Source organism: Pangasianodon hypophthalmus, chromosome 6 (genome assembly GCF_027358585.1).
Source record: "Pangasianodon hypophthalmus isolate fPanHyp1 chromosome 6, fPanHyp1.pri, whole genome shotgun sequence".
NCBI lineage: Eukaryota > Metazoa > Chordata > Actinopteri > Siluriformes > Pangasiidae > Pangasianodon > Pangasianodon hypophthalmus.
The window spans coordinates 14,582,808-14,847,535 of NC_069715.1; the positions used below are offsets into that span (position 1 = coordinate 14,582,808).

Here is a 264,728-nt window from a genome sequence, read left to right on the forward strand (position 1 = left end):
AGTCTCCTCTGAGGCCATTCTCCTCTGATCTCTCTCATCAACCAGCCTTTTGTACCCATTCTGTGTAAACTCCATAGACTCTTGTGGGTGAAAATCCCAGGAGATTAGCAATTTCTGAAATCTTCAAACCAGCCTGTCTGGCACCAACAACCATTCCGTAGTCACTGAGATCACACGTTTCAAGTCCAATGAGATCACATGGTTGATGTGAACATTAACTGAAGCTCTTGACGTGTATCTGCACAGTTTTATGCATTGAGCTGCTGCCACATGAGTGCAGATGCTCCTATTAAAGTGTTTGGTAAGTGTAGTTTGCAAAATTAATTACAAATAAAAAAAAATAAAAGCTAGAAGTCCCCAGAGCTTGTTATTGTGACATACATAATAGGAGCGTAATGTAATGCCACTATCTTTATCTGTACCTGTATCTTTTTTTGGATTTAGACCCAAAGTTTTTTTTTTTTTTTTAAATTAAATATGAACTTTACCACTATGCCCCAGAAACACTGGGGAAAAACTCAAATATAGAAATGCCAGCTCTGTCAGGATGATGTGTGATTTCTGCCTCTGACACTTCCACAGCCTCAGCTACATCACTCAAGTTCAAAAATGGTTTCAGCTAGAAACGTGCATGGGACTGTTCTTTTAATCCAGGTTGCACAGTGATTATTTTTCATTGATACCTGCCCATAATATTTTCTAAAGAATTTAGAAATGTAAAACACCTGAAAATAAAAATGTAAAAGTAACTTTTGTTGTTTTTTTGTTATTGTTTTTGGGATACCAGTCTCGATGCAAGCTAGTCTCAACCTGATGCCTTGTGAATCTTTCTGGCAAGAATTTTTTTTTTTTCTGAAAAAAAAAAAGAATAAATAAACACCTATCTCTTTTTGTATCTGTTTAGAACACATCTGTTCTGTATCTTTTCGTTCCAAATAGTGTATTTATATGTGGTTACATTTCTAATACCTTCACAAACACCATCATGAAGAACACAGATTTAGCAAAACATGTCCAGGACAAAGTTCTGGAAAAATTTTGCAGTGACAAGAAATTAATCTCATATGGTTACTTACTATATTGCTATATGGGATTTTTTTTTTTTTTTGGTTGGTTAACCAATCAATTTTGTTCTGTCTCTGAGCCAGAGCTGCCTTCAGAACTATATGTATTGACTATTTCGCACATAAGCTTTGTACACAAAAATCTAATGATCACTGGCGTATTAGAAAGTTCAGTTACTGACTTTTAATATATCAGTTTCTTTTCATTGGTCAGTTCTACTATACTGTACTGTACTGTACTGTACTGTACTGTACTGCACTGTAATATGTAGCATATGTAATTGCTAGCCAGATGTCTGGTCTGAATCTTGATTTTCATTGTTATATTCTCAGAGATTTTTGTAACCAGTGGTCAAAACATTAATAACAGCCATGTCTCTAGGTTACTAACATTACACTAACATTAACTAAGTTAGAGAGCTAGCTAGCTTAGTGTGTTATAATCCTCTAATATTTTGCATATCAGACCATATGTTCACACTATCAAGCCTATTTTGTAAACTGAGCTCATGTACAGAGAATTAGTCCTGAGAAAGGCACTATTTTGCATTTTGCAAAATATACTCTCCTAACAAATTTGAACCAAAAACCAGTCTATGTAAGCCATCCAGGAGGAGTCATTAATTTAAGATGCATGTTTGTGAATGCACATAAGTTTAAACAAATAATGCAAAGGCTGCTTTGGTGTGAGAGTTGCTACCACATTCCAATTCCAAGAGATTCCATTTTTCCAAGAGTTGATGGAATACATGGATAGCACTTCCACAAAAGACTTTACAACATCCTGCAGATTTACTTCTTTCTATCTCAGAATTCTGTGATAATTAAACTCATTTTCAAAGCAGTACAAGTGTGAATAAATGGTGCAGTAGAAGAACAGATCTATCCAAGGCTATAAATGAATCTCTTTTAATGCAATCAATTTCCAGAGATAAAATAATTGATAGTGTTTTAAGAGACTGACATGGCAATATTCAGCAACTATATAAAGGACCTAGGCCTTAACTCACAACTAGTGAGCTCATCATAGTGATTTCAGTATAACCTGTGACCAAATTAACTGTTCACATGCTTAGTAAATATTTAGAATAATTTTATTTTTAAAAAAAGGCAATGAAAAGCATTGCATAATCAAAAAAAGGACTGATATAGAAAGCAACGAACTGGCCTGCACTGCCTCTAAAGACAATGAATAGCTTTAAATGATGGATGAGGCCTGCCAAACTTCTGCTTGTGTGTTTCCTGTCCCTCTCAGGGGTTTGGCACAGAGAGACTGAGCCACTGTTGGGACACACAGACTCTCAGTGACTCCCTGCTGGCATCAGCTATGGCCATCCCATGTTCATGTGTACTTCCTCTGCTTCTCCTTCCTCTTCCACTGCTCCATCCATTTGCCCAAGAGATTAGGAGTAAATGGCTTCAGTCATTGAAGGTTAAGACGGTTAATTGTTTCATTCTGATATTGAGGAAGGAAAATGAGCAGCCTAATATAGGGCCAACTAGGTCCAGGGTGTAATGATGTAGTATCATGTTTTAAGCATTGAAAATCTGTATATTCTTGATTCTGCTCTTTCTGACTCTCTTTGTAATTTTTCCATGTACTTTGAGATGTCAAAAGCAATAACGCTGCACTGCCACATTATACCCATTTCTATCTTACATAAATCACACTGCCACTTCATATCTGTGCAGTAGGATTTACAGCATATCGTCTTCATTGCATTTTAACTGGTATGTTGCAATGCTATCACTGACTGTCACACTGTTCTGTACTTGCTGAATCTTAGTTAATGTTGCTTGTATTAATATTATTTTTGTACTGGTTGTATGAATCTGAGTCAATGAAATATATTTTGTGTATATGTATAGTAACATTAAAGCTATTGATTCAAGTTCTATATGTGCTGCACACAAGGTAAACTAATAATAAAACAAAGTGCCTAATGGCTTTCTAAACATTACAAGCAAACAAGAGAAATGCTGAAATAAAATGACACATGCTAGGAAGGGAGTAGGGCAGAACCAAACCTACACTACCATGGTATCCAGAACGGGTGGATGATTTCATCTGTGCATTTTTATAACAACTGATGTGTAAAATCTGAAATTACATGTTTTAAACCGTGCTCTAGTCTACATTTGGCTACATCAAGATCGGTCTCCGAACAGATGAAATGTGGGCCTTTCTTAAGGTTACTATTCAGAAAATATAAACATTATTGCACATCAAAATAGAAAAAAGTTGTATCATTTTATCGAGTGTGTGGGATTTAAAAGTCTCTAACTACACTAGATATTAAATTTAACATGTATTATTATATTACAACAACAAAAACATTAATGATAATTATAATAATAATTATAATTTAAAACGCATCAAACAGGTATTATAGTATGTCTTACTTCACCGAAAACTTTTATATTAGGTGGATAATAGTTTACGGCGAGGTTGATAAGATGATATTTGATGTATGATTATGAATACAGGGAGAATATTAGAACATCTTAACTGTAGGTACAATTTATAATAGTTGTCAAAGAAAGTTTTTTTAAAAAGAAAATTATTGCCTTTTGTAAATTCAATGTGATCACAGTGCTAAAGTATCTTAATTTAGAAAATAAGACTGCATTTCTTCAGAATGGCTACGATCCTAAAGGAATTCTGGCTGAGAAAAGACCAAACAATGCTTTTCCAATCTTTATCTGACCAGTTTTGGTGAAACTATGACCACTGTAGCCTTAGATTACTGTTCTTGGCTGACAACAGTATATATAACCTGATGTGGTCTTCTTCTGTTGTAACCCATTTGCCTCAGTGCTTGACATGTGGTGTATTCTGAGATCCTTTTCTGCTCACCACATTCGTAACAACTTGTTATTTGAGTTATTGCAGGCTTCCTGTCACCTCTCTCATCAACAAGGCATTTCTCCCTGTAGAACTGACACTCACTGGATGCTTTTTGTTTTTCGCACCATTCTGTGTATACTTTCGAGACTGTTGTGTGTGAAAATCCCAGGAGATCAGCAGTTTCTGAAATACTCAAATCACAGGAAACCATGCCACAGTCAAAGTCACTGAGATCCCATTTTCCCTGTTCTAATGTTTGACAGCAACCGATGGGCTACACTTTAGTAATTGAGTAATTGAGTATATGTGATCAGTAATATAGTGAACTGTGTATAACCATGTGTTGTGCCTGGGCATTTTATATGAATATGTCATTATATCCTTGGTATAATTGCTTAGCACATATGCTATAACGTGGCATCATAGTTATCTCTTTTTGAGATAACTCTTCTGCTTGCATGCCACACCTAGTTGTTCTCCTCTACAGCCATTTGGGGGGAGGGGGCTGCTGTTTGAGTGTGTTTATATATTCCATAGACCAGACACTTGGGGGTGCTGGTTAGGTTAAGATGTGTTCTTAGGTTAAGATATGTTTAGTGGATGTTCAGTACATTATAAGGTTACCCATCAATAATACACACACACACAGCATCAGAAACTATAGTATGAAATTCAGAACTTCGGTTCCTGTTGCATGGTTCTAACTCTATACTGTGTAGTGGAATCTAATTCTTGTTGTCTCAAAGCAAATTGAATCATGGAAGACTTTTGCATGCATGAAGCTATTATCAACACAGATAGGACAGAGGCTGATTGTGACACCTAGCATATTCAGGTACTGCATGAATTTATTGAATATAGAAAAGCCAGAGACTGACAAAATGGCATCCCTGAGATATATATGTCACTTTTTACTGTGTAAAATATATAGTTTACACACACACACACACACACACATATATATATATATATATATATATATATATATATATATATATATATATATATATACAATATACAAGAAATTTTGTGATGTTGGCAGCATGAGCAAACGTCTCAGAGAACCACATGCTCTGCTCTATTTATTTCTCATGACAGCTACAGTATCCAGTACCAAGTCTAAATGGTTCCTGCATGACCTCAGAGCTAAAATGTCATATTAGTCATTTAAGTAAAACCTCTGTAGATTTGTTTTTAAATTAAGTTTTTAATTTGTAGCTCTTTATTGCTTTTAGATGTCATGTCTTTACTGTAATATGGGGTGTTTTAGTAGCCATGAGAATGTTGTTTATTAAATTTTGATCTCTCCAAAACCCCATTTCTACTGGTAAAGCTCACTAACCACTAGGGGGTGCTGCTCTATCAGTAAAAAAAACTAATGTCATCTGCACAGCTTTTATTTAGAAGAAGTTTGTATTATTTACAGGATGCAGCTTGTACTGAAGAGCAAATGGAGGTACATCACATCACAGCTCATCATAGTGTGAAATTGGGGGGGTTATATTAGCAGTGGGTTTCAGAGTGTTCTGTGCCTTTATTATTATTATTCTCAAAAGTGTGGGTGTGGCACACACATACACACAGAGAAAGAGAGAGAGAGAGAGAGAGAGAGAGAGAATTTTATTTTTACTCAAAATGTGCTGAGAAGAATTATCTTCTAAGTGAACTATCAGTTTTAAAACTATGAAAACTAGACAGTGGTTTATACATCAGTTCAGTGGTTAGTATTGCTGTACAGTGTGTGTTAGGTCTCTATATATAGACTAATCTGTGACAATCCAAGCTAGTATCAGCACAAAGAGCATTTGCCTCCAAGTGTTCTGATGCTCCTTCCTTTACTTCCAAGCCCTACGGCTTATTATACAACATCTACAGAGAAAAGAATGCAAAGTAATGAAGCTAATATTATAATACTGAAGGAGTGGAATCAATGTGTGGCAAAAGTCAAGGGTAGTAAGGGAGAGTTGTTATTATTATGACAACCTATCAGTGGATCTTTGGTAACTTAGGCTATTGTAATTAAGGCCATGTGTAATATAGAACAGCAAAAAAGAAACGCTACTGGGGATATTGAAGAAAGATAGTCTTTGGTAATCGGCTTACAAATGATCATATGTTCATATGAACTGATCATGTGTTTTCTAGTTTTATGACATTGAAAGACATAGAGTCGTGTTGTGGAAGGACTATATATTTGGTATTAGATATGAGCTTTCACAGAAACACTCATTTTTTAAATGCCTTATCCCCCGAAAAATCCTGCAACAATGAAACAACATTACAGTACATCCTGAGGGGCTCCATAAAGCTCATGCAAGAAATATGCATCAGATAAGTCTCTGTATTACAGTATCCAAAAGCAGCTACCGGTGGCCTCCCAGGCATGATTAACAGTTGACTGACAGCGGAAATGAAAGCTTTGTTTTCTTACAAAAACAATGATGTAATCTACAGTCTTTCATGATGAAGTAGTGAAGCACCTGAACATGCACTACAAGAGAATGCATTGTTCTTTCACTATAGTGATCAACAGATCAGTCAACAACATATGTATCATATGTATTTTTAGGATGAATCTATATCCTTATTTCCTCTTTATCACTGTACCTATTTTTCTGTGTTTGCTTGGTTGCTGTGCAACATTACCCTGTTTGAGGCCTTTATGCAAGTCCACGTCACATTTAGTCTGGTAACAATTACTAAGCAGAAGGCAACAAAAACTACATTGGAGCTCATGCCAAATTTCCTCATTATATTTTGCCTGGATGCAGAATTAGATTTCTGCCCACTTATTACATCTTTCCTTTCTCCTGGGATGGCTCAGGAGTGTGGCAGGTTTTGTTGGCACAGCATAGCACATTGTGCTATGGTCTTTCTTTTCAGACAGGAAGGCAGCGTTGGTTTTACAGGCTAGTGGCCATTTCCAGCTCCCCAGCCACCTCTAAAAAGTGGCCCAGTGCCTGGAATTTCTGATGTAGGAGCTGAAGAGGCCGCCAGGGGTTTCCAACACATGAGTGCTTGTTAACTGGGTTTCTATTTTAAAAAAAACATAAGAGCATACTAACATTGAACAACCAGTCCTGTGTAATTCACATCCTTAATGATTGCAGTAATGAAGCGATTAGATGGATCCCACGCATTGTGTTAAATGTTTAGCATATTGTATACCTAGCTACACTTAAGATTCACTTATGATGAATTTTACTTTGTTGCTCACATACACTCAAAATCAAGAATAGCATAAGATAAAAGTTACATAAATGATCCAGTTATTATGAAAGAGATTATTCTTTGGTTTTGTGGTAAGATCAGAATACAGAATGTGCTGAAAGTATAAATGTAAAAAAGCAAGAAGCAGTCATGTATAGAATTGATTGTAATTGTGATATGTGCATATTTCAGAGTGTGTACAGGATAGTATGTACACAGTTCAGCATATTGAGAATATGCACTTGACTGTTTACATGTTGTATATTGCTTTATACCATATGCTATAATTTATGCATCGTGTTACTGATCAGGGTTACAGCACAGATTCCAAATGGTCTCTCTGAAAGTTACAGGATATAAGATTTTGGAATTTGCCTTCTGTGGGAGAAAAATGCTGTTGTGAGATAAATTTGCAAACCATTTTTGGTGGGGTTTGCTGGATGTTCTCCACTGTACTCATTAATGTTCTTTTTAAGCATGTTTTCTTTACACTCACATGATCTCTCACTCTCTCATCTGATTGGCTGCAGCTTCTACCGGTCACCACATAGCCAGGTGTTTTTCATTCCTGAAGTTGGGCATGATAACATTTAATGTATCTGAGCTGACAAATTTCTTGCCAATTCTGACCTGACACCCTTGACACAGTGCTGACTATGAATTACTATTAGGATTGCTCAAGAACATCAGATTACTTTTTTGTCCTATGACTCAATAATAATTTTTTTAATAAAAAAAAATCCTATACTCTGTAAATTGAAGCAAGGGGCTGGAACAAGGGCTAGGGTAAGTAGGAAGTTAGTTACCAGTGACTTGCCTGCTCTCTTTTTCAATCTGTTGTTGTACAAATCTGTGAAGGAGGACAGAGTGAGTCATCAGTGTGGTCTGTGATAAGTTCCAACCTTGATAGAACTTCGCAAAATACCAGTTAAGCATTGTTATAAAATATATAGCTAGCCTTTCTCTTTTAGCATTATTAATAGTAAATTGTCAGCAAGAAAGCAATGGTGTGTAAGCAGGTCACCTTGTTAATGAGGATAAAACTGAGTTCACAGTGCATTAGAGCAGATTAATCCAACCCTCGCTGGATGATGTCCATCTAGAACTGCTTTCATCCCACACTGATGGAGACACACCCTGTAACACACACACACACTGAGTTCAGAGCTGCTGTTGTGATTACCACAAAATGTAAAATTAATCTTTCAGCAGAAGCTCCAGGTTATGTATATTATTATGTAGTTGAATTTTAAATGTACTGGGAGGAAATATGCCATAATGAAAACTCATTTTAACAATATTTTCACAGGTCTGCACATGTATTAAAAGTAAAAAAAAAAAAAAAAAAAGAGAGAAAGAAAGAGATGGCTTAGTCTCTCATGTCTAGCAGCAGCCTACGAGCGATTTGTTTTATTTATTAATTTTTTTTAATCAAAGTCAGTTTAGAAAAGGAGTGTTCAGGCAATATAAGGTGGGGCCTTAATCAACATTTGGAAAAAATATTTAGCAAATTGCCTGAAATTAATCAAAAATTCTCGTTTTGCACAGAACACAGATCAATGTCAGTATGTACGCACTACATGTTTTTTTTTTGTATTCCTGCTTTCTCGCACTATAATCAGGCTACTTCTTACTTGTCAATCATTCATAGCTGACACAAATGACAGCCAACCAGGGGCCCACTCCAAGCTCGGCCCCTAGGGCTTCAGCTCCACCTAGCCCCTACTATATTCCAGGTTTGAAAAAAATCATGCTGCAACTTACACAAAACCAAATGAGGAAAAAAAGTGAATGGGGTACAGTTTTGAAATAGAAATGAGTTTTTTACCTTAGATATGTCAAATCAAATCACAAATTTCATTACTAGGAAATCTGTGAAATGTGTGTGTGTGTGTGTACAGACTGTATATGAATGAGCACAGGACAGGCCTTAGGATTTTTAGATGCAAATCTACAGTATCCAGGTAAAATTGTTTGCTGACATTGAAAGGTGCGTTTTAGGCACTTTGGGAAGTGTAAATCTTTACGGTATCCATATGAGATTATCCACAACTACAGGTGATGATTTGTAAGTCAAGATCTGCTACCAGCATCTCATCAGGCAGCAGAAGTACTTGTTTGGTTTGACAGACAGTAGACAATTTATTTGGTATACTTTTATCATATATTGTCATCAGAGTGCAAGCAGGGATGACAGAATAACTTAAGGAGAGAGGCAGAAGGTAACACAGGCATGAGAGCAACCTGAGACACCAACATCTCATTACTCAACTTTAGTATGTTTTCAACCAAGACAGATTACGACTGTGCTTGAATTAGGCTTTCTGCATCCTGTAACAACAAAATATTTTTTTGCTTTGCAATGATTCTCAGATGAAAATAGGAAATCCCATGATATTAGCTACATCAGCTTCAAACAAGAGAATATCAATAATCACATCAAGGCCTTTGCTGCACACAACACAACTAAAAGGCCATTAGGAGTTACAGTCGAATAGCTTAATTCTAATTGCCTGTGGACCTAGAAATGATGTAAATTTTGAATACAAATTCATTGCTTTCAATACATCCACAATACACTCACATGCGTCAACTCTGAGAATCACAATAATCTTTGTGAGGAACAATGTTGTGCTTTGTTCAGGCCTCAGGCTCGAACTGAGTGGCAATTCAAACCCTAATAAAGACAAAAGCTCCAAGTAGAGGAGGTGCACAAAGCAGGATGTGTTTATTTCCATTCAATATCTGTTTAAGAGGTCAGAGAGCTATGTACCTCTTTGCCAGCATCAGAAGACTACCAGACACTGGTGGAAGGATACAGTAAAAATTAATACAACATGAATATAGCTTTGTTTAGTAGGGATCTCTCTCCTTGTGTGTCAGGTATTCGTTATCGGTATAAGCTATAGCATATACTGTATGTATGTATGTACGTATATATTCATTGTTGTAGGTTTATAATGGTTGGTAGTGTACAGCACATATAAAATACCCAGCAGTGAATAAGCATGGTTCAACCCTGGACTTTCTCATGTTGGCCACAAATGAATGATTACAGGCCAAATTATTCCTCACATCAAAACACAAGTTATGTCATGAAGCCAATGCCAGAGTGTAATGTAAAATGTTCACATACTTTGGAGAACTTTGGTCATACTGATTTCTCTATTGTAACATTCTCCATCACTTATTCACAAGGTTCAATTTCACAATCTCATGTGGTACAGGCTCCAAAAATTGTCTCATGCATGTACCCAACAGAGCCAAAGGTAAGGTTTGCTGCTGCCATAAGCTGGGATATTGACAGCCAAATTGCCCAGGCTCCAAGATCAGCCTACCTACTGCCCTCCAAACAAGAAGCACTGTATATCCCCTTCAATCTTCACAATGCTCTGATAGAAGGACTTGAGAGAAGGGCAATACCTCCATTGCCCTTCTCTCAAGTCCAAACAACCATACTAGCAATGACAGACCTCTAATGTCCCTCCTGCTCATCCCCCTTCTTTAGCAACAGCATTCCAAACTGCAGAATGTCTATTTCAGCATTTTTTTCAGATGCTTTGGTATACCAGAGAACATTGCATCAGAACCAATACTTAAAAAAAAATACTTAAAAATACTTAAAATACTTAAATTAGCACTTTCACAAAAACAAAAAAACAAAACAAACAAACAAAAAAAAAAACCTCCCAACAGAGTTTTGGACTGATGGTATTCCTAGTTTGTGACCTACCGAGCCAATATCAGAATGTATTTTTGATAGACTTCAAAGCACTATTGTAAGTCGCTCTGGATAAGGACGTCTGCCAAATGCCATAAATGTAAATGTAAATCTAAACCACAATTCACCTCAAGTATGGAGGGCATATATGGAAAAACTAGTTGTATATGTTAGTTTGAAAGCTGGTCATGCCCAAGATAATAGACAATTTAAGAGAGTCAATTTAATCAGTTCCTCTGAACCTTCTGCAAAGATCACCCAGAGGAATCGTAACGTATCCTCCAATGGGCTGTCCAGAATTTTATCCAGAATTCCCTGTGCCCAATTCACATCTTTCCAGGGCATTCTGGGCTACCAACCACCTCTGTTTCCCTGGAATGCCACAGCCACAGATGCAACAGGTGTTGAAAAGTAGTTTTTAAAAAAAAGGGTGTGGAGTGATGGGAGGTGGCACATAAACAGTTAAGTCAAGCACTCAAGCAGTCAGACACAGCTATTTGACTCCCACTTATGTTTTCCAAGCTTGGAACAACATATCAGATGATTTCCTTATAAAACTGGACAACAGTTGTCATGAAGTGGACAGAGTTGGATGTAAGCACCAGTTTTCAAACAGACAAAATTGTAAACAGCAAGCAGGTAGGGGTCCAGAACAATCCAGGGCAATCAAACACACACACACACACACACACACCCACATGAAGGACAGAAGCAAAAGTCAAACCAGTAAGAGCAGTCAGAGAAACCAATGCTCCAAAATGTTGAACAGAAGGTTGAACAGGTGGCAGGTGCAGACAGTGATTAAGATAGTGGAAGTGATGTAATGTCTGGATTAGATTTGATTAAATTTTACTTTTTACTGTTCTTGCTCTTTTTTTTTGCTAATTAGAAACTTTTAATTTCATTTCTCTTTAAAGCATCTTTTCTTTTCAGAATTTCTTCATACATGCCTAAGACATTTGCACAGTGCTGTCCACCGATCAGCCATAACATTAAAACCACTGACAGGTGAAGTCAATAACATTGATTATCTGGTTACAGTGGCACCTGTCAAGGGGTGGGATATATTAGGCAGCAAGTGAACAGTCAGTTCTCGAAGTTGATGTGTTGGAAGCAGGAAAAATGGGCAAGCGTTAGGATCTGAGCGACTTTGACAAGGGCCAAATTGTGATAGCTAGACGACTGTGTCTCCAAAATGGCAGGTCTTGTGGGATGTTCCCAGTATGCAGTGGTTAGTACTTACCAAAAGTGCTCCAAGGAAGGACAACTGGTGAACCGGCAACAGGGTCGTGGGCGCTCAAGACTCATTGATATGCATGGGGAGCAAAGGCTAGCACATCTGGTCCGATCCCACAGAAGAACTACTGTAGCACAAATTGCTGAAAAAGTTAATGCTGGCTATGAAAGAAAGGTGTCAGAACACAGTGCATCACAGTTTACTGTGTATAGGGCCACATAGCCACAGACTGGTCAGAGTGCCCATGCTGACTCCTGTCCACTGCCGAAAGTGTCTACAGGGGGCATGTGAGCATCAAAACTGGACCATGGAGCAATGGAAGAAGGTAGCCTGATCCAATGAATCACGTTTCCTTTTACATTATGTAAGAGATGGGGGAGAGATGGCACCAGGATGCAGTATGTGAAGAAGGCAAGCCAGTAGAGGCAGTGTGATGCTCTGGGCAATGCTCTGCTGGGAAACCTTGGGTCCTGGTATTCATGTGGATGCTACTTTGACACATATCACCTACCTAAACATTGTTGCATACCAAGTACACCCCTTCATGGCAACAGTATTCCCTAATGGCAGTGGCCTCCTTCAGCAGGATAATGTGCCCTGCCACACTGCAAAAAATTGTTCAGGAATGGTGTGAGGAACATGACAAAGAGTGTTGACTTCCCCAGATCTCAATCTGATGCATCTGTGGGATGTGCCGAAAGTCTGATCTATGGAGGCCCCACCTCACAATTTACAAGACCTAAAGGATCTGCTGCTAACGTCTTGGTGCCAGATACCACAGCACACCTTCAGAGGTCTTGTGGAATCCATGCCTCAACAGGTCAGTGCTGTTTTGGTGGCTCAAGGGGGACCTACACAATATTAGGCAGGTGGTATATAATATATAATCTCAGAAACAGGCTGTTAACTGGTGTAAGTGTAAAAGAAAATCCAGGCTCCATCTGCCATTTGCAAACTATCATGGCTTTCATGGGCCAGGCATGCAGTCCCTGTGGACTGAGCCTTCCAGCTTCTACATTCAGTCAGTCAATATACTGTAGATTACACTTCATTAAAACCAAATATAGAATGGAAGAGGCATAATCCTGAAGAAAAAAACAACACAAATGCTAAAGTGTTGACAGTATATCTACATCTAGTGTGTTAGTAATGCTTTATGAACTGATAAAGTTTTCTCACACTGAGGGATGAAGAGTCAGAGCTATGACTCAGAGAGCTGGAGCAGCACGTCCCCGGACTATGCTGCCATTTTAGAACCTCATCACTACCCTGCCTTCCTTCACACTAAGATGTCTCTGTGAGACTAAACTGAACTGCTTATCATGGGAAAAGAACTCCTGACTCATGGGTTCTTTCGGCTGGATCACTGAAACGGGCTCTTTACATTATTCATATTATTAGATTCATACATTTCTGCTAAACTGTGAAACTGTGAAGAGTGACAGTGACTGAGGCACCATCAGAAACACCTAGAACTATGACTGTATGAACTACGACATAATCGGGATTCAGCTCTATATTAACTGTTCTTGTGAGACAGACTTTTCCTGGAGGTCAAGATAGAAAGAAAGGATTTAGTAGCTCATGGTGCCAGTAAGCTGTAGCAGGATTTAGGTAGGAGTTGATGGTGTGGTAGTAAAGGAAAGCAATGACAGTGTTGACTTAGCATCTCACTACTTTTAAGACATACTGGTGGAGCCTTAGGCAACATTACCTTTCACAGGGAAGAAGACTGCAACTGCTTTTTCTTCCCCATTGAGGCAGAAAGTTAAAAACAGACATTTTGTCAGATTAATTCAGGAAGCACTAGATATGCTGAAGGTATCTTACTGGCAGAAGACATGCCAGGTAGTTACTATAAATAATATTTACAGCATTTTTACAGTAATGTTTTAACAGTAATGGCAAATTGCACTGTATTTTTAAAGGATTACATTGTATATTGATAACAGCATTTACTGTAAAACAAGGGCTGTTATTTTATAGGTAGCCTATACTCATGTATTAATTTAAGATCTTTTAATACAGTAATCAGCTAGTATTATAAATATTTATCAGAATACCACATAATATAAAGAATCACCCCGTAAAACACATTCAAAGTATTACACTGGGTTGAGGGCAGTATTTTATTGTAGGAATTAAAGAAATTCATTACTGTGTAAGGTATGACTGTGATAGACTGAAGACCAATGAAAGTAAGCTATCCAACAATCTCACCCTCATTTCCTCTGAAACATCACAGAAATCATAGATGAGTCTGAAAGGCACTCTTACTGGTAATGGTCTGGGATTGTTTATGCATAGACTCCTATCAGAGGTTGGATGTCATCATAGCTGAGATCTCTCATGATGCACTCTAAATAATTATCTCGGCTCTTCTCCTTTCCTGAAATATGGAAAGGTAATTGTAATTTAATATTGAACAGATACTCTTACATGAGAAAATGATGGCCTTCTATATGAATATGTACATTGGCTTGCATAAGTATTCACTCCCTTAAACTTTTCTGCTTTTTGTAGTGTAACAATGAAATAGATTTATTTTGAACTTGAATCATGAAGTTCAAATCATAGAATAAATGCAATTGTTCCTGGATGTTCTAGAGTTCTTACCTAAATAAACTGCATCATTAAGACCAAGAAGTTATCAAACCAAGTCTGGAACAAAGTTCTGGAAAAGTATCAGTCAAGGTTTGATTATAAAAAAAATATCCCAAATGTTAGATTTCTGACTGAGCACCATATAATCTATTATTATATAACTGTGGCTCTACCTAGAGGAGGCCCTCCACCAGAAGTCACTGGGGTAAGAAGGGCATTAGTCAAAAGGGGAGGATACTTATGCAAGACAGTGTATATATGAGCATTGCTTCTTGAGCCTGTGTTATTTCTTCTACAGAGCACACAGAGTATAGAGTCATGTCACTGAAGATAGATCCGTGCAAGTGCTCACGTTACTTTTTTACTTTTTCCCAGGGAGAACTGTTAAACATGTGGTAAGCTAAGCTCATGACAGTGATGATTAAATATATTGTGGCAACAGCTATTTTGACCCGAGTCTCTAAGGCACAGTGATTTCAGGACCGTGCTCTAATCCTGGCCTGGTGATACAGTAAAATGTCACACAGACTGACATTGTGCTTTGCCATTTTACTTGAAGCCAAGGGAGTTTAGGCTTCAGAGACTTCAGAAGGTCAGTCAAAACAGACTTGCCTTAAAAGGACATACTAGGAAAAGTGACATAATAAATCATAAATCATCTCAGAAAATCCTCAAGACTGTATGGATGTAGCCATATAATTACAGATATAAAATTCCTTTGCCTCTTTTGTCATATCACAAAGTACGGGTCTGCCCACATGTTCTACATCCATTCTTGGCACCAAACCTGGAATAAGAGTGCTACTGCTAGTGGTAAATCAAGAATGACCTTTGTGTATTCTCTGTATGCTTTAGATCTGAGTACACAGCAATAATCTTGTACTGAAGAAAAAGCCTATTAAAGAAATAGTTTGGAACTTTCTTTAGAAACCCTCAAATATACAGTGACATTTACTTCTTCACAGTTTCTCAGAAAGCCACTGAAAGAGCATATCAGTGGTTGATTTCTTGTAATGGGCCTCCACATTCCTGTAAGGCCCTCTGTTGCTATGTTGTTTTGTTGTTGTATCTAAGCACCAGACAGGTCCAGGTTTCAGGCTGTGTATCAGTGGTGGGCTCTTCTTTAGGCTGCTAAACTTTCCCTGCTAGATAATGTTGTGCATGGATCAGATTCTTATTCCTGTAAGCAGGACAACAGCTGCAGCCCAGAGTAGCACACCCCTGCTTTCAAACTCTGGATAACATCCGGTAGGGAAGCAGAGAATCACAATTGATTGAGGGCATGTTTGTAGAAAGGTTTGACGGTTTAGTGGACCTACAATAAGTCTGGCTCGGGTTACTGACCAAATGGGTTTCCTCCAAGTTCTCTGGTTTGCTCTCACCTCCCAAAAACATGCATGTAGGTGGACTGGCTAAGATAAATTGAACATGTATTTGCAATGCTGCCTTCTGATGGACTGGCATTCAAGTTCAAGGTTTTCTATTTGTCACATACATTACATACATGTGGTGTATTATTGTAGTGAAATATTCTTCCTTAGTTCCTCGTCCCACAGTGCAACAGTGAAATAGTGAGCAGCATTCCATCTAGGGTGTATTCTCACCTTGTGCCCAGTATTCCCATGATATGCTCCAGACCCACTATGACCCTAACCAGGATAAAATGGTTACCGAAGATACAATAAGTCCAATGAAGAGACAGTACCCTACTTGTATAGGCAATGTCCATTATAAACACATTCATGGAAACGCTGGCACACTGCTTTACAATTGCTTACCTGGTGAAAAATTGCCTCCATTACATCATTCCTGCCTTGAGACACAAGTGATGAAAACACTGAATCGAGTTTGTTCCAAGCTTCCAAGGTTTTTCCTACTCGCTGGTCATTAAGGAAACACTGAACAGTAGGTATATTGTTTGCGTTTTAGATACCCTTGATGTAATATGACGTAATTCTGATCATGGAATGTTTTGCTATGTTTGTTATTCTACTTCTAACTGTAAAAATATTGTGAAATTGTATATTTAATGGTAGATACTGCCAAATACATCTGAAGTATCCTGATATCCTTCTTCACCCTCGCTCCTTAGATAATGGGTAAATGTCATGAGCTGAGTACCGAGCTGGATGGTCTGTAAGTAGAAGCGGTGAGGGGTATTTGGACTTTACAAGGTGAATTTGAGGGATGGTTTATTTGTGGAAACAAAGTACCCTGGACCTATTGTTATATCTGTGTGCCAAACTGAGTCAGCAGGCAGCCTTTCCTCTAACATACCCAGTAGTGCACAAATACTTGACATTAATGTTAGAACTACCACGATGTATTAACTTGCACATTCATTCCCTTTTATAGCAGTACAGATCTCTGTGAGAAACACAGCTGGGACAAAAGAGATTCTGGCTTGGCTAGCAAGGGTACCCCATCTGCTCCCCTCAGAAAAGAGTCAGAAAACTGGTCAAAGTCATCACTGATACTTCTATCCTTCAGTATTACTATATGCTTAAAGATTTAGGACACTGACTCCAAAGCACACAGGAAGATCTGTGTTTATTTTTGTTGTAGCATGAATTAATACCCAGAAAATGTGGAAGCAATGTGGAAGAGAATGTGTTAGGAGTCCACAAAAACACCCATTACTTGATATAGAAATAAAACCTGTACTAGTGTGTATGTATTGCATAAAAGGTATACTTCTAATTTATACCTAATATTTGTTGGAAAAAGCACACAAGTAGAAGAGACAAAAATAAATCCAAGCCTCAGTTAACACTATCATCAAACACAAAACAAATGATGATGATGATGATTATTGTTGTTGCTGTTGTTGTTGCATTATCACTGGAAATAAATAATGAAGTATTATCACTTTTCTTTTCAGGTAATTATTTTGAAAATGTCACTAACTTTCAAAATGATGAAGTCTTAAAGGAGTTATTACACACCCACTGCTAAACAAAACTTTTGTTTACTCATATTACAGTGTTATATATTCATAATATCATTATTAGGAACAGGCACAACACTACCACCAGTGACAAACCAGGTGACAAAAAAAAAAAAAAAAAAAAATTACAGCAGGGCGAAAAATTTTTTGGAGCCAACCAAACAAAACTGATTCCAAGAGAGCATTAGTGTGAAACAGAGAAGAGTATATTTATTACTATCGAATAACTATAGTACAGTATAGTTATTTATTGTTGCAAATAATAATGTTCATCAACACATGTTCATAAATACCCACACATACACACCTCTTTTGGACGCATGTTACTACAGAACTCTAAAAAGAGTCCTACTGGACATAAACTGGCGTCACCCTCTCTCTTTTCTTCTCACTCACTCCATTACCACCATGTGAGGCATGAGTAAGGATCCCAAAATACATTTGTTATGCAAACATGCTGTTAGACACTACCTCAATGACCACTAGACTGACACTGGTGCTTTTTAAGAGAAACCTGCTTTTTCACTTTTTCATCTCTCTGTCTCACTCAGTCCTGAACAATGGAAAGGCCCTTACGCTGAAAGCGCAGGGAGGCTGGATTAGTGAATGCCATGCTAATGTTATTTAAGGATTATAGGACCTAAGAAGGACAAGAAGGATAGTCTGAAATCTGGTAGTCACAGAGCCAGATTCTGACAATAATCAAGTCAGATTAGGGGCTATAAACAACAATCAGTACTCAAAATAAAATGGAGCTCCAGTTTTAGTGCACTAGAATCCAGCAGTGTTTAGTTATTTCCTTCAGAGACACATAATTCTATTCACCAGTTAATTAACAGTTTTATGGGTGTCTTTGAGCAGGAAAATCACCTAATTTTGTTCACACAGAATAGGCACAGGCAAAAGAAACAGGCACCTCTGCTCTATGTTTGTTAAGGTGTTTTTAAGTTTTCTTAGTGTCATAAATACAAAATATGTGTGAATTTATACTAGATTAAACTCTGGACCTTATTAAGTGTAGATGACAGTAATTTAAAAATGTGTTACAGCAAAACAGTATCATCATTAAAGTAAAAGATGACAGTGCATATACTAAAGAACACACAGTAGAAACATGACCCAGAAACATAACGCAGTGATTTGAATACAGGATTAGCAGTATGTTCTATCTGAATTGAAGTGTAGCTTAAAATAATTTGTGTAGTGTTACAAGAGACAGTGATATCCTGTAATCAATGATATTAAATGCTCTTTTATTAACTTCAGTACATTTTATTACATGTCATTCTAGACAAGACATGTAATAAATGTGACAAATTCCGTGAGGCCTACACAGCAAAAAAAAAAAAAAAAAAAAAAAGAAAAGAAAAAAAAAGAAAAAAAGGCACAGAGCCAAGAGGGTCTAAACTCGTAAATCTAATTGTGTAGAAAGTAAAGCTTTAAGTCCTTGATATGTGCTGCTTTCTATATGTATTGTAAAAACAATGAGAGTAACAAACATTTCTCCATACCTGATTATATAATACGTGGTTTTATTTGGATCTCAGTTATAGGTGGTTTTATCTAGATCTCAGTTAGTCCTCCTGGGGGCTTTCAAGATAAACAGTAGCTATTCTTTTCTCCTGGTAGATTTTTAATGAAGGGTCAGTCTTCTGGGTCTGTACAAACTCTTGCACATTGGCTCCATTGCCTTTCTGATCTTGAGAATCCATCCCTTCTTTGCCTATCGCAGACGCGCTGTTGTTAATACCCATTTGGAACGTGAAGGATGTCTCATTAGGCCCCAGCCTGATGACCTTCTCGGTCTTGCTAACTTCACTACCTGAGCTCAAAGCTTCGGTTTCCTCAAGGCTGGACATCCATGGCATTTCCCCTTTTTGGACCTCCTCTGTGGAAAGTCTGATGGTATACTCATCATCAGCTTCAGCACTGTGCGCCTGGTGGAGGTCAGAGCTTGAGGACTGCAGTGCTGCCATCACCTGTTCCTGTAACAGGTCATCTGCCTCATTTTGCAAGAGTCCAGAATCCTCCAGACTCTGGGAAATATTAAGCTCTGCCACAAAGGTCATTGTTCCATTGTCTGGAGATTGTTGCACTTTCTGGATGTTAACAGACAGGTTCTCAGAACTTTGACCAGCTTTGGTGAAAGAAACAAGTTCTTCTTTTAGCTCTCCAGACACAGTGCCTTCTAGCTGCTCCAGTGCTCCCTTTAGCTGTTCTCTGGGGTCCAATGACTCTTCTTTCAGGATCTCCAGCATAGACTCTTGAATTCTGGGAGGAACATGCACCTCCTCTTCTATAATACACTCTGGAATTCCAGTGGTGTCTCTTTTGACATATTCAGGTGACTCCCTGTTATTTTCCCCTTCATCAGAGTACCTCCTTTTTGTAGGCAGACCTTCTTCCTGGTAGTATCTCTCATCTGAAAGGTCTTCCACCACTCCATAATGTCCATAAGACATAAATCCTCCACCCTCCTCTGAACCAGACATGTTCTCTTCAGGGGTGGAAACAAAGTATTCTTGTGTTTCTTGGCCCTGAGCATAGTATGGGAGGCTCTCATCTCTGGACACTTCCTGCACCTGCACAAATCCACTCTTTACATACTCTGAGGCTTTCATAGACTCGTCAGTGTTTTCATGTTGTTTAGCTGGCTGAGGTTCATTCTCTGGTTCTTCAATGTGAAAGAACATTGATGAAGGTTGGAAGTACGCTTTGGACTCAACTTCTACAGTCTCTTCAATTTCACCTTCCCCTTCATCGGTATGAGATTCCAATGGTGCCTCCATTATCTCCACTTTAACCGACTTGTTTTCTAAGCTTTCACCTTCAAGACCAAGACGCAGAAGGTTCTGAATCATGCTTCCTGTTGGGGTTCCTTCAATATCCTCCAGAGAGACTTTATGTACCCCCTTACTAAGGAGTTCATCAAGAGCCGAGTTGTCTGACACATCCAGGTCTTCTTCCACTTTTGACTGCAGGACTATCTGAGTCTTGGTGCTTCCATCCTCTTGCTCTGTTTTCTCTACATGGTATGTGATCTTTGAGTCAGCAGATGAACTGAGATTTGTATCAAAGCCAGCAGGCTTTATGACCTTCTCAATAATTTCTTCCATGGACACTGAGTCCAAAACTTTTTCCTCACCTGCAAATACCTTTGGTCCCACATTTCCAGAATCTTTCAAATCTGTCTTATCTTCTTGGTTGGATTCCTTATGCTGGATAAATGGTGTTGCATCAGGTTGCACTGTTGCTTTGGCATGATCTGCTTCTGTACTCTGATCTTTTCTTTCATCTTCCTTAACATCTTCCTCAACAACTTTCTGATTGGTTTCTGCATTAGTGTTCAGGCTCATCATAGGTGGTGCCACAACTCTCACTGATTTTATTTCTATTGCTGATGAGGTAGTGGGGAATGATTTGTTTTGTATTTCTGTCTGGAAAAGATCAGGCGAACTCCTTGGTTGGCTTTTAGACACACCTTTGATGATTACCTTCTGTTCTTCCATCACTTCTTTGTTAGTCTTACTAGCAGAGACATCAGGTTTGGCTGCACTTGGTGAAACTGAAGCCTGTTTTGCTTTGCTGAAAGCAATCATGTCTCTTCTTGCAGCAGGACTTTGTTGGGCATGGTTTGAAATAGTGATAGGCAAAATCCTGGAGGTTTTGTGGGAATCATACTGACTGGATACAGTGGAGGTTCTCATGCTGGAAATGGGTTCTACATTCCAGACATCATACCCTATTAAATTCCTTCTCACTTCTGGTCGACTGGCTGTGATGGTAGAGACTCTTGGAGTGTAAGGATGGGCTGGCAATTTGATATCTGCCAGAGAAAAGGCAAGGTTTAGCATTCAGTGTTACTCTGTGTTGTATTTAACAAAGCTGAATATTGAACATTACAGCCAGTAAATCAGCATAATAAAAATTAATCCACTGTACCTATTATTCTCTCTCTTGAATACTGGTCAGACCTCATCTGAGCATGTTTACCTTCACCTTCTAGCAGTGCCCTGAGAAGAATAAAATAAAGGGTTAGGTATTTTCCTGGCAAAAAAAAATTCAACCAAACCATTTGGGTTACTTCTTTCACCTGTCCTTAGTATGCTGACCACCTTGCTCTGTCATCACCAAGCAAAACCTTAAACTGAAAGGAAGACAAGATACAGACATGGACCTTCTCCCACAGATACAAACTGTACTTGACTAATTGCTCTTCACCATACCATTTTATTGTCCTTTTTGCGAAACCTACCTTAACACTGCTAGAGTAACACTTTGTGGAAATACAATTCAGTATAGTCCCAGTGGATGTTCCCTCGGGATCTGCTGAATGACCAAACTAAAAATAACAACCACAACGTGCTCTGTTTCCATTATGGCTTAGAATGTGAAGCTGTGACAGACACACAGACACACTTGTTTGCATTCTCTACTACATTGCCAAGGAAGACATTATGAATAAGTAACACAGACCAGATATTTTAGAAACAAGAAAGTAGGCTGACAAAAATTGAAAGTTTTAGCAGAGAGATGGCAAGAAAGAAAATCAAAAGAAGGATCCAAAACTTTCTGAAATGGCAAACACCAGCAAAGAAGGGCTGTGGTGGGTAGGAGGAATAACTCACTGGAGCCTTCTATAAAAGGTATGGTAGTCACTTTGTGTACATGACTGGGAGATGAGTAGATGTGCCTGTCTGAATCCCCTCCTAGTTATATTACTAACATGGGTATATAATTTTTCTATATAATACCCAAAATATAATACATAGTTTGAAGTCACTACTGCTATAGTCTCCAGCAAGTTCAGACAACTAAACTTCTTTCTTTGCAAGAACTACAAATTACATGTAACCATGATTGCCAGTTACCAAGTTTCCTCTAATCCTATTCTGATTCAACCCCTCAGTCATTCACAATGGAGTTAAAGCCCCTGACCCCAGAGGGGGATGAATCTCCACAGCTCTGCCAAAAGGGTAGGCAGCATTTGCTCTGCAGTTCCACTGATTAAAAATACACTCCAAGAGCTAAATCTGGACAGAGATGGGTCTGTTTGGCTATCAATACTCAGAGATATCTCAGAACTATGTGGTAGATATGACATGGCATTTTAAGTACGGTGTTAGACATACTGTAAAAACTTGAATAAACTTTGATAAATTAACACAAATAAGCAGAACTTTGACAATATTCAACAGCATTTCGTAATAATCTCATACTGATAGCATAATACAGCATGTAATTTCAACATGCAAGTGATAACCCATAAAGCAAAACTAATTTTGATATAAATATTTAATCAGTAAAAAGCCTTGTGAAGAGGCATTATTTCATAGGAATGAAAAATTCAGTCTTGCCCTCATGTTTTTCTTAGACAGCAAAGGTTTCCTCCTTGCACACCTCCCATGATAATTAAAGTTGTGCAGATGATTGTAGATTCATGCACTTTGACATGATGATATTTTAGGTTTTTTGGAGACTTCTTTAAGCATCTTGCGGTCTGCTCTTGGGGTTAATTTGCTTGGACGGCCTGACCTGGCCATGATGGTAGTTGTTTTAAATGTTCTCCACTTGTAAATGATTTTCCGGACAGTGGAATGGCTGATTACAAATTCTTTTGAGATCTTTTTATATCCCTTACCAGACTCATAAGCATCAACAATCTTCTTTCTGAAGGCCTCAGAGAGCTATTTGGATCTCACCATAGTGAGACCTCTCACTTCAACAATTAAGAGCAAACCAAACTAAATGTCTGAGGTTTAAATAAGGCAGGCCTCCTTCAAAATGCTCTGTAACGATGTTCTAATAATTTGCACCTGATGTTATACACCTGTAAGTAATTTTAGCCATTTTAAGTACAAATAAATGTGGGGGTGTCCTTACTTTTTCCTCAGAAGAAATTGGATTTTTTATATTAAATTTTAGAGATCATTTTCAAAAGACTTTTCTTTGTTTTTATTTGTTTAGTTATATTACTTGAATCTCCCAATATTGTTAAAATGAAGATGAAATGTCCATATGTTTAACTAAGTTAAAAAAAAAAAAAAACAGGCTTTCATGGGTGTCCTAATTTTTTCACATGACCGATATATATATATATATATATATATATATATATATATATATATATATATATATATATATATATATATATATATATATATATATACACACACACACACACACACATACATACACACAGTATATAAGGTTGCTAAAGGGATTTGTGGATGTTGAATCGTTTATAGCTTTCTATTCTAAGGATTTCCTAGAGCAGGGGTGCCCAGTCTTATCTGCAAAGGGCCAATGTGGGTGCAGGTTCAGGTTTCATTCCAATCAAGCAGGAGCCACATTTGATAGTCTGTTAAACAAGGTGTGGCTTCTGCTTGGTTGGAATGAAAACCTGCACCCACACCAGCCCTCTCTGGATGATTGGACACCTTGCACTACAGGTTGCTAGTTGGAACCTTTTTTCTAAGCGTATATATTACTATGGATGGTAATCATAAAAGACGTTCTACCTGTATGCAGCCACTTCCATGCCAAGCCCCATTTTGACCTGTAGGAGGTCATGATGATCCTTCAGCTTTTCTGTAATGGTGTTGGCCAGAAGCATACGCTCATGTTCCAGTTCTTCAACAATTATCTGTAGAAGAGGAGTGTTAGTTTATTATTCTAGCCTGCTCCTGCTAAAGTCATCAAAAGCATCTAAACCACAGAGTCAGGTATGACCTCCAGGAGCAGCCTTGCTCCTGGATTATACCTTATGCTGCAATAATGTAGACGAAACCTGAAGTGATTAGTGATTGTATTGGTGTGCTTTTCTAATATAACATACTATAATCTTCTAATCGATGATCATGGACTATCAAAACATTTGTTAAAAGATATTTCATGTATTTCCTGTTGAGGATCTCTTACAACACTTTACTCCATTACACTCCCATTGCTCAATTGAAAGCCTGATGCCTGGTTACTGGCTCATAGCCACTTGCCTAAAGTAGGTCACAAAATGATTAGTCAAGCACATCAAGCCCACGAGATGCCATAGTAACCTTTAAATCCTCTCCTGTTGTGCTGGTTGTCAAAGCACCACTATGCTTAACTTAGAGTGACAAGTACACTCTTAAGGGTTCTTCAGTTGTCCCTCTAGGGGACACCTTAAATGTTCTGTAATACTTGAAAGGGTTCCAAGTAGAACCCTTTTTGAAAGCTAAGAACCTTATTTATCAAATGAACCCTTAAAAATCCTTGATGAATTTGGAGTTTGTGCAACACACGTACCCTATTAATGCATACACATTTGGGGAAAAAAGGGGGTCCTTTAAGGGAATTCTTCAAGGGTTCCTTGGATAATTCAGTGGATAAAGGTTCTACTTGGAACCCCTTCTGATAGGGGAACACTGTGTTGTAGAGTTCAGCTTACTATAGAACCTTCCCCCAAAGGGACTCTAAACATCTGACTTAGACAAATCTATCAGCTAACATGATTAGAAGTGTGCTGAGAGCCCATCTAATAGATGTTTTATTGCCTTGAAGCCTGTATAGTACACTAGGTGGCTCAGGTGGACAGCAAGCATGACTCACTCTGTTTAGGCATAATAATCTACTCAGAAAGTTCCCCAGAGAGCAATCTCCTCTTAAGACAAAACATTTAGGTCTAATACACGATGCATATAATGCACCTAGAGATCAACATGGCCTAAAGTTCTTTAACATGTATTATATTATAGGATATTATAGTATAGTATAGTTTAATTTTAGAACAACTCAGAGGGGTTAGGTATTTTTTTTTTATCACTGCACTCTGATGTTTAACTATGAATTTCTCTCAGAGATGTGGCAATTCTTAGGCCAGCTGCCTGTGTCAGCCTACAGTGCTTTTTTTTTTTTGTAAGGGTGTGGCTGGTTCTCCACTGAGTGGGCGTGGTCATATTAGCCCCAGAAAGACCACTACTGCTGCTACTGTTACTAATAATAATAATAATAATAATAATAATAATAATAATAATTTTGTTCACACACCTGATACTGACTGAGATCTTTTCTGAACTTTTCTTGCATGTTCATGAGATGCTCCTCGAGCTCCAGCTGCATCTGGCTGTGTTTCTCCATTTCCGCCCTCAGCTTGTTCAGCTCTGAAGCATACTCCACCTTCTCTCTTCTAATATCTTCAAGCCTGGCCTGATCTGCTTTTATGGATTCTTCCATCTCCTCAACCTGCTGTCGATACATTTCAAAAGTCTCCATCCAGCTTTCAGACAGGCTACGCGCATACTCCTGGACTTCTTCTGGACTAAACGCTGGTGGGCCGTGATGCGTCCGAGTGACAACAGGTAAGACCCGGGTGTGACCCTGGCTCCTGAGGTGCGCAATCTCGTTCCTGTGAGCATCATGCAAGAGCGCGCATTCATTCTGCAGCTGGAGCAGGCGTTCCTCTAGCGCGCTGTTGGTCTGAAGAGCATGGCGCAGCTGCTTTTCACAGCCCTTCAGCTCACCATCCAGACCTTTACTAAACGCGGACTCGTCAGAGCGCATGGCCTGGATCAGCTCAAGCTCTCTGCGCAGCTTCTCTCTCTCCATCTCCGCCCTGGATTTTTCCCAACAGAGTTGATCCACCAGTCTTCTCATCTCTCTCAGCTCGGCCATGCGTGTGTCCTCCCATTCTGTAGACCTGTTATGCCTGATCGTGTTTATTTCCGCTACAAGGCGAGCGTTTTCTTGCTCCAACAGCTTCGCTCTGGATAGATACTGCCCCAGCCTCTGATTCAGCTCCTGCAGCTGAAGCTTTTCGCCCTCGAACGACCTCTTGAAGTGAAACATGTTCTTGGTAAGGTTGTGAAATAAAAAAGCGTGATGGAAAAAAAAGGGAAGAAGGAAACTATGCCTTCGTTCTCATGGGTAAGTGTGCAGGACGCGCTGTGCTGCTGCTGCTGCTGCTGAGAGGTTAGAGCAGACTTCTCAGGTGCAGAAGGGAGGCGCACTAATGATCCACTCCTCACACACAGAGGTGAGGAAAACACTTCAGGAGCACTGTGATGGGATCTGGCTCTCCCATGTGGACAGAGATAGACAGTACAGACTGTTCTGACCTCAGTTATACAACCTTACCCACTCCGACGTGGTGGACAGTACGAATCACTTCAGAGATTCGATTCTTACGAGCGACACGTTTAAGTGAATCGAGCTATGAGAGTTTTGATTCATTTGATTCACCACTAGGAGTACTGAGTGATCCACTGGTTCATATGTTCTAGATGGGAACATAATACTGTTAAGGTTATTATACAAGAATGTTATATTCCATTTATATTCTAAAATCCATAAAATTATAAAATTTTATATTCCATTTATATTATAAAATTAAATTTAACTGCTCATAATGCAAAAGTTGAACTCTGGTGTAAGCTTAGGTCAGCTAAATAGAAATAATTTGATTGATATTAAGTTGTTTTTGGTGTGTAAGGGAATGCTTCAGTAGGAGACTTATTTATTGACCTTTATTTGCCCTTTTTAAATTATTCTGATATTTTATATATATATATATATATATATATATATTAGGTCATCTCCTGACTGGATTTCAGATGAAATATTATTGAAATATTTTTATAGGCTAGATATTTAAATCTATAAACTGTATTAAATCTATTCAATTATAGAGAATATCCAGAAAGTCCACACACACTGTTGACTGATTGATTGACTGATTAATTGACTGATTGATTGATTGATTGAGTCATTCAGACAGGTGAATCAGATTATTCTTAATTAGATCACGTGAGCTTGAGCCTGCAGCACAGTGGGCCTTCAGGCCAGGAGTGGAAAATCACAGGAACTCATATTCTTTTGCAAATGAATCCCCCAGAAAGAACGAGCTGTTCATGAATCACTCGCCACGACTCCGAGGAATCGAGCTACATGGTCGATTCAGACAAGTTTTAATCGCCTTGACAAACAGAAGTGCAGCTGAAATTTCAGTTTCGAGTGAGTTGATTTCAGTGTGACAGACTGGAGCACTAAGGTGCTCTCTCAGCAGCCTAAATGGGACTGGCTCAGAAATCATAAATAACTGGAATGAAGCTTTGTATTCATTTCTAGAACTTCACTGAGGGATGGACTCTTGCAAGCCAGAGCTGATTGTGGTTACAGGTGTGCTACTTTATCACAACTGTTTGTGAAGCTTTGCCCTTGTTGTGGTCATTGTACATTCTCCTTAAGTCCATCCTTGTCATTTTTATACCAATTTGTATTTTTTTTTTTTCAGGGTTTGGTCCATTCCGACAACACTTGGTAAATCCAAGCTGGGAAGCAGTTAAGGTTGTCTATCAATTTTCTGTTTACACTTAGGGGTGAAACAGTAGTGAATGAACCATCATTGCATATTGTTGATCTGGTCTTGCTTAAGAACACTTGAAAAATGCTGTAATGTAAATAATGTTAATTATTATTATTTTTACATTAACAGCAGAGTGACCATAGTGATGCAGAGAATACGTGCTCTATAATGTCTTGGGCTGTTTTTTTTCCCCACAACTTATGATGCTTTTCACAATTCAGGGCCTGCGACATCAGACAAATTAATTTAAAAGATTTCCAAAAATTAACCCAAATGATAATGGGTCACAGTTAACAAAGCAGCAGTCTCCATGTTGAAATAAGTCTAACTTCTGAATTTGGCTAAATATTGATTTCTCATAGGGTTTAAAGAGAATGGGCCTTGGAGACAACATTGAGATTCACATTGTAGAGATTCCTGTGTGTTACTCAAAAGCTCACCAAGCTATTGCTGAATTATGGCACAATCTGAAACCAAAGGTAAGGAGATTGCTTTGATACACTGAACAAGGATGTTGCTTATATTTCTGGCATGTTGTTATTTGCCCCAGACGCTTCATACCCTGAATGTTTTGGGAAATTGACTGCAATATTGAGTCTCTGACGTGAGTAAACCTTGTAAATCTTGCTCATTCTAATCCCTCCACAGTGACCAAATGTCTGTTCTGGAATTGCATAGTCACATAAACAAAAAAATAATGAAATCAAATGAATTAATGGCAATAATGAAGTTGGTGGGGCAGCATCAGTGGTGAGCTCAGGTTACTGTCTTTGTGGAGTTTTGCATGTTCTTCCCGTGTTCATGTGGGTTTCCCCTGGGTTCTTGTTTCTTGCCACCTCACAAAAACTTGCTGATAGGTCGACTGGCTATGCTAAATTGCCCCTGTGTGGGAATGTGTGTGTGGATGGTGCCCTGTGATGGACTGGTGTCCCATCCAGGGTGTCTTCTAACTTCGCTCCCAGCTTTGGATCTGCTGCTACCCTGATAAAGTGGTTACTGAAGATGAATGAACAAATAATGTAGTTTTTGGTATTGAGTTACATTTGCAGATAGTTTGGTTACTGCTGCTTTTTAAATTCCTCAGTAGATATTTGATAAAAAGCAAAATTTTGTGCACAAACCTGTACATTGTACCCACAGGTTTCTAACAAGTGAATGCTTGAATATAGTAATAAATGTATCTAATATTTCCTAAGTTTACCATAAACCAAATACAAGATTAGACCTATTTCTAAACATTTTTTTTACTCACTTCAAGTTTTATAATTTGCAAAATGGGAGAATTTTGATTCTTTCTAGAAATGAATGCTTAAAATGAAAATTATAAAATTCTGATTTTATTATATTATTAAATTTTAAAATATTAAAATTTATTATCCAATAAAAAAAGCTTGAAATTATTTAAAAAAAAAAAAAGTCAAATAGGTTTAATATTCCTATATTTGTAATCATGTAATAGGAAATGCTACATAAATGTGACTATACTATATATTTTCATTTAAGATGTTGTTTTTGCAGTGTATGAACTTAGTTGTTTAAAATGGCATATGGAAACAACTCTTCCTGACCATATCCAGTCTGTGTGGTGATCAGGTTGCTATCCATGTGGGCATAGCCTCAGGAACCAAATGCATTATTCTGGAACAAACAGGCAAGAACAGTGGCTATAAGGACAGAGATGTGTGTGGCATTTGTCCAGCTGATAACTGCTGTATTCGAGGAGGAGCAGAACGGTTGGACTCCATTATAGACATGAGGTCAATTGCCAAGCACTTGAAAGGGCTTGGACTGGATGTGATCTACTCTAGGGATGCTGGGAGGTTTGTGCTTTTATTGTGGAGTGCTCACAAATTGTACTTTTGTATTGTTTTCTTGTCATTTTCTTGTAAGAGTTCTAAAATGATCTGTTAGTCCAATGACAACTGAAGTGCAAGTGTGTGTTTCCTCCGTCTGCAGGTACCTGTGTGATTTTGTATACTATCTCTCCCTCAATTATGGGCAGAGGAGAGCAGCACTCATCCATGTGCCTGCCTGTGGCAGTCTGGCAAGCCCAGAAAGACTGGTGCCTCAGCTCCAGACCATTATCCAGGTCATGTTATGCCAGCTTGACACACAAAGGATCTGACCTGCAGCATCCGAATGCAGATGTAGCCAACAACACATGAAGAATTAACTAGACTATTTAAGCACTATTTAAAAAACACCTGAATGTATTAATAAAGACAATAAGTAAAACTCAACACTGGCATTCTGTCCCATTCACTTTTTTAATTCAAAATTTAAGAAAAAAAGAAAATACATGAAAATTCTTCAGATACACATTAAGCCAATGTCATGTAAAAAGTATACCATCTGAACTAGAAGTGAGGAGAAAACAAAAATAAAGCGAGGAGGCCTCAGATACATAATTTACGAGAAGACGAGTACCAGCTGAGCTGTTTCACCAAATCAGTTTCTACCAATCAGTTCAATGACACAGAGATAAGAGTTCTTTGCAAAAAAAGAAAAATTCAAAGCATTATTGATTGAAAATATCTCAGTACAGTAGAACAAGGCCCCTTTACATTTTATTTTATTTTGTTTTTTTTTTTTTCTTTCTTTTTTTTTTTTTTTTTTTTAATCCGGAATGCCAAGCAAAATAACAGTGCCTGGAAAATGATGTGTATAAAACCTCAAGCTCATTATTGCAATTAAAATGCATCTATGCATCTTCTCTAAACCTGAGGTTTTGTATTCTGAGGAAATACAACAAAATGAATGATACTTGGAAAAAAAAAAAAAAACTCAAAACAAAACAAACCAAACTCTCAGTCAATCGATCTTCAGGTTTGCAAAGAACGGTCATTGCAAGAAGCGCTATATCTACTGTAAACGTTTCTCTTTTTAAAAAAAAATTCTAGTCATGTTAAATCTCTCTCATGACTACCCGTAATCTACTGGACATCACTGTCCTATTTGTGTCTGTGTTTCTGTAGTAGATTTGTAACCTACAATTAACTAGGGACCTTGGCAGCATTCAACAAAAACTGACATTCACTTTGGAACAAGCCAACCCTTTTGTCCATTTCATTACAGAAAAAAAAATCAAACAAATAAATATCACTGATCTATAGTAATTTTTTTTTCTCAATATAAAGACATCAAAATCTACATCACTACATCTACATGTGATACACTCCCATCCATATACATATGCAACAACACAAGTACAAGGCCTTTCAAAGAATGGTGATTTGGATTACGTCTTGTCCCACGCAGAACACCATTGAATTTTTTTTTTTTTCCATACCATACTTTTTCAGCAATCTGATCTCCCAACCAGGTCTCCCCATCACTGGCCACATTTTTAGCCCTGAAATTCCTCTTACAGAAGACTACTACAAATAGAGATTGAAAGAACGTTAAGTGCTACGAAGCGGAACTTTCAGGGTTGGTGAGATATTATGGAGCGCTTAAGTTTTTTGTGTGCTTCAAAGTCCTTTGCCAAGTGTGAAACGTGCTTTGATGGTCTAACGCCTTGTTCGCTTTAGTAAATGCATGTTTGGAAAACCAATCTGCTGAGACCAAGCACCTGTCCAAAGCTCCGGATAGCCAGTTGAAATGGAGAGGCCTTAAAACAGACAGAGGAGCAGCATATTGGGAGCAGCGTTACAGAATAGAGACACAATAACTGAGACACTTTTGTCTTTCTTTAATCTCTAGAAAAGGAGATGGGATAGACGACTATGTGAAATGTCTGGGAAAAAAACAGAAGGAAGAAAGTTTTAAACCAAATCAGCACAGCATGCAGAAACATGGAGTCTTCAGAAGGCCAAATACCTAAATACCGAATTTGCAAAAGCACTTACTATGGTGCTTATTTTACATTTTAGAAATTATTGAAATATTGAGTCAAGATTGAGTTTCTTACAAGCAGAAAGTGTAATGAGTGTAGAATCTCTCAGTGTAATCATTATATGCTGAGCTAATGATAATGCTAAACATATTTTTAATGGAAACTGGCTCAGGACCGTTTAAATATTTGGCTGGTCTGTGAGTGTTAAGTGTTAGTAGAAAGGTGAAGGAATGATGCAGTGGTACTTTTACAGCTGAAAGTGAGGCAGGTCTGATCAGTGCTAATATAGCCAGGCTGAAAGAGCCAAATCAGTTTTTTTTAATGAGGAAAGCAGATTAAAAATCACATCAGTATGTCTGCTGCAGGATGTTAGAGTTAGAGTAGGGATGAACGGCACTACAGTACCTGCTCTCTGTCAGTGCCAAAGCATAGACAGTTAAACAGAATGAGATGATATTTATAGCACAAGAGCCACAAACTGTCACTGTTTCGTGCCTGGATCATGAAATATAAGGTCAGCCAAATAAATAAAATCAATGGAGAATAGTGGTTTTGCTGGCTTAAGATTTATACATACATACAGTTTTTTTCCCTTAATTGTACTTGCTTTGGAAATTCAACAGTTTGTGTTTAGGCAGGAAATCAATCACAGCAGTATTTGAATAAAACCATGAATGCCAAACCCTCAAAGCCAGCTGTATGATCTGAGGATTCCTGGTTGCGGAAATCACGTTATTGAATGGAGAGAGGATGGCTGAAGCTATGCGGCTCTGTCCCAAATTTTATATGCTTCTGATATAAACACATGAGGCATTTACACTCACGTGTAATAACATTTTAATCAGGGTACAAAGAATTTTGGAAATATGCAAAGGCATTAATATTGATATTTTTTCCAAGCCCAGAATTGTAATTATCAGTTCGATTCCTACATCCCTCTCTACCACTTTTTTTTTTTTTTTTTTTTTAGGAAAAATGATAATGAAAGAGCTTGGCCATTTATGATGTGGGATACAATTTGGGATGGTTGTTACAGGCTCGCAGTAATCTGCACAGCCCTCCTCTCTCCAGTCTTCTGAGAGCATGTGGTTTGTGATGCTGATGAGGTTTTTTCATCTAGAGACTGAGGTTTGTCTCCTACAGACATGAGAAAATAGTGAGATTTTTCTTTTTATGCACATACACATATAATTAAAAAAAAAAAAAAAAAAAAAAAAAGAGTGAGGTAGATAAATGCTTCAAGAAAATGGAAAAAAAAAAAAAAGTCCCCCAGTCATGACATCATGGAAAATACAAATAAAAACTCATACACATTGGGCCATTTATACAGTGATTAAAACTAATGTCACAAAAAAATAAAATAGAATAAATAACCCTACAGAAAAGGAGAACAGCCTTCTATGAAGGGACAAATTACACATGGGCGACACTTCTCAAAAATACAAAGAGAAATCCTTCAAAAAAAGAAAAAAAGTGTTTTTAAAACCAAAAACGAATCTCTTTCACTCTCATTGAAATGACAAGACCACTGTGCTGGAGTTCAATCCTACCATGTCTGTATTTGGTTTCCAGATGTTTCATCAGAGATGTCTGCGCCCGTTGAGCGTGTGTGACTATGCTGAGACGTGTTGGAGAATGCAGCCTACAGCAGCGTGTTGTTTTAGAGCGCAGTCGAGCGGTTGGGGTTTGTAAGGCAACCTAAGATGACCCAAGTAGCCCTGTCAGATGCTAAGCAATTACATAGATGGGGTGATAGTGATATAAAAACACAACAAAAGTAAGATGAGTCTTGACTTAAGAATGAGGCACTGGGGGAGGAAGAAAAATTACTGTACAACACTCATATGGGAGGCGAGAGCAGCATGAGAGAGCGCCATTACACCAAAGACAAAGCAACAGATTAGAAGGAGGAGCTGGGACGAGGATGCGTGGAGAGAGCAAAATCTTAACTCTGACCTGAGATTCAGTTGCACCTAGGGGGCAGGACTTGGTGCAGTGCTAGACAACTGGTACAAGGGTGCCAAAACTACTCACACAGACCAAGGGCATTTTTAAAAACCTACACAAACACAGTAATAATAATAATAATAATAATAATATTAATAATAATAATAATAATACATTAAAAACAGAAGGCAATGGATTGTATGTGGCAATCTAAACAACCTCTCAGCGGAAGGAAGGGGAAAAAATCTGTTTTATTAAATATAATTTTTTTCTTCTTTTTTTGTTCTTTTTTTTGTTTTTCTTTCATTTTTGCTAGAAGAGTATAAAGCATAAGAAAATGGACTGTAGTGGAGATCATAAAATATTAAACCTGAAGGATTTCTTTATATATATATTTATATATTTATATATATAACATCCTTGAAGAAAAAAAGGATAAAATAGCAGCTTCTTTCTGTACAGACAAAGAACATCAGAGCCGTAAAAAAGTTATCAAAAGTGACAAACCAACGATGTGTGTAAATGATATGGTGGTCTAACATACAACTGTAAGACCTTCATAGAATTGGTGGATTTGTATAGAGACAAATAACTAGTTGAACAAAATACCTGCTGTGTACAATGCCTCAAAGTCTTTGCAAACGTGTCAAAACTGGTGATCCTCTTAGCCCAAACGGTTTGCTTCATATTTGAGACAATCTTGTATGCCTCTTATCTGGCTCAGCACTCGGAGCATGTACTTTGTCGTCGTTTGCTGTCAGACTGTTTTTATGTCATTTGAAACAACACATCGAGGCTGTGCATCTCTCGGATGCTGGAGTGGACACGGTCATGTCACAGTTGGACAATCAGAGCTATGCCAGAGGGGAGAGCAGACCAACTGCTTTACCAAGAAAAAAACAAAACAAGCATGAGGCCAGTGTAAGAGCTATAGTTTCTTGACTGCAATACTTTCTTGTCCACCAAAATTTGGGAAATAACATAAACATGCTGATTAATAAATATGAAAAAGTATCAATTTGGCAAAAAAATTTGGCAGTTTCAAAAAGCCCCATCTCTCTTTTTAGTGAAAAAGTTGGAGCAAAGGACAACGTGACCAACCAGGCAACAGTTCTGACATGAGAACAAGCGATCTTAGCAGAGATGCTCACTACTCTACCTTGAAAGAGAAATGTGACGATAAAGAGAGCAGGTGAGGGAGAGATGTGCAGCACAGCAGAGGAATATGTGTGTTTTCATACTGCAAAAACCCACATACACCTCTAGGCATACACACACACACAAGCCCTTTAAAAAGTGCTCAGAAGTTGGGCTTGTTGGCTGATACACAAAATTTCTTTTTAAATACAATTCTCTGGCCGAGAATATGCTTATACCTCTTTAAACTTCCTCTAGGAAATTAAAAAAGCAACAAAATATGATACAAAAGAAGTTTCTGCTGCAGCTCCCCAGTGTGATGGTTATGCGAGTCATTTTAAATATTGCCAGAGCATTACGCAGCCTTTCTGTGTCCCACACACAAATCTTCCACTGGGATGAAAAAAAACATAAAATAATAATAACCATCATAAAAATAAGTAAGCAATGTACTGATTTACAGTAGGACATTGTCTATCATTGTCTATCTGGGTAACGACTCCATCTTTGCTCCTTGAGTTTGTCTCTTCGACTGAGAAAAAAAAGTACATGTGACCACAAACATGGGTGAGGGGAATCATGGGATACCGTGTGCATGTGAGGGCAATTCAGCAGGCCGACGACTGTGGAAGCGGAAGCGCTCGCTCGTTTTTGCGGCCACCATTCATGTGTGCGTACGGCTGTGTGTTTTCGAAGTGTGAGTCCAAGGCTGGGGATGCTGTAGAGGAAGAGGGTGAGGTGGAGGGCGTAGGGACCGAGGTACAGGTCATGGGGGCAGAGGGCAAAGTAGCAGTCTCTGTAAGCCCCTGAGAGGAGGGTGGAGTCAGGGTGGAGGCGGGGTCCAGCGGGATGTTCTCCATGTTCTCCACCTCCACATCAAGCTCCTCAGTGTCGGGTGGCTTGTTCTCGTCGCTGTAGAAGAAGCTGACGTCGCGGAACGAAGGCTCCAGCTCCTCCTTGATGCTGCTGATGATCTCCAGGAAGGAGGGCCGCATCTTGGGGTTATACTGCCAGCACATGCGCATCAGCTCGAATCTGTCAAACATTCACACGAAAACACACACAAACACTGAATAGATTCTACACAGTGAGGTCAACAGGTAAAGTACAAACATTAACATGCACAATTATACATGTAATGGTATAATCAAAATATATAATCTTCTAACACGACTTATAACCTGCACGTCCTGTTCACTACGTAGTAATGGACGTCTGATAAGCCAACTTTCTTCTCCTCATTTAGACACACGGTAGGTATAAATCCAGGAACGTGAAGGCTGGCCTCCTTCAAGGCACCTCTTTTATAACTATGCTATGCATGTAATCAGTAAACTAGGGTTATTTTATTTATAGTAGTTAAACAACTCACACCCCTTTAATCTCAGATATCAGCATCGAATCAATATTAATGGATAAAGACATCCCTGTAATATAAATGTGACTTTTAAAAAAAGAACTAGAAGTTCAGTTTTAGATTCAAAAGTATTATTATAGTAAAATGGGCCATTTTCTTCGAGTGCTGCTTGATCAACAGGTGGCAGTGTTCACCAGGCCTCTGTGAAACGGAGTAAAGTGCCTCCAGAAGGTTTTGAGGACACACACAGTAAAGGCTACATGTGCTGTTATGACCCAAACGCCCTCCCAACTGCTGAGTCCATACAGCCAATCATGATAAGCTGACAGCCTCATAAAAAACAGGGTCATTACAGCTCGATGTGGTGCAGCAGCACTCAGATCTTACACAAACAAGCTAAGAATATCTGTCCAGCCCACTGAAATAAATGCCTATGGCTCAGCTGTGGAGTAACAGGCCTCTACAGCCTCACTGAGACATATCAGGGCACGCGCCTCAAGTCAAGCAGCGCACCATAATGGGGGAGGCTGCTTTTTTAAGAGCTCCATTGAGGGCTCCTGAAAAAGTTAATTATACCATTGGTTTAAACTGGGCATAGCCGATTGATGACAGTAGTCACTGGAGCCAGGCTTGCACTCATGAGTTTCTAGTCCTGTCTGCCCTTTGCTCGAATCACACATTTCTCTATACGAGTCAATATGCTGATGTCAAATCAAAAAATAGTGGGCAATAAATGGCTGTCCAGCGAAGTGACAGTAATCTCTCACTGTTATGTTCACTCAACATAAGTAACAAGTCACTATAGATCACACAGTGTTCAAGTAGAACTGTAATAGCAATATTTACTCATCTATGAAAATGACTATTTTTTTAATTGTACTTGTCAAAACAAGAATACATCACTGTACTGAAAGCAGTAGTAACAATAACACAGAGTAATGTAATATATAAGTCAACATCAAATGTGGATGATTCACATCTCACGCAAGTCACTACTGCTTCTTTGGTAAGTTTTCTGTGAAAATAATAATGCTTAATCAAGTCAATGAATACGCCGCTTTGTTGAAAAGTGTGCAGATGAAACAACGAAAAGGTAAACAGTAGTCAGGTGCTAACAACAGCCTAAATTTTAATTAAATATATGGGCACTCAAAACTGGAAGACTGAAAGTCACCCAATTCAGATGTGGACTCAGAGATCAACAATTCGATATTTGAAGATGCCACTGATTCTTCTATGATGATAAGATTTCTATTCATAAGGTGATATTTGATGATATTTCTAAATACATAGAATAGAATAGATAGAATACAATTTAATATGTGACCAACTTTGTTCAGAATCTAGGGTAAGCCTACCGTTAATTAGCGAACAAGTAAATCAAATAATTAAAAAGCAGCTAAAAAATATAAATAACTTTTAATTACCATTTTTGTTACTATAATTTACTAATTTATGATAATTTTAATGGTTTTAATAATTATTTAATAATTTTACACACCAGTTGTCTGTCCTTTTTTTAAATAATAATAATTTATTAAAATATAATTACTAATAATCGATTTATGATTGTTGCCTCCATTTATTTAAATATATATATATATTTTTAAAAAAAACTGATGAATTGATCCAAATCAATTCATCGAATCACAAACCCTGGAGCTGTGAGGAGGCAACACTACCCTCTGCACCACCATGCCAACCAATGAAATATCAGCTGTGCTAGAACTAAGATGTATTATTTCTTAATGAATTCTGAAACAAAAACACGTCAACAGGAAATGAACTGCTGCTAAGCCCTGAGACCTGGGCCAAGGTGATAACTCTGAAAAGCCACATACTCCAAATCTTTTGAGCAGGCATTTGAACACAACAGAACTGTGAGCTACGAGGAAATTCAGAAGCGGTTTTAGTAAGAACACTGGAGAGACATTACAAGGTTTGTGGCATGTTACGCAGACTGTGTCTGGCAATATAGCACGTTATTGTGGTGTTAATGCATGTTCAGTTCTTTCTGCACACATGCTAATAGAAGCAGGCCTTGGATGACAGCCTTGGATGGGCTGCCATGGAAACCGAAGGTTTGCATGTGAACAACAGCAGCCATGCTCTGTAAAGTGAAGCCAGCATTAGGAGAAAAGAGAGTGAGAGAAGTATGTGAGTGAAGAGAAAGACCACATGCCGGGTTGCTGACATCAGCCTACAAAAGGAGAAATGCACACTGACACACACATACACAGAGGGGTAGATGTTCCCAGTGAGTGGTGCTAATTGTCTGGATATGTGACGCCCATCTGGAGTGGGCAGGTCATCCTAATCTGGCTGTCGGAATGGCCGGAATTCTCACCCATGAGGCATGGCATCCCTTCTATGGGCTTCATCTTACTCGGCACAGGGAGCTTCCCAACACTGAACTCAAGCAGCTACTTTTAAGCCATGACGTTAATCCTCAGAATTTCCCATCCATACACGCTTGCTGACGTAAGAGTTGCATTCTTGTGACTGCATCCATAAACAGATCATGAGCAGAGTCTGGAGTATGTACCAGGGATGACTTTATGGCCCGAGATTCTGGTGTATTTCCTCCTAAAATGCTAATATGGCCAATAACGTAAGAAAGACTGACTTTCGTTTGCGAAAAGACAGCGATGCACCCACAAGCATAGCGGTGGCTGAGGCTGAATACTGAATGCTAAACACCAAATACCAAGCACTAGTATATATTTTAAATGTATTCATTTGTTCCTATACCACAAGTAGTAAGTTGTAATTAAGGTGAAATCTACGACTATGTCAAAAGTGGATGTGATGGTTGTTCTGTTGTTCTGCATGGTCTACTGCAGGGGTATTCAACAAAAATTTGCAAAGGTGTAGTTAGACAAAATTCTCGATAAGCAACTAACAATGAATGACTGGCAGTTACCTCTTAATGCTTAACCATTAATTATTAGTTTATAGCTATATACACATGACAGTTTGAAGTGGTTATGTTTTGATTCATTGTAATAAGGTCAATGCTTGATGGACTAAGAGAAACACTCACAGCATATCTGGACAGTTGTCCGGTTTGTCCAGCAGGCCTCCCTCCATGACGAAGCGCAGTACCTGCTCATTGGACATGCCCTGGTAGGGCTGCTCGGCAAGGGTGGCTATCTCCCACAACACCACCCCGAATGACCTAAAAAGAAAGAGAGCAAAGCACAATTAGATGTAGCATTCAGACTTGCATGCACACAGTCCCTCCAGCTTTTAAGTGCAGGACTGGTAAATCTTGCAGCAATCTGTTCCTCACTTACATAACCTGATCCACTTTGACGGCATGAAAACAAGGCCATTTGAGTATGAGGCAGAGCATAGATCGCAACTGCAAGAAAAAGCCACTATAATCTATGCTAGCCTTCAAGGCAAAAGTTTAGCAGGGCACTGGGGTGGCTCTCTGAGCCCTTTCTGATCCTTTACCTGGAAAAAAAGAGGTTTCTCTTAAGCAAGTTCTATATAAACACAACTCCCTCCGTAGCACCCATTTACCATAATGACAACTGTTTTTATTTCTGTGCCGCATTTTTCTTGGCCATCTGCTCTTCGTAAATTCAAATGAGTCTATATGTTCTCAAGCAGCAGGAAAGACAGAGCAGCAGCGGGGCAGAGCAAGCACAGATACACAAATAGCTCTCTCACAGTTCTCCCTATTGCTAGTCATTATTCATTAACTCTCCGCGGACACATTTTCCGCACTGGCCCAGGATCTGAGACGCAGCTCCAGTGCTCTTAAAGTGGGACTGTTATAACAGTGACTTGTATCTAATTGGCTGCAACGGAACTGTGTTGAAAAGCAAAACCACAGCAAAGCAAGGACGGTTTTAGGGAGGAAGGAAAAAAAGCAAGGAACAAATGAAGACACCTAAGGGCGAGGTTTATATGAGCATTCATCTGGAGGACTTCAAAAGCGGCCCATCCGGTACAAAGACAGGGCAGTTGGTTCAGTGCTTTCACCCGTGAGCCCATCATTAGCGCACATCTGGAGGATGTTAAGAGTGCAGTACAGCACCAAGCTGGTGCAATAAACACAACTGGGAAACTGCACAAAACCAATGGCCAAAGTTCTCCATTTAGCTACGTTAACACTGAATTAACACAATTAAGTAAAGTAACACAAAGTCTCACAATATCTTGGGAAAGTTTTTACTGGCTGGATTTGGACTAATGGTTGGTGATGTAGTGTTTTTATATACATAAGTCATTAGTGGCAGAAAAAAGCAATAAATAAAAATATTAGCACCTCATAGAACAAGGCTGTTAAGAAAATGGGAGCTGCTGAGGAATTTGTGTGCTTTAATTTCTATTGAAAGATAGACGAGTGAAGTGAGAATGTCATTTAGATCTGCTTCAGGGTTTCGTACCTTCTTTTAGCACTCACACACAAATATGCACAAACACATACATACACATGCACAATCCCACAATCCCACAGAACCAGGACTGTGTGTGTATACACAAATGTGGACACACAGCACATACCAGACATCAGAGTTTGTGGTGAAGACGCCATCTTTCAGAGACTCGGGAGACATCCAGCGGACCGGCAGGAGTCCTTTGCCTCCTTTCCGATAGTAATCCGTCTCATAAATGTCCCGTGTCATGCCAAAATCTGAATAAAAGAAGAAAACAGGGATGTGATGAATGAGAGGGCATGATATAGTGGTTCAGATCTTTTCAGCACCATTGCATCAAAGTCCCAGTAAGATTTATGAGGCTCTTCCCGAGTGCCCTCAATTTCTACTAAAATACTTCATTTGGGCTGCTGAATGGTTCTGGAGTGTGTGTAAGCATTAATCACCTCCAATTTTGACAGTGAAGTCTTCGGCCACCATGCAGTTCCTGGCGGCCAGGTCCCGGTGGACAAACTTGTTTGCATTGAGGTATGCCATGCCGTCGGAAATCTCGCCAGCCATCTGAATCATCTTCTTAAGCGGCGGGAGGGCCTGGCTGCACGAACCCTGCTGCACAGCCGGAGAAAAGAATACATAATACATATACACATAGTGTTTCATGATTACAACTCCCTTTTCTTTCTCTTTTTCACTGTTTCTCCATGAATGCCTTTGTTTCTGCACCACAGACGAAGATATGATAAAGCTTTCATCAGGGAGAAAGATAAAAAGAAAAAGGAGAGTACGTGGGAGAGACGGAGACACAACTGATCTTTCTTTGAGTCATGGCCAAACATTTCTGATGACATTATAAGAGGATTCAGGTTAATACTTAGAACAACAGGCAAAAGAATGGTCTGTGTGGGAAATTATGTATGTACTGTATATGAACAAACAACCATTTTGTGGTAAATACTGTAGTACATACGTAATACATTTTATTGAGAGTCTGGTGTGAAAGAAATAAAAAAACACTTTATACACTTTATGGCCAGAGGTTTGTGCTTTTTTGAACATCCCATTCCAGATTTTGTCCCACTTGCTGTTATAATAACCTCCACTCTTCTGGGAAGGCTTTCCACTAGATTTTGGAGCGTGTCTGTTTGGATCTGCGCTCATTCAACCACAAGAGTATTAGTAAGGTTGGGCACTGGTGCTGGGCGAGGAGGCCTGGAGCGCAGTCAGCATTCCAATTCATCCCAAAAGTGACCAGTGTGGTTTCAGTCAAGGTTCTGTGCAGGCCATTCAAACTCTTTCACACCAACCTTGCCACACCATCGCTTTGTGCACAGAGACATTGCCATGCTGGAACAGGTTTGGGCCCTTTAGAGCAAGTCAAAGGAATCTTAATGCTACAGTGCACAAATATCTTCTAGACAATTGTGTGCATATGGGTGTGACATAGGGGTGTGATGGTCAGGTGTCCACATACTTTTGGCCATATAGTGTATCTAGATGTACAAATAACAAGTGCCTGAATCTGGAAAAATCGAGAATCACAGTCACTATTATCCAAAAGATGGTTGTAGCAGCTCTACGTGCAGGCAATAAGTGTGAAGAGTAGTAGCTGGCCCCAATACCTGTTTTGAGCGCAGGGAGCGCAGGTAGCTCTTCAGGTCACCTCGTGTCATCAGCTCCATGATCACAAGAGTGGGCTGGCCTTGTGAAACTACTCCCAGCAACCGTACCTTGAACAATCACAGAACAGGATCACACACCAGTGGTCACTCTCTTTCCTCTTATCTGGTCATATCCAGAGTTGGTGAGTTAAGTTCACTCCTCTGGGATGGAGTAACTCATGTCCTATAATGAAACTGCTTTTCTATGAACTACAGTCAAGATGAGTCCAGGGACAGCTTCTTACCACATGATGACAGTTGAATTCCTTCATGACAGAGGCTTCATTGAGGAATTCGATGCGTTCACGCATGCTTGCCGATTCATTAACTGTCTTGATGGCCACCCTGGTCTCAGGTTCGTCTTTGACCACACCCTTGGCAATGCCCTCATACACCATGCCAAAAGAACCCTGGCCCAGCTCTCGACACAGAGTGATCTTCTCACGAGCCACCTCCCACTCATCTGGCACATACACTGGGCACAGAAGAAGAAAAGAAGCAAATTTGTTTAAACATTTCATTACATCTACTGTACAGTCACTCACACCATACTGTACTACACTGGATTAAAAGGAAGGGCATTTTCTTGTCTATTTACTTTTACACAAAAGAAATGACAGAAATCAAGCAAGCACGGAAAAAACAGATGCTCTACAAAATAATAAATATGTAACAAAATACAACTTACACTATCTGCCTAAACACAAAGTGAGTAAACTTGCCAATTCAAATGGTCTATATACTGTATAAGTGTCCTACATCATAAAGGATCACACTGTCCACTTAAGTGTACAGTGCTAAAAAAGACAAAAAGCAAATTGGACATTATGTGCAATAAGTGACATCTCTGCAGAAGTGCCATCTATGAGTTACGTAAAGAGATTTTTAAGTGGCATGCCTGTTTACCAGTTACCGAATAATGTTTTTTTGCTGTCTTATGAACGTATGATAATTGTATTACTCAATCAACTAACATCAACTGAATGCAGTTAAAGCAGTACTTACTCTCTGCGGCACTGAAGTACTCTGGGTTTACAGAGGCATAGAGAACTCCATTGCCCAATCTATCACTGTTCCTGTGAGAGGGATTAATAGGATATCCATGTTACTTAAACGTCACATTTACAATCATCGCAGCGTTTCAGTTCCAAAAATAAATGCCTCACCTCTTTTTTTTGACAAAGATGATGGTGATGATGAGAGTGACAAGTAAGATCAGCACTACAATAGGTAGTGTAATGGCTAGGTAGACCATACTGTCATAGGCTTCTGTGGAAATAAAATAACACAAACATAACCAAGTCTGCACAAGATGAGACTGAATATACTGATAAATATACTGAAAATAGATATACCGATTTATACCAATACCTTCTACCTCAGTAGATTATCAATACTAATATTTTGCAGCTGGTTATCTTTACTAAAAAACTATACCAGCCCTCATGTTAAGCATGAATTCTATAATGAAAGCCAGACAGAGTGTGAATGAGTGCCTTACGCTGGGATTGAGGGACATAGAAGGATACTGGCTCAGTCCAGGAACCATTTCCTGCCAGCGAGGTGGCCCTCACACGGACTGAGTAGTTGCCAAAACCCAAGTTGGTTAGCCGTGTTCCTCTAAGCTCCCGGTACTGTTGGCGCGACACACACTCATGCTTCTCAGGCTGAACACACACACACACACACACACTTTCAGTCTGTGCTCCTATTCTGAGTGATATTTGGGTGTTCTATGCTGCTACTCACCTCTGAGCCCAGGCGGAACTTGAGTTCATACATGAGGATGAGACCGCTGGGGTGTGGAGGCTCAGGCCATCTCAGCAGAACTGTCCCCTCTGTCCTCTCATCCATCTCATGGGTTACCGGGCCAGGAATGTTGTCAGCTTTTTCTGGATGAGCAAATAGATAAGCACTTATCAATAGATAAGCATACCTCACATAGGCTAGAGGTAATGTGCACTGCTTCTAACCCTCAGATACTAATACTGAGGTACACAACCTAGCCCAAGACTCCTAGCCAATCCAGACAAGACTGTCAATGTTGCTTTTTTTAATGATGGGCACAGTAATGGCTAATTAGCACTACTGATTAGCTGGCATAAGAGCACTGTTAGCTGTGGCATAACAAAACATGATCAGTGGCTTTAAACTTTAAGGCTGCCTTGAGGCTCTCAGCCAGTACCTTACTCAGGGTATCATCCTCAAGGCCCACACTGAGACCTGGAGTAATGCAAACAGACTGAATGGCCCCACCTGCAGGTTTGGTCCTGGAAAATACGAAGGCAGCTGCACTGCATCGCTGGACCTCATGGTTGCATGCGTGGATGTCTAAACGGTAGACAGTGAATGGTTGCAGGTTGACGATCTCCATGAATTCCGTCTGAGATGTGGTTTCCGAGAATGGATACACTCGCTCTACAAGCTCCGGTTCAGTCATGTTGCCTTCCAATGCGGTCACGTTGTGGCCCAAGCTTCGTGCTAATGTATCATTAGCTACCCCAAAAAGCTCCCGGCGACGTCTACTGTTGTGAGGTCTGAGTGACAGAAGAGAAGAAAAGAGAAGAGGTGTTTAAACAATGGAACAAGTCATCCAGTATATTCCAGTGCACACTTCACATGGCTTTCCAAAGCACACAAACATATAATGTTCAAAAAGCACCACTTAATCACAGTGATAGCACAACCCTGTGGGATACACAGTGTTTGAATTGTAATATATCGGGTCTACGACATACTAAAATGTATTATTCACTGAAGCTAAACTATGCAATGCTCTGATGCTGAAACAGCTGGCATCCTGAAACCGTGAACATTCTCCATCCAATCCCAAATACCCTTGTTTATGTCTTCCACGTATAGACAACATGGCCACTATGAGATGCAAATAATATAGAGTTAAAACACCTAAGCTTTAGCATAATAGGTTTCTTTGAGGTAAGTGAGTAAGAACATGGTTGATGAATTATGTACTCCTGATGGGTACAAAAGTAATAAACAGCATAACTGGCATATGCACCTACTGAACCAACAACCAAAATGCAACCATTTGAGCTGTAAAACACATGAAACACCTTGCTTTTGGCAGCTACAATATAACACGAAGCCACAGCTTGAAATGAAATGACCGCATTTACTATCTCTCCTCGAAGTGAGGAATGCCTGTGTGTATGGTGCTGATGATGAAGCTGAAGACCGCCTGGCACAATCCATTACATGCATGCAACACCAGAGACTGCGGTTTACCAGCTGCTAATTGAGCCACTGCCACTTCACAGATGAAGCTAAAGCGCAGCAGCCATGGCCTTACCTAGCGCCATCTTTAGGTGACATGTACCGATTCGCTCGCTCAGGATCTCTGCAAAGAATTAATAATCAGACCCTATGATGGGATTGAACTCACATATGGGAAGACACGATGAATGTGACTGGTAATGGGGAGTTAGAGCCGATTGAAAGTGTAAGATTGACTAGTACAATCAGGATACAGACAGAGATTATGATCATGGAGGACAGGATGAAGCACAAATAATCAATGAGGTTGATACCTTTTCAGAGGTAAAAAGAGGAAAGAGTAACTGATCAGGGCCTCTATTTGTCCTTAAGTAATTTAAATAAGTATTTAAACACCTGATGTATGAAGATACCATCAGCCTATGAACAGATGAAGTGATCAAAAGTTCATGTGCATATACACTATATGGACATAAGGCCATATGTAAACACCTGAAAATCACACCCATATAACTTCTCCAAACTGCTGCCACAAAATTGGAAGAAGACAATTGTCTAGTATGTCTTTGTATGTTGTAGCATTAAGATTTTTCTTCTTTGGAACTAAGGGGCCCAAACCTGTTCCAGCGTGACAAAGCGAGGTCCATGAAGACATGATTTGCCAAGATTGGTGTGGAAGAACCTGAGTGGCCTATGCAGAGCTGTGAAGTCAACCTCACTGAACACCTGAGCAATGAACTGCAATGCCCACTGCGAGTCAGGCCTTCTCACCCGACATCAGTGCCGGACCTCACCAACACTCTTGTGGCTGAATGAGCACAAATCCCCACAGCCATGTTCAAAAATCCAGTGGAAAGCCTTCCCAGAAGAGAAAAAAAGGCCAACACCCATGGTTTCGTAATGGGACTTTCAGTAAGCATATATGAGTGAGATGGTCAGGTGTACACATACTTTGGGCCATATACTGTTTGTGTGGGTGTGTTTACAACAGCATTTTACAGTTTTACAGTAGTCATTAGTGTATCTGATTGAGTATTCAAATTTGAATGTATCTTAATCGGTCAATATTTGTCAATTATGAGGTTAATGTCTGTCCAGACAAACTAGCCCAAAACTATGCAACAAAACTACTGACAAAATTATTCCTAAATTATTAATATAGAGGCTGCACGCACACACACACACACACACACACACACACACAATCTCAACAAGACAATCCTCCTTCTCCATCTTAAGCAGGGCTGAGAGTCTCTTCAGGATAGGAGGCCTGCCTCCTGCTGTATTTAACCACACACACACGCACACACACATTAATCCAAATATTTTTAGCTCAAGATGCGAAGACACCTGACAAAGACAGGCGAAGACACCTGACAATGTCTGCTGAGAAAGTGAGAATGACTCATCCAGACACACATATCCATGCCAGGCCCTGAGGGCAGACTTCACACCTGCAAACCTCAGGAATGCTTCAACAGCTACAACACAAAGCATCCTTTGATAACTCAGCTTCCTGCTCTGAGGTGGTAGAAATGAGGATGAAGTGTGCACAGATACAGTGCTTTGGGGTGGCTCTCCTTAATGCATTTCCTTTCCCTTCCTGTCCTCTGAGTGTAAAAGAGAATGCAGACACTTCACATGTGTGATCTGAGCGATTATGGAGGCTTCCAACTGGCTTAGAGCCCAGACAGCTGATCTATGGCCATGCAGGAGAGAGGGGACTAAAAGGGCACACTTTCTTCTGCTATGTCCTCTGTCTCTCTCTCTCTCTGCCTGTCCACTGGCTCGCTCAGTGGGGATCTTCCCGCAAAATTCATTAACATTCCACATGAATGCGCTGTACATTTCCTGGCAGACGGTCACTCCAAAGCAAACAACCACACAATAAAAGACTGTGTGAGGCAATGACGGAGGAGGAGCACAGAGATAGACACCAAAAGAGGATATCTTCTTCATTCACTCTCTCTCTTTCACCAGTGTTCACACACTGCTGTGCTCATCACAGATATAAGAAACCTAGGTGCTGCTTTGAAATGGATGTATCTACAGTGCTGTCTTCCTGGTGGGAGCGACTTTTTAGATTGCATTGAATTGTACCCTGAAGATTTTTGAAGCACACTGGGCAGCAAGCTGTCATGCTAGTGTAGCTTACATTATGTTGATCAATTCAGTCACTCACACACTTTCAGTAACCAGCTGGAAGCCTATCCCGGGAACACCCAGGAATTCCTTTTATGAATTAAAATGTAACTCATGGGATCTCTAGTTTAATTTATTATTACTAGATTATGATTATAGTTAATTTGAATAGTTATTAGATATAAAAGTATCAATAGTAATCAAATCCTTACTCTAGAATGGCAGGTTGGTTTATAATCATTTCTGTCCCCTCATACATTTACATTATCCAGCATCTCACTGCCCAAGTTTCCAGCATTTACATTCAATCAACTGACTAGCAGTGCAGGTATATTTAAATCTACATCACCTGGTATAAGAAGAAATGCACATCCCCTCTAACAAAGGAAATTTTGCAAGCAAGACTGCTAATTCATGCTAGAAAGTGTTGCACCTTCTGCCACTAAATGCTGCTAAAAAGATTTACTTCTTTAAACGACAGAGGCAATTTCACTGAAATTGCAAGTCAAGCAATCAGTCTTTTGCAGGGCCCCATCAGCTTTTACATTTTACAGACAATATACCATATGATGCTAAGACTATGTGGGCTTTTGCAATGGCCAAAACATAAATGACTAACCATTAGTTCTCAAGTGCTTTTTTCCGAGTATCAAGCGACCTTTTACATGGTAAACAGATAACTGTAATTCTAGGACATCATTACACATGTGTCAAAAAAGTAATAACCTATCCTGATGCATACATGTGTATGTGGCTCCTCTTCTGGCATGAGGAGGAATGCATTTGCCACTAGCAAATAAACAAATACTCCAGTGCAGATGACCTCTTGAATTCTGGCCAACAAAAGGGCATCATGGCACCTCAGACTGCTCGAGGCCTTATTGACCGAGCCTCAGTCTCTTGTTCCAAATTAGTCTGCTAAAGCCTTTTCACATGCAGCAGCCACAGCTGCCCAGGCAATAACAAACAGCACATCAGAGCAACACTGCAACTCCTGAGCTAGCTTATGTAAGGAATGGGATGGTGAAATCTGATCTGGGATCAGGATGCTGGCATAGTTTGTAAATGCTCACTGTAAACAGCAAACCTTCTTCTGCCAAAACAAATGTCAGCAACAAGTCAACAAAATGTACCTGTACCTAATTTTTTTTTATTTTTTATTTTTTTGCAGTTAAGTCATACAGCCCTAAATGTTGACCTTTGTTCTGCTTCAAGAGTCTTTTTCCAGGAACAGTAACAAAAACACCCAGATTTGCTCCTGAGTCAGTTTCAAAGTGAGCAGGTGGGTAGAGATTACTGTACCTGGGTGTGAATACAGAATTATGGAGGAAGTTCTCAAACACTTTGCTGAAGGTACGCTCCTCTGCCACTGCCGTTATGGCTTCCTTGGACTTGGGGCACGGGCAGCATTGGCCTTTCTCACCACCAGCCATGTCTGATTTAGTGGGCTTAGTGTCCTCCTCAACGTCTGACAGCGATGTGGCTGAAATGCGGATTGGGATCTTCAGTTCTGTGGGCAAACAAAGTTCCTATTATGTTAGTACAATTGGCTTGTGGTCACTTTCCACTCACGGGCAGAGCTGAAGGAGGCTGACATAGCATGAGCAACAGATGTCTGCATTTATATACCTACAAACTGCCTGTAGAAGGAAGTGCAGGTAACATAGGAGTACAAAATAAACTGGCCACAGAGTAAAGAAAACAAAAAATCCAGTGAGCGGCAGTTCTGCAGGAGGAAACGCCTTGGTGATGACAGAGGTCTGAGGAGAACGGCCAGATTGGTTTGATCTAACAGGAAGTCTAAGGCAACTCAAATATGGTAACTTTATAAACGAGGTGAACAGAAAAGCATCTCTGAACGCACAACACATCTAACCTTGAAGCTACAATGGGCTACAGCAGCAGAAGACCACATCATGTTCCACTCCTGTCAGCCAGGAACAGAAATCTGAGCCTACAGTGGCCATAGGCTCAAAGGAGTGCATCTGAAAGCGGTTCCCTTACCTTTCGAGCAGTAGTTGTGCTGGTAGAGCTCACGGTCCTCAGGCTGCTGTTGCCAGCGGAGAAGGTAGAAGGTGGAATTCCCATTTGGGGAAATGGGAGGAGACCATTTCACTACTAGAGATGAGGACGAATTTGCATATGCACGCGCATCCCTGGGCATTGAGGGCTCTGTGAAGTGACCAGACAATTAATCTTTCCCTTTTAAACCATGGCTATAATGTTTGTCCAATGGCAACGTATGTCCTTTAAGCTCATAAACAATCAAATCAGACAAGTGTGATGCTCAGTGTTTTTGATAAGTGCCTGTTTTATTACATAAGCAGTTTTTACTGCAAGCAATCACATTGATGGTATTAAATTAGGAAGATATAAGTTGTTACAGTAAAGGAAATTCCACTAGACAGTAAATCATATATATTTATTCGAAATCATTACCCATGACTGCAACACATATTGTTTTGTGTTTGAGCAGTAGCTGGTTACCTACCCGAAGCTTTGGTGCGGATGTAGACCACTTCACTCTTAGCCCCCAGAGTATGTTTATCCTCCACCACCAGGGTGATGGCTTTCACAAAAACGGCATATTGCGTCCAGGGCTTTAAAGGGTAGAGCAGAACTCCCGGATCCAAAGATTTCTCCTGAGGGAGGTCAACATCTACCATGGTCCAACTGGACCCACAGCCATCCTGCCCATCAAACTCTGTAATGTTCTGAAATGGTCTGTGTCATAGAAACAAATCACCAGAAGCTTTTTAAATATGAGATTGAATTTGCAAACACATGTTACTAGGATTTCTTAAGGATAGGATATGTCTTATTAGATCATGCAAACCTAAGCTGCTTTCTGTTCTATGAAACCACATTTAAAAAAAAATGGATTCCTCTGGGAGCTATTTAGAGTTCATTGTCCTAACAGCAGATTGGATCATTATGGAGCAGGAATCACATCTCTGATTTGCTAAATGGTAACAGATTTTAGAATGTTCCTTATTTTATTCAGGAGTTGAGCTTCGTCCCAGACTTTTCAGAGTAATACAGATATGAATGTAGGCCAACAGAAACACTCACGCTTCCTTGTAGTAGACTATAAAGCTGATGAGATCTCTGTAGTCTGGCGGTCGGTAGCGTTCCCAGGTCAGTTTTATTCGATTGCTTTGGGTACTGTTGGACTTGAATTTTAGAATATGACTTTCACCTTAGGGAAAAGGACACCAGAGAGATTTATATTAGAGATTTTTGTCTTGGCAGTGTTCGTTGGCCTCAAGAAAAGTAAAACGCCAATCTTGCTGAATTATTACTTTATAGATGTTGACATAAGTCTAGATTGTATTAAAAAAAGCTACTCACAACTAGCTCGTTCCCCGTTGTTGCGAACATCATCTTCCTCCATCTTGTCCAAGACACCCGTCTTCTCCCACATCTTGCGAATCTCGGACATGCAGAGTTTAGGGTTGGAGCGGAACAAAAGTTTACCTGCTCGGATGGTCAGGTTGTGCTGGCTCCAGTCCCACAGATACTGCAGGTGCTGATTATCCAATGCTGAAAATGCATACATCCTATTTGACACAAAGAACAACGGGAGCAAGTGTTAAAAAAGTGCCGAAAGATTACACTCTCAGAACAAAAGAGTAGTTGTGTTGCTGGAGTGGAACCTCATGGGTACACCTTATGTACCTTTAGTGTGTAGCTTTTACCTAGAAACGTGTGTAGTGTACCTTTAATGTTTTATACTACAAACTAATTATGGTCTATTTATCTTAAATCGTTTTTAAATGTACCCTATATCCATGTTTCCAACCCCAGTGACAAGGAATGGTAGTACTTTATTATTTATTATTTTTCTCTAAGAGTAGTTTCAGGTTTCCTTCAGAATACAGTGGAACAAAGTCAGAGTCAGAGCCATAGAAGTGAAATGGTATGCTCATGTAACTTATGGTAATGTATCATTACTACCTTATATTGTGTTTTTTATATCTGCTTACAATATTACTCTTTCAAAGAGGACAAAATTGTACATCTTTATTATAGCTATGCTCACTGAACTTACCATATAGGTAACATTATAGGTACTCATTTGCTGCCTGTAACCCACGTGTTGCTATGTGTAATTTGTCAGCCCCCCTCTACCCATCCATCAATGCACAGAGGTCACAACTGACAGCACAGTTGTGGCACTGACTTGGTATTGGCATAGTAGAACACTGTGAACACTTACTACCCACTTTATCAGACAGTCACACCAGTGCAAGACTCACTAACCCACTACCATGTATATGTGTTTTGAGTCCACTAAAGCCACAGCCAGTGTGTGCTGATATTGTGTTTCGTTCTCACACCGAGTTGATGTGGAAGTAATATGCACTTTGGGTATGTTTAGTTCAACAGAACATCTAAGGAATGCGGGGAATGCTCGACACACACATACAGGCCCCCTACAAGATGAAACCTGAGAACAAAGAAAGGCTTTCTCACGACCTCTTTCACCTTCTTCCTCTAAATGTCTTAGACATTTTACCTGAAGAAAATTACTCACATCTGACATCATGCTAGAGCCCAAATTTAGCTCCTACATGTTTAAGTACATGTACAGAATATACTGACTTACAAATTCTCAGCAGATTCTCTGTAAAAAAAAATACTTTAAAACTGTACTACAGTATTATATTGTCCATACATGAAGAGCATTTCCTGCACCATGTAAGTTGGTGCAAAGAGGCAAAGGAAAAAGTGATGTATATGGTATAAAATGTAATGCGTTTTCCATTTCATCTTCAACTTTTGAGGGTATATGACTCCTCATACTCTAATAAAGGAAAATAAAAATACACCAGCGTTTCCTGCAAGTATTCTAGTTTGGTAGAGGTTTTAAACCAATTTTCAAATATAGAATTTTGCAGAATGTTTGTTTGGTGGGCAAAGTCACCTGATAATTTGTATGTAACTGGTGTAATAAAAGTACATGACCTGCAGAAGTCACAGAAGGTATGAAAGCTGATATTTGGTGTGTTGTGCAAAACAAAACGAAGTATAGAGTCTTACTGGTCTAAAAGTTCCTCTCCATTAATGTAGCGTAGACTTTTCAAGAATGAGAGGGAGCCCAGAGTGTGAGAATGTTTGATCCGCACATAGCCTGTCACTGTTTGGATCAAGCCCATGAAACTCTCCAGCTCTGAAGCAATGTTGTCTAGAGAAAAATGGAGAAAGAGATGGGTGAAAAGACGTGTCAGCATAGTCTTCAGTACTAATGAAGTAATAAAGTGTCACAGTAAGCTGCATAGTAAGCTTACTGTACATGTGTTATATCAGTAAATAAGTGCATAAGTTTCATTTGCTTTCGAAAACAAGGGTATATGCTGAGTACATATCATAATAAGAGAATATGATTAAGGACATGAAATAGGTAGTGTGCCTTTCCACGTCATCCGAAATACTTACTGCCTCGACGGATATTGATGTGCAGGTTGCCTTTGATGACAGTGCAACCCTGCAGGGACTGGGCGGCGTCCACCGAGTCGATGGTTTTAGTCTCACAGAACTTATCACAGAGGCCATCACATGCGCTACAGAACATACTGTACGAGGAGTACGAGAGAGAGAGAGAGAGAGAGAGAGAGACAGAGGCAGAGACAGTGTGTATAATAGAAAATGTCAAGGGCAGGCCACTGCCACGACACTCTGAGCTGATGCCAGTAATCCACAACAGGAATACTATGTCACTTAATTTTCTTTCATGACTGAAAGTAAAACAAAAATGTACCCTTAAAGCAATCATTCTTAATGTTTTCTCTTCAAAACACAAATTAAATCGTAAGTTCTTCATCCAGGTTATAAAAGATAAAAGGTCAAGAGGAAAAGCCAGGGCTTGTGTTTGCCCACTTGTTTCACAAAACTGGACCATATTTCCAGCAAGTCGCTATTTACTTGGAAGTCCACTTCCTTCAATCATTAATGTCAAAACAACATATTTTGCCTTGAGTGCTTCTATATCAGAGCAAGGGCAAGGAGCTTGAATAGTTAGACATGTGAGCAGGGCACATGAGGGAAAGACCTTTCCCTTAGATGACTAATTCACTACCTCTTAGCAAATCTCTGTAAAAATCTGTAAAAGCTCTGTAAATTCACAAAACACCTCAAAACAAAATATATTTGAAAAATCTAGAATATTATTTCCAATTCTAAAGTGATATAATGTAATATTATTATTTACTATTATACTTAATATACTGTATATTATTTCTTTAAAAAGACAGAGTAGATTCAAGTCAAAAACTAAAACCTACTTAAGATCCACTGAAGGCAGCAGTAAGGCCACCAAGCTCTGGTTTCAGAAACGAAACCAAACACCGAGACATGTTAAAGGAGTCAAAACACACCTTTGGCTCTCATTGCGGGTGAAGCCAGGTGGGCAATCGGGCATGCACTCGCCATCGTGGATGACGAAGTCCACTTCGCTGGGCAGGTGGACCTGAGCGCACACCTCCTTGGTGATGCAGCGCCAGCCCTCAAAACGGTAGGTGCCAGGAGGACAGTCTGGTACGCAGCGGCCCTCGTGGGAATAATGCTGGCAGGCGGCACACGCCATGTCATTCCCTGCTTCCGTACAGCTCCCCAGGCACTGTGGGTGGCAGCACTCGCCCGAATCCGTGCAGGCCTGACCCTCGCATTTTGGTGGGCATGCTGGAAACACAGACACACAAACATACACACATACAAAGAGAATTAGCAGACAGTCAGTTTATGATAAAGAAATACTGTTTCCTTATTGCAGGCAATAAATTCAAGTTACCAAACAGCTAGAGCTCTCAATTTCCCCAAAAGCTAAAATAAGTACTTATTACTATCTCTACTCTATATCATAGGAATGTGGAGAACTTGCACCAAGACACCAATTAGGCTCAAAGCTTAAGACATGCACATATGTTTGTGTTTTGCTCACTGGAGTTTGGAAGGCAGCTGACTGATTAGTGGTCTGTAAAACAGTCCTGGAGAGAGAGAGAAATGGAGGGAGTGACACTTCGAGTTGTCCTGTATGGCATGTTTGTGCAGGGCTCCTGCTGCTTTGTGACAGCCTTTTTAGTAAACTGCTGCTCAGGCCAGACTAAATAAATATTATCCCAGTTAGGGACTGCTAAAGGAATTGGAAAGAAAGGGAAAGCCGAGAAAGAGAGATGAGTAGATTAAAGAAGATCTAGTGTCGTGACAGCCAGTCGAATGCGGTTTATTCCAACAGTGTGGGGAAAAGTAGTCTACAGGCCCACAGGCAAAGCCTGTCAGGCTCACAGCGGCCCAGGAGCTTTAACTGAACAGACCCAACTTTAACATAAGTGTTTTACAGACATGACATGACAAAGTAAACACTTACAATAACCCCAGACAGCCTACGTGGTGGCTGTTCAACACATGCCTGTAGGGCAAGGTGTTATACAAATCTCTACAGTGGAGACATAAATGCATGTAGCACGCATAACAACAGGAATGTGATCAGGTCAATCAAACCTATCTCCACAGATATTCTGGCTTACACTGAACTAATTTAACTATAATCTGCACTGTGTTCACATCAGACTGGCTTTAGGGAGAACGAAGTCACCTACAGGATAGAGAATCATCAAATTATTCCAAAACAAACCACACAGCAAAGAACGACATGGAAAAAAGGATGACAGCTCATTTCATAACTGGTGAGGTGACACACCTTTTATGGCGTCTTTGTACAATTAGCTAAACAGTATCTGGTAATCTTTTTCTCGCCTTGCTGACAGCTGTCTAAGTTCCCACGTAGTTAATTAGCTTATTTATCCTACTTGGCTAGGATATTTGCATATTTCACAGGAGAAATTAGACCACATTCATATTCATCTTAAACACAATGTTGTTTCTACAGTGCTTTGTTTATGCTTAGTCTTTGTCTCTGGCCTTTGCATATTCCTCGTTTCTAGGAGCAGATATAAATGTGGAAAAGGGCTTTCGAATAACATTGACGTGTTAAAGGAGTGGTAGGCGACACCATGATATTTCCCAAAGTAGATATAATCTGGCGTCCAAGTACTTGCCTTTGGCTCGCTTGCATCCAAGTAGGATCGGCTTGCGTTAGAGCGTGAGAAACTTGAAAGTAAAACAAAAATGTGGAGAGAAAGTGGAGAACGAGAATAGGTGTGTTTCAAATTAGGTGTTCATCAAAAAATCTTATTGACTTTTCAGCGTTTAGATGTAGTCAGTAAGGATTGTCGGAGAGCTGAGGGAACTGACCCTATTGTCTCCAAACCTTTGATCAATATGAGAATCTTTCTGACAGACTAAGTTATTGAACGGCAGAAAGAGAAAAGTCCCGACTGTTAACAGGAAAGCTGTGAGTGAGGGCGACCTGAGCTGCTGATACTCGGCTCTAAACGCACCCATGACACTCATATTTGGAAACACATCCCAGCATGCTGAAGAAGGCACAACGCATGTTAAGCACTGATGCATCACTAGAAGCCTTGTGCTAGACAGCCAGCTCCACAAGACAACGCCAGCAAGAAGACAGGCGATCACGGTTGCCAGGCAACGGGCTCTTGGCACTGTGTGTGGCACACTCCAGAGGCATTACCAACAACACGTCTGAATGAAACATTTCCCTCCCTTATTTATGGACATGTAGCGCTCTGACTGACTGGGAAAATGTGACAGATGTGTTTATTGCTGTAATTAATACTGCTTCTGTGCAGATGTGTATGTATGTCACAGAATCTTCATTTGAGTGATCCCCATATATGCCTTACACTAGCAAAGAGGGTTAACCTGGACATAAATATTTCACATAATATCTCATTACCCAACTAAGGATAGAGCTGACACACACACACACACACACACACACACACACACACAAAAACACTCCTGCCATTTTCCCACATTTTTGCCCACGTCCTGCCAGATCACAAGCTACACTAAGCAAAGAGGAATTACTGGATAATTCTGCCACAGGTAAGAGACAGTATGCCAGAAATGCTAATCCAACATTATTCTAGTTATAACCTTGTTTGCGTTTTCAAATCCACTGCCTCGGTTTGTGAGACAAAGCAGACTTTGATCACCTTTCTCAAAGTCATAAATTTATGGCAGTGATACCGAGAGTGTGGTGCAGATTCCAATATACCAAGTTAGAGCTGCTCTGCCTTAAATAGCCATGTTGCCCTTTTATAGGCTATTAATAGCTGCATTCTTTCTGGCTCTAAATCCAGATGCAATCAAGTGCTCACTGTGTTCCCCACAAATATCTCCCTCACCTAGAATGGCATTACTTTAGAACGCTCCAAAAATGAGGCTGCATGTAGGAGCTTTTCGCTCTTACACATAACCCGCAGAATATCAGCATTGCTGCAGAGGAGAGGAGGGAGGAGAGGAAATGGGAGGAGGCTGATCTTCTGCTAAGAATATGACCAAAAGAGGGCAGCCAAGGCAAACGCAAGCTGCTGTTGTTCTGCAGCGAAAAAGCTTCACACTGCTTCTACAGATTCCCTGATTGGGGAAAACATCTCAAACATGCATACCTTCTGTTGAGGTTCTGGGAGAAAGGGGAGGCAGTGATGGAGATGGAGAGAAAGACAGAGAGAATGTACCATTTCACAGCCTGTGTACTGTTAGCTGGCCTCATTTCCCATAGTGAGAAAACACAAATGTAAAGAGGGGGTTTGCTCCTTTATTTTTACCGACTGTGCTCCATACGCAGCTTTGCCAGGCATGGTGGGCTTCAGCCTACTCAGATGAACGACCCACAGTCTTAAAGGAGAAATCAGAGGTCCTTTAGGTGCCTTTGAGAAAACCCCAACAAGCAGCCATGTTTTACTGAGTGTTGTCTCTTGTCCTGTCTCCACATGGAAATTCACTAGAGTTCCCTCAGAGTGGTATTTGAGGTTTTTTTGGGCGATTTCAGGACAACCCCAAAATAAAGTGTAAAAAAAAATTGTGATGGAAGCCATTGCATTCTTAAGGACCTTCAAATCCACACAATTTTTCTGGTTCCCTTCCCAAATCTGCACCATGGCACAAACCTGTCTCAGAGGATTTACAACCAATTCCTTCGACCTCATGTTTTTTTTTTTTGCTTTGAATTATGAATTATATAATGTTATGCTTTTTACAGACCGATGTCCAATCAACTCAGATCTACAGACAATTCCTCTGACCTCGTGGCTTGCTCTTAACACAGGTGAACTTTTATCATCTGAGGGATGATCAATTAAATCAAATACACCTGTGTCTCTGAATACTGGGGTAAATATGATATTTATTCTTTTTATGCTTAATAAATTTCTAAAACTTTAAAAATCTGTTTCATTGTAAAGTATTTTTTACAAAATAATGCTAAAAAATAATTTGAGCAAGGCTGTAATATGACAAAATGATTCCCTCAAATACACGTTACGGAATTTGATGGTAGATTTGACGGAAGATGGAAGAAGTCTTCCTGAGTTTACATTAGACCAGCGCACGCTTCAGTTCTGTTCTTTATGTTGTTTATACAATTTCAGTGACCTAAGAGACAGAGAGAGAGCCACACAGCCTGCTGGGAATGTGATGTGAGCCGATGAAATGGCTCGTGCCTCTTTATCTATGCAGGAAAGAGAGACAGAAAACCCCTCCTCACTACCATTTCGGACTGGCACTGCAGAGAAAACAAAAACACGGGCACACGCTGAGCAGCGAAGAGCCCAGCCCTCCCCCTCTCTGTGAAAACACCCAGGTCAGACAGCACACAGCCACTGCTGCACTCCAAATCACTGCAATATGCCGAGTGGCACGTATGCACATTCGCCTCAGGGATGAAACAAATTGTGGGCACAAGGGCTTCTTCCAGTCGCCACACTGTAACATTCCTCAGAGAGAGCACAGGAAATAAGAAGCATATAAAAACAAAGCGTTAGTGGCCTGGCAAGAACCTACTGACACACTTGGATTCTGATTCGTGGGCTTGTGCTCTTTTAGCAGCACACTGTAAACACTGCCCGGTGTACTGAGCAAGAGCATAATCTGAACGCGGAATGTTAATCCACTTGTTCTTATCACCAGTCACAGACTTTACTTTCCATTCCTATAATTCAGTGGTAAAATAATATGCTCGGAGACGGTCAGCATTATGGAAAACAATTTCAGGCACTGTTTGCAAATTCATTCAGAAAACCACCTAAAAATGAACAGAATAAGAGCGTTTTTATTCAGACTACTTGGAACGCTGCCGTATCCTATCATTTGCTGAGCTCTTCACGGTGGTTTGCAGAGCATGGAGCGTATCACACACTGAGAACCATTAGACTATTTAAGCACAGCCGAGCAAGAACTGCGCAAAGAAAATTAGAGTCCGCCAATGTGCGTCATCTCCGTGTTCCTGACTGAAACGTCGCTCTCGCCACGCATAATTCTATACACACACCTAGCTAAAGCACTCCATCTCTCCTTTTCCCTATCTCCACTCAACCTCTGCATTGTCCCATATTCTTTTCCAGGGCACACTGTACTAGTTATTTAGCTTGCTAGTAAACAGGTTACTCAGTCATTTTCTTTGCTAACATTGCAAACGCAAATTACCAGTGTTATTTTATCCCTACATCAACATTTATTTATAAAATTAACAGATTTTAATGCATTTTAATCACATCAGCCTTGCCAGCTAAACTAAGCACTTCAAGCTGAATGTGTTTATAATTTACTCTATAACAGCAGTTTGTAGTTATTACCACAATGAAAGATGAACATGTCACGCAGCTCACTCCAAATATCCCAATACATAACTGGAGGGGATGTAAAAAGAATACATCCTGACGCATGCATTTAGAGAAACTAAAACGTTCTGTCTGTGCTAACTCTAAAAGAGTTCTCCTTATTATCTCTGTAGTTTATCCTAGACAGCAATGAGATCAAATAGCAAGAAAAGGACTTCCTCTGAAGTCTCCTGTCTCTCAAGATTTTCTCCTGAGACACACTAATCTCACATAAGTCTCCTCTTGGGTTTCAGTAGAGATCTCAACAAAGTCACACAATGTGCTCACATTTGTCAAAATAATTATGTCAATTTCATTCAAGTAACTACCCAGTTTACTTAAAGAAGTTAAACAAGCATACTAGTGTATATTTGAAGAGTAGTGTAATTTATTCATGCTTGTAATGTATCTGTGATATGCTAGACTGATTCCGCGCTTGTTTGGGGGAGCAGCTCTTAATCGCAGGTTTGCTTTCACAAAGAGGAATTCTTTCCAAACCATGGATCGGTTGTGCAATTCCTTGGGGTACTTTGTGCACATAGGTTTGCAAAATGGTAGCCACTAGGTTCATTTGCTTTTTGTTTTTTGTATTATTTTCCTTTGGTACCAACCATCAAGTGGCAAAGAACAACGCTTTTTGGATGGATGGATTGATGGCTCGTCATCATGCAGGAAGACCTGTAGACATTCTCGTGTAAGACGCTTTTCAGCCATGCAGACCGGCATGAGCCGTGCATTTTTCATAATATCCTAGTGGTGCAAGTGCTAGCACTCGCACCACTATATTGAGCTGATTACGTGCTCTAGTCCTATGTATTTTATACAGTCACTGAGCACTTTATTAGGAACACTACATTAATACTGGGTAACGCCTCCCTTTGCTCTCAAAACAGCCTCAATTCCTCGTGACATGGATTCCACAAGATTTTCGATACATTCCTTTGAGTTTCTGGTTCACGTTGACATGATTGCATCATTGCATGATTGCTGCAGATTTTTCAGGTGCACTTTCATGCTGCAACTCTCCTGTTCTACCACATCCCAAAAGTCTTCTACTGGATTCTGATCCGGTGGCTGGGAAGGATTGTCATGTTCATGAAACAGTTTGAGACAACTTTGCTTTGCGACATGGTGCAGTATCATGCTGAACATAGCCATTAGAAGATGGCCAATTGTGGCCATGAAGGGAGGCGACAATACTCAAACAGGTTGTGGCATTCAAGCACATTTCAGGCTACGTTTTTCCAGTCTTCACCTGTACAGTTTTGGTGAGCGTGTGCCCACTGCAGCTTCAGCTTTCTGTTCTTGGCTGATAGAAGTGGAACCTGACGTGGTCTTCTGCTGTTGTAGCCCATCTACCTCAATGTTCGACATGTTGTGCATTCTGAGTTGCTTTTCTGCTCACCACAATTGTACAGAGTGGTTATGTGAGTTACTGTAGCCTTTCTGTCAACTCGAACCAGTCTGGCCATTCTCTGTTGATCTCTCTCATCAACAAAGCGTTTCCATCCGCAGAACTGCCGCTCACTGGATGTTTTATCTTTATTGCACCATTCTGAGTAAACTCTAGAGTCTGTTGTGCGTGAAAATCCCAGGAGATCAGCAGTTATAGAAATATCCAAACCAGCCAGTCTGGCACCAACAATCATGCCAAGGTCATGGTTGATGTGAACATTACTCGAACATTATCCGAGGCTCGTATCTCGTATCTGGCTCATATCTGCATGATTTTATGCATTGTACCGCTGCCATACTATTGGCTATTGGCTAGATATTGTATTTTTTTTTTAATCTACTTCTCCTAGGAAAATTTAGTAGCCAATCTACTAGTATCTACTGGCATATTTTGGGGAGGAAACTGGAGAATCTGGAGGAAACCCACATGACTACAGAGAAAACATGCTATACTCCAGGCACAGTAGACTTACTCCACTTACTTCACTGTTTTCCATCCTTCCACGGCTCAGTGACTTTGATTGGTAGAAATTTCAAGTGGTAGTAAATATATTTGCCAACAAATGTAGTTATTTTTGGCGATGCATGTATTTGCCCTAAAATGTCACTTGTTGTAAAACTGCTGCACATAACAGACAATGCATGTTCTGGCTTGTTTATGCTTTCTGCCCTAAGTATCAAAAAAATATATTGATAAGGGCGCACAAGAGAACAGAGAACAGACTCTTGTCCATTGTTTTGAAGCTGAAACCTGTGTTCTACTATTACATATTCACATTACATACAGAACCAAAAAGTACCACAAATGAATGATGAACAGAATAATGAACAGAGGCACTAAAGAGAGAAAATCTACCCATACTGCCACCAATTTTATTTACCAGTTACATTTCACTTAGTCTGATTTCCTAAAGTCGGCTCATTTACAAACATTACTTAACAATCCGTACCATTTCTTCTGACAGTTTTACTATATTCAGTTTTCCAAAATGTAATTTTAATATGTTTCACACTTGACCTATATTTGTAAGCCAACTTGCTGGTTACTGCGGCTAATTTTTTTTTCTTTTCGCAAAATAAAAATGACATATAAAATCTTATGAGCAAAGTGTTCATTACTTGGTTCCTTGAATAACGACTGTTTTAAATAAGCATTTTTTGAAAGTGTTTGAAATAACACTAGACACCATGGTTGTGGAAATTCCCTGCAAAGACTTCATCACTGCAGAATGGAAAACACAGACAGTATCTCATATCACATTCAGCGACCATGTGATGGTGAGGAATTAGTTTGGAGTGATTTAAGGAGGCCTTTTAATAGGGTATTAAGCTATTTTTGCATTTCTAGGCTGCCTTTTTTATAGATTTATTCTTTTGCTTTTCCATTGCAACTTACATGACTATTCAAATTTAAAAAGAAATCTTAATGTGGTTAATAGTCCTTTCAGCTTAGATCATGTTTTCATAAATGTGTATACTGTGATATACATTTCCAGTCAAAAATTACTGGAACACCTGGCGTTTATGGTTTATCCCTATTATTACCACAGGCCAAACAAAATGATTAAATAAGGAGAGCTAAATTCTTGTGCAACTTATTGCTTTCGGATCCTAATGGGACTCTAAATGAGTGCTTTATTAAAGACAGGTGCACTTGCAGGGTAAACATGTTAAGCCTATAGATAAAACACACATAGACAGTGCTAGAACTAACTGTAAAACAAATGTGCTGTGTTATAAGTGCCTAATTAGTGTGCTAAGAAATTTGGTCTTTCTCACTTAGATTACAGAGAATGTTACTAGAATAACATCTAGAATAATATAGTATAAAGTTGTATTTTCGCATTTTACAGTATTTCAAATAAGGTAATTTAAACAAAAATGTTTAAATGTAGAGCGTGCAAAGATTTTTACTGACATGAGCCATACTGTACACAATAATCTACAACACAAAATAAGTGTGTTATTTCTTCATTGCCATAGCTGCATTTAAAATACTTGCAACACTGTTCTCAACACTGTGGTAGCAGCTGAATCACGCTGCCATGAGGCCCTCTGGGTTATCCGATCTGTCTAAATACTGTAGCTTTCACATTTAGGTTGTGAATGTTCATATAAAATATGGATGGATGCCAACATAATTAGACAACTGCATTTTAAAGTAATGCACCCTGGATGGTTAAAACCACATGCTGATGGTGTAAATGCGGTCAGACTGCTCGAGATCTGATCACCCATTGTGAGAGCAGCAGGGCTACGAGGTAAACTGAGAGGAATGTTGGCTTGACCAATCGTAGAGCAGCAGCAGCGGGCTTGGTGGGAAGGAGGGGGCTGTCAGTGATTGACATGTTATTGAGTCTGGAGGAGAAATGTGGTAAACAAGTTCTCCCTGGCGCAGCCAAACAGCCAGATAAGCCGTGTTCAAAGCATCAGATGAAATGTTATTGGTGAAATACGGGATGGAGAGCTCAAAGCACATCATCAGCATGTTTTCTGAAAGCTATCTGGCACAAATGTTCGGGGAAACAATGCAACTTCCCAGCTTTCAACATAAACAGCCAACGTGTTGGCATGGATACTGCTGTACCTCCTTCAGTTTATCGCTGAAGTAATCAAAGGAAAAAAAAACAACCAATACAAATTACTGGTGATTTGTCATCAGAAGATGTAGTGCTCAAAATGTCCTGAGCATTATAAATGTGACATGAGAACTCAGGGTCTCATGTCCTGCAGAAGCATAACACTATTGAGTAATTCATGCTCACAGAGCCCTTCAGAAGAATGCAGAAAAATAGTAAAATATTCATGTGCATGTAACAGCTAGTATCAGTTTATTAATTTTTCACATTTTTCTCCCCACCTCTCTTTGGTCACCTGCCTAATCCCACCAAGCAGCCAGCTCTCCCCTATCAACTACTCCCCGGGGAGGGTGATGGCTAACACATGCTTCCTCCGAAATACCTAAACCCAGCAAACCATATCTTTTCAAACTCCTGCTCGTGCTGCATCACAGAACAGCGCAACACACTTAAAGGAAAGTGCTATCTACCCTCTTCCACATACTCGATAGTCCTCAGAGAGTAATGCCATCCCTCCAACCCAGAGAGCATGGCCTTGGCTCGGCCACGAATGGCTGTAGCACGGTCGTGATTCAAATGCGCAATTTCCCGGTTAATGCTTTTCTGTTGTGCCAACACATTTTTAAGAAACGCACAAATAGGTGTATAAGTGTGTGTGCATGGTGCCCTGCCATGGACTGGCGTCGTATCCAGAGTGCATTCCTGTTTCGCATGCAGTATTCCATGGATAAACCTGTTACTCAACATGAATAAATGAATAAATCCCCTCCAATCCAACTCCATTAAGTTGAAAAACGGGTCTGATATCGCTCTTGAAAAAGAATAGTCTGGCTGAAACACGCTGTTCTATGTGGAGTGTCTCTTATATTTGTTGGTTAGAACAGTTAAATATAGACCTAAGTGGATAATTTAAAAGTGATTTTTTTTTCCTGTACGTGCAATTTTATCCTTTATTCTTCCATGGCAAGGTTGACATTTGCATGGAATTGCCCTTTTATTGGAGAAAACACAAGTTTTATTTAAAAAAAAATAGCCTACATAGCTTTTCTAATTGTATAGTAAGAGTGTTGTACAAACACTCTTTCCTTCCAGCTCACATAAAGACCATACTATGTGCCTCTGTGAGCAAAATGTTCTTGTTGTAGTCCATGAAATGAACTTAGAAACAGTTAATATATAAACATACAGATCCAGCCATAACATATCCAAGCAGGGCCTAAAACTTGATTATAATTTATGGTCCTGGCTTTTAAAAGTAGCCTAAACTTTTCAACATGCACTTCATTCCACTGGGGGAACAAAGTGCACTTGTCAACATTTGCCTTGAAATGCGTCGGACTAATCAGTTCACGAGATGCATTAGGTTGAACTTTATTTGACCCAGCCACTCATCCTACAGTCCATACCCAACATTCAAGAAAACCAGCCAAGACATGTTATTATAAGTAAATCATTTTGGGGAAATTCATTTGCTGCCTACTTCTAAGAAATGGGAAATGGAAAACCTTGTTGGAAAATCACAGTTAGTCTTGAACAAGTGACAGGCAAGTGTTGTTGCGTGATAAAAAATAAGAAAATTCTAGGTCCAAATATGCAAATACAGGCCAAGCGACAGTTTATCAGGAGGAGGGGGAGCTTGTGTGCTTATGTGGAAGTTTTCAATTAGCCAATTCATAGAAGCTTTATTTCTTGATGAGTGTAGAAGTGTACGCATGTTTTTAGACCTTTTCCTTTAAAAAAAAAAAAAGAACAAGCATATCACACAGGTTATTTGATAGGATACACTCTTCAAAACTAAATTCACTCTGGTCAATCTGAAGCATTAATTCATCAGTAACCACATGACCACTTAATCAGCACTTACTGCTCATCCAATACTGAGTACTGGTATTGGTGGTGATACTGGCCTGAAATAGTGGATTGGTATTGGATAAGATAATCCAATATGTTGATTTATTTTTGTCATGAACATGTGTTATGCTGACTGACATGATGCATATGTTGCATGAGACCACCACAATGTTGTGTAGAACTTGGTAAGAGCAAACTGTAGAGAATTGGCTTGGTTACTGTGAGGATGCTGGTTCAGATGCATTTTGGGTGTCCAGAGGTCTCATATCTCATATGAAGTAAAGAATCATTCCTGAACCCTCATAAACACTTATCCTGAACCCACCATCACTTATTTCAAATCCTTTCCTGAACCAGACACTTCAAATAATGATCGAAACAACCGGATACCAACCAGTAAGGCCTGATGATTTGGTGTGTATTCTGATCTACATCTCCGGTTACTTTCAAGTCATCTCAAGTCTTTTTGACAGTGGACCATTTGTGGACTCAGAACCGCTACATATACATTTGACCACATCCTCAAATTAGAACCCAAATCCTCCACAGAGAGCAGGAGTGGATTAAAAAAAACACTCCTATATACACAGACATACACATACACAGATACAGATATAAGCATTACTCTGAAACAAAGCATTCAATGGTCTCTATGTTACTACGCTTATACAGATACAAGCATTACTCTGAAACAAAGCATTCAATGGTCTCTACGTTCAGGTATGCATGGTATTTCCCATGACCCAAACTCTGAAACATTCGCTCTTTAACTCCTACACATGTACACCATTGCTTCCATCCTTCCATCTTCTTTATAGATGCTGCTAAGCTGTTTGTTTATTGTTAATATGTTGTGTTATATATATATATATATATATATATATATATATATATATATATATATATATATATATATATATATATCTCATGGGGTGGCAAAATCTGGTGTATTCCCGCCTCACTCCCACTGTTCCCTCTGGATCATCAGTGTTCCATCCCTCCGGCTCTGGATTCATGCAACCCTGACCAGGATAAAGTGGTTACTGAAGATGAATGAATGGCTACACAGTATGTTAAAGATCCTATATGTATACTGTGCACATGCTTGACAGCCTTAGGAGAGTTTACATAAATTTGATATACCACACAGCCGGTTTGAATTTTATGTGAGTTTTAGTAACTGAATCCCCTCAACAGTGCTATACAACACACACACACACACAATCTATTTTGTGAAGAAACTACTTAAACACACACACATTATGAGGGCAATCCACAAAACTCAAGGCAGGATCTTCACTTCTACTATGGCCACTGAGCACAACCGTTAAATCACTAATGCTTAATGAGAGCTGCTGCTGTTCTTTACTGTATCATACCTATATTAAATAACGCTGAAAACCATTGCTTAAAATAACAGTGTATAAAACTCTTCTAGCTCAAATGGAATCTATTTGCAATACAGATGTCATCTATGACCATTTTAGTGAAGAGATGTGCAAGAGTTACAGTGTATTTACTGGACTTAGGTGGACTTACCTACGTCTGCTTAGAGAAAACCATGAACCATCAACGTACATGTCATTAATTTGTATAAATCACATTAATGTTCCAGTTGTTTTAAGTTCCTGTGCAGACCTTAATACTGTATTATGCAAAAGTCTTAGGCACATCAGTAAAACAAAGATGCTTTCAAAAATAATGAAATGAAAATGAATCAAAATCAACACTTGGTCAACATCTTAAGTACACTGTTGTGCAGTTTTATAAGAATATCAGCTAGAACACTGTTGCAGGTATCATGGAGAACTTGCCACAGTTCTGTAGACTTCATCTCACTTTCTTCTGTCTCTACAGCTCTCAGACAGCCTTGATGATCAGGGCTCTATGTAGGCCATGCCATCTGTTACAGAACTCCATGTTTTTCTTTGCTGCTCTTACATATCTCACAGCAGCATGTCTCTCTGCAGTGCTAAGTATGTAGTGTATGATTTGACACCACTGAATTTCTGCTGAAGAAAAATTCAATAGCTTAAACCTGTGTGCGTCATTTCTGCACCATTTCTGCTTGCCATGACAACAACCTTCTTTTCTTTTATTCTTACAAGCATGACAATTATCAAAGCATGTGATTTTACTTCATGTATTGGTGGCACAATTTCACTGCTGGAAAAGCTCACTTACTGTAAAACTACTAAAAAATGAGGTGGACTGAATAATACATAATCAGCTAATTGCAATTATTTAAGCTGATCTAGATTATTTAAGCTGATACGGTCAAGCACACTGTGCACAAACATGAAGCTCATTCTCAAAGATTTTTTCCGATACCATTAAATCAAATTTGAATAATTTTCCCACAAACAAGACTGAAATATGAACTATATGTAACTATTTTAGTGGAGGTGTTACTTTGCCACTGTCTATAAAACTTAGAGATGACGAGGACATGATCTGTTTTGGACAGTACATTATTCATTTACATGGTTTTTGCAATAGTATATCGTTTATTCTTCTGTAGTCTCAGCCTCAGACAGTCTGTTCACGTGCCACAGAGCAGCTCATATCGTTTGTACGTTTTTCTGGCCACAACCTTCAGAATCCTGAAGGTTACAATCTGACTGGTTCACCATACTTCACTGTATACACACTTCTATGCTCCAGTGAGAAAACAAACTTTTGAAACACTGCAACACAATGAGTTTTACAGAGCAAAGATAGCAAAGAGATAGCCACAGGCCTGGCAAAATGTTCACAGAACTCTGTCTTATTACAGAGGTTTTTGTGAAGCTGGTAGTGGTGAGTAGATGGGATTTGCCAGCAGGTTACTAGAAAATGGTTCCTCACCTGCCATGTCAGTCAAAATAGTCAATCAAATTTTAGCGGTCTGGTTTGCAAAACTAATTGTTTATGGCTCTGGTGGGGTTTTGGGTAATGATCCCTAGACAGCCTCTACATCCTCCATTAAGGCAGGAAGTTCTCTCTATCTCTCACTGGGTCATCCAGATCTCAGATGTCCTGTTTGTGGAAAAACGAGTTATATTTGCTGGAACTGGACTTTCATCCAAGCTCACTATCAAGATTTGAGACATGACCTTCCATACCCCCGCTGCCCCAAATGCTAATCCACTCTTCTAATCTCAATAGGGGAACATCTCTTCCTGTACACACCTCCAACATTAACCGAAACAGACCATCAAAATCAAGTTCCAAGCCTAAATCGACAGCAATTAGCAGCCCTGCCGAGAGGTGGAGAACGCCAAGGCTGCAATCCTGAAAGCATGCCACTGGCAAGCTAATGCAAATAAAGTGATGCTTTTTTTTTAAGCTTCTGCAGATCCAGCAGCGTTTCCTCTCAGTGTACGGGGTTGCTAAAAATATTCCGCTTCTCAGATCTGCTTTATTAGATTCAGGGAGTTTCCTGGCAGCTCAGAGCTTTGAGTTTATCCTGCTCCTGTGGGGAAAGCCACAGTTCGCTGCAGGTACGTCAGAGACAGAAACAGAAACAATCATTATCCTAAGGGACATGTCAAGGGTGATTATCAACTGCAGTTAACAGTCATTAGTATATTTCAATACACGGTCTGAGTGTGTGTAACAGAACCTGTAGTGATTATAAACACTGCATTGCTGCAATGAGAACAGCAGAACACAGATGCATGTGTCATGCAATGCATGTGACAGCAAAGAATCTTCAACCTTTATCTCCTTTCCGATTTCATTTTTCCCTAGCATTGAATCATTAAAGCATAACATGAGCGTGTGTGTGTGTTTAGCCACAGTTTAGCCTATGCCAAGCTGTGTTTACTGTACCACCAGCACAGAAACACACACACACACACACACAAATCCTGCTAGAACATTTACAACTAATATTACAAATGTGTATTTGGCATTAACTTAAATAATCAAAGCCACATTATATAAAATATAATGTGGCTTCAAGTATTTTTCCATTGTTTCCATTTAGGAAAACAATCACTCTTCTCAGACGAATGGTATGTGTGTGTGTGTGTGTGTGTGTGTGGGTTTGTAGGGTGTGAGATACAAAGATAGGAAGGTGGGAATCCTCCGTGGCTGTGTTACAGCTCAGGTGTTTTCTCCATCTTAGGTGAGACTTCAACAGGTTGTCAAGGGCACTCTGTCTGACAAGATGCCTCGTCCTAATCTGAGCTCCCTCTGCAGTCTCCCTCCCTTTCTCCCGCTCTTCTACAGCTCTCCTGTTGTATTGGCTCGTCTCCCTTTTGTTCTTCTTTGAGTGGCCGGTACACGTCTGCCACATTTTTCTCTGGCATCCCCAGCTACTTAACATTCGGCATCTGGCTCCCCACACACACACTCATGGCACACTTGTATTCTTTTATACTATTTAATTTGGGAGAAGGGAGGAGAAAAATAAGGCTTATGTGTGTGGCCCTTCTTTTTGTTCTGAGAGAGGGACAAGCCTCGTGCTGTGGTCCTCTTTAGAAACAGCAGCTGGTTGGAGCGAGCTGAGCAAACCCGGCCACCCCTGCTTCTTTCTCTGCTTTTGTTTCTCCCTGCTTTCATGTGTGCTCCGCTGACAAGGCTCCGGCTGGACCGGTAACTGTGGCGGCAAGCCGCAGTTAAATAGCCCAAACACCTCTTTTTGGCCTCTGTTTGTCATGGAAAGCTTGGTGCAACTCCCAAATGTAGCTTTATGAAATGTACTTCATTACTGTAAATTTCAGCTCACTATAGTTCGGGAGGGATTTCATGAAGCAGGAGAACTAATTTCTTTTTTACAGCTGACAGGGGAACAACAGATCCATCTTTCCAAATGAGAGGAAGGAAGTGAGTGGCGTTTGATGACTTCCCCTCATCTGCACTCGTTTCCTCGAACTGGTGGCTCAGTGGGCTGTGTTTAACACCCCCTTACTGCCACATATTTTTTAGGTGGGTGAGAATAAAGATGGCATTAAAAACATTACACCAAGCAACTATTAGTGAACTGTAAAAAATTCAGGTCAATAATGTGTGCTTATTTATTGTCGGCCAAATAAAATGGTAGCCAAAGTGTGTAAACTGTACGTCATGAATTCTCCATTCCTTTTCAACCTCTCTAAACATCCAGCTAAAGTTTCCAGCATACTCAAATGTAACTCAAATATGAATAACCTCCATTTTGTAATCTTTAATGACTTTTGACATTAACAATAGCAGTTACGTTCAAGTGGCCTTTCAGCTGTGCCCTTTAATGAGAAAATGTGACAGTTCTGTCACAAAAGGAACAAATATGATAGGAGTGACAAATATTTTAGTTGGAGGAACAGACAGACAGAGTGTGACTGACATTTTGACTGACAGTTTTGACCTTGTGGGGACATTTTGTTTTTTTTTCATAAACAGCAACTTTTATTTAAAAACCTAAAGAAGCCTTTCAGTTACTGAGGTTCGTGTTAGATATGGGTGTAGGCAAAACTTTAATAATTATATCATTGGAAGTTCTTCACAAGGATAGTAAGACAAAAGTGTGTGTGTGTGTTTGTGTGTGTGTGTGTGTGTGTGATGTGGATGGAACAGGACAGCTGACAGCCCTCCCCAGCTCCTACTCATGATTGGCTGCTGATGACATCATTATTCTATTCTCCCCATTTCACCTTCTCTGTGTACAGTCCAAACTTTCTCTCTGTGCTCCTCTCTGAATGAAAGCTTTAACTCTTTCTTACACAAACCTATTCATTTTCTTGTACTTACACAAGTCTGCTTGATTAAAAAAACTTTTAGATTTGAACAATTTTGTAAGTTAATCACGGTGTCTTAGCCACTGTCACACAATCTCAATGACGAAACAACACTCTGTTACTAGTCATGCTCCTTTTTTTTGTTAATGCTCTCTCTCTCTCTCTCTCTCTTTCTCTCTCTCTCATGTCTCTCACATACAAACACCCTCACAAGAATAGAGCCATTTAATCAGGACCCATGAAATCAATCATTACGGTCATTTCAAAGCACTGCTTGACAGGGGAGCCTCTGATGTCTCCCAAGGGTCATATAGCAGATGGCCTTTCATGGACACAGGGGGCGCGGGTCTAGAACATTCTCCTCCACCGTCTAAGCTGATATACTGCCCAGGGGACATATAGGAAATGTGAAGGTATGAGGAATGTGGACTTATTTGCTCTTATTTGCTTTGCAGTGAACGTGTACAGTATCATAAGCTAAAAGAGAAAAGAAGAGAAGAAGAAGAGATCAGACTGGCGTGGTGACCATAAACCTCTGCCCCTACCAAGGTGGTCTATCCTGACGTCATAGATACTGATCCACTGGTTGATATTCCATGACGTTAACTATGTTGTTAACATGAAGGCTTTTAGTATTACGAGGCCACTATGCTAGGGATTCAAAAAGTGCTGGTTTGTCAATAAGGTACGGTGGATATTAAAAGTATATGCACCCCTGTTAAAATTGCATTTTTCTGTCATATAAAAAATGAAACAAAGATAAATCATTTCAGATCTTTTTCCACCTTTAATGTGATATAGCAACAAACAAAATTCAGGTGAAAAACAGACAGAAATTTTGGGGGGTAGGGTGGGGGGTTGGCATACTTACAGTTACCTGGTTGCATAATTGTACATACTCCTTTACTAACACTTTGTTAAAGGACCTTTTGCTAGTAAAATATTACTCAGTCTTTTTGGGTAAGAGTCTACCGACATCTTGATTTGGCAATTTTATTCCACACTTCCTCGCAAAAATGCTCCAGATCTATCAAACTGGATTTTTTTTTACATCACAAAACCCTGCAATTTTAACAGGAGTGTGCAGAATTTTTATACACAGTATGTTACTGTTCATTCATTTACCTTTATTAAATACTTTATCCTGGTCAAAGCTGCAGTTTTATACAGAGCCCTCTTGAGAAAAACAACAGGAAACCAGGACACTAGTCCTTCGCAGCGGAGTATGTTGGCTAAACAGATACCAATCAGCCATAACATTAAAACCACTGACAGGTGAAGTGAGTATCATTGATTATCTCATTACTATGACACCTGTCAAAGGGTGGGATATATTAAGCAGCAAGTGAACAGTCAGTTCTTGAAGTTGATGCATTCGAAACAGGAAAAATGGGCAAGTGTAAGGATCTGAGCTACTCTGACAAGGCCAAATTGTGATGGCTAGACATCTGGGTTGGCACATCTCCAAAACTGCAGGTCTTGTGGGGTGTTCCCATGTCTAAGTAACATCCACATGAATGCCAGGACCCAAGGTTTCCCAGCATAACATTACACTGCATCTGCCAGCTTGCCTTCTTCCCATAGTGCATCCTGGTGCCATCTCTTCCCCAGGTAAGTGACACACACGCACTCGGCCATCCACATGATGTAAAAGAAAATGTGATTCATCAGACCGAGCTGCAGTGTGTGTTCTGATACCTTTCTATCATAGCCAGCATTAAATTTTTTCAGTTTCAACTTAGCTCTTCTGTGGGATCGGACCAGACGGGCTAGCCTTCGCTCCCCACTTGCAGCAGTGAGCCTTGGGAGCCCATGACCCTGTTGCTGGTTCACAAGTTGTCCTTCCTTGGACCTCTTTGGGTAGGTACTAACAACTGCATACTGAGGACACCCCATAAGACCTGCTGTTTTGGAGATGCTCTGACCCAGTCGTCTAGCCATCACAATTTGGCCCTTGACAAAGTTGCTCAGAACCTTACGCTTGCCCATTTTTCCTGCTTCCAACGCATCAACTTCAAGAACTGACTGTTCACTTGCTGCCTAATATATCCCAAGCCTTGACAGGTGCCATTATAATGAGATGATCAACATTATTGATCACCTGTCGTCACCTGTCACTCGTTTAGTTATGGCTGATTGGCTAATATATGATATATATATATATATATATATATATATATATATATATATATATATATATATATATATATATATATTATAATTTCAGTGTGTGTAAGAGATAGAGAGAGACAGAGAGAGAGAGACAGACAGAGAGAGAGACAGAGAGAGATGTAAACAGTGGGTGGTGTAGATAGGTCTGAATAACATGGATTGATATCTGGACCAGACAGGTGTCTATTGTCTGGCACGCAGTAGGATGAGGGGAGAGAGAGAGAGAGAGAGAGAGAGAGAGAGAGAGAGCGCAAGCACGAGAAAGGGCAAAGGAAAATGGTGTGAGTCAAGCCCCCACCCCCATGATTAGCTGTTAGTCAGATTAAGGAGGGCTGGCCATGTTCTGTGCAGGCAGGAGAGGTGAAACATTGTTGCCTCTATACTCCACAGCTCAAAAAGCCCACATCAGATCCTTACCAATCAGCACAGCAATCAACACCAGTCCTGGCCCCTAACGCCCACCAACAACAACCCCCTCCCCAACACACACACACACACACATGCACACACAAAATACTTTCCTTAGACATAGCAACATGTTGCCCAATGCCCACGAGACTACCATAACAACAGTTCTTGTGCAAGCACAGGTGGGGGGTAAGAGGGATAAAGGGTTGCTTATGCACGGCTATCCAAGGAAGAGGGAAAGAAAGAGCCACAGGCAAAGCATTAACCACTTCGAAGAAGCAGGATTTCCAGAGATGATTGAAACAGAATAAAACGCCCCCACGCACACACCCAAACAAACAATGGCCCCCTTTGTGCAGTGTTGTGCCACAGACGCAGCCAGGTCTGACATAAAGACACAGTCTGAAAAGGCAGGGACTGACTCCCCCCTTACCCCTTCCCGTATGCGCGCACACACACACACACACACACACACGCACACACACACAGTCCGCCATGACGCAGCAGCAACACCAACAAGGCACAGCAGCGCTAAAACTGCAGCCCACTACAGGGCCCCCGTTCTCAAAAACATGCCTTTTGTCCCCCTGTAGGCTGTCATACACCTTCCCCCCAAAACACACAGGCACACACACACAGTCAGCTCTGCTGCCTAACATGCAGTACCCTTATTGTACAGAAGGGGGACAGAGAGGCTCTCCTGCACTGTGAGACTTCCACGAGAGAGAGAGAGAGAGAGAGAGAGAGAAAGAGAGAGGGAGGATGGGTGACGCTTCAGGCAAAAGCACCGTATAATTAGCCGGAGCCAAACAAAGATGTAAATCGCTCACTCGGCAGAACAGAACAGAGATATTCGTGCCAGACGCGGCTTCTTTTACCCCTCAGGTCTGCACTTCATGAACAGCCAAACAAACAAAAACACCAATTAATGATGAACACATGTAGCACCAATTAAGCCCAGCATCCACGAGCCAACGAGCATTAGTTAAACTCAAATTAATGACATTTCACTTTTGGCATTCAGAACGGCCACATTGTCCGACCTGCACTCCAGCAAGCTCTTCTACATGGAGAAGCCTTTTGTTAAATGTAATAGGCAACCGCAACTTCCAGCGCACAGACAGCCGTCTCTGCTTGACAGCTGATGTATTTTTGCTACAAAGGCAGGCCAGTGTTTCCTGAAGGTTTGGTGGGAGCCTGAATAAGCACTCGTCACTCACAGCCCTCTTCAGCCCCATTCACACAGCTCAATCAATGGAATATCCACACAAACACACACACACACACACACGCACACACATACAGCCTAGGGCGTTTCCTATATTCTGCTCAACTCAACTTCTTCAAACACCAATTAGTAATATACACAAACACACACACGTTTGTCTAACTATCTTTGTGAGGACCTTTTGTTGACAAAAATCCTATGCCTACACCTAAATCTAACTCTAACCACTAACCAGAAACCCTCGGTGACTAAGACTCTGAGTTATTGTTCAAAAGGTTGGAGATTCAAGCTCCAGTACTGACAAACTGCCCTTAAGCAAGGGCTGTAACCCTGTGCTCTGACCCCAACTTCCTAACAAGCATGAAGACAGAATTTCACTGTATTGTAATGTATATGTGACAAATAAATGCTTCTTCTGCTAAAGAAGAACACACACAGAGGGAGTGTCTCCAAACATGAACTATCTAAAATTCAGAGTGATTGCAGGTAGATATCTGCCCATGCAGAAAGAACATCCTGTTCTTAGAGATAAATGATTTGTAGGACTTCCTCTACAAAACCCAATCAAGGACAGAAAGTTATGACTCCAGATTTCATCAAGTTCCTAAGCTGAACGAATTCCGTTTGAATACACAATGAACACTTTTCTATCAAAATACTTTATCACGGCAGAAAAAACTAACTTCATATCAAGGGCACAATATAGCACTATCTTTTACATATTGTTATGACATACTATTTATGATAATATAGACCTCTGAGTTTTGACTACATTAGCTCTAATTGCTCAATAAGGTAAGTTTAGTAAGCGCAATTGTTTATCCTGCTAGCTAGAATAAATTATGATGAAAACTGATATTGAAATATTAACAGACTGGAACAAGCCTGTACATGTCCTCAGCTCAGCGACATCAGACTCCCTCAAATCCTGTTTCATTAATGTTTTCAACGCAACCCTAATCAAATCTTAATCAAAACTTAATCTACAGAAAACTTTCAACATTAATATCATTTATGTAGAAAACTTGCTGGAAAAATATGAGCTTCCTTACTCAGGCTTGTTTAGCTTAGCCTAATCAACATTACTGTTTCTTCATCACGCTCTAAAGAACCTATGCTTAACATTTACGTTATCATAGCAGCACTTGTTGAAAAACATAAATTTGTCAATTAGCTAGCTGAATAAAGTTACAATCCATTAGCTTTCATGTAGATATAATGTAGGTAGATTTTGCTGGCTACAAAGCTGACATTTGAATGCCATAACTTTTATATAATAAGTATTTTATTGCACTTACACTTATAAACAGCTGCAATTTGTGACTGTTTGGAAAAGGCAATTGTGTCAGATTGCACAAGTCCACATTCATGTTGACTCAATCACTTAAACCTTCTTGGAATCATAAACAAACTTCCTTTGAGATAAGAAAAAAAAATTGCCCTTATGTTTGTGAAAAAGCTGCACTATTTTACTAATTATCATGTTAAAATAGTATTATATAAGAAACTAGTACCTGTTTTTGGATGTAGCCTCTGTACCGTGCACCACTGCAACAGCTGATGTCATGTCACAACTTGCCGCGACTTCAGTGAAAACCGTGTTGCAAATGCAACCACATATAAACACTGAAGAACCATTTATCAGATGTTTATGTAATGTTTATCATACGCTAGATCAAGGTTTACACTGGCTCTGAGGCGTGCAGGAAAATAAAACAACGTTACAGCTGTATCTTGTAAAAAAGCACTCATGAAAAGGCAGTAAAAACGTGAACATGTTGAAACGTCTAGATGGCCAATCATCACTTCAGTTACAGGAAACACTTCATTTGCAGTCAACTGTACTTGACAGAATAACTGACAGCCTGATGCCACCAATCTGTAACAGTCAACCTGTAATGTTAATGATTATAGTGCAGAACAGATGGGAAAATATAATGCATATAAGAAAGGTCATGGCAGCCATTTTTGAAAGAAAATATCACAATAAGTCTGGCACAGAAAACAGAGTAGGGCGATGTATGAATCAATCAAAGACTGCGAGATTATGACAGATAACGATGAAGGCAGGTAATAAAGGATGCAGAGAGATGATGGGAAATTATTCATGTCATGCACAAAGATATAAAGATAGAAAGAGACAGAACGCGGCAGTAAGATAAAGGTGTGTGTGATAGCGTTCAAGATGCAGGTGAACTCCTTTCACGCGCCTGCAGGCTGAAATTCTTGGCTGGTGTGTGGAGCTGCACACCTGAAGTGTATACCGCACGTGCGTCCTGCTCCGTCTCGCTGTCTACCCATAGTGCTAGTGCTCACAGCTCAGGAATGGGATTATTATGAAGGTCACATGACCTCCTACACGTCTTTTCCATTTCAGATATGTGAAGGCACTCAAACACAGAACATTCCAGATCCAGACATGCTGTAAATATCATCTGTCAAGCCTGATTTGTAGCAAATTCCTGTTAGATATTGGATCAGGTCAAAGGGGTTAAAGGAGTCTCACTTATGTCTGCTTAGATCACAAAGTCTCAAGGTAGTAGAGTGAGAAAACACATCTACAGATCTCTATTAATAAGGCATACCAGGTTATACTTAAGAAATATCAGTTATATTGAATATCAGCTGTGATTTGGTCGTAGGCACGAGCCCACAGGGTGAGTGCCATGGGTAATCAGAGCCGTGCTGATATTCAGTATATCCACACGATTACAAGAGCGATATTGCTTTTATATAACAGTTCTATAAACAAGAAATTAATATAGGGTATGTGACATTTCTGACACAATATGGTCCAATATTCTGTTTATTTTTGCTCCGCTAGCAGAAATAGATCCCGAAGAAGCCAAACTCACTTTACAGCATGTCGGCTAGCTGGCTAGCTAGCTCACATTGATGTGTACATTCCCGTTAAAGGTGCTTCCGGTAAAACTGGCGTCCCTTTCCATCTTCATCTGACGAGCTTCCATATTTTAAGTCAAAAGTTATATTCCTGAAAAGTTTGCCATGTCCATTGATGATGTCACTAACACTACTGTAGTAACTGTTTAGAACCAGGAAGTGGACTTATATGTAGCGAACACGGATGAGCGGAGTGATGCACACAGTGAAATGTATCAGTGGAGTTGTAGTAAATATAAGCAGCCTTGGAAAGTCGATAGACCGATCAAACTAGTGGACTGGAACTAACTGTTGTATAAAATATATTATTCAAAATGCACATTATTGCTATTGTTACACCTGAGATACAGTCCCTTATTCAGAAGTCAAAGATGAGACAGCAGTATTGCATGTATCATTATAAATGGGATTTATGATTTCTCAAAATCTCATAATTTGCATAACAAGTTTGTTGAGGCACCAAATCCTTCAGATTTAATCTGAAGTTTAACTGAAAAATGCGGTGTCCTAAAGAACCCAAGTCAGAATTGGGTTGCAGCTGTGGTAGGACGCAGGAGTCCAAAGAGTCATTTGCAGCTTCACTGGTTAACAAACAAAACAGTCTTTGAACGGTGGACATCATGAGCAATGAATCCTATTACAAATATTGTTTAAAAAAAAAAAAAAAAAAAAAAAAAAAAAAACCCTGAGTCAGCAAATTTCTCTAGCAAGGATTCAATAAAATGCTATGATTTGCTTTGTTTATTTCTCAACAAGCCAATCATGCTCAAATTAACTTAACAAAGACAAACTCAGTTTAATGAAAGTTTTCCAGTTTAATGAATGTTTGAAAAACTTTTTCCCCAAATACAAAAATGAGATTATTTTTTTTCTATTGGCACAGAATTACTGTCCACCATACGTTTCTAATTATTCAGGAATTTGAAAGGAAGTAGCTAAAAATGAGGAATGGGTCCAGTGCGACTGCTCTGCCCACCCTCCCCATACACACATATTGCAACATGTATCACGCTAACCTTGATGACCCTTGGTGGCTTGAGTAATGCCAAGACATAACTGCTGGCCACAGTAATCAGACTGTGGATCAGTAAGGTAATGGCACATCACATCAGCACAGCCCGCCATGTTATACAATGCTTCCGCAAAACATAGCAGTGGGTATGTTCTCAAAGTATCTGAAGGTTAGAATTAGACCCTAACTGACCAAATTAGAAGAAGAAGTGTATGTTCATTCTAAAATTAAGACCTTTCATTTGTTCTGGGTAACATACCTTTCTGGCACTAAAACCAGGTCCTAAACCTGGGGAAACATAGGACTAGCCTCAAGTCTAGAGTCAAAAGTTGAATCACGAACATTCCTAATCAACTGCTGTTGGCGATTAACAGTGGTCCAGTTCATGTTTTTTTATATATTAAATGACGAGCTTTAAAATAAGTATTACGTTGATTATGATTGTCTATTTCAATGTTTGTGGAGTTGTAAGAACGCAGTCACCTCACATATGCAGGACTGGCAGAGCTCAAAGTTTACCCGTGTCTCTGCTACATGGCCACATGAAAATTGCAGCTATGCAGTCATCCATGTGATGCGGTTTACGTGCCCTCTCCATACTGCTGTTAACAATTCACTTGCTACCGATCTACAGTGTTATGATATGATTGATGTAGAGGTCTGGATGGTAAACTGATGAACCCATTGCATCGAACAAAAATCTAAATGCAGGCCTTTTGAATATACCACTACTAAGCCAAATGGATACACAATGGTGCAATTTGCTACATAATAAGTGTGTAAATTGATACTCTATATGAATGTAGGTACAATATAATACAAATCCTGACATCACACTGACTGAAAATCCATCCATCTGTCCATTCTCTGTACTGCTTATCCTATACAGGTTCGAGGGTAACCTGAAGCCTATCCCAGGGGACACGGGGCACAAGGCAGGGGACACCCTGGATGGAGTGCCAACCCATCGCAGGGCACAACAGCACTCACACACTCATTCACAAACTATTTGGAAATGCCAATCAGCTTACAACGCATATCTGGGGGAGGAAACCGGAATACCCTGAGGAAACCCCTGAAGCATGGGGAGAACATGCAAACTCTGCACACACAGGGCGGAAGTGGGAATCGAACCCCCAATGGAGGTGCAAGGCAACAGTGCTAACCACTAAGCCACCGTACCCGCCTGACTGAAAATATGTTTGACAATTGTGCATTTAGATTTAAGTTTGCATGTATGAATCTGCAATGCTTTCTGCAACACTCTCGGTGCTGCTGCACCGGCCAATCACTGTGCATTTTTATTCATGAAGCATTCATTCATAGCAACAGAGTAAATCCCACCCTTTCTCTTAATATACAAATTCTTCAGTAGAAGTTCTTCTCAGCGTTTCATGAATAAGTTTTAAAGAGGAACTTTTAGTGCCACTTAGGAGAACTCTTAGTGGTAAGATTCTTCAAGAATACAGCTCTCGCAATCTGTGTGACAATCATGGCTAAGAGGGACATGCTTCCTCTTAGAAAAGCCTTCATCTGTCCAAGATCCACATGTTCGGAACTCCCTAACCACTCAGTTTATTTCTAAAGACAATGGCAGGATTGTGGGGATAATACAAATATGGCCATTTAATTCTAGGAGTATAAAAAGAAAACTAGGGAGAAGAAAAGAAACCAAAGCTAAATCAAAGCCAGAGACATTAGCTCATTGTTTTTCCCAAGTGAACTTTCACTCAGATAGAACACACACTATAATGTAATACAGCACTCATGTCACACACACAATCCACAGAGCTTCTATAATGGCTCGGTTCTGGCTGCTTCTACATTCGGTTTGGTTTTCCTGGGATTTGTTATGTAGAATCTTGGATTAGCTACAGACAAATCCAAGAGAAAAGGGCTTTTAAGGAAGTACTATACTTGTGACTCGGCAAAATATGTCATGCTGTAGCATCCAAACCCAGGCCTGCCCCCTCCTTTCTCTCTCTCTCTCTCTCTCTGTCCTTGCTGGCATAGGGGTTTATAGACCAGAGGTCACAGGCAGACAGGAAGGGGGTAAAGGGACCTGCTTTTGTTATTCATGTTTTCTTTCTTTCCTTTTTGCTGTATCCTTCCCTTAACTGTTCACTGCATGCAACAGTAACACACAAACAAGTTGCTTTTATTAATGATATGAAGAATCCTGCTCTCTCAAAGTCTGTCACTGTGAAAGAGATTCTCTCTCTGTGTGTGTGTGTGTGTGTGTATATGTGTGTGTGAATAATAATGCCTGAATGGCCACTCAAAACTACTTTTTCCATTGTGTGTATATGTACCACATTAAAACATCTCCCTTTCAAGTAGATATTTTAGGTACATAGCTGATTCTTCATGAAATATCTATGCAATATCAATTTGGCTTCATGGTACAGCTCCCAGGAATGCTAAGCTTTCCAGAGCAGACATTCAAAATAAGAAAAAGGCTAACAGACAAAACAGGCACAGTATCGTTCAACTCAGCCTGGCTGTATTCAGGTGAGTCCAGAGGCCTTCTGTTCTATACAGGCAGCACAGCAACAAACACTAAGCCACTGTGTGTGTGTGTGTGTGTGTGTGTGTGTATGTGTGTGTGGGTGGGTGTGGGTGTGCGTTTGGTCAATAAGTTCCTCAATGCCAAAGCATTTCCAGCTCTCGGCAAGCAGTTCAAACTCTGTGGGGCTTAGTGGGGGTCCCTAAAAGACCCCCATCAACAGCAGATGAGGGGAGGTTCAACATCATATGAGTTCCAAAATGAGCCATAATTTGGAAACCAAAAACGGAGCACATCCGAAAGGACAGGCTTTTAACCTGATGCTCATCCAGTAGAGAGGGCAGTCATTCTAGCTGTATACACGTGTGTACATATGTGTACAGGGTTCCTCAGGGGATCGGTAAATGATTAATTGTACTATGCTCCTAAAGGAATCCTACTTGGAAACTTTTCTAAGATGGAAGACCTGTGTTGTTGGGTTCTATATATATAAAACAGGGACAAAATGAAGAATCCCGAAGTATGCTAGACAGACGGATGTACACAAAATGCTGTTTCTCAAAATGGGGTCCATGAAGCATTGCCAAGGGGTCTGTCATTTTTTTTTTTAATTTTGGAACAGTGAAATCATAACATTATCCAAGTTATTATAAATCGTTTTAAAATTCTGTAATTTGAGGGCATCTGTGGAATTTATTTACAATCCCCTGGGTCCCTGGCTGCAAAAAGTTTGAGAACCTTCGACCTGTCAAAAAAATTCTATGCCCTCCAGACCCACCCAGCCTACCCCACCCCAGACGCCCCCCCCATCCCATACACTGCTTGCAATTACCTCTCACACTAGTCCACCCACCTCTTATTTGGAGAGTGGCGGAGCTTCTCTAACTGTTTCCACAAAGCTGCTGCCTCCACAACACCATGACTGTCCTGAGTTTGGCTGAGGGAGTGTTCAGCTAACGGTGGCCCAACAAGTGGGTGGAGTCAGATAGGGGTGGTGTGGTTGTGTGTCCGCTCTATTTATACTGGCTCCACCCACCCAAACAGCCTTTATTGAATCCACATGTAAGGATATAGACAGAAACATTCAGTATTCATTTTAGTAGATTTCCTGGCATGACTGTGTCAAGCACATTGTTTCCAACGCAAGGCATAATACAACTTTTAAACAAATTCAGCATCACTTCTTTAGCCATTCAGATGTCGATTTGCTGGTGTGCTTGGGACCACTGTCCTGTTGCATGACCCAATTTCAGCCCAGCTTAAGCTGCTGGACAGATGGCCTCATATTTGTCTCAAGAATATGCTGGTGGAGTTGATTGTTGACTCAATGACTGCAAGTTTCCCAGGTCCTGTGGCTGCAAAACAAGCCCAGATCTTCAACCCTCCTCCACCATGCGTGACAGTTGGTATGAGGTGTTAGTAGTGATAGGCTGCGTTTGGTTTTAGCCAAACATGGTGCTGTGCATGATGACCAATCATCTCCACTTTGGTCTCCTCAGTCCAAAGGATATTGTTCCAGAACTTTTATGGATTGTTCAGATGCAAACCTACGTTGTGTTATCATATTGTTTTTGGAGAGAAGGAGATTTTTCCTAGCCACCCTTCCCATGAAAGCCATACTTGTTCAGTCTTTTTCTGGTTGTGCTGTCATGAACATAAACATTTAATGTGCTTACAGAGGCCTGTATGTGACAAGATGTAGCTCTTGGGTTTTTCTTTATATCTCTGAGCATTAAATGGTCTGACCTTGGACTGAATTTGCTGGGACGCCCACTCCTTTGAAGATTGGCACTGACTTGAAGGCTCTCCATTTGTAAACAATCCTCACTGTAGAATGGTGAATTTAAAATTGTTTATAGATGGTCTTATAACCCTTCCCAGATTGATGAGCAGCAACAATTGCTTCTCTGGCGTCATGGCTAATGTCTGTTCTTCTTGCAAGCACACACCTGAGTGCTCCAGAACACCAAACTGCCAAAAGTTCTGCTTTCGTAGAGATAGTCACACTTCTTGACGATTAACTAATCTTGTGCAAGACCTGATTGCTAATTATTCTCTTATTGAATGTGGGAGTAGGAACAGTGCACTTATTTTTTCCCACCTGTCGATATATTTTTTGGGGGAAAAAAAGAATACATATTGAATTCTGTTGTGGTTTTTGTTGTCACCTGAGTTTTTTTTTTGTCTATAGTAGTAGGGCACAGTGAGAGCTAACCAGCTGATGGCAGCTAAAAGACAAGGCAGCTAAAGAAAAGGATTTGCTCTTTCACCTGGTACTCAGTAACCGCGCCAATCATACATGTACATAATCAAGCTTTCGTTCTCCTAACACTTCTGTAACATCAAATGAATCGTGAATATTTGGTGTGCATCCCAAACTGAATACTACTGTACTAAAGATTATATCACTACACCATTGGTGTCATTATTATTTAGGTGTACTACTTAGTGTGAATTGTGTGGTTTGGGACACAGCCCTGACTAGGATCTAAATGTGTACGCTTGCAGCTGTTAGATTAATGCACACGGTGGAGAAAGAGAGGAGCACAACCCATTTTTCTACCAAAGAGGGCAACATTACAAAATCTTACATCCTGTAGCTGTAACTGTACAGTCTTAAAGTTAAACCTGCAGAAAGTAGAAAAAGCAATAATCAAACTCAAATTAAAGACATACAATTTCAGTAACATTTCTTATATTTTTAGTTTATCTACTGACATATTCGAAGCATTAGCTTATAGTGGATGGGACAGTTTGGCACAGCAATTTCTCCATCCTGACTCTGAATAATATCAAATAGAAATAAAAAAGAATAATATTCCTTGGCTCCCGCCATCCCAACACCCATTAGCAACTTTATTACATTGTCCTGCCTGCCCACTTTTCAGGTTGCTACTCCTCCTGGTTATGTAAATCAATGTTTCTTATTAAAGAGAAATGACTTCTGAGCACTTTGGTGCATCATGTATCTGCTAATGTGAATAATGCAAACACAGGGCTATAGTCAAGTATTCTATACATGGCGGAGACTCTGGCACAATACATTTAGCAGTGGGATTAGGTCTCATTCTGTCTCTTGTTCTTTGTCATTCCCCCTCTCTGACCACCCTCCCTCCATAAACATTGTGCCTGAATGACAATGAGTGCTTTTGGAGCAAGGCTAAATGTGTTCTGCCCCATGGTGATGAATAGCCTGCTTTTGTTAACTCCGCTGTCAATCCACTATAAAGAAATAGAAAAAGAGTGATATGAACTAGCACTCACTAGTGACTGTCTTACTCTTAGTTCTAGTCTTGCATCCAGTACATGCCCATTTTCATGTACATCAAATACAGTCTGTAATTGTGCCTACAAAAGGGCACCTACATGGTAGGTGAACCTGATAAAATGGCCACTGTTTATATACAAGTTAGGTGTACTGAGTGTACATAGTCTATTTTCTTTACATTTAGAGCATTTGTAAGACTCCCTTATCCAGAGCGACTTACAGAAGTGCTTCTCTGTCTCCACGGAAAACATATACGCACACTAGCACAAATAGGCCAGGGTCTAAGAATACCATTAAGCTAAAACCCTGTTAGAGAAGAGTTAATACTGATACAACAACACAGTACCATTTTACTTGAGTTTATAACATAAAAGTCATAGTGGGCATGTGAATTATATGATTATATGGTTCTGTCGTCACAGCATTATGAATGATTTCAATGCATTTATTGCTGCATAGGGCAGCATAATTAATCATATTAATCATATTTTAATTATGAACACAATCATTCACTTTCTCAATTAAATAAACAATCCAATAATAGTCAGCTTGGCTAAAATTAGCAAAAGTTCCCAGATACCATCCAGGTAAAAAGACTATTCTGGTAGTGTTATAAGTGTAATAAGTTAATATATCAGGTAATGCTATATATGTGATTTGATAAGCGAATGTTACGTCAATATTTACTGATAAAAGCAATTATACAACTAACATCTCAATCATTGTGTACTTTATCACCACTGAACTCTAACTAAGCAGTACACAAATAGTTAACTTACAGTTTATACCCAAACAGTTAAATTAATTGACCAAAGGATCTGATTTAGGCTAATAGTTAGCTAATTATGCTTACTCTCTGTTAATTCACTCAAAAGGAACAAGCTTAGACAAACTGTCCTAAACACCAAAACTGAGGAACAGCTGAGAAGCTTAAAGAACAGACTTTGCTGAGTCATGCTAACAAGAGCAAATATAGGATAATATTGTTGTTATTACTGATACACACATTTACAGTCTAAATAAAATATTTGTAGGACTTATTTGCAGGATAAGGAAGGATTCAAATTCCTTCCCGACATGAGGAGCCACTACTGCTGTTCATTCCCAGAATGAACTGAAATTTAAAAAAATACAACAAGGTACTGTTCCCAGCTGTCATTTCAGCTCCGAAAGCAGCACCAGACTTCATTACCCATCAGCCCTGCACATCACAGGAGATCACACGCACCTGAGTCACGTTCTAGTATTTAAGTTCGGACACTTGTAGCGCTCCTTATCTAGTGTTTGTTGTGTTCACTTCATGTTCTTGTGTTTTCCATGCCTGCTGAGTTCTTATTTACGGTCTTAGTGCTTGTTTTCATGTGTTGCACCTTATTAAATTGTCATCTGCACTTGCATCTGACTCCGACTCCAATTCCTGACATCACTTCATTCATACCACATAATGCATTTGTACTATGACTAAAGAGATATATATATAACCAGAGAATACCTTTGAAATTTGGCGAAAAGCTATTTTACAGTGTAGCGCTAGTTAAAATATTAAAAAACCTGCCCTCCTGATTGCTGTAGGTCAGGCACTGCTGATCCATACCATGTTATCATTCGTACTGTTGTTCAAACACATCTTCAAAGCTACAAACATTTGTCATGTTAACCGCTGTGACAAACTGTCCCATTTAACATAACTCTCTTAAGAGTCTGGGTAATATTCGCAGTAGGACAGACCTTGTCAATACACTCTGACACGGCAGCAGTGGGAAGCTGACAGTGTGACAGTTTAAGAAGAGGCCGGTGGAGGAGGTTTAATCTTCCCACACGCAATGCTTAGCTTTTCAAGCCATGCATGTAAAAAGAAAAAAAAAAAAAACAACCTATAAAGAAGCCTGCAGGCTACTCAGAGCAAAAAGGACACATGAAGCACGACTGGTAGAGGGGTTTACTGCAACAGAGTAAGAGACATCACAACAGTGCACTCATGAGTTTAATACTGTTTATTTCCCACTTCCTGAAAGGTATGAGCTTAACAGTTGGCTTAAATTAAGGATAGCATGCTGACAAACAAAAAGCAGTGAGAAAAGGCAAGAAAACACCACACACACACACACACACACACACACACAAATCCTCTTACAGTTAGTTCATCCAGCGAGGCCACCTGCCGTGAGAGGGCTGACATTCCAAAGGGTATAGTGGGAGGGGTTTATGATTACAATCTACCCAAGTGACCAAATGGAGGAGGAACACACACAAACACACACACTCACACACTCACAAACACAAACACAGTCAGTTGCTGTCCTGTACCTCCACCTACAAACATGCAGTTCTTACACTTCTGTCCACCCAACCTTTCAGCATCACCACTGTCTGACACCTTTCAGGGACTTAGAATAATGTGCTCAAACAGCCAATAACATGCAGTGACCCAGCCTTTAAGGTCACTTGAGCATCAACATGCTTGCGTCTGAGCCCTAACTGACCAATGAGATCACAAGCAGACTCCACAGATGAGCTGGGCTTAGGCGTAGCCCAGACTAGCCACAGTTTTCTTAAGCCTGTTTGTCCAGCTGTCTGTCCGTCTGCCCAAGCGCTACTTGAGATCATAAGCGAGAGGCCAGGAAGAGGTAAAGTGATGGAGGGAGGGGATAGAGGTGACAAGCGGGGGGAGTAAGGGCATACTCAGAAATCATAAGAAAACAACTACCCCTCCTTAATCCCCCCTCCTACTTGTTCTCCAGCAGCCTCTTTATCACTTAGCATCTCCTCCATCTTGTCCAGTCAAGCATGGCAGAAGTGTGTGCTGACCTGCTCTTCACAGAGAAGTGTATGCGTATGCATAAAATGTCGTGTTGAACCCCGCCCCCCTCCTACATCCAGCATCAAGCCAAGTCATGGATCAGCTGGAACAGAGTGTGCCAGCACTACTTCACATGTCTGTCCATGGCTCAGTCATCAGTAAATAATACTGTGTCGAGAGGATTTATAGCACTGACATCCATATATATTGTCTAGACTAGGAGTGAGTGATGTGACAAAAATATATAACAATATTTGAAGACATTTCTATGTAACACAATATGCATTGCAATATATAGGTTTGATAGCAAGCAAATCAGTAGTGTTGTATTTCAAAAAAACCTTAAAAATTTACTTTAATGATACTTTTATTTCTACAAAAATAAATTTTATGTCTACAAAAATAAATTAACACTGAAAAGAAGGAAAAATGTTAAGTTAATAAAATTGTAACATTTTACTATTTTAAAGATTTAAAAAGATTTTTCTGTCATTTTTAATTATAGAAATATTTAATATCAAATATTTTATTCAGAGTTTGTAATTTTTATCTTAAAAACATATCATGGTACTGATATTACACTGTCATATAACCCCACCCAAGGTTAGACTAGATAGATGGATAAATAGATAGATACATCAAGACTTTATTGATCCCAAAGGAAACGGCAGATAATACAAATATTATAAATATTCCACAGCATATATGGCCCCCATGTGTGTGCTTCTGTAAAGTGCTTAGAAGCACCTGCAGTGTCTTCCCTGTGGGCTTAGCCTCAAACTGAAAAATAATCTGGTGGAAACGTCTTATCTCCTCGCCTCTCCTCATCTCTGCATGTGTGTGTCCGGCAAAAGCAGACGGCGGAAGGCCACTTAACCTCTTGACCAAAGCTCCCACAGGAAGAGGGACACTCTTCACCCCTTTCCTCTATTTTCCTCTTCCTTCTCGTCTACTTCTCAAGTTGCTGCAGCTGTTAGCTGGAGTCTGGGGAGTCATGAAGGAGTCAAATACTCATTCGTGCAAATGCCAAAGGGATTTCCTCACAGACAAACACACCCGTCCACACACACAGTCGATCACACGCATGCTTATTCTACCAGTAGGTAAAACATCCCATGCATTTGTGTAGCCTAAAGGCGGCTTGGAGAGTTGTATTCATATTGAACTGATGCAAATGCATGTATGTGCACAGTAGCCTAATCAGCATCACCACATATCCACATAAAAGTTTATTAGCATTTCTATATGCATGCTACAAGTGACCGCATTTCCAATGTTCAGAAAAAATGCTTTAGCACGGTGCGTAAATCAGGCGCTGTGCCTTAACCAACTTGAAAGGGTTCGGCAGTCTAAACATTTGTAAAAACAATTTGTGGAATTCAACATGGCTAATTGTGCTGCTCCCGTGAGTGCCTTCGGAGCTATTACTCAAACAGGGTGATGATGCAGGTGCTTTTATCTGAGAGGAAAGCTTTTTTCAGAATTTGGGAAAGCGTGGAGGGGAGGGGCGTCTCGCTCCATCTTTATTTACAACCCAAATTCCTGAACGGTCCATGTGAGAATGGATGGTGAGGCACACGGCCAGCAGGACAGAGGGAGAGAGTGTGAGTGTGTGTACTGGCATCTCCTCTTGTGCTATTCTAGGCTATGGATGCTGACTAAAACGAAGGCCACAAATACACACACACACACGTATATATTACTGCAGACACATTAAGAAGTTGTATTCTTTGGCAAATAGAGCTTGGACAATTATTCTCGGCCATTTGACGCCAGTTAAATTTGACTCTATTCACTGCAGGAGGACTTCCTAAATGCAAATGCAAATGTTATGCAAACCATACATACCTAGAGTGATTTGGGAGTTGGAAGTCTAGACAGTCCAATCATGTCCATTCACTTCATTCTCAGTCCAAGCAGCTCATGATATAATAAATCCATTTGCAGCAAAAAAAAAAAATGCTTGACAACAACATAAACCCTCATTATGAACATTGAGTATTAAAGGACCTACCCACCATTAACTATGAACAAATAAGGCAAGTAAGGAATGTGCCACAAATACCCAGGTTTGTGAAAGGATTTACTATATGTAGCTGAGTTTCTCTGGCCTTCTTATAAGAAACCACTTTTTTTTTCTCCTCTCAAATTTGATGCATTTTAAAACAGGTCATGATATCAGAAGTACAAAGAGCAGCAAAAGCAGGTAAATGAGGGATGGCATTCCACCAGGACACAGATTTTGTCCATTCATCTTCAGTAACATCTATACTAGGTCAAGGTGGCGGTAGATCTGGAGCCTATCCCTGGATCGCTGAGCATGAGGCAGGAATACACTCTGTATGGGACACCAATCCATCGCAGGGCACCAGGCACACACATTCACACGCTCATTCACAATGAGGGGCAATTTAATATAGCCAGTTCACCTTACCAGGAGGTGGGAGGAAACCAGAGAACCTGGAGGAAGCCCACATGCACATGGGGAGAACATGTGAATCTCCACAGAGATAGTAACCCAAACTCAAGAACCTGGAGCTGTGAGGCGGCAACGCTACCTGCTGCGCCACTGTGCCGTCTTACAATCTTTGTCCTCTCTTATTGTTTCATAATTTCATAATTTTTTTTTATTTACTGTATTGCTATGCTCATCAATGAAAAAATACCCTAAAACATCAGACTTTATGTAATTCCAGGCAGCTGAATCTGTTTAGTCGGAGCTAAGCTGTGCACAGGGTGAAGAAGAAACTTTAATTGCGGTAGCTGCTCTGAGGAAGAAATGAGGAAAGTTTTGGATCCGAAGCGAGCCAACTCCCATGGTTATCAGATTTCACACCTTAGGGACTTAAGTACTGAAGCTGATCAACAAGGGACGCTATGTGGCATTCTAGGAATCCTCTCTGGGAGCACTACACAATAGGATGAGTTTGTACCTTAGGGGTAAACAACCTGAAAAACAGCAAATAAGAAATTGAAGGGGGTGGGGCACAAAAAAACACAATTCGAGTGGCAAAAAAGGAACAATGATCATGAACCCTTATAGAGCGCTAGCATCCAGTGTTAATAGTGTACTACATGCTCTATAGTGAACCTTGAGTATGCACTGCACTTGACTGCATTCTTCTTCATCTCCGTCCCTCACTAAACAATCCAAAGTCATTGTCTGCTTTCGCTTATCTCCCAGACAGTCTCAGGAATTTATACAATGCCCCAGGAAGCCTCCCAAAAAGGCTGACCTCCTCCTGGATTGCCCTGTACAAGGACAGTGTGTGTGCATGTGGACATTGATCTTGATGCCCTGAAGGTCAAACAAAAGTGGAAGACCAAACTCTCCAGAGAGAATATAATTTCAACCTCCTATTTCCAGCCCAAACAAGCAACTGTCCTGTTGCCTGAAACTGAAATTATCTGCTTCAAAAAAAACCTTGCAGATTTTTTTCAAATAACACTCAACTGGTCTTTAGGTCACACGCTCATTTCCCTTAAAGCAATGGCTCATATACTGAAAAAAAGCCATAAAAGGTTTTGTAGGCAGTTGAAAGACCAGGAGGAGAGTCAGGCAAAGATTAAATCAGTAGAGAGGGTTTCCTTTTGATTACATCAACAAGATCTTGTTTAGGCCTAGAACGTGGTGTTCTCCACATATTTAACAGAGCGGTATGCTCTCCAAAACTCATTTAGGAGATTTATGTCTCTCTAAGAACAGATAAGCTGAAGGTACCTCAGGATTGTGGGTCTACATGTGGTCGTGGCACTGAGGTCGTCTAGCCTGCCTCACCACATGTTTTGAATTTCTGTTCATCGCATGTAGAGAGGGAATATTTGTTGCTCTTTGACATCAAGCCCCCTACGCATCTGCAGTTTTTTTTAACAAGAATATTCAGAAACGGTACATCCCACACTCTATATCTCATTAGTTAGGAGGAATCTCTCAGCGTGTTTTTTTTTTTTTTTGGGTTCCACGCTCATTCACTGGGGAGCCGGAACCACTGGATTAAGCTGCTTCATTTTAAACTGGACTGACCTTCTGGGATCCCAAATTAAACAAACACACCATTAATCTGCACATTAAGATGCTGAGAAAAGTGTTTTGGGTTTGCTTTTTTTCTCAGTATGAAATACCGTAGCGTCGGAATTGGGCTTTGATGCTGACTCACTGCTGTAGCTGTGGTTTAAGGATGACTATGGGAGTCTGTCAAAGCAACAATGTCCACAAGGAGATAGAAAGGCTAAAATGAACGTGAAGAGAGAGAAAGCGAGGGAGGGGAAATAGTAAGCAAATGAGATTTAGGCTTTCAAAACATCCATTTGTAGAATCATGCACGTGTGACTGCACAGCGCCGTCATGAGGTGACACCAGTGTTCTCCAGCCAGGGCATTGCCTCCTGCCTGAAAAAGATGCCCGCAACCCACTAGCAAGATGGATGCCAAGCAATTAAATGGAAACTCGCTTGTTCAACAGTCACAGTCTGGAACCGTTTTAATAAGCTGGAAACTATTTAGAAAATGGTTGATGGTTCAGATGCTGATGAGAAAACAAAGGCCTGCATTGTAAAAGGGAGAGTGCTTATGTTTGCTTCATCGATCAGCTCGGCTGCCAAGACGCCAAAAGAGTAGGGCGACAAATCCAATAGCTGTCGAAAGTGCTTTTGGTTTTCCACCCCCTACTTTAAGAGGAAAAGAGAAAATGAGATGATGTACAAAACGGATGGCGTTTGTGGGTTTAATCGTGGCGCATGCCAGGTCTGAAGGGTCTCTGAGGCTCATCAGAGTCCGTTTATGATAACCCTACTAACGCTATGCCAAAGGATATGTAATTATGTAATTAGGCCAAGAAGCCAAACTGAGTCAAAACCACAGCAGATTCCTGTGCTGGGTGTGTCAGTTAACAAAAACAAAATAGGATCTTTTAAAAAAAAAAATGTCGCATAATAAAATTAATAGTCAGCCCAAGGCCAGGGCTGCAATTACCAGCACACTGAGACAGGAAGGCAGCTTCCTATTCCACGCTATCTCCTGGTCGTTTGCTATTCATTGTCCGTGCATGGTAACGTGAGCTTTGCCTGACTACAGAAGAACAACCATGTTGATGGACGTCAGTACCCCTGAGCCAGTAGTGCCTACACAAACAGTTACAAGCACCAAGGGTTTTATAGCTGACCACCAAGAGTGTTTTCATACCTACCTTTTTCTTAAGCTCAGTTTGTGCTCACCAAACATTGAACCTCAGTCTGTCAAAAATTGTGGGTCTTGACCAAGTGAACCTTGGTTTACTGTACAGTTTTGTGAAAGGCCACACCAAAAATGACATGAAATCAACTGAGCACTTTTGTCATCAGAGTAGTTCGTTGCTTTTTAAAAATTTTTTAATCCTTTCGCCTCTACAGATGTATGAATGGATTGTGCCAGTACAGGCTTACAGAAGTGTCCATCAAAGCACACTTGCCACATTCCTGACCAATCAGGGAACACCAAAACAATCTGGTGCGAGTGAAAATCGCAATGTGTCACCAACTAAATCGTATGAAATTAAGCAAACAAACTAGGTGTAAAAATAGTCTTGGGAAGGTGTGTATATCCAGTTCGACTCTACATTCATCAAGGTTAAACATTACCAAGGAGACCATTTGGTTATAAGTGTACTTTGGGCTTTTAGATATGTCCAATGAGATGCTTTAGCTCTGTGAGCTCCCGCCTTCTGCTCTTGATTTGTCTCTTGCTTGCTCCGTCAAAATACCTCCACCTCTCGCTTATCCTCATTCTCTCCAGAGGGACATGACCTGCCCTGCAAGCCCTCGCTCCATATGTCACACGCGTTGTCAGAGACAGCCTTGACATGGAAGTCTGTTGCATTCAGTACTGCCCGGCTTTTCTTCCTTTCTACTTGTGATGCTGCTTCACCCTGCCATTACGACTGATGAGAAACCAGAAGACAAAAACCACCCCACGCCCACCCCCCAAACACACACACATACACACACATACACACACACACACAATGGTGCACTGATGGTGGCTATGCAATACTGTCTGTCTCCATAGGATCAGTGGAGATGGAGTACGTTGGGTAGAGCACATATGCAAGAGCAAGTGTCAAGAGGTGGCATTGGCCCTCCTCACTGACCTTTTTACATACACACACATGCACACACACTCACGCCGCTGAAAAAGTAGATAGTACACATCACATATCATGTTGCCAGGCAACCTAGGCCACTTCAAATGCTGCATTCTTATAGCCAGCTACACTTGAGCTATACTTTAGCTACAGAGAAACTGTGAGAGCTTTAAGCATTCTTGTATTAGACTTTTATTTATTTATTAGTAGTGAAGAATTCCTCATAAAAACAGACGACTACCCTCGAAGGAAGCAGTAAAGGAAGTGATTAAGGCTTTGTTGTATGCTCCTAATAACCGACGGATAAACTCAAGCGATGCAAAATAAACCGTCACCACCAGGATTTAATCCAGCAGTTACAGTAAGAAAAGGGTCTGTTTCCGAAGGCCTCCCTGGTGGTCAGAAATATTTCTGTGCTTCACTGCTTCAAGCTGGTAATGTTTTTCAGCTTGTTAAAACATCGTCAAGTGCATCACATGATATTAGTGTGAGAGAGAGAAAGAGAGACAGAGAAGAAAAAAAAACACTCTTAAGAGCTTTCCTTAAGGTGCCTGGGAAATAACACTAGGGTCCATACCAAGCTCTTCTTTTGCTCAGCTCCAATCGTGACATAAAGGTGATGTAATTAAGTTTTTCCTTTTGTGCTTGCATGTAATGAGACGCATCCATGTTCTTCGAAACTGCATCTCACCAAAGGAAGGATGTAGCAGTGCTTTCAGCCCTCTTTCGCCCACATAAAGTGAGAACAAATAAATCAATGGGCCTGGTGAATTCACACTGCTCTGTTTTGCAAACTGCACAGCGGAGTCTGGTCGACTGTCTCTGCTGTCTCATGTCCTCCCCGTTATTCTCTTTTCCTCGTATCCTATTTTTCTCATTCTTTCATTTTTTTTTTGCCATTCCTTGATTTGTAGCTGTCAACACGCTGGAAGCGTGAGGAGAGAGGGGCGTGAAGTGGAGAGGGCAGCACATTGATTTAATGCCATCCATCAGCACTGTCACCACAGCAGTGATGTTTCCTCTACACAGCCCTGAGATTTTAACAAGCTCAATGGGAAAAGCAACACTTTCAGATTTCATTTTTAAAGACTACACCCAGGATCATCAAATGATGAGTTTTATCAGCCCCCATAACTCAACACCTTTTTCCAGTTATATTAAAGTTATGTAGACTTTTTAAAAAAAAAGGGATAAAGTAATATATAAATTCATATAGGCACTACAGCCTTGATCTTTTGAACAGGAGACGTGTGTGTTTGTGTGCATCAGGACCACAGCATGAAGAACATACTCCTGCGGAAGGCCAAAAACACTGTTGTTAGCTATTAGACTGAAAATTGTTTGGCCAAGATTCAGAAAAACGGCAAGGAATGAAAATGTGAGTAAGGAAGTATTGGTGCTGAAAAGGGGAGGCACTTCTACAGGTTGGCATTTCAGATTTAAACAAGATGACCATGCCGGTCCTAAGTTTAGTGTAAAACATATTTAACAGCAGTGGCTTTTTAAATAAATTGTAGCTTTACAGGGAATTACTTTTTAATCTTACCTGAGTAAACAAAAATGTACTTTTACTGTGTTATATTCAGCTCTGCTTTTCCACTACATCTTCTGTTGTGTCAAATGCTATGAACTATGTTGCGCACTATGCACTATGAACTATGAGTGTACAAAGAATATACAAAGCAATTATGTTATGCCTGAGGTACAGTGAAAGAAACTCTGGCTTGATATTGTTACTGGGCATATTGAGCAGCACAACAGAACAGGGTTCACCCTGTCATCGGGAGTTTGAATCCTGGCGGTGCCGTAGCCACGAAGGAAACCAAGAGGGCAAAACCGGCTGTCCTGTCAATCAGAGCAACGCTGGTCTCCGTGAGGTCACGTATGTGGAAGAGGGTGTATAGCACTTCTCCTCGGCAATGAAGCCCGAGCTCCATGTGTCTCAGAGGAAGCATGTTAGCCCTCGCCCTCCCTGTCAGGTAGCTGCTGTGTGACAGAGAATAGCTAGCTTGCAGGTGAGAACTGGCAAATGTATCATCGTCGCACTGCATGTTAGCATCTGTTTTAAATACATTGTTATGTCAGCTGTTGAGGTTTTTATTGGGTGGGGGGTTGGGTTGTTTGAGCAAAATATTATTTGCTCCTCCATGTCAAATCTAATTGATAACTCCTGGACTACAGCATGCATCGACGCTCTGTTAACTGCTGTGATCTGGTGGAGAGGAAACAGGCAAGGGTGGGAAGTCAACAAAGAGTTTAAACTAATAACCAACATCTTACTGCAGCCACCCACCTCTAATGACTTTGATGTAAACAAAATTAGCCGCTCGTTTGAAAACAAGCCGCAGCCCAAAAAAAAGGCGGGGAAGGGCAAGGGATTAAAAAACCCAATACACATGGGTAAATGTTACCCTCAGGAAAAGAGCGTTCCATACTGCGGATGAATGACTCGCGTATGCAGAGCGAAAAACATCAAGAGTCACAATGCTGCAGCACTTCCACTCCCCCGAAACAAAGCTGACTCTGTATTCCACACTGAAAGCTAAAACACTCTCTTCTCCCTCCATCGCTCCTCTTCCTGCATCGCTCCTCTCCCTTTATCCTCCTCTCTCTCCCTGTCCACAGAGCAGCGCATGGAAATCTGGGACTGGTCTTCTTGAAATTTTACGGAAATGTTTGTATAAATGCTGGCATTTGGAATTTAGTATTAATGGCTTCCGATCTGTCAGCTGAAGTAGAAGCATCTGGTGCGAGGGGAAAAAACAGAGGAAGAGCTCCGGAGGAAAAAGCCTCTAGAAAGACCACCAACATGTCGTGAGACGTCAACAATGTAACAATGTGAGATGTTTTTGATAAGGCAAAGATGTTAATCCTGTGGTTTTTTTTCCCCCGTCTTACCCAACAAAACATAATAAATCTTACCTGAACTACATTTGACAGGCAAATCAGCAGGAAAGGAATTTCAGGATAGACTTATTTACAAGTATCTACTTGTACAAGTCACTGTGAGCAAAGCAAATAGCAACGGTAAACAGAAGAGACAGCAGAAAATTCTGCCACTGTCAAAACCATGAGCCAGTGGCTGGTGATTTGTCCAAATGTGATGAACAGTTTCTTCAGCTTGGCTCACTGGACTGTGTTTTCATTTTAAATGCTTAACCGCAGAACCTTCACGTCCACCTTGCAGCGTAAAAACACGGCTGCAGATGGTGCACACAATCTTCATTTTTAATGAAGTAATACCATGTCTGAGCTTTATTTATTTTGGCTTAATGCACAATTGCAGCTAAGACAGAGGAGTTAAAGTCTATATGAACATATCACGCAATGCCGATCCAACCGGTACCACAGCTTATTAAATCAGGGTTTAATAAAAAGAAATATACTGGAGGCAAAAGACATCAGATCAATATTCTTGATGTTTTGAATGGTTAACACTGCAGATTAACACTCTTCGAAAGAGAAAGAAAGCTAAGAGCTTAATGTGTGCGTGTGGCTCATAGTATAACATCTTAGTGGCCTGAAGTGACCTGGCAAAATATGACTACATGAGACAAGTGTTACAGGTTGTACATCAGTCACTGATATTGATGATTTAGAATTTCATATCATAATGAATTTAAAGGAAAAGGAACATGAGTACAGCTGCTTGATTGGATTAAAAGTCAGCACAGGCAAATACAACTTTTGTAAGCTACATCCATAAATATGACACAGCTAAACACTCACAGATATCCAAGTTAAACTTTTTAGGAGGGAATAAATTACAAACTACAACAGAACGTACCAAACAAAATAATTACTTGTCACCCAGAAGCACCAAAAACTCAACCCAAGTTCTCTAATATGTCAAGTTCCTCTAGCGCTAAAATCCTAAATTAAAATGGGATTAAAATGAACATAATTTCATGACTGTCACAATTTTTTTTTCCATTGTTACACATGTCCTTTAATAGCCCCAGGATTACAGGACACGAGCTTTGAAACCACATTGATGTTCACACTTATCTTCCTCCTTATTCTCTTTCTTTTCCACTGCACTCTTCATGTTCTTAGACTATTTTGTAAGCTTTTGTACCTTTTTAATAGAATTTTTTAATATAATAAATAATTAAAACAAAATAATATAAAATAATATATATATATATATATATATATATATATATATATATATATATATATACACACACACACATACTGTATATTATAAATAATAAGGTTACCATGGTGTGACATTACATAAACGAAAAATACTATAAAAATAATACTAATTACATTAATCATGATTTTGTCTAAAATATTTATCACTTAATGCATTTTAAATCATGTCATTTTATCTACACAAATCATTTTGTGTATGCAGTAAACACTTGTGCTTTGAATATACATAAATTCTTGAATTTTTCCATTTCAGACATCTACTTAACTGTTTAAAGGTAGACATTCACGCTGAAAAATGTAACATTCTGTAAGTACATTTAATCAGAGTACATTTGATTAATTTCTATTTTTGTTTTATATTCATTTTTCCAAAAATGATGTATTTCTAACTAAACATTCTGTTTACACCAGCTGAATAAAAACAGTTCCCCAGCTGACATTCGCTCTTAGTAGCTGTGTTGGGTTAATTCAAATGTTAATTTGTTAATTATAATATTTCAGGAAATGTACTTTTTTGTTATTAATAATGGTTTGAACACAATATGTCTATTTATTCTTTTTGAAGAATATTAACAGAAACAATAATTTTCTACAAACAATTTTCATCTTTTTCTGTGTAGACTTTAACAAAATGTTATTGTTTCAAGAATCTCAGCCTTTTATTTATTTATTTTTTGGTCCAATATGAAGATGACGACATCGCATGTATGTCAAAAATGATCAAAAATGCCCTCAAAAAATTGATCAAAAATATCCTCAAAATCATTTGCACTCTATAAATACACTACACTATAAATATACTTTATTGATGTATGTTTATTAAATATATATTAAATATTATATATATTATTAGATATAATATAATTAAATATACAGTCAGATCATTGCGAAATTTTGAGCTGCTGATTACAGAATTCCAGAGCTGAAGACAGTCATAGAGACACACTTTATTTAATACTTACACACAGGCCCTTATGTACATAATGAGCCGAGGAGTTCATGCCTGTTGTGTCTATTGGACACGCACACACGTGCACACACACACACACACACACACACACACACACACACACGCACGCTTAATGGTATTTAGTAATTGATGATGAAGGAGGGATTTCAAAGGCTTTGCTGTGTGTTTACCAGCATGAGCGTGCACTCACTCTCTCTCCTCCGACACAAGTGGCAGAAGAGATGAAAAGCTGGCTAATGTGCCTCTGCCCCCGCTTTCCCGACAGCGACAGCTCACTCCAGCCTCCACTGCCTCCAAGGGGATACAAACGCCAGCCACACAAGAGGGGCAGCTGGACGCTCTAAACAAGCTTAGCTGGACACCAGAGAGCAGGGGAGCCTTCCGACTGGACTTGTGTGAACTGTTTCTAAAAGAACTATGAACTGTGAACTGTGTAAACGCTATTCGAAAATGTCAAAAATTGCCAGCATGGCGAACGACCAGTGAAATCTAGCATGAACAATGCTAGCTGGTCAACACGTCATTCATCATTAGTAATGTAAGCGTTTCTGAGTGAAGTATTGCTTTGTTTCTGGGTGCCGTTTGAACTCCTAACCTTCAGCAGCCATTTCTAATCACACTAGAGGGAATTGTGCCATATAAGCAGGCGGCAAACAGACCACACACAAGGTGACGGGAAACAAAGAAGCTCTTAGCTACATTTGGCCTGACTTCTTATTCACCACAGGCAATGGACACAGGCATGATGCTTGATGATCTGCCACAGTAAATGACCAAGCAGACAGCAGTGGGTGTGAGTGTGTGTTTACACTAAGAGTACGGCACTTCTTTCTCATGCCTCTCTCTCTCTCTCTCTCTCTCTCTCTCTCTCAGATCGCAAGCTGTCTATCAAGGCCACATGTATACACGCACTACAGCCTGTTAGCTACAAAAAGAATGTGACCACAGTGTGATTTAACATCATATTGATGATTAGGGCTGCTTTTTGAATGTTAAAATACTACCTCAAATATGCTGCAAGGATAGCCGAAAGATGCAATTCACTTTACTGATTTAATAAAAGAAAACCAGCAATAAAAAAGGCTTATGTGAGACGTCACGCCATTCTATCTAAACAAAAAGCTTAAAACTTAAACTATATGTTTTAGCACCTTGTTTACAGCAGATATTACGAGTAATACAAATCTATAAGTAAAAAAAATGATAGATGATTATTAAATTACATTTCTAATGATCAGCTAATTTTTTAATTCACAGATTTTTCCATCTCATTAGAAAATATTGGTTACTTCCACTCACATGTGGCTAAGCTGCATGATGATGGCTGTTGTGTGGTATAAATGCTAAACGATGAATGACAGGATATGGGAATAAATCATAATCATAAAGAGGCTCATACTTGTATCAGAGCAATGCGCTGAACTCTGTGGTCTCGATAAACAAAGCAGAGTTTCCTATAGTTCCTGATAGCAAGCTAGCATTTACTTCCATTCATTTTCAGCAACTCTGCAATGCTAGCTACTGGACCAGAGCAGTACAGGAAACATTTTACGAAATGCAGAAGAAACTGAATTTAGACAAAAGTGTTGAATGGACAGTGGACGCTGAGAGTGTGAAAAGAGATGGCACATCTCACCCTTGGCAAACCTCACCCAGGCCAGTGTGCCAACTGGTGATTCCTACGAGAGGCAGAAGGCAGCCAAGGAGCAGTTCACTTGCCGAGGGGGAGACACAGCAAGCGCCCACTGCCACCTGTGCCTGTTCGACCAGGTGCTGACAACCACACACACTCAGGAACTGGGGGGAACAGAACGAATGCTGCTTTATGGAGAATAAAACCGAAAAGCACTGATCTTTCTTTTTTTTTTTTTTTTTTTTTTTTTTGCACTGCAAAAAATGACATCTTAGCAAGTGAAAATATCTTGAATACAGTAAAATTCATCTAGTATTTCCTATTATAAGATTACACTAAACCTGTTACAAGATTATTACACCTATTTTTAAACATATTTTACTAATTTCAAGCGTGAAATAATCTTGTTCTATTGGCAGATAATTTTGCTAATTTATTTCTAGAAAGAAGCAAAATTATCTGCCAATAGAATAAGAAAATTTAAAGCTGGAAATTAGTAGAAATGTCTAGAAATAATCTTAGAAATAATAATTTGGTTTATTGTAATCTTAGAATAGGAAATATTAGATAAATTTTATTATATTCAAGATATTTTCACTTGCTAGGATGCGATTTTTTTGCAGTGGAAACATTTCTGTTTTAGCCATCATCATGGTGTATGTAATCATGTTTGAAAAAGTCCTTTAGATCTGTGAGAAAGTCCACACACGCAAATATACAACCGGATCCTGCATGTGATAAAGCATCCGGTCTGCAGGACCCATCTGACGATAGTAAATAGTGAACTCAAACATCTATGCTCTCTGTTTTTTACAATCAATCCCAGAGTGTGTACAGCAGGATTTCAGTTAGATGTGTGTGTGTGTTTTTTTTAACGATGCTCTTCCATCCACTCAGAATGGACAAACTAGCAGAGACTGAAACTTGTCAACATTTTTGTCTTTTAGAAACAGACACCTAAATGTTTGCTTATAAACACGTACATACACCCACACCCTTTTAATCATATACAGTACACAGGCATATGCCTTCTCTACCACAAGACGGAAAAAATACACACAAACACCAACTTGTTTTTTTGCTCTACATCACACAGATGCGCACGCTCAAACCTTCACACATGGCTTCTCTTCAGATTTCTTTTTCTTTTGTAGAACGTGCCACCAAGTAGCGTGTAATTGTAGCCGAAAGGAAACAATAAGACTTTCCTGCTCACTTCATTCCGAGAAGAAACAAAGAGGGGAAAGAAAAAAAAAAAAACCATTGCTTCAGCATGCAATAGGATCACCATTACCGCTTTAGAGTCACTTCCTCTGCTGAACCCTAGAGGACTTCAAAGCGGGAACTAGTGGGTTTATGTGGCTTTTTTGGAAAACAACAATCCAATAGGATCTAGGGCAAGCCTCAGCAAACTACACCTTATTTAGGTCCGATGCACAAATCCTTTTTCATTCATCATGACTGGCATGGAAATTATAGTTCCACAGGAAAACTAAGAATGTGAATATTTACAATGGAACAAAGCACAGAACCTGTTTACTAAAACTAAACAAATATTAATATATTATTAAGTTATAGATCTCCATTCACAGGTGCTATACGTGCAGTGCAACATCTGTGCATGGTATGGAACAGTATGCTTCACATGGTCATGTTTTTTTTTTTTTCCCTGGGGGAGAAGCCTTTTTCTAGATTCAGAGTGCAGTTAATAACACCTTCATTATTTAAGCTGGAAACAACACAGCAGCTGCATTCTACACTACAAGGGGAAGGAGGACTACGAGAAGTAGCATGTAATCAAATTGGTAATGCTATATACCACACACATTCTCTCTCTCTCTCTCTCTCTCTCTCTCTCTGTCTCTCTCTGTCTCTCTCTCACACACACACAAGAAAAGCAAATAGAAATAGACTGACTCTGAGCCCGGAACACTCAAGAGCCGGGAAGTAGTATTTCCCCAGATTTTTATGGATGTGTGTAAAAAGTGGCAAATGAATCACCGCTTCAGTGCAACATTGGCACTCTAGACAGCATGCTGCTCTGCACCCTACACTGCCCCACACACACACACACACACACACACACCTCTGAGGACATGTTGTGAGTGTAGTTGTACTAAAGGCTGAAATATAAAGAGCAAGAATGAGGAAAAGAAATGAGTAGGAGGTCTGTGTCAAAGTGATTTGTCATTTGTACTGACAACTAGCTAAAAGACTTATATTCACCCTAACACATATGTCAGAGGTGTAATAACCACACCGGGGCCGTTTTATCACATTTAAATGAACCCCTACATCACTGTGCTCGCTGTACAAGCAGCCCTGCACTGCCCTCTGACTGATAACATCCACAGCTCACACAAGCCAACGGAATCCAATAAAGCCAATCAAGCAGAAAACGCCTTTGTGCCCGAGCCAATCTGCAGCCCCATTTACACCTCGCATGAACATGTGTTTTCACTGATTCCATCACGGCTGCCGTTAGGGAGTAAGTACTCTTCTACAGAATACAACATCATTACATTATTCCAATAAAACATGGCAAAGAACCCCATAAAAATGGATGGCTCTTCTATCAAAACTGCTGCAAACACACCTTGCATACAGAGAAAACATGAGCGTAGGCTGGACAGTAATATCCGGGAAGACTTTTTCCGTCTATTTATGCGGACAACTGAGTGACATCCCATGCTCTCTTTGCAGTTTTTTTGTTTTTTGATTTATGCTTTTGGTTAAGAGCCAATTTCTGACTAATGGCTGTCATCTGTGAAGAGTCAAAAGAATTTACTCAAGACTTGCAGACAGACAAATAGACAGATAGAAAATGAATAATGAAAATGACAAAATTTTGACCAAAATTCTGCCAGTAATGTACTTTGACTTCCCTACTTTAAGAAAACAAATATATTTTACCAAACAACATGGAAATATTTGCATTTAGGCTACTCGCTATCTGCGCCTTGGCTATCTTCCTGCAAATATCACACTGGGTAAAGAGCTAGTATAATAAATGCAGTCGGTCTGCCTAAAGATGCCTAAAACCTCGTTAGCTAAGTGTGCTTTTCTCTGCTGATCAAGTTCTTGCATAATTTCGCACCATAGCGAAATGAACACAATTCATAATTCATTCAGTTTGTAATCAGTGCTTGCTCCTGCACCATCACATCATCATCATCATCATCATCAAAACAGAGAAAAGCACTTACACACTCTGTACAGACAACAGCGCACATTTTAAAATGTTTAAATGATCCAATAAAAAAGACATTAATAACAAGCTAAAAGAACAGGACCGACTTAATCAATCAGCAATTAGTTCCCCAACAATGATGACTGATATCTTAGGTTATTGCTAAGCATTCAGTCATATAGGTAGTTAAGCTAAAATAGTGTTAATGGCCAATTGAAAGACTCTTAACAGGTTATGTTCAAAAGAGGTATGAAGGTGTTAGTGTTAGTTTTACTTGCTTAAAGGCATTACTGTATCATGTGTCTTTTCCAGAAGATATCAGAAGATATTATGATTTTATTTTCATGCAAAAACCAACAAGTAATAATACAAATGCACGGTCTGCGAGCGGGACAAAAACAAACCTACTGAAAACCTTTTATTCACAGTTCTACATTGTTGGCACCCATGAAAGAAGCAGAGCTCCCCCACCTCCTAAATCCCAGATTAAGCCGTGAGCAAGACCCTTCCCTTTTTTCACTGTAGCCCCTTTACACAAGCCCTTTTACACTCAAATTTACCCACGATTAATCTTAATGAGTCTGAAGCTGAAATCCATGGAAAACTGACAACAATTGACCGGGATGAGATCTAGTACAACTTCCAGCATATTATCTGGAAGCCCATGTGAGAAGAGAAATCACTACCTGCTCACAGCTTTAATCCCAGCACAATGAATGGACTATAGCAGGAAAAGTCAACAGAGAAAACCAGAAATCGAACCGATTCAGAAATGAAGGAGCTGTTGGTTGACCGTCGTTTATGACACAATCACCAGCAGATTCTAACAAGGCATCATTATAAAGAAGACACAGGTGAAAGGAAAGATAAAGCCTCCAAATCCATTGTAAGTAGGATTTGTCACATCGTGTGAAAGAGGAACATCAAAGGAATGGGTACATCCTGGTAAAATACCATATCAAGGTTCGATGATGCAACGTCCAAACTGGTAGGGTTATGCTGATAATGAGTATGAATTGCCATCTGAGGACTCAGGGCTGTCTGAGTGCATGCTTTACAGTTCTGAAAAAGTCAAATCCAAGTGTCCTGGATAGTGCAGGATTAACACAACAAGACAAGCTTCTTTCTTCCACTTACGATTGATACCTGCTGTGAAGAGCTTCAAAACGTTGCTGCTTGGGCAAACTATCAAGCAGACTTTTAGAAAAGAAAGGAAGCGTGTCCATCTGCTTTTTACTTTTCTCATCTCTTTCTGTTTTCTCTCTCTGCTCTGGTGCTTTGTTCTGGTTCGAGAATAGACGTATTGAGTCACGGCAAAAGTTAACGTACCCAGAGGATAGAACTGTATTCTGCCACCTCGGCTGCAAGGGAAGTCGGCCTGTCATCTGTTCTCAGTGGTTTTCTTTACGCAGATCTCCCAAAAACTCAGAGCAAACATAAAGCCACCCACACATGTCTGGTAAGATTATGCTGCTTAAGAAAAACACACTATCCCGAATGATGGCATAAAAAAAACATGCAGCCCCTCCCCCTACACACACACACACACATACACCCACCCACACAAAGGAACAAAAACATGTTCCCAGCATCCTCTTGTCAAAGGACTCGACAGTGTCTGTGCGTGCCTGTGCCTACACATACAGACACACTCTCTCTATCGACACTGCTGTGCAGTTCTCTCTCATTCATGCTCTCACTACAGCAGTGACTATAGTTGTAGAAGCTCTTGCATAATGAAACTCCTACACACATACATTATTTGTAAGATACATACCACTGTACACCAGTTTCCCCAATCACTATAAATACAAAGGCACACCAGATCACCCTTCTCAAATATTTAATGTCGTAGGCCTACTCCAGAAGCGAAGTTTATTCAAAGGGCATAGTGGCCTATCCCTCCTTTTCCTCGGTTCTCTTTCATAAGAGCTGCTATCAGTTTGTCAGCTCCGTCTTTTGGCACAGAAGCTCGGGGCAGATTACAGAAGAAAACAACAGACAGGCAGTCAGACAGACAGGCCAAGTTTTTCCCCAGTGGAGAAATTTGACCTTGCAGTCCTCATGAGCAGTCACCATGACACAACCTTGACCCAGCCAATGAGAAAATGCATTGCACAAACTCATAACAAGATGCAGACACTGGTCACTAGCTGGTCACTCAGTTCTGAAGAAACTTAAGCCAAAATAATGCAAGTCTACACACAACACTTGGACACAGATAGTTGCTTTTGTTACAACGCTGACAGAAGAAACAGACAGGAAGATTCTACAGTAGAGCAGCTGTGGGCGAGGCGAACAGCTTCGTCAGTATTCAGGACTTTTCGGTATTTTTCCAAATCGTTGCAGACTGTGTATTGTGTCCCGTTGCTGAGGAATGTGAAAAATGTCAACTATGCAAGCCAGAGCCAAACTGTCGGTGTTTGGTGGGGAAAATCGCCTTTGGAGTAATCCTGAGGAGTGTTGGACAGTGTGTGCGGAGTTGTGCGAGGCCATGAGGCTCTCTGTGAGACCTTGGAGCTCATCATCAAACTGCCCGACCTTCCCCTCCTTTCCTTGCCCCCTCTTTCCCTCTCTCCCAGTCGGGGGTGGCTTAACGACATGCTTGTCTGGAACACAGGGACCAAATGAAACCAGTCCACAGAGCAGATGCAGTCATGAGACACCACAGATACGTGTACACATATACATAAACACACACACACACACACACACACACAGACAGACACAGACACAGCACAGCACAGCACAAGGCCAAGGCCAAGCAATCATCCAGTTGGCTTGCTGGAGAGACAATGTGATGTGGGTGCTGAGGAAAGCTAATGGCTGGAGCTCTTAAAGAGCAACTCCAGCAAATTTTATGAGAAACGTAACAAAAAGGATCTAAAAGTGTATGACCTCTTATTTTGATCATTTCTGACTTTAAACAAAGGTTTCCTTACTAGCATATTTACAAACAAGGCGAGGGTTGGTCTTAGACGTGAGTCTGACTGTGACGTCAACCTGTATTGGGAACGGGGCTTTTTGTCATTCTCACGCTGTGTTTGTGCTGGAAATCACCAAAAATCACAAATGTATACTTTTACTATAGAGACCAGGTAGTAGCGGGAGGTTTACTGTATATCTATAAACAAAAAAACAGAGAAAACAAAGAGGATTTTTCCTACAGAAAAATACAAAGGAAAAACAAATAAAGAGATTTATTTGCTTTAGTACATAACGCCTTGCAAACCTGCTGCACATGCGGGTGTGGTTTCCGAAACCCTTATGGCTGATTTGTTTTGTTTTTGCTTTGCTTTCATGGATTTCTATAGGTTTATTTTGTTTTCCTGAGTGCAAAGCATGGAATGAGGAAGTATGCTTCGGTATTGAGTGCCAAGTTAAACTCCTTCAAAGACATTTAACATTAAACAAAGTCCAGTGGCAAACAATGAAAATTAAAAAATGGAGACATAGTCTTTATTGTGCAGGTCATGTTTTTCAATTTACACTACCTGTGACTCATTCACTGGCACCTGAAGCTATATTATAAGCATGCAATGCATATGAGCAAATAAAGTTTCCAAAGCCACTTTCCACACATCAGGTTTAAAATGTGCATTTATAAAAGTGATGCTGGTTTAGTGAACTTGTAACATTTAACTTAACTGCTAAACTGACACACATTTATACACGTGAAGAGCAAAAACAAAAACGTAAGAGAGACAACACAGCCAAAGACTTGCCAAAGAACAGCCAAAGACTTGCTGCTATTATGTCTTGTTGATGGTACAAATACGTTTCTGGGAATTAAAGACCTGTTGAGTATTTATTTGAGATGTGAAAAGGACTAAAACACATATCTTTGTATCGCTTCAATAACATGGAGCGCCTTTCTGTAGGTGAACCCCTCACCAGTGATTACATCAAGGTTTTGCAATGGTGTTTAAACATGGCGGTGTGACACCAGAAAAAAGGGCGCTGGAGTTACTCTTTAACAGTGTCCGATAACTACAGCGGTTGGGGTAGGGGGTAAAAGAGTCAGGAGGAAACAGTAAAACAGAAGACAGAATGAGCAGGAATTAAGTGACGGCAGGAAGGATGGAGCAAGTGACAAAGGGCGGAGATGCAGGTCTGCTCACGCTCTCACAAACACTGCGCTGTGCATCTAAGCTTGGCATTTCTGTGACATTTTCCACTCAGTGCTCTTCCTCATATCGACCTACATGCAAACAATTCCACACAAACACACATTTCTACACACAACTATCCCAATCATTGAGATGATCAGGAGTTCAGTTAAAGACTTGTCTTGGAGATGATCATAGTCTGTATTAAAGGAAAAAAAACCAAGGTGATATAATGGGTTCTGTAACGTCGAGACCCTCATAAAAGACTATTCCTCCTGTCCTAATGACTGGGTTCAGAGAGGAGACATTACTTTAATTGCAGTTTTGTATAACAACAAACAAACGGAGACCAAGCAGCCCAGGGACAATGAGTACCGCTCAATCAAAGTCTCAAATGAAGAGGTGTTTGACTTACACACACACAAACACACACACACCACACACACAGACCCTCATGCAATAAGGAAACAGGAGCAAGCACATGCTAGAACAAGCACAGGAATGTGATCCAGTGCTTTAAATGTTCAAACAAAACACAATAGATCTAGAGTAGACATCCCACATCCCATTTCACTCATGAACACACGCATGCAAAGAAAAACACAGCGAGATGAGTGAGTGGTAGAGGACAGCATCTCTCTGTGGCATAATTAGAGAGCATAACTCTCGGATAGAAGCCATCTCCAGGCTGACTACAAAACCACTGTGTGCCCTTGAAGAAACATCTGGGCTCAAGAAAAACAAGGCAATTATGTGGACGAGGTGGGAGGAGGGAAAAGAGAGAAGTGGAAGGATCTGCCCTTTAAAGAGCACTACAGAGGTTGGACCGAGAGCCACTGAGGGGCGGCACAGCCCACAACAAGGCAGCACAGACACCTTCGACAGGCACCACCCTCCTCCTCCCACTTCGGTCAGGATTCCTATCTGCACGCCACTGCGCCTGATCCCATTAGGCCTTATCTTCCTCTTTGAAACCTCAAGGTTGTCCTTTCATGTTCTTGTTTGAGTTCACCTCCATTTTACTTTAGTATAAGTACAGGGTAAATATGTCTGGGAAGTGCTGTTTAGCTCCCCTCCTTTACCCACTTCATCTCTTTTACCTGCGTTTTGTTTTCCTCAGCAGTGGTTGAGCCTGGAGCCTACACACTGAGCATAAAGCCTGTGGTGCCACTTCCCAAAGCAAATTTTGTGTCCTTTTTGATGCTTTGTAGGGAAACCAAGACAGAACAAAAACGCCCTCAGACAGGTGGGAGATGATGACTGGTTCCCGTAAATCAAGCACCAAACAGCCATGAATTACGCAGGACTTTCAGCATGTCCTTTCTGTTGTGCCTACCTGCCCTTTCCTTTGTTTTTGGTTGGTGCTGAGGGAGCCTTGGATATAGATGACTCACACAGCCCCTAAAGACTCACTATTCAGACACAACATTACCATACCAAACAGGTGTGCAGGGAAACAGGTGCTGACACGTCTAGCAGGGACTGCTGGTAACTGCCAGGATCAGCACACGGGGGGGTCACTGGAAAAAAAAAAAGGCTACCTCCATTATACCGTTCCTACCCCATGTCCTTCAGCACCAGTTCTCTGTACAACTCTCTGACCAGCTGTCCAACAATACACAGGCCTCTGCTTCCCACATACCTCATAATATGTATCTGCGGAAGGTTTGATTTCCTCTGTTTGTTTTCTTGCTTGTTTGAGGGGGGAAAAGAAGAGGAGGGGCAGAGTTCAGCTCATCTAGCCCACAAAACAACCTGAAAAGCACTCCTGATGGTCAAGGCTGGGAACAAGCTCCAGCCTTCTTCTCCACTGCACTTTTCCCAGCATTCTCATGCGCTTGAGAGAGGAAAAGAGGGCACACAATGCACAAGTTTCCCAGACATTCCAAGACAACCCTCAGCCAGATGTGAGGAGACATGCTGGCATCTATTAATGTGAACCAGCCATAAATAAAGGCATGTAGATTGAGGTGTGTTACACTGAAAAATACAGTGTACTGCTTTTAAGTGCTGGTAAGGAATTCAAATAGTAGTAAAGAACTTTGCTTTTTTTTTTTGCAAGACACTATGTAATTTAGAAAAGGCATAACTGTTGCATTGTTTGCCACAAACATTTTCTAACAGGGTGCCACCAAAGGTCACAGAGATCTCTGTGTTCTAGACAGAAAATAATTAGTCCATCATGCGTAGATGTTGTCACAGCTTTTATGACAGCTTGGTCATAAGTCTCTCAGTGGAACGTAGATAAGGCTAGCCAAATATTTACTTGATAACACTCAAACTGTCAGACAAACCTCCACCTCAGTGCTAGTAGTATTGTATTATTGTAACTGTCATGTAACTAATATTGTGGTAACAGCTTTTATTACAATATTAGCAATATGACAGTTACTCCAAAATTAGACAAGCTCCTCAGCAAGTCTATGAAAATGTGTAGTGATGTAGCAGTGGCTGCACAATAAGCAGACATGTACCAACAGCTATATAAAAAAAAGATCATCAGGAAGTTGCAAAGTTAATAAACAACCTGTATGAATGAAAAACAGTCTATACTGTGCACGGTGAAAGACACTCCAATACACACATGCCCCACGTCCTGGGCCATAAAAATGACTACCTACTGAGTTATGTGCCATGTGACAGATGAGCAGGGTCTAAGATAACTTAGATTAGCACAGCGTTTCATATTACCGGTAAGCTATTCATTACTGACAGCTGATAGATTAAGAAGCGTTTTAATGCATATTTCCCAGCAGAGCTCAGCAATCCTGACCATCATCAACCAGATCAACAAAACAACAGACAACTACAAAGCAATAAACTCTATCATCATGTTTCTGTTATGAACGCAAATCCCACCAATCTTACCTTTCTGGCAGTGGCTGGAAGTCCAGCAGCGGTAGCTGTAATTGTCATTAAAGCTGGTCCTGAAGCACTGAGGATTGTCCTCCATAATGCCAGGGCACACATCGCCACACTCTTTGGACAGCTTGTTTAAAGCAACGTAGTTATTAAACTCTGCATCCATAATGAGCGACCAGTCCACCGAGTCGAGATAGCACAGCTCTGGGTTCTTCTCGATCCTAATGGCCCCTCGCGTGATGTTCCTCAAGTTGTACAGGCCGATGTCTTTTAGGCTGGTCATCTCAAAGATTACCAGGGCGTAGTTGTAGAAGAGGTTGCGTCCTCGGATGACACTGAGGTTGGGGAAGAGCGTGCTGAGGCTCTCAAGGCCGGCTACGCGGAACAGGAGTAGGTAGTCTGTGACCATGGTGAGCTTGGGGAAGCTAAGCATGCGAAACTCCTGATGAGGGTTGTGGTTTTTATCTCCTATGAGGAGGATCTGCAGGTAGCCCTCCACCACCGTGCAGTTCTCCAGCTTCTTGAACTCACTGATGTCATTGCGGATATCAATGTGAGGACCACAGACTGTTGGAAAATAAGAGAGAACACAGTCAGATATTTGAAATTGGAAGAAATCTGGATATGATTATTGGCATTATTATTGCTATTTAGGATCTCACAGATTCAAATACTTAATTATAATTTTCTGCCATATTTAAAAAGCTAGGTTTTGCACAAGAGTTGGCGCTGGTCAAAAGGACAACAGTAAAAGTCGCATATAAATATTAATACAGTTAGTTCTGGTCCACTAATTTCATTGGACAAGCGGCGTACCAAGAGTGCTTATATTTAGTATGACCACACTGGAAGGTTTCACTGTGTCTATCACTCTGCTTGTCTGTGTTCCCACTGAAACGGTTACTACAGTAGAGTTAGTGACATCATCAGAAGACATGGCAAACAATACATTTTTCATGAATATAACTTCTGACTTTAAGTATGAAAGCTCGTCAGCTGAAGATGAAAAGGAAGAAGGGAAGCCAATTTCACCAGATTCACCTTTAACAGGAATGTACACATCAATGTGAAAATGTGATCTAGCTAGCCAGCTAGCCGAACGGCTATCAGTGGGTGTTGCTTCTTCGAGATCTATTTCCATTCGAGGAGCATATAAACAAAATAAACAAATTATTTGACTATACTGTGTCTGAAATATCAGTTACTCAATATTAATTTCTTATTTATAAAACTGTTGTATAAAAGCAATAATGCACTCGCAATCATGCTGTCAGACTGAATATCAGCACGGCTGCGATTACCTGCAGGCTCGTGCCTGCAGCCGAATCATAGCCGTGCCGATATTCAGTATAACCACACTGTTGCTCATGCAATATTGCTTAAATATATCCCACTGCACAGATCCACACTTTGTTCACACTGCACACAAAGGGGCATTATAGCTTTTGTTCCTCTTTCTTATGAAGTGGTGCCAACACACAGAGTCAGCTAAGGCAAGCCCAGTGTGGCAACTCAATGTGTCGGAAAAAAACAGGCATTTATGTGGAGACTCATGTTCTCTGTATAGTTTTGTGGGATACGGGATCCAAGAATCTTCTAAAAAATGTTTTTCACCCCAAATGACCCCAGTGTTTAAAAAGGCCATCCATGTCTATGAGCCACACAAATGCAACCTGTATTCAGAGCCAGAGTGTTCTTGGTCATCCACTCTCTCCTTCACACAAAAAGCCACAAACAAAACCATTTATGTTTTATTTTGGAGAATTATATCTGCTTTATGTGATGTTGGCAGCATCTCTCAGCATCCCAACAGCTAGTTAAAGCAGTGACTAGCAGTCATATAGCAGTCTTGGTGGACAGTCAAGCCAGTGTGTGGCCAAAAGCTCCCAAAATTTATATTAGACAAACAGGCTGTGATATTGTCCAAATTCTGCTTGGTTTTGTGTTAGAAGTCATGGACTGAGCAGTACAGGCTTTACCTTAACCAATGGAGATTATAAAACCACAATCGCAAAAGGTCAGATGATATAAATAACATGCTACTGGCTAAAACAAAAGAACGAACATACACCAAAACAAAAACAACTTCATAAATGTGACTCTTCAGAGAACATATCTGTCTTCTGGAACTCAACGGACACTCGAAATACCTGAATAAGTGCACTCACTGAGCTTTTTTATGTTCCTGGCAAGCCTTAGGTCGCTCTGTCTCAGACAGCCAGCGTCATGCATCACTTCCAAACAGCCAAAACACTATCTTACAACAACATAATGTCCTCAACAATACAGCAGCATTAAAACAGAGGGCAAATCTGCACGTAGTCCAAACAGGTCAAGATCTTTTATCTGGTGTCTTTTCCTGCTGTGTTATTTTCTCTTGAGGAAAAATCTCAGTGAAAAACACACACATCTGAGAAGCGAACAAACCACCAAGACACCCTGCCAAGAACGTGAATCTGATTTGACGTTCCTCATTCACCCAGCTTGCCCAAAATAGTGAGCACATTGTTTATTAAGCTCCTGTCAGCCTAGTAGGGGCATCCAAATTTAGAACGGAAATGACTGCTCCATGAGAAAATAGTATTTGTTTCTGCTATCACTGCATGGCCGTGCTCGGGAGCCAGGGAGTTGTATGTCCCCTTTGTTTCATCCTTGGATTTTTTTTTTTTGTTCTCTCTTTCTCTTCCTGCTGCCAGAGAGGAGGAGGAGGGCTGGATTGGCATAAACACAAAGACTAATTTGTTTGTTGGTAAAGAGAAACTCTGCTCCTCAGTTCCTGATTCATTAATAAAATCAGACCAGCATTACATGAATGAAATGGCCCAGGAAGTGTAGCTGTTTATCTGTGCATGCAATTAATTAATCTAAACAATTCAGCTCTAACACATAAAATACCAATTATTGTCTTAGATGCACTGTTATATAGACATTTAACAAATGTCTCTGTATTGGCAGGACTGTGCAAGCTGCCTGGAGCCAACTGACACAGCCATGTGCCCACCAGTTGACCTCTGCCGTGAATCCAACAGTGATCCGAGGCCTGTTTCCCAGCTCCCATTCCACTCCCATTCCACTTATGGAGATCCAGCTCTTCCGTAAACACACACCCAGCGAGAAATACATCTAAAGCCCCGTTCTCCTGGCCCATTCCACAAGGATTGCTTTGAATCCAGAGTGGACAATATCTTTGCATTTTTATAATACCCGACTATTGGATACTGGTTATTATAAAAACTATTCCAGACTTTTCTTTTCCCCTTTTATCCCACTATGTTTTAGGCACTCACCTGGATCTGTTTGTGGGATGTTTTAAGCACTGTAAATATAATAGAATGAGTGATGGAGTCAAAAAACATCAACAAGAGTCATTACTTCTTTTTTATTTCAACCCCTCAAACTCTCAAGACCAGTCGAGAGTCCTCACTCTTCTAACTACAAACATTTCCTATTACTTCCACTGTAGTTACGGAATAATTTGTAGTAGTTATTTAAAATGCTCTAAAATGAAAAAAAAACTAACACATTTTTATTTTTTAGGAATTTAAGGAGTTGTTTCAATAAGCACTTTTAAGGGATTGTGAAGTTGTAAACAGTAACTGCAGATCGTCAGTGTATAAATGCTAACTGAACCAAAATTATTGCTATTCTGAAGATTTGCTGATTTATTTCTTTGAACTTATTTGAGGTTATGGGAACAGCCTAGAAACCGATCTCACACAATGTATCATCAGCGTTTATTACTCACCAGTAAACACATACTGGGATATATATGTGATATAAATCATTTAACAATGTTTCTGAAAGCACAAATGTCACATTTAAGCAGACTTTCTTATTTTTAATTACAGTACGTTCCTAAATCAAGTTGTTCCCAGGCCCAGGAACTCAAAAGGTGCAGGCTTACAGAAAATAATAAATAATAATTCTAATAAAAAATGTAAGAAATAATTCACTAAAATGTGACAATTTTAGTAATACATTTTTATCCAAGTATCTTAATGTTGTAATTCTTGGAGGCCAGTTAGCTAAAAACAAAAAATCCTCTTGTCGCTCTCATGCATTGGCCATCAGACTCACATATTAGGACCAGACCTCACAATCTCACAGCAAAACTTTCAAATCTAACCTTGAAATCTCAAATCTCATTGCAAAAAAAGTCAGGCTAATTTTAAAAGCATACTAACCTATACTATATGTGTATTGCGTTGATTTTATGTGATTTGTTGCTGGGTTGATAACATATAAGATCTGAAATCTAACTGGCTGAGCCTTCTCCTATTTTTGCATAGATCAGCCAATGAGACGTGCCGGTGGCTCCTGTAGTTGGTGAAAAAAAGTGAAAATTTAGTGGTGGCCATTTATATAATATGAAATTCAACGCCGAATGGCTAATGTTATCTCCAGATTATAGATGCACTCACCGAGATAACCTGGATATCTACAGACTTTCTTCTGACATTTGCAAAAGGTCTCTTAGCTGTGCTCTCCAAAGACGAACAAACATCACATCAATGGCACGGAGCACAGCCAGAAATAGAGGACGATGGCAGGTATGGTGTACTTGCAAATCTTTTTTTTGTGAATATTAGAGGGTTTATTAGACGTAAGTAAACTGCTCTAGTTTTTGTTGTGCAGCTAATAAACTTTATATAGTTGACCACTCTATGCTCTGCCACATGAAAGACATCTTACACTTATATGCTGGGACTACATCATAGTGTGCTGTGGCAGAGAATAGGGCCTTTCGCAACCACGGGAACCTTTTCATAGTACCTGAACTAATTGTGGAACTACTTTTTGGCGTTTTCGCACCTCCGGAACTGGGTGCGATTTTAGTACCAGACTGCCTTTTTCGAGAACCAGATTAGCTCCTACTCCGGAGCAGGGTCTAACCAGCACAACTGGTACTATCCGTGACGTAAGTAGACGTTGATTGGCCAAACGCGTATGAAAACGCCCTCACCTGCCGTGATTTAAAACGCCGTGTAAACATACTGTAGTGTCAGCTTATTTCGCAAGTATGGAGAACAGCGATAGATGGACGCGAGACACAACAAAAACACAGCTCCGATCACAGCGTCCTCCATCCTCCGGTTGTTTACATTGTTCTTCTTTGTTTGCATTGTTGAACGCCGCACACAAATGACGCCGCTGTCGACCGGCTTACATCACTTCCTAGTGCTGGTGCAAATGAAACCCTTTAAACGGTACTGGGAAATAGTTCGCGCAAAATCGCCCAGTACTTTAGTACTGTAAATTTAGTTCTGGAACTAAAGCGGTGCGAAAGGCCCTATTAATAGTACAGTGCGTTCTCTACCCACTGTGGATTTCTCTTTAACTATACAGAGTAACTGGAGTGCTAAAAGTAATGACAGTCACTTTAAAACTTAACAAGTAAAAAACACTGTAAAATATTTACTGACAAATTTACAGTAATTTCCTGGCACAGCATTGTTACCAGTGAAGTACATTTAGCAAATTTACAGCAAATAATTTTAAAACATATTTACAAACTACTGTAAATTGTATGTATCCAGTAATATACCATAAATCCAATCACTTCATTTGCATGACGCTTTTATCCAAATCAACTTACAGTTAAAGCAGGATGCAACTGAGCAGTTGAAGTTTAAGGGTCTTGCTCAAGGACCCGAAGGTGGCATGCTGGGATTTGAACTCATGACCTTCTGATCTGTGAATCGAAACCTTAACCACCTTAGCCACCACTTCCCTCAACTAGCATTCAATGATTCAAGCACCTCTAACCTTTGAATTAACTCAAACTAAAAGATGAATTTACGTGCTTTACTCAACCAAAGTTTTTACTAGCATATAAATCAAAGAGAGTTTGGGTTCATCCAAAATAGTCGCTAAAGTAAAGGGCACAAAAAGCGATCCAGAAATGTTCAGATTCTCGACAAAAAGAGAAACTTTACCATTATCATTCCTGCATTCGTTGTATTTTTGGGTAAACCAATTCACTGTTCTAATTGCCCATCATTTAAAAGACAATACTGTAAAATAATAAAAATGTAAATATTTGGTGTTAAATAAATACTGTAAATTTACAGCAATTTTTACAGTGAATTAGAGATGTGTGATAAGGCAATACATATCATAGGACGATAGAAAAGTGTCTATTTAAAGATATTTTCCTATATCATCATTAACACAAATGTTGCAAAAGCCACTTTTCAGCAGCTGATTTACATCACTAAGGTCAGAGCTAGAAGCTACTAGCGGTGTGCTGTAACTAAAATAAAAACAAGCATGGAGGAACATGACACAGAGCGACACTCCTCGCAACACTCCGACACAGAACAGGAATCAGCCCAACTAAACGATGACGAACATGTACCTAAAAAGGGAGGTACTTCTATCGTTTGAATTCCTGAAACCTGAAGTTGAATAGACTGTTTTAATATTTACTTTTTATAGTTTGTATTCATTTTGTTCCCATTTTGACAGTGTTATGTTTCTCTTGTTCTCATTTTTATTAGTTGTGTTCAATGTCACTTCCAAATAAAACAAGAAAAGAAAAAGTGGCTTTCACTGGTGTTTAGTTCACAGAATTATCAAAAAGCAGTCATGAACGCATGCAGTTATTTTGTATAGATAATTTTTTCATCGATTTCATCATTTCAAGACATACCCATATTGTCCATGTCGTGATATACGATTTTGTCCATATCGCCCAGCCCTACGCTTACTGTTAACGTATTTCAGACAAATATATATAAGTGTGTGTCAGTACAATTATTTTAGAGCTTTAGCAGTTTTGGTAGCCATTTTTAGTAAAATCTCACACACTGGAATATTCTGAACTTGAGAGGTACACGAAAACAATTTTTTCTGATTTCCTGAATTTGACATCGCTGAAAGCAGCAATAAGGTCAAAGCAAGGAAATCAATCTTTTTTTTTGTTTGGTGTATTCAGAGATACATGAGATAAGAAGCACAGCGTGCAACAGTATGTCCACACCCTCTCACACTCTTTCACTCTGCTCAACAGCAACATGAAGCAGCGGGGAATCTAATCATGGCATCGAAAGGCTGCGAGTAGCACCGTCCATTAGATCAGGCGTCTAGAGTCCACAGAGCTCGAAAAGAGCAAACAGAAACCCGGGCGTCTCTTCCTCTCAGCACGCTATTCACACCGCTGAGCAAACAGACATATCAGGAATCCAGCATCCACTGTTTGCGTTTGATAACCTGACCCTGGCCTTCCACAGGAATCTCTGAAGCAGGGGAGGCTACGAGGGTCTCTTCTGTGTGATCAGGCCGTAGTGCACCTGAGCAAACACGGCTTTTATAAAATGGTTCACAAGTACTTCTCGGGTGCTCAGGAAGAATGTTAGCGGAAATTCACAACTTCAACACATCTTGCCTGTTTCACGCCAATGCAAATACTGCCTACATGTCTTAAAGTTTTTAATCATCCAGGGTATCTTGTTTGTTTAATAGTAGTAAGTCATGATTAGCTTTAGTTTGCCACTCATTAAGGTGATTGGACTTGCACTGTAATATTAGGGTGCTTATACATATGCACCGTTTAATCCAATAGAATCAAAAGGTGGTGTATTTTCCACCTTGGTGCGCTTCTTTTAGGCAGGTGAGAATCACACTCGGTTGCACACCACCCTCTGACGTGATCTCAGTCCGGTTCCAAGTGAACTCTTGCATGGGTTGATTGCAGTAAGAAAGAGATTTGACTCTCTGCAGGAAGTGAATCCAACATGCTATGCATTTTGGGTTATGGACAGCATTTGATTGTAGAGCTTCTAAACTAACCCATGAAGTGCAAACTGAGCCAAAGGACAAATGTTCTGGATATTTAAAGCATTTTAAAAAAAACATAAAATAAACAGCTGGATGTGATACACAAAATGTTGTAAAGTAGTTATTTAAATAATTATCAGATTTTTTAATTTAGCTGGCTGTGTGCTCCAGGTGCTCAGGTGATTTTTGTGATTTCTGCGCATACTTGGCAAAGGTTTATCTTTTTGTCATCATGGATTTCTGACCAATGAATAAATGAGTTTTATGGGTACGTGTTCATATCTACATGCCCCTTAGCCAATACTTTTTTTTTACTTTCTGCTTCATTTAATTGTGTGTACAGTGTCACGCCAAACCAACCCAAATAGCAAATAAACCAAATTATAAATTTCACTCTGATGCCAACTTGGCAAACAGTCTAAGATGTGTGAAAGTGCCCTTAGGGAATTTAAGCCACTAAACCGAACTGATGAAGTCCCTTGAATAAGTGGATTCAAAATATTGCAATAAGCCACTTAAAATTTTCAAAATTTAAAAAATAAAATTACCAATTAAATACAGCTGCAGTAAGAACATTTCATCATGAATTAATTGTTAATTATTGTAATTGTAAGGTGTGAGAACTATACAATTCTTTTCTTTAAATATCAATATAAATATCAGAAGATAGTGGAAGAAATTATGAGCAAGAAGAAGAGAACATAACTGTCTAATCTAATACATCTAATAATATCTAACTTTTAATCTAATACAGAATCAGTATTTAAGTGTGGTATTTGTGTCGGTCTCTGGTCAGTTATTCGAGCCAGCACATTTCTAGTTGAATAATAAAAACAGCAGCGTTTATCATCCATTTGATCCAATTACAGCAAATGTTTTGCACTGGACTGCTCCCAAGGGATGATGGGATTGAGCAAACACCACTCTCACGTGGAGAGGCACGAAAGCATGGCTCTGGCTTCTGCCCAAAAGAGCTTGCACCTGCCACCTCAACTGTGCTTAATCCCCCCACATGCTGGAAGTCATCTGACCACTGGGCTTGTGCTACACTTCCCTTCAGTGGCCCTCACATCAAAAGCATGAGCTCATGTGTCAGAGTCCGGCTACAAACAACACCCGTTCCACCCCTTCTCTATCCACTGCTCTGTTCGCATTAACCCCGTCGCTAGACGAGAGACGAGACATCACACAAACCTGTCGCTCAAACCTTACGCTCTACACTCACCAGGGAAATATGGCTGCTGATAACACTAAACACTTTATCATATGGAATCAGAACTGCCTTGTTACAGATAAATGCACAAGTACTCAAAAATGCATTTTATAATTCATAAATAAACTCTCACTTTAAACAAATGAGAAGAACCTGTTTTTTTTTAACATGCCTGCACGTGTATATGAATACGCATTGCTTATACACTTATATGGATTTTCGGTGCCCAAGGGAAAAAGAAATAAATGTCAGTGTGTTTTGTTCCTCTCGTCCTTTTCAATTTCAATTTGCTATTATTTATTTCAATTTTCTATTATTAATTTAAATTTATTTTCTAGTTTACATTTCAATTTGTCATTCTTTTCAGTCCTTTGATATTTCCATTTGCCATGTTCATAAGGACTGAAAAATGAAATGATCAAAAGCAAATTAAAATACAAAATAAACTAATGGTAAAATCAAATGCACTGCTGAAACCTGGAAAATTGAAAAGTTGAAAATGGAACAAATTGCAGGCTGAAATGGAAAAAATTATACTGATAATAAATGTTTCTTTTTTCTTTTTTTTTGCACCAGAAATCCTGTATATACCTTATTTCAGCTGTCATTCCTTCTGTCAAATCCATAAACATATACTGATTAAAGCCAGTCTGTGCTGTGAGATCATCTTCATCCATAGATTTAAATGTACATGCAGTACGATTGGCTCAATAAAAATGCATGTGACTCTTGCACAATAGCTTCATAAATCGACTAAAAGTCCTATTATTTTAATAATTTTTCAATACAGTTATTAAGTAAATAATAATAACAATAATAATAATAATAGCTTTCGCATGAAACTGAAATTAAAATTATAATATGCCAAGTTTAAATTGTCAATATCACAGTCATTATTCTTTTAATAATATTTAAAATGTCCATAATTATATAAATATTATAGAAATATTTATATAATGTCCATAATAATACTGTAGTTACTAAATATACAGATGGGTGACAAATTAAAGGAAAAATTGGTGGCTCTGTTTTGCTGTGCATTTTGCTGACGTGGTTTGGGTTCAGCTGTCCCCTTAGAGAGAGAAGGGTCACTGCAAATCAATACACAGTTATTCTGACTGATGAATCATTTCTATCCCGATAGGACTGGTCTCTTCCAGTATGATAATGCCCCCATCCTCGCGGCACGAAGGCTCACTGAATGGTTTGATGAGTATGAAAATAACGTACACTTCCAGAGACTTGCTGGATCAATGCCAAGCCACACTGAAGCTGTTTTGGAGGCTTGTGGTGGCCCAACACCTTACTATTTTCCTTATAATTTGTCCTTTAATTTGTCCCTCGTCTGTATACTGTGTAACTGAACACCACTGCATGCATATACATATCACATACATGCAAACTCGTACTTATAGGTTGAGGCAAAGCGAAATTACACGTTTCCTATTCATTTACAATGACAGGCTCAACCCTAAGAATGCATCAACCATGTGCCCCCTCCGAGTGAAAAAATTCTCAACTTTCGTTGTTCTCAAATGAGAATCTCATCTGCTTGACTAGCATTTCCAGCAAGCTAACTTTGGCTAGAAATCTTAACTGGCTCAAATAAATAAAGCAGGAAATGAGCTCATGATGGGGTGAATCTTAGGCGGTCTATAAAACACCATCAAGGACAGAACGTATCTAGTTAGCATGCACTTGTGCTCATTCTGTTTACATGAATACACTATATCAAAGCTACAATGAGTATAGCGACTAGCGAGCTAAGTTAAATCACTTGCAGGTTTGACTGACTTATTCATAAATCTGAGTTCATCCAGTCACGTGTGCGAAATAATAGATACGTTCATATTTTGCTGAAACAATACACAAAAGCACCGTCTTCACACAGGAACACTTTTAAAAGCAGTTAGGTCGATTTCTACATAGTGCCTAATAGAACTCCACTTGAGATTCAGCTATAGAAAAAGAGTGACTGATATGTGCCTGTTTGTAATTATTTCTTACTTATATTCAAGATCATACTTTCTTCTGTTTTATATTTAATTGAAAAACTGATACCTAGTTTTTAAAAATCTTAAAAATGTACAGTATGCCACTAAGTCATTAAGACAAAAAGTTCTACGTTAGGCAACTAGATATAGAATGGAATCATAAACTATGATCATTTTTCAGGGCTTAAATATGATACGTACTAAACAGTTCACCACTTCTGTAGTCAGCAGTACTCTAACACAAACACAGCAGTGAGTCAGCATGTAAAAATGAAGCCTGTCCTCACAGTCAGCTATGCTGCACTATAGAAAACAATGAAACACGTGAGGAGTTGCTCATTTTGGCCCATTAGGCTAAATTACTCTCCTTCTATCCGATGGTGTAAGCGTGGCTCCTAGATTACTCACAAGTAGATAATATGATGTCCCTGTTTAAATTAAGAGCTGTAAAGCTCATCTAGTTGCTCAGTGGAGACGCTCTGCCCGCTGCAACCACTCTGAAGGCACAAACTAGCACAGTGACACAGATTCGGTGACTCACACGCTGCCCTGGTGTGCAGTCAGAGCAAGTACAAATGCTCCCCCATGTCCCACCCTCACTGCTACCCCCCTCAGCAGAGGCAGAATGAAGAGGAGAGAGAGAGAGGGAGAGAGAGAGAGAGAGAGAAAGAGTGTGTCTGACAGTCTGGCCAATGCAGAGTGTGTGAGTCATAAGAGCAGAGGCCCACACTGTCTCAGTCACGAGCAGCAAAAACAGAACGAGAGCCCAGAACTGCACAGCTCAAGGTAGACAAAAGGTCTGGAGAGAAAGAAGAAAAACACTCTGCCTTCACAATGTGTCACTTTGGTGACAGCCATTTCTGCCCATATTTTCAACCGCAGTGGCTACAGATGAAACCATAGCACAATGACTGCCTGTACGGCATTTCAGAACCCAGTGATTAGACCATCTGAAATAAATGTCCAGTAGAACAGAACACAAGCTTTCGATCTCGCCTCTCATCCACAGCGAGTTCAAAATTCCAGCTAAGGAGTCAGAGTGTCAAACTAATGACTAATCCTGAAGCACGGCAGAGAGATTTTTCTTTAAATACTGTGTGTGTCAGAGTCTGACAGCAGCCTGGGTGCCGACTCACAAGTCAAGCAGCCCGGCAGGCCAGAGACCGCCTGCGAGAACGGCAAAGCCCGGCAAAACAGTCCACAAACTCCCCACTCTTCTGATCAACAAAACCCTGTCTGTTTCCCCTGGCCATGTATTTTTACATGTTCTATTTTCAAATCCCTGAGTTTCTCCTCTCCCTCTCAGTTGATGAACCGTGGAGTCTTGTTTGCCATACAGTTGGGAAAAAAGGCATGGAAAGTTTGCTGCGGTTAAACTTAAAAGGGGGCTAAATTACATTTTACTAGTCTGACCAGATTATTAAAATGAACAGTATGAAAAAGTTTATGAGACCGATGAGGACTTTCTAATGGAGCACAGCCATTAATTTAGCCTTGAATATTTCAAGGCCAATTTTACTCGACATGGGTGTGAATATTTGGAGAAAAGAAGACTACAGCGGAAGCCTCGGTGATTAACCCTGGCAGCCTCTTAAATAAAAAAACACACTAATGATCTGCTTGTCTCAAAATACACTTTTGTTACCAATTATATACACAGTTATTGATCTGTAACAGTCCAAGCATATAGCTAAGCAGTTGAGGAACCTTGGCCAAGGATCTAACCGTAGGTGAAGTTGAAATCACAACCTTCCTCACTCACTCACTCACTCACTCAATTTTCAGTAACTGCTTTATCCTGGTCAGGTTAATTTGCTCTGATAAATTGCCCTTTGGTGTGAACGAGTATGTGAATGTGTACGTATGGCGGCTTTCAATGGATTGGCGTCCCAGGATAGGCTCCGGATCCACCACCATCCTATCACCAGAACTGAAACGTAACTCCTCAGATATCACTGCCATCATGTGATTGGTACATTACAGGACATTAATTGCAACCACGCTCCCTCTGTTAGGTCCTTCAGCAAGACTTTTAACCCTCAGATTATATCCTGTCCCAACTGTACGTCACTTTGGATAACAGCATCACGTAAATGCAGATTATTATTAAAATACAGAACTGGTTTCTGAATGGCCAATAAACAATACAAGAAATTATTTTTGCTATATTATTTTAAGTGTTAAGTGTTGCAACTTTCTTAAAATAACAAAGGAAAATTAGAGACAAATAGAATATCCTAACAGACTGTAATCTTTCAGTGTTTAGGTCTGAGGGAAAAAATTTTAATTAATGAAGTTTAGAAGAGCAAAATGGTCTCATGACCTGCCAGCCTTGTCCTCCTGTCTGTAGTCCATTAAATCAAACCATATACATGTACTGATTAAAGCCAGGCTGTGCGGAAATCGTTCAGCGTTCATAGGCTTAAATGCAGATGTGATATGACTGATGCAGTAAAAATGCATTTTGAATATGAAAAATCAATCAAAACAAAAAAATGCAATTAATTCAACATGTATTATTGATTAATAATACTTCAATCGACTTAATAAATAACAGAATAATTTTTTTTATTTAAAAAAGCAATTTTATGTACATTAAATTACAGGGCATCTAAGTGTCTGGCATAAACTTTGAAATAGCTGCATAGTTTAGGTGTCACCTAAGCTTTGTTTTTCAGTCAGTCGCAAACACGTATCTGGGCTCAGATTCTGGAACGAACACTAGTTCCCGAAAAAACACACCTTTCCGCAATCAAAAAAACGAAAAAAAAATCCACCATAACCTCACAAACAGACTATCACATTTCAAAAGAAGAAACTGTAAAACTACAAAGTAATCCAATACTGGTACATCTGTGGTCTACATTCGCAGAACATTTACAGCATCTAAAGCTGACTCATTAAAAAGAATGCTCCTAGCTTCCAGTATTTTTTTCCATTTCAACGTAGAAACCAGTTCTGCTAGTTCTTTAAATGTGACATTATTTTCTATACTGGTTTAAAACTATCTAAAGGTATAACTACAGCCATTTTCAGACAGTATAAGTTTCTTAGAATAGTCTGTTCTAAAATATTCTTTAGGATACAACTTTGAATCCAGGCAGGATTAACATGCGACAAGCGAGTTTCTAGCAAGATTCTTTTCGCATAAACCTTGATTATCATTATCATTCATTCATCTTTAGTAAGCGCTTTATCCGGGTTAAAGTCGCAGTGACTCTGGAGCCCATCTTGGGAACACAAGGTGCGAGGTGGGAATACACACTGGATGAAATGCCAGTTCATCGCAAGGCGCTATACATGCACATTCACACTCTTTCACACCTAGGGGCGATTTCGAGTAGCCAATCCACCTAGCGGCATGTTTCTGAGAGGACACAGAAACACCGCACAGACAGTAACCCGAGCTCAGGATTGAAGCAATGCTATCCGTTGGGCCGAACTACATGAATTAGAAATTATGGCATGAAATTGTGGCATATGTGAATATCACGTGAGACCAGCTGTAGTTTTCAATAGCCAGTTTGCTCTGTTTCTTTGTCCTTCTAACATTCTCCCAGTGAGGACCGTATGAAGTAAAATGCAAGTGATATAACACAAAACAAGTTCTTTTGCCAAAAGTATTTAAACATTCTTCAGGTACATGCTGAAAGCCAAATAACATGGTACGAAACAGCAAACAACAACAACAACAACAACAAAACATTTTCCAGCACAACAGAAATCTTTTTTAGGCAAAGCAATCCAGCCTACTTAACCTGATGAAGTGAAGCATAACCCACTTAAAAACTGCCTTTGCAATGCAAAACTTCTCAACAAAAACTCAGTACAGGATGCTTAGTTTCTCTTATAAACACTCTACAGTCTGGAATTACACTAAAGCAAGACTAACTCATTTTATATGCTCTGGTGAAGATGATTTATACACCACATCTTCCAGAAAAGACTTATTTTCTGTTAATTATGCTTGTATAAGGTGTAGCCTATCACACACTAAAACACTCGAGTAGCCAAGAGCCGCCTATGTGTGTGCAGCAGAATGTGAAATGGCTCCATGGTCTTTGTAGTTCTGCTTCACTTTCGTGTAGAGTCTGCTTCAGTGTTCACAGTGGAGTTCTCCGCTCCAGTTCAAGACACACGTTTTAACCTGCTCCTGATACACCTGATCTAACTCGATCATTTGCTCACGACCCGGATCGAGTGTGTCGGCAGTAAAGAAGCCCTGAAGCTCTGCAGGACAGCGGGTCTCCTGGACTGGTGATGAAAACTCCAGGTCTACTCTAACCCAGTGAGAGCGGTGAATACCTGGTACAGGTGTGTTTACAGCAAAAACATGACCCGTCTGCCATGAAGTCTGCCATCAGCAATTTGTGGTAGACTGGTTACTGTATCAGTAGTCTTGAGATGCTATTCATGCCTACACATGAGCTAGTCTGGAGGGTATGATGCACTGAAAAACAAGCAATCAGAGTACTACAGGGGGAGTGAAGTGGCTGAAACTGAATGCACCATCAGCACAGTGACTGAGAGGAACAGGACCTGCATCCTACAACCAGGCCTAGCCAAACACTCAGCCATACCCCACATGCCCTGGATGCACCTCTTAATAAAAAATCACGTTTGTCCTTATGAAAATACACACAGATCTGTTAAAAAAAATCCCCGTTAGGAATAGGATGAAGCACACTTACTCTCTCCAGGCTGTCCGCTGGCGGTCTGGCGCATCGTGCACACACACAGCACCAGACCCCACAAGAAGGTCGGAATATTCCTCGTTGTTCCTGATCTCATTCCTGTCGCAGTCCGTGCTTTTCTGCCCAACAGAAACGCCTTGTTCCACATATATAACATAAACCAGTCCACCGAGAGCACCCGAAAGCAGCTCCGAATCGTCCTTTATATTCACTTAGACTCGGGAAAAACAAATCCGCGTTTTCCGTCGCGCTGAAACAAGATCAACAGAGCTGCAAATGAAATCTTCCTGCTGAGCAAACATTCAGATCAGTGCAGACGTGTTATTCCTGCCAACCACTGGGACATGCGAAGCGTCTCGAGCCATGCAGTTCACACGAACAACAATCCGCATCTTCAGCCTCCATTCCTCGAAGAGAGAGAGAGAGAGAGAGAGAGAGAGGGAGAGAGAGAGAGAAACAACAGAAGGAAAAAAAAGCAGCGCGAGCTAACTTCACAGTCAGCAGATGAAAATCTCTCTCATCCAGCACTAGAATGCCGTACTGGAAACGGAGCAGTTTGTTTTTTTTTTTATTTATTTTGTATTCTTCTTCTTCTCATTATTCACCCTCGGCCTAACTGCAGTGGATCCCGGGGACGTGTGAAGAGGAAACAACGAGCTGAGGGTTCAGCCGAGGATGACTTGGATAGGCTATGAATGAAAAACGTAGCCCTCCGTTCAATGAGCTTCCCAATAGGGCCACATCCAAAATATCCGCCAGGACAAAAATGGTTTCGACCAACTGCAGCTCCTCGCCTTCTCCCTCCCTCTCTCTCTCTCTCTCTCTCTCTTTCTCTCTCTCTCTCTCTCTCTCTCTCCGTCTGCGCTCGCTCTCACGACCTGGATTTTTCCTGCAGTACAAATAATCCCTTTTTAACACGGAGCTCTCGGCTTTGCGGATGATTTTCCACGTCGACTAAAATAATAGATTTTTGTTTTGGTTTGTTGTTGTTTTTTTTTTTTAATTGTACAGATTGGCGCTGAAGGTCTCTGCACTGGGCTGCACTGCAGCGGCCCAGACTCCTGTGATCTCTCTCTGCTGCTCCGAGGATCACCGCTGTAAACAACACTCACACACACACACACACACTCTCACACACACACATACACACGCGCGCACACACACACACACACACACACACACACACACACGGCACAAGCACGTAAGCGAGCAGGAAAAAACGGAGTGGAGTAGACATGGCCAGCGTGGGAATCCTCCATCAGTACATTTATACAGTCACACACCACTGGGCTTCATGAACACACCATCTCTGACCATCAAGACCAACAAGGGGGAGGGGAGGCCACTAATGTAATAGTCCTTTTTGGTTCTCTATGTAATAAATGTATAAGGCTATATATATATATATATATATATATATATATATAGAGAGAGAGAGAGAGAGAGAGAGAGAGAGTGTACTGTGCAAAAGTCTGAGGCACCCTTTTTTATTACGAACTTTGTTATAGATTTTTATTTTACGACTTCTACATTACTGATTCCGTACAAAAACATTTTATATTCCAAACATTAGTTTTCCAGCACAAAATTAAATGTTATAGAAAAATGTTTGTATGTCAGTAAAGAAAGCAGCATATTACATAAGAGACACTTTTCAGACAAAAAACATAATGAAGGCTGCTGGATTTTGCTGCAAAAATAAGAAGCGAGTTTGACAGTCAAAGTCTCCAGAAGAACTGTGGCTGCTTCTGCAAGATGCTCAGTAACACTTACAGCTCATTTCCTTATAAAACTGCACACACTGTACCTGAGACTACTATTTTTTTTAAAGTGAAGGATCGTCACACCAAATATTGACTTTGTTTCATTTATTACTGTTTACTGCTCTTTATAGTATTTTTTTTAATGTAGAAACATTTAGTTTCATTATTTTTGAAGGCATGTTTGCTCTACAGCATTTCTTTACATGTATGTGTATATATATGTGTGTGTGTGTGTGTATACACACAATACTGTGCAAAAGTCTTAGGCACATGTAAAGAAATGCTTTACAAGAAAGGACCAAAGTAACTACAGTAAGGTCAGCGTGTATTCACAATACACACACTTATTCTTAATCTTATCCCTAATATGCTGAACCCAGCTCCGTTAATGTTTCTTGTCTTGTCACATTGACAAAAATGCATTACATGACATGAATCACTTAAATGTTTGTATCCCTGGATATTACTGTCGGTCTTTAACATTTCTATCATAAAACAGTTGTCAAATGTTAAACTTTAGCTACTTAGCTTACATCTCTTTCACCACTCAAACTGAACTTCTGTGAGCATTAAAGCCCCGCCTTCTTTCATCTGATTGGTCATCTCAGTCATTTTGACATTGATGAGCTCCGCTAGACTGCCGAGACAGACCACCCTTAAAATCTTTTTTAACTTTTTGTGATTCTAACAACATACATAGTGGTGCATAACGGAGCGCTCAGAGCAACATAATGTAATATATCACATATATGGGTAATTTCTCCATATCTGATTATTGGGGGGACGTGGCCCCTCAGTGTCTGTGGTGGTTATGGCCCTGGGTCTCCACTGTGTACCACTAATTTTAATGCACATTTCATTCCACCATCCTTAAGCATGGTTTATAGGGCAGGGGGCCACGGTGGCTTGGGTGTTTAGCACGTTTGCCTCGCACCTCCACCCCATTCTCCCTGTGTTTCGGGGGTTTCCTCAAGGTTCTCCGGTTTCCTCCCCCAATCCAAAGACATGCGTTGTAGGCTGTATGGCATTTCCAAATTGTCCGTAGTGTGTGAGCGTGTGTGCGGTTGTGCCCTGCGATGGATTGGCACGCAGTCCAGTGTGTCCTCCGGCTTGTGCCCCGAGTCCCCTGGGATAGGCTCCAGGCTCCCCGCGACCCTGTGTAGGATAAGCGGTACAGAGGATGGAGGGATGGTTTACAGGGTAAACGAATCTCCTGTGGCATGGAGGGCCACGAGACTGAAAAACGAGCTAGTTTTCTGAAAACCTTCACTGGAGCTATTTTTGTATAAACTTGTAAACAAACCTGACAGACACACCCATTTCATTTCAAACCTGCTATGTGTTATTCTTTAAGGCTCATAAAACCTATAAAATGATAATAAGCTTAATGAAAGATCAATGCTGAGAAAACCTGCATGTCAATCCATTTGCTCATATAACAAGTAGATTAGGAAGGAATAAATAAGGAATTGTTTACTCTATCAACACAGGCTTATGAAATGTCGAGGACATTTATGTTTATAGTAGAGACATTTATGTATAAAGGAATATCCCTATCCCTGTAACTGTAACTGCTTTCACATGATGGTGATAGGGATGCGCCTTTACCATCACACTGATGTGAGCTATAACATGATGTAGAGATTTAATTCAAATCAGACAGGAATCAGAAATTTGGATTCATTCATTACGCGGGTTTCTCACATCAACTATCCAGACACTTAGTGTACGATACAGATGTTTCTGTAAATGCGTTTTCACAAGCTAAGCCACTGCTTTCCTACCTGTGCTCCGCGCCCCCAGTGGACACTCATGGTATTGCAGAAGCCAATATTTATTTACTTATTTATATTATATATTATAATATATTATAATAATATTATATATAATATTTATTTATTTATTTATTTGATAAGAATAATTTTAGCCAGATATAAATACTTGCATTTAAATATGCCTATTGAGGTTTTCAACTGTTATTGTTATTACACAAAATGTACATTTAAGCTGATGATTGATATGATGCAGATGGAAAATCTGTATGCACTGCTGAAAAAACAGTAGAAACCATCACCAAATTCTAATGTTTTCCACTACAAATACCATTACAAACCATCAGCTAACCATTAAAACCATTACCATTACCTGGTCCTTAATGGTATCCACTAGACATAACATGCCACCAACAGAAGGCAACAAATTACCATTAGACACCCACAGGGACTATTAGAGTTTCCATTAAAACCAGTACAATTCTCATTATAACCATTAAAACCATTACAAATTCTATGAGAGTTTCTATTGTGTTTTTTTTTCCAGCAGGGTGGAGTTGATTACCAATGTAAATGATTGTGTTACAGACTTCACCCTAAACTGAACAGCTTGTAGCATTGCACGCGAGTTGGCTCTAGAGAATTAGTAGGCGGCCATGCACCTTCTTGTTACCATTTATTATCACAAAACTAATCAAAAAAGATCTGTACCATTATGTTCGTGGCCCAAATCAGATCTGGTTGTGTTCACAACTACAACACAAGACCACAAGACCCTCACAAAAGTATATGGACAGTATGGGTATTATTATTTCAGTTACCACTAAATATGAAAATCTGGCCATCCTGTTTCTGATCTTGGCATCATTATAAAGTTTAGTTTTGGTGTCCCCTGTAGATTAGTCAGGAAATTGTACCATTCTATTTCTGATATGTTAAATACATGTTTATATGCTCACTAAATATCTAATACATGCATAATGCATAACATTTATGAAGGCTAAATTATAATGTAATGTAAAATGTAGTCAAGTAAATTGTTTAGGTTTTCAGTTCTTAGAATTTGACTAAAACTGAATGTTTTCACAGTGTTTAAAAATGGAGTAAAGTCCATGTACAGTACCTAGTAATGAAATTTCCCATGTTTCACAGATATCATAGACAGAAACATTATATACAGTAGAAAGCCACGCCAAGTGATTGTCTTCTTCTTTCAGTAACCACAACAACATTTTAGCTCCTAAACAAAAATAAAGGATTAGAGCAGGGCCCTCATTATCTAAGTTATGGGAAAAAAAACAAGTTAAGTTTCCAGAAAAACACACTCCCCAGGTGGCCCTGTCCTCTTGCATTTGTGAATACTTCATATGCCAGAAACAGATTCCTGAAAATCATAAGGCTGAAAACAGAGGCAACTTTAAAGCAAGAGGACATGATTAGAAATGACATATTCAAGCTGGGAGTGGTATGCTGTTTTGGTATGTGACACCGTAATTATTCTCTTTCTTGTTTTGCTCCATTTGTGCCTTTCAACTATTCAACTATGAGGATCGAGACCAATTTTAACATAACTTGCACACTGCTATCATGTCATACCATGCTATAATTCTATAATAAACAATTACTAAGATATTGCCCAGGTGCCATCTAAATGAAATGTTTATAACAGGACATTCATAAGACAAAATATATCTGTTTCTACTACATGTTCATATACTGTACATGTATATAATTAGGAACTGAGAATAATATTATAATTATCACACTTATATATATATATATATATATATATATATATATATATATATATATATATATGTATATTTCATTTCCCTTTTTCCTTGATCTTGAGATTACCCACAATAGCCTTGTGCATAGTAGCTACAGTAGCATTGTAAACAGTCTGTATGTATGTCATACCTATTGTATGTCCTTACAGATCTGTCTTTGGAGTTGCAAAGAGTTCAGAGTGACCTAGGCCTAGGTTATAGTCTTGTAATGTGAGAGAATTGAAGACATTCACATGCATTACACACAAAGAGTAACAGCACAAAGAAAATACAGATTTCAGGTGAAACACATATCTAGGAACAACATGGCATAAGCAGTTTGTTGTCGCTGTAGTACCTTTCAATTAACATTGGTGCAGGTGTTTTGTAACAGTAGACACACAGGCCATGCTTTTCTTCCACAACAATAGCTCTGATGGCATCAATGGCAAATAGCTTCAGTTGCTAAACAGATGGGTGACAGTTGATCCCTTAAGATCATAAAACCGCAGCTCAACAAAAACAAATTCAACAAGCCAAGCTCGCCTTTCCCTGTGAAAGGAATTCCAGAAATGTCGACAATTCCTCAGTGGGAAGTTGGTGGTTTATGTGTAATGGGACGTTGGAACCAAAAACTGAAGAAACTGAAAGAAGAGCATTTCAGAGTGTGCATCCATTTTTACTGTAAGACACCAGTGGCTATTAACCACAGCAACAAAGACTCCACAGCAAAAATACAATATATGTAATTGTACAACACACAGTCATATGTTAGTGTCTCTGCACCAAGTGCCAGCATTGTGGTTGGTTATTTGGATTCTTTTTATGGCACAATAAGGAAAAATGGAAAAAAAAAATCTACAAAGCTAAACTTGATGTGTCTCCATCAGTTTCTGTCCTGATGGAGACACATCAAGTATTATAACCCTGATTCCTGTACCACTGTCTTGTACATTTGAGTGTTTTCCCTGCTCTAACACACCCACTGCAACCCCAGAAGGGCTGTTCATTAGCTGTTTTGTTGAATCAGGTGTGTTAGAACAGAGAAAACACAAACATGGGCAGGTTAGGAGGTGCTCCAGGCTCAGGGTTGGGTATCTGAGCACTACCACAACAGCACAGACACACAACAAAGTAATGTGAGCTAGATCGCATCCCCAAACCCACAACATGTTTTCTGTAAATTAAGCAAATCCACAGAATGATCTCTTTGGGATTGACTCAATATAGCTGCCATCTAGTGGCTGCGAAGAAAACTACAACTACTCTCATTTTATTGACTGAATCTCTATCACTTTTGATTTTTTAAATAACTTTCAGTCAGTTTTATAAATGAATCTCGATATAAATCAATATTAATGATCAATTTCCCCTTCTATTAAGGCCAACCTCGTTCCAAAGGTTTCTGATAGTATAAATTTTATAATTTTGTTGTAAAGATTATTTCATATACACAAGTGAAAAGCAAGGGAAAACTAACATAGTTAATGTAGCTAGTGTGTGTGTGTATATATATATATATATATATATATATATATATATATATATATATATATATATATACACGTATATACATATATACATATATACTACACACACACACACACACACACACACACACATATATATATATATATATATATATATATATATATATATATATATATATATATATATATATATATATCTACAAGTCTCAAAACTGAAGACATATCAGTAAAGAGCATTTTCTTTACTTTTCCTCGCAAATTTCTTTTTCAAAATTGTGAACTGAACAATAAAGGAGAGATCTTGCCATTAATACGTTGTGACTTTATGTAGTTATTGTAAATAACTATAGAACTGAGATGTTCATTGTTTTCTATATTATATTTAGGGTAAAGTCAGGTATATCAGGACATCAGGTGAACTGGGATAGTTTAACTTAGCAGCATTTACTGGCCTGATAAGACAAAACATGTGTTAATAAGCCCTTGCCACAGAAGGAAGGAAAAATGACGTATGATTTGGCTAGGGTTTTTGTTTTGTTTTGTTTGTTTTTTGCTTATAAAATTTTTTGACTAATATATTCCACATATTTATTATGCACAAATACATAAAATATCCTACAGTAACAAAATAAACACAGTTTAAATCATGTGCAGATATTTATAAATGAATAATTTTCAAGGACAGAGGGGACAGTTGGGACAGTCTTAAATTAAAATAAGTGGAGAGAGAAAAAGGGAAGGGATGTAAGGGATATAACACCCACAGTGATGGTTTTAGGATGTGTTGATGGGCTTTAATTAGTGTGTTTATGAAGCATCTTAAGAATAAGGGGCTTACTTACTTACTTAGGCCTACTACTCAGCGTGCAGAGATTTTTTACTTAGTGTTCTAATAATTTTAGAGATTGTTGTTGATGTTTAATATTTTTAAATTGTCTGTCTTGCTGCTACTGCAAGAAATAAATATTAAAAATGTTACCTACCATTTAGTGGTGGGTTTTGCTGTGATTATTACTAATAGTGAATTTTAGATAAAATTATAAATGGATATGAATTTGGCAGATTTGGAAGATTTTCTAAACTGTTTTATTGTTATTATTGGTGTAAGAAATGAATTATAGAATGTTTCAATCAGTCCTGAAAAAATGGTAACCCATGCCTCTTTAGAATATGATATAACTGACAACCAACACTCTGAAAATTTCACAAATGTGTCGTGTATGGGTATTTGTTTTATTAATAGCAAGAAAGCTTATAGACAATTTGGAAATTCAAAAAGTGTCCCAATGTATCTAAATTCACCCAACATAAAATTATTTTCATTGAACAAACTTATACAAAACATACTTTGTATTCTAGGGAAAAGATGTTATGTACAGTAATTAATAATAACATGTAGATGTAAATTTCTCTAGTGTCTACATTTTAATAAGGAATCTTGGTGAGAGAGAGATGTCAGTCATGTGTGCTCATTAGAAGTACAGTTCAGCAAATCTAGTATTTTATTATATTTCTTAATAGCTATAAAAATTTGTCTCTCAGGCTTTGCTAGATCACTGTGGACGTCAATATACAGTGGATATAAAAAGTCTACACACCCTTGTTAAAGTGGCAGGTTTCTGTGATGTAAAAATAAAAAAAAACGAAACGAAACGAAACCAAGATAAATCATGTCAGAACCTTTTACCTTTATTGTGAAATTGCAACCTATAAATTGAAATGAATAACACTAAGAATCCTTCTAGAGGGAAAAGATTTTTTTTTTAAATTACGATAACCTGGTGGCGTAAGTGTGCACACCCCTAAACTGACACTTAGTTGAAGCACCTTTAGATTTTATCATGCCATTCAGTCATTTTGGGTAAGAGTCAATCAGTTTGGCACATCCTGACTTAGCAATATTTTGCCATTCTTCCTTACAAAAGCATTTTAACTGTCAAATTAGCTGGGCATCTCCTGTACACAGCCCTCTTCACATCACCCCACAGATTTTTGATTGGATTTAGATCTGGACTCTGGTTGGGCCATTCCAAAACCTTGATCTTGTTTCAGCGAAGCCATTCCTTTTTTGATTTGGAGGTGTCCTTCAAGTTGTTGTCATACTGAAAGATGAAATTCCTCTTCATCTTAAGTCTTTCTGGCAGAAGCCTTAAGGTTTTGTGCCACAATTGACTAGTATTTGGAGCTATTCGTTATTCCCTCCACCCTGATTAAAGCCCCAGTACCAGCTGGAAAAAAAAAAAAAAAGCAGCCCCAAAGCATGATTTTTTTTGTTGTTTGTTTGTTTGTTTGTTTGTTAGTTTTTGCATTAAAAAAAAAAACTTTTTTGGTATTATGGCCAAAAATTTTAACTTTGGACTCATCAGACTATAACACATTATTCCACATGGTTTTGGAAGATTGGATGCTTTTGTTTTGCAAACTTTAGCCAGGCTTGGATGATTTTTTTTTGGTTGAAAAAGGCTTCCGTCTTGCCACCCTACCCTGTAGCCCAGACATATGAAGAATTCAGGAGATTGTTGTCACATGTAGAGAGAGAGCAACTAGTACTTGCCAGAAATTGCTGCAATTCTTTTAATGTTGCTGTGGCCTCTTGGCAGCCTCCCTGACCAGATTTCTCCTGGTCTTCTCATCAATTTTAGAGGGAGGTCCTGCTTTTAGTAATATCACTGTTGTGCCATATTTTCTCCACTTGTTGATTATTGTCTTTACAGTGTTCCATGGTCTATCCAATGCCTTGTAACGCTCTCCTGATTGATATTTTTCAACAATGAAATATACCTGCTTTGTAAACTCTTTATAGATTTATAGATCCTATAGTGACAGCTGTACATGTGATTCCCAGTTATAAAAGGGTGTGCACACTTATGCAAGCTGGGTATTGGAAGTTTTTTGTTTTCCTTTTTTCCCCCTAAAACATTTCTGGTTGTTTGTCATTTTTTCACAAAGGTGAAAAGAGTCTGACTTAGTTTAGTTTATTTTACATCACAAAAACCTGCCATTTTAACAGGGGTGTGTAGACTTTTTATATCCACTGTAAAACTCAAGTTTGGTGTGTGTTCTATATGTTCCCTGGGATGCAAAAAATAACTCAGTTGCCATTATCTGGCCAGCAGTGGGAGACTCTTTTGAGCTGCACAAAAGAGAAAAAAATCTCCAGGTCTTCGGGTTCGAAATGCTTTTGACCTGTAATAAACGTGATTAAATGATTTTACTTATATATTATGTCTAATGTTTATATTTCACAAACAGAGAAACCATTAGAGAAATGTAAAGTTTAAAAAAATGTAATCATAAAACACTGACATAGAATAAAGAATAAATATAGAAAAAATTAAGGCGATATTAATAAAATATTTATTTTTAAAAAAAAAATCCCTTTACCCTCAATAACCCTAGCCAAATTTATTATTTTTTTAATAGGAATGGTTTGTTTGTTTTTATTGCAACAAACTACTAGGTTTAATCACAACCAAAAATAATTGACACATAAGTGTGTTAAATTATTGCAAGGCTTAAAATTTATATTAACTCATAAATTAGATGTAAAGGGTATATTTATCACCTAGATTGCCATATATCATTCGGTCATTTCTGTGACATCCTGTGAGAGTCCATGATTTGATTAAAATATCTTCTGGACTAAGACCAAATGCAAAGTTGATATGCAGTGCACTATGGCCCAACAGTTCTGAAGTTCATTTGGCACAACTGATGTTTTATGTGGTTAGTGCTGTGGTTATGTTTATTTTTAATCATTTATAGTAGATTTATAGATGGAGAATAAAAGGAGAATCTAGTCAAATAAGTGAACGGGTGCCCAACACCAGTTCTATGGACAACCAAGCAACCTTTAATAGGTTTAGATTTAATCTTTTTCCAAAGAGTGTAGCTATGACATGCCTCTGTTATTAAAAAAAAAAAAAAGACAAACTATGCCACTAAGTTAACTAATAGGAAGTTGGTTACTTTTAGCTATTCAGTCAACCTTCACAATAAAGCCACTAAGCCATCCATTTTTCCACAGCATTAAAAAAAAAAAATAAATTTAATCAACATATCCATAACAAGGAAAAGAACCATTTTTTGTTTTGTTTTTTGAGCTTAGGGACATGGGCACATTTACTGAAACGTGTGAAACTTTTGATCTTAAAATTAACTGAATGTTTCTGCAGCACTAGAGTATAGTTAATAAAGATTTGCTGATTTTTAAAATGTATTTCTTGTACCTAAGTTTGATGCAAGAAAGGTGTCTGGCAAGCGAACTAAATTAGTGCGAATGCTTAACTTATTAATTTTACAATGTTATCCATTAAGAATATATACATTTTCAATGATTAAAAAGTAAATTTTGGGCTATGCAAAGTAAAGTGAAAATAACACTGTGATATTGTGATACCGTGAATTATTGTTAATGTTAAATAATACATTCATTTTACCAAATTATGTATTATTTGGAAATGCAAACAGTCAAATTCTTAATTTGCTATTTCCGAATTATATGTATTTTACATAAGAAACATTTTAAGTATATCAAAAGTATATTGGGTAAAATATGGTACATCAAAGGCAGATAGAAATACATACATATGGTTTGTTTAAAAAATATATGGGTTGTTAAAAAGGTACTGGGGAAAAACAACATTTTAACAGCTGTTCATTTACTGCTCAAACTTATTGACAAAGAAGGCGTAAAAAGTTTTTAATTTATAAATATTTACTGACACAAAATTATGTATACATTAATATTCAGACAGGAGTTCAGTCATACCAAAACCAAAAAAAAAAAAAAAAAAATCCACATACATAACACTCATCAATAATAAATCTGATTTTCCATGAAAGCTGACGATGCCAGATTACATGAACAAGTCAGTTTGATAGTCTGTGTGTCTATTTATCTAATGATAATCAATAGCAGATAGGGCTACTGTCTGTAAATCATACTAATAAAGTGTTAGATACATTATTACTGAGACAATATCACATTAATGATGTACTGATGTAATGATGATGGGGTAGACTTCCTGTAGACTCTAACTGTAATAGCTTTATTATTATTAAGTGTAATATATGAAACGCTTAAAGGTAAGGTGTAGTGCTTCCCTGACTCGCTGGGCCTCCATGCTGCAGCAGGTGGCGCTGTTTCACAACTGGAAAGATTTCAAAGGTTATTTTGCACCTTCAAAATGGAGTCCAACTGTAACTTGCCTGCTGCAAATCAAGGTAAGAACAAACCCCTGGCTTGGACTGGATCCAACTTAAAAACTGCAAACAGAAAGATGAAAAAATGATGTTTCTTTATTGCAAATAGTCGTCTGCATATAATTAAACTATGAGAAACAGTCTGAAGCTCTGGGCCTACGCTAAACATGGACATTTTGTCCACCAAACAGCTGAAATAAACCATCTGTAAATGAGAGAGGACAGTGCTATAACTGAGCTCAGTTAGCTTAACTACCGCCGCACACACTCGCTTTAATGGGAATAATTTCCTTTACTTTAGGGGTGTTTTGGTCTGTGCGTACGGACGTAGTGACGTCATGACGCTGGCTTCACTACGCTCTAGCTGTAGCGCCGCCATTTGACTTTCTACAGTTCTGTACTAAGGGCGATAACCTTTCTTTAAATAAATAATAAATAATTAAATAAATAAATAAAAATTCATTTACTTTTTTTAAAATTATACCAAGTTGGAATATACGGCTGTTTTAAAAATTAGAAGTGGTAAACACAAAAATGCGTATGCTCCACATAGGCCTCCTATTTACAAAAAACAAAACAAAAACAAACAAACAAACAAACAAACAAGCAAACAAAAACTAATCCATAAATATACATTGCATGGGGGCAGTGTTACATTACGACTGAGGCAATAACTTATGTATTGTTAGTAACAATAAAAGACCATTGTATACATTGTTATACATTTCAAATAATTTAAATACAAATACTTTAAATACATAAATATTGAAGCTATAAAACCTTGAAAATTGGGTTTGAAAATATGTGAGATATTACAAACACCATAGACAAAGGCCTACATTTGTTCTCATTTCACTCACACACACACACACATTTTATATATATATATATATATATATATATGTATATATATATATATATGTATGTATAATGTGTGTGTGTGTGTGTGTGTATACACTCCTGGTCAAAAAAAGAAATGGGCAAAATATTAAGCTTTTAATGGTCTTAACAACAAATCCCTGTTCAGGAAATTAGCAAGAATTAAATAAATACTGTTGATCTCTCCTTTCTGTATCAATCCTGGTTCCATTTGTGAGCTTGTTATCAGGCCCTTGATGGACTGCATCAGGTGTGGCAGATAACCAAACGATGACTAATCTTTTAAGGGAAAAAAAACATCCCAGAAGATATTTTTGGAAAATTTTGTAAACCCAGACACGTGTTAGTTTGAATTTTACATCAAACATTTTAATAATTCTCATGATTTTACCTTTGTGTACAAGAAGACTATATAAGTGAATTTCCCTGTTTCTAGCTTTTCCTCAAACAAACAGTTCACTGCAGTAAAAGTACACGCGCAAATAGTGGCACAGGAGCGCTCATGAGTGTATTTATTTAATTCTTAAAAGATTAATATTACACACACACACACACACACACACACACACATATATATATATATATATATATATATATATATATATATATATATATAATTTACATATATATAAAGGATTTACAGTATTTTCCAAAAGAAATTATAAGTATAGAAACAAATAGAAACAAGATGTTCAACCGTGTCTGAATCCTCAAATGAACAAATGTAGCTGATACAGCTTAATTTAAATAAAAAAATGTAATAAAAATTTAATTTACACATTTCAAAGAGGATTACATTAAATGGTGTGGCAGTGCAAGTATTCAATTCTTTAGTTGGGGAAATGGCTAGAATCCTTTGCAGAATGGCCTTGTTAAGAGGATTGCTCAAATGGACTGCTATGTTGGTGCCTTAAAAGTTTGTCTGCCATCAGTGAGAGATCGCAAGTTTGAATCCTCAAGATGGTACAGCTATCCGTGGCTCAGGAGAGCATAACTGAACCTGATCTTAGGATGGGAGGATTGGCAGCACATGCTAACTCTCTCCCTCACTGGTTATAAGCTGTTGTATGACAGGGAGAACTATCTTGTGGGTGGGAAATGGCAATGAGTAAAAATCAGGAGAAAATGTGCTTTAAAAAAGGCTACTCTTTTAAAAATTTCTGTAAAATATTTCAAGGTTTGCACAGTGCCTGAAAATTTTTATATTGTATACAGTCATATGTACTAACTTAATTGCTCCAGTGAATTCCTACCCAGTAGACCTGCCTTGTCAGGATTATGACGCACTGTGCCCTGACTCTGAATACCTGTCAAGTCTTGAGTCAGACATGAAGTCATTTCGCCTTCCCAGTGGAACAGAGGTCAGTTCTCATGACTACACACCAGCAGAGATAACAGTAACCACAAAATAGAACTATAACTATTAAGAAAAAATTGTTTGATAAATTCTAACAACTGATCACAGGTAAACGTAACTCATGACAATATAGGCAAGCTCAGGCTGTTTGGCGAGGATGACCCACCTCATTACCTTCTCGCCCTCCATTTACCGGGAGATGAAACCCAAGGTTAACATCCTTTAGAATCCTATTCAGTCTTTTTTTTTCTATTTTTGTCTGTTTTGAAGTAACGTAACATACTCTTTCAGTGGTTGCCATATACATGCATCACAAATGGTGGCCCATCAGTGATGTTTTGAAGACATCCAGCAAATCCAGAAATGGACTTGTGTTTGTAAGTTGGTCACATGCTTAAGCAAGATTTAGCTAAACTGTTAATAGTTTCGCTTATGTAGAAGGAAGCAGGATCTGCATATGTGTATGATTCAGCATTACTCACGGAAATAAAGATATTAATACCAGACATTTTATAGAGATTATGACCTTTATCACTACAGGTGGAGTCAGTGATGGAGAGAGTTATACTATTCCTGCTAAGTCAGGTTGTGTTTGGAATGGTGGAAAGGTCTCTGGGAGAACACGTGTATTTCTCAACTCATCCTGTGTCAGAATATGGCAAAATCTTCTGGCAAGATGGAGAAGCAGTTGGCTTTTACACTGTTAAAAAGAAAGGTGTGAGTGTCATATCTGTTATAAACATCACTTTAAATGTTTTATTAATATCACTTTGGACAGATCTACAATAAAGATGCACAACCCCGATCCTTCCCCTGATACAGCACCATCAGACTGCATTTCTCATTATTCTGACCTGTGGTGCATTTCTTAGATAAGTGAAACAAGTTAGTTCCTGGTATCCCTGATTTTATAGCAGCTATAAACAGTCATTCGCTCACCATCCTCTCGTGTTCTCTCTCTTGATGTTAATAACACTAAAAAAAAGCTTGCTATGTTACCAATAACCGGGAAGCACATAAAGCATTGTACTGTTACAAAGCTCTGACATTGGATACTCCTTTTCATAAATCTTACATAAATGTTTCCTAACAAAGAGTTTAACCTATCAATGGTTATACTATGTACTTTCCTTTGTTACATAACAACACTTTTAAAAAAATCTGTTTATTATTAGCCTTAGAGCATGTCGATTATCCATCATCCAAGTCCCTGAGCTGTTACTACGTATTATAATAACGTATTATAACAAGCACATAATATAAACCTGTGATTTATGTTGTTATATGCTGCTATAGATAATTAATAACCATATCTGATTTAGGAATTCAACACACTGTGGTATAATGCTCGTTAACACGTTATTCAGTTTGATTTGGTTCACCTTGTTTAACCATCCAATACAAGATGCGTAATTATCCCTCCATAGTTTAGTTGAACAATAACTTTGTGCATTTTAACAACTGTTTTTTTTTTTTTGTTCTTTAAGGAAGCCTGTGCAATGGATGCACTGGTCAGAGTTACCTTCTCCCCGTGCTGGACACTGTGTTTGTGCGCAGCCACTGGAGGAGGAATGGCCTAGCCACGAGGATGCTCCAGGATTTCTGCAAGTCCATGCCCACAGAGAGGGTGCTGGGCATTAGCTATCCCATATCTCCCAGTATGTATGGAGGTAAGACAGGCTAAAAATGAAATGCTAGTCTTACACAAGTTGGGTCTGTCAACAAAATATAAAGGAATGCTTCAACCCCAAATGTGTGCAGATGTGTTTTAGTGTTTTACTTGGATAGAAGTGGCTTCTGCCTTGCTACTCCCCCCATGAATCATATTTGTCTCATTCATACTGTGGAGACACGAATGCTGACCTAAGCTGAAACTAGAGAAGCCTGTGGTTCTTTTGATGTTCTTCTGGGAGCCTTTGTGATTTCTTGGATGAGTTGTCAATGCACCCTTAGAAAAATGTTGGCCGGCCGGCTACTCCTGTTACTATTTTCTGTTCCAACTGTTTTCGATTTGGAAATAATGGCTGTCACTGTGGTTCATTGAAGCATGTTATGCCGAGGTCAATCGAAACTTATACTGACATTGTGTGCCTCTAGAAATTTTGTGCTTCGCTCCGAGGGTGAGGTTAAACATGCTTATGATATTCATTCAGCTGAATTATCAATTAAAATTGTTTAATTGTAACTGGGGAGCAATTGCTTTTTACTTTTTCTCATAGTAATTCTTAATTTTTTTTTTCACATAGGTGATATGGATTGTTGAATAACTTTGTTGTTGAAAATAATAATGTATTTGTTAATGTTGCCTTTGTCTAATACTACAAATATGCAGTAACAGCAACTTCTTCTGTTCTTATGCTGTTGAAATTGTTAATACCTTTATCAAACAGAAGGATAAGGATTTACAGGGTAATCTAGGATTATTGGCCTTCTTTAGCAACATAAGATGTGCAGTGAAACGCTTTTTATTTTCACCCTGTATTCCAGGGCAATGAATCTGAAATAAAACAATACACCAGAAATTACTGTGAATTAAATCTGACATTCTGCACAGTAAATGTTTGCATTTAAAATGCACATATACTAGAGTGCAAAAAAAAAACAAGAATTGCTAATGTCAAATACTTATGAATTTAACTTATTATAAATTTCCCCAATATGAAAACCAACAATTAGCCCTTTCGTTTAATATTTTACAAAACTGGAAGCACCTGGGGCTGTTCCTCAATGTAAAATGATATCATAGCTTTATTTTCCCTACCTCAAGGCTTTCTTTTTATTCAGATGGCAGTTGTTAGCTTTGTGTAATTATATTTTCTGTTTAATTAGATTTTTTGTGGTGTATTTTGCACAAGAGTTTAGTTTTACATTTAGTACTCACATTTTAAATTTGAAACAGTGATTTGTCAATCTACATACTTGTCAGCATCTAATATTATTACTGATAATGGATGCATTCTGGCTTATTTCTTGCTTATTAGTTTTACAATTCTGTGTTTTTGCAGTATTTGGTTTAGATTTTTCCCTCTATCAGACTTTTGCTTCTTACAAAGCTTTTTGTGAATCATCACACCATGGTGATGACTGACAAAATGTTAAAAAAAAAAAAAAAGTGCTTGAATGGGCTTTTCAATACATCTGCATTTTACAATATGTCTGTATTTTGGGATGGAAACTTTACTTACACAGCTAGTCACAACTTTTTGTGTGCAGTATGCAAGAAGTACCTAGAGATTCACCAGGAACAAAGAGAGCACCTCTATGAAGTGGAGGCTCCTGGGAATTGGAGTCAGAGACGCAATGTGTGGTTGAGCATACTACTCCAGCACCAGCCAACACACAGTGAGCATGCTCTGGTGGTGGTGGTGTGATTGAATGTTTTCCAATAACAGCACATCCCAAAGTGTTTTATTTCTTCATATACCACAGTGATTTACCAATGACTACAAATTTTTTACTAATGAATGATACAACAAGTTAGGTCTTATTATAAATTACATTATAGTAGCTATCAAAAGCTATAAACAGAAGTTATTAAAAAAACATATACAGTACTGTGCAAAAGTCTTACACACATGCAAAGAAATGCTGTAGAGTAAAGATGCCTTCAAAAATAATGAAACTAAATGTTTCTACATTAAAAAAAATACTATAAAGAGCAGTGAACAGTAATAAATGAAACAAAGTCAATATTTGGTGTGACGATCCTTCGCTTAATAAAAAAAATAGTAGTCTCAGGTACAGTGTGTGCAGTTTTATAAGGAAATGAGCTGTAAGTGTTACTGAGCATCTTGCAGAATCAGCCACAGTTCTTCTGGAGATTTTGACTGTCGTACTTGCTTCTTATTTTTGCAGCAAAACCCAGCAGCCTTCATTATGTTTTTTTGTCTGAAAAGTGTCTCTTATGTAATATGCTGCTTTCTTTACTGACATACAAACATTTTTCTATAACATTTAATTTTGTGCTGGAAAACTAATGTTTGGAATATAAAATGTTTTTGTACTGAATCAATAATGTAGAAGTCGTAAAATAAAAATCTATAACAAAGTTATAGCGTATTAAGTCCCTGTAAATTACCATGCTATAGAAATGATAACATATCTTAGTGAGTGCATTAATATAAACCTGTGATTTGCCTTTCAGCTGGCACTACTGCCAAGGCTTCTGTCATAGAGAATTAATCAACACCTTCTGACCAATCAGATTCAAGACTTCTAAAGCCTTTTGTCTGTTGGGTTTAAAGTGTCTGAAAAGATTTGTATTTAAAGGTTTTATATGTTCTGTTTTTTTTTTCATGTGAGTTAAACAAAGTTTTGCTGTTATTGTATTGTGCGTGACCCTCAGCTATAATGTTATGGTTCTTGTAGGTACGATCTCAGATGAGAGTCCACACATCACACAAGCTACAGACAAACAGCTCACAGACACTAAAGGGAAGGTGAGGTTACATAATCCACTTTTATAATAGTTTATCATGACTTATTGAAAGCCCATGGTGCAGCTGTGTGTGCATGTGGAGCCTGATCACAATGTCAAGTGATTTCAATTGTGATTTCCCCACCACCTCCACCACCACCACGTGAAATGATCATGACCACAAGCTAAACTACAGGAAAAAAACTTAAAAGTGTTCTGGAATTCAACATTCAAACCCTATTAGACTAGATTAATTGGGTTTGAATGTTCAATTCCAGAACATTTTTAAGTTTTTTTCCTGTAGTTTAGCTTGTGGTACATCATTAATCCTTTGCTTCATCTCTGCAATAGACTCAAAAATTCTCAAATTAGTCTTCATTCTTTTCCAGAAGAGCATGCCACGACTCGCAGGCACTGAACCACGCAGGCATCAGAGAAGATGTGTCGAGAAGCGACCAACTGACCAGGCTGGGACGCCACAGAAGTGTAAAAAAACCAAGATATCCTAGTAAATTCTGTTCTACTGTCTCAGGGATTTGTAGTTGCAATACAACATAAAACCAAAATGTCTGTGATTGCAGAAGAATATAGAGACATTTACAAGGTCTTGAAAATGAATGCCGTGTTCACTGTAAACATGATTAGCACTCATAACTGTGTTAGTGTGACACTGAATTTACTGGTTGAACAGTGTCCAAAAATCTAAATTAAAAATAAATAAATAATAAACCTTTTTTTATTTAAAAACCTTTGAGGTATTCAGTATTCCCTAATTCTAGTGTTCTAACGAAGACCAGTGCAGTGTGTACTGTTAGCTTCTATTAGCTTTTGAGTAAATCCTCTTTACACTTTATGTGAATTTTTTCCCCCTTGCCTAATGTGGCACCAGGAAGGAAAAGACAGTCATCAGTTACTGAAATCGCAAGGTCATTTGTCAAGAAAAACAAAGTTCAAATTCCAATTCAAACAAAGCTACATCTGGATTTAATAGCAGGAATGGGAACTGCAGGTCACTGACAGGTGCATAGCCTTACAAAATACTGAACAACAATCAAATTTAAACTAATCTGTAACCATATTAGTTAGTTGTCAGCTAAAGCTTAATGTAGCTTTTTTTCTGTTATAGAAGTGTCATTTGGTTGATGGAGAAAAAAATAAAACATTTGACTTTTATTTTATGCTCCCTTTTCTACATCTGGAAGTGTTTTCCTTTTGAGGAAGGCAAATTAAGCTTTCAACCCACACAGCCTGCTTCCAATTGTTCAGGATGTTGAGTATAATCTCCCTGTTGAAGCCGATTCAGTGTATATATATATATATATATATATATATATATATATATATATATATATATATATGTATGTATATATGTATACTGTATATATATAAAATCCCTAATGTTTTTATAAATCTATATTCAGGCTTGATACTCAAATCCCAGATTTTTACTCACTGCCAAAATGTATGAGTGTATTTAGTTATTTAATATAAATGTATTTATTATAAATTGGAAGGAATAATCACCACTTCTTTCACATAGTGCTATGTAATGGAAATTTTTAAGATTAACAGTAACATTTGGATGGAATGGAAATTGCCTAAGTTTATGAACTCTGGGTTTGAATGGATCCTCGCAGGAATTGAGGTTTGGTTAATAACTGGGTCTCCATAACTGTCTTTTTTAATATTCAAACTGCATAAATGGAGCTTTAGTCATGAATCAGGGTTCATTTTAAAGATGGATGTGTTTAGCTTTCAACCTTCAGTAAGTTTTCCTACTGTTTGGGCCTAGCTTGTTTGGGCAGTTTTACAGTTCCTGCTGAGCAAAGACATCCCAACTGCTGCCTTATTCTGATGTCTCTAATAAGCAAATATATTGATGGCATTTTGCACAAGAAAATGTTTTTCAAAATAAAAACTTGACAGTGAGCTGTCCATAAACAATATGCCCACTTGTGCTGCCTGGAAAAATGTGGTGAGGTTAGAGGTTAGAGTTTTATTTAATGGGTACGTTCTTATTTGTCAGTAAACTCTGTGGTTCCTTACAATTACTCTCGCTCTCATGTTTACTTCACACTGTTATATAAGTAATAGAACACCACAGAGTGTGCTGTTATAGAGAACTAATTCACTTCAGTTACCACCCTTAAGTGGATTATTATCCCGTAACAGCACAGCAAATGTTTTTTCCTCTTACACCACAGTGATTTGACAACAATAACAATTTTTAATTTCTTGATGAATGACACATCATGGTTTTTAACCATGTATAGTTACATGTAATGTTGTGGGATGTCTGCAAGAAAAGTTAGTTCCTGTTATCTAGCCTCTTTTTTTCCCCGCTCTCTTAAAAATTTTGGCTTGAAATAAGAAAAAAAACATAACTTTTCATGTAATTGTGAAACCACAAAATGCAAAATGTCTGACATTACTGACTGTTACAAAGTGCTGACACTCAAGACTCCTTTCATAAATGTTAAATAAATGTCTCATTACAGAAAGCTTCACAATATAATCAGTTATTGCATTTGTAGATCTGCCTTTCAAGTCCCTGTGAATGAGGTGTTACTAAAGAAACAATAGGGTATTAGAACAAGCGCATTATATAAACGTGTGATTTTTGGCTCGTAGTCAAAACTACTGCTGTTACAGAAAAATAATCAACAACTTCTGACCAAACAGACTAAAAAAAATAAAAATCTACTGAGCCAATGGTTTAAAATAGCTTATAAGCATGATCTAGACAAGTTATGAAGGATCTCACTTTGTTATTGAAAGCATCAAGTCCACTTTGTTGACCTAATATTTGCATTCTTTTTCTAATCAGTACCATTTGGGGAGCTTTCTGAAACATCCTGAGAATGTTCTGTGTATTTTACTTGCTGACAAGTAATCGTGAGATGGTGCTGAAATCATATTCTGTACCTATACACCTGCTTATTCATGCGGTGATCTAATCAGCCAGTCAATGTTCACATCAAAGATAAGAATGGGGAAAAATTGTGATCTCACTTGCAGCCTAATATATCCCACCCTGTGACAGGCACCATTGTAAGGAGACAATCAATGTTATTCAGGTCACCTGTCATTGTTTTAATGTTATGTTGGACTGGTGTGTATATACAGTCAGGTCCATAAGTATTTGGACAGTGACATTTTTTTTTTCTAATTTTGCCTCTGTATACCACCACAATGGATTTGAAATGAAGCAATCAAGATGTGACTGAAGAGTAGACTTTCAGCTTTAATTCAAGGGGTTTAACAAAAATATTGCATTAACCGTTTAGGAATTACAGCCATTTTCATTTACAGCCAAGTCCCTCCATTTTCACAGGCTCAAAAGTAATTGAACAAACTAAGAATCATAAATATGAGTATTATTTTTAATACTTGGATGTAAATCCTTTGACTGAAGTCTAGAACCCATGGACATCACCAAATGCTGTGTTTCCTCCTTTGAGATGCTTTGCCAGGCCTTTACTGCAGCTGCCTTCATTTGCTGCTTGTTTGTGGGTCTTTCTGCCTTCAGTTTTATCTTCAGTAAGTGAAAAGCATGCTCAGACATTTGAGAACATTCCATTTCTTTGCCTTGAGAAGCTCTTGGGTTGCTTTTGTGGTACATTTTGGGTCATTATCCATCTGTATTGTGAAGTGCCCTCCTATCAGTTTTTCAGCATTTGACTGAATCTTAGCAGAATGTTTAGCTCTATATGTTTCAGAATTCATCCAGAATTCCAGTGACCCAGTTCCATTGGCAGCCATACATGCCCATGCCATAACATTTCCTCCACATGTTTGACAGATGACATGGTATGCTTTGGATCATGAGCCCTTCCTTTCCTTCTACATACACTTCTCTTCCCACCATTCTGGTACAAGTTAATCTTGCATCAGTCCTGGTCAGGTTTTTTTAGAGGTTTGACATAAACTGTCTGTATTTACATTCATGTAGTTGTCTCTTGATTGTAGACTTTGTCAATGATACGCCTACGTCCTCCAGAGTGTTCTTGACTTGGCTAGATGTTGTGAAAGGATTTTTCTTCACCAAGGAAAGAATTCTGCGATCATCCACTTTAGTTGTCTTCCATGGTCTTCCAGGCCTTTTGGTGTTGCTGAGCTCGCCAGTGCATTTCTTCTTTTTATGAATGTACCAAATTGTTGATTTGGCCAGTCCTAAAGTCTCTCTCTATCTCTCTGGTAGGTCTGTTTTGTTTTTTCAGCCTAATGATGGCCTAATGATGTATTTCAGCCTAATGATGGCTACCAAATGCAGTTTCAACTCCAGACCTTTTTTATATATAACATTTCTATATGGATTTGTAAGGTGGATGCTCCACATAATCTAAGACTAATAAAAAAAAAAAACAGATGAACACATAAAACATTTTATTAACAAAGAAAACCGTGAAATTTTATTGTAAGTAGACTTTTATTTAACATTTGTGAAATTTCAGGTATCAATGCTTTATAACAATCAGTACGTTTTCCACCATGGGAGAGTCTGCAGTACAGAGGACTATGTGCTTTCTGGTTTCTCAGTAACATGACAAGCTGCATTAAATGTAATCATAAATAGTTAAAAAGCATGATGTTCATTAATAAATTAAATATTGCAATCACTGGCAAATTGCTGATACAAATAATATACTTCATTAGTTGATGTTATTGGAAAATAATCAACTATGGGCTGGTACAGACCCCTGCTTTGAGGTGTGCCATATCACACCACTTAATAATAGATTATTTTTCTATAACAGCATGTCCCTTGTCTTTTATTCCTCACATAACAGCATAACTGTGACAGTAGTGCAAGCTGCAAGGCAAATCACAGGTTTATATTAATGTGCTGGTTCTAATAAAGTTTCTATTATTAACATTTTTATGGAAGGAGTCTCAAGTGCTTTCCTGTTACACAGTAATATGACAAGCTGCGTTTTTTTCACCTTATTAACTTAAGAAAGAGAAAAAATAGAAACTGTTGAGGGAATGACTGTTTATAGCTTCTATAATTTGATAACGTAAACTATGTTGTCTCGTGGACTTTCCATAACATTAAATGTACCTACATTCACTGAACTTTATTGGAAGACCATAGTAACACTGGGTAAGGTCTCCTTTTGATCTCAAAACAGCCACAATTATAGGTGGCATATGGATTCCACAAGATGTTGGAAACATTCCTTTGAGATTCTGGTCCATGTTCACATGATCGCATCATGAAATTCCTATCAGATTTTTCAGGTGCACTTTCATGCTCCAAATCTTCTGTTCTACCACATCCCAAAGGCATTCTATTGGATTCAGATCTGGTGACTGGGAAGGCCACTGAAGAACACTGAACTCATTGTCATGTTAATGAAACCAGTTTGAGACGACTTTTGCTTTGTGACATGGTGCATTATCATGATGGAAGTAGCCATTCGTAGATGGGTAAATTGTGGCCATGAAGGGATGCACATGCTCATCAACAATACTCAGCAACAATAGGCTGTGGCATTCAAGCGATGATTGATTGGTCCAAAGCGTACAAAGAAAACATTGCTGTGCCTCAGCAGAATTCGAGATTTATCAGACCAGGCTACGTTCAACATGTTGTGCATTCTGAGATGCTTTTCTGCTCAGCACAATTGTTCAGAGTGGTTATCTGAGTTACTGTAGCCTTTCTGTCAGCTCAAACCAGTCTGGCCATTCTCTGTTGATCTCTCTCATCAACAAGGCGTTTTTGTCAGCAGGACTGCTGCTCACTGGATGTTTTTTTTTTATTGCACTATTCTGAGTAAACTCTAGAGACTCTTGTGCCTGAAAATCCCAGGAAATCAGCAGACTGGCACCAACAATCATGCCACAGTCAAAATATTGACGTGAAGATGTGCTGACCTGTATCTTCATGATTTTATGCATTGCACTGCTGCCACACTATTGGCTCATTAGATAACTGCATGAATGAGTATGAGTGCAGGTGTTCCTAATAAAGTGCTTCGTGAATGTATAAAAAGCACGTGTCGTTCAATAATAAATTAAAAAATAAAATCGTTGGTAAGTCGCTCTGGTATGTTTTAATCCTAAAACATAAAACAGTAAATATTCAATAATCGTTCTGGTCCACACCAGTGACTCTTCCCAGATTCCATAACCTACAGCTCCTAGTCCTCACCTCTTCCTGATTAGCAACGTTGTCGCTTACTGATGACGTAAATTGAGGAAGCGGCAATAGGTTTTTCTGTTTTGTTTTTTTAAAAAACTTTCACGCTACACCTCAAAAATGAGTCGAATATATGACAACGCAGTATTACAAAATAAACCTGTTCATTGCGAGAAACTGTCCTCTTCGTGGGAGCCATCTGTCTATCAGAGGTAAGTTCTGTAGAGGAAGCAGACTAAATGGCAGACTAAGTGACTTGTTCTGCACAAACCAGTGCGAGTAAATTTGATCTCACTGATAATCCGTTTCAGTGGCCCTGGAGTGATTTTAGAGGGAACTCTTGTTGATGTGTCTCGCCATGCACTTACCGACATCACCAGTAAAAAGGTAAGCTAGGAGCAGCCTGTGAACGTGTGACGTCACCTCTTTGGCATGTTGAACAATTTATTAAAAAAAAAAAAATTCTAAATTTACATAGAGTCTGATATAAAACTTTCTGTGTAACGTCAGACTTGTTTGTTTTTAATTAGTGACCCCTTTCCCAGATTTACAATTTACAGTGTGGTGATAAGTTTGATCATCACTGACAGGAGCAGGACAAAGCACTCTGAACCACAGACACAGCTGATGGAGAAATCATCTTATGCTTCCTTTTTATATCTGGAATATTTGTCTATTTTGAAGAAGAAAATGACACTTTCAGAATCACAGTCTTGTTTGTTCAATTCTTTTTGACAGATTTACAATTTACAGTGTCTCTGAAAATGTTTGTTGTTTTATTATTGCCATTAGTTTTAGTGTAAACACTGCTTGCTTGCCTTGTAGGTGCGTTATAACATCCTGTACGTCAAGCCAAGTCAAATCCACTACAGAAAATATGACTCCAAGGGCAATGAGATTGAGCCCAACTTCAGTGAAACAAGGAAAGTCAACAAAGGCTATCTTATGTCATCCTACAGTAAGTACTTATATTGCAGAAGTTAATTACGGTGAAATCCCAGTATATGTCTAATTGCCTAACCTTTGTACTTAATAGATAATAGATTATGTGCTACTAACTGATTCAAACAGCACAACAGTAAGCTAATGCGTACAATAAAAAAAAAAAAAAATTGGGTTGATATAACTGCTCCCGCAATCTCATCCAGCAATAAACTGAACAGGTAAAGCAATACTAGGAAACTTTTTAATATAATCGACATTCACTGACACTATTGTCACCACCTTTTCTATAACCGAAGTTTCAACATGCCCCATCCGGTTATCCGGTTTCCTCCCACACTCCAAAAACATGCATGTAGGTGGATTAACTACGCTCACTTGTCCATAGCTGTGAATAAGTGTGTGAATGTGTAAATGCATGGTGCTAGGCAATGGACGCATGTCCCATCCAGAGTGAATTCTCCTGAACTGCGACCAATATAATTGGATCCAGATCCACTGCAACGCTGACCACGAGAAAGCGAATGAATGCAGTATACTCATTATAAGCAGTGCATACAGACATGCAGATACAGGTCAAGCATGTCAGTTAATGTTCACATCAAACACTAGAATGGGGAAAAATGATCACACTGACTGCCAGACATGGATTTTTTTTTGCACCATGCAGTGTAAACTCTAAAGGCTGTTGTGCCTGAAAATCACAGGAGATCAGCAGTTTCTGAACTACTCAGACCATCCCATCTGGCACCAACAGTCATGCCAAGTACAAAGCCACTGAGATCACATATTTTCCTATCCTGATGTTTGATGTGAACATTACCTGAAGCGCATGATTTTATGCTTTGTGCTACGCGATTGGCTGATTGGATGATCGCATGAATGTGCAGGTGTACAGATGTTCCTATTAAAGCAGCTGGTGAATATACAGTTTTTTCTTTGCAGTCATTATGGTTCTCCATTTTCAGTTGGCCTTCCCTTTAAGGCATATCATGTAACCTCATGTCCAGATTAATTATACACAGATACTGGAACTGCAAAAGACTTTTTTTTTTTTCATTTGTCTGAAAGGGATTCCAACATTCCATCATATTTTTTTCTAAAAGAAAATCCCATTAGTTCCAGATGTATACTGCAGAACTTTTGGTGGCTTGGTTCCACATTAAGAACGGCACTTATCCAATTCACGCCAACAAGATTATGTTAATTCTCATGATACCCGTGAACATTTAAACACTTGACTTTGTGTATGGTCATACATTAATTACACAGAATTGGAGGCTAAAGGCGAATCAGATCGTCTTACTGAGGAGCAGCTGACGGGCATCGTGAACAAAAAGGAACTGCTTAGTATCACACAGAAGCATTGTCCCAAACAAGCCTTTGCATTCTGGATCTTAGAGGCTGAACTGGAGAAGACAGAGCTGGAGATAGGTCAGGATATCCGTTTAAAGACTAAAGGAGATGGTCCCTTTATCTGTGAGTGTTACCTTGGCAGTGTCTTGCAGTAGTGATGTTGAACCTGAACCTGACAGGATATTAAGCTCTCAATGCATTATTTCTCTTTTTGTGTTTTAAGTCTCCTTTGCCAAGTTGGATGCTGGCACAGTGACAAAGTGCAATTTTGCAGGAGATGAGGCAGCTGGGGAATCATGGACAGACAAAATAATGGCAAACAAAGCAGATGCTCCGAGTAAAGCGAAGCCAGCTGCACTGGGCGAAGGGGCTGAGGAGGATGAATGGGTAAGATAGTGACTACTCAAACAGTATTTGTCCTGGTGATACACCTGCCCAACTACGCAAGGTCAGGCTGTGTTTTTACTGTGGAATAACCAAAGAAAAGATCACTGTCTTTTCTGGTGTGTTTTTCTAGCAAAAACCCAAACAGGTGCATTAGGTGGTTTATAATGTGGCCTATTAGAATTTTCTACTTATGTTCTGTTTTTCTTAGTAGGAATAGCACATTAGGAGTAATCTTAAAACGTATGATAAAATTGGGTTTTGTTGTATTGTCATGCTAAATGAAATATTTGGCTCTATAATGTTGATCATCGTTAGGTTTGCATGCAAATATATGTGATGCTTTAATGTATTGTAAAGTAAAAAAATTGTCTGATATAAATAAGGCTGTGCATTGTTTTCCAGCTCCTCAAATTTTGTAATCTCACACTGGGCTTGATTCTTATTCCAGGATGACTGACCAGTACCCAGAATACCTGGCAGAAACTTGTGGCAAGCATTTTCTCACCCAGACATACTTTATACACCCAAATATACTTTATACTGTAAACTCTGATGTGTCTTTTGTCTGTGTGTTGGGTTTAGTATTTGGATTGTGTAAAATGTTATGATTTTATTAATTATATGAGTGTACAGCTTTCTAGTTATTAAAGGTATGACCTTATTATGATCCGAATAGCAGACTATATTTAACTGCAAAAATTATTTAATCCAGTCTTAATGCAATTTTAAAATTTTTATTGAAGTTTTTAATAAACAATTTTTAATGCAATTTTTAGTATTTGGGTTTAGTATTTAGATTATGTAAAATGTTATGATTTTATTAATTATATCAGTGTACAGCTTTCTAGTTATTAAAGGTATGAGCTTATTATGATCCGAATAGCAGACTATATTTAACTGCAAAAATTATTTAATCCAGTCTTAATGCAATTTTAAAATTTTTATTGAAGTTTTTAATAAACAATTTTTAATAAATTTTTTAATAAACTACACATGATCAGCCACACTCTACCAGTCGTTCACTGGAATGTGATCACCACTAACCAGATGTTGTTTGGGCTATGGAGCATTCTTGGCATGTTTGTTTGGGATGTTTGTGCATTGCTGGGATTTTGCTGGGAAAAATATCTGGTTATTGGTGGCCCTTTTCTTGGATAAACAGGGAGTGGACAGCTGACACAACTGATATAGTCACAGATGGGTTACAGTGAGTAATCTTATACCTACAAAGGGCACTTATATAGAAGGTGTACCTGATGCAATGGCTGATAAGTGCAGGTACAAGGCATGTGGATTCAATACACTCGCAAATAAGTGTGCATACAAAAAGGTCAAATGAATATTAATCAAATGGAAACTGAGTTGTAAGAGAATAAAAATAATCCAAAGGTTTTATATTTTAATTAATTTCAGAAATGAACAGATAGAAAGATTGTAGGCAAGGAGCATATACTAGTTTCTATACTTCAAAAATATACTATTGAGTAAATTAATTTATTTACTTAAAATACTTAATATGCCTGAGTAAGTAGCATACTTAGATGTTACTTCATCTGTGTAAACAGTTCTTTAGTTGTAGAACTACACATGAGTGAAGCAATAAATTAAACCAAATTCCTAAGAACTCATAAGTTAATGTTGAGACTAACATGTATTTCTATTTATATTTCACTTTGTGTTAATTAGGCAACAGCTGGCACCAGTAATATATAGATAACTATAAAATTGCACAGTCCTATGCAATTTTCTGGTTATTTTTAAAGCAATACGATGATATTCAGATTATCTCCTGATAAAGTATAAAAAAATTCTTTAAAATGATGAAATGCATAGCTACATACTTCTTATTTTCCTCTTCTCTTATGTTTTCTCTTCTGATTCAACATAATGAGATTTCCATATGAAACCAGCTTTGCTTGTGGGGAAAAGAACCATTGTGAAACACAGGATGTTGTCTCTATAACCACACCATTACTCTACATCTGTTTCTCATTGCTCTGGCTCTACTATGCATACTGAGTTGTGCAGACCTGCGAATGTTCAGTGGACCTGTGCCTGTTCTCTGAACCAGTTCAACACAGTCTGTTTATTCTCTTTCACCCATTTAATGTTGGCTTCAGTCCTCGCAATTGCCTGATCAAGAGCTCGTGTGGTCGGCCCGAGGCCATCTTCATCAAATTCACTTCGGAACTGCTTCAGCTAGACAGAGACAATTAGAGATGTGTGGGTGAATCCATGTATTCTGAGGTGGAACCACAGAATATAAGGTATCATTTGAGTTTAAGGAATCTAATGTCACCCTGTTGGGTGGCTTTCAATATATCACCTGTTGGAGCTCAAAGTCTGTGGAGAACCTCTCCGTCACATCATCAATCAAGCTTCCAACAGATGTTATCCCACCTCCGTACCTGTTTGAGGAAATGAGTATTAGCCAGGTGGATAATTGTATTGCCTAGTAACCAAGGGGACAAACTTTAAAAACACCGAGCACTCACTAACTGTTGAACTTAACCTTCGATCCCTGAAGTGTGTGTAATCTTTGGTAGCATTGTATAACTCATGACTTCACAGTATGAGTGGTGAAGAGGAAATAGCAGACAGCCAAACCCTACAAGCTTGGACTTCATCCTCAAATTATGGTTTTAGCAATTTTCATTTTAGCAATTACAAGTTCATATATTAAAAAACAAACCACGAACTCACAGTTGACTTATGTAGCTCCATTGGGCCCGAATGAAATCCCAGGCAAGAGCTTGTCCAGCTACATTCCTGGCAATGTAGTTTATGGTAGACACTGCATCCATCTTCCTTATCTTGTTAGGGTCTAGAGTGTACTCAAGGTACCTGGGTGGGGATGAATGACATTATAGGTGTTGGATAAGTGTGGCCACAGAGGCTGGAGCCTGATGTCACAAAATGCTTACCTGTTTAAGAGCCAGATTATTTTGGTACAGGAGAGTGCATATCTCAGTACATCTTGTTCTGTGGCAATTGTGGCATTTTCGTATTGTTTCCATGCAAAATCCCAGTCATCCTCATCTCCGGCTGCTATGGCATGGCAGTAGATGGTGGACTTTAAGTTAGGTGGAATCCTTAACAAGAGAAAAGTTAACTGGTAAGAATAGTTGGTAAAATTGATAAATATGTTCTAATATATTCTCAGACTTACGATTAACCTAAATATGTTTCAACATTATATTAATTTTTATGTTATATTAATTATATTAATATATTAGCTTATTGCCTGCTATGTTAATATATTAGCTGATTACATTTAATGTGAGTCCAGAATAATTTAGGCCCAAACACTGGTGTTACTATAGTGCAGAAAATGTGAAATTCGTTTACCGATTTATCCCATTTTTCCACTCATTGAAAAGCTTTGTTGCCATGTCTGTGCACTCAGTAACACCATTGCTGCACGCCACTGAAATTGCATTTATTTGGTTGTATCTGCAGAGAGATCAAAATAAGATTACACAATGCTTTTAACACATTAAAGGAACTTAGACAAACTAAATAGATACATACTGGTCAGAAAGTTTTGTTGGAACAGTTGCATTATCAGTATACTCTTGGAAGTACTTGTAAAGTGGGTCAACTTGCTTTCGTAGATATTTCTGTAAAACAGCATGGAATAAAAGACCAATCCTCAGTCACTTCTGATTGTCTGCGCACTCTCACTCTGCCCATGGGTTCCTGTGTATGTTATACTCACCTGCATGGGGCCATAGACCTCGGAGCGATCAAACATGAGAATAAAGTAGCCCAGATTTTTCAGAGCCGACTCCCATGGAATATACTCGGTTTCGTTTATCAGATACTTGGTTGTGCTCAATGCCAATGTGACATTGATGTATTTGGCCCTTCACAAGACAAGGTAACATGAACATGTATGAATATAAAATGTACTAGAAGAATAGAAGAATATTGTAGGTTTTTTTGTGCCTTAGGATATGTGATTGCTAAAGATAATATAAACTGTGCTAAAATAATACCATCTTTTTTTTAAATCAATATACATTTATAATCAGAAAAAATCTGAAATATATTTACCTAGCAAGATTAAATGCGTCGTCAATTAACTGGCCTCGGTTGATGAGTGGGATAGCCTAGGAAGAAGCACATTCATACTGTCAGGAGGGACTGAAATGACTGTTCTCTGTTGGTTGTGAGAACAACAGTTATAATCTCAACAATACCTTTTGCAATAAAGGAGGAAATCAGCATACTCACATCATAAGCACTCTCCAGTTGCTTAATAAGTCTATTCCAGTTCTGTTCATCATAGTTCACTCTGTAATAACCACTGCAGTTTATATTGACTAGTAGCCATCCATCATCATTGACTGTATAAATAGGCTTTCTCACTGTATAGACAACATGTTTGTGGCATTAGTACTATGTCATACTAGAACCTTTCTATATTTTTGGACACATAGAGAAGGACAAGGTGTGGGTGAGAGAGAGAGAGAGAGAGAGAAAGAAAGAAAGAAAGAAAAATTAATTTACCAGGCCCTTTTTCTTTTAGTACGTCTTTCTTCAGGTCCGAACCAGATTTCACATAGATAATTGGAACCTGCCATTCAAGCCTATGGGGAAAACAGAAACTTCATAAGAGAGTTAGGCCTCAAATTCAGCACAGCAAAGGCTTTTCTATTTTTCCAGAAACAAAACAAAAAATCATGACATTTCCAAAATAAAGTTCACACTGGTTCGCAACAATGGAAGGTTACTATGGTTCTACAACTGAGTGGACCACAAGGGTGGTTTCCTTTGGAACTAGTGGAGTATTGAGGATACCTTACTTTATTGAGTATGACAGTGTTAATAGTGATTCCTATTAACACTGATTCCTTATTGGGAATTAAATCCACTCGAGTGCTGATACTGTTCTTTACTGAGGATGAGAATCCCTCAAAGTTCAGCTTCTAACACTGTTCCCAACTGAGGATTGAAAATGCTGAAAATTGAGGGTAAGAATTGCTCAAGGTGTTGATACTGTAATTGGTTGAGGATAAAAATTTTCTCAAGGTATTGATACTGTCCACATTTGAGAATAACAATTGTTCAGAGTTCTGATTCTGCTCTCTACTGAGGTGAGGTCGCTCACCACACTCTCCGCCAAGGTGGACCTCAGGATTTGAGAATGAGAAGCAGCCACTGAAACCGCACCAGGGTCTGCTCACTTAATGAATATCCAGAAGTATTTCCATAGCCTGTGAGCCACACTTCATGTCACTGTTGGCTATAATTACTTGATTAAGATGCTCCAGCCCTAAACGATGTTCATCATCCCACTCTAAAAGGGCCTGGCAGAACACACAGCTTGCCATATTGCCCAGAAATATACAGTAAATGGTTGGGAAAGTTGACATGTTTAACAAATAAGAAGTTATGAATTTATAGACTTATTAAGGGTATAATATTAGTTATAACAATGCTGACTCAAACAATAGGCCAAGTGTCTGTTCTAGGGACACCGTTAACTGTTATGGCAAAAATAATTTACAAAAACTAGAATTACTGACACCTAAGCAACATGTCAACACACTCTCATCTGATGCTGCAGATTTTACAGTAACAAGATTAGACATATTTGCAAGAAACAAAAGATTAGAGTGCTATACTCAGAAGCAGGAATACGCCAATAGTTCTGAAGAAAGTACCCGGGTGGCCCAGAATGAAAGAGAGTAAAATAAATTTTACTTTGAAATTCTTTCTTTCTTGGTTAAAACAAGTTTAATTAAATTGTCAATTTCAGGCCCCAGTATAGTTTAAAGATCTGCACTTCAAACTTATTCAATGTGTGAATTTGTTCCCTATGTACCATACAGTGCACTCTGGGATGCAGCCATTTTGTAATTTTGTCTAAATTCTTATCTTAAATTATTTCCTGCATATTTTACTGCATTACCCACAGTGCACTGAAGATGCAGTGTACAAGCGATGTGCACTCTTTTTCCATCTGAGGTGAATTCTCCCCAGTGTTACCAGGATTGGCTCAGAGCCATTGTGATCCTGACCAGGATAAAGTGGTTACTGAAGATGAATGAATGAATGAATGAATGAATGAATATTTCTGTTAGTCCATTTATAACATTCATATAGTTTATGTAATGGCAGGTCTTGTACAAAGTGTTTCCTGGAGCATCACTATTAAATCTTATCTGAATTCACTAGTGTTTCCCTCTTTGGTATCCTATATAGTGCTCTATATAGTACAGTCAACACATCAGTGAAGGAGTGATATCATACACACTGTTAGTGTATCCTTTCACATCTAACTGATGTAAAAATGTCTTGTCTGGCTTGGCACTCACCCAGTGTCCCCTGCTCGCTTTAAAAGGAACTGCTCCTGAGCAATCTCTCCAGTGGTGGTATTTATGTTGAGGACTGGGTAGCCCTCTTGCTCGACCCATGCTGTCATGATGCTCTCTATTTCCTCATGTGTAGCCTGATAAGGACAATACACTGCATTACTAAGTGGTGAGTAGTCATGCTAATACAATATATACACTATATGGCCAAAGGTTTGTAGACAGCAGACCATCACAGCCATATGTGGGCCAAAACTGTTGCCACAAAGTTGGTAGCACACATCTGTATAGATTGTCTTTGTATGCTGTAGCATTAAGATTTCCCTTCACTGGAACTAAGGGTTCCAAACATGTTCCAACATGACAATGCCCCTGTGCACAAAGCGAGGTCCATGAAGACATGGTTTGCTGAGATTGGAGTGGAAGAACTCGAGTGGCCTGCACAGAGCCCTGACCTCAACCCCAGTGAACACCGTTAGGATGAAATGGAATGCTGACTGCTCCCCAGGCCTCCTCACCCAGCATCAGTGCCTGTTCTCACAAAAGCACTTGTGGCTGAATGAGCACAAATCCCCACAGCCACGTTTCAAAATCTAGTGGAAAACCTTCCCAGAAGAGTGGAGGTTATTATAAGAGCAAAGAGGGACTAAATCTGGAATGGGATGTTCAAAAAGCACATATGGGTCTGATGGTCAGGTGTCCACAAACTGTTGGCCACAGAGTGTATGTTAGTATGTGCACATTTCAGGGACAAAAATCAGTTCATCCTTTATTATCATTAAGTATTTGTTATTTTCCATATGTAAGTAGCTACATCACATTTACCTCGTTCATACACTTCCAGAGGTCTGCAGTGTCAGCAGTCTTGTACTCGAAGTTCCTAAGGTAGCTCTAAAATGATGCATTTGTAATACAGTATTAAACTGTAGCTTATATGCTAACTCAGACGTTAGTCCAAAAAAAAAAAAAAAAAAAAAACAACGGCAAGAATATATAACTGTATAAAGTGTGCTAGGCTTGCTATCACCACACACCACTCACCTTAAGTCCTTCAAAAAACTTTTCCTCCCCCATGTAGGCTGACAACATTCTTAGCACAGCTGCACCCTATTGAGAGGACAGAGAAATCACACATAAATAATTTCTGGTAAATATATACATGAGCCCTCAAATTTATGGGCAGCCTGATAAGCAGACATCAAACCAGCCTTGCTGTAGGTGATGCTGTCAAAGAGTCCCAAGATGTCAAATGGTGTCTCAATTTCAGACTCCCTCAGGCTGAGGGGGTGTGAAGCATTCAGTGAATCCAGCTCCATGACTGGCTGGATTTCTTTCAGCACAAACATATCTCTCTGAAAATAACAGTACATACACAGATGTAAACGTCTAGATGTGTGTGGCAGCTAAAGTTAACAAAAGGATTAGTTGAAGCATCATGGATCATACAGGGAAAAATCTGAAATCACAGAATAAGGATCTGATTGCAGTGAATTAAAATGTCAGTGTACAACAATTCTTTGAAATGTCTGAAACGTACTATGTTCCATGTAGGCTCAATGTCGTCCACTCCCAGGTATGAGATGTATGTTGCAAATCCCTCACTCAACCACAGGTTATTCCACCAGTTCATTGTGACGAGGTTTCCAAACCACTGTATATCCAGCAACGATGATCATGAATTAATAAATCCAAATAAAAACTCAAAAGTGTGTATGCATCTAGTGTCATAAAAATGTGCCACTGGCTGTACAAGCAGAGTGTCTCATGCAGACTTTTTAACATTAAAGAAATTACATCTGAATAAATAGTGAATAATTGTACCTGATGTGCCAGCTCATGAGCTATCACAATGGCAACCCATTCTTTATCGGAGGAAGAGGACACACCTTCCTCATACAGCAGAGCTGATTCACGGTACATCGTTAAACCCCAGTTTTCCATAGCACCTGCACTGAAGTCAGGCAAGGCAATCTGATCTGTGAATATAACCATATATGGTGTGAGTTACCGATTACTAAAATGGCACTTCCGTTTTTACTTTTCTTAACCCGTGCGTTTTATCTCACCTAGTTTATTTAATGGATATTTCAGGTTAAATTTCATCTCGTAAAAGCTCAGAATCTTCCCAGTGATACTCTTTGCGTAGTTGGCATGTCCAGCAGTCACAGCCTCAGGCCGGGCCCAGATCTTGTAACACACAGAAAACAGATTAGAAAATGGATTTCTATTTGTATTACCAGAATGTAAATGTCAGTATGTACAGAAGTATGTATAAACAAAATCAACAGTTTTATAGAGTGTTGCACACAATTTATCTTGTTTTTTCTCTGTAATTCTTGACTTTAAACAAAATGAACTAATGCTGCGGTAGTAATAAAAAAAAGAAATGAATATTATTAAACACAAACACACCAATATTTCCTTCCCATCATGTTGATCACTTTCGTATTCAAATTCATTTACTGTGAAAGCCAAGAGATATGTTGACATGTTTGGTGTTGGGGCAAATGTTGTAGCAATCCACTCGTCACCAAAAAATTGTGAATCGTCTGTTGAATACAAAACACGAGCATTTTTACACTGATGTCATTTATGTGCTTTATTTTAAGCTTGTATTAACCTTCGTAATCCATGTTTTAATGCAAACTACATCAAGGCAAACAATGTAATTAACATGAACTAACAAATTATCAAAGCAAGACTGATCATCTTTTAAACTATGACATCATCCTATATTAACTGCCAACACAGACCTATTTTGATTGTTATCACAAAGCCAGTTCTGTGTCTTACCTTCCCTCCCATTAGAAAGGGCTTTGGTGCCACGTCTGTGGATAATAGTAATATTAAAAACTGCTTTCATAGCTGGTTCATCAAAGCAAGGGAATACTTTTCTAGCATCTGTGGCTTGCAGCTGGCTCGCAACGAGAAATCTGTTGGAAACATATTTATATAAAACACACAAATGTACAAAAACAGACAGGAAATCCAAACATTTCAAAGAATAGTTGCATGGAACATCAGTTATGGGTACAATCATGTGCTATTCAGATGAACCGCTCTGCTTGTAGCATTACAGCTGAGATAACTTCCTTGGAGATAGGTTAAGAAGAAAGCAATAAAACTGGGTAGGAACAGGGTTGGGGGCTCCTTCTACAATAAACACAGTAACATAAATACTGCCGTAGCCAAGAAATGGCTTTGAGTAATCTGATATTTGGAAGGGAATGTGTGAGTTTCTGTGTTCTGTTCCCTCTTTGGACACACACAAACAGACACACACACATACCACTACATGATTTCAGCTTCATAAACAACATGTTATAAAGAAATGCCAGAAACCAAAATGCATCCACATAGTAATGTGGAGCTTAAATAAACAATTAACTTTTTTAGACAGTGTTTTCAGGTAGCAATGTGTTTATGCTGAAGTGATATGTGGCTGGATTTCTCAGCTCCAGCCCTAGGGACTCATAGTCCTACACAGCTTCAGGGTTTCCCTGCCGCCGACATATCTGATCAAACCATTACCTAATTATTAAGTCATTTATGAGCTGGGTCAGAGGTGTGAATACTTAAAACTGTGCAGAGCTATGAGTCCACATAGTACTGGACTGAGAAAGCGCTAATTTAGGCAATAAGAGGACAAACACTTTTCATATATAGGCAATTTAAATATTACAAAATGCTTACCTTTTCTCTTCTTCACCATTAACGTTCTCTGTGTACTGGCTTGTATAAAGACCAGTCAAATCATCAAGCAGTTTCCCTTCGAATTTAGTGAAAAGTTCATAATAGTCCCCATTTCCTACTAACGGTTTCTTAAGCAGGATCTCAAAGAAATGAGAGTCATTGTGCAAAGTGTATCTCTCTACTGCTATATTTTCCCTTGTTCTAGCATGGGTCACTATAACTTGGTCTATCAATAGATTCAGGGCATGAAGAATGATAGTCCGTGTGTCTTTCACACATTTAAACCTAACTGTTGAGTTCCCTTCAAACTTATAAACTTGCTCGGTGGCATTGGGCAGTTTCGTGTAGAGATACGGTTGAAGGTTGACTTTGTAGCTCTCTGGAATCAAATTGTCAGGAAGTCTCAGAGTTGGTGGAAGTCCCGTTGGAATCGGCGTAGTAGGAACGGGGCTTGGTCGAGGCCTTGGTGGTTTTCTTGCTATCTCCATCTGGTACATGGTGACCATAACAATGATGCCACCAAGCGCAGAAAGTGTCAGCACCACTGTGGCAATAGCCAGGGCTTTAGAGATGTACACTCCTTTAGCCATGTCTGTCCCATGTGAGAAACTCCAACAAGTGAATCCAAGCTAAGTGAGGAGCCCACAGTCTTTAATTAGACTATGAACCTTTCCTTAAATCGAGGAAATGTTCACAACTGAAGGCATAACGGCACCGCCTTCATCGGGGTTATACATTAACTAGCATAGATAATCAAATAAACAAGTACTTTGCATCTGATTGTCAGGATTTTGTCTCCACCTCTGCCCACCTCAGACCAGTCCAGGACAAAGGGGAAGAAGGAAGCTTCGCTCTGCAAACATAATCAAAGTACTAAAACATTCTGACATGAAAAAGAGCTGTGTGGCTTTGTGTTTCCTTTTCTAAGTGCAAGCACTAACCTATAAAACAAGTGACGTTTCCACAGGTTGCCATTCGATTCCATCCTGTGCCCCTCTAGATTAAGTTCAAGTCTAAATTATGAGCCGTCCTACTGTTTCAGACCTCACTGGCAGCAAAGCTACATGTTTTTTGTAGGTTTTCCTAAAACTCTGTAACACGGGTCTTCCACCACTGCCGAGCTAATACACATGCACAAGTCAAATTGGTAGCATGTGTTTCTGTGAAAAGAGTATAAGGGGAGGAGATCGTAGCTCCTTTTCCCCTCCCTGGATTACACATTCTTAACTGCATTAGAGAAAAGCAAAGAAAAAGTAGAAATCCAGGCTAATATGAATAATATAAAGGTCACACTGAACAAAATGTCTAGGCACATCATAATGTTGTTAAAACAAGACTTATGAGTTGTTCTAGAACCATTACCTGAAACTATTTATATCTTTATGGTTCATGAACAAAGTTTACTTGGGATTGTACTTTGTTCAGTGGCTAAATGTTTCCTCGTCCTTCTTGTAAACAGCTTTTTTTTTTTTTTTAAAAGAATTCTAGCATAAATTTGTAAATGCAAAATGAGACTTCCAGTGTCAATGATTTATGTGATTGAAAAACCTGTCAAAAAAAAAAAAAAATCTAATTCAAACATCTAATCTAATTCTAATTTCTGTCCAGAGACATGTCATGTAGATAAGACAAAAAAAAAAAATCTCAGTAAAATACCGAGCAGCCATTTCTCTTAACTTAAACTATTCTTCAGGAAGGACAGTATGATCACATATAACAGTTAGAATAGCAATATGGACAGAATGTTTCATTTAACTTTCTCAATCGAAAAATGAACAACTTTTTAGACTTTTTCTATAGCTGTGAAGCATGTTTTATTCCCACTTCATTGTCCAGGCTTTAACATTATTTATGTTTTCTGAATGGTAGCTCTTATAAATACTTCTCAAATTTGTCAAATTGTCTAATACTACTTTGTTGTTAACAGGACATAATATCTGATATATTTCTTAAAAGGCATGTATTTATGAACATCGCCTGGTCTTTTTCCAGTCCTCAACTGTCTAGTTTCAGTGATCCTGCGCCTACTGCAGCCTCAGATTCTTGTTTTTTGGCTGACAGGAGTGGAATCCAAAGTGGTGAGCCCATCCGCTTCAAGGTTCTGTGTGTTGTGCTTTCTGAGATGCTTTTCTGCTCATCACAGCTGTAAAGAGTGGTTATTTGAGTCACCATAGCCTTCCAGTCAGCTCAAACCACTCTGGCCATTCTCTCTCCTCTGAGCTCTCTCATCATTTCCGCCCACAGAACTGCTGCTCACTAGATGTTTTTTGGGTTTTTTGCTTTTTTTGCACCATTCTGTGTAAACTCTATAGACTGTTGCGCATGAAAATCCCAAGAGAGCAACAGTTTCTGAAATACTCAAACCAGCCCATCTATACACACAGACACACACAGGCAGTCAAAAATTATTGCTCATTTGTACATATGTAATATTGACAATTAGCGACTGTTTTTGAAGCATTTGAAGTGATATGTGCCCTATTTTTTTATACTGAGGAAATACTACAATAATTAAGAGCACTTTATGTATTTGTTTTGAGTGCTGGTTGCCAGGGTCTTTGTACAGTTTGCATAGGAAGGATACACTCTATTCTCAGTAGCCATAAAATGATTAAGCAGTGATCACTGAGTGAACGTATTCTCAATATAGACTCCAAAATCAACTCTCAAAGTACAGTTGATAGCTAATAAACAAGCATCAACATTGATGTGTGATTTGGCACTAAGAAGTGAGAAATGGGTTGAAAAGCCAAGAATAAGGATAGAAAATCATGGGAACTTTGCTGTGTTGGGAGAAGAAGGATCTTCACATTGAGAAAGTGCTTTTAGAATTGTTGCAGGTAGGAGGATAAAAATGATAAAAAGCCTCCTGGGTCAAAGACAACAAAACAGGATAGCATTTTGGTCAGAAAGATGCAAGTTTGATGTAAAATTGCTCCTCCGATTGAAGCAGAGAGGAGACATGAGTATGGAGTGCTTCTTAACATCTACCACCCAGCAAAGATTGAGAGAGGATGAGATATTTGGTCATAAGTCAAGAAGGACGCTCCAGCTTACAGCTTTGCCAGAGAACACTAAGTGGTTGAATGTGATCATGAAGGTGATCTTTAATAATGAATCCAGGTTTCTTCTCCATCAAAGTGATGAGTCTACGTGAGGAGGACACTGGGAGAAGAGTTAGGTCTTGAGATGAATCACCAGCAAAGGTGTTGGATTTTTGACAAAAGTGGTCACTTATACTGACTTACTGACAAACTCCCTGATCCTTATTGTCCAGTTTCATCCAGTGCCTAGTGACTGGATGCAAGGTGCCTTACAGCACATCAAGTGAGGGAGTGGTTTGAGGAAGAGGAAGCTGAAACAAAAAGGTCAGCACAGTCACCTGATTTAAATTCTGTTAGGAATTTTGAAAATACATTAGGAAATGCATAAAGAGCAACCTCTATGGATAGTCTGTGGACAGCAGTGCAGAGTGCATGAGAAGCAATTCTTTTAGACTTCTTTTAAAAATTCTTCATGAAAGTATGTCAAGACAGGCTAGAGTAAGACCCGCAGAACACTGACTAGCCACTACTGTTCTGTCAGGATAGATTTTGGAAACTTCAGGAAAAATTTCACAATCTCCAGTCTCAATGAAAAATATGTTTGATACAGTAACATTAAAATACCTGACAGTATTTAGAAGACACACAGAAAGAAACTATATGGACAGTCAAACCAGTCAATTTTATTCTGGCAGTCTTTAACAATTCAATAACCACTGAATTAGTTGATTGCCTTAAAAAAAAATCAGTGCAAGTTGCAAACTAATAAATTAGGGTAATAAGCACAGAGGAAAATGCTGATATGGTAGTACAAAACCTGAAGCTAAGAGGACCTCTATGGATAAGTATGAAGCACTACACATATAAGACTGGCTCTCTCTATGCATAAACATTTGATGTATGGAAAAGAAGCAATTATCTGTGGGTGGGTGTGTGTATGGGGTGGATATATGCAATATATGACAAACATTTCACATCACTTGGTCCTTTAGATCTTTGGAAGTTTTGCAAGTCTGTGAACCACCACTTTCAAAAAACAAATTACAGACTTACTAACTCATTTTGTGTTAAATTTGAGAAAAAGAATGATTTAACAAAACTTTGTAAACTGTAATGTCATTGTGAACATAATGGTCAGTCTGACGCATGATAAATCCCCAATTTTAAAAAGATTAAGACTGATATCTGATTAAAGCAATGTTTAAAAATAAATGTTTAATGAGATTCTGGCATGTTAGCTTTATCCTATTAGTGGCCTGCTGCATAGTCAACCACATGGGTTATCCTATAGGAAAAATTTAGAAGGGAATTTTAAAATAGAAATTTAAAAAAGAAAACAGTAAAATTATTGTTCGCAAATCTTGGAAATATTTAGGCCTGGTTTACATTACACCACATTCCTTTTAAATACCTTCACTGCTTTTCTGGTTGGTATGCAAAAACATATTTAAACAAAACAAGATGGCAAATACCCATTCTCCAAGGCCTCTGTATTGAGCCACTGAGAGTAATATACAAGCTCTGGACCACGCATTGCTTTCCATCCCCCATGTTATATGTTTTTATCTCTTTTTATACATTTGAACAGGGCAATTTCATTTACCAGATAAAACTAAACTTGTAGCTAGTCCTCACATAGCTATCATATTTTGTTATTGACCAGAAGTATTTGATCAGAAATTTAAAAAACAAATGACCTCACGTCATATTATCTCTTTCACTTTTAGGGTGGCTTATTGCGTTGTGAAACATTATACATGTTTAATAAATGGCGACAGGTGTTTATCAGTTTCACAAGTGATTCTCAACATCCTTGCATCAACAGGTCTGGAAAGGTTTGTGCTGTTATTTCTGACAGTTTGTTTACCAGATCCAATTGTCCAGATGCTGCAGGCAGTAACAAGACTGCTGGAGAATAGAAGTGAGCTCGTCGTAAGTCTGCTCTTTCCAGTTTGGAAGGAGTCGTTCATTGTTGAGCACCTGTAGCTTGGGTGTCCCCTCCCGCAAGACCTGATACAGGCAAGGCCACCTGCTCTGGATTCGCAGCCTGGTCCGGCGGTCTAGAGTAATCCCCCGTACAATCTTTTTAGCCCGCAACTCTCTCAGCGCAGGCAGTTTGAGGCAAGAGAAGACTAGACCTCGGCTGAGGGAGACATCAAGGAACTCCAGGGACAGTGATTCAAGAGTGTATGAAATGCCCAAATTCCGAAGTGGCACTAGAACATTGAGAGTAAGGGACTTGAGGTTAGGCAAAGATTTAGTCAGTGTCTGCAAGGTGCTTGGGCTCACCCCTTTAAAGACCCAGAAGTACTTAAGTTCCAAAATGCGCAAGTGTTGAAACTGAGCTATTAAAGCTACTGACTTGTCAGACCAATCAAAGTGCAGCCGCATCTTGGTGATTCGAGGGCAGCTCTGGGCTAGTTTGGCTAAAAGGATCTGGAAATTATTAACTTGGTCCATTTTAGTGATGACATCCTGGTGTGAGCTAGAACCAGAATGGACTCGGAGGTCCAACGGCTCCAGCAGAGTGAAGGTCCAGTTCAAGTCTAAATGACTGAGATCCCTACAGTGGACATTCTCCAGCAGGTGAGAGAGGAGTTCTCCCCATTTATTGCACTGGTCCCCCAAATCAAAGCTTGCTTTAAGAGTAAGCAGACTAGCCCCACGAGATATTAGATGGTGAGTATAATGGTGAACCCATGCCTTCCAGCGCTCAAATTCTCTGTTGGAAACGAGTAGTCCCTCCTGTCCAAGACGGAAGACTCCACGGCGAGAATAGTCTGCAACTCTCCACAGTTTCCCAGAGCGCACCAGGCAGCTCCAGCTAGAGCACACAAGCGCTGAGTTACACTTGTCCACCTCACTCAGGAATGAAAGCACATGGAGCTGACACTCCACTGGCAGCAGGTTGAAGGGGAAGTAATCGTCATCACCTTTTGGCCGCCGTCTTGCGCTGACAGGAATGAGGGGTCTCTTCCTTGGAGGCATTATCATTGACAGGAACCTTTTATGGCGACCATACCTCTGTTGCACTCTTTCATTGAGCCATTTTCACCTGTCTACTCCTAAGACAGAAGAGATTGCACATTTCATGGTCATATTTCCAGTACAGACGTGTACAAATGCACAAGCAATTTGCTGAAGTCTGTCTTTAATTTAAGACACAACAATATTTTAAGTATAACTCTGACAGCTAGGTGCAAAACTAGCTAGCACATAAACATATCAACAAATGCTAACTAGTTATCTGGTTCTTAGTTTAGCATGCTGGCTTATTCTCGAAACATTCCATGATGCACTGAAGGCAACTATCAAGATTACTTGGTAAAAGTCGTTATACTGACAGCGAAATTAACACGTAATGTGTGGAACCAGCGTGCTGAATAGCTAGCTATGAAGATAAACAAACCAAGGCTAGCTAAACCCCGAGCGCTAAGCTATCTAAATAACCCATACACCTTTAACAAGATGTGCTCATCCTAGAGAAGGTCATTAAACACAAACACTACATTAAAATTGTCCCACCAGTCTAATTTACTTTTAATGAAGCCTTTAAATATTAGAAATGGACCAGAATAAAGACACTAAACTAGCTACCTGTGTGTCTCACTGTGTGAGGGGCTCTTGTTGCTGTTGCGAGTCTGATTACGTCATCAGCGTGACGCGCAGATCCGCCATAAAATGTGGTTTGTTTACTGCGGTTTATGTGTTTATCGATATTAATGGGAAAGTAGTGAAAGAGTAAACGTATTAATCGTATTAACCCGTATCTGATATGCCATGCCAGGCTTACACGTTCAAAGAACTGTTTTATATTCATATCATGTGGGGAAAAGCCGTAATTCCCACCTTCGGATTGGGAAACAACGTCGAGCTCCGAGTGGGAATTACAAACCCGGAAGTGAAGCAACAGCCCACATAATAATAATAATAATAATAATAATAATAATAATAATAATAATAATAATAATAATAATAACAATATATTTTTTTTAATCTATATTTCAAATGAAGTAAAATCTTGAAATATGAATTTTGGTTTGTATTTAATCTTGAATACTGAATTTCAGCTGATAAATTTCAACACTCACTTCAGGTGTATTAAAGATTAGTAATATATCATGCTAATTTTAACATAAACACATCTACTGTAGGGGGGTATGGTGGCTTATTAGTTAGCACTACAGGAAGGGGGTCCGATTCCCCCCTTCACCCTGCATGCATGGAGTTTGCATGTTCTCCCCATGCTTCAAGGGTTTCCTCCAGGTACTCCGGTTTCCTCCTCCAGTCCAATGGCTGTAGGCTAATTGGCATTTCCAAATTGTCCGTACTGTGCGAGTGTGTGTGTGCGATTGTGCCCTGTGATGGGTTGGCACCCCGTCCAGGGTGTCCCCCGCCTTGTGCCTCGAGTCCCCTAGGATAGGCTGCAGGTTTCCCTAGGTAGCCTGTACCCTAAACAGTAGAGAAAATGGATGGACATCTACTGTATATGCTACAGTCTTAAAAATAAACTGCACCTTCCCTAGTCACTGAGGTTTTACCCTCCAAATCAAAATGACCTTTTTTTTTTTTTTTGGGCCTTTTGACATCAGATAAATTGGGACAGTTTAACTTAGCAGCATTTATTTTCTGGCCTGATAAGTCAAAGTCTTAAAATACAATACATGGAGTGAGGAATAGTGAAAGGATATAATGGATACATGAGATGTTACACAGTTATGGTTAAATGGTGTTTTTTTTAACTAAACATCTTATGGTAGAATCAGAAATATAGAATGTTACTTAGGCCTACTACTTAATGTGCAGAGATTTTTACAATGTACATGACCAAAATGTCAACGATTGGTTATAAGCTGTTAATTTTCTATAACAGCAGCTCCAACAGTAATGTAACCAGCTGAAATTAAGTTCACGAGTTTATATTAATGCACTTGTTCTTTATCATTTCTATAGTAATAACTCATTTACAGGAACCTGTCATGTTTGGTGGACGCACTACATAATTTAAGGATAGTACAATGCATTCAGAAAGTATTCAGACCCCTTCACTTTTTGCACACTTTACTGTATTATAAAAATACAATAATAAAGTGACAAAGTAAAAACATATCTTAGAAATTTTATAGACAAATTTAATAATAATCAAAAACTGAAATACTGAAAGTATTCAGAATCCCCTGACTAATGTACTCAAAACTGAACTCAGATGCATCCTGTTTGGTTTGATTAACTTGAGATGTTTCTAAAACTGGACTGGAGTCTTCCTGTGGCAAATTCAATTGATTGGACCTAATTTAGAAAGGCACACACCTGTGTGTATAAGGTCCCACATTGAATGTCAGATCAAAAACCAAGTCGAAGGAAATCTCTGTAGACCTACACAATCAAATTGTGTTGAAACACAGATCTGGGCAAGGGTATAAAACATTCTCTAAAACCTTTAATATTACCAGGAGGACAGTGTCCTCCATCATTGTAAAATGGAAGAAGTTTGGAACCACCAGGATTCTTCCTAGAGCTGGCTGTCCAGTGAAACTCAGTAACTGGGCCAACCCAATGACCACTCTAGAAGAGCTTCATGATGGAAGAACCTGCTGGAAGGACAACCATCTGAGAATTACTCCACTAATCAGGCCTTTATGGTACGGTGGCTAGACAGAAGTCACCCTGAGTAAAGGGTGTGTGGTAGGCGCTTAAAGGGCCTCTTTGCTGTAACATCAAAATTAAGTATATTACGATGGGACTTTTTTCTGCTCCTTTTGAAGTCTCTCTTTCTCTGTCTACAGATGTAAAATTAAATCAGTTATTTAGATGAACTACAGGTGAACTCCAAAGCCCAGACTTGAACCCCATAGAACATCTATGGAGAGACCTGAAGATGGCAGTTCACAGACTCTCACCATCCAATCTGATTGAGCTTCAAAGGACTTGTTAGGAAGAATGGGAAAACCTGCCAAAATCCAGTCGTGCAATGCTTGTAAAGTCTTACCTAAAGATGGCTGCCAAAGATGCTTCTACAAAATAGTGAATAAAGGCTTTGAATATTTATATAAATGATAGATCTCAGGTTTTTATTGTTTATTGTTTTTATTGATAAATTTGCATTAATTTCTAAATATTTTGTATTCGTGTTGTCATTATTGGATATTGTGTGTAGACTGTTGGCCAAAAAGTAAATTTTAATCCATTTCAAATTAAACGATAACACAAAATACATAATACAATACAAAAATACATAAACATATGCCAGAACTGAAGGGGTTTGCTTTCCAAACCCACTGCAGCAGGCCTAAATGTCACTGATATGGTGAACCTTTCTATAAGGAGACGTTTATTTAAGAGTTATGGACAGTGTCAGGGCTTTGTAACAGTCAGCATGCTTTCTGACAGACAGAGGAGTTTGAGTTATCCGGTTTGACTGTAACATGACAAGCTGTTTTTGTTTGTTTGTTTGTTTGTTTTTTGTCTTATTAACTTCAGGAGAATGCAAATAACATATATGTAAGGTGAGGGAATAAATGTTTATAGCTGCTAGAAAGTAACTGATAACAGGAATTAACTTGTCTCTCAGATGTAACTATAAATGGTTAAAAAGCACACAACGTGTAAATTGTAATAGTTGTCGGATTTCTCTGGTAGAAGAGGAATGAAACACTTCGGGACCTGTTGTTTTTGGAAAATACTAACCTGACGTCGGGCTACATCACACTACCCCATCGGTGATGATTATAACCTGTCTTGTTTGTTTCTTTACTTAAGTTTAAACGCACTTAGGAGGAACATCCATCACCCTGATGTTTAGAGAATAGAAAATACTGCTTTTACTCCACTGCGAGATTAGTGTATAGCACAGTCTGCTGTGCCAGCAGCTCCAGCAGAAAGCGCACAGTCTGTGAACACCGGAGCTGAGGGAGCTGAAGAGCTGAGAGCTGAAGAGCAGCTCTGACAGGGAGAGGATGTTGTTGCTATGCACGCCGGCGAGCTGCGCACTCACACCAGTGGGCATTTAAAGGGAAATAACAACGCGCTCTTTGTACACATCCAAGTTTTCGCAGGATTTCATAGTATTTGCTAAACTGTCACTGTGGGCTTCTGTGAAAGGTCATTTGGACTCTCTGTGGATTTAGTAACAGCGAGCATCAGACTAGATGCCAGGAACAATAGGTTTGGGGTCTATTTTTTTCGGAGGAGGTTCTGTGTCCTATCTTTCCACTATAGCCAAACCCTGTCGCCATCTTGAATTTTAATGTAAATTATCTGGCAGTTTATGGTTGCTATATGGAATATTTTGTAAGACATTCCGCTCGTCTCGGGCACTTGTGACAGACATGTCTTAACATAGGAAAAAGAACAAAGTGAGTATTAAAGCACAGACTCGCTCTCATTTTCGAAAACATTCTTTATTGAACACTTTCCAGGTACGGTTTAGCCAACTGGGTAGGTAGCATGTGAGCTATCAGCTATGTTTGGCTAGCTAGCAGTCTTGCACTTAGCGGCTCAGTTAGCCAGTAGCTTAGCATTTAGCAATTTGTAGGCCCGGGTTCTGCCGCTCGCTTAACTATTTGGCTATCTTTCGACAAAGCGTGGCAAAAAAGAGACATTTAGCAGTTTTCCACTGGTCTTGTTAGCGAGTGTTGTTATAATGGTGGCTGGTGCTGTTAGTATGATTTTAGTGTCTTTTAGCTACCTAGCTAGCGAGCTAAATGCCAGCTGGACAAAGTGTCAGTTGCCCAATGGTTACTTATTTAGAAACCCTAACTAGCGGTTGGCTAACACCCCGCTCTTGGGTCAGCTTTCAAGCTAGAGGAGTATTCTAGCAACGTCGCTTTACTTACACTAGCCGGATGGCAAGCTAGTTAAAACTAGCCGTCTCTATGCTAAACAGAGCTTATCACGTTAGCAAAGCTAGCAAAAACACACGCTAGCGCTCGCTTATATTTAATATAATAGATGAATAGTCCATGCAATAGATTGCTTGTTATTGCTTTGGCTTTGCAAGTTTTAGTTGATTTGGGTCCACCGCCCTTTTGCGTTGTTTGGATAGTTAAATGGACAGCAGCATTAGCCTGTTAGCTTGGTAGCGTAATGTAGGTAGTGGATACAGAAACGGCTATTCAGTCACGACGCGTTATTCATGATAATTATAGAAAAGTGTATCAAACGTCATCGGCGAGCACGCGAAAGCTCCTAACGCGGAAATGTTGTGGAAACCTGACATTGTTTTAAGCAGCGACTTTCAATTTTCTTAGCAACCGGTGGGCGGCAGTCTACACTTATTAATAGTTACTAAGCAACTGGACAGCTTATCAACTGTTAACACTGTACTGATGGTTTGGAACCTACCTGTCAGGTTTGCTGTTGTTTAAAAGTACATTAAGCTTTTTAAAGCTTTTTTTAAAGCATAAAGTAACACTGCAGAGATTACCCAGACCCTGTTTAGTCTTTAAATGTGCTATAGTAGTATCAAAGTACATGTCTCTCACAGTCATGCAACTCCAATCAACTCCTCCTCCAATCAACTCCAGCACACTGATTATCATCTTCTTTAATGTGCTATTTCACACACTGACTGTTTTAATTTCGTCTGTTATCCTATTTGCAATAAATTCCTCATATGTTTTTTAACAGGTGGAAGCAGGATTGAAAATTAAGCTCTGCACCATATATCCTAATTGCCCTGTAAGCGGGAAATAAAACCGCTCCTCGCATGTTGCTGATGATTTCTCATAAGTACATAGAAGCTAAATGAGCCTTCACCAGAAAGCCTGCTGGTATGAAGTAGATGGGAGAATCCAAGAACATGGTGCTGAATGGAAGGAGACATGGCAGTAGGTTCTCCAGCAATCAGCCCGTTGGGAAGACCAGGCTGCAGAATGGCCAGAGGGCCCACCTGCGCCAGAGCAAAAGCTCCCCTAGTGGCAGAAGATGCAGCCGGCGTAAGTGCTCCAGTACAGAAAAAAAAAGAAAAAGAATGCCTAAACTATTCCTTAGACTGCCGGATCATAGTAACTGTTTTCAGCTTTTATTAAATTATGCTTCATTGTTTGTTAGGTGTCAGTGGTGCAGCCCCAGAGCCAGAGAGGCGCCATGTGCCCTCATCAGGGATGACGGCTAAGGAGCTGTGTGAATATGACGACTTGTCCACCAGCCTGATTCTGGACTCTTACTTGGGTTTTCAGACTCACAAGATGAATACGAGGTTTGTATTTCTTAAATTTACCTCTGGCACATCAGAGCTGTCATATCACTTAAAACTTCTGGTTAGGCTTCAGATAAGACAGTACATGTGCATAACTTCAGTATGATTCACCTTCTTAGATTTCGCCCAATCAAAGGTCGACAGTCGGAGCTTAGAGAAGTGATTGAAAGCTTCAAGAAGAATGACAACCTGGAAAAAGCTTTCCAGGCTTTGACCTCTGCAGACTGGAGAAGACATCACTTTCTCAATAAGACAAAGGCCCAGGAGAAGCTGTTCAAAGCACATGTAAATGTTTCACAATAAATGAACAATAAAAATGTGGACACAATAATGCCAGGGTTATACTTGACATGTGACTAAAGGTGCGTCTGCAGTTTCAGCGGTTACCGGAGATGTTAAAGAAATGTTGTCATGAGCTGCAGCTCTGAGCAAAATTACAAGTTTACTAATATAAATATTATTTACTAATCTTGATCGAGAAGATTAGTACCCGAAGCAGGCTCGGGAGGTTTGAACTGTAATAGAGAATTCAGTTAGATCAGTTAATACTGAAAAGCTGTCTAGAATAGTATGGTGGTACTACACCAGTTCATCATGTTAATTTTTTGGACATGCACAGTTGATAGGCTGAATGAACATATCATACATGGGAGAGCCATCTTGCCTACTTGTACTCAAGCAAGTATAAACCTGGCCTATTCCTTCCCAGAGACGGTCATAAATTAAAACAGCACAATTTTTTCTGTGCAGGTCTTTGTTTACTTGCGTATGTTTGCAGCAGACAGTGGGTTTGAGATTCTTCCATGCAATCGCTATTCCTCTGAGCAAAATGGAGCCAAAATTGTAGCAACAAAAGACTGGTAAGCTGGATGGCATCTGATCATTCACGCTGTCTTTATATTGCAAAATTATAGCAAGTGTTCCTCATTTTTGTTCTTGTACTTAAGGAAAAGGAACGATGAAATTGAACACCTTGTGGGTTGCATTGCTGAGCTGTCTGCTAATGAAGAGAAGATGTTGTTACGCCATGGAGAGAATGACTTCAGTGTCATGTACTCTACGCGTAAGAACTGTGCTCAGCTTTGGCTGGGACCCGCTGCTTTTATTAATCATGGTATGTATCCTGCATTTTCTGTGCCTCAAAAACGAAAGAGAACAAAACATTTAATGGTGTATTTTTAACATGTATACTTTCAGAGTACCAAATCTAAATTATATGGTGAACTTATGTTCCTGTATCAGCTTCCCTTTGTTGGTCCTGAGCGACATTCCTTTTTATCGGACTCTGCCATCTTATGTCATCTGTGTGTGCCTCTGACTAGTTGAAATTCCCCTTTAGACCAGGGGTCTTCAATCATATCGAGAAAGCGGCAGTGGGGCAGCAGGCTTTTGTTACAGCCAACTTGGAGGCACACTTGATAGCTGGTTGGAGACCAAGATGAACTGATTAAATAAGTGAAATCAGGTTTATCACACTAGCTCTTTCCAAATAAGATTGAAGACCCCTGCTTTAGACCCTTGTTACAAATTGACCCATTGGCCATATGTAGGTGCATTTCACTGTTTTTCCCAAATGAACACTCATATCAGTTTCCCACTGGACGTTCCAGCATAGCGCAGATTGCCAAGCTAGCTGTGATCCTGCAATTGACACTATTTCCACCTCCAAGTCAACCATACTGCGAATAAAAACTGTACTGGATTTAGTTACCCTTCTTGCCCAGGTATCATGCGAGTCGAGCCCGGACATATGAGTGGAGCTAAAAATAGTGCAGACAATCAATTGGTCAAGTCTTCACAGAGTTGGCCTTCCTGGAATGAACTCTACTAGCAGAAACACACTTTACGAAACCCATCTTATGGTAGATTAAAGAGGTGTGTCAGATTTGTTTGTTTTGTACTGATTAATGTTTTATTATCTCTATTTCGTTCAGCATTATCATGCATTTACCTTTTCTGTGAGCCCAGTAAAATCAGCCATCTTCTTTTTAGGCTGAATCATAAATGCCTTTCTATGCATTTTTTTTTTTGTGTGTGTGTTCTTCAGAGAGTACAACATAATGGAGCTGTTCACCCTACCTAGTACCCTATATGCATAGTGTAGTACACCATTTGATATTCAGCCACAGAAAGACCATATTTGCTTGTTTTTGTTGCATTTTAAGGTTGTATATTAAAGTTAGCATTCAGCATTTAGTTAGTATAGGTAAATCATGTTAACTAGCCCAGAGTTACTCAACAGCTATTCTCTCTGAAAACCAACCAGTACATTCTGAACAAAATGTTCAAATTGTCAGGAGTGGTAGGATACTGATGACATCACATGGCAGTGTTTGATTAAATGGAGTGTTGTTCCAGGCATATTTCATACTTGAATAAATTACATTCATCTACGTTATGTATAACATCAGGGCAAGACAATAACTCTCAGTGCAGGGCTATTGGCAAAATGAATTTTGCTTTAGTAGGCAAGAAGGCAAAGAGGAAGGGCCAGTGGAGAATCAGCAGAAGGAGCAAATGCAGCAGCAAAGAGAGGAGATAGAGGAGGAGGAGAGAAAGAAGAGCAGGTAAATGCAAGGGCAGAAGCTAATGAGGATTAAATGGACAACATGAAATGCACAGGCAGGGGTTTTAAGCTCCAATACAATATCCTCTCCCCTGCCTCCAGCATTCAGATTCAGTTCCTTGTTAAACGGCTCCTTCTGGATCAGATGGCTCAGTGTTGGGGCAGGGAAAGGATCCGAGTTCTAAACCCTTTAATGAATTGAGAATTGGACAAAATTATGAATGTAACATGATGTATACCTGCCATTTAGTATTAGATAGGTGTACCTAATAAATTGACATGGTGCGCTATATACAGTACTGATTTCTGAGAAGCATTTGATTCCTTTGATTTGTGCTACACTGAATGGTTTCAGGTGATAACAAATGGGACAGCATAGCATTTTTCAAATAACTATTGAATTTATTTAATAAACAAAGTTTCCCAACACCTATATCACACATGTGAAAGCATAAGTTCGCTGCAACCAGAGGACAGGGCTAGTTATGCTCTCATGGACTTTGTGCCATGGATGGTTGTTTCACCTTCAGAATTCCAGCTCGTAATTCCCTTACAGTAGGGTGAAAACGTAGAGATGTATACTACTCATGAGCCCAGAAAGCACAATTTTACCCTATTGGTGCCATCGGCAGTAAGCGCCAAGCAGGGCTGGGCTGTACGACAGTGTAATATCAATACTGTGATAAATGATGTCACAATACATGTTTCTTCTTCTTCTCCTAATGATTTTTTTTTTCTCAGTGTTAAATATTTTTTAATTAATACAATATTTTTTTAAATACAAAAAATAAAAAGAAATTTATAGTAACATAAAATATTTAAATAAAATAGTATCATTATTATTTTGTGAGCAAATCTATATGGACATCTTTACTCAAGCGCCATCCACAGGGTATGGCATAGCGTTTGCAAGATCCCTTTTATCCTGTATAAATCTCCCACTTTGGCAACCACCAAACCACCCCCAGACCATCATCTTTCCTCTACCGTGCTTGACAGGTGGTGTAAACACTCCTCCAGCATCTTTTCATTTTTTTCTGCATTTCACAAATGTTCTTCTTTATGTTCCAAAGACCTCAAATTTAGATTTGTCTGTCCATATTTTTTCCAGTCTTCCTCTGTCCAATGTCTCTGTTCTTTGGCCCGTCTTAATCTCTTACCTTTATTGGCCAGTCTCAGATATGGCTTTTTCTTTGCAACTCTGCCTAGAAGGCCAGCATCCAGGAGTCGCCTCTTGACTGTTGACGTTGAGACTGGTGTTTTGCGGGTACCATTCAATGAAGCTGCCGGTTGAGGACCTGTGAGATGTCTGTTTCTCAGCCTAGAGACTCTGATGTACTTGTCCTCTTGCTCAGTTCTGCACCGGGCCCTTCCACTTCTCTTTCTATCCCGGTTAGAGCCAGTTTGTGCTGCTGTTTGAAGAGATTAATACACACTTTTGTATGAAATCTTCAGTTTCTTGGCAATTTGTAGCATGGAATAGCCTTCCTTTCTTAGAGCACGAATAGACTGATGAGTTTCAGAAGACAGCTGTTTTTTCTGGTCATTTTGAGTCTATAATAGAACCCACAAATGCTGATGCTCCAGATACTCAACTAGCCTAAAGAAGGCCACTTTTATTGCTTCTTTAATCAGTACTACAGTTTTTAGCTGTGCTAACATCATTAGAAAGCCCTTTTGCAATTATCAGTTGGCCTTTTAACATGATAAACCTGGATTAGCTAATACAATGTGATGTTGGAACACAGGAGTGATGGTTGCTTTTTACGCTTATGTAGATATTCCATTACAAATCAGCAGTTTCCAGGTGTAATGGTGTAATGGTCGTTTACAACATTAACAATGTCTAGACTGTATTGTTGATCAATTTAATGTTATTTTACTTGGAAAAAAATATGCTTTTCTTTTAAAACCAAGGGAAATTCTAAATGACCGGATTTCTTTTGACTGATAGTGTATGACGGGTAATACCGATGTAGGTGGACTTTCCTGAGTATGAATGTGGTGAATCAGTGAAAAAAGTAAAGATAAAATAAGACTGTTGGCAGAGGCTTTAAAAATATGGCTACTCAGGTTCACCTTGTGTAATATTACTTTTTGTAATATTACACAAGAAATGAAATCATGTATTGTCATTCATTAATGATCAATACATAAAAAGCATTACATGTAACCATAATATATTATTGACACCTACATTACTTTTATGATACATATTATTTGCTCACATACTTTTATTCCCTGCATTTCACTATACAGAAGCACACCAGCCAGCCTCCCCTCCATCACTACTCCAAAAAAACATAATCACTAAGTGGAATAAAGTTGGCTGTCAAGTAAATTAAGACACATTTTTGTCTTTTCTGTTACAGATTGCCGGCCAAATTGCAAGGTTAGTATAAACTGGTCATGACCATCAATGGATCATTGCTTCTGTTGAAGATTAATTTGCTGCATGGACAAAAAAATAATAATAATAAAACAGCTGATGGGAAGGTTTTTTACAGTTTGTATCCACAGGTCGAGACACTGCGTGTGTCAAGGTCCTGCGGGACATTGAACCAGGGGAGGAGATCTCATGTTACTATGGAGATGGCTTCTTTGGAGAAAACAATGAATTCTGTGAATGCTATACTTGTGAAAGGTATCCTGAAGTAACATTCTAAAGTCATTTTGTAACAAAGAATTAAATTTTGTTTCACTAGCAGAAACCTTAGGTTTATATGCAAAGGAATTGTCTATACCCTTGACACATCATTAATATGATTTCAGGCGAGGCACTGGTGCTTTTAAGTCAAAAGCAGGACTGCCTGTCGAGGTCCCAGTCATCAATAGCAAGTATGGCCTGAGGGAGACTGACAAGAGGCTCAACAGACTGAAGAAGCTGGAAGAGGGCAGTAAGAAATCAGACAGCCAGTCTGTCGCCTCTACTGAAGCAGAGTCTCAGGAACCAACCAGTGGACAGACATGTAAGAGCATGATGAGACTGGCCTTTAATGACATTAGTATGTGTGGGTATTTTTTTTGGTTTGGAGAAAGTGAAGCTTATGATAACGCTTTGGAGTTGGATTAATTTTTCATGTTCATGTTCTCATTAGCATTACGGAAGAGGATGTCGCAACCCTGTCTCAAAGTGCACTGCAAAGGCAGAGCCGTGACAAGGCAAACTCGGCCAAGCACTCATACCTCTACCTCACCCCCTAAACGAAGTCAAACAACCAACTCAAGTTTACCAAAGAGACTTAAATCAAAGCCTACACAGCCTTTGTCTAAAGGAAGGAGACGGCGTCAAACAGGAGGACTGAAAACGCCCACCAGAGCGAGTGTAGGGAGCTTGAGCCTCAAGCAGTCTTGCAAAAGAGAGGCGGACAGTCGAGGACTCCCTCAGTTCTCTGGCTGCAGGGGTGGAATTAAGCCTGCTGCAGATCACGAAAACAATCAGAACTCCCCAAAGGGTGCTTCAGCCTGCAAGGGCAGCATGTCTTGTCCATACAGAACTCGCAGGTCCAGCAGGACCTCTCTCGGTGCTCTTGAGCGTGATGGCGGCAAGCGTGGCCCAAAGCCAAGTAGCACAAGCAAGGTTGCGGTTAGCACGGCCCTCAAAATGGAGCCTGACGACTTTGTTCCCACAATGCCTGGCCATCAGATTAACATCCCCAGCCTCGAGGCCAGCTGTCCCAAGAAAGGGACATGCCCAAGACGGAGGAGGACGATAAAACAGGAGGAAACAGGCACCTACATGGACGATCTTCTTCAGGAGGGTGTGCCTGACCTGCGACATGCAGCACACGCTGCTGACGTGGCGGATTGTGCCAAGGTGCCACTTGCCCTGCCAGAGCGGCGTTACGAAGGCTTGGCGGAGAGTTCCAAGGTGTCACGTCGCATGAAGGGGGGCAAGAAAAAGCGGCGCATCACACGCTACGATGCACAGCTGATTTTAGAGAACAACACAGGCATCCCCAAGCTGACACTGCGGCGGCGGCATGACAGCAGCAGCAGCAAGAAGAAAGAGCATCGAGATGCCAAGGCTGTAAGACGCTCATCGAAGATCAGCATCAAGTTCAGCAAAGAGCGGGAAAGTGAGCGTGCTGGCCTGTATGTGGCCAAGCTGAACAACGGCTTTGGTCATGGACCTCACGGGAGCTCCACCAAGCTGAAGATCCAGCTAAAGCGCGAGGAGGACGTGACCTTCACAGGTTTAGTCAAGAGGGAGGAGGGTGAAGTTCTGGAGAGAGAGGTAGGAGTTCAGATGGGTCGGAACATCAAGGAGGACTCGCTGACTTCGGAAGATGAGGAGGACTACTTTGACAATGAGGATGACTTCATCCCTCTTCCACCAGCAAAACGTCTGCGGCTCATCGTGGGCAAAGATTCCATAGATATTGACATCTCCTCAAGAAGGAGAGAGGACCAGTCACTCAGACTTAATGCCTAAGCTATGTAAATAACCCTCAGTCCTACCAGTTATGTGTTCATTTTGAATGAGTTAATTTAAATGTGGAGTAAGAATGGCAAATGTACAGTGAAATCAACACAAGATATCTTTCTCTACATTTTAATGGTGGCACTTCTTTATTGTTTATTCTTCATGACTATAAATATTGTAGAAACTGTACAGATGTGTATGAATTCTATTTGTCAATTTAACGTGCAGATGTTAATCAGTGTTTTGTCCAGCTTTGCAGTTTTATTCCATTAGAGGGATAGTTCAATCAACACTAAAAAGCTAACAGGGTGATGAAAACCCATAGCTGGGGTGGTCTGATTTTCATTTCTAACTTGCCCTGCAGACCTTCAATCATAATTGGGCATTTTAGCATGTTTTGGTGGAACTATTCCTTTCACATCTCAGTCTGGTGAGAGGTAAAAGGGCTGGAAACTGTTCATCTATTTTCAGAAACACAATGCATGCGTTCACCTCCGAAGCTAGCTATCAGTTTTTGAGTTAAAACAGCAGCAGTATGCAGGGTCTTGTTTGACTCAATGTGTCTAAAGGGAATATTAAAGAAGTCAAATTGGTAAACTGGTTAAAAAAAAAAAAAGAAAGAAGGAAAAATCTCCCTACTGGACTCGTGTTTGAATGTTTGCATCATGTTATTTTGTCTACCCAAAGGCCATGGTGCTCGCTGTTGTGGCCTGTGATCCATCTTACATGCTGTGTGACTTGAAATCCCATAGGAAATGTTTTAAAACAAAAGCCAATAGAAATTGGGCCATGCTTAAAAAAAAAAAAAAAAAAAAACGTCATTAGTGATCTATTCACAAATTATATCATTATTATTTAAAATGATTTGACCTTATGGTTCTCTGTTTTGCCAAGAAGGTAATTATTTAAAGCATTTATTCCTTTATTTTGTTTCTCAATGTATGAGTAGGCAGCTGACATTTAACTTGTTTCTATGTTTTTTATTGTCTGCTACCCCTAATGCTGTCTATAAGCTAAGACAGCTTGTCAGACTCTAGTTTTCATACGGATCACAACAATTCCCCGAGTTGTTTCTCTTTAAAATATGGACATAACAATGTGTGATGTATACATGCACTTTGGGGAGGGAGGGGGCTTGCTCACTGTATATACTGGAACCTGTTTTTATTTAACTCTTTTGAGTACTTGAAAATATTAAAGTCATTTTTGAGATGTCTGGCTGCTGCTTCGTGTGTCCTAGTTGTCAGCATTAGTAACCATCTGCCTGACCGGTAGATAAAGCATTTTGGTACTTTAACTCAAGTCTTCTGATGCATGACAGTGAGGTATTTAGTAGCATGCTGTGTAGTTTGCAGCAGTACCACTGATTTTTGAAAGGGGTCTTATTTAGGTTAAAGCTTAATAAAGATGCCTGCACTGTAATTATATGCCCTTTTGATCTGTTTTGAAATGAGTTAATGAGTAATGGATATGATAACTGAAATAGAAACACTAAAAAAAAAAAAAATCAGCCCGGCTAAATGAATAACACTGACCCCATAGCATACACTCACTGGCCATTCATGGCTTATTCATGCAGTTATCCAATGAGCCAGTCATTTTGGTAGCAGTGGAATGCATAAACTCATGCCGATACAGGACGAGACTTTCAGTTGCTATTCACATCAGATATCAGATTGGGGAAAAAATGTGATCACAGTGACATTGACCGTGGCATGGTTGTTGGCGCCAGGCAGGCTGGTTTGTGTATTTCAGAAACTGCTGATCTCCTGGGATTGCACAATAGTCTCCAGAGTTTACACAGAATAAAGTGGAAAAGCAAAAAACATCCGGTGAGCAGCAGTTCTGAGGGCCAAAATGTGGTGTTGTTGAGAGATGTCGGAGAAGAATGACCAGACTGGTTTGAGTGACAGGAAGTCTAAAGTAAGTCAAACACCACTGTTTACAACCACAGTGAGCAGAAAACCATCTTAGAAAGGACAAAACGTCAAACCTTGAGTCAGATGGGCTACAACAGAAGAAAACCACATAGGGTTCCACTCCTGTCAGCCAAGAACAAAAATCTGAGGAGATCATGGGCACAGACTCACTGAAAGTGGACATTGGAAGACTGGAAAAAGACCAGGTGATTTTTTTTCTCATCAGCTGTCCAGTTTCTGTGAGTCTTTTGTGGTTTCTGATCTACCAGGTCTACCTCAAGGTTCGATGTTTTGTGCATGCTGAGATGCTTTTCTGCCCACCAAGGTGGTAAAGAGTGATTATATGAGTTACTACATCCTTCCTGGCAGCTCGAACCAATCTGGCCATTTTCCTCTTATTTCTCTTATTTTCGTTTCCACCCACAGAACTCACTCCCTCAATATTTTTTGTTTTTCACACCCTTCCATGTAAACTCTAGAGATGGTTGTGTGTGAAGATCCCTGGAGATCATCAGTTTCTGAAATACTCAAACCAGCCCATCTGATACCAACATCCATGCCACGATCAAAGTCACAGAGATCACACTTTTTCCCCGTTCTGTTTGATGTGAACATTAACTGTAGTTCTTGACCTGTATCTTCATGTTTTGCGTTGTGCTGCTGCCACATGATTGGCTGATTAGATAACTGCATGAATGTACAGGTGTTCCTAATAAAGTGGACAATGATTGAATATTTAATTCATCAGTTATATAGCTACTTCTCATTGGTTGGAAACAAAATTACTTGACCAAGTTACTGCCCAGCAGGAACAAACTGTCTTGAAGCTTCTTTTGATTAGCTATTATTTATTTGTGGAGGTGTCTTGGATGCAGGTTAAAATTAGTTATGGTGGTTGGTAGTGTAGCTTCACCTATCTTGAAAGAAACCATTTCACATACAAAAATAGTTTTTTTCTTAGGTAAAGGAGCAGATCTAGACGGTTCACAGGCATAGAGTGTTGTGGTGAACTGGGATGTTTGGATGCTGTCGCCCCCGCCCACCCTCACGCGTTCACCCAGGTTTGTGACGGTGGAGTGGCTGGCCGCTTGATGTCCCAGGGTGTCTGTGTTACCTTCTGGTTACACAAAGTACAGTGCCCTTAACCATTAGGTGGCAATTAGCATACCTAACAATCTCTCTCTCTTTCTTTCTCGCTCTCGGGCTACACATGCTACTACTGAGATACTAGTGATCCTGACCCCTTCTGCTCTCCGGACCTGCCTGATCCATCCTGATTCCCTACTTCTGGTTGGAGTTCTCATCACTTGAAAACCACTCACTGCTGCTGAAGATTTCTCCACACACAGACAGCCTAACGATACATGAGGTTACTGTGGATGGTGCCACTTAAAGACCATGAAGATGGCTTTGGACTGCAATTGATACAAACAGATTTACTACGATGGTTTAGGATCATAATTGCTTTGATAGCTTTAGGATTGCAATTCCCAGGAACATTTTTGCCCTCAAGTCTCCATCAATGAACAGTAATGAATTTCCTGTTTACACAATTACACTTTTTGACCATGTATTGCACGGTTATAGAAGGGATTTATTTATAATCGCACTATCCGTTATCACCCAGATGAGGATGAGTTTCCTTTTGAGTCTGGTTCCCCTCAAGGTTTCTTCCTCATGTCATCTCAGGGAGCTTTTCCTTTCCACCATCGCCTCTGGCTTGCTCATTAGGGATAAACTTCTAAGTTAAAACTTATATCCTGAATTTATTTATTTCTGTAAAGCTGCTTTGTGACAAAGGCCATTGATAAAAGTGCCCTTCAAATAAAACTGAATTAAAAAAAAAAAAAAAAAACTAATTTTCTTCACTTTTGCCCATTTTTATCTTGTCCTTTTAAACTCCTAGGTTTACATGCACATCAAATTTCGTTTAAGGTCTATATTCAGGTTGCAGCCATAATCCGAATACGATGTTTATATGCGTAAAGGCATTGGATTATTCCTGTATACATGGCTGTTGTAAGCATGCTGATCTACTCATGCACTTTTGCTTTCCTGCTGGTATTTCCAGATTCAAGATGCTGCCATTGGTTATAGAGTATGCTCAGTTATTAGTTTTATTGCTACTTTTTCACACTAATTTAATTAGGACTGTAACACTTTTCACCATCTAAAATGCCTGACAACACTGCTTTGAAATGGAAAGGGTCGGGTAAGTATCTGTTAAACTGTTAGCACCCACAATTCCTTGCAGGCTGAGCGTGCACATATATCTCCTTTCAGTGGAGTTTCTGAGTAAGGTGTTTACATGCAAAAATTTCTGATTAAAACAGGCGTATTCCTGGGATGGGAATCAGAATTTGGAGAATCAGAATATTGTCCAATATTAATTGGAATCAGGCAATCAGACTGCAGCGTTTACGTGACTCAGTTCTAATCATAATATTGTCTTAATCCGAATCGGGCAACTGGATTGCAGCGTTTACATGACTCAATACTAATCAGAATATTGTCTTAATCTGAATCAGGCAATCAGACTGCAGCGTTTACGTGACTCAATACTAATCAGAATATTGTCTTAATCTGAATCGGGTAACTGGATTGCAGCGTTTACGTGACTCAATACTAATCAGAATATTGTCTTAATCTGAATCGGGCAATTGGATTGCAATGTTTACATGACTGAATGCTAATCAGAATACTGCCAAACTCAGATTAATATAGGAATACTGATGTGCATGTAAATGTAGTCACTGTGCAGAAAGTTGTATTTTTGAAGATTCCATGTCCTATGGCACATGTGTCAAACACAAGGCCAAACAGCCTCGTTTCACTGGCCAGCGTGAAGTAGGATAAACAGTAGTGAGAGGGCCTACAGCAGGCTGCAGCACTGCTCAACACTTTCACACTGTCCAGCCCTCACAGCAGATCCGTAGCGTAGCAACCGCCACTGTGCAGCGCGCGCTCACACACCTGCCGCTGCCTTCCCCCCGCTTTTCACACATCCGGGGCGGAGCTACCGTAAACCGCACTCCGTTTTTTATGTTAATTTTGTTCCAAAAGTTTCAGATAAAATAATAAAATCCACGAGCAAAATATGAATGATCAAAATCTAAAAAAAAAAAGGTTTGCAAATACAAGAAATAAGAATCAAATCAGAAGATTACTTCTGATTCACACACTCATTTTGCTTTCATTTTTCTATTCATTTTTTTTTCTTCTGCAATCACTCCTTTGCTTCTGACTTTTACACATTTTTTACATTTTGGTCAGCTGTTTGCTCAACGGTGCTCTGAAAGTTAGCCACGCCCACTCCATTAAAGGTGGTCGGTGCCTTTGATATGGCGGAGTGAAGGGATCTCGGCAGCAGGGAAACTGTATTGTAATTGCATTAAAAGGCTGATAAAATAATATGAGTACCCACTGAATTGTTTGGAGATGCATTCACACATATTTCTTTATCGTACAAGTGACTTCATTCCATCCAGTTGAGTAGCAGTTTAAACAGATAACGTTAGCTCGGTGTGAGGCTCTAGCTCGCTTCTTATTCGAAGTTTCCGGTCCACCTTAAAAACGTCCAGGTCTTACGAGCTCGCGCTTGTAGATGGCGCCATGAAGAGCACTAATATCACATACAATTTCCTAAAACATTAACTCCTCAGTCCCGAAACGACCCAAAAATCTGACAATTTCATATGAATTTAAATATAATTAAATATAATTTATTGTAGAAATACTCAGTATGAAGAAATTTCACTGTAGGATTTTTTAATAATGGGTCTGTGAACATGGTATTTGAAGATGCAGGTAAATTGCACTTTGCCTAATTCCTACACCATTATCTCATTAATATAATAATAATACATTAGACTTATTTTCATATGAAATGGTCTGAAATGCCAAGTTCACAGGGCCATTATTATAAAAATGCTACAGTAAATTTCTTAATATTGCGTATTTTGAAAGTATATTGCATTTAGTTTCATGCAGAATTTTCAGATTTTTGAGACATTTCCATAATGAGGAGATAATGGTCTAGAAATTAGGCAGAAAGTGGGAAAAAAATCAGAATAAGAAGCTGGTGAATAAGAAGCAAGCTTCAGCTTCATCACCTAGTTATCTTTTTAAACTGCTACTCAACTGGATGGAATGAAGTCACTTGTGTGATAAAGAAATGTGTCTGAATGCATCTCCACACGATTCAGTAGCAACTGAAAAAAAAAAAAGGAGTGGAGTCCCTCCCACTCCAAAATCAATTGACCAATAGAGATTTAAGGTGAACGCCTTCTTCTAAGACCCACCCCTGTTTAAAAACGGACAAAAAAACAAAAACAAAAAAAAAATGTGCCAAAAGTCAGAAGCGATAAAAGATCTGATAATCAAGCATGCAATCAGTTCCAGTATGTAAAAAGCGCACGGATGACTGTATTATATAACTATGTATTTCACTGAGGTGATGTGTTTACTGTGTTAGGTCATCAGGTGAGCACTTGCATTCCTTTTAGATAACTTAGAGTGTATGGTGTTTCTTCTGTGCATATGAGTTTGAGCTTAATGTGTCAGCACCAGCAGGGTTTGCATTTGCTGAAGGGTCATGGAAACCATGATGAGCATGGAGTGGAGGACTTTAAGTCACCTAGATGGAATCATGTGATCACCTAATGAATAACACAGTAAAACAAGATGACCTCAGTGAAATGGATTATTAACCTGTTTCTCAGCACATATTTATACAACAGAGGTTTTTCCATGCTATATCTATGAACTGATTGCATGCTTGAGTACCAAATCCTATATATTCCCATATCCACCCATGCACTGCCATGTTCTGGTAAGAAATTCCAAAGCACATTTGTATCAAGCCCTGTGAACTATATATTATATTTATATAATGACAAATAACATCATGAACGGTAGTCTTTTCTAAGAACCAGTGCTTTTACTTTTAAAACAGACCAACTCTTCTGTTACACAAAGTAGCAAGCATATATATATATATATATATATGGCTCATATCTTCCATATTGTGTAATACGAGGCTAAAGTTGGCTTCTTATTCTCATTTCCGTTCCACCTTAAAAGATCCAGGACTTGCGACCTGGCGCCTGTAGATGGCGCCATAAAGCGCAATAAAGTTACTTATACAATTCAGTGAACTCTGCATAATAGAATCTGATTATTTCGTATGCTGTTTCAAAAGCATGACAATTGTATATAAAAATAAGTTTAATGTATTGTATAAATACTCAATATGAAAAAAATTTACTGTAGGAATTTTGAATAATGGCTCTGTGAACCTGGCATTTGAGACTTGAATACAGGCAAATTGCACTTTCTGCATAGCTCCTATGCCATTATCTCCTCATTTTCAAAACATCTCAAAAATCTGAACTGCATAAGAAAATAGGTGTGATGTCCTACCAAAAGGCTCAATTTAAAGAAATTTTGCTGTAGGAATTTTTTAGACTATCAAACACAAGCAAATTGCACTTTCTGCCTTATTCCTGGGCCATTATCCCCTCGTTTTCAAAACATCTAAAAAATATGACAATTACTTATGGAAAAGGATTTAATGTCCTATCAAAAGGCTCAGTATGAAGAAATTTTACTGTAATTTTTAGTAATGGCCCTGTGGCCTTGGCTGTAGCAAGCCCCACTGGCACAGTTAACGCATGCTCAGTGCCGCTGGTTCTGTATGGATTCCTCATGCCACGCAATCATGTCTACCTAACACAACCAGAAACATACACGCATTAGTACAGGACACCAGCACTCATTTAAACTCTATCTAAAATACAAAGGGCTTATTAGCTCATTTAACAGGGTTTTCTTCTGGGTGGCTTATGTATTCCGTGGATCACCCTCCCAAATCTTCAGCCAACACCTTTGTCAGCCATGCCTGTAGCTCACTGTTGGTTGCCCAGAGTGCTGCAGTGTCCTTCAATGTGAAGTCAAAACATGCTCATAACTGGCTTTTCACTGACTGACAGGATCTGGATGCCTGCTATGGAGAAACAGAACTGGTCAGTTACTTTCCCCTTCCTCAGAACCAAGCCCAGGTGATGAGTCGCTCAAGGCCTTGTAGGATCCATCTGCTCCTGGCACTGATGTTGTCGTCCATTTCTGCAGCCAATGACATGCTGATGTTCCAGAGGTGGCTCTCAGAATGAAGTAGCTGTAGTAATCAAGAATGAGGTCCCTGATCCTACCTGAACATGATGGTGAACCAGTGCAGCTTGTGTGAGATTGTGTGAGCTCCAGCAACAGAACTTTGCCTTCCCACACCTCTTGGATCAGCTTGGTGACAACTCCTGTGTGTTCAGTGCAGCCAGACACCTTTGGGACTCCCTCCTTCTATAGGAGTTCCTCAGGAGAAACTCTGTCAGGTGTCAGGTATTATTATGGAAGAATACTTTGCCCTCAACACTGAGGAGAGAGATTGTCCTGAACTGCTTGATATTACTAGAGTTCTCCTCTTTCAGGATCCAGACACCTTCCACGAATCTCTATTGCTGGGCCACCTTTCCCCTCCTTCATTCCACTTTGATAATTCTCCACAAACAGTGCAAGAGACTGGGCCACAACTTATAGACCATGCATGGCACTCTGGTGGGGCCTGGTACCATACTTGTTCTGAACCTCCTTCAGGGTGGTCTCCTTGATATTGAACTGGAAGGTGGGATCTAGTGGAGATACCAATGGCCTGCAATGTCTCAACTTTTGCTCCCTTGCGCTGTCAGTATAGGTTTTAGCACAATTCCTCACATACCAAGGTGACAGGGCCATCAGATTTTCTTCAGAGGTTCTGAGCATGAGAAGTTAATGATATAGGTATTAACTAGTGTCCAATTTGCCTGCATCCGATAGTCTCCTAATGTCAACTTCACAGGTCTATTATTAAAAAGTCCTACAGTAAAATGTCTTCATATTGAGTATTTTTTATAGTACATTACACCTATATTCATGTGCAATTGTCCGATTTTTCAGACGTTTTGAAACGGAGGAGATAATGGCATAGGAATTAGGCAGAAAGTGTTATTTTCCTGGATTCCATAGTCACAGGGCCATTATTCAAAATTCCTTCAGTAAATTCTTTTTATAGTGAGTATTTATACAATACATTAAACATATTTTATCTGCACGTGTCATGTTTTTGAAACAGCATACAAAATAAGCATATTTTTTCTTTTTTATGCACACAACTGTAATTGCATAAGTAACTTTATTGCGCTTCATGGCGCCATCTACACTTGCCAGATCGTAAATCCTGGATCTTTTAAGGTGGAACGGAAAACGCGAATAAGAAGCCAGCTTGAGTCATATAATCATAATAATCTATTTATTAATGTATTTTATAGCCATTTAATTACAGTGTAATTATGGTGGCATTAATTATATGGTATGCCTTAGACATTTCACAATTCACACTCACATTCCCAATTTCCTATTCATAATTCACAATTATTTGTGATATATTTTTTTCCATATCGCCCATCCAGTGAATGAAAGAATTTTATATACAGCTGGCAGTGTGCTGTAAATTTCAGGTACCATCATTAGAACTGTTGTATGGTTTGGAATACAGAGTTTTAGGTTTGGGTTTTGAGGTGTCATGTCACTGTGAGAAGACATGCGTTTGAACTTTTTCGTCCATTGCTTTGTCGAAAGCTCTGCAGCACGAGTGTGGGGGTCGACGTGCTCTAATCGTCCAATCAGAGAGGCGCATGAGCAGACTCTGATGACGCAAGCTCCGACCAGTTTCCTCTAATAAATTTCATGCGCCACTAAAGCGCCATACGCACAGCCATTCTTCTGCACGTAGCCAGCCAGTGAGCAGACTCTCACCCACAGCAGACGACTTCGTTCAATTTGGCAGTTGCAGAATCTTCTTGTTTCCCTTAACCATCACACGAATTGATCTCTTGTGTCAAATAAATTCGGTCTTATCTACATTCCAGAAAGATGAAGACTAAGTTCATCAACGGGGTGTCCTCCTCCCCCTCCATGTCTCTGGGTTTACTGGTGACCGAGAACGCGCTTCAGGTCCAGCCTGATACCGAGCCAGCCTGCAAAGCTCTGCGCGCAGAGGAACCCGACCATGAGACCAAGCACAAGGCGTATCTGTGGTGCAAAGAGTTTCTGCACGGAGCCTGGAAGTCCATTGATGAGGAGGATTTTCATATAACTGTGATCAGGTAGGCTGCTGGGTGTGCATAGTTTTCACTAACACACCCACTAACACAAGTAGGAGTTTATTCTTACCAATCCTGGAGCAGCAGCAACCATGATCAGCTTCAACTGCATTATTTTTGCAATGTGCAGTATTGCTTTTTGTTGTGTCAATATATATATATATTATACTGCATTATTTTTGCAATGTGCAGTATTGCTTTTTTTGTTCTATATATGCTGTGTGTGTATATATATATATATATATATATATATATATATATATATATATATATATATATATATATATATACACACACAGCATATATAGAACAACAAAAAGCAATACTGCACATTGCAAAAATAATGCAGTATAATATATATATATATATATATATATATATATAATTTTCACCCTTGTCTACGGCAGAGGGGGTCTCAGCAACAAGCTGTTCCTCTGCGCATTACCCGAGGAGCAGCAGAGCGTTGGGGACGAGCCAAGAAACGTGTTGCTTCGCCTCTATGGAGCCATACTGCAGGTGTGTTTCCCACTCCATGATACAATTCTGCGTGGCATGATTAATCATTGTGCATCACAAACCCACATCCACTTTTACATTGGGAAGGTCACCTAAATATTTAAGGCGTGTCCACACACCCCAGGGAGCTAGCAACTACCAAACCGAAATCTGTAAAGGTCTGTACACTGACAAAATGATTGGATACATGGAGGATAGCACAAAATGAATAAACTTTGATAAACAATTCATGTTCATTCGCTCTCCACTCCACATTACTCTTTTCAATGTCAGTTAATAATTAATAGGAAAGCTGATATGTGTCTGCTGCTATGTAGGCTACATCCCATTGACTACATCTCAGCATACAGCAGTTTCCCAGCCCTATATTATATATTTTGGTCTTTTTTCACACTCCAGCATACCCAAAGAAACCTATCAGTTCATTAAAAAGTTATTCACGAGGTGTAAAATGGGTGTTTGTCGAGTGGAGAGACCAATATAACATGTAGTGCAGGGCTGTTTATGTGATATATTATCTTACCACTGTTTTACATAAATTTATATTTGAATTTGAATTTTTACTGAAATTATCCCACCCAAGAATTCAAACTTTATACTAGATGTTAAATTATTTTTGTATTTCTCAAATGAGAAAGGGAGTGTGTACATGTTTTATACTGTATGTATGTGTAAGAGAGAAAGTATGTATGAGAGCTTGTCGTCTGCATGCTGGTGTTTGAATGAGGAATGCCGTATTTTGTTGGGTGATGTACCTCCATGCCTGTACCTGCGTGTCTTCTTTGCCGTAGGCTTGCCCAAGGAGCGTGCCTTGAGCACTCTTGTTTCCAGGTGATCCACCATACCAGCCACGGTACAGTATTAGATCCCAGAAGCTAAAGCACTGTCAGCCAAGTTCTCGCCATTATGTCAAATGCTTAAACCTTCTGACATTTGACCCTTTTATGTGTTGCTCTGTCAGAAATATTCTCTACGTCTGTCTGCTTCCAATAAACAAATTCTCAAAATGTGTTAAATAACATTTACAAAACCAAGAAGGAGTGCAAATTTAGTGGATTGACAGCTTTTCCGTTAATATATATATATATATATTAAGACCACTGATATTACCAAAGCAAAAAGCATAGACTGTTGTATATATAGAAATGATTACCGTAAGCCTGGCAGGTGTTAACTAGTCCAAAATACAGTCCTCTAAGATTTTTCTGTCAGAATGGTGAAATTGGATTAAAGTGTGGCCATTACATCATAAGGATTAATACAAAATGATCTCACTTATTTCTCTAATCATATTTAAGTTGAATTTTGAAAGAATATATCTCCACAAAGTTGTCTGAGGCAAAAGAAACACTATTTTTATTGATGTTTGTACACCTTAGAAAGATCCATTTATTCCTTCTAAAAGAGTAGCTCATGGATTTTTAGTTCTTGAAAGCATTTAAACAGTTTAAAAATCAGTCAGCTGGAACATTATTTCGATAATTGCAGTTATAAACCTGCTTAATAAATTCAGAGAAATGTTATAGCCATGAGATAAACAAAACCTTGGGTCACCATCTGGGAGACTCATGCCTCTCAAACCAGTCATAAATTCCTAACTATTGATTATCTGGAGTTTCTGAACTCTGTGCTTGCATGACTATAAAAGCAATAAAAGTATTATTGGTTTTGCTAAAAAGTATACTTTTCTATGATGGTATATGATAGAGTAGAATGTGTTGAATTATAATTGTCATTGCTTTTTTATTGGAGAGAATTTTTTCAATGTCTGTTGCAACCTCCTTGTCAAGATCAAATGGCTGTCGAAAAAAGGAAAAAAACAACAACACTTTGTGCTCATGGTTAGCTTTTTGCTTTTTCTCTTATTGCTAGATGTCCTGTAATAAAGGAGACTCTGGACAGTCAAACACGGAAAATCACTTTCAAGTAAGTGACAAATAACATTTGGAAAATGGGTTTTTGTGTGATATTTGCACATTATGTCATCACGTTATGTCCCTCCACGTGAGACCAATATGCGTCACGCCTGTGATACGACCAAAGTAAATATTCTGTGGTGTCAATGTGCCATTCAAAACGAAACATCAGCAATACATGACCACAGTTGTTTCCAAAAAAAAAAAGAAATTCCAAAATTCTGATGAAATTCCCTTTGCTATTTTGGTGATCTGTCTGCATTTTCAGCACAAGACTTGATTTGTTGTGTTTTCATTTGCCTTTGATTTTAAAGGTCATGTTTTTCCGTGAAGGTACTCTGGACTGTGGTGATTCGGTTGATGTTAGTCATTTATAACGGTGAAGTGACACTGAATTGAAGCAACTGAATCAGAAGTGTCACTATAAAATAAGAGTTTCTTTTCAGTCTATAACATAACTCATTTTATTCAAGTGACTTTGTCCTTACTTTAAGCTGAGGTGACCAGGCATTGGGGACCTAAATATGCAAACCTGTCCTTACACACTTGACACTCCCAGGGCCAGCAAAGGCACAATACATTAGAAGCTTATTGTCACTTTATCCCTTGATGTCTGATGTAAGGTAGTTCACCTGTCTGCCTTCCGTTTATGTCAGTTCAATTTGCACCTGCTATATTTGCATGCTAAATTTCCCTCTCTCATATTTCTTGTGCCACTCAAATGGCATAAGCATAACCCTTAGTTACAGTCATAACACCATGCCGGATTGTTACTGCTTACTGCATGTTGTGGTCCACTTTCAGCTCAATAAGTGGTTTTATCTGCATGGGTAATCCAGTTATGTTCTGTGGGGCATGGAGCAATGGAAAATCCCCAAAGCTGCTGCCCTGCCCTGAAGACACATGACCACTCCTGCTTAGTCATAGAAATTGACAGAGGAAGGGAAACAGAGAGAGAGAGAGAGAGAGAGAGAGAGAGATCAAACAATTGAGGAGGCAGTTGTTACTCAGGGAAGCAAAACATTGGCCATTCATATCAATAAAATATAGTCGTTGTATCCAGTTTCGTTTGGTTCCTCTCATATTTAATCCAGTCATTTACAATTTGAGAATGTATATGGAAATAATATTGCTATAGAAATGCTCAGCTAAGACAACTAACTAATGGGGGTTTAGCTGTGAGCATGAATTTAATCTGGCAAAAGTTAATGTTCACCACATTTTAATCTAACTCTGTTATATTGAAGGGATACTTCACTACAAATGAAAACAGAGCGAATCTACCTGAGATAGCAAGATAGTATACTGTGTATGGTAGTCTAGATTTAAAAAAAGAGTTTCAAGCTCTTCCAAATTATATATTTTGCATGTATTCATGTTTGTTATTATGTGTGTGTTCATCATGTATAGTGAGAAACTAGAGAAAGCTCACCTGTGCTATGATTATGTATTATTACATAATACTTAATAAATGTTTTTTTATTATTGTAGATCACTAGTCAACTATAAATCTTAGTTCTGCATTAATGATAATTAAATGATAGACTGTAATAATGGTGGGCACAAAGATGCAAATGTTCAAAATGCCATTTTCACTGTAAAGAGCAGAATCCACACTCAGTCACAAAAAACGGCAACCCTCACGAATGAAAAAAGAAATGCTAATAAGTAACAAAACTAAAATTTATGGTAATTGTTCGTACAGGACTTTTGGGTGGTGTGTGGAATTTACAGGACATGATGACTTTAAAAAAAATTCTGGTTAGTGTTGGAGGATTAAGTTGTATCAAGTGTTATTGATTATTAGTGCAACAAATAAAAAAAATTTTTTTTTAAATTTTTTACACATTTGTAAATGTGTGTCACGGCTTGGGCAATCACACTTCCTGACCTTAGTACCATAAGGTTCCATGTGGATGAAGATAAAACTCCATATAGAACCTAATAGTACTAAGGCCATGAAGTGTGACTCACACTTGGCTCAGCCTCTGAATCAGTCTCACAACAAGATAAATATAGTCTTGTAGATAACAGTCCTGCTATGTGTGCTATGTAGTGATTATTATATCATTACCCTGACCTGGCTAGACTGGAGTGTGAATCTGCAAACATTAGAGGAAACAGGCACACGGTTGATGGTGACTCCATGGTTAATCATTCATTTATTTCTCTTTATATTACAAGCCATTCAAGTGAAAGTTAATTTCCAAAGTGGCTCTACATCTGAGCAAGTGCAGTTTGCATCTATGCTGGACTTCTGTCTTGCCCCAGTTTCCTGTTTTGCTTGGTTTGACAGGGCAGGATGACATTTACTGACATTCGCAAATTATGGCGGTGGTGATGGGGGTGGGGGTGGGAGGGGGGGGTCGTCTAACTGTACTATATCACATGAATTCAGTGAAATACCAAGCAAAAAATGATTATTTTTTTTTGCAACTCCCTATGTTGTACAAGTGTGGTTAGACTGACCATGACGTGAATTGAGTGCCCCGTCACTTATGGTGTCCTCAGGGATGCCGAAGTAGCTAGACACATGTGTGAACATGAGCTTGGCAGTGCCTTATGGCTTTGGCAGGAGTGCCTTACGTGGTAACAGAAGGATTGCAATGTGTAAACAATGTGGGAAGAAAATAAAAAAAAATGGATCAACTACATCAAACTTAAGACACCTGAAAACACAACCAGACAGGTTTGTTTATCTTGCATTAGTGTTAGAGCGATATTACTGTTGTTATCTCTGTTTACAACAGCCAATATTAGCAATTCCCATGGCATATTTATGGCATAATTATCAAAGGTAGTTGACCTACCTGCTACGTTAGGTAACACTAGAACCAAACATCTGCATCTACCATTCATTTTAGTAAGGATAACAGTTGTGCACTTAGAATCCACAAAACACAAAACATCAAACCATGGGGTGGATAGGCAACAACAGAGAAGACCACATCAGGTTCTATTTCTGTTCCTCTTCTGTCAGCCAAGAACAGGACTCTGAGGTTACAGTGGGCACAGACTCACTAAAACAGAACAGTTGAAGATTAGAAGAAATCCCCTGGTCTTTTCCAGTCCTGAATTTAATTTGAATTTTGAACTTGAGACAAAATGTTTTAAAAGATGTCAAGACCAAATAGGGGTTGTCATGTTGGATCTTAGTGTTCCTTTGGGTGTAAAAATGTGTAGATTCTGTTGACCTAGGACTTGACTTAAAGACTCAAGCTTATAGACTTGAGACATGACTTGGACTAAGGTGAAGACTCGAGACTTGGCTTGGACTTCTCTGGTCCATAGTGACACTTTCTGGGCTGATGATGTATCATCTCCAGGAAGGAGATTTTGTGAACTTGGAATTCACACTCTTCAGCTTTGACATACAGCTGATGTTGGAGAAGGTGTGTGAGAGTTTGGTTGACACGATTAATGTGGGATTCTGTGGATGTTGAATAGATCAGGATATTGTCGATGTAAGCAATGATAAATTTACCCAGCATGTCCCGTAGAAAGTCATTGATCAGGCAATGGAAGGAAGCTCATATGGCATTATGCAGTACTCGAAGTGACCAGAGATGGTGTTAAAGGTTATATGCACTGTGGAGGTCGAGTTTCGTGAATATTTGGGCTGTGCAAAGCTGTTCCAGGGCAGATGGGACTGGGGGAGAGGATAACGATATTTAACTGTGATTTCGTTAAGCCCTTTGTCATCGATGCACAGTCGGAGTCTGCCCCCTTTCTTCTGTACAGAAGAGAAGCCAACAGAGTCAGGAGAGTTGGAGGGGCGGATGTACCCATGTTGAAGCGCCTCCGCAGTGTACTCCCCCATAGCGTTGTGATTGGCCATGGAGAGTGGATAGTGGTTGCAAGGAGGTGTGATGACATGTGATGACATTTGTTGTAAAAATCTTACAGTATAGAAACAGGTGGATGCATTAAAGTGCCTATTAAAATGATTTTTTTTAAATGTAAAAATTGTCTCCCTTCAAGGCAACATAAAAATAGTATCCTTGACATTATGCACAAAATATAAGACTGGTATAAGAATGGTATAAGAAAAATATAAGAATGGTTACCACAGTTATGGTTAAATGTTAAGGGTTTTTTTTTTTTTACTTCAGATCTTCAGAAGTACTGCATCAACAACAAAAACCACGCTAGACAATACAGGCTGTGGCTTGTTGCATAAACACAGTGTTGGCTGAATGGAATTTTTTGTCAAAAAGTATGTGACTATCACAGTGCAGAAATCTGTCTTTGGGGAAGAAAGCTGCCTTTATCACATGGGAGTCACACACTGCATTTTTTCTAGCCACAGATCACCAGTTACCTCAGTGTATTTGTCATTCAAATCCCGATGTCATCCTTAGTTAAGCAGGCATAATTAAACTGGAGCGATTTGGCAAGCTGAGCTTCTCTCCTCACAGTTATTTCCATTGTTTCTTAGAGCTATTATTTTTCACAGAACTCATGTTGCTTCAATACGCTAAAGTCACATGTGATCATCAGTTCCAACTGAAAACGCTACCATTTTATTGAAATCATTGAGGAAAGATTTAATTTCACTTCAGACATTATAGTTGAATTAAGAGCACATGAATAATGCATCCAGAAATTTGAATTCTTTTTTTTTTCATTCTAACATGTTAACATGCTTCAGTCAGAGGATTTATTGAGCACAAATCTAAACATCTTATTTATTGAATAATTGTCTGCATATTCATCTCAGCCCCTGTTTAAACGGATCAATGAGTTCATTCCTACTAACCCTTATTCCTGTGGATGACCTTTATTAATTTCAACTAATAAACACTCACAATTGTGTTATACATCGTGTAATGTCATATACCTTATCTTTGAGGTTGAAGATGAAGAGTACATGCTTTTGTTAAATAATGTGTGTATGTTTGGGTTTTTGCAGGGAGCTGAAGCTATGGTCCTGGAAAGTGTGATGTTTGCCATCCTGGCAGAGAGGCAGCTTGGGCCTAAGCTCTATGGCATCTTTCCTCAGGGGAGACTAGAACAGTATGTCCCGGTGAGTCTTACAGTATGGATTTTCATTGCTGGTGTCTGTGTTTGCTTGCATGTGTGTGGGTGTGTGCAAGCCTGCATGACTGGCTCATGACTCATAATGATGAGGTGTTTTGCTCATATTTGTCAGGGAATCAAAGTGGACAGTGCCACCATTTTTAGTTTGCCTATGTGAGCGTATGTCTGCCTATTCATATGCATTGATGCTTGATTAATTTTAAAGGGAATGTAGATTAAATGACAGCAAAATACACTACATGTTGTCCAAATACCATTCCTGGGCCATTTCTCAATCCTGCTTGTCTGTCTCCACAGAGCCGCAAACTTGCCACAGAGGAGCTGGGAATTCCCAGTTTATCTGCTGAGATTGCAGAGAAAATCGCTAAGTTCCACAAGATGAGGATGCCTTTTAACAAAGAGCCCAAATGGCTGTTTGGCACAATGGAAAAGTGAGTGACACTGCAACTGTGTTTTCAATACTTTCAGCAGTTTATCATATTGTGATATCCCATTTTACAGTGTCTCCTCTGGGAGCTAGCAGTAGGTAAATAATAGACTAACCATTACCCTTGTGCGTTACTTCTCTCATGTCAGTGAGGTAAGCTTTTTTTATGAATAAAACCTGTAATGGTAAAAGCCAAACATTGCAACACTGTCAATAAGGGTTATCTGCATAACCTGACTGAGGAAAAAGTGCTTCCATCAGGGCTGTAAAAGAGAGTAAAAGCCTATGTGATTCAGTCAGGGTTATAAAACAGAAGCCTGTTGGGGTGAGATTTGGATTGTCTGATGGATGCTAGATCTGCCTAAAGGGCAATTTTAAAGTACATTTAAAAAGATTTGTGTAATGAGTGCCAAATTTTCTGGTCAGAGGTTCCCAATGCAATGCTTTTGCCCCCTAGCCAATCCAAATTTTTTTTTTTTTATCATATTAACGCCAAACCCACCTGTAACAATTTATGGAGATTTATAGAACATGGATTATTTGGCTCAAATGTCTTTGTAGGTGTCTGCTGGCTGAAACAGAGCACAAAGTGTGAACAGGTGGGAATCCTCAAGTATTTGAAAACCTCTGTAACTGGTTGAATGTTTATGGCCTGACTTTTTGGCTCAGAAATCTCCTGTCTCAAGGTCATTAATTGGCTCTTCCTACATTGCAGATACATGACTCAAGTGCAAAGGGTGACCTTCACCAGAGAGATCCACCTCCATAAGTTTAACCTTCTTATGAGCTACAACCTGCCTCAGGAGATGGAGAACCTCAGGTAAAGAAAATAATGAAATTTAATTTAAGGGTGACCACCACTGGTTGAGAATACAAGTACTACAGTTACCGTTGGACTAGCACTGAATCAGTACTGCTGTCTTATACATGGCAAAGTAGATAATTAACTGTGTCTGTAGGTGTCTCCTGGAATCCACCCCATCTCCTGTTGTTTTCTGCCACAATGATTTACAAGAAGGTAAAAATACTATATACTTTATATATATAAAATACATTTTCTGTAGCTCTCGAGTGTGTTTTTGTTCGTTTTTTAAGTATTTCATTACTGCTTGCAGGAAACATCCTTCTTCTAAGTGGCCGGGAGAACATGGAAAAGCAGAAACTTATGCTGATTGACTTTGAGTACAGCAGCTACAACTACAGGTCTGTATGCCTTATTGTAGATTTGCTTAATCGGTCGTCTGTGTGCTTGTGAAAGGTTTGTTCAAGTCATATGCTTCAATTCAAACAATGAACTTTGCTCTGAAAGTGCATAACCATATTGTTTCTTTTCCACTGCTACATTCGCATAGCCTAATAGACAGAGCATTCATTCCCTTCATAAACCCAGCTCTATATGGAAGCGATATGTTGAGCATTTGGATCTGAGACTACAAAAATCCTCTCTGTCTTTGCCTCTGTGTTATCCCAGGGCACTCTCATATGTTTAAAATGCCTGGAGAGAAACCTTCTCTTGAAAGAGCCTTATAGACATTGAAACCTGTGGCAGCCATCCAACAGGCCAGTCAAAACATTTTTGTCAAGGCTTCACATTCCCACGTATGTTGCAGCACAAGAGGGATTGGGTTTTACCCAGAATCCATGGACACCCAGGTTCAGAAATGCAGTGCACTGTAGCTAGTGAAGGCTCCACTGCAGCAAATGGGGAAATGGGGATATTTGGACAGAGTTAAAGCCTGAGAAAAGCCAACCATTGGCAGGCATGATTTATTTTCCCATCCAAGCTGGCCTCCTCAGTCATGAAATCACACAAGGAGAGTTTTATAGGTTCAGTGCAGCATTAGAGGCAGGGGTGAACACATCCTCAAGACAAGTCAGATGGGTCTTTTGTTTGGTTTCCACAGCAGCTGTGAGGCTCGCGTGAAAAACCTGCTGAGCTTTGGGTGCTCTGCCAGCAGATTAGCACTTTGTCTGGCCCCATGTACACTTCGGAGGCTGGATGTGATAGCTGAAAAATTATAATAGATCGGAAACTCTGTAGGAATGTTCACTGGAGACTTTGTATTGCTTGTCATTTAAAGACAACTCTTTGCCTTACAGAGGATTTGACATAGGAAACTTCTTCTGTGAATGGATGTACGACTACAACTGTGACACACCTCCGTTCTTCAGCAGCAATACCAAGAATTATCCAACCAAAGTTCAGCAGGTAGGAGATGTGGAAGGGTAAACTTACCTCAAATGTAGAGAGTGGCAGCTCGACCATAGGGGCAGATGGAGCAGCGCTCCACCATATGTATCAACTGTTCAGCAAATGTTAATCTTCATGAATTCCTCATTCCCGCCTTCTTAAATTTTAAATTCCATCGAAATACTAATTACCTCTTTTGAGTGACCAACAATTTAAAAAAAAAAATGCTGCTATTTGACAGATATAAGCCTATGTTCCATTGATTTGCTTGCCTATACAGATGTTGTTCAATCACGGGGCAGCACACTCACTGCCCCATTTAGTGCCACAGAGTTATTACTGCATCTAATGGTTAAACATATAAACTGCGACAAGTGCTAATAGAGGCCCACTGGGGGCATGAATGATCCTGCTCTGTACTGGCCCTGTGACAGTTAATGACAGGGTTGCCAAATTAGGCTAGTTTAAAAATACTGCGATCTCCACAATCTTATTTTCTAGCAAAAAAAATGGAATAAAATCTTAAGAATTTTGCTGAATACAGACTTAAATTATGGACTTATAGAACTGTGAGCAGACCTGTTCTAAAGAATGTCATTACAGTGAATACACTTTTCTGTATCTTTCCATTTAGATGCATTTCTTTGAAAGCTATCTGTCTGAATATGACCCTGGAGTGGCAAACCTGAGCGAGGAAGCCCAGCTAAAAATCAAAGAGGACATGTTGGTGGAGGTTAACAGGTAAGCATATTTCCTTTCTCAATCTATTTGGATTAGTTTGACAAATGTTACCTTGCACATTTGATTGTGGATACCAAGTCACAGAGTGAATAAAATATTAATTATAAAGCCAGTTTCAAAAACTGTAATTTACAACAAATGAGGTCTAGTTGAACACATCTCTTTGTTCTTCTAAGTTTATTGACTCAATATTGAGCGATGATTAACATATGGCATTGTTAAAAAATTCAGATGTACCCTGTTTGGGCCTCCTTACTGTACAGAGGCAGCTGGAGATTGAGCAACCATTTGGAGCTTGTCCACGAGTGAGGCTCATTTCCAGGCAGAGGCTTTAAAACGAGGCCTTAGCTTCTCGTCAGTCATGTGGCTTCCACAGTGTGTGAAATAAATCTTTCTTTTCTCTTAGGTTTGCCCTCGCTTCACACTTCTTCTGGGGCCTGTGGTCCATAATTCAGGCGAGACTTTCCACTATCGAGTTTGGCTACCTGGTGAGTTTCTGTGTTTAGTTATGTTTATGCCAAATACACATGCATTGGATTTTAGACAGTAAAATTGTAAATGGTAATACAGTGCACATGGACTGCACTAGAAAGGGGGCAAAATTTCTATTTTATTAATAGAATACACATGTGTGTACACATGGTTACTGCAATACTGCCTGACAACCCTGAACAAAGTCCAAATATTTGTCAGTTCAGGGTGGCATGACAGAAAATTGAATACAGTTTGCCCCAAGTATTTACCGAGGCAGGGTAACAATCAGCAGTATATTCAGCAATACTTAAGGGAAAAAAATACAGGACATTACAGTTCATGGTGACATGACAGCAGAACTATGCATTGTGTATATATTTACAGAGTAATCAGAATAATCACTGTCTCTCACCACATCCTTTGTTCCCTCTCTCTGTTTATTTCTCCCTCATCCTGACAGGACTATGCCATAGCCAGATTTGACACATACTTTGAGCTCAAAAAGGAGCTAGGAGTTTAAATGCTGTGTTATTACACAAGGGACAGAGAAGCTAAGAAGAGTGAAGTGGAGACTGCAGACCTGGCTTTTGAATCCAGTAGAAGCAGATGCTTTGCAACTGTGATGATTATATGGTGCCGCATGGTCCAAAATCGACAACACTCACATTTACTTGGCCTAATGTGTTCAGTAGTGTACCATGCTAGTTCTCAGAGTTTATCTCAGTGTTTCAGCTCCAAAAGCTCAACACATTTTCGTGATGCTGAAAGCTTCTGGGCAGCTTAAAAAAACACAAACAAACAAAAAAAGCATACATGTAAAATTACCATTACAGAGTCCTAAGTGGGCTTTTGAAAAAAAAAATCTAGAATAAACTGCGCCACTAACATGTAGAAGCGAGTCTCTGCCAGATTTGGTGGAGACACTTGACCCCAAAGAGCCACGTTTGTCTGCTTTTATTACGGCAGGTAATCTCTGCTGCATTATCTTTACAACCTGTGCTAGGAAATGTGAAAAAGTGAGGTTCATAAGCGTGGACCTTGAGCTATAGTGCGATACAACAGACCAAACTCATGTGGCACTGTGAATTTTCAGTGCTGTGAGACATGTATACACTCATCCAATTTTTTTAGTGAAGCCTTATGATCCTTTTTGTGGTTTGTTTACTTCTCTTTCTCTACTTGAACAACTACTAGACTGACTGTTTTTTTTTTTTTTAACGGTAATAAGTCAAGAAGGCAATAGTGTGGAAATCAGATGCCTTATGGGACCTGGCCACCTGTGTACACTTGAGAAAATGACATGATGCATATGATCTGATTTTAAATTTTGAACTGGAGTCAAAAAAGTTAGTTCTGTTTGCTTACTGGCTCTGTTTCACATTGTGGATACAGTGGTCACTATCAACTTGTATTACATACTGACAATCCTTCCCTTTTTTTCATAATTAGCACATGTACTAATTTGTTTCCCACGTGAGATAAATTTTTTTTTTGCCATGTAATAACATTTGTTATTTCTCTGAATTTATTATATTTCATTATCATTTGCCTGGTATATAGGCTAAACTGTGAGAATCTTTTTAAATCTTTTACAATCTTAGCTACTATTTTTGAGTATCACATTCGTTATATTTAGCTGCAGATGTATATTATAGTGATGGTATATTAATCTGTTAACATTACTGTGTCACTCTATATGAGTCATGTAAACAGTATTTCTAAGTGGAACTTTTCTTTTTTTTCCTTTAATGGAAGTTGTTTTTTTCTTAATAAGAAAGCTGTGTTTTGTGAAGGGATTTAAATATTGCTAATTACTTTTTCTTCTACATCTTCAGTGTTCTTCAGTGTGACATGTAAGTGACTTTGTTTAGTTTTACACCCTTTTGAAGCTGTAAGTAATTCATACACATTCTGGCAATTTAATCACAAATTCCAGTATAATAACAAGGAGCCAATGGAAAACCAAGAGTTGTATATGAGTGAATGTAATGACGTATAAATCATATACTGCAATTTCAGACATTATTTTGTCCCTGACTTCGTCATGTATGTACAATACTACAGGACAATTCAAAACCAATCTACAGTGTGCTCTACAGTTTGCTCTTTTTGTATTGTAATAAAAGGAGAAAGAAGGTTTTGATTTGACATTAATTAACCTTGTTCTGTAGAAAATGCTTTGCTCATGAACAATAAATAAAAGTATGTAAAACTATCCAAAAAAATTGTCTCAGCTTTTCGTGTCTTTACCACAGTGCTGGTGTGTGTTGTGTGTGTGTGTGTATATATATATATATATATATATATATATATATATATATATATATATATATATATATATATTCCTGAGGTTATTTAGTTATGTACTCATTTTGTTCTTTAATTTTGTGTCGTGTTTTTCTATCTCTGTGTTTTACATTGCTCTATCTATTCATTTATGTATAGTGGGAAAGTAAAAAAGATTTAAGATTGCTTTATGGTAATATTGAATGATATTTAAACGGGTTAATAAAACTGACTCAGATAGGTTTGTAGGCTACATTTTTTCAGCATCTTATTAAGCAGCTCCTTTTCAAATCAATGAGAGGTCTTCTTTTCTAATTATCAGTGTCAATTAATATATAACAGTTAAGGCTATTTATATTTTGTATTGGTCACGTCCAACCTGGGGACTGCGCAAAGCCAATCCTATCAAACTGTAATCACATAATTACATTTTGCATGGTGTTAACTTAGTTACTTGTGTGCTTCACTGCTTATGTAATTATGCAACTACATTTACTTTCTTTGAAATTTCACACAATTTGTTTTTGCTATAAAAAAAAAAAATCTTTTACACAAAATTAATGTTAGCTACACTATTTGGCCAAAAGTTTCTTACCCCAAACCTCCCCACATGATTGTATGGAATGTCTTTGTATGCTTGTAAGAATTACAATTTCCGTTCACTGGAACTAAGGGGTCTAAACCTCATCCAAGCCTTTCCAGAAGAATGAAGGTTATTATAACAGCAATGGGGGACTAAATCCAGGATGGGATGTTCAAAGATCATATATCGTATCATATATACTTTTGGCTGTACACTATAGCTTGGTAACATAAACAGAAACATGGTAACAATTTGTTATCCGTTCAAACCACTATCACCATTTGTTATCACTAACTTTATATAATGTAAACCTCCTAAGACGTCACATGTCCAAGGAGCAGGGATGAGTCTAAAGTCAGTGATAATGAACTCCAGGTGAAGTCACAAGCATTTTAAAGTTAATCACGTCCTAAATCATGAGTCACTGTAATCATTTGCATTTTCCTTACACATCTGCAATGTTGGAACGTAAATATAAACATATAAAATCATTTTCTTTACACCAGAGATTTACAGTTCTGTTCTATTCACACCAAATAGAAGACTGTGTATGAGTAGACACTTCTTTCTTCTAAATTCTGATAAAAATAAGGTACTGAGTCTGCCTGTAATAAGGTTGTTGTTAGTTAAAGAGATGAAGGGATAACTTCTTTTTTAAGTTACATCACCACAAATTATTTTTATTAATAGTGTTCTGTCATTTTTAAAAGTTCAGTTGACCTTAATATCTAACCCAGGATTTTCCCAGACTATAAATGCGTTTTATAGGAGTTATCTGTTACTCGACATGACAGTCGAGCCTCAAGAACGTGCATGTTTCCAACACACACTTGAAGCTCGGGATGTAGCAAGGTCTTGCTCTGTTATAAACTGTAAACTAACAGACCCTGATTAGGGAGTTCTATGCAGTTTTTTCCGGTATGTTGCTCATTTTGATGTCTAAGCTAGGTTGTTGTATTTATATAATAATATCATATAATATCATAATAATAAAGTGATGGCCGAAACCAAAGCAGGTAACACTAGCTAAATTGACCAATAATCTACCATTTACACTTGAAATATCTTGTTAAGAGTGGTAGGTTTGGCTGGGAAGAACTGAGTGATGTAATCCCACGCCCCAAAGATAATTCCAAGACCTATAAATATCTTGTTAAGGTTAGCCAGTTACTCCTTTCAAAAGAGCCTCACCGAAAGAACGAGTGGAGCATAAAAGAGCTCTTCTCTTTTATGTGTAATTTACTGCAGATGTCTGAGCTAGATGAAAATCATGGAGAGCAGTGATTTACCAGTGTATTTTCAGTTGGTATCTTACATTAGCTATTTGCACTTACAGCACAGTCAGTCTTGACTCAAAGCTCTTGCACAATTTGTGACAGCCTGAAAAATGTGTACTTTTGCTTGTACACTTTGATCTATTTGCTCTACCCCACTATTTGCTCTCTCCAGATACCCCTTTTAATTATTTCACTGTGTGTCAGAATCATAAATCAGACCCACAGCATATTATTTCAGCAACCAAGTTTGAGTGCTTTTAATCTGAAAGTAGTGGCTTGGTGCCAGAATAGAGAATAGTGCTGTGAAGTGTAATCCTTCACATGGTCAAAGTTCTGAAAACTATAGTTTTTCCTGAACTGAAATACTGTATGTTTCTCTTTTGCACTTATCTACAGCAGGAATGAAGTTCTAACATTTTAAAATCAATTTACTCCCAAAAGTGAAAAGGGAGAAAGTTTAAAGTTGAAAGATTTCATTCCAATTTCAGTAAAAGATGCCCGCCTACCTATCATTGTGTTCATTTCACTATGACATGTACCTATTGAAAAACTTGATTAAATCATGAGAAAAGTACAGTACAAGCAAGATTATACATGTTTAGGCCAAATGAATGCATTTACTGCTGTGTTTGTTAAACTGTCCCCCTTCCCAGATGTTTCATCCCAGTGATATTTTGTTGGCAGAAAGCCAAGACAATGTTTCTAGATTGGTCTGGTAAAATATAGGTTATATATGTTTTCTTAAAGTAACTTTTTTTGTCATTTTGGCTGTTTTTTAGGCTAGAATTCAGCTTTAGCGACATCCAACAGGTTTTGAGTCACATGTTTATGACTTCATTATTTGTATTTGTAGAAAAACACTAATTCTGGTTTTATGAACCAGGGAGAGATTACGGCATAGGCCTTCAAGCTATTCATTTATGACTTCACTATCTGAACTTTTAGAAAAACAATAAACACTTATTTAGATTTTATTTAGTTATATGAAATGTTACATTCTCTAAAAGTGAACCAGGGCCAGATTGTAAGATAAAATTCTTCAGAAGTACAGAACTGTGTAAAAGTCTTAGACACCCTATTTTTTAGTAAATATTTTGTTATAGATGTTATTTTATGACTTCTGCATTATTGAGTCCACACATTACTTTTCCAACAACAAAAAAAATATGTTACAGAAAAAATGTTTACACGGCAGTAAAGAAAGCAACATATTGTGTAACAGACCACTTTAAAAAAAAAACAAAAAAACAAACAAAAAAACATAATGAAGGCTGCTGGGTTTTGCAAGCAAAAAAAGAAGGTCAAAGTGTGACAGTCAAAGTCTCCAGAAGAACTGTAGCATATTCTCCAGGATGCTCAGTAATACTTACCAGCTAATTTCTTCCCCAAAAAGCAAAGAGTTGACTTTGTTAAGTTAATAACTGACCTTTACAGGATTTTTAAATGTAGAAACATTTAGTTTCATTATTTTTGAAGGCATCTTTGATTTACAGCATTTCTTTGCATGTACCTAAGACTTTTGCACAGAACTATATCTTTACTTTTTTTTTTTTTTTTTTAACTAAAGTTAAAAACAAGCTCCTCTTCAGGGGTTCAATAGAATTGGAAACCTACTTTTGCCTTTTGTAAGTTTGGAGAGTCCAGGCCCATTGATACTGAGCGGTATGCTGTCTGATGGGATAAATTAGCTTGCTGCAAAGATTAAAGTCACAGCACATCACTGTAAGCTACAGTTAAAAAAAAAAAAAAAATAGGCATTATACATTACACTATATTAGCAATTATTATAATTTTTTTCCACATTTCTGAAGAAGATAAACTTGCTGGGATGGAGAGGGCTGATCACAGTATTGTATCTTATTTTGCTAAGATTTTGCTAGTTGGTTTGTTTATATGCAGTTTTCCTTCATAAAGTTCACCTGATCTAGATTAGGCACACTGTGTATTACAGTCTAAGCTTTAACAAATAGAAGAGGGTGCAGTCAAGATTTCTGCCCCACCCTTAACAAAGATTAGTATGTATACCAACTGGATCAAATGGAATGCTGCCCTATTATGTGACTGCTTGTTGAACTGCAAGTTATTTAATTACAGCTAGACTACTCAGAAGGTTCACTCCAACGTTGTTAATGGTCGTAACTCATAATTGGGGCTGTTTTCCAGATTTTTTTGTGGGGTTAGTGTGGTCATTTTGGAAGACAATATCATAAGAGAAATGCTTTTTGTATGTAACACCTCCTCTATCACAGTAAAGCACCCATCCGTCCATCCATTTTTTTTTGGGGGGGGGGGCAACCTATTGCAGGGCACACAGTAAACCTAAAATCTTTAAAGGTAAACCTACACATAGCTCATAATATAATCCATGAATTTATCTGACTGATATTACATTTAAAGAACATGAACTGAGCTCCTGGAGATCTATACTTTCCTACAGAATGCAGTTCCAGTTAGAATCCAACCCACCTTGGGTGGTGTGATACTGATCAAATTCCAGTGTGAAACTGCATGTCACTACAGAATTCATGGTGATTAGAAACAAGATTAGACATTTACTCCAGCAAGAGGCCTCTTTTCTAATAACTGCATGCTCTTCAGTGATATCTTACTTCATTTACTGCTGTTTCATTCTTTTTTTTTCTTGCCACTGATGCATAGAGTGTGGATTGATTAAAAGCAAAGCTTTTGCCCATAGGTACTTAGAGGATCTTACAAGGGCACAATGCTGCAGTTTCATGAACTATTAATTTATGAAAGTGCAAATAAGAGGAGGCAGCCAGACAGCTGCTGCTGACCAGCAAAGATTTTTCATTTGTAGGCCTATTGGCAGAAGGAGCAGGAAGTAAATTTGCCCATCTGAAGCATGCCAATGGAGAAGATCTGGAAGCATCTAAGCACTGGTTATGACACAGCTATAAATGAAGCAGATATATGCAAACACAACTACATGCACAACATAGACAACATAGTAGTGGTCAGGAAGTAGAGAGGGATCTGTACATCACCTGGTCAGAACCGAGGTTTGCCAGTGTATGGTTGGTTAGCACTTCATATCAGTCCACATTCCAAGAAACTCAGATCAGTATGTCCTGTCCCTGTTTGTTAAGGCACATTCCACAGGCTCTTGTGAACGCATTAAGGCGACTAATATTTCATAATGTATATACCACAGGACAAAACCGAGGACTTAACATTGGTATGTTTAGACATTTAGGCTTTTTATTCTTTCACCCCATTGCTACCACACCAAACCATCCTCTGCTGTGCCATGGGGTTATATAAGCCATCATGTGCACCAGTTTTGCAAAGGGGCCACACTTGTTATTCAGAAAATAGGCTTTGCAAGGCAACTCATCCTCTATAGCACATGTGGAATTTCATTTGTTATAAATTTTTTTTTAAATTTAAACTAAATGATAAACAGATTGATCCGATAAAGTTGACTTACTGGTATTATACAATCATAAACTGAGTACAGTATCTGTAGTGTGGAAGTGAGGGCAAGGTTATAACATGAATAAAAGGCACACTGCTGCACACTAACTTGGATTACAACTAAGTTTGTTCAACAACAACAACAACACAGAGCATGACATAACATAATCTACTGATTAGTGCCAAAAGTCACTAATCATTCTGCACTGTACAGAAAATAATGTCGTGAGGCAGTAACTTGTAAATCCCAAGGTCAAATTACATTACAGAATATGGGAAAAAGGTGGTTTCTCTGTATTTCTTTTGTTCTGACATAAGAAGAGTTGTGCAATTTGCCTATAAGGGATCAGAGGGTGTGAGAAAAAGGACAAGTGCAGCAGCAACTGAGATGGTGGATAACCCTAAAACAAGTACAGTCCTTGCTGAAAGTATTGGAATGGCAAGGACAAATGATAGATCAGAATTTCAGTTTTCATTTCCTGATATTTACAACTAGATGTGTTAACTCATGATGGTAGCAGCAGAAATAATTCAGAAGTCTACAGAAACTGACTGCCAATTTATATCATGCAGCAAGACAATGAACCAAAACACACTGCCAACACAACAAAGGACTTCATCAGAGGAAAAAAGTGGAAAGTTTTAGACTGACGAAGTCAATTACCAGACCTTAACCCAATTGAGCAGCATTTCACCTCCCCAAAACAAACAACAACTGAAAGAAGCTGCAGTACAAACCTTGAAAACCATCAAGCAGTTATGCCAAGCAAGGGATATGCAACCAAACATTACGTGTTATTTACTTTAAGACTATCTGTTCCAATACTTTTGCTCACTTAAAAAATTGGGTGGTCTGCCACCAAAGGTGTCATGTTCTAAGTTTTTTTTTTTTTTTTTTTGAACACATCTAGGTATAAATATCAGGAAATGAATAGTAAATTTCTGATCTATCATTTCATATATATCTTCTGATCTCAAACCCAAGCTTCTTCAGTGTATAGAAAAAAAAACAATAGAATTGGCATTGCTGTTCCAATACATTCAAAGGGGAATGTAACGTGCTGTAATTTTCCACTGAACATTCTAAGCCAAGCCACTGAAACCACTAAGACAAGCCATCAAACAATAGAATTGGGCTTGCCGTTCCAATACTTTCGAAGCGGAATATAATTCCGCTGTAATTTTCCACTTAAGATTCTAAGCCTTGCCACTGAAGCCACTAAGACAAGCCCTCAAGCAAGAGAATTGGCCTTGCTGTTCCAGTACTTTTGAAGGGGAATGTAACTCCGCTGTAACTTTCCACTGAAGATTCTACACAAGCCCTCAGGAGGATTAATTTGTGTCAAGATAGCAGCTATGTGATAGCAGTTTTTATGCCAGTGTAGGAATCTTTGCCAAAGTAAACTTGGTTTACATATTAACAGACAGAAAGGAAACATTAAAAAAATACTATACTGCATAAAAAAAGGAATGGTTAAAAAAGAGGTACAATACTTTTGTAAATACATCTGAAGAGAAATGTTAAACCTTTCTTATTTAAATTAGAGGACAAGTCATACAGACATGCATGGATTCAGTCAGGTTTAGCTATAAACCTTATAATTCACACCTGCCATTTATTATACCAAATAATCATTCACCAAGTAAATTACACAAAGGACAGCAGAAACTAGGAGGATGTTTATCATTTCCAAGACTGTGGAATTGTGCTCTTCTTGCTGGAGACCCACCTGATGTCTTACATTTAGCAAACACCGAATGGTTTCACATCCCACATCTCGGAGAGGAATCCGTGGGAAAGGCCTTGAACAGCAGAGTAGCCCACAGTTGGTCAGACTTTATCATTTCTGATATGAGTCAAATCCCTGATATTGGCACTTATTCATCTGCCTTGTCAACGTGTGATAAATGAATTAAAATATAAACAGTTCTGAGATACAAAACTTATATAGTTTTGAGCCCTACAGAATATTATTATGCACATACAGCAGGAGAATTGACATTAATTAAATGCATTTCTAAACTGACACTACTCTACCGACATTTACCATGCAAAATTCGAACAGATGTGCTTTTGTGTACATTGTTCTAGCCTAAAATGAATGAACTAAAAGATATTATTATAAAAGGCTGGTAGTCAGTCCTTTCTCATTTTCGCGATCTGATCAGTGCATTGCCAATTGCCTTCATATGTTGGTGGACTTGGTGAGCCATCTTGTGGAGACAAATATACAGTCAGCCCCAGAATTACTGGCAGTCTTGGTAAAAACAGGTTAAAAAAGGTTTTGAAAAATGTCTTTGTGGATAATTAGCTTAATTTAATGTGTACACAGACAGACAGACAGACAGACACACACACAGTCCCCTCCGAAACTGCAAGGCCAATTTTTTTGTTTAGGTTTGAGATGAAAAGACGAATATGAGATGATCAGCTTTCAGCTTTTATTTCCTGATATTTACAGCTAGATGTGTTAAACAACTTACAACATGGCACCTTTGGTGGCAACTACCCAAGGTGAGCAAAAGTATTGAAACAGATTTAAGAGTCTTATAACCAAATATTAAGACTATCTGTTTAAGACTTTAAACAGATAGTCTGTTTAAAGCCAAGTCTGAGACCCACTGACATCACCAAACTGTGACATTCCTATTTTGGGTTGCTTTTCCAGGCTTGTACTGTAGCTTCTTTCAGTTGTTGTTTGTTTTGGGGGGGTTTCTCCTTTCAGTCTCCTCTTCAGGAGGTGAAATGCATGCTCAGTTGGGTTAAGGTCTGGTGATTGACTTGAAGTTCCTCACAATTTGTCTGGATGCATATCTCTGTACATTGGCAGACAATGTTTCTGTAGCCTACTAAATTCATTCTGCTACAACCATCATGAGGTACAACATCAATAAAGATTAGTGAGCCTGTTCCTTAAGCACCATGCAAGCCCAAGCCATGACACTACCTCCACCATGCTTGACCGATGAGTTTGCATGTTTCAGATCATGAGCAGATCCTTTCTTTCTCCACACTTTGGCCTTTGCTAGAGGTTAATCTTAGTTCCAGACCTTTTGTGGCTCATCTCTGTATTTTTTCCAATCTGGCCTTCTTACTGCTGATGAGTGGTTTGCATCTTGTGGTATGGCCTCTATAGTTCAGCTCTTGTCTTCTTCAAACAGTGGATTGTGACACCTTCACCCCTGCCCTGTGAAGGTTGTTGGTGATGTCACTGACTGTTGTTTTGGGGTTTTTCTTCACAGCTCTCACAATGTTTCTGTCATCAACTGCTGTTGTTTTCCTCGGCCGACCTGTTTGATGTCTGGTTGTTAGTACACCAGTGGTTTCTTTCTTTTTCAGGACATTCTAAATTGTTGTATTGGCTATGCCCACTTGTGCAATGGCTCTGACTGATTTTTCCCTCTTTTCTCAGCTTCAAAATGACTTGCTTTTTTCCAATAGACAGCTCTCTTGACTACATGTTGGTTTATCCTGTTTAACAACAAATACAGTCTTCATAGGCAAAACCCAGGGCTCAATTGACATTCAGAGCTAATGTTTTTAAACAATCAATCTAATAGGGCCATGTTAAAAAGGTGCCATGTTCTAAGTTGTTTATATTTAGATGTAAATATCAGGTAATGAAAACTGAAATTCTGATCTATCATCTCATATTCCTCTTTTGATCTAAAACCCAAATGTCTTCAGAGTATAGCAAAAGCAAAAGAATGAGTGTGTGTGTGTGTGTGTGTGTGTGTGTGTGTGTATGCAGCGCAGTGCATAATATCATGCAGATACTGGTCAAGAGCTTCAGTTAATGTTCATATCAAACATCAGAATGAAGAAAATGTGTGATCTCTGTGACTTTAACCATGGCATGGTTGTTGGTGCCAGATGGGCTGGGTTGAGTATTTCAGAAACTGCTGATCTCCTGGGATTTTCACACACAACATTCTCTAGAGTTTACACAGAATGGTGCAAAAAACAAAACCATTAAGAAACATCAAAAACAACAAGACTGGAAAAAAGACCAGGTGATTTTTATTCTAATCAACAATTTTCCAGTTTCAGTGAGTCTGTGCCCATGATAGCCTCAGATTCCTGTTCTCGGCTGAGAGGAGTGGAACCTGATGTGGTCTTTTGCTGATGTAGCCCATCCACTCCAAGGTTCAATGTTTTGTGCATGCTGAGATGTTTTTTTGCTCACCAGAGTGATTGAGTTACTATATCTTTCCTGGCAGCTTGAGCCAATCTGGCCATTTTCCTCTGACCTCTCTTATCAACATTATTCCACCCACAGAAACGTCGCTCTCTCCATGTTATTTTGTTTTTCACATGATTCTTTTGTTTTTGCTGTAGGCATTTGGGTAGTTACAATATTACATCAAGGGTTGCACACATTAAAAATTTTATATCAATGTTATTTTATCTTTGAAAGCTGCCCCCTGGTAATGTACATACTGAAGTTTATTAGGGGAGGTGATCAGTTATCAGAGTAAATACAAATTTATCTTCTTAGCAAATTCCAAATATACTTAGTTATAATGTACTTAACATTACATATTAACATTAGAGCAGTCAATATTAAAAATACAGCATTCTGACTTTCACCCTCAAAAGAACTACACTTTCACAGCAAGCACTAATTGAAGCCCATTTTAGTAGTATACATACACTTATAGCAATAAACCCATAGAGCGTGGTGCATACAAGGGGTAGTTGAACACAGGAAAGTCCATACAGACAGTAACCAGAGCTTAGGAAATGAACCAGGAACCTTAAATGCTACTCACTGCTCCACTATGCCACCCTAATGTGCAAAAATATCAAATCTTAATAAAAGAATTGCTGAAAGTTTTATAATTAAAGTGTTTCAGTATAATACCTAGAAGAAATGGGAAATTTGTTAAATCGTTCTTGAAATACATTACTATACTAATTATTTTAAACGCAACGTGCAAAAAAATATACCAAAAATACATTTAAAAATAAGTATCTAACAAGTATATTTATGAAATTAAATGAAATTTTTAACAAAAGTACATTTTACAGTAAAGCATTTCTAAAAATAATACTACAATACAATTTTATTTACAATACAATAACGTTTACTTTCTAGCCTTTAAAAAGAACATATTTTAGCATATATTAATTAAGTATATAAAGTTAGTATATTTATAGCATACTGCTATAGGGTATACTGCTTTGTCTAAGCAGAGGTTGGCTCATTGGGAGGTGGACGACATCATCTTGGCCTACAAGGACAGTCCATGCCCTAAATTTCTGGAGATGTCACAGGATGTGTTTTAAGGAAGTTAACCTTTAATTCACCGGTGTGGTTTCTTAATGTTGTTCACAAATTATTTTGTATAATACAATATTATACGAAATATAATACAATATTTTGTATAATACAATACTGTTCATTGTGTCAAGTCCATATTTATGTCCATGTTGTGGTTACATTTATAAGTAGAGCAAATGCCATTTGGCGACTGGCTGTCGAGGTGCACACATCATTAACTTCCAGTGCTCGTCCTCCACGCTTTGACTCTTCCCAAAGCTTAGCTGACCAATTAGGCGCTTAGACCTCTTTCGGGGACAGAGCTCATAGACAGACAAAGTGAGGATGCATTCCCTAATCTGAGCTTCTGGTAGTGCGAAGATCAGGACCTCATTGAACACGGTCACGTCCCAACGAGTCCTCTCAGAGGTTCTCTGATGTCTAATCCTACACTGGTTACACACAATTTTGGTTCTGGCATATAAAACTAAAAACAGACAGAAGAACTTCTTCAGTACAATATGTGACTTATTTCAACAATCTGAATTGGCTTTTTTTTGAATGCATATCAGCATGTTTTACCAAAAATAAAGTTTGTTTTACCTCTTTCCGTCTTACTAGATCGGAAAACTGTCCTTATCTTCAGGACTCCCACCTCCAGTCTATGAGACGTGGGCATATATTTGAGAGACAGAAGGACCTCACCAACAATGTCCTGCAAAATGAAAAGTTACTGGTATTTTACCAGACTACAGAAACTTCTCGAGCAAGTCTCTATCAGTGCTCTGCCTAAATTCATTTTTGCCATGTTAACTACAAGTGCTGAGTTGCTAACAGACCAAGGTATATTAGGAACAGTTACCAAAATTGCACATGCCTTTATAGCTTACAGAGGTTTATAAAAAATATAGAAACATTCAAAATTGTGCTGCGACATTGTAGAAGTGGTGCAGTAACCATTTCAGGTTTAAAATGTAATTTACGGGATTTATTTGTGTCCAGCTGAAATTTAACACTTTAAGTGCTATTTCAGTGTCATTACAGCAAACATGGGAATTTGCTAAGAATAAACCTTATGCTTAGAGTATTAACCAAGAACTTATAAAGTCTTGCTATGACTTCATTTTTTTGTTGGTTTTCCTCCCAATATATTGACTCACTTTCTTTGGTCTTTGTAGGTCTTCCAGCATTTCCAGTGGATGTGAGATTTTTAGACCATTCAGAGATGCACGGACCTCCCCCAGAATACCATGTTGAGAGTATTTATCAAAATCTCTCACCTAAAATGACAACATAATGATTATTAATAATAATTATTAATACAGAAACAACCTACAACATACAATCATGCATAATTGAGATATTAAGGGTCAGATGTATGAACAGGAGACACAATGCAAAATGCAACTTTATGTGACCCCACAATGCCCTCACAGAGCGTCTGAAATTACTTTTTCACATGGGTGATATAGGGGTTGCGTAACCTTTCAATAAATTAAAGGACCGTTTAAAACTGTTTTGTGTTTCCTCATGTTCTCCTTGTCTAATATTACCCTTTTTTATGAGGATCTGAACCCATTTAGTGTGACCAATGTGCAACAATAGAGGAAATCAGGAGGGGGACAAATACTTTTTTTTTTTTTTTTTTTTTTTTTTTTTAACAGCACTCTGGACTCTTAAACAAGCCAATGTGACTCCCTGTGACATTTCAAACAGAATGCACACAAAATCTGTCTTCATAGTTAGAGTGATATATCAAATATTAATTTGTGAAATAAATGTATAAAACAAAATGAAAGAGGAGATTTGATTTACCCCATGTAAATGAAGCGACCTCGCATGGGGTCATGACCCCTAGTTTGGGAACCCCTGTACTAGGGGTACAGAAGCAGCAGTAGAAACCAAAGTCTTTGGGCACACAAGGAGTACTCTATGGTCTAATTGTTGAATTCTGTGCAATGTGGGCAGAATCAACAGTAAAGGTAGAAATGGTTACAGAAGGCAGTGAGGCCAGTCATTGGCTTGTACAGCCCTACCTAGTGGACTGTCTAGCTCCACCACAGTCGACAGTGTTCTCTCTCTGAATAGTCCCAGGAGAACCTCTTTCATGAGAAAAGCCTCATGTCACCAGTGAGTTAGAGCTTGTGGCCCTCTCTCTGACACAAGGATGCATCTGTGGACTGCTGTTGCAGCTATGTTAACAAGCCTAGAAGCATTAGCAAGGGCTGGTCCAAATCCATTTGGCAAACACAATAATGTCTGCCACATGTTGGGGTGACAGAGCGGCTAGGTTTCTCAAAGACATTGCTTCAAATTGATGAATTGTATGGACTGCTTCATTACTAGGGAGCTTTTTTCCAAGTTCACCATGAGACTGATCACCGTAATGAGTAGACATGTCCAGGATGGCCTGCTCCTTGGTGGAGGCACATAGGAGTTTAGTTATTATTACATAGTTATTGCTGGTTAAGGGGGTCACACCGGTTATTGAAAGCAAAGGTATCTTTTTCAGATAACGATATATAATTTTGGATAATTTTGCTCAATAAATAAATGTAAAAACTATAGTGTTTTATTAATAATAATTTCATTAAATGGGTTCTCTTAACAACTAAAACCACATTTCGGATCACATTTCAGGTCAAATTTATGCAGAAGTACAGAAAATTGTAACAGATTCACAAACTAATACATACATACATATATACACACACACACACACACACACACACACACACATATATATATATATATATATATATATATATATATATATATATATATACACACACATTATATATATATATACAGTGCCTTGCAAAAGTATTCATACCCACTGAACTTTTCCACATTTTGTCACGTTACAACCACAAACAAAAATGTATTTTATTGGGATTTTATGTGATAGACAAACTGGCACATAATTGTGAAGTGGAAGGAAAATGATAAATGGTGTCCAAAATGTTTTACAAATAAATATCTGAAAAGTGTGACGTGCATTTGTATTTAGCCCCCTTTACTCTGATACCCCTAACTAAAATCCAGTGGAACCAATTGCCTTCAGAAGTCACCTAATTAGTAAACAGAGTCCACTTGTGTGTAATTTAATCTCAGTATAAATACAGTTGTTCTGTGAAGCCCTCAGAGGTTTGTTAGAGAACATCAGTGAACAAACAGCATCATGAAGACCAAGGAACACACCAGACAGGTCAGGGATAAAGTTGTGGAGAAGTTTAAAGCAGGGTTAGGTTATAAAACAATATCCCAAGCCTTGAACATCTCACAGAGCACTGTACAAACCATCAAAATGGAAAGAGTATGGCACAACTGCAAACCTACCAAGACATGGCTGTCCACCTAAACTGACAGGCCGGGCAAGGAGAGCATTAATCAGAGAAGCAGCCAAGAGGCCCATGGTAACTCTGGAGGAGCTGCAGAGATCCACAGCTCAGGTGGGAGAATCTGTCCACAGGACAGCTATTAGGGGTGCACTCCACAAATCTGGCCTTTATGGAAGAGTGGCAAGAAGAAAGCCATTGTTGAAAGAAAGCCATAAGAAGTCCCGTTTGCAGTTTGCGACAAGCCATTTGGGGGACACGGCAAACATGTGGAAGAAGGTGCTCTGGTCAGATGAGACCAAAATTGAACTTTTTGGCCTAAATGCAAAATGCTATGTATGGCGGAAAACTAACACTGCACATCACCCAGAACACACCATCCCCACTGTGAAACATGGTGGTGGCAGCATCATGTTGTGGGGATGCTTTTCTTCAGCAGGGACAGGGAAGCTGGTCAGAGTTGATGGGAAGATTGATGGAGCCATATACAGGGCAATCTCAGATGAAAACCTGTTATAGTCTGCAAAAGACTCAAGACTGGGGCGGAGGTTCACCTTACAGCAGGACAACGACCCTAAACATACAGCCAGAGCTACAATGGAATGGTTTAGATCAAAGCATATTCATGTGTTAGAATGGCCCAGTTAAAGTCCAGACCTAAATCCAACTGAGAATCTGTGGCGAGACTTGAAAATTCTTGCAAAGAAGAATGGGCAAAAATTTCACTTTCTAGATGTGCAAAGCTGGTAGAGACATACCCCAAAAGACTTGCAGCTGTAATTGCAGCTAAAGATGGTTCTACAAAGTATTGACAGAGGGGGGCCGAATACAAATGCACGTCACACTTTTCAGATATTTATTTGTAAAAAACTTTGGACACCACTTATCATTTTCCTTCCACTTCACAATTATGTGCCAGTTTGTGTTGGTCTATCACATAAAATCCCAATAAAATACATTTTTGTTTGTGGTTGTAACGTGACAAAATGTGGAAATGTTCAGTGGGTATGAATACTTTTGCAAGGCACTGCATATATATGTACATCAGAAATGTGTGTGCACCATATTGACCTTGTGTTCCATGCAAAGGCTTTGAAAAAGAAGAAAAATGTGTCTCCCTTTTCCTTGTGCCTGATTTTTTGGCTAGTTTCAGGCCTTTTCTGTGGTTTTTGAGATATAGTTAACAATTAGATAGTAGCCTATAGCATAAGTCAACTGTGATAGCACCTTGGCTTAATTTTGTTTGAAATTGGCATTATTAATATCATCCTGCCCTAGCAAAATCTTTGGTCATGAGCTGCTGCTGTATTATGGGTTAAAAAGACAAAAATACAACTAAGAAACTGCTCAATGATGAGTCCTCCACCCCTTCATGTGTCTTTTTCATGTAATGTATGTAGCTTCTGATGGCACATTAGCCCCTCGAAAATTCTCCCGAATAATACTAGTAATAATAATAGTAACCTGAATTTTCTAACCTTAATCTTAAAATAATGTCTTTTGGATTAGTTGCTTTTTATAAGAATTGTGACATGAAGTAGGATTTAGGAGGGACTAATCTGGCCTCTTGATGACTGGTTTCTATAAATCGTGATACAATGAAATGAAAACCTATGATTTGTTTTTAACAAAATCAAGAGCATTGTTAAGTTTTAATGGCCAAGGAAACTTTGTCCAATCGAGAGGCTTAAAAAGACATATCATCAACCAAGGAACTCTTTACAAATGTTTCACAGAGAGAGAAATTAATTGTATAATCACATGTGTCATTGCAAAAGACAAGACTCCCACACATTACTGTGCCTGGTTTCTTACACAGCAGGCTTCCTCACCTCCAGCCGCACTGTGACCCTGGGCACTTCTTCCTCACTCACTGTGCAGGAGAACTGATCTCCAAATGTGGGGTTGTAGCTGTCCTTGACTGGGCGTGTCTGCCACTCCTGAAGCACACAAGTCAGCTGTTGCTCTTCATCCTCCACTTCTACCCACATCACTCGTACATGGACAAAGGGGTTCACACACTGGCTGAATGTTCGTGCCATCAGGCCTCTTGCCTCCAACACAGTCACCACCAACCGAGATTGCAGCTGATCATAGAAGAGTGAGAAGCGCAGCGTGCCCTGAATCTGTTCCTCATCCACATCCCCAAGACTGTCTGTACTGCTGGCCAGATCAGAGCTGCTGGACAGGCAGCAACTTAAGGGTTCCAATTCATCATTGTGGAAATACAGCTAAAAGAGGAGCATGTATTTAGATGGTTATGGGTTTAATTATAATCCACATTCCACACAATATTTATTAATATGCTCTCATAATAGTGATGGTGCTTTACAAATAATTTAACTTTTTTTGAATAGCTGCTTTAAGTGAATCAGATGATTACATTTGCAAGAATCACTTAATCCAAAGTTTCTTTTAATCTACAAACTAAAACAAGCATAACCTGAGTTATGCCTGTTTTCTCTGCCATTTTGGGCATGTAATTTTGGCTTTGTGAGCTAAATAGTTAACTTCTAAGATATCCGTAATCTGACATGCATTCCTTATGTGATACACATGCCATTGTTTACTTGTTTTTGGTTTCCCTATCATCTCAACCGAAAAAAAACTGTTGTATTAACTATTTTAGAATGGTTACAAAAATATTAACACTATTAAATAGTACATATAGAATTGTGCAGTGACTAATAAAAGTGTTTTCCCAAACTACTTGTTTGGGGAAACTATTTTATTTTAGTTTATATACACTCGCGGAGCACTTTATTAGAAGCACCTGTATACCTACTCATTCATGCAATTATCTAATCAGCCAATCGTGTGGCAGCAGTGCAATGCAAAATCATGCAGATACGGGTTCACCTCAACCATCAGTATGGGGAAAAATGTAATCTCAGTCATTTTGACCATGGCATGATTGTTGGTGGCTGGTTTGGATATTTCTATAACTGCTGATCTCCTGGGATTTTCAAGCAAGAGTCTCTAGAGTTTACTTAGAATGGTGCAATAAAGAAAAACATCCAGTGAGCAGCAGTTCTGTGGATGGAAACGCCTTGATGAGAGTGGTTAACAGAGAATGGCCAGACTGGTTCAAGCTGACAGGAAGGCTACAGTAACTCAGATAACCACTCTGTACAATTGTGGTGAGCAGAAAAGCATTTCAGTATGCACAACACCTCAAACATTGAGGGGGATGAGCTACATCAGCAGCGGACCATGTCAGGTTCCACTTCTGTCAGCTAAGAACAAAAGCTGAAGCTGCAGTGGGAAAAGGCTCACCAAAACTCACCAAAGACATTTGAAGACTGGAAATATGTAGCCTGGTCTGATGAATCGATTTTTGATGAGGCACACAGATGGTAGGGTCAGAATTTGGTGCCAACAGAGTGAATCCATGAACCCAACCTGGCTTGTGTCAACAGTTCAGGCTGGTGGAGGTGGTTTAATGGGGTGGGGAATTTTTTCTTGGCACACTTTGGGCCTATTAATACCTATCATCACTTGAATGCCACAGCCTATTTGAGTATTGTTGCTGAGCATGTGCATCCCTTCATGGCCACAATTTACCCATCTTCTAATGGCTATTTCTAGCATCATAATACACCATGTCACAAAGCAAGAGTCATCTCAAACTGATTTCATGAACATGAGAATGAGTTCAATGTTCTTCAGTGGCCTTCCCAGTCACCAGAACTGAATCCAATAGAACACTTTTGGGATGTGGTAGAACAGAAGATTCACAGCATGAACGTGCATCTGAAAAACCTGCAGCAATCATGTCAACATGAACCAGAATCACAAAGAAATGTTTCAAAAATCTTGTGGAATCCATGCCATGAACAATTGAGGCTGTTTTGAGAGCAAAGGGATGCCCTACCCAGTATTAGTATATTGTTCCTAATAAAGTGTTCAGTGAGTACACAGTGTGAGTGTGTATATATAATGTACGTATATGTATTTTTTTTCCAACCATAAGCCTTTTGTTCTGTCTGTGGATAAGAAATATCCATGAACTATATTGATACCATGAACTACAAACTGTCATGATGTGAGTCCATGGTGGCAAATGCAGAACTTCTTTATTTAAAAGAACAGAACACAGGGAAACAGACAAGAGGAACAGAAAACACCAGAAAACCAGACCAACCAGAAACTAAGCAGAACTAGAAAAGCAAACCTAGAAAAAATAAACCTAAAGAACGTCAGGGTGCCCTCTACCGGCCCAAGTCGGAAAAAGTCCCTGGATACCATGACACAAACATGGACTCCGTGGACTACAACACCCACACATCATGCTCAATGTTACATTCACAATCACCAGATTACTGATTGCACACACCTGGACTCTATCACCACTCACTGATGTACCAAGCCTTTATTCTGATTGCTGTTCATGGTTTTTTGGTTCTGGATTGTTTACCTTGATTGGGATTTTGTCTTGATTTCTGATATCTTGTTTGTTCATCGCCTGACCTCACGTCTGTCTCTCAACCTTGATTACGTCTAGTGTTTTGGATGTGTTTTTTGTATTCTTTTTAATAAAAGCATTTACTGCAACCGTCGTCATCTCTGCTGCCAGACACCTTTATTAAAATGTCTTTAAGACAAAATATATATTTGATCTAGTGTGTCAAAATTTTAACTAGTATTGTGTATGATCTTATTTTCACTGGAAATTCTAATGACATAATTATTGCCTGGTAGACACAGAACTCAACTCTCATTTATAATACATGATACATTTTGCCAAGAAAAAGCTACTTACAAGATTACTGCATATTGTTTAATTTAATGTAGATTACAGTGAAAAGAAAAATGAAGCACCGTAGGCACCCCTAGGTTCAGAATTACATTGTTATAAATGATCTACTATGGAATGGGCTGTGTATTAGTGTGTGAAGATAGAAGTCACTTACATTACATGACTGCTGTGTGACTCACCTGGTCGTTGGGTATCTGTGAGCTTTGAAATGTTTGGTTTTTTGCAGACTGGCTGTCTAATAGTGAGCCATTAACTGCAATCAAATATTCAAATTTATTAACCAACACTACTTATTATACACACTCTATTATACATGCAGTTTATTGCTAATAAGATCTCAGATCTCTAGTTACTTGTCTGGACTATCTTTCCAAAATAAGTGTGCATGTTTTGTATTTACAACATCAACAACATAACGGAAACATTTATACTCTGATTTATACTCTGATCTTATAAATGTATAATTATGAGATTTGCAATGGAACATACCAGTATGCTTGGAAGCAGTCAGTTGTGTCCAGTATCGATAAATTTGCCATATTAGTATACAGATGGCAATGAGAAAAAGAAACACAGAAATCCCTAAAGCCCAGTACTTAACTTTCTCTGAGAATGGTATCCGAATGTCCCACAAGGAGTTCTCTAAAGTAGCTGGCAGCAACATTTCCCCCTGCCATGTACAGCACTATTGAGAAGAGTTATATGGTGTTACTTCTGTCTGTTGCATTAACTGATCTGTGCTGCTTGTTATTCAAATTAGAGACAGTACAAAACATGAACACAGGACTTGTGTAATATGGACACTTCTTGCTTGACTTTATACTCTGGTATAAAGTCACTCACCTACAATAGAGTTTTGAGAGAAAAGACTAACGTACAGTTTAATAATGTCAACCTTTTTTTAACCTTATAAACATGACAAACTTGATGTATACAGCATTATTTGAGAATCACTCCAGACAATATCAAAAACTATTAAATTTAACTATTAAGTTCTTAAGTTCAACTATTCTGTCTTTGAACACTGGTTTTCTTTCTTCCTTAATTGAAAAAACTGTACCTTTACAAAAAGATTCTCAGCTCTGGTTGTCGATAGGCTTCAGCTATTGTTCAGCTATGGCGATAGATTTGGCTTCAGTTTGTACTCATCTTCAAGTAGATTAACCGCAGACATCAGCTGACAGATGATCAGCAAACACAAGGGAAAACCAGTCAGAACACTTTCTTATTTATCAAGTGTGAAAGCTTCTCTTTTCCTTTCTAATCACCGAACTCAGGTAGAGTATGTACCCACAGTCATGCTGCACTAATGTAACCACCTTAACAAAATGTCTTGATTGCACTTCTGTTCAGATATACTGCAAATCATGTTTATCATTTCGATAAATTAAAAAAAAGAACAGCTCTCTTGAAATTAAAGAATGCCTCAGTAAACCATCAGGACTGCTCAGATCCTTTACTTTTACCTTAAACACTGGGAGATCCTTTACTTTTACCTTAAACACTGGGAGATTTTTTGCCTTTGAAAGAATAAAAATAAATGTGTGCTTGTGATATCAACTGCACGTGCAATAATGCAATTTTTCAAGTCCAATAAATAAAAATTCAACTTTTCTTATAAGAAGCACTGATACCAGGTCACTAGATAAAAAACACAGCTAACAGTAATGAACAAGAAAAGGAAACAGGGCTCACTGTGGCAGATGGATGAAAGTAATGTGTCTTGTTGGTTTTAGGTTTGTTTGCTAGTTAACACGTGACCCAATGACAACAATGTTTACTTCACAGGTCACATGAAAAAGAATAGCTCTGTCTGATACTTTTAATAAGAAAAGCTCTCTACATAATAACTACACACAAATATAGATTATTTATTAAGATATTTCATGTATTTAAATAATATATACATTTACATGTATTTCCAGTTAGACTTCACACATACCTACTTAAGGAGACTTATCTCAAATACAGTGAAATGATCTATCTCTACTGTGTTTTATGCATAATATAATTAATATTGTGCACATTAAACATCAGCAAATCTTTCAATATTTTTAAGAAACTGGTGTTGCTCTAACTATTGCAAGGATTAAAATATCACGGTTTTAATTTGGTTAGCATATTTCCCTAGAGAATATTTAGAAACAAAGTGGAACTTAAATTTTTAACAAAGCATACATCAGCAATATCTAACAAATAACACACAAACCTTTTAGCAGTTTTATAATTTCTAATACTGTATATTGCTCATCCTCAGCAACATCACCAAGGCAGAGCTTCACCAGTGTAGTGCAGAAAAGTTCCATGATCCTTCTCAGTCAAGCTGCCAATCACGGCCAAGACAGAGCTGATGCTCTCTTCTGTACTCAATGGTGCCTGCAGAGAGAAGAACTAAATTGAAAGCAGAACTACGGATTGTCACAATTTTTTAAAAAGTTTACTAATAAAAGGATAAAGATGGCAAGACTGTCAACTGTAAAATTTGATGTAACGAAAAGAGGCTCCCTCAGAACAACACATTCTGAATATAATTGAGACTGCTGACTAATCTAATGAATATTACCAAGCTGTTGCTATTAATAAACTAGTTAAAAATTATTTCTGTGTCAATTTTAAACACAGTTACTCTGTGTCTAATCGACTATGAATACATTATTCGGAATGAACAGATCATATGTTCTAAATAGATACAATTACAGATACGACAATTTTTTTTAGGAAGTTGTCAGAAAGGTTCACAGAGCATCTGGTTGAAGTGTGCAGCAGGACTAGGATCCTGCAGGATGGAACAAAAAAAGGGTTGCTTGTGCAGGGGGGTTTTACTTTCAATTGGGCGCAACGAACTGCCATATATGAAGCTCAAATAAAAAACACATTCATTATCATTAATTCAAATTTACAGCATTCATTCAATCAACTTAATAACTTAAGAACTTTCTGGTCTGGGTCACAGTGGTTTAAATTAGTCTCCTAGTTTAAATTTTGGGAAATAGACCCTACTAAATTTGTTAGAGAAAGTACTGCAAACAGATAGAAAAAAAATAACTGCGCATGCAGGATTAATTATGAGCTCGACTGATGAGTAGAGGAACAATCAGAGTCCTAAAACACAGACCATGCTGACAGTGCAGGCATTTCTTCCTCTGAGTGTTTTCCAGTGTTTCCAGGGTAATACTGGCATGGTCCATATATAATAATAATTAAAAATTATTAATTTCTATATCCAAATACAGATACAGATATTTGAAGCACTACTGAAGATAATGCACTATTTGTATCTGTTTAGTGCTTCAAATATATGAAATAGGAAGTCATTTTAGACACTAGGAGTGTAAACCAGTGCCACTCCTAATGTCTAAAATAACTTTCTACTTCAAATTATTTTCCTGCAACACATGCTATAGTGCACTACATACAACTGTTTTACCTTACACCATACATACAGCTCTCATCACACTGAGCAGCAGTGGGAAGTGCTTACCTCTTGCCCTCCCATATCTGTGCGCACCCAGCCAGGATGAATAGCCATACAGAGGATCCCATCAGCCTCCAGGTCCACTGCCATACATCTAGTGATCATGTTCAGTGCGCTCTGTAACAGTGTCCAAATCAGACAGCAGCTTCTTAATTTTTTTCTTTTCTAACACAAAATGATGCTTATACACTTTTTTTTTTTTTTTGGGTGAAATGCATTTTATGTTCCTTGCAATTTAGGCTCAGTTAGAAGAACAATAGATCCATTCTCAATGGAGTCCTGAGGTGTACAGCTGTATAACCAACTTAGTCTACAGATAACATTAACAGACTACCAAGCTACTGTGTTTGTAATTTTTACTGAGCATGTTAAATGCAGACCGCAGAAGGGATCATACCTTTGATGTTCTGTATGGGTACCATTTGAAGTCCTTGGCACGTTCTCCCCAATTGAGCTCCACTGAGCCCAAGAGTGAGGTCATGTTGATGACTGCGGCTCGGTGGATGCCCATTCCTACCCCTTTTGCAGCAGCCCGCTTTAACATAGGAAGCATAGCCTGGGAGATGGCCCAAAAAACATCAAGACAGTCTGAAAAACAATCTGTGACCAGCTAAGCATGTGTTTAGTATATAATATACTATAATGGACTACTAGATTATAAAAAAAGAAACCCAAATCAAATATTCTGAAAATGATGCTCCAGAAGGTGACGATAATATGCAGAAAAACTGGCTTGACAACAAACCATGAGGAAGAGCATTCAGCTTCATGGAGGAAGGCAACATGCTAGTCTACATCTAAACTAGAAAAATGTGCAGTAAATTACTGAAGAGAAATGTACATTTACTCCATTACAGCATGTTTAATGTTTGCATGTGCATATAAATACTCCTGCATGTAGGTGTGTAGAGGATGGAAGATAACAGAGGGTGACTAAAAATGGAAAGAGACTGTTTTTGATTATTTTTAATGCTGTGTCTGTCGGAATATATAATTATGTTCAATTAACCAGCATTTAACCATTTTGAATGTGACACACTGCCCTTGATAACTCTACATACTACAGGCCACAGCAAGCAGAATCTTTCACTCAGAATCTTCATCTTAATACAGAAGTTTAAATCAGATGCATCTTTGTTTATTACATTCAGGCTGTTTTATGTGATGCTTCCTGTATAACAAGTAACAGCTACTTCAGTAGTTTTTATTTTTTTAACTAGATACTTTCATACTCTTACTCATAGATATTTGGATTAGAACTTTTATTTTACTTAAATTTTTTTTTCTTAGGAATGGTTTTCATTAATGGATGATTTTGACTTACCTATAACAATTATTAAAATTTATTTTATAATAATTATAAAATTTATTTAATAAAGATTTAATAAAGTTTTTTTAAACTGAATTTGATATTTTTAATTTCTCTTCCTTGTTTCCCTTACAGTAAGAAACAGTAATGCTACAGGTACTGTTTGTTCAGGAAAGCCATGCATTATATATCTAAAAAAATTGTATATACATAAATATACAGTAATTGTTGGGAATATATTCTGCATTAAAAAGTCAGAATTATAGGATAAAACAAAGTGTATTTGTATGGCACCTATATGTAGCATTGATATAGAAAAATAAACAAATGTTAACAATTGTCTGTACAAGTAGGTTTTAAGGTGCAATATGATATTGACTACTCGATTATTAATGGAAGGAAACAGTCAACTAATCAGTTATCGAAATAATCAATACTAACAGCCCTAGTGTTTAGCCAAGCAACGTGGCATGTTAGAGTTAACAGAAGAAGCCATACCTACCAAAGCCAGTTCAAAGTATGGCAATGTCTTAATCCCCATAAAGTCCCAACTTATTATTCATTTTAAAGCATATTTTTTGGTACCTACTGTGAATCATGTAGTTACAAGAGTGAGGAATGTGTATTAAGAAGTTAAGAAGGTTTGCGTTTGTGTAACTTTGGTTTACTTTGTTTTCTGATAGAGAAATCACCTTGGTGATCATGAGGGGTCCTACAGAATTTGTATGAAAGTTCTCCAACATTTTCTCAGCGGTCACTGTTTCAAAGTCGGCTATGACGTTGATGCCAGCATTGTTGATAAGGCAGTTGAGGCCATCCTCCTGAACAATCTGTTCTACTTCCACAGCAGCCTTCTTTATACTCTCTTCACTGACAACATCTAGACAGATGGAAGGGCTTAAATTAAAAAAACATCGTAACAGTGTGGTCAACATAACAACGAGATTCATAAATCAAAATCTGAGAACTCACCAAGTGTGATGGTGTGTATGTTTGGATGGTTCTTGGACAGGTTCTGCAATTCCTGTTGAAACAAATCACATAACCAAAGCTGCACTTACTAGTAACTGATAAAATCTGTGTGAGCTATGAGACCTTTACCAGGTGCTGAGGGGGGTTAGATCTGGTGCTGCTAGGTGAGTGAGATGGTGTTCCCTAAAATTTTTTATTTATTTAAAAAAAATCAAACAGTATGTGACCCTGAAAAAGCAAATGTAATAGTGATGTGTAGGAACTACTGATCCTTCCACCATCTCCTTTTGCATGCACACACTCACATGGTCATGCAGGCAAGAGAAAGAATAAACATGTACTGTACATCGAATTATTTATTTCACACAATTCTTGATATCCATGTTTGCAAATTTTCACAGTAGAAACTGCAAATATCCCCTTTTTGCATCGATATCAGTATCGGGATGATAGTATTGGTATTGGATCGAAAAGAGAATCGGTGGTATTGCCCATGCCTGTAGTGCAGTGTGACTGCAGTTTACTTCGGCTTCGCCTGGACTGCGTGCAGTAGCGATGACCTTTCCTGCATAACCTCCTCCAGTTACTAAGCTTTCAACTATTTGTAAACCGAGGCCTCGGTTAGCACCGGTTACAAGGACAGATTTGCAGTTTCGAAACACGCTACTCATGATGCGATTAAAACACCTACTCGATCCTTTCTTTTGGAGTGGATTGCGGTTATTCTTCCAGCCTGCTAGAAACTGGACCAGGCACGTTAAAGAATTTCGCTCAGATGATTACTGTAAGCCGATCTCACTGTAAGCTTTGCCCTTGCAAACACTGGAGTGACCAGATCAGTGGTGTACAGTTGCAGGACAGCAGAGCTGCATGTGGCACACCCAGACAACACGTGTGATGACACAGATCTGGCTTTGAGTAAACCCAGCTGAAGGCTGAAGTAGGCTTCTGATACAACCTGCCCGTTCCACCTTAAATCCGATGCTGCAGATGCGACACGTGACCTGTAGATGGCGCTCATTAGTCAAGCTTAATCTGTATATGAGCCAATGCTCGTGGCACAGTATGTAAGAATGGAATGTAAGAAAGCACCTAGTGTTAGTGCGGTGTAATTAATTATGGACCTAATTTTAAGGAACATGGCACAATATCACCTTTACAAGAAAAACCACAAGGAAACTCGAGGTTTGACAAGCTCATCTTTATTTGTTTACTGCGTATAGGTATAGGAGGTATTATACATATAACATTTCACATTGGAGAAAAATTGGAGATTTTGATAACTGATGATTTTCAATTAAGACAACCCAGTGAACAAATTTTAACTAGTAGCAACCAACCCGAGTATTTATAAACCATCATGTATCCTGCATTCAAATATATTAAAATCCATATAACCTACAATACATTTACACCCACCAATGATTAAATCAGATGTGCAAAAGAAATAATAGGAATTTTATTCTGGTGTGGCAAATTGTTGATTATTTAGCCATATCAGTCTGACTTACGTACAAACTACATTTATCAGGTTAGAATAAGTGCTTTAATATTACGGCAAATTACACGCAGTGGATCATATCCAATACACATCCTGCAGCTAGTCTGTTATTCCCTGCCCCTGAACTCACAGACTCCTCTAAAAAGTGCTTTTGCTTCTTGTATAATTAAATGCCCATGAACTTTATTGGGACAAAGATCATGGACCCAATCAGCAGACAACAAGATGTGTAACAGTTTGCAAATTAAATAACACAAATTAGCTTTACCGTAAATGGGCAGACCTCAAATTATTGCATTTGTTTGAATACATTTTTTTCTTAAGTGCTTTGGATTCAGAATATTCTATTTACAAATGTTCAGATTACTGACTTCAATAGAGGAAAAAAATAACTACAGTAAAATTAGAGCCACTAAGTAGCCACTTAATTGTGTTCTTTGGGAACTCTGTAATATCAGTATAGTTTAATCTCTATCACTCAAAGTGACAGACTTTAGATATAACTCATAGGGAAATTCAAGTGCAGTGCTTTCAATCTTTATTTTCTATATTTCACAGGTAAACAGTAAGAATGCCAATCAAGATGAGCTGACAATAAACAGGGTAGTCCTACTTAACACCCTCCCGAGATAAAGCCCAAGTTATATGAAGGGAGACATTTTTTGTGCAAGTCGAATGTCACTACAGTACACCACATCTACAATGCATTAGATTCACTTGGTAACGGCATGGATGGCATGTGCAAGGTAGGCCACGTTTCCAGAGGTCACACCTGCCATGGAGATACGTCCATCCTTTGTCATGTAGATAGAGTACTCGTTAATTAGACGCTCCACCTGAGGAAGGAGAATGAGAACAGGAAAGGAACATGGAGATGTTAGAAGAAACTAGAAAGGAATAATGGCTAGTCAGGTTGTTAGTTGACTAACCTGCTCAGACTTGAGGCCGGTGAAGCAGAACATGCCGATCTGGTCAGTGACGTGCTGCCAGTTGTGAGTGGAGCCCTCCTTTTTAAGATTCGAGACAAGCATCTCCCTCATATTAATTATGCGGTCTGCCATGCTTTTCACCTCAACCAACCTATAAAATAACAAAACCAAGTTTTGGTTATTCTCTTTTCCTAAACTATGGCCAAAACGTTGTGGACACCTGACCATCATGGCCATATGTACTTGTTGAACAGCCCATTTCAGATTTAGTCCCCGCTTTGCTGTTATAAGAACCTCCACTCTTCTGGGAAGGCTTTCCACTAGATTTTCTACAAGAGCATTAAAGAGGTCAGGCACTGGGTGCAGTCAGGGATCCAATTCGTCCCAAAGGTGTTCAGTGGGGTTGAGGTGCAGGCCACTCAAGTTCTTCTACACCAACCTTTGCAAACCACGTCTTAATAGACCTCGCTTTGTGCGCTGGAACAGGTTTGGGTCCCTTAGCGCCAGTGAAGGGAAAGCTTAATGCTACAGCATACAAAGACATTCTATACAATTGTGTTCTTCCCACTTTATGGCAAAAGTTTGTTGAAGGCCCACATATGGGTGTGATGGTCAGGTGTCCACAAACTTTTGGCATTATAGTGTATTTACGTATTAGGGTTTCACGTTGTGTGATACACCCCATTTTATAAATCTTTTTAACTGAATGTGCAGAATGTGGCTTTGGGCACACCAAGTTATTTTGTCACATTAATATACTTCGCATGTTTATAATAATAAACATCTGACAATCCAGTACAGACAATTTGCACAATATATTTACCCACTGGTGGAGAGAAAGCACAGACATGAAGCTCAATGAATGAATTATTACTTGTTTACGATTAATTATGAGGTGTGCGTAATGTAAAATGAAAAACGTAGATTACACAATAAATAAAGATTAGGATTAATTTTTGCTGATTGGCACTTGACATGATATTTGAAGGAGTTTATGCCACACTTAGTGCATAGCCTACTATTTCCGGGTTTTGTGCATCCCATTGAGGAAAACAAAGTAAACGGATCGAAAACTATGAAAGTGAAAAAAAAAAAACAGCCATTTTGCTGCATTCTCTACACTTTTACAACTTTGTGGATTACTGGAAATTATTCCTAATTAACACTTACCACTCACTGTAGAGTTCAGGTGTGTTAAGGATGGCTGCAGCAATGCGAGCGCCATTCATGGGGGGGTTAGAGTACATAGGACGGATGAGGATCTTCAGCTGGGACTCCACTCGTTTGGCCTCCTCAGCATCCTTACACACAACTGTAAAACCTCCTACACGCTCACCTGGACACCAGACATACCCACAGGTAAGTCACACCATAATGTCATGTTCTTAATAACCAGCAGTAAGAACAACAGTAAAGATCACACCATTGGAAGTGGCTGAAGTGGTAGAAGTGATGAAGTAAACGCAATAAAATAGACCCTTTCTGGCCGTTTAAAAAAAATAGCAATGTAAAAATAAATAAATAAATAAATAAATAAAAAACAAAAGTACAATTACCAAAATAATCAAGAAAGATTTGTACACTAGTCACAAACACTAATAATAAAAACTAACTATACATAAAACATAAAGAACAGGCCAATTATAACTGTACATTCTAAGTCTGAACAGCACTCACCATACAGGCCCATGTTCTTAGCAAAGGATTGTGAGAGAACAACATTGTGGCCTTGTTCAATGAAGTGGCGCACAGCCCAAGCATCCCGGTCAATGTCCCCACTGGCAAAGCCCTGGTAGGCCATGTCGAAGAACACCAACAGATTTCTTTTCTGTCGAATAGAAATAGTCGGGCATATTACTTCCCAAAGAGTTACAAATAAGGAGCTTAACATTTTCCAACACTTTATTTCCAAATTTATAATTGCATAAGTGCAAAATCCAGCACCTTGATCACATCAGCCATCTCTTTCCACTGCTCTGGTCTTGGGTCTACTCCAGTGGGGTTGTGAGCACATGCATGCAGGACAATCACACTCTTCTCTGGGATTTTCTGAGGGAGATAAGTACACAAAAGCCTCAACTATCAGTTTATCACATATTTTAATCAAATGACATTTAAAGCACTACAAAGTAGTGGGCAGCATAACCAAAAACTTACATCACTTATATCACATAGCTTAAATTTAATACAGTGTTAGTATACACTGTTAAGTAATGTCCCTTCAATTTTACAACATTTTTGGTATTCATATATCCTTGTTTGGATGTAAGCTTTATAGTTAACGGGACTTTCAGCAAAGACTTTTCCTGTCGATATAAATACATTTTGACAGCAATTTTGCCTCTAAAACACTCAGTTACATGACTTTTATTACTGAGCAACCAAAGATAGCACATTGCAGGTGATATTCTATCACAATGTTCAACATACATTTTATATTTGATTTATTTGATGTAAAATAAAGCTATAGCTAAATTTGAAAAGTTTTAAAATAAATAGAAACAAAATGTCTGGTATGATGAATGTCAGTTCCTAACACAAATGCAACAAAAGTTCTTAGGCTCCTTACTGAGATGTCATTAATGGCTCCCTTGAAGTCAAAGCCACAAGTCTTTGGGTCGTAGTAGGTGTAAGCCTTCAGCTGCAGGCCTCCATCCCTGAAGATGGGTGTGTGGTTGCCCCATGAAGGCTTCGGCAGGTAGACATCACGCACTGCAGTGTGGAACCGCGACTGCAATGAAACAGGAGGAAAAATAGTAAGGGTAACAAAACATCCATAGCCATGCCTTCAAATTACAGGGTCACAAATTACTAACCAGGAAATTGGCTCCAACACGCAGAGATCCGGTTCCTGAAATGGTCTGGACAGTGACGCTCTGAGGGAAAATAAATAAATAAATAAAATAAATAAGTTTTAAAAAGCCAGTTTGAGTGAATTTTTCTTTTAAATAACAAAAGGTGGCAAAACATAAAATCATACAAACCTACAAACATTAAAAAATTCAAAAAATATCCTTCTTACTCTGCCACTCTTCAGGACTTCACTTTCAGGTCCTAGAGCCAACTGAGCACAGGCCTTGGTGAAATCTGCCAGGCCTCCGATGGGGAGGTACTCTTTGTCCAGCTTCTTAGCAGCAATCTGAGCCTCAGCCTGAAAACACCCACAACCCACAAAGTAACACCTGGCACATTTTGAATTTGAGATAACATCAAAGATAAATAACAGCAGTCTTAACAATGGCAGAATATTAATATTCATGAACATCTAAATATCAAGAAACTAAAAAGCAATTAAAAAAAAAAAAAAGAAATATTTTACTTTTCCTAACAGTAAACTTCTGATTGCTACCTGGTCCTCTAACACAATACATTCACAACTCCTGATTTTTGCTGATCTTTCTCTAGCTATTGTTGGATAGATGAGTTTGGACAGTGTGTGAATCTAATCTAAGCTGCTGTCCCTAGTTCAAGAGGTAGAGATATTTTAAGCTGCACCTTGCGGACGCAGTTAAGAACGTAGGGTTTTCCCTGGTCGTCTCGATAAGCCCCCACTCCAAGGTTCATCTTCTTGGGGTTGGTATCACGCCTGAAAGCCTCAGTCACCCCAAGGATGGGGTCAGGTGGGCCCATCTGTACCTCAGTCCACCATGAGCTGCACCACAGGACGTAAAATTCATTTAACACCCAATGCTACCTTTTGTAAAGCAGGTTAGGTATTCCATTGTAATATAGCATGATTGATAAAAGATATAAGAACACACATTAAGGCTGCATACTATATTTAGAAAATACACATACAACGCTTATAATTTGAAAGTGTTGATTTTGTAAACAGGTCTCCCCAAATAAAGCTAACACTGTATATTGCAGAGGTTAAATATCTGTTGCATGACTTTCAAAGCCCCGCAGACCTATCATGTACCTAAGTTCAATGACTGTAATCTCTATGGAATCTGGAGTTCTGCCAACATCTAGGGTTCAACATATAGTCTAGTCTGTCTTTCAGGCCCTCTGGGGCTGCACTCCTCTGGAATGCACACCAAGGACAGACTTTCATAAAGGTTTCATTGCTACCGTTACCTCAATATTACCAGTGTTTATTTTTGTGGCACATCACCAATGTTTAGATTTATTTGCAGAAGAACCATGTTACTTAGAAGCTGCTGCGACCGTGCTCCATGTTAAGAGTTAAACGCATGAATATTTCTCTTCCACCGCAATCACTTCCATCCGTGTGGCTCTTGGCTACAACAACTATTATGCATCTATTATACTGAGAATCACATCATGTACACTGATGCTCAGTGCACACTCAGGCTAAAAAAAAACACACATTTGAATAACTGTCCTATTCATTCATGTAAACTGTCCTGTACAACTACAGCTTGTAGCAGGAATTGCATAGTGAGTAGTTAGTACTCCTCTACCCACATCAGGAAGGGTGATAATCCAATGAGATGCAGGACTCAATCCACACCCTCCTGGTAATAACCAATCCATCTATAAACAATCCCAAGGCCAAAGACTCGACACATATAATGCAGAACTCTGTTCCATCAACCATGGAAAATAACCTCACAGTGGCCTACAAATGATTATTTATAAATCAAAGCAAATGTCTCTGTACTTTTTTTCCCCTTGGCTCACATCATTATAATAAGAAACTATATCTGACATCATATTACCACATCCCTTTGCAAGGCAACTTGCCTTGATACCATGAGTCATAGGATTACTATAACTAGCAAGCAAGACAATAAAAAAAAAATAATCAGAATGATGAATTAGTGCACCATATTCAGTCACTTTTATTGATAAACTTCTAAAACAAGATGAGAAGAAATTCTGATGTAAATCTTCACAAAAGATCATCTATTTAAAGCCCAGCAGAGTGGAAACTTCAGCATACAAACTTCTACAAAGATGCACAATATTCATTACAGACCCATTATCAGAGCTATACAACCTGTTTGTTTCAGTTCAAAGAGACTAAATCAGAAAAGGAAAATAGCTATACAAGGAATCCATACATGATCACAAACATACATGATGATTGTGATCAGTCTTCCATTTATTAATCACACATTTTGATTTTTTTTTTTTTTTTTTAAATGCAATGAGTGTTTATGTAGAAAATAATAATGCATAAACGCCCATCTTCCAACATAACACAATAAAACACATTGCAATCTAAATCTTGTGGGTCTTAACATGGTGGTAGGAAACTGAAAATTAATTGATCACTGCAGTTTCTATCAACTGAGCAAATAATAAACTACCAGGCCTCGAGATGACTCCTAATAACTAGCTAAGCGGCGTGATTGTTTTTTTTTCTATGAAAAAAGCCTGGAATGGCTACACAAGTTAACTCGGTAGCAACATTAGCTTGGATTATTAGGTTAGCTAGTTAGTCGTGGCTGGTTTATGGCATTTCTCAGTTGCCACGAGCAGCACGAACGCTAACAGGGCGCGCGCGGTTTGATTAACGTCAAGGTGACTCCGAAGACGCGCAGTCGGTTGTTAGCAACTTTTCAGTGATGTAGCTATTCTTAGCCAGTTAGCTACCTGTTGTGACCTTCATAATTTCTCACTTTGGTCAAGATACACTGATATCACTGCATGTGCGTGTATGAATCGGCTTCTTAATTACACGTGGTAGAATTGAGTAGTTAACTAATAAACCAGCTAGGTTTCAGGCCACCGGAGAGATGCATTATGGGAGATGACCCGTTAGAAGCTAACACAGCTAGCCAAACTCCCACAGTTCTCCGTGTTGTAAATAGAGTTCATTGAAAAAGAAGAATGTACCTTGCGCGGAGAGGGAAGACTCCCAGAGCTGGGCTATACGCCCCAACAGCTGAAAGAACCTTGCTTGATTTCAGCAGGGCCATTGCTGCAACCGTGCGGGATTAAAGCTAGAGGAGGACACGCTCACACTGCAGCAGCTACACTGAGAGAGTGAGTGAGAGAGAGAGAGAGAGAGAGTCACAGCAGCAGCACCGCTTTCTAATGAAGCGCGCAGAGAGCGAACAGCGCCGCCAACAGCACCGACGACCAGGTACACCATAAGCAAAGGGGCGTCCCAAACCGCACACTTCTGCACTATTCCACGCCATTTTGTAGTATAAATAGTGTGAGTAGTGTGTTCACACTGACAACTCCAACAAGAAGAAGTGCACTACAAGTACCCGGATGATGCACTTATTCACCCGATAAAATGAAGTGTAGAATGTTGGACACTCATCGGTCGCAGCTGTGCTTACGTAGAAGAAGAGGGGCGGGGCTACCAGGTGCTGACGCTGGCTCAGATCACCGCAGAATTAAAAAAAAAAAAAAAAAAAAAACAGGTCATGTTGGGCATAAAAGGTAACATAAACACCAAAATTAAGAAATTTATTTTCGTTGACTCTGGCTATTCTGCTAAAGCCAGCGGCGTCGCATTACGTGCGTTTGACGCCATTTGCCATCACCTGGAAACGGCTTATACTTCCGGTTAGTAACAAACCATTTGATACGATACATGAGTGCATGTGCGTAGTGTAAGTGCATAGTGTATAGTACGTCATTGGGGACACAGCCAAAGTGTTTTAAAGGTGCACTTCTTATTAGTACAGACAACCTGGAAAATATGTAGAACCTGATAAAAAGGCATTGTGTAAGTAAAGGCATCAGTAGAAGTGTAAAAAAAAAAAAAAAAAAAAAAGAAAATATATATATCAGACTGCATGTCTGTGTGTACATGTCCTGTCAGTCTTTTATAGACACGCCCCATCGCCCCTTCACTCCGCCCCCATCTCAGTCTGTTCAGAAAGGAATTTGTTAAGCACTCACTACAGCTAGGTACTTACTGTTACTGTGAACTAAGAAACACGCCATGCTTCAATCAATCAATCAATCAATCAATCAATAAATCATGTAGTGAAACTAGCATAAACATTGGTAGCTATTTTCCAAAATGGAGAAACTTATTTCTGGTGAAGGGGAGATAGTTGGACATGAACTTAGCGAAGTTGTTCCTGGGCATAGAACTGCAGTGGATATGAAAAGTCTACACACCTCTATTGTAACCTTTTTGTTCTGTAAAATGAAACCAAGAAAAACATGCCAGATCTTTTCCCACCTTTAATGTAGTATAGCAACCAACATAATTAGAAATAAAAAGAAAAAACGTTCAATAACCTGGCTGTATAAGTGTGCACACCCTTTTATAATGGGGCTTGTGACTGTGCTCAGAATTAATCAGTTACATTCACACCCATGTTCAAAAGTAATTATCACACATCTGTCATCAATGAAGTGATTCTGATTAACCCCATATAAAGATCAGCTGTTTCTTAGGATTTTCTTATCTTCTTGGTTTCATTCAACTGCTGAAGCCATGGTCCGAAAAGAGCTTACAAGGAATGTACAGGGTCTTACTGTCAAAATGTGTAGATCAGGAGAGGGGAACAAAAGAATTTCCAAAACATTAGATGTACCATGGAGCACCGTAAAGGCCATCATCAACAAGTTGAGAAAATGGAGCTCCTCAGTGACATCACCAAGAACAGGACAATTTACAAAAGGACAAGACGAAAACTTCTGCCAAGAGACCAACGGCAACATTAAAGAAACTGCAGAAATATCTGACAAGTACTGGTCAGTCTCTGCATGATCTCTTGTGTTCTTCACATGTCTGAGATATGGGGTCGGGTGGCTAGACAGAAGATCTTTGCTGTTGAAGAAAACAAAACAAAACAACTGAACCCACCCAAATTTTGCCTAACCATGTGGAAAAGAAATTTGTTATGGTCCATAGATGAATTTAGACCCTTTTTAGGGGGACTCAAGTAACCCTCCATTTCTTCTCAGCAATCTTAGAATATTACTATCAGAGCCTGGCCTATAGTTTTATACAAATTATTGTTTACCCTTGAGATGTATTTGGAATAATATTACTGTGAATTAAAAAATGTTATTACAAATTTGATTAAACCCTTGGAAGAAATGTCACAACATTTCTGGCTACACACCTCTCTGATGAAGTGTGATGGTGAAATTGTGAAATAAATTTTCAGTGCATATTCAGTCTGAAACTGGTGACTCTTCTAACTGTCAGCTGATTTGACACTGATTTATTTCTTGCACACCTCCTTGTTTTATGGTCTCTCAATCTCTTTCCTTTATACTTTACAATAGCACATGAGCATGTTTTTCCACACAATACCACAGTGCAACAGAATGATTGGAAATCCATGCACAGGGTGGCAAGGCACCTTGAATACTTCTTGAATCAGATTAATCCATGCTGTTGATCTATGTACTGCACAACTCTTGTTACTTACAATATATTTTGACCAGAGAGATCTTAAAAAGATCTGTAATGTAATGTCATTACTTTAAAGACAAATAAAAAAAAAAGGCACAGGGACTCATCTGTGAAGAGAAGTAACAGGCATGATATAGAGGGTAAAGCCTAGAAGTCTTACTGTATTATACAAATTACACATAAAGTTTAGACAGTTATTCTATGTTATTGTGATTTACATGATATATATGCTAATGCAATACTGCTACACTATTAAGACAAACATTACTGTAGACTGCATGACAGTGTGAATGCTGCTTTTTTCCTCTGAACACCTGAACCTGAACAGCACATCCCTGTAAATAGGTTGTACTTAACTCTTATGAAATTGTGAAATTATGTAATAGCACAATTTAGCCACTTGGAGGCAATGTTGCTCCATAAAAACTAGTAAGACATGGCAGCAAAGCTCTTTGGTGGGCATACTGTGCCTCTTCAGCTCCCACCTTAACCTGGAAGTCCAAGGTTTTTACTGGAAGTTGGAGCCTTAATTTTATAGCATCTAGACAGGCTCAAGTCACTACATTGTGAAAGACAAACTGACACTTCATGCTATTCCCATGTTCATTTCCATCACTAAATCTTCTTTTCAGATACTCTTAGAATTTTGCATGCACTCCCTGATATAGTTTCACCTTAAGTTTTTGGGCAGGTAAGAACCTGCTGCCTGTTGAGAATTTTGGAGGATGTTATATCAGAACCACTTAACAATCTATTCCTCTAAAGTATTGTGAGTTTTAGAGCTACTATTTGCTGTTCTTGGTATGATGCAGGTCATCCAAGTCCTATACACGGAATGGCTTGATGTGTCAATCTATTTTGCATTAGATGTGCAATGATTTGGTCATTGTGGAGGTCATGGAAGATGTTTGAATTCAGGTGCAAGTACTTATTTCTAATGTGCTTCATCCAAGTTTATGTTTTATGTATGTGTTTATATGTGTATTTGCAGTTGCACTTTAGCTACTTTTAAGTTAGAGGACCTTTTCATGCAATGGCATGTCATTTTATGCACCACTCTATATATTCCACGGATTGGTCTTGGGGTTAGTAGAAGCGACTGTCTTCTTGTCTTTTCATATACTTTGGTGAAATGCACAATGAGCTTGGCATTTGCATCATAACCCTTCAATGCAGAAATCTGTGGATGGCAGTTGCTGCTGTTTGAAAGTAACATGATACAGGCTTGCCAGGTGGCAGAGTATTTGGCATCACATTACTGGTCACTGAACAAACGCATTATTTCAAAGCTTGAAGCTGGATCGCCACCATTTTTGTGTTAAAAAAAGCATAGCTGATAAAAAACAAACAAACAAACAAAAAAAACAATCCATCAACACACAGCAATGAGTGATGCAGAAAATCTCTAGTCTGCATCCATATTAGCAATTAGGAAAATGCAGTAAAACAAAGGGAGTGATGCCACAAAGGAAATAGACTGACATAATTAATGCTGAAATATACCAGCCATAACATTAAAACCACTGACAGGTGAGGTGAATAACATTGATTATGTCATTACAATGGCACCTGTCAAGGTGTGGGATATATTAGGCAGCAAGTGAACAATCAGTTCTCAAAGTTGATGTGTTGGAAGCAGGAAACATGGGCAAGTGTAAGGATCTGAGTGACTTTGTCAAGGGCCAAATTGTGATGGCTAGAGGACTGTGTCAGAGCATCTCCAAAATGGCAGGTCTTGTGGGATGTTCCCAGTATGCAGTGGTTAGTAACTACCAAAAGTGATCCAAGGATGGAAAACTGGTGAACCGGCGACACGGTCATGGGCGCCCCAGTCTCATTGATACGCGTGGGGAGCGAAGGTTAGCCTGTCTGGTCCAATCCCACAGAAGAGCTATTGTAGCACAAACTGCTGAAAACATTAATGCTGGCTATGATAGAAAGATGTCAGAACACACAGTGCATCGCAGCTTGCTGCGTATGGGGCTGCGTAGCCGCAGACCGGTCAGAGTGCCCATGCTGACCCTCTGTCCACCACTGAGAGCGCCTACAATGGGCACGTGAGCATAAGAACTGGAACATGGAGCAATGGAAGAAGGTGACCTGGTCTGTTTTCTTTTATATCATATGGATGGCCGGGTGCGTGTGCATCGCTTACCTGGAGAAGAGATGGCACCAGGATGCTATGGGAAGAAGGCAAGTTGGCAGAGGAAGTGTGACGCTCTGGGCAATGTCCATGCAAGTGTATTATTCCCCCATGCAGTGAGGAGAGGTTTTGGCAAAAAAAATACTCAAGACTAATCACAATTTTCTTTTAAGTATTGTGAAGGATCTGTAATGGGCTGTTTTTCCTCTAGTGGCCCTGGGAAGATACATGGTATCATGGACACTATGAAGTACCAGGAGATTTTAAATTAAAATCTTGCTGCCTCTGCCAAGAAACTACAACTGGATTTTGATTGGATATTCCAGCAGAACAATGACCCAAAGCATACAGTACATCCAAATTCACATAAAAAAGGTTCAGTTACCACAGAATCAAGCTTTTGACATGTCTATCCCAGTCCCTGACCTACACACCATTGATAACCCTTGAGGATAAAGGAGAGGGCAAAGGATCTTCAGGATCTGGAGAGATTCTGTATTGAGGGGTGCTCTCAAATTCCATCCTTTGTATTCTCCAATTTCATCAAGCATTATAGGAAATACCCAGAGCTGTTATGTTGGCAAAGAGAGGTTGCACTAAATGAAAGCGTGCAAATAATTGTGAAGCGTGGTTTTGTTAAAAACATTTTGATAAGGATTTTCTTTCCAAACAATAAATTTGCACTGTAAAAACGAGTTGCCAATAAAGTACTATAAAGTTTACAGTAAACAACTGTAAAACATATTTACAGTAAAGTACTGTAATATTATACATAGTATAAAATACTATGCCTATACTATAATACTATATTATAAATGCATAACCCAATACATTTGCATAACCCAATACATAGGATGCAACTGAGCTGAAGAGTCTTACTCAGGGACCCAGTGAAGGCAGTTTGGTGGTGCTGGGATTTGAACACATGACCTTCTCATCTGTGCCTCAAAACCTTAAACACTGAGCCACCACATCTAGCTCAATTAGCTTGCGCTGATTCAGTGCAATCTTTTAGTGAATTCAGTGGTAGAAGTAGTTGAATCAATGCAAGCTAGTTGTGGTGTTGGTGTGGTGGAGTTGTGGTGGCTCAGTGCTTAAGGCTTTGAGTCATGGATCAGAAGGTTGTGTGTTTCAAATCCCAGCACCTCCAAGCTCTCATGGTTGGGCAAGACTCTTAACCTTCACCTCCACTGTATGCAGCATCAGCCAAATAAGCAAGTGTACTGGGTTATGTGTTATTTTATACCACATTAAGATATTACAGTACTTTATTGTAAATATATTTTTCAGTTTTTTACTGTAAATTTTACAGTACTTTACAGGCAACCCATGTTGTACAGTGTACTTCAGATAATGTTATAATTCCGTTGTATTTTCAATGTGAGATTAAACAGCCGTTTTAACCCATCTTTACCAAGGGTACCAGTAATTCTTGAGCTGAATGTATAAGAATTCCCTGGATGGATGGATGGATGGATGGATGGGTAGATTTTTTTTTAACCACCAAATGCAAATTGCACGTAGATTTCTTTTGCATTCTACCATTATTAACCTCAATTCCAATTAATTAAATAATCCCTCAAATGAACAAAGAAACAAAGAATTAGTCAATAAAAACGCCATGTTCTTCATATTATCTAGTCGTTTATTAATTCTCTCAGTAACATCCTCTAACAGTATCAGCCAAAGAAAGAAAACAGCATTACCAAAAACAGTTGAAAATTCAATAATAGTGATATAATCAAACCAAAGAGAAAATTGGAACCTGACAGAATACCAGGGGATGCAGAGGGACTCAATTAAATAAATAAAATTTAGATAAATAAATTAATAAATAACAGTTAAATTAATAAATAATAGCATCATATGCTTATTCATACTATTAATATCTCTCTATCAGTAAGATTCAATAAGATCCATTTGAAATGTTTTGTTTGAAAATTGAGCAGAGGGCAACACCATTGCTGGACAGTCTGTCCTCAAGCAGAAGGGATTTAGGTGGTGGGACAGAAAATGAAAAATGCAGAATATATTTTGTGCTTCGTAGTGCACATTCATTCAAAACACACATAAAGAAAAGGGGTAGTGCCTGGCACATGCACATGGTTACAGTAGTCAGGCAGCAGAAAGAGAAACGCGATTCAGGGCTCCCAGCACAGTACAATCACAGTACAATGGGCTCCCGGCACAGTACGATTTCCAGTTCTGTGCGGTACAGTTTACCCCCGTCTGACAAGGCCATGATGCTTTTTTTATAGCCGGCTAGGTCCTGGGTGTCAGCCTCCTAAAATTAAGAAAAGAGTCACATGGAGCATTGTTAATTATAATTCATTACCTCCAATTACAATCATTTAAAGCTCTTGGTTGTCTTTTCTCACTTGATAGAGGTCCTTCAGGAGGTAGTCCAACTCCATCTCATCAATGTAGCCATTTCCATCCTTTAAAACACAGAAAGAGGTTATACTGGGTTACCCCTGTCTATATTGCGGTTATATCAGGGAGTGTATTGGCTTTACACAGAGGATTGCCTTCCTGTTTATTGATTCATACGATTTGCTGCTTCTCCGATTCACTTGCTATTCATTTGTAGAGTTTGGATGAGATCATAACTCTAAAACGACACATCTTTGGGTGAGTCTTTGGGTGAGCAAGTTGCTTTGCATGTGGCCAGACATTTTGCATTTTTTCAAAGCTCAGCGCATCCTGTTCAGGCGCTGTGAGGTGTGTCAGTATTTAGTTGACCTGGTATGCCTTCCACTCCTGCTATTATTTATTTACCCATGACTTCACTGTAGCAACTGCAACTATCTATGTTTCAGATGTGACTGCATCAGACTGGAGGAGGGATATGATTGAAAGGCTACATTTTATATATGATTACGCACTTTATCTGTCCCAGTTGTCATAGCAAACATGCATTAAGAAGATCATGCAGGAAACCCTGTCAATCTTTAACTTTGCTCAATAGTACTTTCTAATTTTAGACAATTTAGAAAAAAATTAACATTTGTTAAGTTGTCCGTGTTTTCTACTGCTGAATGGGGGACTCATGCAGCCGTCCAGATGAACAAAACACAATGCTTAATAACCACACTAATTCTAAATAAAATACAAATGTACAAATTTAGAGAGTGCTAATGTAATTTGGTTTAGGGGGAGATAGCTGTACATAAAACAGCATAGACATTAAAAGTACACAAACTTATACACCAAATATTTAATGACAGTTATATCTATTATAATAACTTAATAACTTATACACCAATACTACATAAACCTCCACCAAATTAATGCATTGCTGAATTAATAAAAATAATTAAATTAAAATAATATAAAATAAATGAGCAGCTCTTGCTTAAGAATTTTTACCCCACCCTCTTGTGGTGTTTTTGGAACTGTGTCACCCAAAAAGCCATTGTTAGTCAAATGTTCACACAGCAGGTGCGCATTCGTGGTCATTTACCTGCTCAGGTGAATGGAAACAGCATTCATCTGCATGCAAAATGGATTCACGAGAGTGAAGGAAAGCAGATTGGAGGACTCACTCTGCTTCATATGCTGAGCTAAACCAAACTATCACCTGCAGGAGATTTTCTGCAACATTATTATGCTATTAAGCATTGTGTTTCTTTGTTTTGAGCATATGCACTTCCAGTGAGCAATAGAATGAAATGGTCTAAAATGAAAAAAAAAATACTGTTGAGAGTAGTTAGAGATTGACAGGATCTCCTCTTGCATGTACTGTCTTAGAGAATGCTTGCTATGAGGATTGGGGAAGATACTTGATTATAAATGAAGTGTAGTCCTTCAATCTAAAAGTACTGTAGTGTATTTCCCTGCAGTCGCATTTGAATCACAGGCACTTGTGTTATCTACTCATGTTATTTTAGTGAAGAAATGCACACTACCTTGTCATAATATGTGAAGATGCTGTTGAACTGGTCAGGGGTCAGCTTGATGCCCTGCAAAACAGTGCAAACAAATCAATATTTAGGCTACAATTCCATCCTTTAGAACTTTGGTACAAATTGTAAACATTGCTTGTACCTAACTCACCTGGAATTTCAGTAAGAAATTTTCCTGAACTGGTAGAAGCCTTAAAATGTGAACGAGCAACAGTCTATTAGCACATTGTATTCGAAGGAGAAAGAGCTATCTGATTAACTGGGGAAAAATATTTCTCACCTTGCCATTTCAGAGAGCCCCAGCTTCCCGTCCCCATTCAGATCAAACATCTTGAGCTGAAAGTGAGAAAAGAGGTCAAAATAAATGGATCATTTTCATTAAATATCAACTATCAACTTTTCTTGCTTGCTGTTTCAGGTCTTAGCTGGTCTGGCTCTCATTTGTTGCAAATGCACACAAATTGAGCATGGAAAGGGTCATTAGTCAGACTAACATTGCATCTTATTCACTAGGATCATTACACAGTTCCCTTCAAAGCAGCGGTGTAGTTCTCTAGTTAAGAATTACAACAAGGTGTTAATGAGAAACAGGTTGTTTTACTGCATACACAGTCATTTGTCTGGTTGCCAACAGCTTGCCAAAGCATTAAATAATCTACACTTTATTTTTTTTTTCCATTTGAGCTCTGGTCCCTTTTTCTTTCAAAAACTCAGAATGTATGCACATTGAGCAAAGTACTGTGTACAGCCACCAAGGTATAATTCTTAGTCTGAGTAACAGATGGTTTGACATTATTTTATTATAGCAGCATGAAGGTGTGCTGATGAGATTCTTACAATTGTCTGTGTGTATTCCTGCAATTTCTGGTCATCATATTTTCTGTTAACCTTTTTCAGAAGGTCTGAGAGAAAGTTCTAAAAAAAGAAAAGGTACAGGTTGATTAGAAAACTTCAGTCTGTGTCTATGTCTCACAAGGAGCCTGGTCCACTCATGGAACAATTGTAGTCCTTAAAGTATCCAGTAAACAGTATAACATTTGCACATTATTATACCTATGGTCAAAATCTGCTTCCTGCATGTGATTATGACCTGGTTTGTACTTTATGAACCAGAGCAGAGATTTGAATATTTCCTTTGACTGGCAATTGCTATGGCCAGGATGATTTGCATGCTTTCGATTTGCTTCTGCAGCAAAAGAGCTACAGCGTTATAAAGATCTTGCTCAGGTTAGTGAGTACAACCCAAGCTAGAACAATAACTCGGTTAGCTTAACTGATATACTCTATACTACTGTACACTGCATTCTATTTAATGGCAAAATGGTTGGTGAAGAAGGTGTAGCTTTTTATAATAATAATAATAATAATAATAATAATAGTAAATATATGTGTATATATAGATATATAAGTATTTTACCTTCAGTTCATTTGCTTCAATGTAGCCACTGCGGTCTGTGTCATACCTTCGCCAGGCCTACAGATTGACAAATATCCACAAAACAAGGTATTTAATTACAGATAAATAAAAAGTAAATAATTTGCCTGACCAGGATAAAGTTGCAACTGAAAATGAATGAATGAACTACAACATTTGTTAGAATGCTTGTTAGAATAAAAAATTGAGAGTTACAGAAATAAGCAATTTCCCAGAAACACAGTCCCCCATAGATACAATGCAAATAATAAAGAAATGTGAATTTTGTTTGTCAAAATGGAAAGTAATTAAAAGACAATATCCTAACAAATTTTGGAGATTTTAACTGTGGAAATGACTGTGATTTTACTACTGATAACATGTTCAAATGCAGTGGGTAGTGTTGCTGCCTCATAGCTCCAGGGTCAATCCTAAACTAATCCTAATCCTAAGATCCTACTGTTTATGTGGAGTTTTGCATGTTCTCCCCATGTTTCCTCCAGGTTCTCCAGTTTCCTCCCACCTCTGAAAAACATGCTGGTAGTTGGACTGGCTATGCTAAATTGTCCCTAGGTGTGAATGTGTGTGTGCATGGTGCCCTGTGATTGACTTGTGATTGCCCTGTGAATTCTCCCAGTGTTCCCAGGATAGGCTCTGGATCCAAGCCCAAACAAGATAAAATGGTTACTGAAAATTAAAAATAAAAATATCAACAATTTGAATAAAATACTATATTAGCTCTGTTAGACTTATGATTCTAAATTCTGTAAATTCTGTCAAGGTGTCAAGTTCCACTAGAAGCATTAGATTAGTGTTTTGTCTGAAAGAAAACAGCATATTAATAATTACACATTTCTTTCTTTCCACAGCCTCTCTTTATCCCCTTCCAAAATCCAATCAGAAAGATTGAAGGAAGGTGCAATAGAGTAATAATTGTTGGGAGCCATGAAAGTTTCAATGCGGTAATCTTTGGCTTTTTCCTTTATTATACCCATTTTCTGTTCAGCTCAGCTGTGAGAGCACAAAGAACATGAAATGCAATTTGAATGCTTTAATCTAGCAGCTGTCCTCATTTCTAGCACTGATTCTTATCAAAGATAGATGCTCTGTCCAGCCTTCTCATATCTCTGGAGAACTTCTGTGGCCTTTTCATAATGTACCCCTCAGAAAATAGAAGTTTGTACCCCCTCATTCTACTGTAACCCTTTAAAGGGTTTTTTTTTCAATTCCATTCTTTCATTCATTCATTCATCTTCAGTAACCACTTCCTGATCAGGGTCAGATATCCTGGAAACACAGGATTCCACTCCATCACCCCATGCACACACACGTTCACACCTACAGCCGATTTAGAGTAGCCAGTCCACCTACTGGCAACTTTTTGGGAGTTGGGAGGAAAATGAAAAACCACGAGCAGGACACAGGGAGAATGTGAGAAACTCTGCACAGGCACTAACCCAAGCTAAGGATATAGTTTGCCAACTACAGAGCAATTAAAATGCTCAGTTTTCTCCTTTATATCAGACATATACTAGCTTTGCATAATATAATGGCCAGAAAGATATGCAGCAAACCTTAATCAGTCATTCTTTATTATCAAAGTGCACGTTTAAGAAAAATATTTCAAAGTTTTCGTCTTTGTCTTGTGATCAATTTTTCTCAATAATGTGAATAGGCTGAACTGTGGAATATTACAGTCAGAGGAATGCATTATCAGCTATATAATTCTATATATATAATGCAGTATCTTGGTGCTATTTTTATGATATTCACAAAAACATGTTTAATATGCTAAGCACAGAAAAATTACACAAATTGTTTATTTTTTATTATTTTATACACAGTGGAAAGTTGAGAAAAGCATACTCATAGAATACTAGACCTACTTTTTTTTCCATTTCAGTCCACCAGGGCATTTTTTTTTAACTATTCTCATTTGCTCATGTCCTTAGCAAAGTCATCACCCTGTGACCATGAACCCATGTGGGTAGTTTCTATCCATCTATCTTATAGACCCCCACTATGTCACACTCATCTTTCTAAATCTGTACTACCATGTAGTCCATCTTGATGTGCTAATTCTTTTCGGCTAATTTGGTCTTGAAGGTTCCCACTCACCAGCTAACTCTCCCCTCCCCATCACATGAGAACTACCAACCGGCAAAGGTGAGGCAAGCACATGCTTCCTCTGAGAAATCTTTTCAAGCTGCTGCTCATGCTGTGTCAAAGGGCAATGTAACATACTAGAAGAAAAGTGCTATCTGAGCAGTTCTGCATGCATGAGCTCTCAGACATCCACAATTGGCTAGCATTGCCCTCATTGACAGGGGAGAGAGTAATGGCATCCCAAGAGAGTAATGGCCAATTTTGCTCTCTTGTGATGACTGATGGCTGTGACATCATTGGAATTCGAACCCTCAATCTCCCAATGATCTCCCTCTTTTCTGTAGTGCCACTGGGGAGCCTGTAACACTAATTCTGATATTTTAATTACTGTTTTCACCACAATTAACTGTGTAAGACTGAATAAACCACATGGAATAATGTTTGAGTTTGGCATGCAGCAGCATGGGCATTGTAGACACAAAATAATTAATCTTATAATTTGAACAATAAACTTCTAACTTGTGTGAATTGTTGAAATTTTTTCTTTCCTAAACTTTCGTGTATTTCAGCCCGTACTGCCTAGCCCTGATGGAGTTAGATGAAGGTCATGATCAATGTGCAAATTTGGGGCCTGAAAATTTGCAACATGCTTGTAGAGCCTTGCTTTAACTGCACCATAATGCCTTTAAAGACATGCATATAATTTTCCTCTGCCACTGCCAGCCATAGCTAGTAGTGAAACGGGCAGCAGGTATGGCATCAGAGCCCGCATGTGAGAAAAATTTATGTTCCTTCGCAGCATTTCAGTAGCAGAAGTCTCCACTAATCAGTCCCATGGTATTTACAACACTGGGTCAAATGCAAGGCCTGTTAGCAAAAATGTAACAGGGCATTGAAATGCAAAGCATAGGAGTCTGTCTTGCATACAGAGACAGACCCTTTGCTACTTTCAGTAGCTGGGTCTCATTCTGTAATCTCAAGGCCCATTTTGCCAGAGAGTGCTAGAAATGACCATAATTACAGGTGCAATAGTTACTGAAATCCTATAGACGACACCAACCAAGCAATCTGACTGCCATTCCTTTGGCAGTGAAGTGAAGTAGATCACTGTAATTGTTGACACAGAGAAGGCAAATAGGCTGGCTCAAGCTCCATTGCCGGAAACATGGTATAAACACACTGCGCCACCTGCTGCTATTACCTGGCAGGTCTCTCTTGCACAAGCCTACGAGGCACTAGATCATTGTCTACTTTTGTCCAAAACAAACTGGACATTTTGAGGCAGCCGGCTACCTTTACCTTACCACTAAAGTTTTCAAGTTATCAAGTTATTCACGGTCATTGATTCTGTTCGGTCAAATGATTCATTCAGTTACACCATTTGCCCAAATGTGCAGCCTGATCATGCAACCAGCACTACAATTACACATACTGAAATGCCGGAAATCTACAGCTTGGACTGAATGAGCCTGAACAGTACTTGAACTCAGTCTCTAATACCAGGTTTCAGAAACTGCAATAGCAGATGGATGGAGTTAAGCATAATACAGTGCAGGCCAGGTTGGTGCTACTGTGCAACCCATAACAATTAAAAGTAATTAGTGTCAGATCAGAGCATGACCATGCTTCCTGGGCACGATTAACCGAAAAGTTGAGAGGCAACGTATCTGAAAATACATAAGTGCTTAAAGTTCAGTTGCTCAACTCAGAGCCTGTCAACCATATCATAAAGGCAGGTGTTACTAACATTGTGCATTTTCGCTGCAAAGAGGGAAATGATTTAAAAAATCCATGTGAAAAACCTTAAAAAGGTGAAAGAAAAAGGTGTAAATCAGTCTCAACATCAGTGTATTAATTTCACATAATTTAAATCTGTGTGCCTAGTCTTCATGCTCACTACCCTTTAGGCAAATGCCTTATCTTTCACAGTGGCTAATATTTTGGAGCTTTGAATAAAAGTGCTCATGGCAGCAATATTTGCAGGGACAGATTTATCACTTAGAGTACATAAACTAGAAAAACCTTTTCAAAGAGGTGTGTAATATCTCCATAACTTGCCATGTGAACTAATTGTGAATGCGGCTCTAAAGTGGCTTTTAATTAAGACAGCTTTTTACTTGCTATTACTACAGCTGGATGAGTAGGCCAAGTGCAGGCAAAACTGGCCAGCATTCAGAGTTTGCAGTGGGGACTGGAGTTCAAATATGTCACTGTTTCAAACCCAGCATTCCTGACAAAGTTATTTATACTGTGGTATATCAATAAACCTAAAACTACTTTCGCAGATAAGAATGTGACCAGGCCAGCCCTGTGTCCAGTGAGGGATTTTTATCCTTCAAAAAGCACAATATCAGCGCATTAATTAATTTTTCACCCACAATAAAGAGTGGAATCAGAATATTGAGTGATATTTATCCTCAATAAAGAACAGAATCAGCACTCAATATTTTCATCTTCAATAGCCTAAAAAACACCGCGAGTGATTCTCTAATATTTTGAGTGATTTGAGGCTCCATCTGGACGTGTTAATACAACTTTTATAGAAGACCTCCCCTGGTTCTGCAGGAAACTGTACTCGTGCTCCTCCACTCACTCGTAGAAAGACAGCTGCATAATTGATATTCTACTGTCTGGTTTAGATTGTTTTAAATGTGATAAAACTTATCCAGAGTGGACTGGAAATCTTATCAGGCCCTTGCAAAAAGAGGAAGAAAAGATTATGTAATATATATGATTGTATGCTTGTGTTATGCACCTTTACTGGTGCATGGCTGGTGCGTCTGCAGGTTTTTGTTTTTCTAACCAGCTCATTATGGCTTTCAACTGATTATTAAGTCCACTGGTTGGAATGAAGACCTCTAGCCACACTTAGTGGATAGAACTGGAGACCCCTGCTATAACTTATATAAAGTATGTTTTACCATTATAACAATTCAGTGACTTGTGAGTGGAATACAAAAGAAGATGAAATCAACCATTTATGAAAATATGCAAAACTGCTAACATCTACTGTGGAAAGGTGAATATTTGTCTGTATGATCCCTTACCGCCATAAACTCAGAGCTGGAGCCCAAAAACTGTCTGAAGCAAAGCAGGAAGTTCTCTTCTGTTGGCAGAATCTGGGCCAGCTGAGACATAGATATCATGAGAATTAATGTTTCTAGAATCTAAGTGACAAGTGTGAAAAATAAAGTGGCAGTGAATTGCTCTGATTTAAAGTATTTAAAACAGCTGGGTTGGATCTAAATATCTGCTATTTTCAAGGCCATTTGTTTTCTGACCTCGTCAAGTGCACTGGCGACAGACTCAATTTTTTGGAGCAATGCAATTTCTTACCTCTGACAGCTCAATCCTGCCATCATTGTTCTTGTCGAATTTCTGCATGAACTCTGCCATCTTGTCTCTGAAAGATGCATTTGAGGGGTCCTGAAACAGACAAGCATGCCAAGAGGGCTTTGGTCCAGAGCTAGCCTTAGATCTCAGCTAACACCAATTACTTTCATTCACATTACTCATGTCAGAGAAATGCCATGTAATGCCAAATCAAGAATGAAGTCTGTTTACTGCTAATGGGGAAAAGCCCCTATACGATAGTTACTGATTGTATGAGTCTGTAGCATATTTCACATGATTCCAGAGGTCCTTGTGATTCCTGGCTTTTCACTATATGACATGCAGGGAAATAAAACCTCTTTCTTGCCCACACTGGGATCCTCTACATAAACACCATCTGCTTAGTCATATAGGAAATATTTCTATTTCAGTATTTAATTTGTCTACATTGGTGGCAAAAGTGTTGACATGTTACCAGTACTAGCAGGCTGTTGTACCACTATGACTGTAAATATCATGGGAGCTTTCTTTATGAGAATATGTCATGAAGAAAAAATCTTCATTGAGAAATATTTGTGCTAAAACAACAGCAAAAAAAAACAGTGTCTCCTTTGCAATACGATTCTTTCCATCTGTCCTTGACTGCTCCGACACAACCAACCTTGTAATCACCATCACTTGTTTTTGCAAGTCATCACTGTATATAATGTTCAGCGTTTTTCATCTTTGCTTGGTGTTGTTAGTGCTTATATGTGTTTCTAGTCCCTGTGTTGTTTTCCCCCCTTGTTCTAGATGTTTCTTGTTTTTATTCTAGGTTCACTTTGCTCCTGGATGACAATTATAGATTTGCCTCTATCCCATCTGCCTAAAATACAGAATTAACTAGCTGTGGCTCCTGTTAACTTCGTTCGGTGTGTTTTGGGTGACTGAAGTGCAGAACCTATTTTTGTCTCTGCTAGATGCGTTTTGTTTTTGACAGATTTCATATTCAAATTAATTTCCTTTTTCTTCGTTTACTTACCACGCCTGCTCCTTTCCGTGCAATCTCCAACTGAGTGATAAAGTTTTCAAGCTCCTTGCCTTCAATGTAGCCATTACCTGTATGCGAGATCCACATTAAACCAGCATTTAGGATTTAGATTACAGATTACACAACATGAAATTTGCATAAGGTTGTTGATTTGTCTGGATGATATCCTATGTACAAAGCTTGTTAACTTTTAAGAGATTTTGGCTGGCAGCAAAATCAGAGCAAGTACAGAGCCTAATTAAAAACTCTTGACAGCTGTTCTCCCAATCATGCTTTGACTGTCTCTCTTTCTGATTTTGGAATAATTAAGGGCCTTGCTGTAGGGGGCCTCTTAAGTTCCATTTATTACTCAAGACAGAAAGACGATCTGCAGCTTGATGCTTAAAAGAGCTATATAGAAATTCTAATTCAGTTTCTACTAATACATAAAATATTACCATGTATGCATGGTCTATGCACAAATGCATGTTTGTCTGCTTTACTTCAAACTCTAGAGATTAATTTTATTAATTAATTTGTCAGCAGACACCAGTGACATTTGCAGACATGAAAATGGATCTCTCAAGGGGAAACTCTCTCTCTCGCTGGTATTTACAATAAGCATAAAACAATAAGACACCATTTTATCATGCATCATTTCAAAATGATGAAAAGTTAATTAGAACTGTGTCAGTTCTGGCATCACAGCCCTGTGACAGCACCTGGATTATGCATTCACAGCTCAGACCTGGCTCAGTGTCTACAGCTTATTGTAATGAATGAGACCACACACACTTTACGCTGGTATACACAGGAAAGGTAGCTGGTGTTATTCTTTTGGAAAATGAGAAAAGACCGTTCATTTGTTGCGATACATTTGATTTGTAATTAAAAGCAATTAATTATCCAGTGGATGTGTTGAACACACAATGTTGACTTATTAGTTAGGAACTGACATGCAAGTTTTAATTCAAATCCTTTTTTTTTTTTTTTTTTGCTGTAATCTTGTTGACTATAAAGAATATTTAAATATAGACTTCACATAGACTTAACAAAAATACTTAGTCTTAAATAGTCACAGCTATTATCATATCTTTACTTGATAAATGGAACTAGCAAACAATGACAAGGAAATTCCTAGAAATGCACGTTAAAAGGCATTGTTCGTTAGTTTTAATAGCAAACACAAGCACAGTGAATCTGGGGGTAAATTACAGAAATTCAGTAGAGCACATCTGTGTCCTCTGCTCGGGAATGTACTGCCTTATATTCCCAAACCCCTTCAGTTTCTCCTCAGCAAACTCCTCTTGAATAAGCTACGCATTTCTGCACATTGCTCATCTAGTATCAAAGCACACATAGCGTTTTCTTCTCACAGTTAAATCCCCTCAGGAGCATCTTTTCTCAGCTCGGGTGAAACTCTTATTGCACTTACCGTCAGCATCAAAATGTTTCCAGATTTCGAGGAACTGGGTTGCCGTCAGTTCCGCCAGGTGAAGATAGGGAGGCTGTGCAGATTTATTTGCCATGCTTCTTTTTTTTTTTTTTTTTTCTTCCCTGCTGTGCTCAAAGAGAGAAAAATCCCTGGCGAACTTCTACTTCGTCTACCAGCGGCTGTGGTTCTCCCCCTCCCCGCGCGCGCCGCAGCTTTTAAACGAGCGCTGAAGGCTGCAGTGGCTCCGCGCGCGGCCAGGTGGCGCAGTGTCCCTCAGCACCGCCAAGACTAACGCTCCCATACCATAACACTCAATACACTCAATACACCACCCTAGTGTACCATAGATCTAGATGCTAGATCTAGATGCACATAAAATATTATGTATATCGTGATTGATAAGGCATATAGGGCCTATATGAAGAAATATATGCATGACTCATTGGAAGGAATGTGAGGATGATCTTTGGCTCTCTATCTATCTATCTATCTATCTATCTATGCGTGTAATTATCTAAGAGATTCCTCACATTACTTCCACTGAGCCATGCTTATATTTCCTTTTCTTGCAGGCATTTGCCCTGTGTCCCAGCTCTGATTATCTCCACATATGTTCACTTATATGTATAAATCACACAGAGACACATGGCTTTCTGGATAGGAAAGGGAATTCTCCTGGATCAGTGTTGCCTATTTTTATTTTTATTACGCTATTTAAAAAAAAAAAAAATTGCATATGAAAATATGGATAATTGCTATTGCATGTTGCTCTGTGAACAAATCCAACAATTTATGAGTAGCGTGAAGGTTATCACGCATTCCTATGGTTTATTCTGCTTAAGTAGGAACTTAGGGGACAATGATTTGATATAGTGTGTGTGCCAGATAGATAGATAGAGAGAGAGAGAGAGAGAGAGGCCAAAAGTTTGTGGACACCTGAATATCACAGTCATATGTGAGCCTGGCCCAAACTGTTCCCGCAAAGTTGGAAGCACAGTTTTCTAAAATGTCTTTGTATGCTGTAGCATTAAGATTTCCCTTCATTGGAATTAAGAGGCCCAAACATGTTCCACAATGCCCCTGTGCACAAAGCAAGCTCTGTAAAGACTTGGTTTGCCAAGATTGGAGTGGAAGAATTTGATTGGTCTGCACAGAGCCCTGACTTCAACCCCACTGAACATCTTCGGGATGAACTGGAACACTGACTGCACCCCAGGCCTCCTCACCCAACATCAGTGCTTGATCTCACTAAAGCTCTTGTGGCTGAATGAGCACAAATCCCCATAGCCACATTCCAAAATCTAGTGGAAAGCCTTTCCAGAAGAGTGGAGGTTATTGTAACAGCGAAGAGGGACTAAATTTGGAATGGGATGTTCAACAGGCACATATGGGTATGATGGTAAGGTGTCCACAAACTTTAGGCCATACAGTGCACATATTTGAGTAGATGAGTGTTTTGACCATATGAGTACCTTATGAGGTGTTTACAGTTATGATAAGAAAAGCATCAGTCCCTATGGAGCCTGCAGCATCAGGGGCTAATTATTTCATTGCACTCATGCATGTAGATTACAGCACCTTCTCTGAAACACAGCCTTGGTGGCAGGGAGTATATCATGGGAGACGTAGCCCAAAGCTCTTCTACCACAGGGACTCTGACAGCTCGGTAGTAATTACAGAATACTTGCTGCTGAAAGAGGGCTGAGAAATGGCATATGTGTAGCTTCAAAAGTTTTAAGGCCAATTACAAGCATTTCCCTGGACTGACTCAAGCAAGGCCAGATTAATTACACATTTCACAAGCCTTGCCTGGGAAAGATCTGCTTCAGGGTCACAATATTATGTCAAAATGAATCTGGATTCTAATCCTTTGATCAGGACAAATATGTGTTTGTTTGTTTTTTTAAACTAAATCGGGTAAATATAAGGCTTTTACACATGTAAAACCTTTTTATCGTCCAAAGAACCTTTAACATAAAGAGACAGTTGGCATGCCCAAATTATTTAAGTTCGAAATGCAAGAAAGCACAAACAAAGTTACAAAAGACTAAAACAATTAAAAACGTTTACAAAAACTGGATCTATCAGTATATTGGCTTCTTGTACAGAGAACAACGATGTGGGAAGCAAAACAGAAACCAATATTTGCACAGTTTATTCTTGTAGTATTAAGATTTTAAGTTTTAAATGAAACAATTATATGCCACTTTCAAAACAACAATCTGTTTGGAAGGGTTGTATGAAATAAACGCTTTCTGAGAACAGCCCACAAAATGCAGCACATTAACTTTGGCAAGATTTATTAGAAGTGCAACTGAAGTGGTTACCTATTTCAGATCAAAACTATTTGGCCATGAACACCACCATCTTCCACATGTTATTCATGATATATTGTGTATATGTATTTTTCTCATTAAGATGCCAATAAGTCTGGAATTGATTTTATGTGCTGGGCCTATGGGGGTATGTACAGTGGGTTAAGTTTTGTTCCACCGCCGTATATGATATTTTTAGAAGGCAGGCATATACTCACGGTAGTTATAAACATCCCAATATTAATGTTTTTGTTGATCTTGTTTTGCCCTGGTAATACTGTTTACTGCTTACAGGATTCAGGTTTCTTACTCCTTCATATCAGTCATATGCAGTCTTAGAGTAGTGTCTTACATATTTTACATAATAATTAATTTAAATAGTAAAATTGCCTCCAAGAGAAACTCAAGAATCCTTGTGGTCAACTCAAAGTGAAGGGAGCTTAAAAGTTCACTTAGGGGTTAGATGTAGATATGGGCTTTCCATCTTTTCATGCTCCCCTGGCACATTGGTTACATGCCCAACAGGCCAGAGGGTTCTCATAATTATTAATCAACAAATCATAACCATCTTTATTTCCTTGACATTCTACAACTTTGGTCTACCAACTGTGACTCTGTAATTCTGGAAAGCACCAGAAATGCCAAGGAATGGGCACCTGGCCCTTTTGCGGATTAACTTTCTTTATGAGTAAAGTCACAAGTACATGTTCAGTAGTCATTTGATTACCAAGAGCTTCATACATTTCAAGCATCTAAACTCTTTCTAACTTTCTTCCAACTGCCATATGGTTAATAGTCTAGACTGGTAATCCTGGTGCCTAAAGCTCCTATGCAGCTCTACTATTGAATGGATGCGAAAGAGTAATAGTGATGAAAATTCTCACGACTTCAATAATTTGTCTCTCGTACCGCAGTACCCTCAATAACACAGTTCTCTGTTTAGATCTGGTGGGTAGCAGTGTGCACAAGAATAGATCTGCTTTAATCATCCAATATAGCACTGGGCATCCACACCATAGCAGTAGTTTGGAGATCCTTAGGAGAAAACTTCTTCCATTCTATTTGTTGCTAATCCCTGCACACTACTTAGCTCTCCCCCACTTCACAGTAATTATCAAGCTGGGCAAAAGGCTTCTTTCAAGTCATGTGAAACTCTTGACAGAGAACAGAGGAATGCCATTCCTCCTACACAGAGAGCAGGCCAATTAGCATTTTTTAATTAATGTACTTTAACAGTTTGGCTTCTTGGAACTGTGTTACTGAATAGACTCTACATTTTGGATTTTACTCCATCTGTCAAAGTATTACAGGTATTCATCTTTATTGTAGAAGTGCAAGCAGGTGATGAAAAAAGTGAGCTCATATTAAGTAACTGTCTCTATCTGAATCTTTAAATGTTGCGATTCGTTTTTGATCTAGCTTACATTTCAGGTACGTGGTTCATTTATCATCTCAGTGATAAGTAAGGGGCAGCAATTGAGAATGGCCATAGCCTGTGTGGTGTCAGTAAAAGGCCACAGTGAGTTACCGGAGATGTTCTAACATGATTTGATATGCATGTGCAGAGTAGCATCACCAATGAGAATTTTATTGTGGAATTGTTTGAGAAAAGCAACTTTACAGAAATCTGGAGGTAGATCGAGATCCATAATGAACAATCCAAAGTTCACAAGGAAGAACTCCCTGAAATAAGAATAAGGCAAAGACCTGGAAAGATACCAAAAAAAACCCTTGACCTCTTCCTCCCACTGGATAGTGGGAACTCAGGAGTCAGGAGAGTGTACTTTAGGAGACTTTACATTCAGTTAACCTTATGGACCAATTAATATGCTAAATATGAACATGACTCTTTCTTAGTAATTGTAATTGACTTGGAATAACATAATCTTGTAACAGTTGTATGTATATAGCATATCCATTCATAGAGGGCCATGCACCAGTTTCTCTTTTCCTTTTTATAAAACACCAAATTCAGCTCATAGAAGACTTTTCTATGAAGAGTTCTGTGAAATTCTATGAATTTTCTGAAGACTTGAGTGTGTGGCAGTCCTGTACTACAATGACATTCATGAGGGTTTGCTTGGAAATGAGTAATGACTGGTTAGAACCGGTTGTGTAAAATGTTGCATGAAGGTTTCAGATAATTAGGTTATTGTGTTGGCCACGAATAACCAAATATCCTTTTTTTTTCAAATGGTCTTGGCTTTGGACTTCTCATATGGACAGAGTCAACAAATTTCCAGAGAGAAAAAGGGGTCTAAATAGGAGAAGACTGTAGTACTGGAGGCAGACATTCATTTATCACAAACCCAACAATTTAGAATTTTCATTTATTATTTGGTCATTATCAAAAAAAAAAATAATGCAGTACTCCTCATATAAAACACCAGTATATTTGCAAGAAATTCTGAATTGCATTACATCTGATATTCTTACAATGGAGCTACCTGGAAGTAAGCGGGGCAATCGTGGCCTAATGGATAGAGAGTCGGACTTGCAACCCGAAGGTGAACCTGAAGGTCTCTTCCACCCTCAATACCATGACTGAGGTGAGACCCTTGAGCAAGGCACCAAACCCCCAGCTGCTCCCTGGGCACCGCAGCAAAAAAGGCTGCCCACTGCTCCGGGTGTGTGTTCACTACTGTGTGTGTGCATTTGGATGGGTTAAATGCAGAGCACAAATTCCTAGTATGGGTCACCATACTTGGCCACACTTCACTTCATGTAAGCTTCATCATTAGCTGTTAGAGCTGTTAGGACTCGGCAGAAATGTTTTGGTTGTGGTGCACTACTAGTGAATGGTTCAGTGTGCTGCAGTCTGTCAGAGACCATCTGCCTGCTGAATTATGCAGGTGTGGGAGCATGTGATGGAATCAGCAGGAAATACAGGGAAACCACTTCTCATTTCAGAAGCTAGCGAGCAGGCACGTTCTATTGTATTCCAGATGTACAGGGAAATAACCACTTCTCATTTCAGAAGCTAGCGAGCAGGCACGTTCTATTGTATTCCAGATTTCTTCTGCTTTTACCTGTTCTCCCCTAAACTACACTGGCACATCAAGCTTTCATCCCATGTGCTTTCCTTTTGGAAAACCACTGATTTTAACGTATGTAGTTACCTGATCCGTGTCCCTTGGCCGATTTGTAGCATGCATGCATGCCAATGTTACACATGTACCTTTCGGTTCCATGCATGTGTTTCATTTCAAAACATTACAGCACAATTCATGACATTTCAAAATAACTGATTGATTGAATAAAAATACAACATTTTTATTTATTATACATTATACATTTGATATGTTGTAATTATATATAAAAAAAGATTGGAGCTCAGCCACTTTAATACCCAATTGGAAATAGTATTCCATATTAAGTAAGGGCTAGATGAAAATTCTCTTAATCGGTTAATCTTAAATGTATTTTTCAAGGAAGCAAAATGGATGAGATTTAGACCACCATACTCAATACTATTCAGAATAACGGATTTTTAAAGCATCATACCTTTTATGTAATGATACAAGTTCATATTGCGGGGTTTGCATTTTATAACCATGGGTGCTCAAATTTCATAACGTGACCTTTTTTGTGCATGCACAGAGGATTGTCTCAAGTCATAAACTGTCAATGCATGTGTGGTACAGATCGGGCAGCATAATCGGTGTGGTGCACAAATCTGGGAACCGCAATGTACCTGAAAGCCGCATATTTTCAGATCTGCAGAACATACTTCAGCTTGGTTACTTTTTAAGATTTGGGTGTCAGTAAGTAAAAGCACTAAACATCAGAGATGGAAAAAAAAACTTGAAAAACAGAGGTAGTGAAAGAAATACATTTTAAATATGAAATAGTGACTGTTTAAAGTGTGCCTGCTGAGGAGATGAGACAATTCTTAGAGTTGTTAGACAATATTTTAGTAATGCACACTACACATAAGCCAACACACAAATCTGTCTGTCGAGCACACACACAAACACACACACGCACACACGCACACACATCACTGCAATCAATTTTTAGATCAAGGAAACAGCTCTTCTGCTCTTCTCTTCCGCAGACAACACATTGCTTCTCTCTACACTCCCCACACCCAGGCCATTATTTTTTTTCTTTTTCATCTTGTACTAATCCAATCCTTGCTACTGATAAAGAAACTCCCTGCCTGTGTTTGGAACAGGCAGGACAAGAAGAAGGAGAAAAAGAAGAGACGGCCCAAGGGACAAAGCTGCATTAGTCATCCAAAAACTTCACAGGAAAATCCCTGTATGCAGCATAGCTTGTTATAGTGACTCAAATACTCTGAAGGCCAAAATCAAATCCACAGTCTTTTCTAGAGTAAGTAAAAATAACTTATCTAGATTGCAAAACAGAGATACACAGACAAAGTATTACCATTGTAGAGAAATATGGGATTCAGGAGATAAACGAGTAGAACATGACACCAACAACGTCGACAGGGATGCATTTGTCACCAACAAGTCTAGTCCTCCTTGGTATTAATTTGTATGCCTCAAAACCCCTTAAAATATACTTCAAAGAGGAAGGAAGCTATTGAAGAAAAACTATTGCATACATTTGACCTTGCTGTAACCTTGACCTCAAAATCTAATCATTTCATCTGCTGGTTACAACGATAATTCCATAGAAATCCTACAAACTTCAACCAACTGATCTTGAGATAATGAGCCAACAAGAATCTCAGGTGGACTCACAGCCAGCCAGATGGGCGGATGGACAGATAGACAGACTGCCAACCGGAAAACATAATACCATGGAATACCAAGGCTTGGAAAGAAAGAACCAGAAGTGTGGACACATTGCAGGGGTCAGTGTCTTACTTACATCTCCCATGGTGATGTACCTCATACTAAAATGATAATCCATTTGCCCTTGCCTCCTCAATAAACTCAGAGTTGATCGATTTCACAGTCACAAAAGCAGCCAAGGAAATAGGCTGTAACATGTCTGCTGAACATTGACTTTATATACTCTTCAAATCACCCATCACCCTAGTAGTGCCCAGCCAAGAGGCCTGCAATGGGGCTGCCAGATGGGCTATTGACTCACTGTCCCTCACTCATCATATTAACTTACTGTCACTTTCAGAACACACTGACTGCCGTTTTTGTCCTGTAGTTGATATCAGATAACTGCCGATTGCACAACCGTTCTTCCTGACTGTCAATTGATTTGATAATAGTAGCTGACTGACTGAAAAACTAGAGTAGCACCATGTTTCAGAGAATTTAAAGGGGAATTTTAACACATGTCTGAAATGATAGCAGATATCTTTCAGAAAGGTTTGATAAAAGTATGATGTAAGACAAAAAGCAAACCCCCATAAATCATAAATAATGATGTTGAAGGGCCTCATCAAGTGGGTGTCTGCTGAGGGGCAGAAGTCCACACTGTATCCTGATGTGATCCAGGGCATCCGGTAAGTGCTCTATGGGGCTGAGGTTGGCAGAA

The 264,728-nt window shown here is 38.9% G+C and overlaps 13 protein-coding genes and 1 long non-coding RNA gene across 25 annotated transcripts; 5 read left to right on the forward strand and 9 right to left on the reverse strand.

Annotated features, from left to right (window-relative positions):
• Positions 1–4,955: 4,955 nt before the first annotated feature.
• Positions 4,956–16,453, reverse strand: LOC113534271 (uncharacterized). The gene is made up of 3 exons (XR_008301935.1): positions 13,795–16,453; positions 8,147–8,259; positions 4,956–7,972 (listed from the first exon to the last, which is right to left on the reverse strand). It is a non-coding gene; the product is annotated as an uncharacterized LOC113534271 (long non-coding RNA).
• A 1,183-nt stretch (positions 16,454–17,636) lies between these two features.
• On the reverse strand, positions 17,637–26,810 carry synm (synemin, intermediate filament protein). The gene is made up of 4 exons (XM_026927335.3): positions 25,657–26,810; positions 24,153–24,277; positions 21,574–21,644; positions 17,637–21,457 (listed from the first exon to the last, which is right to left on the reverse strand). Exons 1-4 carry the CDS (start codon positions 26,452–26,454, stop codon positions 19,206–19,208), a joined length of 3,246 nt encoding a protein of 1,081 aa, XP_026783136.3. The 5' UTR covers positions 26,455–26,810; the 3' UTR covers positions 17,637–19,205.
• A 461-nt stretch (positions 26,811–27,271) lies between these two features.
• On the forward strand, positions 27,272–30,210 carry pgpep1l (pyroglutamyl-peptidase I like). Its single transcript, XM_026927336.3, has 6 exons — positions 27,272–27,618; positions 27,733–27,783; positions 27,899–27,951; positions 28,333–28,449; positions 29,564–29,790; positions 29,927–30,210. Exons 2-6 carry the CDS (start codon positions 27,747–27,749, stop codon positions 30,093–30,095), a joined length of 603 nt encoding a protein of 200 aa, XP_026783137.1. The 5' UTR covers positions 27,272–27,618; positions 27,733–27,746; the 3' UTR covers positions 30,096–30,210.
• A 1,005-nt stretch (positions 30,211–31,215) lies between these two features.
• igf1ra (insulin-like growth factor 1a receptor) lies at positions 31,216–127,122 on the reverse strand. 2 transcript variants are annotated; one of them, XM_026927205.3, is made up of 21 exons: positions 126,018–127,122; positions 110,347–110,907; positions 54,049–54,352; positions 53,111–53,247; positions 52,715–52,859; positions 51,023–51,231; positions 50,744–50,870; positions 50,163–50,395; positions 49,676–49,843; positions 48,974–49,181; positions 44,552–44,832; positions 44,045–44,187; positions 43,797–43,962; positions 43,462–43,564; positions 43,301–43,371; positions 42,541–42,770; positions 42,257–42,364; positions 41,084–41,243; positions 40,765–40,894; positions 39,290–39,424; positions 31,216–35,924 (listed from the first exon to the last, which is right to left on the reverse strand). In XM_026927205.3, exons 1-21 carry the CDS (start codon positions 126,175–126,177, stop codon positions 35,498–35,500), a joined length of 4,206 nt encoding a protein of 1,401 aa, XP_026783006.2. In that variant the 5' UTR covers positions 126,178–127,122; the 3' UTR covers positions 31,216–35,497. The 2 variants fall into 2 exon arrangements, with proteins under 2 accessions (XP_026783006.2, XP_026783005.2); XM_026927204.3 differs by having other exon boundaries at positions 41,084–41,246.
• Positions 127,123–137,981: 10,859 nt separating this feature from the next.
• On the forward strand, positions 137,982–145,845 carry fam169b (family with sequence similarity 169 member B). 5 transcript variants are annotated; one of them, XM_034305028.2, is made up of 9 exons: positions 137,982–138,040; positions 140,141–140,259; positions 140,364–140,466; positions 140,547–140,632; positions 140,796–140,970; positions 141,743–141,925; positions 143,469–143,597; positions 144,624–144,694; positions 145,062–145,845. In XM_034305028.2, the coding sequence occupies exons 1-9, from the start codon at positions 138,004–138,006 to the stop codon at positions 145,179–145,181; spliced, it is 1,023 nt and encodes a 340-aa protein (XP_034160919.1). In that variant the 5' UTR covers positions 137,982–138,003; the 3' UTR covers positions 145,182–145,845. The 5 variants fall into 5 exon arrangements, with proteins under 5 accessions (XP_034160919.1, XP_034160921.1, XP_034160922.1 ...); XM_034305030.2 differs by having other exon boundaries at positions 145,065–145,845; XM_053235211.1 differs by having other exon boundaries at positions 137,991–138,040; positions 140,156–140,259.
• A 4,975-nt stretch (positions 145,846–150,820) lies between these two features.
• arpin (actin related protein 2/3 complex inhibitor) lies at positions 150,821–154,505 on the forward strand. The gene is made up of 6 exons (XM_026927162.3): positions 150,821–151,026; positions 151,126–151,201; positions 151,640–151,772; positions 153,029–153,235; positions 153,336–153,499; positions 153,948–154,505. The coding sequence occupies exons 1-6, from the start codon at positions 150,935–150,937 to the stop codon at positions 153,954–153,956; spliced, it is 681 nt and encodes a 226-aa protein (XP_026782963.1). The 5' UTR covers positions 150,821–150,934; the 3' UTR covers positions 153,957–154,505.
• Positions 154,506–154,878: 373 nt separating this feature from the next.
• Positions 154,879–164,656, reverse strand: anpeplb (alanyl (membrane) aminopeptidase-like b). The gene is made up of 21 exons (XM_026927160.3): positions 164,454–164,656; positions 163,513–164,365; positions 162,613–162,752; positions 162,232–162,368; positions 161,886–162,006; positions 161,641–161,795; positions 161,357–161,470; positions 161,028–161,171; positions 160,861–160,926; positions 160,645–160,710; positions 159,823–159,956; positions 158,012–158,091; positions 157,736–157,869; positions 157,556–157,611; positions 157,218–157,365; positions 157,031–157,119; positions 156,848–156,952; positions 156,424–156,591; positions 156,203–156,343; positions 155,826–155,907; positions 154,879–155,698 (listed from the first exon to the last, which is right to left on the reverse strand). The coding sequence occupies exons 2-21, from the start codon at positions 164,100–164,102 to the stop codon at positions 155,540–155,542; spliced, it is 2,829 nt and encodes a 942-aa protein (XP_026782961.3). The 5' UTR covers positions 164,103–164,365; positions 164,454–164,656; the 3' UTR covers positions 154,879–155,539.
• Positions 164,657–167,219: 2,563 nt separating this feature from the next.
• Positions 167,220–170,296, reverse strand: si:dkey-12e7.1 (uncharacterized protein LOC557553 homolog). 4 transcript variants are annotated; one of them, XM_026927018.3, is made up of 2 exons: positions 170,154–170,296; positions 167,220–169,621 (listed from the first exon to the last, which is right to left on the reverse strand). In XM_026927018.3, the coding sequence occupies exon 2, from the start codon at positions 169,548–169,550 to the stop codon at positions 168,420–168,422; it is 1,131 nt and encodes a 376-aa protein (XP_026782819.1). In that variant the 5' UTR covers positions 169,551–169,621; positions 170,154–170,296; the 3' UTR covers positions 167,220–168,419. The 4 variants fall into 4 exon arrangements, with proteins under 4 accessions (XP_026782819.1, XP_034160854.1, XP_034160856.1 ...); XM_034304963.2 differs by lacking the exon at positions 170,154–170,296 and adding an exon at positions 170,082–170,146; XM_034304965.2 differs by lacking the exon at positions 170,154–170,296 and adding an exon at positions 170,095–170,132.
• A 3,155-nt stretch (positions 170,297–173,451) lies between these two features.
• Positions 173,452–183,959, forward strand: kmt5b (lysine methyltransferase 5B). Of its 2 annotated transcripts, none has more exons than XM_026927226.3 (10): positions 173,452–173,720; positions 175,185–175,492; positions 175,608–175,755; positions 175,875–176,040; positions 176,506–176,615; positions 176,703–176,869; positions 180,694–180,713; positions 180,829–180,965; positions 181,094–181,290; positions 181,420–183,959. In XM_026927226.3, the coding sequence occupies exons 2-10, from the start codon at positions 175,339–175,341 to the stop codon at positions 182,754–182,756; spliced, it is 2,436 nt and encodes an 811-aa protein (XP_026783027.1). In that variant the 5' UTR covers positions 173,452–173,720; positions 175,185–175,338; the 3' UTR covers positions 182,757–183,959. The 2 variants fall into 2 exon arrangements, with proteins under 2 accessions (XP_026783027.1, XP_026783026.1); XM_026927225.3 differs by having other exon boundaries at positions 173,453–173,911.
• An 8,490-nt stretch (positions 183,960–192,449) lies between these two features.
• On the forward strand, positions 192,450–206,388 carry chka (choline kinase alpha). 2 transcript variants are annotated; one of them, XM_026927058.3, is made up of 12 exons: positions 192,450–192,861; positions 193,266–193,374; positions 195,247–195,300; positions 200,203–200,316; positions 200,628–200,761; positions 201,473–201,577; positions 201,717–201,775; positions 201,873–201,960; positions 202,858–202,966; positions 203,583–203,689; positions 204,096–204,177; positions 204,624–206,388. In XM_026927058.3, exons 1-12 carry the CDS (start codon positions 192,629–192,631, stop codon positions 204,681–204,683), a joined length of 1,254 nt encoding a protein of 417 aa, XP_026782859.3. In that variant the 5' UTR covers positions 192,450–192,628; the 3' UTR covers positions 204,684–206,388. The 2 variants fall into 2 exon arrangements, with proteins under 2 accessions (XP_026782859.3, XP_053090886.1); XM_053234911.1 differs by lacking the exon at positions 195,247–195,300.
• A 10,464-nt stretch (positions 206,389–216,852) lies between these two features.
• syt19 (synaptotagmin XIX) lies at positions 216,853–226,818 on the reverse strand. Its single transcript, XM_026927725.3, has 7 exons — positions 226,166–226,818; positions 225,595–225,790; positions 225,285–225,358; positions 222,179–222,577; positions 218,169–218,288; positions 217,612–217,723; positions 216,853–217,495 (listed from the first exon to the last, which is right to left on the reverse strand). Exons 2-7 carry the CDS (start codon positions 225,767–225,769, stop codon positions 217,191–217,193), a joined length of 1,185 nt encoding a protein of 394 aa, XP_026783526.2. The 5' UTR covers positions 225,770–225,790; positions 226,166–226,818; the 3' UTR covers positions 216,853–217,190.
• A 471-nt stretch (positions 226,819–227,289) lies between these two features.
• Positions 227,290–231,913, reverse strand: si:dkey-12e7.4 (uncharacterized protein LOC558132 homolog). Of its 2 annotated transcripts, none has more exons than XM_053235055.1 (6): positions 231,386–231,913; positions 230,862–230,913; positions 230,582–230,769; positions 228,978–229,115; positions 228,587–228,697; positions 227,290–227,481 (listed from the first exon to the last, which is right to left on the reverse strand). In XM_053235055.1, exons 1-6 carry the CDS (start codon positions 231,530–231,532, stop codon positions 227,368–227,370), a joined length of 750 nt encoding a protein of 249 aa, XP_053091030.1. In that variant the 5' UTR covers positions 231,533–231,913; the 3' UTR covers positions 227,290–227,367. The 2 variants fall into 2 exon arrangements, with proteins under 2 accessions (XP_053091030.1, XP_026783355.2); XM_026927554.3 differs by having other exon boundaries at positions 228,978–229,136.
• Positions 231,914–232,047: 134 nt separating this feature from the next.
• On the reverse strand, positions 232,048–239,273 carry got2a (glutamic-oxaloacetic transaminase 2a, mitochondrial). The gene is made up of 10 exons (XM_026927444.3): positions 239,100–239,273; positions 236,787–236,943; positions 236,314–236,442; positions 236,108–236,167; positions 235,861–236,022; positions 235,236–235,340; positions 234,969–235,119; positions 234,462–234,627; positions 233,292–233,442; positions 232,048–233,198 (listed from the first exon to the last, which is right to left on the reverse strand). The coding sequence occupies exons 1-10, from the start codon at positions 239,180–239,182 to the stop codon at positions 233,076–233,078; spliced, it is 1,287 nt and encodes a 428-aa protein (XP_026783245.1). The 5' UTR covers positions 239,183–239,273; the 3' UTR covers positions 232,048–233,075.
• Positions 239,274–245,366: 6,093 nt separating this feature from the next.
• On the reverse strand, positions 245,367–257,126 carry calb2a (calbindin 2a). The gene is made up of 11 exons (XM_026927484.3): positions 256,945–257,126; positions 255,522–255,598; positions 254,504–254,593; positions 254,215–254,295; positions 249,065–249,121; positions 248,485–248,562; positions 247,928–247,983; positions 247,799–247,838; positions 247,651–247,704; positions 246,121–246,180; positions 245,367–246,026 (listed from the first exon to the last, which is right to left on the reverse strand). Exons 1-11 carry the CDS (start codon positions 257,036–257,038, stop codon positions 245,907–245,909), a joined length of 807 nt encoding a protein of 268 aa, XP_026783285.1. The 5' UTR covers positions 257,039–257,126; the 3' UTR covers positions 245,367–245,906.
• Between the last annotated feature and the right edge of the window lie 7,602 nt (positions 257,127–264,728).

Coding starts and splice junctions, on each gene's coding strand:
- synm (XM_026927335.3), bottom strand. CDS start 26,454: ATGTTTCACTTCAAGAGGTCGTTCGAGGGCGAAAAGCTTCAGCTGCAG. Junction 24,278..25,656: donor AAGATCTCAGTCAGTATCAG/GTGTGTGAACAA, acceptor CCTCTTCTACAG/ATAATTGTTGAAGAACTGGA. Junction 21,458..21,573: donor TTCAAGAGAGAGAATAATAG/GTACAGTGGATT, acceptor TTTCTCTGGCAG/ATATCAAATTGCCAGCCCAT.
- pgpep1l (XM_026927336.3), top strand. CDS start 27,747: ATGGACTCTTGCAAGCCAGAGCTGATTGTGGTTACAG. Junction 27,952..28,332: donor CAAGCTGGGAAGCAGTTAAG/GTTGTCTATCAA, acceptor GATTTCTCATAG/GGTTTAAAGAGAATGGGCCT. Junction 28,450..29,563: donor GGCACAATCTGAAACCAAAG/GTAAGGAGATTG, acceptor TGTGGTGATCAG/GTTGCTATCCATGTGGGCAT.
- igf1ra (XM_026927204.3), bottom strand. CDS start 126,177: ATGTTATATATGTGGAACAAGGCGTTTCTGTTGGGCAGAAAAGCACGG. Junction 44,188..44,551: donor TTCCAGGACCAAACCTGCAG/GTGGGGCCATTC, acceptor TTGCTCATCCAG/AAAAAGCTGACAACATTCCT. Junction 35,925..39,289: donor GACAACTGTCCAGATATGCT/GTGAGTGTTTCT, acceptor AATGTTTGACAG/ATTCGAGCTGATGCGCATGT.
- fam169b (XM_034305028.2), top strand. CDS start 138,004: ATGGAGTCCAACTGTAACTTGCCTGCTGCAAATCAAG. Junction 138,041..140,140: donor CTTGCCTGCTGCAAATCAAG/GTAAGAACAAAC, acceptor TAATTGCTCCAG/TGAATTCCTACCCAGTAGAC. Junction 140,260..140,363: donor GCCTTCCCAGTGGAACAGAG/GTCAGTTCTCAT, acceptor AACTGATCACAG/GTAAACGTAACTCATGACAA.
- arpin (XM_026927162.3), top strand. CDS start 150,935: ATGAGTCGAATATATGACAACGCAGTATTACAAAATAAACCTGTTCAT. Junction 151,027..151,125: donor GAGCCATCTGTCTATCAGAG/GTAAGTTCTGTA, acceptor AATCCGTTTCAG/TGGCCCTGGAGTGATTTTAG. Junction 151,773..153,028: donor CTATCTTATGTCATCCTACA/GTAAGTACTTAT, acceptor TTAATTACACAG/AATTGGAGGCTAAAGGCGAA.
- anpeplb (XM_026927160.3), bottom strand. CDS start 164,102: ATGGCTAAAGGAGTGTACATCTCTAAAGCCCTGGCTATTGCCACAGTG. Junction 155,908..156,202: donor TGGAGCTACATAAGTCAACT/GTGAGTTCGTGG, acceptor TTCCTCAAACAG/GTACGGAGGTGGGATAACAT. Junction 155,699..155,825: donor CAGACTTTGAGCTCCAACAG/GTGATATATTGA, acceptor GTCTCTGTCTAG/CTGAAGCAGTTCCGAAGTGA.
- si:dkey-12e7.1 (XM_026927018.3), bottom strand. CDS start 169,550: ATGATAATGCCTCCAAGGAAGAGACCCCTCATTCCTGTCAGCGCAAGA.
- kmt5b (XM_026927226.3), top strand. CDS start 175,339: ATGGGAGAATCCAAGAACATGGTGCTGAATGGAAGGAGACATGGCAGT. Junction 176,870..180,693: donor CGCTGCTTTTATTAATCATG/GTATGTATCCTG, acceptor TTTCTGTTACAG/ATTGCCGGCCAAATTGCAAG. Junction 181,291..181,419: donor ACCAACCAGTGGACAGACAT/GTAAGAGCATGA, acceptor TGTTCTCATTAG/CATTACGGAAGAGGATGTCG.
- chka (XM_026927058.3), top strand. CDS start 192,629: ATGAAGACTAAGTTCATCAACGGGGTGTCCTCCTCCCCCTCCATGTCT. Junction 193,375..195,246: donor TCTATGGAGCCATACTGCAG/GTGTGTTTCCCA, acceptor TCTTATTGCTAG/ATGTCCTGTAATAAAGGAGA. Junction 204,178..204,623: donor CTATCGAGTTTGGCTACCTG/GTGAGTTTCTGT, acceptor TCATCCTGACAG/GACTATGCCATAGCCAGATT.
- syt19 (XM_026927725.3), bottom strand. CDS start 225,769: ATGTTGCTGCCAGCTACTTTAGAGAACTCCTTGTGGGACATTCGGATA. Junction 225,359..225,594: donor GACTGCTTCCAAGCATACTG/GTATGTTCCATT, acceptor ATTTGATTGCAG/TTAATGGCTCACTATTAGAC. Junction 217,724..218,168: donor ACCTACAAAGACCAAAGAAA/GTGAGTCAATAT, acceptor TTCATTTTGCAG/GACATTGTTGGTGAGGTCCT.
- si:dkey-12e7.4 (XM_026927554.3), bottom strand. CDS start 231,532: ATGAGTAGCGTGTTTCGAAACTGCAAATCTGTCCTTGTAACCGGTGCT. Junction 230,914..231,385: donor GCAGTCCAGGCGAAGCCGAA/GTAAACTGCAGT, acceptor TTGTTTCAACAG/GAATTGCAGAACCTGTCCAA. Junction 228,698..228,977: donor ACCCATACAGAACATCAAAG/GTATGATCCCTT, acceptor ACACTGTTACAG/AGCGCACTGAACATGATCAC.
- got2a (XM_026927444.3), bottom strand. CDS start 239,182: ATGGCCCTGCTGAAATCAAGCAAGGTTCTTTCAGCTGTTGGGGCGTAT. Junction 236,944..239,099: donor GTCTTCCCTCTCCGCGCAAG/GTACATTCTTCT, acceptor CCTGTGGTGCAG/CTCATGGTGGACTGAGGTAC. Junction 235,120..235,235: donor AGATGGCTGATGTGATCAAG/GTGCTGGATTTT, acceptor TCTATTCGACAG/AAAAGAAATCTGTTGGTGTT.
- calb2a (XM_026927484.3), bottom strand. CDS start 257,038: ATGGCAAATAAATCTGCACAGCCTCCCTATCTTCACCTGGCGGAACTG. Junction 255,599..256,944: donor GAAACATTTTGATGCTGACG/GTAAGTGCAATA, acceptor TCTCGCATACAG/GTAATGGCTACATTGAAGGC. Junction 246,181..247,650: donor TCTTCACATATTATGACAAG/GTAGTGTGCATT, acceptor TGTGTTTTAAAG/GATGGAAATGGCTACATTGA.